Genomic DNA, 288358 nt, shown 5'->3' with positions numbered 1-288358 from the left:
ATTGTGTGCATGTGTCTTTATAACAGATCCATTTATAATCCTTTAGGTATATACCCAGTAATGGGATTGCATTTGTCTTTATAACAGATTCATTTATAATCCTTTAGGTATATACCCAGTAATGGGATTGCATTTGTCTTTACAACAGATTCATTTATAATCCTTTAGGTATATACCCAGTAATGGGATTTATGGGTCAAATGGTATTTCTATGATTTTTTTATTTTGATAACCAAATTGACCCATATCAGGCCAGTGGGAGCCCTTTCAAGTTGGCTCCTGAAGCTTTTTGACATGATCATAGTAGTAGTTGCTGATCACTTCCTTGATTTCAAGCACAAGAGGACATTCCTGGTTCATCTAGTACAGTTCCTGCCCCAGACCTGCAGTCAGCCATTTCTCTAAGGAGTGGTGGTTTTATTTTGTGGGGAATGATATTCAGAGATTACAATTTGTGTGCCAGTGATGCTCATTGCTATTATGTAGTTATTACTTTTAGGTCTTCATAGTGGTCAGAGCTAGCAATTACCTTTTTGTTTAAAAAGAAAAAAGAAATGAGTTTATAGTACTATTTATAATTCAAATGTAAGATTACAAGATTTTTACTTAAATTCTTTGAATTTATATGAGTATCTTCTTTCTCTTATTTTGAACATCTTGGTTCTTAATAATATTTACATAATTACTGATAGTAGTTCCAAAATAAAAACAACAATATGACCATTAACAAGAAAACTGCCTAGGCGTGCTGCCTCACACGTGTAATCCCAGCACTTTGGGAGGTCGAGGCAGGTAGATCGCTTGAGCTCAGGAGTTTGATACTAGCCTGGTCAGCATGATGAAATTCTGTCTCTACAGAAACTAGAAAAAATTAGCTGGGTCTGTTGGTGCGTGCTTGAAGCCCCAGCTACTCAGGAGGCTGAGATAGGAGGATCACCTGAGCCCGGGGGAGGTCGAGGCTGCAGTAAGCCATGATTGCACCACTCCACTGTGGCCTGGGCCAGAAAGCCAGACCCTGTCTCAAAATAAATATATAAATAAAAAAATCAAATGGTTAACTCTATGAAACAAACAATAAAACTACTGAATGCAGTTTAGAATTTCTTTGTGTTTCTCTGTGTCCTGAGAATATGTCCAATTAGAAATGTACAGTCAAAATTCTGTGTTTTAAAGTGAAGTTGAAATAATTTTTTTCTCTATATGGATTTTTCATCAACTTATTGTAAAGTTAAGTTCATTTGTTTCAGTTTGCTTTCTATTTTTAGGGATTTTTTTTCTTTTTGCTTAATTTTGTTTCAAAGTCAAACAATATAACAACATATATTTAAAGAAGTCTCAAGGCCATCCCTGTCCCCTCCACCCTGTCACCTCCCGTTATGGATAACCATCTTAATTAGTCATTATGTTTCCTTCATTTCTTTTTGAAAATATAAGCAAATATGTGTACGTAGGGGTGTGTGTGTGTTTTCCTTTAGAGTAGGCTACTTAAAAAGTGGCATACTCAAGCCTGGCCAACATAGTGAAACCCTGTCTCTACTGAAAATTAAAAAAATTAGCTGGGTGTAGTGGCAGGCGCCTGCAATCCTAGCTACTCAGGAGGCTGAGGCAGGAGAATCACTTGAATCTGGGAGGTGGAGGTTGCAGTGAGCCGCAATCGCACCACTGCACTCCTGCCCTGGCAACAGTGCAAGACTCTGTCTCAAAAAAAGGCGGGGTGGGTAGGCATACTACAAGCATTGTTTTACACTTGTTTTTCCCTCTAATAATAGATCCTGGAGATACATCATGTCAGTATATAGAAATCTTCCTTACTTTATTTTTTTTATTGTATTTTAAGTTCTGGGGTACATTGTGTAGAACATGCAGGTTTGTTACATAGGTGTACACGTGTCATGGTGGTTGGCTGCATCCATCACCCTGTCATCTACATCTAGGTATTTGCCCTATTGTTATACCTCCCTTAGGCCCCCAGCCCCCACAGGCCCTGGTGTGTGATGTTCCCCTTCCTGTGTCCATGTGTTCTCATTGTTCAACTCCCACTTATGAGAGAGAACATGCAGCATTTAGTTTTCTGTTCTTGTGTCAGTTTGCTGAGAATGATGGTTTCCAGATTCATCCATGTCCCTGAAAAGGGCATGAACTCACCTTTTTATGGCTGCATAGTATTCCATGGTGTATATGTGCCACATTTTCTTTATCCAGTCTGTCACTGATGGGCATTTGGGTTGGTTCCAAGTCTTTGCTATTGTGAACAGTGCTGCAATAAACATATGTGTGCATATGTCTTTATAATAGAATGATTTATAATTCTTTGGGTATATACTCAGTAATGAGATTGCCTTTTAACAGCTGTATAGTGCCCATTGTGTGGATGTACCATAGTTTATTCAACTAGTCCTTTTTTATAGAAATCTATTATCTGTATAAGTTTAAGGGGTACACGTGTAGTTTTGTTACATCGATATATTGCATAGAGGTGAAGTCTTGGTTTTTAGTGTAACCATCACTCAAATAGTATACATTGTAATCATTAAGCAATTTCTCATCCACCACCCACTTCCCACCCTTTGGAGTCCCCAATGCCTATCATTCCACCCTCTATGTCCATGTGTACCCTTTGTTTAGCTTCCACTTATAAGTGAGAACATGCAGTATTTTACTTTCTGTTTCTGGGTTGTTTCACTTAAGATTATGGCCTCCAGTTGCAGTAAGCCGAGATCACATCACTGCACTCCAGCCTGGGGAACAGAGTGAGACTGTCTCAAAAAAAAAAAAAAAAATTTATATATATATATATATATATATATATATATATATATATATATATGTATGTATATATGGCCTCCAGTTACATCCATGTTATTGCAAAAGACATGTTTCATTCTTTTTTAATGGCTGAATAATATTACACCGTGTATATGTGCCACATTTTTTGCCCCCACTTCTATTTTTGATTTGGGGGTATATATGCAGGTTTGTTACCTGGGTATATTGCATGATGCTGAAGTTTGGGATACAAATGACCCTGTCATCCAGGTACTGAGCAGAGTACCTAGCAGTTTTTTAACCCTTGCTCATCTCACTTCTTCTACCCTATAGTAGTCCCCAGTTTCTATTGTTTCTGCTTTATGTCCATGAGTACCCAATGTTTAGCTCTAACTTGTAAGTGATAACATGTGGCATTTGGTTTTCTGTTCCTGAGTTAATTTGCTTAGGAGAATGGCGTCCAGCTGCATCCATGTTTCTGCAGAGGACATGATTTTGTTCTTTTTTTAAAATATATAACTGCGTATAATTCCATGCTGTATATGTACCACATTTTCTTTATCCAGTTCACCATTAATGGGCACCTAATTTGATACCATGTGTTTGCTACTGTGAATTGCATGATGATGAAAATACAAGTACACGTGTCTTTTTGGTGTAATGATCTATTTTCCTTTGGGTATATACCCATTAATGGGATTGCTGAGTTGAAAGGAATTTCTAAGTTTTTGGAGAAATCTCCAAACTGCCTGCCACAGTGGCTGAACTAATTTACATTCCCACCGACAGTGTATAAATGTTCCCTTTTCTCTGCATCTGTTGTTTTTGACTTTTTGATAATAGCCATTCTGACTAGTATAAGATGGTATGTCATTGATAACTACATTTTCTTTATCCAATCATCCATAGAGAGACTTAAGTTGATTTCATAAGTTGGCTATCGTGAATAGTGCTGTAATAAACATAAATTGGAGGTATCATTTGATATTATTTCTTTTCCTTTGGGTAAACACCCAGTAGTGGAATTGCTGGATCAAGTGGTAGTTCTATTTTTAGTTCTTTGAGAAATCTCCATACTATTTTCTGTAGAGGTTGTATGAATTTATATTCCCACTACAGTGCATAAACATTCCCTTTTCTCCACATCCTTGCCAACATCTGCTATTTTTTGACAACTAGTTCTTTACTTGAGGACATTTGTTTGTTTCTAGTCCCTTGCTACTGCAAATAATGCTGCCTCGAATGGCCTTGCACATATGCTATTTTGTATTTACTCAGTGTATTTTTTTGTAACGTGAGTATAATTTTTAATGTGAGCTTCAGTTGAGCAAGACTATTTTCATGTGCTAGTGGCTGGTCACTAGTAAAAGCTTTTTGCTAATCTGGTGTTGATGAGTGATATCAAAGGAGAAATCCTGAAGGTTGTTGATATTTTCACAAGTCAATTATTGCTTACTGGTCCTCAACATTCCTCAAATACTTTATATTCATCTTTGTCTCTGAACCTTTGCTCTTCTGCAACTCACTACCCTCAGAGTACATTCCCTCCTCCATGAGTTCTAATTTGAATGGTTCCTATCTTTATGTCTCTGTTTCCTCTGACCTTTGAAAGTATTTAAAAACTTTTAAGTTTGTAGTTTGAATACTCAATAAATCTTTAAAAGAATGCCTATTTTTTTTCCCCTGCAATTAGGGTATCCTGGCACTAGATGACAGCAGCATCTTGGTTTTGTTCTTATGGTCCAAACCCCAAAGCATGGGTAACAGGCAAGTTTCTCTGAGTCTATTTCCTTATCTAAATGGAAGGGAATGAATTGGGTGATTTCTGGTCTCTGTTCCTAATTTCTATGAGTCTAAATAATTTTCTAAATGTTTTTGGTTTTCTCTGACTGCTTTCATTTTTTGTTGTCAAGAGAGAAAAATGAGTTACAGCCGTTTTCTAGGCTGATGTTGTAATACTCAGTAGTTATCTGTAATAGAAAAGAAGCAATTTTCCATGTTATTCTGACCAAAGCAATTTTCCATGTTATTCTGACCAAAGCAATTTTCCATGTTATTTTGCTCATCAGGTTTTTATTTTTTTTTTTGAGATGGCTTCTCATTCTGTCACCCAGGCTGGAGTGCAGTGGCCCAAACGGGGCTCACCGCAATTTGGCCTCCCAGGTTCAAGTGATTTTTCTGCCTCAGCCTCCAAGTAGTTGGGATTACAGGTGCCTGCCACGCCTTGCTAATGTTTGTATTCCTGTAGAGAGGGAGTTTCACCACACTGGCCAGGCTGATCTCAAATTCCTGACCTCAAGTGATCCACACGCCTTGGCCTCCCAAAGTGCTGGGATTGCAGACATGAGCCACCACACTCAGCCAAGGCTTGTTTTTCTCAGTAGCTGCTGGCTAGGTATTATTTGAATTTGTATTTGTTTCATTTGATAATTTATTTACATATTCAAAAAATATTTATTGAGGGTCTTTTATGTGCCTGGTACCATTTGGTTGTTATTGGCTTTGTTCCTTTTGCTGTTGTTTTGTTTTTTAGCACTATCTTCAGCTTAAAATCTGTTTTCTTTTTCTGGAGCTTCTAATTATAAATACAAACAATTCCCAGAACAGAACTTCTAAGTGACAAATGTAAGCAATTTTCTTGATTAAACAAACTATAAACTGGATTAATCATATTCCCTAAGTAGGTGGTAAGTGATTTAGTGGTTCACATACATTTGAGTTAACAGACCAACAATATTCAAAGAAAAAAATAGACTGACTAACAGTTGCCAATTTTTTTGTTATGCTAAGTGAGGATGTTAAAAAGAGACAACTGCCACAATAAAATAAAGAATATTTCATTGCCCAGAAAAAAATGGAAAGGAAATACTCATAATAGACTTATAATAAAGGAAAGTCTTTAAAACTGAATATAAATTTAAAGTCATGAAACATTCCCTTCATTATCTTCTTTGTTTTTCTTTAAATTTTGCCATGGACTTGTGAAAACATTGTGACAGACCAGTTGAAGTCTGTGGACTGGTGTTTGGGACTTACCATTTTAGGACGGGAACTGCATTTTATTCTGGCTTGTGTTCTCACTGTAGTAGGCTCCAAGACATAATCAACAAATTCAATAGATGCCCATCCTTGGAGTTAATGTGTTTTAACAAAAGCACTATTTTTTTAACTTAGGAGGTGATGTGTTATGCTCTGAATGAAATCATGAAGTAAAAATGGCTTTGTACACAGTTTAAGTATTTGTAGCTCAAATTTTGCAGATGATGAGACATAGAAAGGTTAAATGAGTTAGTGCCCTCACTCAGTGAGTCAGTAAGTGACAAGAATAGAACAAGACTGGACTTTAAGGACCACATAATCACATAATTACAATCAGAAATTGGAACAGATGAACTGTTTATGTGATTTTCAACAGTGTTGGCTGACTAATTACCCTAATGACTCAGCATGCCTTTTCTAAGTAATATGCATGAGTTTATACCCTAGTCCTAGGCTGAAATTAGCTTTATCTTTGTTACGCTTCGCTGTGGACTAAATTCCTCTTTTGCTCTAGCTATGGAGAAGATGATAAATTCTAGCAATGGTATTTCAAAGTCCCAATGTGTGGAGATGCACAAATACATGATCTTGACAATGAGTGATTTTCTCTAGCATCCTTGAAGCTCACTACTGCAAACTAGACTAATCTTAAAAGACCCTCTCAGCTCAGAAATCCTAGAATTCTGTGGTATTCGACATTGTCTGATCTACAGGCCATACTCAAGAGTCCACTAAATCAGGGATTGTACATTTTAACAAGGTATTTCCAAAATGTCTTGCAAGGTGTAAAGGTTTTGTGCATATTGGTGTCCAAAGCCATGTTTTCATCAGGAGAATCCTGGGAAAATTTTGTTTTAATTTATATTCTTCCTTTTATTTTTGGCACAAAAATACTGAGTTTGTAGAGAAGCATGTTAGATCCCATGACATATTAGAAATAATATCATATTATTCTCTCTAATCCTAATCTAAGAATCCCATGAAGTTAAATTTTTTCCCTTTTTGAGATGAGAAAGCTGAGTCTCAGAAAGGTGAAATTTCAAGTTTCTCTTGGAGGATTGCAGGGCTGTCATAGATGGGTGTTAAGCAATGACTACCACCCCATAACCCAATCTCTCTTCATCAGAGGATGTGGTCCCTTTAAGACTAGAAAGGGCTGCCAGGGAAGACCTGAGCTAAAAATAGGGGCAAGATCCACAGACCTTGTTAGCATGGCCTTACTTTTCAGTCAGTCATTCATTCTTTTTTTTTAACCATAATTTCCCTGGCATAAATACCAGTCAGTTTGTTCTAGCAGGTGCCAGCCACAGATTGTATTTGCTTATGTCAGCTTGAGAATCCTTGGTTGGCATTTTATCCTGAACCACCTACATATTTGCTCCCATCTCTTAAAACTATGTCTTCCTGATCCCAACCCTGGGTTTTTTATAGTTTCCATTAGGTTGAGGAGCATAACTGGTTATTTAACCCATATCTGCTCACTGACATTTATTTATGCACATCTATTCATTCAACATATATTCATTGAGTAACTATTAGTCACTGTGGTTGGCACTGACGACAAGTCAGTCAAAAAGATAGTCATGGTCCCTGCACTCATGGAGTTTAAAACTTAGCAAGGGGGAGGGGACTCAAGATGGCGCTGTGAGAACAACCCAGGATTGGAGCCCGCGTTGAATTCGCAAACGGTGAGTCAGTGCTGCATTTCCAGACTGATCTTTGTTGCCCACAGAACGGGGAAACTCCCAAGTATAAAAAGACACAGGACGCCAGGCAGTAGGTCTGCCTGGCGAAGCCGGCAGCCGGGGCGGCGGCGGCCGGCCCTACCCAGCAATCCCCACAGGGCGCGCTTGTCCGGGTGCCTTGTTGAACCGGCAACCTGAGACTTGAGAGGGCTGGACTTGAGACTGAACGAGACTTGCACAGTAGCCCAGCCCAGGGGATTGCAGGGACAGATCGCTTGGGATACCCAGTGGGACGAACAAAACCGCCATTTCAAACTATCCCGGGCAGACGGTCCGAGACGCTCTGTGGGGGAGGGGCGTCCTCCACTACGGAGGCAACTGATATACACGCCCACTGCTGAGGCAGGCAGCCAGCCGTTGCCGAGGCAACCCGCCCCAACTGAGATACACGCCCACTGCTGACGCAGCCAGCCGTTGCCGAGGCAACCCGTCCCTACTGAGATACACGCCCACTGCTGACACAGCCTGCCGTTGCTGAGGCAACACGCTACAACGAAGAGACTCCGCCGCAGGGCGTGGCGGAGACCACAGCAGAGCCGGCAGGAACAGCGCGAATCACACAACAGCAGGGCGGAGCCTCCGCAGCCAAACAGTGGCTAGTCTGCCTTTGAGCTGGGCAGGACACCTGATCGGACATCCAAAAATAAAGCCCAAACCCCTCAACACAGAGCATTTGAGAAAAAAAAAAGGGTTGTTTAATGAGCTGTGTTGCAGCAGAATCAAACATAGCAGCCTAACAGCCCTGAATGAACAACAGAGTGCACAGCTCAGCAATTAAACCCCTATAAAGTACAAACTGTCTCCTCAAGCAGCTCCCTGACCCCTCTATATCCAAAAGACTGTCATTAGGCAGGCATCATCCTGGGACAAAGAGAGCAGAAAAAGAAACTGGTAGCATCCCTCGCTGTGCCACGGCTACTAGAGGTGCACCCCAGACAAGCAGGGTCTGGAGCAGACCTCAACAGTCGTACAGCGAAGGGGCTAGACTGGTAGAAGGAAAACCAAGCAACAGAAATACTTCATCATCAACATTCTGGGTGTCCACTCAGAGACCCAAACGAAAAGTCAGCAACTACGCAGACGACCAGCGGACAAATCCACAAAGATGGGAAGAAACCAGCGCAAAAAGGAGGAAAACACCCGAAACCAGAACACATCGCCTCCTAGAAAGGACCAAAACTCCTCACCAGCAAGGGAACAAAGCTGGACGGAGAATGACTGTGACGAAATGACGGAATTAGACTTCAGAAGATGGATAATGAGAAACTTTTGTGAGCTAAAAGATCATGTATTAAATCAATGCAAAGAAACTAAGAACCTTGAAAAAAGATTTGAAAAAAGATTCGAGGAAATGATAACAAGAATGGATAACTTAGAGAGGAATATGAATGAATTAAAGGAGCTGAAAAACACAATACGAGAACTTCGCGAAGCAAACGCAAGTTTCAATAGCCGAATTGACCAAGCAGAAGAAAGAATATCTGAAGTCGAAGACCAACTCAATGAAATAAAACGAGAAACCAAGATCAGAGAAAAAAGCGCAAAAAGGAACGAACAAAGTCTCCAAGAAATGTGGGACTATGTGAAAAGACCTAACCTACGTTTGATAGGTGTACCAGAAGGGGACGAAGAGAATGAATCCCAGCTGGAAAATACTCTTCAGGACATCATCCAGGAAAATTTCCCCCACCTAGCAAGACAAGCCAACACTCAATTGCAGGAAATACAGAGAACACCACAAAGATATTCCGCAAGAAGAGCAACCCCAAGGCACATAATTGTCAGATTCAACAGGGTTGAAATAAAGGAGAGAATACTAAGGGCAGCCAGAGAGAAAGGTCAGGTCACCCACAAAGGGAAGCCCATCAGACTCACAGCAGATCTCTCAGCAGAAACACTACAAGCCAGAAGAGAGTGGGGGCCAATATTCAACATTCTTAAAGAAAAGAACTTTCAACCCAGAATTTCATATCCAGCCAAACTGAGCTTCAGAAGTGAAGGAAGAATAAAATCCTTTGCGAACAAGCAAGTACTCAGAGATTTTGTCACCACCAGGCCTGCTTTACAAGAGCTCCTAAAAGAGGCACTACACATAGAAAGGATCAATCAGTACCAGCCATTCCAAAATCACACTGAATGCTAAAAAGCTTCAACATAATGAAGAATCTACAACAACTAACAGGCAAAACAGCCACTTAGAATCAAAATGGCAGTATCAAATTCACACATAACAATATTAACCCTAAATGTAAATGGACTAAATGCACCAATCAAAAGACACAGACTGGCAAATTGGATAAAAATCCAAAACCCATCAGTGTGCTGTATCCAGGAAACCCATCTCACATGCAAGGACACACAAAGGCTCAAAATAAAGGGATGGAGGAAGATTTACCAAGCTAATGGAAAGCAAAAAAAAGCAGGAGTTGCAATTCTCATCTCTGATAAAATAGACTTTAAAGCAACAAAGATCAAAAGAGACAAAGAAGGCCATTACATAATGGTAAAAGGATCGATACAACAAGAAGAGCTAACGATCCTAAACATATATGGACCCAATACAGGAGCACCCAGATACATAAGGCAAGTTCTTAATGACCTACAAAAGGACTTAGACTCCCACACAATAATAGTGGGAGACTTTAACACTCCACTGTCAATACTAGACAGATCAACCAGACAGAAAATCAACAAGGATACCCAGGGCTTGAACTCAGACCTGGAGCAAGCAAACCTGGTGGACATTTACAGAACTCTCCACCCCAAATCCACAGAATACACATTCTTCTCAGCACCACATCACACCTACTCTAAAATTGACCACATAATTGGAAGTAAAGCACTGCTCAACAAATGCAAAACAACTGAAATCATAACAAACAGCCTCTCAGACCATAGTGCAATCAAGTTAGAACTCAGAATTCAGAAACCGACCCAGAACCGCACAGCTTCATGGAAACTGAACAACTGGCTCTTGAATGTTGACTGGGTAAACAACGAAATGAAGGCAGAAATAAAGAAGTTCTTCGAAACCAATGAGAATGAAGACACAACGTGCCAGAACCTCTGGGACACATTTAAAGCAGTCTCTAGAGGAAAATATATAGCAATAAGTGCCCATATGAGGAGAATGGAGAGATCCAAAATTGACACCCTATCGTCAAAATTGAAAGAGCTAGAGGAGCAAGATCAAAAAAACTCAAAACCCAGCAGAAGACAAGAAATTACTAAGATCAGAGCTGAGCTGAAGGAGATTGAGACACGAAAAACCCTTCAAAAAATCAATAAATCCAAGAGCTGGTTTTTTGAAAAGATCAACAAAATAGACAGACCACTAGCCAGATTGATTAAAAATAAAAGAGAGAACAATCAAATAGATGCAATAAAAAATGATAAAGGGGAAATCACCACAGATTCCACAGAAATTCAAACCATCATCAGAGAATATTACAAACAACTCTATGCACATAAACTAGTAAACCTGGAAGAAATGGATAAATTCCTGGACTCCTGTGTCCTCCCAAGCCTAAACCAGGAGGAAGCTGAAACTATGAATAGACCAATAACAAGGTCTGAAGTTGAGGCAGCAATTAAGAGCCTACCTCACAAAAAAAGCCCAGGTCCAGATGGGTTCACAGCCGAATTCTACCAGACACACAAGGAGGAGCTGGTACCATTCCTTCTAAAACTATTTCAAACAATCCAAAAAGAGGGAATCCTTCCCAAATCATTTTATGAGACCAACATCATCCTGATACCAAAACCCGGCAGAGACCCAACGAGAAAAGAAAACTTCAGGCCAATATCCATGATGAACATAGATGCAAAAATCTTCAATAAAATATTGGCAAGCCGATTGCAACAGCAAATCAAAAAACTTATTCATCATGATCAAGTAGGATTCATCCCAGGGATGCAAGGCTGGTTCAACATACGCAAGTCTATCAACGTAATTCACCACATAAACAGAACCAAAAACAAAAACCACATGATTATCTCAATTGACGCAGAGAAGGCATTTGACAAAATTCAACAGCCCTTTATGCTAAAAACCCTCAATAAACTCGGTATCGATGGAACGTATCTCAAAGTAATAAAAGCTATTTATGACAAACCAACAGCCAATATCATACTGAATGGGCAAAAACTGGAAGCATTCCCTTTGAAATCTGGTACTAGACAAGGATGCCCTCTCTCACCACTCCTATTCAATATAGTACTGGAAGTTCTAGCCAGAGCAATCAGGCAAGAAAAAGAAATAAAGGGTATTCAAATAGGAAAGGTGGAAGCCAAATTGTCTCTATTTGCAGACGACATGATAGTATACCTAGAAGACCCCATCGCCTCAGCCCAAAAACTCCTGAAACTGATAAACAACTTCAGCAAAGTCTCAGGATATAAAATCAATGTGCAAAAATCACAAGCATTCGTCTACACCAATAACAGACTTAAAGAAAGCCAAATCAAGAGCGAACTGCCATTCGCAATTGCTACAAAAAGAATAAAATACCTTGGAATACAACTCACAAGGAACGTAAGGGACCTCTTCAAGGAGAACTACAAACCACTGCTCAACGAAATCAGAGAGGACACAAACAGATGGAGAAACATTCCATGTTCATGGTTAGGAAGAATTAATATCGTGAAAATGGCTATACTGCCCAAAGTAATCTACAGAATCAACGCTATCCCCATCAAGCTACCATTGACTTTCTTCACAGAACTGGAAAAAACCACCATGAACTTCATATGGAACCAAAAGAGAGCCCGCATAGCCAAGTCAATTCTAAGCAAAAAGAACACAGCGGGGGGCATCACACTACCGGATTTCAAACTATACTACAAGGCTACAGTAATCAAAACAGCATGGTACTGGTACCAAAACAGAGATATAGACCAATGGAACAAAACAGAGGCACCGGAGGCAACACATCATACATACAACTATACAATCTTTGATAAACCTGACAAAAACAAGCAATGGTGCAAGGATTCCATGTTTAACAAATGGTGTTGGGAAAACTGGCTAGCCATGTGCAGAAAGCAGAAACTGGACCCCTTCCTGACACCTTACACTAAAATTAACTCCAGATGGATTAAAGACTTAAACATAAGACCTGGCACCATAAAAACCCTAGAAGGAAATCTAGGCAAAACTATCCAGGACATAGGAGTAGGCAAGGACTTCATGAACAAAACACCAAGAGCATTGGCAACAAAAGCCAAAATAGACAAGTGGGACCTAATGAAACTCCACAGCTTCTGCACGGCAAAAGAAACAATCACTAGAGTGGATCGGCAACCAACAGAATGGGAAAAAATTTTCGCAGTCTACCCATCTGACAAAGGGCTGATATCCAGAATTTACAAACAACTCAAGCAGATTTACAGGAAAAAAACAAACAAGCCCATTCAAAAGTGGGCAAAGGATATGAACAGATACTTTACGAAAGAAGACATATATGAGGCCAACAATCATATGAAAAAATGCTCATCGTCACTGGTCATCAGAGAGATGCAAATCAAAACCACATTGAGATACCATCTCACGCCAGTTAGAATGGCGATCATTAAAAAATCTGGAGACAACAGATGCTGGAGAGGATGTGGAGAAAAAGGAACACTTTTACACTGTTGGTGGGAGTGTAAATTAGTTCAACCATTGTGGAAGACAGTGTGGCGATTCCTCAAGGCCTTAGAAATAGAAATTCCATTTGACCCAGCAATCCCATTACTGGGTATATATCCAAAAGACTATAAATCGTTCTACTATAAGGACACATGTACACGAATGTTCATTGCAGCACTGTTTACAATAGCAAAGACCTGGAATCAACCCAAATGCCCATTGATAATAGACTGGATTGGAAAAATGTGGCACATATACACCATGGAATATTATGCAGCAATCAGAAATGATGAGTTCGTGTCGTTTGTAGGGACATGGATGAATCTGGAAAACATCATCCTCAGCAAACTGACACAAGAACAGAAAATGAAACACCGCATATTCTCACTCATAGGTGGGTGATGAAAAATGAGAACACATGGACACAGAAAGGGGAGTACTAAACACTGGGGTCTATTGGGGGGAAAAGGGGAGGGCCAGTGGGAGGGGGAGGTGGGGAGGGATAGCCTGGGGAGAAATGCCAAATGTGGGTGAAGGGGAGAAGAAAAGCAAAGCACACTGCCATGTGTGTACCTACGCAACTGTCTTGCATGCTCTGCTCATGTAACCCAAAACCTATAATCCAATAAAAAATTAAAAAAAAAAAAAAAAAAAAAAAAAAAAAACTTAGCAAGGGATGCTGGGCAGGGCAGCTTGGAAAAAAGGCAGCAGCATGTCAGGAACTTATAAATAAAGCCCCACCTTCCCAGGACAGAGCACCTGGGAAAAAAAGGCAGTTATGAGTTCTGCTGCAGCAGACTTAAATGTACTTGCCCAGCAGCTCTGAACAGAACAATGGAGCTCACAGCTCAGCACTTGAGCTCCTGTAATGGACAGACTGTCTCCTCAAGCAGCTCCCTTACCCCCGTATATCCAAAGAGTCACCTCATAAAGGAGAGCTCAGGCTGACATCTGGTGGGTATCCTTCTGGGACGAAGGTAATAGAAGAAGAAACTGGCAACAACCCTTACTGTTCTGCAGCTGCCGCAGGTGATCCCCAGGCAAGCAGGGTCTGGAGTGGACCTCCAGCAGTTCTACAGCAGAGGGGCCTGATTGTTAGAAGGAAAACTAAAAAAACAGAAAGAAATAATTTCATCATCAACAAAAAGGATGTCCACTTAGAGACCTCATCTGAAAGCCACCAACTACAAAGACCACAGGTAGATAAATCCACAAAGATGGGAAGAAACCAGTGCAGAAAGGATGAAAACACCCAAAACCAGAATGCCTGTCCTCCACCAAGGGATCATAACTCATCACCATCTAGGGAACAAGGCTGGATGGAGAATGAGTCTGATGAATTGACAGAAACAGGCTTCAGAAGGTAGGTAATAACAAACTTCTCTGAGCTAAAATAACATGTGCTAACCCAATGCAAAGAAACTAAGAATTATGAAAAAACGTTTGATGAAATGCTAACAAGAATTAACAGCTTAGACAAAAATACAAATGACTTAACAGAGCTGAAAAACACAGCATGAGAACTTTGCGAAGCATACACAAGTTTCAATAGCCAAATCGACCAAGCAGTCAAAAGGATAACAGAGATTGAAGATCAACTCAGTGAAATAAAACAAGAAGGCAAGAATAGAGAAAAAAGAGTGAAAAGAAATAAACAAAGCCTCCAAGAAATATGGGATTATGTGAAGACACCTAATCTACATTTGATAGGTGTGCCTGAATGTGCAGAGAGAATGAATCCAAGATGGAAAATACTCCTCAGGATATGACCCAGGAGAACTTCCCAAACTAGCAAGGCAGGCCAATATTCAAGTCCAGGAAATACAGAGAACACCACAAAGATATTCCACAAGAAGAGCAACCCCAAGGCACATAATCCTCAGATTCACCAGTGTTGAAATGAAGGAGAAAATGCTAAGGGCAGCCGGAGAGAAAGGTCGGGTCACCCACAAAGGAAAGCCCATCAGACTCACAGCAGATCTCTCAGCAGAAACCCTACAAGCCAGAAGAGAGTGGGGGCCAATATTCAACATCCTTAAAGAAAAGAACTTTCAACCCAGAATTTCATATCCAGCCAAACAAAGCTTCATAAGTGAAGGAAAAATAAAATCCTTTGCGAACAAGCAAGTACTCAGAGATTTTGTCACCACCAGGCCTGCTTTACAAGAGCTCCTGAAAGAGGCACTACACATAGAAAGGAACAACCAGTACCAGCCATTCCAAAAACATACCAAATGCTAGCGCGTCAACAAAATGAAGAATCTGCATCAACTAACAGGCAAAACAGCCAGCTAGCATCAAAGTGGCAGTATCAAATTCACATATAACAATATTAACCCTAAATATAAATGGGCTAAATGCACCAATCAAAAGACACAGACTGGCAAATTGGATAAAAAGCCAAAACCCATCAGTGTGCTGTATCCAGGAAACCCATCTCACATGCAAGGATACACAAAGGCTCAAAATAAAGGGATGGAGGAAGATTTACCAAGCAAATGGAGATTAAAAAAAAAAGCAAGAGTTGCAATCCTAGTCTCTGATAAAATAGACTTTAAACCAACAAAGATCAAAAGAGACAAAGAAGGGCATTACATAATGGCAAAGGGATCAATGCAACAAGAAGAGCTAATGATCCTAAATATACATGTGCCCAATACAGGAGCATTTGGATTCATAAAGCAAGTTCTTAACAATCTACAAAGAGACTTAGACTCCCACATAATAAAAGTGGGAGACTTTAATGCTCCACTGTCAATATTAGATCAATGAGACAGAAAATTAACAAGGATATCCAGGACTTGAACTCAGATCAGGGCCAGGAAAACCTAATAAACATATACAGAACTCTTCACCCCAAATCCACAGAATATACATTCTCCTCAGCACCATATCACGCCTACTCTAAAATTGACCACATAATTGGAAGTATATCACTCTTCAGCAAATGCAAAAGAATGGAAATCATAACAGTCTCTCAGACCACAGTGCAATCAAATTAGAACTCAGGATTAAGAAACTAACTCAGAACTGCACAGCTTCATGGAAACTGAACAACTGGCTCTTGAATGTTGAGTGATTAAACAATGAAATGAAGACAGAAACAAAGGTGTTCTTCAAAACCAACATGAATGAAGACACAATGTACCAGAATCTCTGGGACACATTTAAAGCAGTGTCTAGAGGAAAATTTATAGCAATAAATGCCCACATGAGAAGCAAGGAAAGATCTAAAATCGACACCATATCAACAAAATTGAAAGAGCTAGACGACCAAGATAGAAAAAACTCAAAGGCTAGCAGAAGACAAGAAATAACTAAGATCAGAGCAGAACTGAAGGAGATAGAGACACAGAAAACCCTTAAAAAAATCAATAAATCCAGGAGCTCTTTTTTTGAAAAGATTGACAAAATAGACCACTAGCCAGATTAATAAAAAAGAAAAGAGAGAAGAATCAAATAGATGCAATAAAAACGATAAAGGGGATATCACCACAGATTCCACAGAAATATAAACTACCATCAGAGATTGCTACAAACACCTCTATGCACATAAACCAATAAATCTAGAAGAAATGGATAAATTCCTGGACACTTGCACCCTTCCAAGCCTAAACCAGAAAGAAGTCAAAACCCTGAATAGACCAATAACAAGGGTTGAAGTTGAGGCAGCAATTAATAGCCTACCACCCAAAAAAAGCCCAGGTCCAGATGGGTTAACAGCCAAATTCTACCAGACATACAAAGAGGAGCTGGAACCAGTCTTTCTGAAACTATTCCAAACAATCCACAAAGAGGGAATCCTTCCCCAAATCATTTTATGAGACTAAGACCATCCTGATACCAAAACCTGGCAGAGACTCAACAAGAAAAGAAAACTTCAGGCCAATATCCATGATGAACCAAAAAGCTTATCGATCACTATCAAGCAGGCTTCATCCCGGGGATGCAAGGTTGGTTCAACATATGCAAGTCTATAAACGTAATCCACCACATAAATAGAACCAAAGACAAAAAACACATGATTATCTCAATAGATGCAGAGAAGGCCTTCAAGAAAATTCAACAGCCATTTATGCTAAAAACTCTCAATAAACTAGGTATCGATGGAACATATCTCAAAATAATGAAAGCTATTTATGACAAACCCACAGCTGATATCATAATGAATGGGCAAAAACTGGAAGCATTCCCTTTGAAATCTGACACTAGACAAGGATGCCGTCTTGTACCACTCCTATTCAACATAGTATTGGAAGTTCTAGCCAGAGCAATCAGCCAAGGAAAAGAAATAAAGGGTATTCAATTAGGAAAGGAGGAAGTTAAATCGTCTCTATTTGCAGACGACATGATTGTATATTTAGAAGACCCCATCATCTCAGCCCAAAATCTCCTGAAACTGATAAGCAACTTCAGCAAAGTCTCAGGATGCAAAATCAATGTGCAGAAATCACAAGCATTCCTATACACCAATAATAGACTTAAAGAGAGCCAAATCAAGAATGAACTGCCATTCACAATTGCTACAGAGAGAATAAAATACCTAGGAATACAACTAAGGAGGAATGTAAAGGACCTCTTCAAGGAGAACTACAAACCGCTGCTCAAGGAAATAAGAGAGAACACAAACAGATGGAAAAACATTCCATGCTCATGGTTAGGAAGAATCAATATTGTGAAAATGGCCATACTGCCCAAAGTAATTTATAGATTTAATGCTATCCCCATCAAGCTACCTATGACTCTTTTCACAGAACTGAAAAAACCACCTTAAATTTCATATAGAACCGAAAGAGAGTCCACATAGCCAAGACAATCCTAAGCAAAAAGAACAAAGCTGGAGACATCATGCTACCTGACTTCAAACTATAGTACCAGGTACAGTAATCAAAACAGCATGGTACTGGTACCAAAACAGAGATACAGACCAATGGAACAGAACAGAGGCCTCAGATGTAATGCCACACATCTACAACCATCTGATCTTTGACAAACCTGACAAAAACAAGCAATGGGGAAAGGATTCCCTGTTTAATAAATGGTGTTGGGAAAAGTGGCTAGCAGTGTGCAGAAAGTTGAAACTGGACCCCTTTCTTACACCTTACACTAAAATTAACTCCTGATGGATTAAAGATTTAAACATGAGACCTAACACCATAAAAATTCTAGAAGAAAACCTAGACAAAACCATTCAGGACATAGGCATAGGCAAGGACTTCATGACTAAAACACAAAAAGCATTGGCAACAAATGCCAGAATAGACAAATGGGACCTAATTGAACTGCAGAGCTTCTGCACAGCAAAAGAAACCATCATTAGAGTGAACCAGCAACCAACAGAATAGAAAAAAATTTTTGCAATCTACCCATCTGACAAAGGGCTAACATACAGAATCTACAAAGAACCAAAATAGATTTACAAGAAAAAATGAACAAACCCATTCAAAAGTGGGAGAAGCACATGAACAGACACTTTTCAAAAGAAGACATACACGAGGCCAACAAACATATGAAAAAATGCTCATCACCACTGATCATTAGAGAAATGCAAATCAAAACCACATTGAGATACCATCTCATGCCAGTTAGAATGGCAATCATTAAAAAATATGGAGACAACAGATGCTGGAGAGGATGTGGAGAAATAGGAACACTTTTACACTGTGGGTGGGCATGAAAATTAGTTCAACCACTGTGGAAGACAGTGTGGTGATTCCTCAAGGACCTAGAAATAGAAATTCCATTTGACCCAGCAATCCCATTACTGGGTATATAACCAAAGGATTATAAATCATTCTATTATAAAGACACATGCACACATATGTCCATTGCCACACTGTTTATGATAGCAAAGACCTGGAACCAACCCAAATGCCCAACAATGATAGACTGGACAAAGAAAATGTGGCACATGTACACCATGGAATACTAAGGAGCCATAAAAAATGATAAGTTCGTTTCCTATGTAGGGATATGGAGGAATCTGGAAACCATCATTCTCAGCAAACTGACACAAGAACAGAAAATAAAACATTGCATGTTCTTACTCATAGGCAGGTGTTGAACAATGAGAACACATGGACATAGGGAGGGGAGCATCACATACTGGGGTCTGTTGGAGGGGAATAGGAGAGGGACAGTGGGGGTAGGGAGGTTGAGGAAGGATAACAGGTGGCGAAATGCCAGATATAGGTGATCGGGGGATAGAGACAGCAAACCACATTGCCATGTATGTACCTATGCAACAATCCTGCATGTTTTGCACATGTACCCCAGAGCCTAAAGTGCAATTATATATATATATATATATATATATATATATATAAAACAAAAAATAACTTAGCAAGGGAAATAGTCATTAATCTAATAATCACACTAATGAATATATAAATATAAACTGAGACAATTTCTCTGAAGGAGAGTTTACTTTGATTGGGGTGGAGGGTTGGGGTCAGAAAAGGTATCTCTTATAAAATGATCCTTGAGCTTAGATTTGTGAAAGAAGTGACAGAGAAGACAGAAGTCATGTCAGGGCCATTAGAATGTGCCTGGAAGACCTCCTAAAATAGAGTGTAATTGACAGAAGGCTTCAGCTGCCTTGTTGTGGCACTTCCGATAGCCTGTTGCCTCCCATAACTGAATACTGTGAGGAAAGTAAGACAGACTCCTTCCTGAGAGACGTGGACTCCTTTGTTGGCCAAATTTGGCTGAAGGATTTGCAAAAGCTTCTTTAGTCTACACAATAGGATGGTTCCACCCAAGCTCCTCTTCCTCTTCCTCATTCAGGGTCAGACTTTCATCATAGCTCACTCCTGATTTTCTTTCATACGAGCATTTCCCCTGATAACATCTTTCCATGTTTAATATGGTCTTAACATATACTCCTTGGAGGAACTGGAAAAACACAAGTGAAGTGGGTATTTTAGATGTAGGGAACAGTGTTTACTTCCTAGGCCTAGATAAGACTTGCGTGACCTGGTATAATCCTGAAAAGAAGACTGAAAGCTGTGAGACTCCAAAAAAACTAGTTGTTGATAAAAATTAGTTGTTGATAGCTATATATGGAGGGCCAGATTATCAGTAATAAGATCAAGAGAGGTGAGGGGTAGATGCTGTGGGCTGACAGTAAACCCTGCCATCCCCTTCTGCCATTCAAAGGCTAGGGAAAGGTCTCTGAGCAGTGGCCTTGGGGACACTGCTATCTTTACTGGCCATCATCTTGCATTGCTTGCTCTGGTGTGCTTCCTTGGCCACAGCTGTTACTCTTTTGCAGCCGCTGAGTTGCTACAATTACCAAGTGAGGAAATACTGATAACAGAGAATTTAGAATTCCAGGCTTTACTGCTTCCCTAAAGGTTATCTCAGTGAAAGCCTGCCTTTCAGCTTCCTAAAGTCTTCTTGTTTTGGTTTGAACCTTTCCACAAGTTCTTTGCCATATATTTTTGTCTTTCTAAGCCTGAAATATTTTCTTTTCTTCACTTAATTAAAATGCCCTTCTGTTTTCAACTCTCTACTTGAAGAGGCAGTGAGTGTTCTAGACAGAGTTCAAACTCAAAGTCAGACGAGAGATGAAATTCCAGCTTCATCACTTCCTATATGTGAATGTTTGAGTAAGTTATTTAATTTTTGAATCTAAATTGTGTTATTTATAAAATAGAGCTATTGGGATTGCTGTGAGAATTACATGAGTTATAGTATATAAAAGGGCTTGGTACTGGCACTCAGTAAGTGTTGGTTTCCTTTTAGTTCACTTCCACCATTCCTCTTGGCATTCTTTACTTTTCTTCTCTCCTTGGATGCCTGACCCTCATAGCAGATTTCCCCTTACCAAGACAATGAGAGCCTTGGGAGAATGATTTCCTTTTAGATTTTTCCACATCCTGTTTAAGCACAAATAAGTCCTTTCCCTTATTTATTACCTATCATTATTCAAAATTTTAGTGCATTCAAAAGTCATATAAAAGGATTCAACTCATCATAGAGATGGTGCTTACAGGGCAGCAGAATTTAAAAGTGGAAAACTACTGATTATAAATACAACTCATTCATTCATTCACCAAATATTTCTTTTTTTCTTTTCTCTATTTTTAGCAGTCCTTATCTCAGCTCTGAAATATTTAATTCTCTATTATGTCTCCACTGCATAGGGTATAAATATCACAAGACTTACCTTTTCAGGATAGATCACAGTATAGAGTAGAAGCAATGTAAAATTTGATATCAAATATCAGGGTTCCAGAAGATTCCTGGCTGCATCCCATTATGGAGAATTGTTGCAGAACTTTCTCCTAAGTTCAGCTAAAACCGGGGTCTTGTCACGTGATCAAGAAAGATTAGGCTCACCGACACAGAAGGGTTAGGAAAGTGGAATTTATTAGGCAAAAAGGAAAAATGAAAACTACTCTCAGCAAAGTGAGAGAGAGGCCTGATAGCAGATTTCCCACCTCACAGATTGAATCCTAGGTCACCACGCAGTAACAGGAAAGGCCAGGCTCCTTCCACCTGCAAAGGTCGAGAACTTTCCGAGGCTCCACCCTACTCTCCCAGTGCACAAGTGGGCATTATTCAGAAGAATCAGTTGGGAAAGGGTGGGCTTCCTCTGGGACCAGCAGTCTGGTTTTCCAGTCTTCAGGCTGTTTTAGGCTTGAAGGCATGCAGTTTCTTCAGGGGACACCTGGCTGTCTCCTGTCTCTGTAAGAATGTCCTACTGGTAGCTTGCTCTCTTCTTAGGCCCTACTATCTCACCATGTTGTGGGAGGCTGCTGTTACTCCATAGCTTTTCCATTTCCTAGCTAGAGCAAGTTGCTTAACCTTGAAGACTTCACTTTTTTCATTTGTAAAATAGAGTGAATTAAACTATTTTCCCCACAGTGTTGTTATGAGTAAATGAACTCACTTGTGTAAAACTCTTAGCCCAGTGTTTAGTACATAATGAGCACCCAATACCGGTCAGCTTATTGCCAACATTGTTTTCAACATTATTATTCAGGTGAAGTGAGCTTAAGAGCTTGTACGCCCAGATTTCAAATGTTTGCACCATTTCCCCCTTTCATTTAGAGAAGTTACAGGGGGTGACAAGTATGACTGCCCATTCTGTTACTTAGTATCTGTGAGATCTTCAGTAAGTCATGTAATATCACTGAACTACAACTTACAGATCTGCAAAATGAAGAGACTAATGGTTGCTATTTCATAAGAGTGTTGGGAAGATTGAATGAAGTAATGAGGAAAGGCACTTTGCCCCATGCCTGGAAGAACATAGTAAACATGCCTTGGAAGTTAGCTATTAGAATTACAGAGCTGATTTTTTCCCATCTTCACCCTCTCTTCTTGCATCCTCTTTCCAGCTCCTATTTCTGGGGCTCTGTTCAGGGGAAGGAAAGATAATTTTGCACAAGAACAATCTCTTTATCCGGAGAAAGTTCTCCTTTCTACTTTATTATGCAGGCATTTAGACCCCCTTGACTAAATCTCCCCATTTCAGACTGTGCCTCAGGCTTTGGCTTTATCACGAAAGGGTGTATAATGGTGTTGTGCTAGATAGAAGAACAGCGTCTCCCCTACTCCCTCCAGGAAAATTCTGCTGTCCCCTTTCCCATGTGGAATATATATATATGTATAATTTTATTTATTTTTATTTTTCAGAGTCTTGCTTTTTTACCCTGGTTGGAGTGCAGTGGCTTGATCTCAGCTCACTGCAACCTCTGCCTCCTGAGTTCAAGCGATTTTCCTGCCTCAGCCTCCTAAGCAGCTGGGATTACAGGCACATGCTGCCACACCCAGCCAATTTTTGTATTTTTAGTAGAGACGGGGTTTCAGCATGTTGGCCAGGCCGGTCTTGAGCTCCTGACCTCAAGTGATCCGCCTACTTTGGCCTCCCAAAGTGCTGGGATTTCATGTGTGAGTGACACGCCCTGCCTAGATCTTATATATTTTTAAGAGCAGTTTTCCCTTCATGCAGTACAATGGATCAGTAAAGATGAGATTTCAGGCATTAGTCTCAGACCAACAGGCCTCATTAACTACACTGTGAGTACTCCCCACCTTCCAATTTCAATGTAGAAGCACCTCTGACCCATTAATGTCAAATGCAATGTGCTCAGCCTACAACAATCTCCACCAGTCTGTGTGAGGAAGCTTTGGCCTTCAGGTGCATTCATTCCATTCTGTTGGGCAGAAACCTTCCAGCCAGGTTGTGTGGGGACAGTGGAGAAAAGTGTGTACGTGCGGATGGGGGTGGGGAAGAGCAGAAATTACTGAATTATAAAGCACATACTTGCCAGGTTATAAGAAGCATTAAACTAAATAGCCTGAACAGTCCATTTGCTGAAAAGACATTTAATTATTTCAGCAAGAACTAGTCAGAGATGAGAGCCCATAAAATAAACAAAGAGACACTAGCATTTGATTTTAATGTCTTTCTATTTTGCCACAGGCCACAATTTAATTAAAATTCTGAATAGAAATTTTAAGACAACACATTCTCCTCCCTAGAAGCCAGACAATGAAGATAAAACATCCCCAATATCTTCCTGGAATTTTGGACGTTTTAGCTAAATGCCCAAAGCTAGGCAATCTTTGCCAGCTGCCCCCACTTCCACCTCCCAATAACGAAGGCATTGATGAGAGATGTTTGCAGTTGCTAAGCTCTATGTTTTAAATCTGGGCCAAGTGCCCAAGGGTCATAGACTCATAGACACTTTGCTATTTATTTTAGAGAAAAAATGCGGAACTGATTATTGAAAAACTGATCAAAAGAGGTGGTAGAGGTGAGTGCAGGTGCTGGGGAGAGATGTGGTTTTATTTGTGTGATATTCATTGGTACAGAGAGTGCTGAATTCTGGGTTGTAACCCTGGCTTTAATAGTTAAAAATTGTATTTTAAACTTCTTGTCACTTCAGTTTTGCCATCTGTGAAATGGGATAGGATAGGCCAGTGATCCTTTATGGTCCCCCAGCTCTAATATGTCATGCTTTAAATATAGTAAGATAAATATGGCCTTAAATATAAATTACCACACACCCAAATATTTTGGAAAACATGGCAGTTCTTCTAAATATGTTAAGTTTCAGAAAGAATTACACAAACATCTTTTTTTTTCAAACTCATTGTACCAAGAAGCAAAAAGACAGTTTCTGTTGTTGTTAACACCCACTGACTAGAGCAATGCCTGGCTTATAACAGGTGCTCCATAAATATTTGTTGGCTGAATATATGAATCACCCATGAGTATTTTAGCTCTCAGTTTTAATTACGCATCTTCCTAGCCCATGTTGTGAAGACGTTAAAGATGTTTTCATGTACTTAGTAAGAAAAATAGGCCAGGTGTGGTGGCTTATGCCTGTAATTCCAGCACTTTAGGAGGCTGAAGCAGGAGGATCGATTGAGTCTGAGGCCAGCTTGGACAAGATGGTGAGACCCTGTCTCTAAAACAAACAAAAATATGATAAATTATAAATTATAGGCCTTTTTAAAGAGATAGAGTCACTTGCCATGTTGCCCAGGCTGGTCCTGAATTCCTGGGTTCAAGTGATCCTCCCAAGTAGCTGGGATTACAGCCATGCACTGCCACACCCAACTGGGTCATTACATTTTGACTTGCTTTTTCTGTCAGTAAATTGCAGCCACACAAGATTTAAAAAATTGTATCTATACACCAATTCAGTAAAATCCTAGAAAGACAAATGATTTGTATCCTACCTTTCCACAGGTTGTGTTTTTGTTTAACCTTAGGCCTTTAAACACCAAAGGCCTAAAAATGGTTTTGGTTGCCTTCACACTTTCCAATCATTTTTTTGTATTTACAGCATTTACATTTATTTAATTTTTTTTTATTCCACCTTGACAGTTCAGGAAGCTCCTCTGAACCTGAGAAAACTTCTATGTTGGAAGCTCCAGCCATATCACCCTTTATCTGTAGGAATCATAAAATCTGTGTCTTAAAAGTTATTTTGGCCAGTATTTCATCTGATACCTGGCTCCCTTTTACAACACCTCCAGTGGAATAATATTTTCTAACAATCTTATATACCATTGTATACACAGCTCCTTGTAGCTGTGGTTTTCCCTCTAGATATTCTATGTCCTTTCTTCCTGCTCTAGGTAAGCTAACTACTTGCCTCTGCTTCCTCACTCCTGTTCACTCTTTAATGTGGTGTGATCTAGTACTGATACTGTTCTTGCTAAGGTCACCAGTGACCTCCATATCAAACCACTGGACACTTTTCTTATCTTGCAATGCATTACAGCATATGAAATATTAACCACTCCCTCCTTAAAAATCTTCCCTCCTTTGGCTACTGTGATAATCTTTGGTTTTTGTTTATTTATCTTACCTCTTACCTCATTCTCTGGCTCCTCTTCCTTGGCTGACACCTTCAGTGTTGTTTCACAAAGCTCTAACCTTGACCTTGTACTCTGTCCTGTGTTTCTCTCTGAACAGTCTAAGCACTATCATTTATATACATATGACTCTGAAGCTGACCTTCAGCCTAGTTTTCTAAGCTCCAAACCTGACTGTCTATAGATTATCTTCACCTGGATGTTATATTGGCATCTCATCAGGCTCCAGCTGGATCACTGCAGTAGTCTTCAGTCTCATCCCTATTCTATTATGTTCTCCACACTGCTGGAAGAGTAACTTTTGAAAAATACAAACCTGATTGGATCATTCTTAAACTCAAAATTCTTTAGTTTTGTGGTTCTCCATTTCCTATAGTATAAATCTAAACTTCTTGGTAGGTCATATAAAATCCTTCATGATCTGGGCTTTATCTTTTTCTCTAGGGTTATCTCCTCATATGTCCATCTTTTCATGCTGTAGTGACACTGAGCTGAGTCCCCAGATATTTCCACGCCTTTGCATATACCCAAACCTGTGTCCATGCTGTTCCCTCTTCCAGTGAACTCAAGCACAGCTACCTCTGGGAAGGATTTTTGCACTCAGATTCTCCTTCCTCTTGTATTCCATTGCACCATGTATCAACCTTCATTATAGTTGATGTTGTGTAGTGATTGCTTCTATTATATGTTGGTTTGATTAAATCCTTATTCCTTAGTTGCACAGGTAAAGCAAAGAGCAGTCCTGTTAGATGGGTAGACATTTAGAACATGACACAGATTCACAGCATATGGACAGAGCACAAGCAAACTGATGATACCCTCCATTCTCCTGAGTTCCAGTGGAGAAAATAAAGGGACATCCTCTAACCCAAAGGGGAGGAGGGGCATTTTCATTCTGCTTCAAGTAAGGCATGCTGTTAATAGGTAATAGATTAGGTGGAGTTGTCCTAATACCCCATGGGCTCTCAACAAAGCTGAGTCTTTTCTTGGCCCTCTAGCAAAGTGATAACACTTTGTCAGTAAGTTCCAACAGTGTAATAAACTTTACTTGTGTCTGTTTCCTCTAGCTGTCCCTCTTTCTTTTAGTGACAGCTGGATGTTGTTATGGAGGAGGGAGAGTAGTCAGAAAAATAGAGTCTGAACAGCCTGAGCACATTGAAGATGGCAAAATATTTAGGGGCTGTGCTGCCCAAGTACATTGAAGAAGGTCCAGTATTCAGGAGCTGGAGCTCCCCAGACAAATCTAACTTCCCAGTGCTAAAAAATATATATAAAAAGACTATTACATGACACCAAAATAGTGGTTATCTCATTGTGGTGCAGATGGATTGATCTTGTGGTAAAAGGGAGGTTTCTGGTGTGCTAGAATATTTTATATTTTGATGTGGGCAGTGGTTACATGGGTGTATACATAAGTAAAATTTTATTGAGTGATTCACTTGAGATTTGTGTATTTTACAGTATGCATGTTAAATCCCAACAAAACTTAAAAAAGAAACGAGGGGAAAATATGTATGGCAGAAAAAAAGTAGTCCATCACAATTTATATTTCAAACAGCAATGGCACAACTATTCAAACTGCTGTATTATGTTTTATTTAAGGCCTTTTAGGCTTTAGCAACTTTAGGGGGAGAAACTGATGACCAAAGAAAGAGATTCTTTGCAAAATGATATTTCCTTACAGATGCTAAGGCCTTTGGAGAGACTTATAATTGTCTATTTACCCCCATTATATTGTCTTTCTAGTTCAGGGAGCACGTCTTTCTATCTGTCCCAAGTGTGCAACACAGAGTGGATGCATCAACAAGTTACCTATGTAACAATTACACTCTGTTATGCAGAAGAGTGAAGCAGATGAGACTTTTTTTTTACCTTTTACTTTTTTTGTATAATTTATCTGAGACAGGGTCTCACTTTGTCACCCAGGCTGCAGTGCAGTGGTGCGATCACAGCTCAGTGCAGCATCAAACTCCTTGTCTCAAGCAATCCTTCCACTTCAGCCTCCCAAGTAGCTGGGACCACAGGCAAGTGTCACTATACCTGGCTAATTTTAAAACATTTTTTGTAGACACTAGGTCTCCCTTTGTTGCTCAGACTAGTCTCGAACTCCTGTCCTCAAGTGGTCCTCTCAAAGTGCTGGGATTACACGTATGAGCGACTGTTCCTGTCTACCTTTTTGCCTTTTACTTTTCCATGTTTCTCTCCTGCATGATGGTGCCCCTGTGCCCTGCCTGTCACCTCCAGTTCCCTGTTGTTACAGCCATAGAAACCACTTACCTGGTGGAGGGGCACTGTGCCCGTCATATAACAGTCACTTAAGACCACGATGACTGGGAAAATGGGCTGAATGCAATGGAGTATGCATTGCACTTGATGAAAAACGTGAATCAGTCACTGCTGGAACTGCACAAACTGGCCACTGACAAAAATGGACCCCACTGTGTTGACTTTATTGAGATACATTACCAGAATGAGCAGGTGAAATCCATCAAAGAATTGGGTGACCATGTGACCAATTCCCACAAGATGGGAGCCCCTGAATCTGGCTTGGCAGAATATCTCTTAGACAAGCTCATCCTGGAAGACAGTGATAATGAGAGCTAAGCCTTATGCTAGTTTTCCCATAGGCATGGGTGACTTCCCTGGTCACCAAAGCAGTGCATACATATTGGGGTTTCCTTTACCTTTTCTATAAGTTGTACCACTTAAGTTTTTTGATTTGTACCATTCCTTCAAATGAAGAAATTTGGTACCCCACCCCCACCAAAACCCCTCCCCACCCCCACCAAAAACAACAACAACAAAAAACCCAGGCACTTAATAGATACTTATTGACTGAGGCAGAGAAGCAAGGATCTGGAGTGCTGCTGTAACTGGAAGGCTGAGTGAGTTGAGGAAGTCAGTGGAAAGGTATGTTGGACCACAGGTGGAGCTGCTGCCAGGACCAGCACACTAGAGGAGAAAGTTCAAGAAAGAGTACTAGGGCCCAGAAACCTAGGACCAAGCCTGGGGTTGTGAAATACCAATCCAGAGTATGCAATCACAGAGGCCAAAGCCAAGAAGAGCTAGGGACAACCAGAGGAGATTCATGCTAAAGTGTTAGCCTTCCTGAAAGAGACTCAGTTGGGTGGTGGCCATCTCTGCCCAGGCTGAGAGTTCTGAATTGCCTGTGACATAATGTGTGTGTGTGTGTGTGTGTGTGTGTGTGTGTGTGTGTGTGAGAGAGAGAGAGAGAGAGAGAGAGAGAGAGAGAGAGAGAGAGAGAGAGAGAATGAGACTCTCACTATGTTGTGATACTGGTCTTGAATCTTGAACTCCTGGGCTCAGGTGATTCTTCTGCTTCAGCCCCCTGAGAAGCTGGGACTACAAGCATGTACCACCATGCCTAGCTTGTGACATAATTCTTTTTGGACTACACCCTGTCAGTCTGTCCATCTTAAACTGGCTGCATACATTTCTTAGGTTGTCAACTGACTTATCTAATCTTACCAGAGGTTTAGCTGATCACAATAATACCTTATAGTTGTATAATCTTTTAAAGTCTGCAAAATGCTTTTGCAACCACTAAATTCCAATGACAATCCCATAAGGGAGTTGCAGAAGGTGTTAGCATTGCCACCTAACAGGTAAAGAAACCAAAATCCACTTGTTTTAACCAAGGTCACATAGATAATAATTGATAGAGTCAGAATTAGAACGCTTCTTCTGACTGGAAGCCCAATTTACTGTTTTAAAAATCACACTGTAGATGCCTGATAATTATTTAAGAGATTACCTTTCTCAGTGATAACTTTTAATGGGGGATTTTTGAAAATGGAAAGGACTCTAATATATAGAGAAGTGACTTTCATTATTTATTTATTTATTGAGAAAGAGTCTTGCTCTGTTGCCCAGGCTGAAGTGCAGTGGTGTGATCTTGGCTCACTGCAACCTCTGCCTCCTGGGTTCAAGCAATTCTCCTGCCTCAGCTTCCTGAGTAGCTGGGACTACAGGTGCGTGCCACCATGCCCAGCTAGTGTTTGTATTTTCAATAGAGATGGGGTTTCACCATGTTGGCCAAGCTAGTCTCGAACTCCTGACCTCAGGTGATCTACTTGCCTCGGCCTCCCAAAGTGCTGGGATTACAGGAGTGAGCCACCACGCCCGGCCAAGAAGTGACTTTCCAATGGTTGAAATTTGGGATATTTTTGCAGGAGGTGAGAGAGATTTTTGGGCCAGCAATTCTGTCCAGCTCTTTTCAAATTATAACAAGTAGTTGGCAGCCTAGTCTGTGTTCTCCTGATAATCACCCTGCTATCTGGGCTATATGTTATATGCCATCTGGACCAACGTAGGTGATACAGGATAGTTTAGTCCTTTGCATCTTGCTCTACAGATCAGAAAGCATAACATAATATTTAAAAGCAAAGACACTGGAGTCAGACAGCTTGGGTTGAAATCACAGCTTTGCCATGTATTGACTGTGAAACTCATGGTGAGTCCCTTTACTTCTCTGCGCTTCAGTTTTCTCATCTGTGAAATGGCAATGATAACATTTACCTCATGAGAATAAAGTGATTTAATATATGTAATGAGCTTTGAACAGCTCTAGGCATAAAATAAGTATTATAGAAGTGTTACCTAAGTTTAATTATTTTAAATACATATTAGATGTCCTTCCAGTGAGAGCTGTGTTGAATACATGTGTAAATATGTGTCATCTCTGACAGGCCAAATCAGGTATGTTGAGAAGTAGCATTTTTAGACAAATATGCACATTGGGCATGGAGCCCAGCCTATGACCCCATACATACCTCAGGACTCTTAAATATCAGTTCTGTCAAGAGTTAATGCACCTGAGCAATTAAGAGACACAGTTTCCCCAGGCTACAGACAACAGTAGGTCATTTCAGGGGCAGTTCCTTCCATCCTAGTGAAGGCCATACAATTATAGTCACCAACTATTTGGCTCCTCTGGACCTCAAATGGCCAAATGTTTTCACTTTTCAGGTATAAAGATTTAGATTTCATCTCCTGAAATTTGTATGAGATGGGGTGTTCATTCATTTGCTGAATAGCTGTATGGGAAACAGGCCCCCTTTTTACCAAGCTTCTGGGAGGGTAGGCATGATCACTGAGAAAGAGTAGTGGAAAATAAGCGATTCAGGCATGCAGAATTCCAGCCTCATCTCTGGCTTGCTCCAGGAAAGCTTTCGCAGTTGCTACACTGATCTCTCTGCCTCTGATCTCTGTGAGCAGTGACTGCCACTCAGTTTGGCAATTAATTATATACCACCTAAGGGGAAATCTCCCCAATTATAGCCCAGTTCAGGTATACCCCCGTTCTCTCAGGGAAAGGCTAAATTAAATGATATTTGAGAGGGAGAGTCAAAGGCATAAATTTACCATTCATTCCCCAGGATTCTCTAAGTTATATCGCTGTATTTAGTCCATTCACAAGAAAAGTTATATAGCTGAACTATGTTGCTTTATTCTCCACCCTCATTACACCCTATCCCCTTAACATTGCCATTGTGGAATTCTGTTTCAGCTGGGTGCAGTGGCACATGCCTGCAGTCCTGGCTACTCAGGAGGCTGAAGCAGGAGGATCTCTCATGCCCAGGAGTTTAAGACCAGCCTGGGCAACATAGCAAGATCTTGTCTCAAAAAAACCCCAAAGTTGTGTTTATCGTTTTCTTCTGTTGTTTTGTGTTTTTAAATAAAAGCTACCCTAAATGCTCGATAGGAGAAAGGAGCATATACATAAATACTCAAAGTGAATTATTGTTTAAAGTAGACAAAATCAACCCTATCATTGGAACCCTATACATGTTAACAACGATGAGAAACTCTGAAGGGTTTGGTTGGTGGATAAGCTGGGAGTAAGTAGAGAGAGAGAGTTGTCAGGAAATGTGGGGATTTTGGATGCCTGTGTATTCTGAAATGTCAAAAAGTATAAAGAAGTTGTAAAAAGTAGAAAAGCTTAGGGAAGAGAATGGGGCAGGGTGCTGGCTGCTTGGGAAATGAGAAGAAAACTCTCTCTTCATCTCATTCCTTCTAAATGTCCCCCAGCTCATCAATTCTAAATTGGACGACTGCTCTCTCCCTCCTCGCTTCCAGACAGCCCCTGTAGAAAATTTGGCTGCAGTTTCCCAGTGACTCCACTCACACATTGTTGATTGCACTAGCATGTAAGTGTCCTGCAGCCATCTTTGGTGGCACATTTGGTGCCACTTTTGGCACATGATTCCAGCATTTTATGACTTGGATTAGAATGTATACCTGGTATATGATCTGTGATCTGTGCTTGGAATAGGCATAAAAATATCTTTGTGGCCAGCTTGGTCATTTTTTTGGTAATCTTGGTTCTGGGTTGGCAGCTTATTTTAGATCTGTTGTAGAGTGGGATCCTGATCATCAAGGCCCTTTGAGATTCTATGGCACTATGTGTCAGTAACCAGGAACTGAGACAGTTCTAGTTGATTGTTATAATGCAGAGATGGTAAGATTTTGGTATGATCTGGTCATGATTTTGTATTTTTGGGAATCAGTAGAAAATATGTTACCATTTTCCCCTTAAAGTAAAAGCAATGGGTGGAAATCCAAATTTTGCAAATAAATTAATGGGTGGTTATTTGCTCTACAAAATGTCTCACAGAGATTCCTTTAAATAGCAAGCTCCTCTGGTGTGCTTAAAATGTGGGCCAATTTATTTTTAAAAAGCCTTTTCACGTGCAGCACATTTAGTAACAAGTCTGTTATATAAAGAAAGATACATATGCATGACGGTTTGGGGTTTGGTTTTGAACCAACAGACTTCACTTGTCCAAATGAATTTACTTCTATCTTTGTCCAGGAAAGTCTTATTTTGACTTAGGAACTGAAAGTAATTGGATTAGAATCCTTAAGAAAATCAACAGAGAAGTACCATTCATTCTGCCTCCTGTGGTGGTCTCAGACAAGCAGATTCTTGTTGCAGGAGAGTCATAATGGTCTCAATAGTCCTTTCTATGTACTTCTTCCCTTGGGGGTGTTAGTAGAAAGTATAATATTTAAAATTTTTTGCTGGAATATATAGACTCTCAAAAAGAAGTCAGAGACTCCTGGTGATGTGTGAATGACAAGGAAAGAGATCTGATTGTTTTTTAGACAAAAGGTAACCTTTTCGAACATCCCAGGAAGATGAGTAATTACAGTCAAAGATAAAGATTAGTCTTAAATTATTTTTGAAGTTAGTGTTAAGATCTTTGGTAGTGTCAGTCACCCACCCTGCAAGTCATGAGACCACCATTATCTTAATGTTTTGTTCTGCCTTTTAAGTCAAACCCATATGTACTCAGCTGTGAGGCATGCTGAGATTCAGTGGAGATGGGAAGGAGCCCAAGATTGAGCTGAATCAGCAGTTCAGACTCTCATCCAAGGATAGTTGCCTGGTATCCATGTCTCAGCATCTGAAGAGATGAGAAAAATTTCACCCAGAATTGGCAAGTATTTATGTTCAGAGGGTCTCATCTGACGGTTTGGGCCTAGTAGCACAGGTGGAGCTATGAGTGAGGCACATGGCAATATCTTGCTTTGGGGTAGATGGCTGGGTATGAATGATCATCTAATTTTAGCACTAATTCAGCTAGTAGCTAGGGAGAGAGAGAGAGAGAGAGAGAGGTCTAGTGCGAGAAGAAAAGCAGCGCTTAGGGTTCGATGGGGACTGACAGAAGACTTTGGGCATGAATCAGGAACTACAGAAGAAGCAGTCATGCAACTAATAGGAACAGCTGTTCTTTATTAACTAATCTGTGTATCACAGATAATTTTATTTAATGCCCACAACAACTCTGTGAGGTAGTTTGTTGTTTTTTGCTACTGACATCATACAGGGTGTATTTTTTTTTTAAACAGACAAAAAAATTCTCCAATTCACTGTGGTCATCAACTGGGTGTCCAACAATTCAATTAAATTCTGACACTAGCTACCTGCAGTTAGTCCAGACCTCATGGTTTAAGGGCTTCAACACACAAGACTAGTTCCAATTCAGACACCAGCCACAGATGTGGTTCTCAGATGACCTACACTTCTGTCCAGTTGATTACCATTCAGGGATTCCCACAACCCCTCTCAGGTTCAATAATTCCATAAATAAAAGAACTCGGGCTAGGCATGGTGGCTCACTCCTGTAATCCCAGCACTTTGGGAGGCCAACATAGGCGATTACTTGAGGTCAGGAGTTTGAGACCAGCCTGGCCAACATAGGAAAACCCCGTCTCTACTACAAATACAAAAATTATTCAGGTGTGGTGGCGGGCACCTGTAACCTCAGCTACTTGGGAGGCTGAGACATGAGAATCATTTGAACTTGGGAGACAGAGGTTGCAGTGAGCTGAGGTAGTGCCACCGCACTCTGAGCAACAGAGCAAGACTCCGCCTCAGAAAACCAAAACCAAAACCAAAACCAAACAACAAACAAAATCAAACCTCAAATAACTCATGAAAGCATTTCACTTATTATTACTGGTTTATTATGTAACTTAGGAACAGTCAAATGAAAGAAATGCATAAGGCAAGACATGAGGGCCTGGGGTGGGGGATACATGGAGCTTGCATGCCCTCCTGCCCAGCACATCAACATGTTAACCAACCCAGAAGCTCTCCAGGTCTCTTTTTTCAAGAGTTTTTAGAGAACATAATTTGCAGCCCTCCTCCCTTCCCTGGAGGTCTGGGAGTAGGACTGAAAGCTTCAATACTCTAGTCACATTTAGTCTTTCTGGTGACCAGCTCCCATCCAGAAGCTATCTAGGGGCCCTACCCTGCATCAGCTGAGTAGAATAAATCCAGGTCTGTTTGAAAAAGATTTGTTATGAATAACAAGACACTCCTATCACTCAGGAAATTCCAAGGGTTTTAGGAGCTTTGTGCCAGGAACCAGGGACAGAGTCAAGTACATTTTTTCTTATACCACTGATATGTATTGTTGTTATTCTTATTTTATAGATAAGGAATCTTAGACACAAAAAGGTGAAGTAACTTGATTAATGTCACACAGCTGGGAAGTAAGTGGTGGCCAAGAATTTAACCCAAGTCTGGCAGCTGTCAAAGCCCTCCACTTAGCTAGCATCTTGCCTGTACTGTGTTGTATATGTCATGGCTGAAGCTGGAGGGAAGGATTGCCAAAACTCAGGCAGCTTCCTACACTTACACTGCTTAGGGCAAGTAAGGCCATAGGTAGCAGAAAATGGAGAAAATAAAACCCCCAAGCCAACAAAGCAAAAAATAAGGTCAGCACGGCCAAAAAAATCCAGCATTGCAAAGGTCATAAGGCTGAAGAACATCTTTGTTTTTCTTTTAAATTTAAGGATAACTGAACTCCATACGACTCCCAGTCACATGTCGTGGAGAAGATTGGGAAACAGATTTCAAGTAGCAAGAGGAAGTTGAGTTCATTACACCCTTGTGGAGTGCTTGCCTGCTATTTGCCAGGTGCTGTGCTAAGGTTGTCCAGTGAAGAAAGGCAAAATGAAGTAGAAATCAGGCAGAAGTTAAACCTTTGAAAAACTCTAGTCTGGAGGTCACCAGGTTAAAAATGTGTCAACTTGTTAGGATCAAAACCAGTATCTGTCTATCTCTCTGTCTATCTCTCTCTCTCTCCCTTTGGTAGACACAGGGTCTCACTATATGCCCAGGCTGATCTTAAACTCTTGGCCTCAAGTGATCATCCCACCTTGGCCTCCCAAAGTGCTGGGATTTAAAACCAGTATTTATTTATCTTTTTTTTTTTTTTTTTTTTTTTGAGATCGAGTTTTGTTTTTGTTGCCCAGGGTGGAATGCAATGGCATGATTTTGGCTCACCACAACCTCCGCCTCCCGGGTTCAAGCAATTCTCCTGCCTCAGCCTCCCAAGTAGCTGGGATTACAGGCATGTGCCACCACACCCGGCTCATTTTTGTTTTTTTAGTAGAAACAGGGTTTTACCATGTTGGTCAGGCTGGTCTCGAACTTCTGACCTTGCGATCCGTCCACCTCAGCCTCCTATAGTCCTGGGATTACAGGTGTGAGCCACCGTGCCCAGCCTAAAACCAGTCTTTTAAGAGCTGTGTTGCTTACCTCCAGTCATCAGCTTGTGAACTAGTCTTGCCTGTCCTAAGCGATGAGTTCCCTGAGTCTCATTTTCCCAGCCCCTATAGCTGCTGCTGTGTAGGAAGGTCCTCAGAATTGGGTCATTCTAAATTGGTTGTTATCCAAGGATGCATGAGGCTCCATTGTCAATACAGGCAGGCAAAGTTGCAGTTACTCATTTGATCAGTTAGTCTGCAGGTCCACATTGAATAGTTACTGAGGGCCAGATTCCAGAGTTTATTACCAGGAGGAAAATAATATTATGTAGCTATGAAGGGTTAGGTAGATACAGAATGTGATGAGTAGGAAAGCCAGCAGCCAGTATAGTTTAGAGTTGAATAGAGCTGGAGCCCTGGAGCAGGTAAGGCAAACAGATAAGAATTTATCCTTTTGGAAAGGGCCTGGATGTATAAAAGACCCTTAATGGTGTGAATCCACATCTCAAATGGTTAGACCAGACATGTTAATTATTTTTTATAGCCTTGAGCTCAATAGATTCTATTCAAATATAAAGTTGTGCCCAGAAGCAACATGGTATAGAGGAAAGAGCACTGGATTGGGAGCCAGGAAATTTGGATGCTAATTCAACCTATGCTACTAATGTTTTGTATGATTTGGAACAAATCACTTAACCTGCATGGCTCCTAAATTTTCCATTTCTAATAAGAAGATGTTTGGGTTTGACTGATCTTTCCAAACAGCCAATCCATAATTAAGCAAGGAAACATTTTAAATGAACTCCTGGTTCTTTCCTTGCCCTTCCTCACCTTCCCTATCTTATTCCTGCTGTCCAGGGTAAAGAATTTCAATACTAACCCGGACTACAGTACAATCTAAGTTAGGAAACCCTGGACTAGTTGATATCAATATTTTGGGTACTTTCCAGCTCTAAAATTCCATGATTTTGTGTCAGTCTAACTGTGGGCTTTAGATACATTATTTTCATCATTTGCAAAGATTGGCAGTTGGCCAGAAATTATGTTCAGGCCAGATATAAGGGGTAGGGCTGGCCAAGTAAAATACCTTGCAGAAAAAATTGGAATTATTATATCTAAGTTGATGGAAGCACAGCGAGTGTGAGGATCTCATCTGTCCAGATGGAGATAAATTAAATGGAAAAAACTCATAATGGTCATTGCTCTTATCATTTTTAGTTATCTTTTAATAATCACCTACTATGTGGCAGGCACCCAACCAGGTTCTCTATATTAAAGTTACATCTTTCATTCTCATGATAAATCTATGAGATATTTATTGTTTTCTTATCCTCATTTTTCAAATGAGGAAATTGAGGCTTACAGAGGATGGAAACTTTCCCCACACAGCAAGAGAAAGGAGGCTTGTTAAAGAAGGGCTGGCAGCTCCAGGGACCTTGGTAGATTAGGCTTGGGTGACTGAAGAGAAGATGCCTTGTATTTGAACGATGATAGGACCTGGCACCCTCAAGGGAGGGCTTGCATCTCCAATGACTGGGTTAAATGGTAGTTGATTAACTTGGAGAAAAAACAGTAAGAATCCAGTGCTTGAGAATCGGACTTATGTGTGAAGATATTGAATTTGTTTGGCTTTGTTTTGGTTGGAGGTCCCATCATTTTCTTCAAAAGACTATTTTTTGTTTTCACTGTGAATTCTTTGTTAGTAATGGGATACATAAATTGGATTTCTATGGCTTACCTGTAGAGAGGAATGTACCCTTTCTGTACAGACATGTTTGCCCACATAAATCAAGTATTGAGTCTAATGATAATTCCTCTTTAGGGATGCACTGCACGAAATTTATTGTCTGACTGGATGTTCACTACAGTTTCGGTGCTATTTAAATTCATTGATCTTTAGAGTTACACTTCGTAGCTTATGTCTGGGCAGCAATCAATAATTTTATATTTAGTGTGAATTTAACTGTAACCAAAAGATGGAGGGCTTCTTTGTCATGGTTCTTTATTGTAAATAGAATTTGTGCTTGCTATGTAGTAACAGAATAAATGAAAATGAAAGTTTTCTGTATGCTCTCTGAAAAGTGACAACAACTCATTCACAGTCAGGCTAGGAGGTGATGAATTCAACTTGTGAGTATGAGATTTACAGATTCTGCTTAAGTGTGAAGAAAATTATTTAGGAATATGGTGCTCCTCATACTACTGTATTTCAAAATATCATTTAAAAATATCTCATTAATACCATTAAGAAAAAAATGCATTTGCTTTGATAAGAGCTTAATTATATCAATTTGATTCATTATTCATGAATATACTTTATAATTTCCCTTATGTGATTTTCTTTCCCTTATGTGTCTTGCTGAAAAATGTTACATAATAATTTCCCTTATGTGTTTTGCTGAAAAATGTTTATTTTCTCTGATCTGTAATGGATGGCAATAGGAGACAGTATTTACTATTTATGTATTTGTGCATATATTGATTATAATGCATTCTATATTCTACTTGTATAATTTTCAGAATTCTCAACAAGGTTATACATTCCTGCTAATCGGCTCAGCCTCCATCACTTTTGATCATCCTGAGAACCCTAGTCTGGCCCACCTCCCCTCTGTGTCACTCCCATTGACCCCCTCTTCTTGATCTGCTCTGACATTCTCACCATAAAGTAACTCAGGAAGGCCATGCTAGAATAAAAAGATATTCTCTGGAAAAGGGAGGTGGATCCTAAACATCGTTTTCTAGCCATTTCAAGATGGTTTATCAGATTAGTTGATTGTTACCTTGGAAGACACAAAGTGCTTAACCCTATAAAAATTTGCTGTATCATAAATGGTAGTTGGAAAATTGGAGGACCTAAGTACTTAACCTAGGGCAAGTCACTACCCTTTTCTGGACCCCAATCTTTTCATTAATTGTGTTAGGCTGAATAACGCCCCTTTCCAATATATCCATGCCCTAATCTTTGGAAGATATGACTGTTACCTTACAAGATCAAAGGACATTGTAGATGTGATTAAATTAAGCATCTTGATATGGTGGGATCAGCCTGGATTATCTGAGTGAGACCAGTATAATCACAATGGTCATTATAAAAAGAGGCAAGAGGATTCATAGGAGGATGAGGAGGCAGTGTGATGATGGAAGTAGAGGGTAATGTGTTTTGAAAACAGAGAAAGGAGCCCCCAGCCAACGAATACAGGTAATCACTAGAAGCTGAAAAAGTCAAGGAGAAGGGTTCCCTCCTGGAGACTCCAGAAGGACCCAGCACTGCTAACACCTTGACTTTAGCCCAATGAGTGATTTTGGAAGTCTAGCCTTATGAACTATAAGAAAATAAATTTGTGTTGTTTTAAGCCACTAAGTTTGTGTTAATTTGTGAAAGCATCAATAAAGAACTAACACATTGTAAAATGGGGAAGTTGGATTAGGCAATCGTTAAAATTGTTTCCGGCTATAACGGTCTATGGTCTAGGATAAATCTAGGATAAATGTTTGGGTGGATAGGAACAAGTACTGTTTGAATGGATGGAAAAGGAATATGATATAAAAAACAGGTATAGTCTTAGTAACCACTTAAGATTTTATCCATACATGGCAGAACTAGCTCTTAATAAAAAAGACTATAGAAGAGTAATCTTTAAAAAATAAGCAATACTGGGCAGGGTGGCTCATACGTGTAATCCCAACACTTTGACAGGCTGAGGCAGGAGTGTTGCTTGAACCCAGGAGTTTATGACCAGCCTGAGCAATATAGTAAGAGCCTGTCTCTACAAAAAATAAAAGAATAGCCAGGGGTGGTAGAATGCACTTGTGGTCCCAGCTACTTGGGAGGCTAAGGTGGAGGATGGCTCCAGCTCAGGAGGTTGAGGCTGCAGTGAGCTGTGATTGCACTACTGCACTCCAGTCTGGGCAACAAAGTGAGACCCTGTCTCAAAAAATAAAAATAAATAAAAAATTAAAAAGCATAATTAGTGTTAGCAAAGTCTATAGTACATTGGAACATGGTCTACTCTCAAAGTAATCAAAGGAGAGAATATAGATACCATCAAATCATGTTCTCTCCAAAATTTGTATCCTCAATTGTATTGTAAATTGTTGGGCCCGGGTTGGGTGGAAACAGAGCCCAGTATTTTAGGCAGTGCCTTTTAGGACTAGTGTTCACAGGAGATGATTATGAGACTGAACTAACTAAGAGGCAAATTACTGGTGAAACAGTCTGCTGGGGTGAGGGAGGTCTCAGAGTAGCAGACGGCTTTGATCATCACTGACTGAATGGTCTTACATATCTGTATCTATGTTGAACTAAGGAACTATATTCATGTCTCATATAAGTGTGAAAAACTCATTTTTCTTTACTATCTTCACTTGCTTTTGTAGCCATATTTTTAACTCTACCCATCAAGGTCCCTAAAGGAAAAATGATGAAACAAAAGAACAAAATGGTTAAGCAGTGATGGACAATGAAAGAGATCCATTTATTCTCTCATCCATCCATCTATCCATTCTCCATCTACCCATCCATCCATCCATCCACCCACCCCCCGACCCATTCACTATAGTTTGAGTACCTGCTCAGGGCATGGCTCTGTAGTATGTGCTATAAGAACATCAAGATCAACTCGATACAAATTCTGTTTTCAGTCAACTTGAGAGTGAATGGGAGAGTTACAAACTGTCTAATACATTATAGAAAAGTCTAGTATTCCACGCCCTCTTATTGTGGAAGATACCAAAGAGCAGCATAGCATCATCTAAAATCCACCTTCAGAGTGAGAGTTTATTATACAGATAAAATTAACTAGAGGGTGTGTGTGTGTGTGTGTATCCCTTCCCTCCCCTCCCCTCCCCTCCCCTCCCCTCCCCCCTCCCCCCTCCCCCCCTCCCCCCTCCCCCCTCCCCTCCCCTCCCCCCTCCCCCCCTCCCCTCCCCTCCCCCCTCCCCTCCCCTCCCCCCCTCCCCACTCCCCTCCCATCCCCCCCTCCCCCCCTCCCCACTCCCCCCTCCCCCCCTCCCCCCTCCCCCCCTCCCCCCTCCCCCCTCCCCTCCCCCCTCCCCTCCCCCCCTCCCCTCCCCCCTCCCCTCCCCTCCCCCCCTCCCCTCCCCCCCTCCCCCCTCCCCCCCTCCCCCCCTCCCCTCCCCCCTCCCCTCCCCTCCTCTCCCCTCCCCCCCTCCCCCCCTCCCCCCCTCCCCTCCCCTCCCCTCCCCTCCCCTCCCCCCTCCCCTCCCCTCCCCCCTCCCCCCCTCCCCTCCCCTCCCCTCCCCTCCCCTCCCCTCCCCTCCCCTTCCCCTCCCCCTCCCCTTCCCCTTCCCTTCCCTTCCCTTCCCTTCCCTTCCCTTCCCTTCCCTTCCCTTCCCTTCCCTTCCCTTCCCTTCCCTTCCCTTCCCTTCCCTTCCCTTCCCTTCTTTTCCTTTCTCTTTACCTCTCTCCCTCCTTCCCTTCTTTCCTTTTAAGAGATTGTCTCACTCAATTGTTCAGGCTAGAGTACAGTGAAATGTTCATAGCTCACTGAAGCCTCAAACTCTGGGGCTCAAGGGATTTTCCTGTCTCAGCTTCCTGAGTAGCTGAGACTACAGGTGGGCTCTACCCTGCCCAGCTAAGGAAAAAGATTTATTATGTGATTTTCTGAGTCAGCATCTGTTTAACTAATAGTATAAAAATCTGGAATCTAAGTGGCACTATCCTCTAAGCTGCAAAGGGCACTAGGACTAATATTTGTTCATTTAAAGCAGAAGTGGCAACTCAGATGCCTGTCAGGGCAGACAGGTGATTTAAATGAGTGAGGCAAGCCAGACTGTATTTTCAGGAATGACACATATGAATATACAGTAATATTCTTCACTTCTGTAAAAAATGCTCTTCTTCCCATTTTTTATTAAAGTATAGCGTTTATATTTATTTTGGCCTTCTTATTTTTGTTAGGCATGGATAAGAGAAATATTTCACCTTCTTTACTGGAAGAAAAATAACAGTTCAAATGCAATGATAAAGGGCTCTTGATACCCAGCTGTGGTATCTAGGAGGCAATAGGGAATGGAGAGGAATGTGGCTACCTCACCACATGCATAGAGAATACAAGTCTGGTCTAATGGGGCAACTTCTTTTCAGCCCTGGCCAATCATTGACACAGGAAAATATGGGCTCAGTATTGCCTGACAATGTGATTTTTCAAGAAAAGATGGAAATACAGATTTTTATGTGAAATCTCCCACTTTTTTATTGCAATTACATGGGAAGAACATGCAAGATTGTTGCACAGGTACACACATGGCAGTGTGATTTCCTGCCTTCCTCCCCATCACCTATATCTGGCATTTCTCCCCATGCTATCTCTCCCCAACTCCCCACCCCCTGCTATCCCTCCCCTATTTCCCCCCAACAGACCCCAGTGTGTGGTGCTCCCTTCCCTGTGTCCATGTGTTCTCATTGTTCAACACCCACCTATGAGTGAGAACATGCGGTGTTTGATTCTCTGTTCTTGTGTCAGTTTGCTGAGAATGATGGTTTCCAGGTTCATCCATGTCCCTACAAAGGACACAAACTCATCATTTTTGATGGCTGCATAATATTCCATGGTGTATATGTGCCACATTTTCCCAGTCCAGTCTATCATCGATGGACATTTGGGTTGGTTCCAGGTCTTTGCTATTGTAAACAGTGCTGCAATAAACATTCATGTGCATGTGTCCTTATAGTAGAATGATTTATAATCCTTTGGATATATATCCAGTAATGGGATTGCTGGGTCAAATGGGATTTCTATTTCTAGGTCCTTGAGGAATCGCCACACTGTCTTCCACAATGGTTGAACTAATTTACACTCCTACCAGCAGTGTAAAAGTGTTCCTTTTTCTTTACATCCTCTTCAGCATCTGTTGTCTCCAGATTTTTTAATGATCACCATTCTAACTGGCGTGAGATGGTATCTCAATGCAGTTTTCATTTGCATTTCTGTGATGACCAGTGATGATAAGCATTTTTTCATATGTTTGTTGGCCTCATGTATGTCTTCTTTTGTAAAGTGTCTGTTTGTATTTTTCGCCCACTTTTGAATGGGCTCATTTGTTTTTTCTTGTACATCTGTTTTAGTTCTTTGTAGATTTCTGGATATCAGTCCTTTGTCACATGGGTAGATTGCAAAAATCTTTTCCCATTCTGTTGGTTGCCGATTCACTCTAATGACTGTTTCTTTTGCTGTGCAGAAGCTATGGAGTTTGATTAGGTCCGATTTGTCTATTTTGGCTTTTGTTGCCAATGCTTCTGGTGTTTTGGTCATGAAGTCCTTGCCTACGCCTATGTCCTGAATGGTTTTGCCTAGGTTTTCTTCTAGGGTTTTTATGGTGTTATGTCTTATGTTTAAGTCTTTAATCCATCTGGAGTTAATTTTAGTGTAAGGTGTCAGGAAGGGGTCCAGTTTCTGCTTTCTGCACATGTCTAGCCAGTTTTCCCAACACCATTTATTAAACAGGGACTCCTTTCCCCATTGCTTGTTTTTGTCAGGTTTGCCAGAGATCAGCTGGTTATAGATGTGTGGCATTGCCTCCGAGGCCTCTATTCTGTTCCATTGGTGTATATCTCTGTTTTGGTACCAGTACCATGCTGTTTTGATTACTGTAGCCTTGTAGTATAGTTTGAAGTTCAGTAGTGTGATGCCTCCCGCTTTGTTCTTTTTGCTTAGAATTGACTTGGCCATGTGGGCTCTCTTTTGATTCCATATGAAGTTCATGGTGTTTTTTTTTCCAGTTCTGTGAAGAAGGTCATTGGTAGCTTGATGGGGATAGTGTTGAGTCTGTAAATAACTTGGAGCAGTATGGCCATTTTCACGATATTGATTCTTCCTAACCATGAACATGGAATGTTTCTCCATCTGTTTGTGTCCTCTCTTATTTCATTGAGCAGTGATTTGTAGTTCTCCTTGAGGAGGTCCTTTACATTCCTTGTTAGTTGTATTCCTAGGTATTTTATTCTCTTTGTAGCAATTGTGAATGGTAGTTCGTTCTTGATTTGGCTCTCTTTAAGACTGTTACTGTTGTATAGGAATGCTTGTGACTTTTGGACATTGATTTTGTATCCTGAGACTTTGCTGAAGTTGCTTATCAGTTTCAGTAGATTTTGGGCTGAGACGATGGGGTCTTGTAGATATACAGTCATGTCGTCTGCAAATAGAGACAATTTGACTTCTTCCTTTCCTATTTGAATACCCTTTATTTCTTTTTCTTGCTAGAACTTCCAACACTATATCAAATAGGACTGGTGAGAGAGGGTATCCTTGTCTAGTGCCAGAATTCAAAGGGAATGCTTCCAGTTTTTGCCCATTCATATGATGTTGGCTGTTGGTTTGTCATAAATTGCTTTTATTATTTTGAGACATGTTCTGTCAATACCTAGTTTGTTGAGGGTTTTTGGCATAAAGAGCTGTTGAATTTTGTCAAAGGCCTTCTCTGCATCAATTGAGATAATCATGTGGTTTTTGTCTTTGGTTCTGTTTATGTGGTGAATTACATTTATAGACTTGCATCCCTGGGATAAAGCCTACTTGATCATGGTGGAAAACCTTTAAGCTTTTCAATGTGCTGTTGCATTCGGTTTGCCAGTATTTTATTGAAGATTTTTGCATCTATGTTCATCACAGATATTGACCTGAAGTTTTCTTTTCTTGCTGAGTCTCTGCCAGGTTTTGGTATCAGGATGATGTTGGTCTCATAAAATGATTTGGGAAGAATTCCCTCTTTTTGGATTGTTTGGAATAATTTCAGAAGGATTGATACCAGCTCCTTTTTGTATGTCTGGTAGTATTTGGCTGTTAACCCATCTGGACCTGGGCTATTTTTGGGTGGTAGGCCCTTAATTGCTGCCTCAATTTCAGACCTTCTTATTGGTCTATTCAGGGTTTTGACTTCTTCCTGGTTTAGGCTTGGGAGGATGCAAGTGTCCAGGAATTTATCAGTTTCTTCCAGGTTTATGTGGGATCTGTGGTGATTTCCCCTTTATCATTTTTTTATTGCATCTATTTGATTATACTCTCTTTTCTTTTTTATTAATCTGGCTAGTGGTCTGTCTATTTTATTGATCTTTTTGAAAAACCAGCTCCTGGATTTATTGATTTTTTGAAGGGTTTTTTGTGTCTCTATCTCCTTCAATTCTGCTATGATCTTAGATATTTCTTGTCTTCTGCTAGATTTTGAGTTTTTTTTGATCTTACTCCTCTAGCTCTTTCAATTTTGATGATATGGTGTCGATTTTAGATCTTTCCTTGCTTCTCATGTGGGTATTTGTTGCTATATACTTTCCTCTAGAGACTGCTTTAAATGTGTCCCAGAGATTCTGGCATGTTGTGTCTTCGTTCTTGTTGGTTTCGCAGAACTTCTTTATTTCTGCCTTCATTTCATTGTTTATCCAGTCAACATTCAAGAGCCAGTTGTTCAGTTTCCATGAAGCTGTGCGGTTCTGGGTTGGTTTCTGAATTCTGAGTTCTAACTTGATTGCACTATGGTCTGAGAGACTGTTTGTTATGATTTCAGTTGTTTTGCATTTGCTGAGGAGTGATTTACTTCCAATTATGTGGTCCATTTTAGAGTAGGTATGATGTGGTGCTGAGAAGAATGTATATTCTGTGGATTTGGGGTGGAGAGTTCTGTAGATGTCTATCAGGTTTGCTTGTTCCAGGTCTGAGTTCAAGTCCTGGATATTCTTGTTAATTTTCTGTCTGGTTGATCTGTCTAATATTGACAGTGGAGTGTTAAAGTCTCCCACTATTATTGTGTGGGAGTCTAAGTCTCTTTGTAAGTCATTAAGAACTTGCCTTATATATCTGGGTGCTCCTGTATTGGGTCCATATATATTTAGGATCATTAGCTCTTCTTGTTGTATCGATCCTTTTACCATTATGTAATGACCTTCTTTGTCTCTTTTGATCTTTGTTGCTTTAAATCTATTTTATCAGAGACGAGAATTGCAACTCCTGCTTTTTTTTTGCTCTCCATTTGCTTGATAGATCTTCCTCCATCCCTTTATTTTGAGCCTTTGTGTATCCTTGCATGTGAGATGGGTTTCCTGGATACAGCACACTGATGGGTTTTGGCTTTTTATCCAATTTGCCAGTCTGTGTCTTTTGATTGGGGCGTTTAGCTCATTTACATTTAGGGTTAATATTGTTATGTGTGAATTTGATACTGCCATTTTGATGTTAGCTGGCTGTTTTGCCTGTTAGTTGATGCAGTTTCTTCATTGTCTTGATGCTATTTACCATTTGGTAAGTTTTGGAGTGGCTGGTACTGGTTGTTCCTTTCTGTTTAGTGCCTCTTCCATTAGGTCTTGTAAAGCAGGCCTGGTGGTTATGAAATCTCTGAGTACTTGCTTGTTTGCAAAGGATTTTATTTTTCCTTCATTTATGAAGCTTTGTTTGGCTGGATATGAAATTCTGGGTTGAAAGTTCTTTTCTTTAAGGATGTTGAATATTGGCCCCCACTCTCTTCTGGCTTGTAGGGTTTCTGCTGAGAGATCTGTTGTGAGTCTGATGGGCTTCCCTTTGTGGGTGACCTGACCTTTCTCTCTGGTTGCCCTTAGCATTTTCTCCTTCATTTCAACCCTGGTGAATCTGACAATTATGTGCCTTGGGGTTGCTCTTATTGAGGAATATCTCTGTGGCATTCTCTGTATTTCCTGGACTTGAATGTTAGCCTGTGTTGCTAGGTTGGGGAAGTTCTGGATAATATCCTGAAGAGAATTTTTCAGTGGGGTTGCTCTTATTGAGGAATATCTTTGTGGTGTTCTCTGCATTTCCTGGAGTTGAATATTGTCCTGTGTTGCTAGGTTGAGGAAGCTTCTCTGGATAATATCCTGAAGAGAATTTTTCAGCTTGGATTCATTCTCTCCATCACATTCAGGTACACCTATCAAATGTAGATTAGGTCTTTTCACATAGTCCCATATTTCTTTCAGACTTTGTTCATTCCTTTTTACCCTTTTTTCTCTAATCTTGCCTTCTCCTTTTATTTCACTGAGTTGATCTTTGACCTCTGATATCCTTTCTTCTGCTTGGTCAATTTGGGTGTTGAAACTTGTGTATGTTTCATGAAGTTCTCGTGTTGTGCTTTTCAGCTCCATCAATTCACTTATATTCCTGACTAAGTTGTGTATTCTCATTAGCATTTCGTTAAATCTTTTTTCAAGGTTCTTAGTTTCTTTGCATTGGGTTAGAACATGTTCTTTTAGCTCAGAGAAGTTTCTTGTTACCCACCTTCTGAAACCTGATTCTGTCAATTCATCACACTCATTCTACATCCAGCCTTGTTCCCTTGCTGGTAAGGAGTTGTGATCCCTTGTAGGAGGAGAGGAATTTTGCTTTTGGGTGTTGACATTCTCTTTGTGCTGGTTTATTCCCACCTTTGTGGATTTAACCACCTGTCGTCTTTGTATTTGTTGACTCTCAGATTGGGTTTCTGAGTGGATGTCCAGTTTGTTGATGATGAAGTTATTTCTTTCTGTTTCTTAGTTTTCCTTCTATCATTCAGGCCCCTCTGCTGTAGGACTGCTGAGGTCCACTCCAGTCCCTGCTTGCCTGGGGATCACCTGCAGTGGCTGCAGAACAGTAAGGGTTCCTGCCAGGTTCTTCTTCTGCTAACTTTGTCCCAGAAGGATACCCTCCAGATGTCCGTCTGAGCTCTTTTTTATGAGGTGACTCTTTGGATATACAGGGGTCCGGGAGCTGTTTGAGGAGACAGTCTGTCCTTTATAGGAGCTCAAGTGCTGAGTTGTGAGCTCCATTGTTCATTCATAGCTGCTGGGCAGGTAGGTTTAAGTCTGCTCCAGCAGAACTCATAAATCCTCCCACCCTTTTTTTCCCAGGTGCTCTGTCCTGGGGAGTTAGGGCTTTTTTATGAGTTTCTGTTTTGCTGCTGCCTTTTTTCAGGGCTGCCCTGCCCAGCGAGGGGGCAGCCTAGTCACTGTCTGCCTGCAGAGGCTTTGCTGAGCTGCTGTGGGCTCCACATAGCTGCTGTGTGAACTTCACTGCAGTCCTGTTTATACGGGTGTAGTTAGGACTGCCTTGGCAATGGCAACCCACCTCTATAATGGTGGACTGTCTCTGTAATGGCAGGCTGCCTCGGCAATGGCGGGCTGCCTCAGTAATGCCAAACTACCTCTATAGTGGTGAACTGCCTCGGTATTGGCAGATGCTCCTCCCCTATAGAGCTGGACCGTCCTGGGTTCAGCTGTGCTTACTGTGAAATTCTCAATCCAGAGCGTTTCTGATTGCTGTTTTTTTGTTGCAGTGGGACCAGCTGAGCCTGATCACCTGGCTCCCTGCCTCAGAGCCCTTTTTTATTTGCTGAACGATTGACTCTCTCCCAGGTGTTCCAGTCACCTGTTGAAAAGGTGCCAGGATCTGTGTGATTTCCTGTGCGGTGACCCACTGCACTGGCTGAAACAGCTGCACTGAGATTCGTGGCACTTTTTTACCTGGGAATCTGCTGGCCTGGCTCCTTGTTTCAATCCCCTTTTTAATCAGATGAATGGGCAACTCTGTCTCCCAGGAGCTCCAATTGCCAGCTAAAATGGCACCTGGACCTGTGTATTTTGTATGGAGAACTGCTGTGCCAGGGTGCTGGCAAAACAGCCATACTGGCCATACAGCTGTGCCAGCCAAAACAGCCGCATTGGTGACCCGTGGGACTCCTCCGCCTGGGAATCTCCTGGTGTGTGTGCAATAAAAATCCATCTGGAAATGTGGCGTCCACTCACCCTCCATGCTTTTGCTGGGAGCTGCAATCCTGAGCTGCTCCTAATAGGCCATCTTGGATCCCCTCCCAAAATCTATCACTTTTTAAATGTTAGTACCATTTACAAAAAAGATGAAATAAACCATATGCAACACATAGGCAATGCCTGTAGGCCTCCAATTTGCATCATTTTATTTAAATAATGCTTTATAATTTTTATCTTTTCTATGCCAGCTTCCATCACTGCCAAGTACAAATTTTAATGTCTTAATTTGAAATGAGAGTGGGAATAACAGGCAGCCTGTGTTAGAAGTAAGAAATGAATTTGAGGGCAGTGGTTTGCATCTGTATTCCCAGCACTTTGAAAGGCCAAGGCAGGAGGATTGCTTGAGTTCAGGTGTTCGAAACTAGCCTGGGCAAGATGGTGAGACCTCTGTCTCCTCCCCACCCCCTCAAGAAAATTTGCTAGACATGGTGGTACATGCCTATATTTCCAACTATTGGGAGACTGAGGTAAGAGGATCACTTGAGCCCAGGAGGTTGAGGCTGAAGTGAGCTGTGTTCATACTACTGTACTCAAGTCTGGGCAAGAGAGTGAGACTCTGTCTTTATAAAAAAAAAATAATAAATTTGAAGTGAAGAAAAAAAAACCCCTGAGATACTTTTATTCATCTCCTTGCCAAATAAATATTGCCAGGACAGTCTTGTTCTCTTCATGGAGATCTAATATATGTCTAAGCCTAGTACATACTTTTTTGAAACAACAAATTGGGATACATGGTTCGACAGTGGGACATAGTACTGAAATGTGGGAATGTCCAGGACAATCTGGGACACATGGAAGACATTCTTACAGAGACCCAAATAAAGGACCTTAGGGACTGACTACGTTGCCTACTTTCCAGGTGGCAGTCCCCTGTCACCAGGTCTTTTTGTATTTTTGTCTTTTTCAATACCTTGGTAACTAAGACCCCTTGGATGGACCTGCTTTCTAGTGAATTGCAAATACACAGAGGCACCGGCATTTGCATGACTGTCTGAACCTTCAGCGCTGGGTGTTGGCAGCACTGAAGTACCTTGCTGACCCCAGTGTGGCTTGCACTTGTCTCCTGCCTGTGATGAGGAGAAAGCCCACTTGAAAGTGCTTTCCCGTATTTGTTGCAGTGCCAAAGTATAGAAGCAAGTGCAGGGGGAAGCACTGTCAGGTCCAAGTTAAGAGTCTTCTCAGAGGAGGCTTGGGCTGATTTGACTTGGGAGTTGTTTCATGTTGGATAGTGGCTGGTGACAAGGCTGGCGGCTGCGGAAGTCGGGGAGACTAGAGGGTAGCAATGGTGTCATGGGAAACTCTGATCTCTGAGTCTTAGCTCAAACTCAAGAGCGTTTTGGCCCCAGGCTATTCAGTGGAAGTCCAGGAGTCGTGACTACCTGGAGGAACAGAAGAGCTTGTGCTCTTCTCAAATATATTTTAAAAATCCGCCATTTCTGGCTTGGTGCGGTGGCTCATAGCTGTAATCCAAGCACTTTGGGAGGCCGAGGCAGGCAGATCACCTGAGGTCGGGCGTTCAAGACCAGCCAGACCAACATGGAGAAACCCTGTCTCTACTAAAAATACAAAAAATTAGCTGGGCATGGTGGCTCATGCCTGTAATCCCAGCTACTCGGGAGGCTGAGGCAGGAGAATCACTTGAACCTTGGAAGCAGAGGGTGCAGTGAGCTGAGATCATGCCATTGCACTCCAGCCTGGGCAACAAAAGCAAAACTCCTTCAAAGAAAAATCCACCATTTCTTTATGCTGATCTCACAAAATGTGCTGAATACAATCTACTTGCTACCAGTTGGAGCCATGGCCTAGTTCCTCTCTGAGGGCCCTCTAGCTATGACCCTTCATTATTTGGTAGTATTTTAAAAACTCAACCTGAAAACTAAATGCTTTAAACCCCTGAAATGAGGTCAGGTGGGTGTGTGGCCAGACAGTAACTAGAAAGAAATGCTGTTGCTCTCAGAGAAAACTGAAGAGGAGCTAAGTAATAAGCAGGCATCCACTTCTTTTCCCATGTGAACTTTCTCACCTTCCTATGTGGACCTTCGTTTGGTCTTCTTAACTTTTTGTTTAGATCATGGTAGCTGTAAATCCAGATCATATCTAAATCTTTAATAGTAATTGACCACATTCTCTTCAGTGCTTTTCCACATCTGCCAACAAGCCAAATGGGGTTTGGTAGATTGGATTTGGACTTGTGACAATCTCTGATTTGACTTTTGAAGTGCTAAGGAATAATCTTGTGTTGGAATGGGGTGGGAGGAGGGTGAAGTGGCACTGTTTCTTGGACTTGGAATTCTTTCTCCTCTCTGTTGAAAATGAGAATGTGGAGCAAAGTTCATTTGTTTAACGGGGTTTTCCCTGACTGCTTATTTCCTCACACAGTGGTCGTGGTTGTTGACTGTTTCAGATATGTATATACACTGAGTGGCTTGGTTATGAATGTGGGTTTCATAGACTCATAGGATATCAGAGCTAGAAGGAACATTTGAGAGGATCTCATCCACCAAAGTCCTCATTTTACTGATGAGGAAATCTTAAGGGAAAGTGACACAGTGATTTAGTGGCAGAGCTAGTACAAGAGCTGGGGTTCCTGTTCTTCATATTTTTCATTCCAGAGCTCTTTATCTTTAATATTTCCTAATGTGGAATAGCTGCATAGATCAGCTGTAGAGATCAACCATCCCCTCATCCATGACTCTGATACTTTCTTTCCTAAGAAGTCAATAAATATTATGAACCCACTATAAATGATAGCTACTATGGAAAATGCTGCCAGTAAAAATTGTGCTTCCTAGATGTAGGCATATTATAGCCAATGAGTTCTCAGACTTATCAATCAGTAGGGGCACTTAAGATGTTTATATATTTGCCACCTCCACTGTCCCTAATTACTACCAGCACTGTTTTTAGTTGGTTAGATAACTATAATTGTGGTAACTGTTAAAAACATTTTCATGTTTAAAAAACCATGTTTGGTGAGTAGGTTGACCAAAAAGAAAAAAAAGACACCTCATGTTATACTCTTTAAATTTTAGTACTGGATATGGAGTAGGTACTCAGTAAATATGTATTGAATGAAGTAGATGCTTCACTGCAATTTTAGGCTTTGCTGTTCTGTCCGTTGGCCCAGGCTTCTTTGGGGAAGTACTTCTGTCTACATGCTACAACTATTACATATTTTCTTTTAAGTTTTATTTATTTATTTTTCATTTTATCTTATTTATTTAATTTATATTGTTAGCAATGAGGTCTCTGTCACCCATAGTGGTACCATCATAGTTCACTGCAGCATTGAACTCCTCGGCTCAAGCGATCCTCACACCTTAGCCTCCTGAACAGCTGGGACCACAGAAGTATACCACTACAGCTGGTTAATTTTTTATTTTTATTTTTGTAGAGACAGGGTCTTGCTATGTTGCCCACCCTGATCTCGAACTCCTGGGTTCAAGCAATCCTCCTGCCTTGGCTTCCCAAAGTGCTTGGATTATAGGTGTGAGCCGCTGCACTCAGTCTGATACCTCTTTATTTCTAATCTCCTCTGTTCCTCTCATAGTACAAAAGATTACCTGGACATAGTACTTCTCAAATAATTTGAGTGGTAATTAAATGGTAAGGAAAAGTATATACCCTCTGACAAGGAGTAGTTTAAAGTGGCTTCTTGCAAGTACATAATTTCTGTTAAAGCTTGTCTTTTACTGTCTAAATATATAAGAACTTTTTATTCTGCTTCATCCTTTATTTGAATGGAAAATTTTTATTTGCTCCCAAATTTTGGGATAAAACTGCTGCTCAGGAAAATATGCCATTTTAATATTCCATGGCATTTCCTGGGACACACAAGCCACATCATAGGATCCCAATTTGAGGAACATGGAACTAGAAAGAATCAGGTATAGCAGGTTGCAGTGCAACATGCTAAGGTGGGAGGATCACTTGAGGCCAGGAGTTCAATTCCAACTTGAGCAACATAGTGAGAACCTATCTCTTAAGGAAAAGATTTTTTTAAAAAAGAAAGCATCTGCTGGATCCAGCCCTTTGAAGCAAAGTTATTGTTCTTAGCCTGGGAGGTTATGACATCTAATTTCTTTGGAATTAGAACAATAGTTTTCAAATAATAATTAATAATAATAATAATAATGATAATAAAACTATCCAAGTAATGATTTCTTAAAATAAAGCTGTGTGTAAGACCAATATGTAAGATTTGGGTCTTTTCTGGTAAAGGCAGGGGATTGGAGGTTCAGAGCCTTACTCCTTTGAGTTCCTTCTCCTTATAATCTCTGAAAGCAGTTTGAAAAGTTATAAACTAGGGTGAAATCATTCTTCATTCAGATCTGGCATCTTTCATTCATTCAACATCTATTCACTTGATGTTTGTTGAGTGATTACTATGTGCCAGGCACTGTTCTCACACTGCTGATAAAGCAGTGAATAAAAAGATACAAATTTCCTGCCCTGATGGAACTAACCTTTTAGTGGAGTGGTCAGCCTACTACCATGCTAAATAAGTAAAATACATAGTTTGTTAGCTCTTCCTAGTCCTGAGGAGAATAGTAAAACAGGGAGGAGGACTGGAATTGTCATGATATTTGTTTTCCATTTTAGAGAGAGGCAAGGTAAGGCCACAATGAGAAGATGAGTTTTCATTAGAGACTTGAAGGGAGTGAGGGAACTAGCTTTGTGGAGATCTGGTAGAAGAGCCTTCCAAGTGGAGAGAAGAGCAAGTACAAAACCTTGAGGTAGAAGGGAAAAGAGAAAAGAGGAGACAAGAATGACACTAAGGTTTGTTTCTTTCCCTAGTATATTACCACATTAGACACTGAAGTTTTTGATCTGAGCAATCAGAAGAATGAGGTTGTCCTTAGCTGAGATAAGAAGACTGAGGGAAGAGAAGGGTTTGTGTCTAGGGGGTGGGGTAGGTGGGGGCAGAGGGGATATCAGGAACTCATTTAGACGTGTTAAATTTGAGATGTCTGCCCTATATCCCGGTAAAGATGTCTGGTAAGCAGTTGGATATATAAATCTTATTCAAGGCAAAGTTCAGACTTGAGATTGACATTTTCCCATACCCCTGTAATAAGAATATGGCATATCAGAAATACATCAGCAAACTGTCTTTCTACAAATGGCATGTGCCCAGAAGGTTATTAGCTTCTAGTCTCAGTCACTTGAAGCTGCTACATTCCAGTAGGCCTATGTACAGACAATCCATTGCTTTCACCCTTAACAAGCGAGTTGGATAAACATGTCTGCACTTTCTTTCAAGGATCCCTAGGGATGACTTGCGAAGCTCAGAAACGCAGTTCCACTAATCTCAGATCCAGAACATTGCTTTTCAATTGTAATGGCCTCCTTAGGGGGCTACAAAAACTTAGAAATAAAGCAAAGAAAATTTGTTTAGCCACCAAGTTTGCCCTTGCAGAACCCAGGGCACATCACAAAGCTGGCATTATCCCACATTGTGAATGACTTATCAAGAGGAAATCCTCTTCAAAGGAATGTCAAGGGCAGGCTCCAGGGGAAAAGAAGATAAAAAAGCAACAGGGAGCCCTGGGAGCAGGGGTGTGGGGTTGGAGGATGGGGGGAGGAGTGGCAGATTGGCTTTGCCAAGATCACAGAAGGAATCATTTTCCTGACTTGTGTGCAGAGGAGCTCCAGTTTTTACTTAGTATTAGAGGGCCAAGCCACTTCCCTCTATCCCAGTAGCTGCTTCCTAGAGCAACTGCTCAGCCCCAGGTCCAAAGCGTGGGAACTGGAGAAAGGCCACTAGTCACTCAGAACCGACAAATATAGTAAACTCCTGCTGTCTTTGTTAGAGTGTGGGAGGCTGAGGAAGGGGAGGAGGTTGATACAGGATGAGGAAGTAAAGTAGACGAAAAAGTACAGGAAAGGGTATTATTGGGCGTTCTAGAAGGGAGAGCTTAAAGTACGTTAGAGATTTTCAGGACTAGGTGACATTTAAATGATAAGCAGGATTTGACTAGGCAGAAATGGAGAAAAGGGAAATCCTAGCAAAGGAAATGGCATGAGCAGAGAGAGATGTCTTCAGGGAATAGTAAATTAAAGTGGGCAGAGTTAAAGTAAGTGAAAGAGGGCATGAAAAGGAAAGCCATACAGTGTTGTGGTTAAGTACATAGTCTCTGGAGTCAGACATATTGGTTTGAAGCCAGGCTCTGCAATTTACTATGTGACCTTGGGCAAGTTACTCAACCTATTTTATCCTCTGTTTCCTTAATGTAAAATGAAAATAATGAAATTAATTGCATAATAGGGTGTTTGTGAGTATTTAATGAGATAATATCTAAGTCCTTGGCACAGTTCTATTTAAGTGCTTGGCATAGTTCTATTTAAGTGCTTGGCATAGTTCTTTATAACCTATCAATCATACTCTGAAGGAAATTACACTAAAACATTTATACTAGTTATACTTGGGTTTAGGGATTAAGGAGAATTTTTCTCTATTTTATTATTTTCTTTTCTGACATATACATTCTCACAGCAATACTTAGAAAAAGCAAAACAAGTTTTTCTTTCTTTTTAAGCATGTGTGAAAGGGCTGGGCATGGTGGCTCATGCCTGTAATCCCAGCACTTTGGGAGGTTGAGATGGGCAGATTGCTTGAGGTTAGGAGTTTGAGGCTGGCCTGGCCAATATGGTAAAACCCTGTCTCTACCAAAAAATACAAAAATTAGCCAGGCATGGTGAGACACATCTGTAGTCACAGCTATTTAGAAGGCTGAAACAACAGCATTGCTTGAGCCCAGGAGGTGGAGAGTGCAGTGAACCCAGATTGTGCCACTGTACTCCAGCCTGGGCAACAGAACCAGACCCTGTCTCAAAAAAAAAAATAACACACACACACACACACACACACACACACACACACACACACAAAACTGTAATAAAAATAAAACTATGTAAAATACATAAAAATTAACATATTAGAGACAATTGAAATTATGCTACCTCTTGACCTACTTTGTGTAGACTTTATAGTAAAGCTTCTTGTACAAATAAAGTATCTTACAAGATGAACTAATAAAATTGTTAGCATTTGCAGCTACTTATCTATGAGTAAGAATTTTCTCAATACTGTGCCACCAAAATTAAAAAACAGAAATAAGTGGGGTGCAGTGGGGCACACCTGTAGTCACAGCCACTTGGGTGTCTGAGAATTGCTTAAGCCCAGGAGCTCCAGGCTGCAGTGTTCTGTGATAGTGCCTGTGAATTGCCATTGCACTTCAGCCTGGGCAATACAGTGAGACCCAGCTCTATTATAAAACAAAAACAAAAAGAGAATCAAATTGGATGTTAATATAAGAATGTACTTTCCTAGCACTTGATTTCAGATTTTTGTGTTTATCAAAACAGCCCCATTTTTCTCACTAATTTTAAAATACATAGATTTACAGGTTTTTAACTTACAAAATAAATTGACATTCATAATTTAACCACCCAATGGGCTCACCTTGCCTGCTGCTTAGACAGAGCCGATTTCTCAAGACAGGGGAATTGCAAGAGATAAAGTAATTCATGCGAGCTGGCTGTATGGGAGACTGAAGTTTTATTATTACTCAATTTAGTCTCCCTGAGCATTCGGGGATCAGAAGATAATTTCGTGCCTGAGGGAATGCCAGTGAGTCAAGAGTGCTCATTGGTTGGGTTGGAGATGAAATCATGGGAAGTTGAAGCTGTCCCTTTGTGCTGAGTCAATTGCTGGGTGGGGGACACAAGACCAGATGAGCCAGTTTATTGATCTGGGAGGTATCAGGTGATGCATCAAGTGCAGGGTCTGCAAAATATCTCAAGCACTGATTTTAGGAGCAGTTTAGGGAGGGTTAGAATCTTGTAGCCTCCAGCTGCATGACCCTTAAACCCTAACTTGTAATTCTGCGGCTAATTTGTTAGTCCAACAAAGGCAATCTAGTTCACAGGCCTGAAGGTTTGTTTTGGGAAATGGCTATTATCATCTTTGTTTTAAACTACATATAAACTAAGTTCCTCTCAAGGTTATTTCAGCCTACACCCAACAATGAACAAGGACAGCTTGGAGGCCAGAAGCAAGATGGAGTGGTTAGGTCAGATCTCTTTCACTGTCTCAGCCACAAACCTGCAATGGGGGTTTCAATAAGGTATCACTTTTGTGTGTTTTATACACTGGAGTTCTGTCACAGGTTTTTGTCTAAGATAGCATTCATTTGCTTTTGAAAAATAAAAGTATCTGAAAACCATATTCTACAGGAATTGGGGGCTTCTGGAAGTTTTGGGGTTGGGGAATATAAATCTTATATCTGTACTTCTGGAAAGTTTATTTGGCAGCAATGTGAGAGATGGATTGTTGGGGAGAAACTGGAGAATAGTGCCTAACTAGAGTATAGGGCCATGGACATGTGGGGAAGATTGATGATAGAGATGCTGAGGGGCAAATTGACATGACTTGACAGAACATGACAACTGATTACTTATGAGAAAGGGTAGTCAAAGGTGATGTGCTGAAGTTTAAAACTCAAGTCCCCAATATGAAAGCGTTGCTGTCCTCAGAGATCACAGACACAGAAAGAGAAGTAGATTTAAGGAGCAGAGGCACGAGGTGATGTTTATTGAGTCTCAGTTGTTTGTGGGCAGAAAAGAAGGAGAGATACCATTCAGCAGTTGGAAATATGAGCCTAGAACTCAGGAGATTATTCTGAACTGGAGATGGAGATGAAAATTTAGGAGTGATCCACTTAGAATAAGGCCCAAAATTGCTAATGAAAACTATGAATAGAAGTATAGTGAGATTATTGTTTTTAAAAAACATTCTTTTAGAGACAAAGTCTCACTCTGTTGCCCAGGCTGGAGTGCAGTGGCAGGATCATAGCTCTCCATAACTTTGAACTCCTGGGCTCTAGCAGTCCTCCTGCCTTGGCCTGCCAAAGTATGGGATTACAGACACGATCCACCATGTTGGGCCATGGCCAATACTCTTCATGTAAAATTGCATCATAATGCCAATTTAGAAAGTTTTGTTTCATCTTAAATCAAGTAACACAGTTGCTCTCAGTCTGTGCAAGACAGTGAGTTGGAATTGCACTGGGTAGTGTTTTCCAGCTTAATTTTAGAGGCAGGATCTAGGTGGACCTTGGAAGATCATTGTCAGAGCATTGACTCAGCTTTACCTGGTAGAATTAAGTAGGCCTAAATGGATCACGGTGGAAGATAATACAGCTACATGCTCAATCTGCCACAGACTATAAGAGATTTATGTTTCACTAGTAGGAATATTTATATAGATGCCAGAATGATGTGAATTATAGACATCATGCAAAAATCCTAGTGCTGATAGAGAAAAAAATTATTTGCTAGCAAAGAGTTGTCACTTAATGTATTGTGGTATGCTTGCAATTTGGAATCTGAAAAATAGTGAAATTTTAGAACTCAAATGGCCTATGGAGCTATTTTATTTCCACTTTCTAATTTAACATTTAACTAAAAGTCATACTTGGCAGCAGAGCTCAGAACTCAGGTCAGCCCAATGTGCTTCTCGTGATATTGCACTCCATCTAATTCCATTCGTTTAATTTTGAACTATAATGCAGTAGGTCTCTAATTCAATGGGGTTTGAGGCATATAAAGGAAATTAACCTTATCTGTAAAAGGATGTAAATGTGGGCCGGGCGTGGTGGCTCAAGCCTGTAATCCCAGCACTTTGGGAGGCCGAGGTGGGTGGATCACGAGGTCAAGAGATTGAGACCATCCTGGTCAACATGGTGAAACCCTGTCTCTACTAAAAATACAAAAAATTAGCTGGGTGTGGTGGCGCGTGCCTGTAATCCCAGCTACTCAGGAGGCTAAGGCAGGAGAATTGCCTGAACCCAGGAGGCGGAGGTTGTGGTGAGCCGAGATCGTGCCATTGCACTCCAGCCTGGGTAACAAGAGCGAAACTCTGTCTGAAAAAAAAAAAAAAAAGGATGTAAATGTATCAGACAGTGCTTGACCTGAGGTAAGAGAAGGAAGCTACAACTGTTCCATGACTTTTTAGATGGTTGTGTGATGAGAGTCTTTATAACTTTGTGATTCAGTTACTTCCTTATTTCTCCTCATACATATTTGCATTTATAGAATGCAGTTGAAGAGTGTGCATTATATAAACGGTAGCTAAATTTGCAAGAAAATGATCTGTGTAACTATGTCAGGTGGGTACAGTGGCTCATGCCTATAATCCCAGCCCCAAGGAGGCCAAGGTGGGCGGATCTCTTGAGATCAGGAGTTTAAGACTAGCCTGGACAACATGGTGAGACCCCATCTGTACTAAAAATACAAAAATGAGCTGGGTGTGGTGGTGTGCATCTGTAGTCCCAGCTACTTGGAAGGCTGAGATAGGAGGATCATTTGAACCTGGGAGGTGGAGATTGCAATGAGCTGAGATTGCGCCACTGCACTCCAGCCTGGATGACAGAGCGAAACCTTGTTTAAAAAAAAAAGAATGTCAATGTGGCTAAAAGTTAAGGAGTGGTTGGTGAGAAGGTGGTAGTCACACTTGAAATGTGTGGAAACAAGCAGTGTGGCTGGTTTCCCTCTCTTTCTTTTTATTTTCCTTTTTTTTTTTTTTTTAAGAAGGAGTTTTGCTCTTGTTGCCCAGGCTGGAGTGCAATGGCACCATCTTGGCTTACTGCAACCTCCGCCTCCTGGGTTCAAGTGATTCTCCTGCCTCAGCCTCCCAAGTAACTGGGATTACAGGCATGCGCTACCATGCCTGGCTAATTTGTATTTTTAGTAGAGATGGGGTTTCTCCGTGTTGGACAGGCTGGTCTTGAACTCCTGACCTCAGGTGATCTGCCTGCCTTGGCCTCCTTAAGTATTGGGATTATAGGTAGGAGCCACTGTACCTGGCCATGGTCTCCCTCTTTCTTCACCGACCCTTACTAAGCCTCTCATTTATAACTTCCTAGAAATGGTACTTATTTCAAGGTGGTAATTGAAATGCAAGACAAACTTAATTCAAGAGAAAGTTGTGTGATGAGACTGTAATTTGCAACTTTGACTCAAAAGAGTACTAATTGGGAGAGACTGACTTTTAGTGATTCAAGTTAGAAATAATCAAGTAACATCTTGACACAGTTAAAATAGTATAATCACAGTTAGATTTTTCGTGTCTCTTAACTTTTCTTTTTCACATTCTTTTTCTTTTCTTTTTTCTTTTTCATTTTTAGAGACGGTCTCACCGTCACCTAGCCTGGAGTGCAGTGGCACCATCATAGCTCACTGCAGCCTCAAACTCCTGGGCTCAAGTCGTTCTTCCACCTCAGCCTCCCAAGTAGCTGAGAATACAGGAACATATCACCATGACCAGTTAATTTTAATTTTAATTTTTTGTAGAAACAGGGTTTTGCTATGTTCCCCTGCTGGTCTTGAACTCCTGTGTTTGATTGATCCTCCTGCCTCACCCTTTCAAAGTACTGGGATTAGAGGCATGAGCCACCACACCTGGCATTCTTCTGATTTAAAAAACATATCATCATTATAGAACACTATTAAAAACACAGGAAAATATAAAAAAAATAAAGCTCATTCATAAACGCATTTTCCTTGTTTTTGGTCCATCGAGGCATTTTATTTGTATGTATTTATTACATGCCTAGAAAAGAAAGTCCCAGGCTTTTCCTTCTGTGTGATTTCATCTTGTTTCTTCATGATCTATGATGCTAGCTGAGGGTGTCAGTGCAATGAAACCTAATTGACAGATGGGAGCAGATTATTCCATCATTTTTCTAGATCTTGTTAAGGCTTGAGCAAGAGTACCATCTGCCCTCCCCCCACTTTTTTTTGGTTGTCCAATGATTCATTATTGAAATATTTTCCTTTGTATTTCTTAACGAGCTGGGCATTCCACTGTACCACGGTTTATGTCCTCTATGACATCATGATGATGGTGGCGGCCATCAACATTTCATCCCACAGATTGGGTAGTACCCAGGATCTCTTTAATGGTACCAGAGAGTTCTCTGGCTAAAGATCAGTGTCACATCTGTCTGGCAAGGTTGATAATCTCATCAAAAGTGATATTTCCACTGTGTTTAATGCTTTTCTGTTCCTTTCTGTCTTTTGCTGGTCCCTTGAGGGCTTTGATGACCAGGGCAGAGACAGAAGGTACTGCCTCAATCTGGACCTGCCTATTCTGATGGATTGTTTCACTGTAATTCTCAGACCCTTCCAGTCACCAATTCTCTTGGTGATGTCATATCCAGCCGTTTCTGGAGATAGATCCAAGGGGCTGATTTTAGGAGCCAGGGCAGATGTGTCACCAACTTCATTACTGTGCACCTTATGTATATGACTTTGATTTCATTGGGGTTGAACTTAGGTGGCATGATGAAGTGGCTGGTGTTGGATGAAACCAGATTCAGGATGACTGAAGAAGGTTGTACCTTGGCCTTCTCTGAGCTGAAAACTGAAAGGGTACCTTTCTGAAATGATAAAATTCACATATAGGAGTGATTAAAAACAATAACCAGAAATTCACAAAGTAAAATTGCAGGCTAAATTTATAAAATAATGAAAGTCCATACTTTTATTGACCCAAGTTAGAAATAATTGTAGTTAACTGATTATCATTTGGCCTTTAGTGTACATATGCCACCCACCAAAGATCTCCTTCTGGTCCACCTCTCAGGCTGGCAGGAAGGAAGCAGAGTGATACAGCAGCTAGCTTGAGAGTTGCTAATCAGCAGGGTGATCTTTAGGGCCCAACAGCTCTTAGGACACATTGTCATCATTGAGGTCACTATGGTGGCAGAAAAGCCTGGTTCTGAAACGAATCTTTTGTCCTGACTGTATCCTCCCATTTCATCTTTAAGTCAGTCAGTTGACATCTATTTATTGAGTACAACTGAGGTAGGCATTTAGGATAGAGAAACCATAAAAATCAGATATGTTTCCTGGCTTTATGGAGATTGAAGACTAGTGGGAGTGATAAGCATTAAATAATTACACCAATAAACAGAGTAACAAAATAGGTGTACTTCTGTGATTTCTGTTCTGAACACTCTTCTTTTTATGTAGTTAAAATATGGAAAGTTATATTTTCCCTATATAACCTATTATATACAGAATATTCCTATGCACAGAATACATTTGCATACGAGGTAGTACTCAGAAACCACCTATATGCTTTTTTTTTTTTTTGAAATGGAGTCTTGCTCTTTCACCCAGACTGGAATGCAGTGGCATGATCTTGGCTCACTGCAACCTCCACCTGCTGGGTTCCAGCAATTTTCCTGCCTCAGCCTCCAAGTAGCTGGGACTACAGTAACGCACCACCATGCCCGACTAAGTTTTTTTATTTTTAGTAGAGACAGGGTTTTACCATGCTGGCCAGACTGGTCTTGAACTCCTGACCTCATGATCCGCCCACATTGGCTTCCCAAAGTGCTGAGATTACAGGCATGAGCCACAGCGCCTGGCCCCTATATGCTATTTTATGGGATATTCAAGTGGTTATTAATAGTAATCTTGACTCTGCTATATTTACCATGTATGTTGATTTTAGAAATTAACCCTTGAGTGAGCTGGAGCTTCATTGGATAAAGGTCTTAGCAGCTGAGGGAACACAGGTGCTAACAATCAAAGTAACCAAACTACTCTATTTAGTTTGGAGAAGCAGCAAAGTCTCACTGCTTCCATTCCTTGCCAACCCCTTTGTAGACTCTCAGAGACCCCGATTGGGTCTTTGCTGAGATCAGGAATAATTGTCTCAAAATGTAGCTCTGAAGCAGCAGTTCAGCTTGGTAGGAAAATAAGGTATTAATAGGAATGAGACACTGAAGAGGTATCTTAGGCAGTGGTTCTGAAGTAGTTCAGAAATGTTCAACCCCACTCTTCATACAGAGCTGCTCTTTGTTTCATGTCTGATTTCTTCTACTTGAATAATACCCATTCTTGTATTCAGATACAACAATCCGACATTCATTGTCATGATAAAAATAGAAAATGACAGGAATTGATTTTTCATAGCAATTAGTCCTATGTCTGTTTTCTGATTTCTTGAGCACGTACAGGCAAAAGAGGCAGGGCAGTAAAATGAGACAGAGTGCCTCATGCATTTAATAGGAGATAGTCATTCTGGCAGTTTTTTCCCTCATTTCAGATTTAATTTTTCCTCATATATAAGAAACATCATCTGCTAAGAACAGATTTTGTATAGTTAAAATAACATCAACAACTTTATCAGGTGTTTAAAAATCTCTTTTCATGCTTACCATTTGAGGGACCATTTTTCAATCCCATATATTTTTACTATACCAAAAGGACCTGATAAGGTAGAGTAGCATTTTTGTAAACTATCAAATGTTTTAGGATGATAAGGTACTATTATTCTTCATTCACTTCATAACTATTTATTAAGAGACTACTCTGCGCAATGCACTGTATTAGATGCTTGGAAAAATGCAAAGAACAAGGCAGGCAAAGTCCAATTTGAGACTTCACAGAGCTTATATTTCAGAGGGAGTGATGGTCTGTAACCCAGAGTATGATCAGTTCTGGACACTTTGTTCCATTTTTCTAGATAACTCACCCTTCAAGATGCCATTCAAGCATTATTTCCTTCAACAAGTATTCCTTTCCACCATGGTGTGTGTACATTTGCATCATAGCACTTATCTCACTATAGTGTGATAGGTCTTGGTTTACCTACCTATCTCCTCTGTTAATACTGTTAGCTCCTGAAAGGCAAGGGACTTGTCCCATTATCTCCTTAATATCTATAATGTTTGACTTGCACATAGAATGCACTAAATTAATGTTTACAGTAATAGATCAGCTAATGTGATGCATGGTGATTAACCTTGGCTCTGAAATTAGGGACTATCGGACAAGCACTGTAAAGTAGGAAGTGCTATCCAAAATCATATAGTCTGCCTTCTCTTCACATATGAGGAACTTGAGCTCTGCCAATATGCTATACTTCGGGCAGAGCAAATCATTCTGTGTTTTGGTGTTGTCAACTGTAAACTAAAGAGAATTTAAGAGCTGAAAGAAAGTTCACAAAGGTTTCCTTATCCAAACATTTCATTTGAGAAGTGAATAGGTTGAGGCCCAGAAAAATGAAGCAGCTTATCTAAAGTTCCACAGCGAGTTAGCAGCAGAACCAAAAGCAGGTCTTCTGGCACCCATAATAATTCTCATTTCACAATCCCGTGTTCTTTCTCTCTGTAAACCTTAGCATTGTCACAAGATTGCTGTGAAGTTATATAGAAAGAATAGGTATGGATACTGTGGTTAGAGTATAAATTACTGTTACCACTTTCAAAAACACTTTGGTATGGTCTAGTGAAGATGCACATCCTCTACAATGCAATGGCTCAACTCCAAGGAATACTCCTGAGAAGTTCTTGTATATGTAAATAAAGAGGCATGTATAATATTTAGAGCAGGTTTGGTAATAATAGTAAAAAAAGAAATAAACAGCGTGATGTTCAAGACTGATGTCCGCTGACAGAAGATAGTTAAATAAATTTATGCATAAACATAAGATGAAACATGATGTAGGAAACAAAACAAATCTCATAAACATAATGTTGAGTGAAAAAAGCAATTTCATCTCCAGTGTTAACATCCAGAATGTTTCATATAATATAATATTATCTATAGAAAGTTCAGTCTGGGAGATCTTGTCTCTCTATAAAAAAAAAGTTAGCCAGGCGTGGTGGTACACACCTATAATCCCAGCTACTCAGGAGGCTGAGACCGGGAGATCAAGGCAGCAGTGAACCATGGTTGCACCTCTGCATTCCAGCCTCATCAGCAGAGCAAGTCCCTGTATCAAAAAAATTATATTAACAAGCATATCCAGGACTTGAACTCAGATCTGGACCAAGGAAACCTATTAGAAGTGGATTTCTCCAGCCGAAATCCACAGAATGAATATACATTCTTCTCAGCACCACATCACACCTACTCTAAAATTGACCACATAATTGGAAGTAAATCACTCCTCAGCAAATGCAAAAGAATGGAAATCATAACAAACAGTCTCTTAGACCACAGTGCAATCAAATTAGAGCTAAGGGATAAGAAACTAACTCAGAACTGCACCACTTCATGGAAACTGAACAACTGGCTCTTGAATGTTGACTGGATAAACAATTAGATGAAGGCAGAAATAAAGATGTTCTTTGAACTCAATGAGAATAAAGACACAACATACCAGAATCTCTGGGACACATTTAAAGCAGTGTCTAGAGGAAAATTCATAGCAATAAATACTCACATGAGAAGCAAGGAAAGATCTAAAATCGACACCCTATCATCAAAATTGAAAGAGCTAGAGGAGCAAGACCAAAAAACCTCAAAGGCTAGCAGAATACAAGAAATAACTAAGATCATAACAGAACTGAAGGAGATAGAGACACAAAGAACCCTTCAAAAATTAATAAATCCAGGAGCTGTTTTTTTTGAAAAGATCAACAAAATAGACCACTAGCCAGGTTAATAAAAAAAGAAAAGAGAGAATATCAAATAGATGCATATAAAACAATAAAGGGGATATCACCAACGATTCCACAGAAATACAAACTACCATCCAAGATTACCACAAACAACTCTATGCACATAAACCAGTAAACCTGGAAGTAATGGATAAATTCCTGGCACATGCACTCTACCAAGCCTAAACCAGGAAGAAGTCAAAAACCTGAATAGACCAATAACAAGGGCTGAAGTTGAGGCAGCAATTAATAGCCTACCAATAAAAAAAGTTCAGGTCCAGATGGATTTACAGCTGAATTCTACCAGACATACAAAGAGGAGCTGGTACCACTCTTTCTGAAACTATTCCAAACAATCCAAAAAGAGGGAATCCTCCCCAACTCATTTTATGAGACTAACATCATCCTGATACCAAAACCTGGCAGAGACTCAACAAGAAAAGAAAACTTCAGGCCAATATCCATGATGAAAAGAGATGCAAAAATCTTCAATAAAGTACTGGAAAACCAATTGCAACAGCACATCAAAAAGCTTATCCATCACGATCAAGTAGGCTTCATCCTGGGGATGCAAGGCTGGTTCAACATATGCAAGTCTATAAATGTAATCCACTACATAAACAGAACCAAGGACAAAAACCACATGATTATCTCAATAGATGCAGAGAAGGCCTTCAAGAAAATTCAGTAGCCTTTTATGCTAAAAACTCTCAATGAACTAGGTATCGACAGAACGTATCTCAAAATAATGAAAGCAATTTATGACAAACCCACAGCCAATGTCTTATTGAATGGGCAAAAACTGGAAGCATTACCTTTGAAATATGGCACTAGACAAGGATGCCCTCTCTCACCACTCCTAGTCAATATAGTACTGGAAGTTCTAGCCAGAGCAATCAGACAAGAAAAAGAAATAAAGGGTATTCTAATAGGAAAGGAGGAAGCCAAATTGTCTCTATTTGCAGACGACATGATAGTATATCTAGAAGATCCCATTGTCTCAGCCCAAAAACTCCTGAAACTGATAAGCAACTTCAGCAAAGTCTCAGGATACAAAATCAATGTGCAGAAATTACAAGCATTCCTATACACCAATAACAGACTAACAGCCAAATAATAAGTGAACTCCCATTCACAATTGCTACAAAGAGAATAAAATACCTAGGAATACAACTAACAAAGGATGTAGAGGACCACTTCAAGGAGAACTACACACCACTGCACAAGGAAGTAAGAGAGGACACAAACAGATGGAAAAACATTCCATGCTCATGGTTAGGAAGGATCAATATGTGAAAATGGCCATACTGCCCAAAGTAATTTATAGGTTTAATGCCATCCCCATCAAGCTACCTATGACCCTTTTCACAGAACTGAAAAAACCACCTTAAACTTCATATGGAACCAAAAGAGAGCCTGCATAGCCAAGACAATCCTAAGCAAAAAGAACAAAGCTGGAGGTATCATGCTACTTGACTTCAAACTATGCTACAAGGCTCCAGTAATCAAAACAGCATGGTACTGGTACCAAAACAGAGACATAGACCAATGGAAGAGAACAAAGACCTCGGAGGCAACACCACACATCTACAGTCATCTGATCTTTGACAAACCTGACAAAAACAAGCAATGGGGAAAAGATTCCCTGTTTAATAAATGGTGTTGGGAAAACTAGCCATGTGCAGAAAGCAGAAACTGGACTCATTCCTGACACCTTACACTAAAATTAACTCCATGTGGATTAAAGACTTAAATATAAAACCTAGTACCATAAAAACCATAGAAGAAAACCTAGGCAAAACTATTCAGGACATAGTCATAGGCATAGGCAAGGACTTCATGGCTAAAACATCAAAAGCATTGGCAACAAAAGCCAAAATAGATAAATGGGATCTAATTAAACTCCAGAGCTTCTGTGCAGTAAAAGAAACAATCATTAGAGTGAACTGGCAACCAACAGAATGGAAAAAATATTTTGCAATCTATCCATCTGACAAAGGACTAATATCCAGAATCTACAAAGAACTAAAACAGATTTATAAGAAAAAAAGCAAACAAACCCATTCGAAAGTGGGTGAAGGATTAAACAGACACTTTCCAAAAGAAGACATATGTGAGGCCAACAAACATATAAAAAAATGCTCATCACGACTGGTCATTAGAGAAATGCAAATCAAAACCACATTGAGGTACCATCTTACGCTGGTTAGAATGGCGATCATTAAAAAATCTGGAGACAACAGATGCTGGAGAGGATGTGGAGAAATATGAACACTTGTACACTATTGGTGGGAGTGTAAATTACTTCAACCATTGTGGAAGACAGTGTGACACTTCCTCAAGGACCTAGAAATAGAAATTCCATTTGACCCAGCAACCCCATTATTGGGTATATACCCAAAGGATTATAAATCGTTCTATTATAAAGACACATGCACATGTATGTTCATTGTGGCACCGTTTGCAATAGCAAAGACCTGGAACCAACCCAAATGCCCATCGATGATAGACTGGACAAGGAAAATGTGGCCCATATACAACACGGTATTCTATGCAGCCATAAAAAAACGATGAGTTCATGTCCTTTGTAGGGACATGGATGAATCTGAAAACCATCATTCTCAGCACACTGACACAAGAGCAGAATATCAAACACCACGTGTTCTCACTCATAGGCAGATGTTGAACAATGCAACACATGGGCACAGGGAGGCGAGCATGACACACTGGGGTCTGTTTGGGGGGACTAGGGGAGGGACAGCGGAGGGTAGGGAGTTGGGGAGGGATAACATGGGGCAAAATGCCAGATGTAGGTGATGGGGAGATGAAGGCAGCAAATCACATTGCCATATATATACCTATGCAACAATCCTGCATGTTCTGCACATGTACCCCAGAGCCTAAAGTGCAATATGTGTGTGTGTGTGTGTGTGTGTGTGTGCATGTGTGTGTGTGTGTGTGCGTGTGTAAAGGAACGTGCTTTTGGCAAAATTATTTAAAAATATTTTATCTATTATATATATATTTAAAAATTAAAAATTGAAAGTTCAATTATGAGCACAACTAAGAAATATATGTGGTAAAATGATAAATAGCAATAAAGAAATGACAACTACAAAATACTAAAATGTCTGGTGTAATATTCAGACCAGACCAAATTCCATCATTGTAGAATGAACATCTGAGATAGAACAAATCTGAAAGTTCATTTAAAAATGTATTTTTGCTATACTTCCCTTCCATTATTAAGCAGTTTAATATCCAAATTGTTTTAGTTTTACCTTCAGTACAGGAACAATGATTTTTTTTAACACTGTTAACTGTTAGATTGCTCCTGTGAGCACTGAACCACACAATCATGAAACTAAATAGATGCTCACTGTCAATTGAGGTCAGTACAGAAACAAGCTATTTTTAGGGTGCTTCAATTTTCTTTAGTATTTTCATCTTTGTTATACTCTGTACATTCTCTATTATATAGAGGGCTGAAGATGATTTGTCATGGATGTAGTTATAAATGATTTTGAATTTTTTCCTCCTTGTGAAACTTAGAGATGACAATGCTGATTTTTAAAATTTGTCCTCACGAAATACTAAGGCCTCAAATAGGACTTTTCCTTCAAAGGGCTTATTTATGGCCTATATGGAATTAGTTACTTGAAAGTTAAATTCATTCCTTAAAGATGATGTTGTTTCATGTTGGAAGCACAAGTACATCAAACAATAAAAAGTATCTGAATTACTATCCAATCTAATCTCTACTATTTTCTCTGGAATTATTATGTAATTTTTATAAACATTTATTAGCTTGAAAAGTATATAATTTTCTTCATATAGTTATCTAGTAAACACACTCTTTTAAAAATATTTATACTAACTCTTAATCTATTTGCCTGTTGTTCATTTTTAAGAGACAGGGCCTTGCTATGTTGCTTAGGTTAAATTTGAACTCCTGGCCTCAAGTGGTTCTCCTGTCTCAGCCTCTGAATAGCTAGGATTCTGTGTTTATTTAACTACTTGATGTGCATAGTCATTGTACTTGTACATAAATTTAACAGCTTCCTTAACCATTATTTATTAGTGCAGCATTTTACTAATAATAGATGTGTATTTATGCTCCAAGTGATTGAGAATTTTGACATCTAGAGAACACCAAGGTAATTTTCAGTCCAGTTATAATATAGAACACTTATATTTGAAACTGAATATTTTGATATTTTGATACAATAATTCCAAATGCTGTTCTCTGATCATGCAGAAATTCAGGGAAACTGAAATGATGTTGATGTGGGCATTGGCTGTTCAGCTTTCCAAAGACCTAGGCCAAAATCAAAACCAAATAACAGACTTGGCCAGAATACAGAGGCCAAAAGCAGAACTCCATCATCTCCTTGATGGACATTGGGTTTACAGGTATTGTGGCTTTACTTTATAATTTGCATATACATAACAGACATTCCGTTGTAAGTATCTAATATTTAATAATTAAAAATTTTAACTATCTGGAGGTATTTTGAAAAATAAGAATATCCTATGAGGGTAATCCAAGTTGTAGCCCATGCCTTCTTTTCTGCCTTTCTTTTTCAAATGATGCAGATGTTTCTTCAAGGGGCCCGATCCACCATGACTCTCATATTCAGCACTCTAGTGCTCCCCATGTTACTCACATCTGGGACTGGCTGGCTCCCCTTGGCAGCAGGTGTCCAACTTAGCAGCATTCATGATGAGGTTGTGCTCTGGCTAAGACTTACCCCATGTTTCTTTGGGTACCACATATACCCCTGGCAGACATACAGATAGGCATATGAATGTTAATAGACCCTCCCTTACTGCAGATTATTCCTAAGAGAATTTAATGAGCTAAGCATATTAACATTTAATAGCTTAAGCACCATTCACACTTACAGTCATCTCCCTGGAGGTAAAAACATTTGTGCAGGACTTGGCTGATTGTCTTTAAGAAAAGTATTAATATCTGTTTGCTTGTGTTTATGGGCCCAAAGACATAAAGAACAAGCTGGTCAACTCTGTGAGGCAGCCAAGGACATACCACATAATAATCCTCTTCCTCCTTTTTTTATATTGCGGGCTGATGACAAGAGAAGTTTTCTTTTTGTGGAAGATGAACAGATTTAGCAACTAACAAGTGGTGAGACAATTTTTTTTGAGAGTTTTCTGTGGTCTGCGAACTTAGATGTATGCATTGCTAACAGGAAGAGTCTATTTTGAGTACTTTGAGTATATTGGTACTATTAGGAGTAGGGATTATTAGAAGTAGAAGAATAAACTATCGTTTTTGTTTTTTCTAGAGACAGGATCTTTCTCTGACACCTAGGCTTGAGTGGTGTCATTATAGCTCACTACAGCCTTGTCCTCCTAGGCTCAAGTGATCCCCCACCTCAGCCTCCCAAATAGCTGGAACTGCAGGCACACACCACCACTCCTGGTTAATTTTTAATTTTTTTTAATGTGAGATAGGGGTCTCTCTATGTTGCCCAGGCTGATCTTGAACTCAAGGGATTCTCCCACCTCAATCTCCTGAGTAGCTGGGACTATAGGAGCATACCACCATGACTGGCTAATTTTTTCTCTTATATATTTTTTTGTAGAGACAGGAGTCTCAGTATGTTGCTCAGGCAGGTCTTGAATTCCTGGCCTCAAGTGATCTTCCTGCCTTGGCTTCCCAAAATGCTGGGATTACAGGAGTGAGCCACTGGGCCTAACCCAGTACATAGTCTTTATGTGACGTGCTTCTGGATAACAAAGATCAGTTATAATTACACATAGCAATGGCAAACAAAGAGCCAAAACCATGTTTTATTTATTTATTCATTCATTTATTTACTTGTTTGTTTGTTTGGTTTGAAAGACATGGTGTCTGTCACCCTTGCTGGAGTTAGTGCAGTGGTGCCAGCATAACTCAATGTAGCCTCAATCGCCTTCGGTCAAATAATACTCCCACCTCAGCCTCCTAAGAAGCTAGGACTACAGACTCACACAGCCACAACTGGCTAATATAAATTTTTTTTTTTGCCTGTAATACCAGCACTTTGAGAGGCCAAGGTGGGCAGATCACAAGGTTAGGAGTTCCAGACCAGCCTGGCCAACCCAGTAAAACTCCATCTCTACTAAAAACACAAAAATTAGCTGGGCATAGTGGCAGCACCTGTAATCCCAGCTACTTGGGAGGTTGAGGCAGGAGAATTGCTGGAACCCAGGAGATGGAGGTTGCAGTGAGCCGAGATTGCACCACTGCACTCCAGCCTGGGTGACAGAGCAAGACTCTGTCTTGGAAAAAAAAAAAAAGAAAAGCAAATTTTTTTGCAGAGATGGGGTCTTGCTATGTTGACCAGGCTGGTCTTGAACTCCTGGCCTCAAGTGATACTCCCACCTCAGCCTCCCAAAGCTCTGGGATTACAGGTGTGAGCCACACCTAGCCTCAAAACAATGTTTTAAATCAAGAGAAAGAAGAGTTTGAATTTTGATTCAGACTTTCTTTGAAAGAGGAGTCTAAGCTGAGTTATTGGGGGAGCAATACTAGGGGAGGAACAAAAAGGAGAAGAGAGTTGACAGCCACCAGTGAATGATTAGGAAAAGGATACAGGAGAAAGAGGCTGTCAACTCTGTCAGCATAACAACTTGTAAAATATACAAATGTTTACACAGAAACTGATAAGTTTTAGAGGGATTCAATCTGGTACTGGAAGATCTAACCAGAATAGGCCAGAAAAAGAAATAAAAGGCATCCAAATTGGACAGAAGGAAGTAAAATAGTCGCTGTTCATATATGACATAGTCATATATGTTGAAGACTCCACAAAAAAAAACTGTTAGATGAATTTAGCAAAGTTGCAGAATACAAAATCAATACCCCCAAATCAGTGGCATTTCTATACACTAGTAATGATCAATGTGAAAAGAAAATAATTTAATTTATAATAGCATCAAAAAGAATAAAATACTTAGGAATAAATTTAGCCAAGGAGGTAAAAGACTCATACAGTAAAACTACAAACATTGCTGGAAGAAATTAAAGAAGATACCCATAAATGGAAAGATCCCTTGTGTTCATGGATTGGAAGACAATATTATTAAGGTGTTATTACTACCCAAGCAATGTACAGATTCAATGCAATCCCTATCAAAATTCCAATAGCATTTTTTTGAGATAGAAAAATCCATCATTAAATTCATATGGAATTTCCAGGGACCCTGAATAGCTAAAACAATCTTCAAAAAGAACAAAGTTGGACATCTCATATTTCCTGATGCCAAAACATATTCCAAAGCTGTAGTAATCAAAATAGTGTGGTTCTGACAAAAAGGCAAACACATAGAACAATGGAATAGACTAGATATCCCAGAAATAAGCCCTGGTGAATATGGTCAAATTATTTTTGACAAGGGTCCTAGATCACTTAATGGAGAAAGTACAGTCTCTACAAAAAAAATTAAAGGTTTTGGGAAAATAATATCTGCATGCAAAAGAATAAAGTTATAGAGTTGGACCCCTACCTTATATCATATACAAAAATTAACTGAAAATAGATTAAAGATCTAAATGTAACACCTAGAACTATAAAACTGCTAGAAGAAAACATAGAGGAAAACTTCATGACATTGCATTTGGTGATGGTTTATTGGATATGGCACAACAGTACAGCCAACAAAAGCAAAAGTAGACTACATTAAACTGTAAAACTTTTGTGCATTATAGGTCACAATCATCAGAGTAAAAAGGCAACCTATAGAATGGGAGAAAATATTTGAAAGTCAAATATTTAATGAGTGGTTAATATCCAGAATATATAAAGAATTACAACTCAACAATAAAAACAACATGGTTACAAAATGGGCAAATGACTTAAATAGGATTTCTCCAAAGATGATGGACATAAAGGTCCATCAACAGGCACATGAAAAGATGCTCAGCATCACTAATCATTAGAGAAATGGAAATCAAAATGATAATAAGATACATCCTCACATCTGTTAGGATGATTACTGTTAAAAAAAACCAAAATAATGAGTATTGGTGAAGATAAGGGGAAATTGGATCCTTTATACACCGTTAGTGAGAATGTAAAATGATGTGGTTGCTATGGAAAATAGTATGAAGTTTCCTCAAAAAATTGAAAATGGAATTACCATATGATCTGGCAATCCCACTTTAGACCATATATTTACAAGTATTAAAAGCAGGGCCTCAAAGGAAATATTTGCACACCTGTGTTTATAGAAGCTCTTCACAACAGCCAAGAGGTGGAAGCAAAGTAAATATCCATCAATAGATGAATGGATAAAGAAAATGTAGCGTAGGCTGGGCATGGTGGCTCACCTCTGTAATCCCAGTGCTTTGGGAGGCTGAGGCAGGAGGACTGCTTGAGTCCAGGAGTTTGAGACCAGCCTGCGCAACATAGAGAGACCTGGTCTGTGAAAAAAAAAAAAAAAAGCCAGGTGTGGTGGTGTGCTCCTGTAGTCCCAGCTACTTGCACGGCTGAAGCAGGAGGATACTTTGAGCCCAGGAGTTCAAGGTTGCAGTGACCTATGATTATGCTACAGCACTCCAGTCTGGGTGACAGAGTAAGATCCTCTCTCTTAAAAACTTATTAAAAAAAAGAAAATGTGGGTGGTCAGGCACGGTGGCTCACACCTGTAATCCCAGCACTTTGGGAGGCCGAGGTGGGCAAATCACTGAGGCCAGGAGTTTGAGACCAGCCTGGCCAACCTGGTGAAATCCCGTCTCCACTAAAAATACAAAAATTAACTGGATTTGGTGGCACATGCCTCTAATTCCAGCTACCCGGGAGTCTGAGGCAAGATAATCATTTGAACCTGGGAAGCATCGGTTGCAGTGAGCCAAGATTCCACCACTGCACCCCAGCCTGGGCCACAGAGTGAGACTACATCTCGTTAAAAAAAAAAAATTGTATGTATACATAATAAAATACTATTCAGCCTTAATAAAGAAGAAAACCCTGTTATTTGTGACAACAAGGGTGAAACTTGAGGACATTATGCTAAGTGAAATAAGCAGCCAGTCACATTTTATGTTTTTCAAAATGTTGATTATCAGCATGCAGGAAATAAGCCAGTCATAGAAAGACAAATGCTGCATGATTCCACCCATATAAGGTATCTAAAGTCAAATTCTCAGAATGCAGAATGATGATTGTCAGGAGTTGGGCAAAGGGGGACAATGGGGAGTTATTGTTTAATAAATACAAAGTTTCAGCCTTGCAAGATGAAAAATTTATGGAAATTGGTTGGACAACAACATGAATATAATTAACACTACTGAACTATACATTTAAAAATGATTAAGATGGTAAATTTTGTGTTATGTGTTTGTTTTTTTACCACAATTAACATTTAGAAACATTAAAGAAAACTTAGACATCATTTATTTTAACTCACTCATTTTATAAATGCTAAACTGAGTCTTGGAATAGGGAGGCAAATTGCTTAATGACCTATAGCTACTCTGTGAAAGATTTAGGATTTCTGAACAACAAAATAATGAAAAATGTGTATATTTGTGCCCTAGGAAAACATTTTTGGTGTTAAGTCTCAGTGTTGTTTTGTTCTTCTAAAAAAATAATTTATAACAAATCATGAAACTATAAATGTCATATAGGAAGCAAAAAATAAAAAAAAGCCAAAAACCCCAATGCATGTGCTATATACAACATTAATTTGGTCTTACATTTCCTGCAAGATGAAAACAAAAAACATCTTTCAAACATAGTTAGACTTTGTTATGGTCTCTGTACAAACCAAAAGAAATTTTTAAATGAATTTTGTAGGCTTGGACTCAGGAATAAAACTGTCTGACATCCGTAACTTTGGATTCAAATCCAAGGCTCTTAGCTTGAATGTTTGCTTTATTATAAACTGCTATGTTGTGAGCCTCATAGTCAGAAAAATACATCAGCTGCTCAATTTTTATAAATAATCCTTATTAATTTTTTTCTCCCCTCCCCCGATTTCTCTTTTCCTGTCAAAAATAGCTTAGGGGTGATTAAAAACCTGAAAAGTGAGAGACTGTTAAATACAAACATGCATGTGTGTACACATAAACACACATACACACGTGTGCGCATGCAACTTGAAGAATTTTGCTTAGTTGTTTTGTAATTTAGTGGATTGAACAGCCCTCTCTCTTCCACCCTGATTCTCTTATTAGTCTAAACTCCATCTGTCTCTGTCCTGTGTTTCTTTAAACACAATTTTGGTTTAAGAAGTTTAGCTTCCACATCCTGTTTCAAGGCCCAGACCTTTTTACAATGTCATCTACAGACATGAGTTCAACTTTAATTTCCTTTTGCTTCATTTTGAATCTTATGCACAAGTTAGGTCCACTTATTCTTCCATTCATTTAGTTTGTCCATTTGTTGAGCACTTATTATGTGCCAGACACATGCTACATGCTGGTGAGGTAGCAGTGAACAAAAAACAAGTTCCTTACTGTTACAAAACTTAACATCAGGTCAAGACAGCAGAAACGAATCCTCTAATCACACAAAGTAATAAACAATGACCACTGTGATATATGCAATATGGGAGACGTATGTGGCGATTTCAGAGCATTTTTTATATCTTTGGCCAGGAAAGCATTCCTTGGGAAGTGAGGCTTGAGCTGAAAACGGAAGAATAAGGTGCAGTTAAAAAGTGGAAGCATTGACCAGGTTCAGTGGCTCATGCCTGTAATCCCAGCATTTTGGGAGGCCGAGGCAGGTGGATTGCCTGAGGTCGGGGTTTCAAGACCAGCCTGGCCACCATGGTGAAACCCCATCTCTACTAAAAATACATAAGGTAGCTGGGTGTGATGGTGGGCACCTGTAACCCCAGCTACTCAGGAGACTGAGGCAGGAGAATCGCTTGAACCTGGGAGGCAGAAGTTGCAGTGAGCCGAGATTGGGCCATTGCACTCCCAGCCTGGGCAACAAGAGTGAAATTCCATCTCAAAAAAAAAAAAAAAAAAAGGGGGATTTTAGGCAGGCAGAACAAGGCTATGGGAGGCTATAGGGTGAGAGGAAGCAGGTGGGGTGTAAGGGAGTCAGAGAAGGCTAGCAGGCTAGTAGGAAGGTGAAAGAAAGTACAATGGAAAATTCATTTGCGGCTTCATACTGCAGAAGCTCATGCACTGCCTTGTTTTAGTCTATGTTAAGGAGTTTTGACTTTATCTTAAGTGCAATGGGAATCCATTAGAGGGTTCTGTGGGTGCTTGTGTGTAGTGGAGGTGGAGAGGACATGATCATATTTATTTTGGAAAATGCCACTTTGGCTGCAGTGTGAAGAATGAAGTGGGGTGAGTGAGAATGCAGATAATATTTTAAAAGCTATCATTTATGTAGGACTCACTAAGCACTGTTGAAAGGGATTTTATACATATTGTCACTGAATCTTTGCAACAACCCTGTAAGGTAGCTCCTGTTATTGTCCCTGCTTAACCTATGAGGAAATTGAAGCTCTGAAAAGTGAAGAGACTTGATGAAGAACACACGGAAGAAAGTCCCTTTGTGATAGAATTAAAGTGAGACTTATTATGAAATATATCATGTTTGTATTGTTTATGGTATATATTTATCAGTTTTGTTCTAGAAGGTGTAGCTGAATCCACACTCAAATATGGATGTACTTGGTTCTAGGAAAATGTGATATTCAGGAATCTGATTCTGCAGAATGGATAAGTGAGATTGTTCATTTCACAAGTGGATCATTCATTTTTACCTTTTTCCCTTTTCATCTACTGCCATAATCTGTGCAAGCTAGCACAGGCCAGTGGAGAAGGGATAGAATATGAAAAAGGAGAAAAACAAAAGAACTAATGATCTGTAAACTGGCTCCCAGTTCCCAAGGACAAGGAAAGGGAAAGGGAGTGGTGCTTGGTGCTAAAGTTCTCTAACAGCTAAAGAGTGTTGCAAATTCTAGCCTTTAGGAATATCCATGTAGTGTGGAGTTGGATAGATAGTTGCTGTTGGTAAGTTGAAACAGCCCCGGTTCATGGGGGAAGGGGAGCATCTGGGCTCCAGTCAAGTAAAAGCTGGACTTCCAGGCAGGAATTGAACCTCAAATTGAGGAACTGGAGTGAAAAATCAAGAATCCAAGCCAGGTGCAGTGGCTCATACTTGTAATCCCAGTGCTTTGGGAGGCCAAGGCAGGAAGAATGCTAGAGGTCAGGACCAGTGTAGGCAACTTAGCGAGATCCCAGTGTCTCCAAAAGAAAAAAAAAAAAAAAGCCAGGTGTGCTGGTGCATGCCTGTAGTCCCAGTTACTTGAGCAGATGAGGCAGGAGGATCACTTGAGCTCAGGAGTCTGAGGCGAGGCTGCGGTGAGCTATGGTCGTGCCACTGCATTCCAGCCTGGACCGTAAAGCCAGTCCTTGACTTTAAAAAGAAAAAAATAAAGAGTCCAGAGTCCAAAGCAGTATGCTCAGGCTTCACTTCACATCTTCCATTTTGAGAAGGGCAAGACTTACCTTACCACTAATGTCCCAGGTCTGAAGCCTAGGGTAGCTGAATCTATCATTTATTGGGTTGTTTGCCTTTGTTCAGATTCCTCAACAACTAGCAGGGCTGAGCTACAGGTGGAAAGACATTAGTGCATGAAGCCATGGGGCTTTTATATATAAAAATTATATTTATGTATTATTTTCCAGGAACACGTCTATTGCTCAAGAAATATTTGTGGCTGATTTGTTGTTCTGATAGTTTATTTTATGTGTCAGCTTGGCTAGGCCTTGGCACCTAGATATTTGGTTCAACATTATTTTAGATGTTGCTGTGTAGGTATTTTAAAAAATGAGATTAACATTTAAATCAGTAGATTTTGAATAAAGTAGATTATCTACCACAATGTGAGTAGGTCTCATTCAATCCATAGACCCAAAGTGAAGCCTGAACATACTTACTCCAAATTATTCTTCGAAGCCAGAGTGGGTTTGCTCAGTCTAAAGAAGCAGCCTCCTGCTTTAGGATCCTGATTTTCATTCCAGTTCCTCAATTTGAGGTTCAATCCTTGCCCTGAACTCCAGCTTACACGACCTGACCTGTAGATCTTACTAAAGCAAAGATTGACTACCACCCCCCCACAAGATGGAGGGACTCTGCCAGCAGACTGCCTTCCACTGGAGCTTCAATAGAAACCCTTTCTTGGGTCTCCATTTATATGTATACATATTTATACGCATGCGCACGTGCGCGCGCGCACACACACACACACACACACGCACACACACACACACTTCCCCTTTCGGTTGCATTTCTCTGGAGAACCCTAATACAGTTGTATAATATAAAGTTTACCTGAATTCCACTCCACTGAAGGGCATCACTTGTTTGTGTTGTGTTCCTTCCAAACTATTCCATTAATAGTATCTCTACCTCCCCACAATCTGCTTCTATAAGAATAATAGAAGAAAGTAGCAGAGCTGGGAGACTTCATATGGAGTACATTTAAAAAAATCTACTTTAAAAACCTGCTTGCTTTTGATATGAAAATTTGACCATATTTCTCCTTGCAATTCTATCAAAAAAGAAAAGAAAACTTGAACATATTCACAAAAATGGGTGGAAAAGTTTTCACTTGACAATGAAATGCTGAATTCTGAAGGATATTTAAAAACATTGTGGACATATTGGAACTGATTTCAGTTGTGAAAATTCTTTCACATGACCAGGAGGGGAATACATGGATACATAAATGCAAGTGGTGATCTCTCATGATTGGCCAAGCCTTACTTCTGTCATACAGCATAATGTTACGTAGTTGCTTTGCGTTATGATTTCTATCAGGACATACATTATTTAATTTGTTAGCCTAATACACATTAATATTAAAGTTCCTGTGTGGTCTTTGTTTTAAAATGTTTTTGTGTCCATTATATCACCAATGTAGTTATAAGCTTGAGAAATTGATTAGTATGAGGTAACCTAAAATATGAGCAACTCTACTGTGAATTTAAGTCAGATACTCTCTTAGTAACTAAACTGCTAAATATTGAAACTCTTTTTCCCTGTAGGCATTTAAATCTTAGTTTTGGTTGGACATCTTCCTGGTGGCTGAAAGCTAATGACTCTGGACATTCCTAAAGCTATTTTCTCAAGTTTCCTGTGTTTTTCTTTTCTTTAACTTCTCATTTACTCTTTCCAGCTGTTTGTATTTGATCAGTTGTTTTCTAAACGTTCAATTTCCTTTAACATGTTTGGTAAAAAATTTGGATTTCTTGATTAGAGAATATTGCATTTATAAAAGTTGATGTTTTATTACATGTGAAATTAAAGTTATCCATTACAACCTAATTTTGGTTTCACCATAGTATATTGATAATGTTCTTATATGGAATACATTTATAGCCAGCACCTAGAATCATGCTTGAGAAGGGACTTAATAAATACTTCTTCAGTTACTTAATAAAATCCAGTAGCAAACATGCTATGCAGAATTTGTTCTCTTTCAACAAATGCCATGTCGTCCCCATTTTGCCCCATTCACTAGTTTAAAAGCCATAAAAATATAGTTTTGCTGATTTAGCTCTCAGGTAAAAAATATAAATTCTGAAACCATACATGAAAAGTAAATAATAATAGTTATGTAGGAGGGTCATTCTAGGTGGACAGGACAGAAATTTTTAACTAGATAACTAGTTAACTGATTTTTTTTTCACTGTGAAAAGGCTTTCATGGTGGTGTCTGTATAGTATGGAATGTGGACAGGGAAAACAGCGAGTGCACACACAGTGGGACAGGCCACAGGACAGGCTGGGAGTGAATAAAGAGTTCACACCGATTCCCTGCTTTCCCCAGTGAATGCAGACCCTAGGCCACCTCCTCAAACTCTCCCTTTTCCTTGGTTGTGGCGTCCTGGTACTGCTGGTATTCAGACACCAGGCCATTCATGTTGCTCTCAGTTTTGGTGAGCTCCACCTCGGCCATGCCCTTGCCCATGTACCAATGCAGGAAGGCCTGGTGCCAGAACATGGCTATGAACCGTTCCAAGATGTGCTTGAACAGCTCCTGAATGGCCTGGCTGTTGTCCGTGAAGGTGGCAGACATTTTTAGCTCTCGGTGCGGGATGTTACAGACAGCCCTTTTCACATTGTTGGGCATCCACTCAATAAAGTAGCTGCTGTTCTTGTTTTGAACATTAAGCATTTGCTTGTCCACCTCCCTCATGGACGTGTGACCCCTGAACACAGCAGCCACCATCAGGTAGCAGCCATGGTGGGGGTCGCAGGCAACCATCATGTTCTTGGTGGCAAACATCTGCTGGGTGAGCTCAGGCACTGTCAGCTGGCTGCCCTGGCTGGTCAGTGGGGCAAAGCTGGGCATGAAGAAATGCAAGCTGGGGAACGGGACCATGTTGACAGCGAGCTTCCACAGGTCAGCATTGAGCTGGCTTGGGAAGTGCAGGCAGGTAGTGACCCCACTCATGGTGGCAGACACTAGGTGGTTGGAATCACAGTAGGTAGGCGTGGTCAGCTTTAGGGTTCTGAAGCATATGTCCTAAGAGCTTCATTATTGATACAGTAGGTCTTGTATGTGTTTTCCACAAGCTGGTAGACTGAGATGGTGAAGTCTGACACCTTGGGCGAGGGCACCACACTGAATGTGTTCATGGTCCTGCCTGGGTACTCCTCCCAGATCTTGCTGATGAGAAGGGTACCCATCCTAGACGCATTCCTCCCATGCAGGGAGTGGGTCAACTGGAAACCCTGCAAGCAGGTCACAGATCTCAGCCTCCTTCCTCACAACATCCAGCACTGACTCTACCAGCTCCGTGCCTTCTGTGTAGTGCCCCTTGGCCCAGTTGTTCCCAGCACCACTCTGACTGAAGATGAAATTATCTGGCCAGAAGATCTGCCCAAAGGTCCTGGAGTACATGGAGTCCGTGGTGCCAGGCTCCAGATCCACGAACACTGCATGGGGTATGTACTTGTCCCTAGTGGCCTTGTGGTAGTACACGCTGATGTATTCCAGCTGCAGGTTGCTGTCCCTGTGGTAGGTGCCCGTGGGATCGATGGCGTGCTCATCACTGATTGCCTCTCAGAACTGGTTGCACACTGCCTGCCTTGCAGTTGCACAATCTCCCTTGTGATGGCGGCAGCGGGGGCAGCGGGAACACAGGTGGAAGTAGAGAGACAGCAGCGCAGGAGCAGGCGCACAGAGTTCTCTAGCTAACTGATTTTTAACTAGATAGGAGAACTTTTTAACTAGATATCATCTTATAATTTTTTTTAGATTGAAACTTGTGAAACTATTAATTATTTTAAAATTGAATTAAAGAAACAGAGTCCCAGCACTTTGGGAGCCCGAGGCAGTCGTAACACCTGATTGGGAGTTTGAGACCAGCCTGACCAACACAGAGAAACCCTTTCTCTACTAAATAACAACAACAAAAAATCAGCCCGTCGTGGTGGCAGGTGCCTGTAATCTCAGCTACTCAAGAGGCTGAGGCAGGAGAATCAGTTGAACCCAGGAGGTGGAGGTTGTGGTGAGCCAAGATTGTGCCATCGCACTCCAGCCTGGGCAACAAGATTGAAACTCAGTTTCAAAAAAAAAAAAAAACCAAATTACGTAAAAGATAGATTTATAAGACCCTTCCTAGAAATAGCCACTAAACTAATACAGATGCATCCTTTTGGAATGAAGTTTATGTACAGTAATTGTATTTGGGTACCTTTACAAGATTAATATTCATAAATTAGGAATGTTTGAAAAATTATATTGCTGATGTTTTGGTATATCATTTTACAGGCTTACTTCCGTAGCTGGGCTTATTCATGTGCCTGGTAATAGTTGGCTTGCTATCAACAGGGGTGGTGGAGGTAACTGGGCTAAGTGTTACTCGTAGTCCAACAGGCTAGTTTGAGCTTCTTCATAGAGTTGGTGCGTTCCACTAGCAGTGAGGGAGAGCAAGCTCCAATGCCTAAGTGCTTTTCCAGCCTCTGCTTATGATGTGTTTACTCATGTCACATTGGGCAAAGCAAGTTACACATTCACTGTGGGAGGCCAAGCTCAGCGTCTGTGTTAAGGGACTGACTACATAAAAGCAATGGATATAGAGAGGTACCATTCAATGGGAACATTATTATAATAGTAATTGCTATAATTTCTAAAAATTTGCATTGTTTTCTTAAAACACTGATAATAAACTCAACTCATAACTGGTCAATTCTGTAAACAAATGAAAACTAGTGATAAGTATAACTATTGTACTCAGACGTAAGGTTCTAGCATCACTTAGTCATTTAAAATACTAAGACAGATCATATCATTGCCTTGTTCCAAATCTTTCTATGGTTTCTTTTTTTTCTTTTTCCTTCTTTCTTTCTTTCTTTCTTTTTTTTTTTTTTGAGATAGAGTCTTTGCTCTGTTGCCTCGGCTGGAATGTCGTTGTGCAATATCCACTTACTGCAGCCTCCACCTCCTGGGTTCAAGCGATTCTGCTGCCTCAGCCTCCCAAGTAGCTGGGATTACAGGCGAGCACCACCACGCCTGGCTATTTTTTTGTGTTTTTAGTAGAGACAGGGTTTCACTATGTTGCCCAGGCTGGTCTCTAACTACTGGCCTCAAGTGATCTGCCTGCCTCGGCCTCTCAAATTGCTGGGACTACAGGTATCAAACACCACACCCAACCTTTCTATAGTTTCTTATTGCAATTAGAATAACATCAAAATCTTCTGATATGGTCCACAGATCCTAAATGATTTTGTTTATGACATGTTGCTCTACCTCTCTGCCCGTAATTTATGATTCTTCAGCTATAATAGCTGTTTTTTATTCTTTCAATGCATTGAATTCATTCCCACCTCAGGGCTTTTCATTTGCCCTTCCTTCTCTGGAATGATTTTCTCTCGGATCTTTGCTTGGATGACTTCTTCTCAACATTCAGGGCTCAGTGTAAATTTTACTTCTTAAAAGCAGTTTTTCCTGACCACCCCTTCAGAATTAGTTTCTCCCATCCCAGATCACTCACTATGTATACTACCCACTTACTATGAACTATTTCCTTGTTTTATTTTGTATGACAGTTATCACTACCTGAAGTTTTCATGTTATAGTATTTCTTGATTATTATCTTTCCCTACTAGGATATAAGCTTTTTAAAGGCATAACTTTGTCTCTTCTGCATCATTTACAATACATAATTGGTACTCAATAAATGTTTGCAGAATTCACTGATCAAGTAACTCAAGGCCTGGCATACTGAGTCTTGATCCAGAGAGTTTTCACCTATAAGATGAAGAGCTTGGATAATTTTTGAAGTTCTTTCCAACTAAAAAATTTAATACTTTTTATTCATATAATTTTTAAAGATTGACTTTATTTTTTAAAATTAAAATCTATCTATTAAATATCTATCTATCTGTCTGTCTACCTATTTATGTATCTATCAATTTACCTGGAGATAGGGTCTCACTCATTTGCCCAGGCTAGAGTGCAAATGATCAAATGATCCTCCTATCTCAGCCTCCCAAGTAGCTGGGACTACAGGGGTACACCACCATGCCAGGCTATTTTTGTTTTTTGTTTTTAGTATAGACTAGGTCTTGCTATGTGGCCCAAGCTGGATTTGAATGTCAGGGCTCAAGCAATCCTCCCATGTCATCCTCCTGAGTAGCTGGGATTGTAGGCATGTGCCACCATGCCTGGCATAACTCGGTTTTTATTTTTATTTTTGAGACAGTGTCTTGCTTTGTTGCCCAGACTGGAATGCAGTGGCACAATCTCAGCCCACTGCAATCTCTGCCTCCTGGGTTGAAGCAATTCTCCTGCCTTAGCCTCCTGAGTGCCTGGGACTACAGGAACCCTCCAAAATAGTTGGCTAAATTTTGTATTTTTAGTAGAGATGGGGTTTCACCATGTAGGTCAAACTGGTCTCAAACTCCTGGCTTCCAGTGATCCACCCACCTAGGCCTCCCAAAATGCTGGGATTAGAGGTATGAACCACTGTTCCTGGCCTCAGTTTTTTAAATATTAAAGTTGAACATGGAAAAAAGAGGTGTCAGTAATAAGAAATGAGGGAATAAATTGATATTTTACATATAACTTTCATGTTGTAAAGAGAATCTTCCATAGTGATTTTCAAATACATAGAGTGTAGGTAGAGATTAGGAAGAGGAATGATGATGAAACTTAAACCGAAAAAAAACAACAACAGGTGTTCCTTTTGGCTGTGCTTATACCCAAGTATCTGGGATAAAAGTAGTATCATTTTTTTTTGTTTCTCCTGTTTCACTGAGAAGGCCAGAGCAAGGTGGAAGGTGAGGGGAAGCCCTCTCCTGAGTGGCACCAATGTACTAACATTTTCATAAAAATATAACATAGGCTCTGGAGCTGCCCTGACCAGGATTGAAGCCCATCTCTGTCTCTTAATACTTGTGAAAGCTTAAGGAAGTTATGTACCTTCCTGTGCTTCAGATCTCACCTCTGTGAAGTGGGAGCATTAATGGCATCGACCTCACTGGATTGTTTCAAGGACTAAATGAGATAATATTTTTAAATGGCTGAATACAGTATCTGTCATATCATAGCACTCAATAAATAATAAACTCAATTCATTATTCCCATTGTTAATAATAATCAGGGAAATATCAGTAGATGTCAAACCCAAGAACAACAAGTACTGGTTGGTGAGCAGGTTGGGGTGAGGAGTGAGATGGGAGGCCTGCAAGAGTTCAGGACCTTTCTGACACTCAAATGAAGCTGCAGTTCTCATTACCATAGTGTTGACATTGGGCAAGATGAACTTGGATACTTAAAGAGCAGCCTCTGGCTGGACATAATTTATAATGTAAGGAAACAGTTGTAAAAAAATTACTAAAAGTGCCAATAAATTACAAATGCCATTGAAGTGTAATTTCCTGTTTCCTGAATGTATGAATGTAGGATTTATACCAAAATTCTGTATTTAGGCAGCTAAAGTAGTTGTGTAAAGTCATTCATGTTGAGTAGACACATCACATTCTGAAACTTTTTAATCGCTGAAATGAAGTGTTTGTTACGAAGCTTCAAGAATAATCTAATCAGAATGCAGTACAGCTGCATTAATTTGTACTTCACTAGTTGAGAATCTGAGAATATTTACACGGAAACTGAGATTTTGCCCTATCTGTGGAAAAATAAAAGCATTGCCAAGAACATCGGCATTACAGACAAGATTGTATCAGGACAGTATAAAGAACTTAGAAGAATAAATACTGTTGTTGTCCTCTTTTAGGTATAGTTTGTATGCTAATATAGTTAGTCCATCATACAAAATAATTCTTTAGTGATTTGAGCTAATAAATTAAGTCAATAATATTTATTTGTGCAGTCTCATTGTGACAGGCTTTATTTCAGATACTGGGATTCAGTAACGGAATAAGACAGACCTGGTCTTCATGGGGCTTACATTCTAGCAAGAAGATAAATAATGGTTTACATTAACAGGATGATGTTATGATTTGAGAAGTACAAGGTGCTTTGGGAGTATTACAGAAATACCCATTCTAGTCTAAGGTATCAGGAAAGGTCTTCTAGAGAAAAGCAGAAGCTGAGAATTGAAGACTTGTAGAAGTTGTCTAGGAAAAGAGGTCTGGGGAATACTGTCCTTAGAGTAAACTATATGTGAGAAGACTTGGATACCTTACTTGGCTGATTATCTTTCTGATTAATATAGCAGGTCTATTAAGGGTTTCTATGCACTCCTTAGCCAATCTAATTTGCATTTTCCTCTATATTTGAAAGTAGTGTAATTGTTTTTTTTCCTTAAAACCATTCTGTGGTTCCAAATCTTCACAAATGTATACACAGTATTGTTTTATTTTAAAAATGTTTTCAGTTCTAAACTTGACATACTCAGTAAGCAGCTCTTGCTACCTTTTTCTCTTCTGGCTGGTCACAACCCTTTACAATTTTCACCTTTTTCAATAGAATATTTGGTATAATATGAAGCCACTGTAATTTATGAGTGATATTTAGCAAAATCTCTAATGTAAGGACAATAAAATGGCATTTTCTCAACTCGGGAGGCTGAGAAGAAGGGTCACTTGAGTCCAGAAGTTCGAGGTTATGATGATTTATTTATTTATTTTTGAGACAGATTTTCACTCTGTTGCCCAGGCTGGAGTGCAGTGGTGTGATCTTGGCTTACTGCAATCTTTGCCTCCTGGGTTCAAGCGATTCTTCTGCCTCAGCCTCCCAAGTAACTGGGATTACAGGCAGGTGCCACCATGCCCAGCTACTTTTTGTATTTTTGGTAGAGACAGGATTTTACCATTTTGGCCAGACTCGTCTCAAACTCCTGACCTCAAGTGATCTGCCCGCCTCGGCCTCCCAAAGTGCTGGGATGAGCGTGCCCAGCCTACAATGCGTTCTTATTATGCCACAGCCCTCCAGCCTTGGTGACAGAGGGAGATCCTTTCTCTAAAAATAATAAAATAGTCCCCTGAACTCCAACATCTTCCATGTCATTTTCTGTGTTCATAGGGTGTTGTATGAGGGGAGCAATAACCCCTCTTGTATTAGGTGGCATCCTAGATTTCTTGCTACTTACAACAGTGTAGTTACTTATAGTGAGAATGATATATCCTTTGTTCGATTTGATTAAAAGCTGACATTTGGGGCTCTATTCTTTCCCATTATTCTCTATTTAATGGTCCTAACTTCAGAGCCTGGGTGGAAAAACTATGTGGTAAAGTGAAAGTAGAAGATAGGAAGCTTCCCTTCCCTTAAAATTTTGGATGTCCCTGTTATGTATGCTAATTATGGTAGAATTTGAGTTTACAATGAAAGCCATGAAATACATTTTTATAGCAAGCAGAGGCCTCAGGAGGTCTTTTGGTGAGACCTTAGAAATTGTGGTTGCTTACTTGATGTCTCGAGCTTTTACCTGGTATCTCCATTACAAATGCTAGGTGATTTTGTTAGAACTCTTTTGGTTGCAAATAACAAAAGCCATCTTGGATCTAACTGAAGCCTCAATACTGACTTCAAGTGATGACCACTATATTCTCAAGTTATTATTATTATTACTGTGACAGGGTCTGTGTTGCTCAGGCTGGTTTCCAATTCCTAGCCTCAAGTGATCCTCCTGCCTCACCTTCCCTGCTAGCTGGTGTGAGCTACCATGTCCAGCTTATTTTCCCAAATTCTTAACAGCTAAGACTTTCCCCATCTTAGATTCAATCTAGGCCAGAGATTAGTTCATTGGTCCAGAAGTGAGTGCCTGATACCAACAGGGCCAATCAGAGGACCTCCGGTGGAATATAGAGTTAGGATTCAATGATTTCAGCCTCAGTCTGTCTGGTCTGTGGAATAGAGGAGATAAAACCCAGGGATGTGTGACCAATTGAGTCCTACCATGCAGCCTCTTTTATCTGTGATAAAAGAGAATAATGATGTAGATTTCCTGGTACTGTGCAGAAATGAGATAGAGATAGTCCTGCCAGCACTCTCATCCCTGATTCCAGACTATTCTTGAGCCTTGACTGTATTCCTGTCTTTGTATTCTTGTTCACAAAAAGGGAGAAAACTAGAGATACTGCATTTTGTCAAGGCACATGACTAATTTTAACAGCTTTATTGAGGTGTCACTGACATGCAGTAAACTGAGAATATTTAAAGAGAACAATTTGATAAATATTAACATGTTTTGTGAAAACATTACCATAAAAGCAATAAGGAACATACATAATCATCCCTGAAAGTTCCCTTGTACCCAATTGTCCTTTCTGCCCTCCCTCCAGTCTCATCCCCAGGCAAACACTGATCTGTATTCTATCACTACAGATTCATTTTCATTTTATAGAATTTTATATAAATGGCATGATGCCGTACATACTCTTTTGTGTGGCATCTTTCACTTGGAATAGTTATTTTGAGATTCATCCAAATTGTTATGCATATCACATTGTAGTACATTCATTACTTTTTATGGCTGGGTAATATTCCAGTGTATGGAGGTACCAGTTTATCACTTCACTTGTTGATGGACTTTTGTGTTGTTTCCTTTTTTAGTTAATAAACTAATATATCTGCTGTGAATATTAATGTACAAGTCTTTGTATAGACATATACATTCATTTCTCTTGGGTAAATACCTAGGAGTGGAATGGGTGGATCATATGGTAGGTGTATGCTTAACTTTTTAAGAGACTGCCAAATTGTTTTTCAAAGTGGGTGCACCATTTTTCTTTCACAGTAGCAGCGTATGAGAGTTGTAGTTCCTTGCAAAAACTTATTATAATGATTCTTTTTAGTGCTAGCTATTCTAACAAGTTGTAGTGTTATCTCATCGTGGCTTTGATTTGCATTTCCCTAATGACTAATGATGTTGAGAATCTTTTCATGTACTCGTATGCCATGCTGCTTTGATATATCTTCTTTGGTGATGTCTGTTCAAATAGTTTACCTGTTTTTTTTTTTAATTTTTTTGTTTATCTTCTTGTTATTGAGATTTGAAGGTTCTTTATTCTGTATGTAAGTCTTTTAACATTAAATATGATTTTTGCATATTTTCTACCAGTCTGTAGTTTCTTTTTCATTCCATCAATAGTGTCTTTTATAGAAGAGTTGTTTCTTTTCAATTTTTATAAAGTTCAACTTTTAATTTATCTTTTTTGTGGATCATGCTAAAAAATCTTGGCTTAACCCAAGGTCACAAAGGTTTTTGCCAGAGCTCTGGAAATTTTATAGTTCCAGATTTTACATTTAGGTCTATGATGCATTTTGAGTTAATTTTTGTGTATGGTACTAGATTTGGATCTTAGTTCACATGGATGACCAGTTGTTCCAGCACCATTGTTGAAAAAAGCTATCCTTTCTTTACTGAATTGCCTTTATTTTTTTTAAATTGACAAATAATAATTGTGTATATTTATGGGATACAATGTGATGTTTTGGTCTATGTATACATTATAGAAAAGATTTAATCAAGATAAGTAACATATCCATCACTTCACCAACTTACCTTTTTTTGTGGTGAGAATTTAAAAAATATATTTTAGCAATTTTGAAATATACACTGTTAACTGTGGTCACCATGCAGAGCAATAGGTCACTAAAACGTATTCTCCAGTCGAACTGAAACTTTGGACCCTTTGATCAAACATCTTCACTTTCCTCATGCTTCTTCCTCCTTCCCCTACCTCTGATACTCACATTTCTACTTTCTGTTTCTGTGAGATTCACTGTCTTAGATTCCACATATAGGTGAGTTCATACATTATTGTTTATGTCTATTTAATTTCACTTAGCAAAATGTCCTCCAGTTTCTTTATGTTGTCATGGATGGAAATGACAGAATTTATTTCTTTAAGGTTGTATAGAATTCCACTGTGTATATATACTACATTTTTAAAATTCGTTCATTCATTGATGGATTCTTAGATTGCTTCCACGTTTTGACTACTATGAATAATGCTGAAATAAACACTGGAGTGCAAATATCTCTTTAACATACTGATTTCAGTTCCTTTGAATATATACCCTGAGATGGGAAAAGGATCTGAACAGACAATTCTCAAAGGAAGAGATACAAATTGCCAACAAATATATTTTAAAATGTTAAAAACCTCTAATCATCAGGGAAATGCAAAAGGGAAATATCATCTCACAGCTGTTAGAATGGCTACTATCAAAAGGATGAATGAAAACAGGTATTGATGTGGATGTGGAGAATGTTGGTGGCAATGTAAATCGGTGTACTCGCTATGGAAAGAAGTATGAAGGTTCCTCAAAAAGCTGAATTGCCTTTGAATATTTGTGGAAAATCACATGCCCATATATGTTGTGGGTCTGTTTATGAACTCTATTCTGTTTCATTTATCAGTACTACACTGTCTTGAATATTGTTACCTTACAGTAAAAATTGAAATCAGGTAGTAGTTTCCCCTTAATGTTCTTTTTAAAAGTTGTTTTGGCTATTTTAGTTTTTTTCCATTTCCATATGAATTTTAGAATCAGTTTGTCAGTTTCTACAGAAAAAGTCAGCCAGGACTTTGATCAGGGTTTTGCTGCAACTATAGATCAATCAGAAATGAGTTGACATCTTAATGATATCAATTTTCTGCCCTGTGAATACAGTATATCTCTACATTTATTTAAGCCTAAAGTTTTCAGGACAGGTCTTGCACATGTTTAGTCAGATTTATCTCTAGCTTCTAAACCAAGACACTTTTTTGTATGCTAACCAAAGCCCTGTAAGAGTTTTTTGTTTTTTGAATAGATAGTGGTTCCATTCTATAATTGATGAGATGAGTGTTTTGAAGAAACACAAATTTACCAGAGAGACAAAATGTATCTTAATAGTTTTCAATTTGTTATTTAATTAGAGTTAATGCAGTTGAAATCTTTTAGTTTCACATTAGGCACACAGAAAGCTTGCAAATGCTTTTAGACTGATTAGGGATCAGCTACCAGCTCTGTGCTCTTTGTTGTTGTTGTTGTTGTGTGTGTGTGTGTGTGTATGTTATGTGTATGCCCACATCTGCCTGTATAGTCTCTTAGTTAATTGTTATAATCACATAATTAATTGGTGCTGTCAAATCTTTGGGGTATGGTAGGCATAATTCTAAGACGGCCCTAAGATTCTTGTCTTCTTTTATACATTCTCCACTTAGGTGTAGTTGGGACTTGTGAATATGCTGGGCTATCACTCTGTGATTAGGTTACATTATGTGGCAAAGGTGAAGAGATTTTTCAGACGTAATCAAGGCACCCAGTTAATTTTTGAGTTAATCAAAAGGGTGATAATCTTGGGTGGGCCTGACTTAATCTGGTAAAAGACCTTGAAAGAGGAACTGGACCCCTCCTGAGGAGAAAGAAGTTTTCCTGTTGGCCTTGGCTAAGCAGAACAACCATGTTGCCAACTGCTAAAAGAGAGGGGCTGCCTCTAGAGCCTGTAGGTACCATGGGTCTTAATTCTGTAACTGCAAGGAACTGAATTTGGCCAACAACCTGAATGAGTTTGGAAGAAGATTCTGAACGCCACATGAGAACATAGCCCAGGCAAAAGCTTGATTGCAGTCCTGTGAAACCCTGAGCAGTGCACCCAGCTAAACCATACCTGCACTCCTGACACATGGAAACAGATAATAAATGTGTATGTTTTTAAGCAATGAACAATTACTAAGTCAGCAGATACTCTAGCTGGCTTTTGAAATGCTTCCCATTGTATTTGTTCGCTAGACCTGCCATAACCAAGTATAACACCATAGACTGGGTAGCTTAAATAACAGAAATTATTTTCTTGTAATTCTGGAAGATCAAGGTGTCAGTAGGTTTGGTTTCTTCTGAAGCCCCTCCTTGGCTTACAGGTGGCTGCCTTCTCACTGCATCCTCATGTGGTCTTTACTCTGTATGCATATATGTCTAAGTCTTAAACTTTTCATAAAGGACAGCAGTCATATTGGATTAGGACCCATCTTAGAGACATCACTTTAACTGAATTATCTCTTTAAAGACCTTTTCTCCAAGTACAACTTCCTCTCCCATGTGTTATCTTTTTTGAAACCCAAAACAATGCTGTGGGGCATATCAGACCAGTATTATTTTGCTTCCCACTGGAAATTTGGGAAAATACTCTCAGAGCACTAACTTAATGTCACATAGCACATAAATTGTCTTCTGACTCCAAGTTTAGTGTCCTATCCAGTAGATTAAGTATTCAGACAAAGCATCTGAACCCAAACTGCAATGGATTTCTATTGGATAAATATATTTGTAATATCTTGCTGCCAGTTCTTTTTTTTTTTTTAACTGAGAATCTGTGCAAGTTACTGCCAGTTCAAATGCAGCTTCTGTAGTTGCCCCCATCTGCACACCCTTGCTATGAGGGTTTTCTCTTTGTGTGGATAAAGGCTGCTTGGCCCGCACTGGTGTATCCCATTTTTACTGTCATTTCTGTGGGATAAACTTGTTATAAAGTAACCCCACTTGAACCTTTTTATGGCAGGACAAAGCAGTGACTTCAGAGTACACCAGCTCAGTTTGTACTTACTTTTTTTTTTTAACCTATGTGCCAGGTTTTTGATACATGCTAAAACTGATTGCTTGAAATACATCTCCTAATCCTAGAAAACATAAAGATTCCACACTCACCACATCACTTCCTGAAGAAGAAGAAGAAGAAGAAGAAGAAGAAGAAGAAGACAGACAAAGAAAAAAAAACTCAACATTGATTAAACTGGTTGCTAAGAGCAAACTCACTTTATTTTCTCAAGGAGGAGTCTGGAATCATAAGTAGAAAGGGCAAAGGAAGAGGTGTAAGAAGGTGGCCCCAGGCTGTAACCGTCAAGAAGGCAAAGAATGAATGGAAGACGAGGGGAAAAACAGGCTTGACTGGGATTTTTGTTGGGGGCTAGGTCGACGAAACAGAATCAAGATTCGGACCTAGAAAAGGAGTCCCACCAGAGTTTGGAAGCAGTTTGCACAGTGGTTAAGAGCCTGGGTGCCAGAATCACACCGCTTGGGATCCTGAGTCCCGCTTCTGCCACTTACTGTTTATATAACCTCCGGCAACTTGCTTAACCTCAGTTTTGTGACTTGTAAAATGGAAATAATAGTGTGTAACTTACAGAGTAGCTGTGAGTTAGGTAAGCTGATACTTCAGTGCTTGGTTCATAGCAGACGCTCAGTAAAACGTTAAACTGTTATTATTTGTAGTTTGTATCCTTCCTCTTTCTTAATGTTGCGTACTGCAGCAGGGAGAGGGAGGGATGAAGCGTTTATCCCACTGGAAGAGTGATATTTGTGTGAGAGCCTGGGTCAGACTTATTTTGAGACCTGGGCCCCAATGAGGTGAGGTGGCACCGCTTCCAGAGCACACCCTCTGCCCGAGCCCCGCCGTGACTGTGAGGAGGCCGAGGCCACGGCTGGCAAAATGCATGGGTGGACCTCCTTGAAGTGGCTAACCCCGGGCGGATGCACTGTTTTCCCTGGATACTTGACACTTTTCACTTTTTCTGCCTCCTGGCACTAGAAGTCACGTGGGCTCACACCCGAGCCTCCCGGTTTCGGAGGCTTGAGGGCCACTTAGCGGTCATTCAGCTTCAGGGTCCAGCCTCGTCGCGCTTTGGCTACAGCCTGGGAGTTCCGTTCGGACCCCACACACTGTCCTAGCCCCAGCTCCCCACCACCCTGCCTCCCGCGCAGGCGCTGCCGGGGCCACCCCCGCCGCCATGTTTCCCCCGCCCGCGCGCTCCCTCCCCCCACTACCCCCTCCCTCCCCAACTGGGTTCCCGCCCCCCTCCCTCGGCGGCCCCCCCACACCCTGGTGAGGTCAGGCGGAGGCTCTGCCGCTGCGGCCGCAGTAGCTCAGCTCTTATTGCCGGGAAACCTGGAACGGGGACTTTTGAAAATAACTGGAGCGGCATTCGGGTTAGGGTCCGTGCTCTCCGCCCGCGCCAGGACAGGGTGAAGTGGTCGGGCTAGCAGAGGGTGCGAAGGTGCGGGTGCTGGTGCCTCGCAGCAGAAGGGAGCTTGGGCTGCATCGCGCGACTCCCTCTTTGGCCCTCGGAGCGCAGCACCCGGCGGACGAGCGGCGCGACGCCAGGACGCGGCGAGCAAGGTGAGGCAGGGTCCTGAAGTCACAGGGGCTCCATCAGCCGCTTCCCCGCCTCTGGAACCGGCGCCGCGCGGTGCGCGGCGAGGAGTTGCGATCTGTGCCAGGGGCAGAGGAGCAGAGGAGCAGGGAACCAGCTTCGTTTTGCCCGCCCACCCTCTTTTTCTCCCGCGTCCTGGTGCGCGCCCTCATCCTTACACCTTCGCATCCCTTTCTCCCGGTCCCTCTGGCTCCGTCGGACACGTAGGTTCTTCTAGGACCCCAGAACCTAGTTTTCCTTTGCTTCTTTCTCATCTCTCCAAGATCTTCTTTTCTGGGCCTCGCTGTCGCTGCCCTGACAGTCTGGGGTCCCTCTGCCCACCTCGGCCCCACTGTCTCTTGCCCTCTAACAGTTTCTGCTTTGTGCCTCCTAATCCATCTCTCCTTCAGAATCTCCTAACTTGAGTCTTCTCTGCTGGCTTCCAACTGAAGAGCACACTCCTGTTCTCCAAGCTTTTAACTTCACTCTGCGTTCAGAATATCTTGACTTTTTTTTTTTTTAAATCACAGTTGACTAATGATTTTCTTGGAGGTTTGCAGTCTAGGCTACAGTTTACTGAAAGTGATGAGATCATTCCTTCTCTAAATATCCTTAGTAAATATCAACTAGGGAACTTTAAAGTTTCTTTCTAGGTTTCATTAAGTTAACCCAAGAACAATAGCCAGTTAAATGTGTGTGTGTGTGTATGTGTGTATGTGTATGTGTGTGTGTATATATGTGTGTGTGTGTGTGTGTGTGTGTATATATATATATATATATATATATATATATATGTTTGTACGCAATCTCATACATGATCCTAAATCTGATTCTTCCCTGGCTTCTCAGCAGGCCTGAGAGACAGAGGATTGGTGGAACTTGTGATGCCTGGCTCCATTTCTCTAATTGTAAACTATAATGTTCATCGTTTTAATGTAGTCAGAGGACTTTAGTGGTTTGGGATAAAGTCACTCAAGTTAACATAGGCTGGTTACTAAGCACATTGAATGGGGACTAAGAGACGCTGGGATTTAAAACTGTCTCTGGAGAGCACCTGCTTTTTTTTTTTTTTTTTCTGAAGCCACAGTTCCTTAACAGTGGATCTTGTATTTGTATAAACCCTCCAAAAGCAGCATATTTCAAAACAACGTAGTTTAAAAAAAAGTCTGCTCACTCTTAGCAATATCACTTTCTCCCCATGTAGTTATGGTGTTAGCTCCCAGGCTGAGGTTCATTTGCTCACTTCCATGCTGCAATTAGTGTGTGAAGGAAACTGAATGGAGAAGCAGAAAGTGGAGGCGAATACCAGTGAACAAGCACATGCTGACATATGCAGCTGTGTTTTTGGAAATAGGCCATATCTAGTGTTCAAATTTAAAAACTGAGGAAAATGAAATAATTCAGCATTTGTGACATCATTTTACATCTAAAAATATTAGCTCCCTTAACTGCAAGTTCTTATTAATATCCTTATACTTAATGGTAAAAGAGTTTGTTTGCCTGATGTGTGACCAAGTGTTGCGGTTGACACAGTGTGCACTAACTGGCAGCAATCTCAGAAGAAACCAAGTTGTGAATGATGATAATGGCTAAATTTTTTTGCCTGGTAGAACTTCTTATGGCAGTGAGATGAGAGTAGTTTCTGCTGCAACATCAAATGATGCATTTAAAAAACAGATAAATAAGAGCTTCAATTCTTAAAAAGCCCAATGTTTTTAATCTGCCATTTTTATAAGCACACTTCGAAAAGTGTAATGTGATTATATAAGGCTTAGTTGATGTTCTGAAGAAAGTAGTTTTCACAATAAAAGTAAAGCCTATTGCTTATCAATTTAGTTAGATAACTTGCAGATGATTTGTCATTTCCCAACTGATTTGGTAAATTTCTGAGTTTACTTGAGGTTTATTAAAAATTGGAATGTAGTGGGGAAAGGGTACTTACTCTAATAGCCCACCTTTCCAAATCTGTACTTTTCTTGAGAAACCATTCTCATAAGACATACAAACTTACAACTGTTTCAAGGAAAATAGTTTATACAATTTTCTTTTCATGATTATTATTGATACTGAGTCTAAGCTAAGATTGCCACTAATGTGATTGCATAGTAAGACTATTTGTATTTGTCAGGAAAGGAATAAAGGTGGATGTGAGTTAACCATTAGCATTTTGCTCTGAATCTTCAATATGATTCAGTGTGTGTTTGACAGTCCATCTGGTACACCTAGAGGTTATCAGACTGGATATTTCTGATGTTACTAAAGGTAACTGTACTTACTTATTGGATTATCTTCTTTCTCATTTTATTTACATTTTATATTATGTTTCTTCATGTAATTTGACTTGCATTAGTGAAATGAGACTGACCAATTTTCAAATTGTTTGATTTTTATTGATGTTTGATAAACCACTAAAACCTCTTGAAAATTTTTTTTCTTTAATCTGCTGGTTGAAACTGATCTATTTTTATTGCTATGAAATAATACAACAGATTTCCAGGAATTATTTCAGAAAATGTGGAAAGACTCTAGTGAAATTAATAGCCCTAAAGAAAATATCTCAAAATTGGGAAAATGGCTTTCTCAAGTTACTGATACTCATATCAGGTTTTTATGCATCATTCATTCATTTACTAATTCATTATACAAAATCTATTGGGTACTTGTTTGCCAAAGGCCTGTATTAGGTACAATGATAAATCTTATAAGGCATGATCTTTGCTCTTATTGAGTATCACAGTGATTATATTCTACCAGAGAATATAGACAATACACAAGCAAACAAATGAAGAAGATCCTTATAGACTATAGTAAGAGCAATGAAAATAAGTAGGGGAATATGATACAGAGAACTCGGAAGGACCTACTTTAGTGTGGGAAGTCAGAAAAGGCCTCTCAGAGAAGATGATTGAGCAGAGACCTGAAAGAGAAGAAAGAATAGGCTTACCTCGTCAGGATCTGGGAGAACATTCCCCAGATAACATTCTTGCAGAGAGAAGAGTAAGAGCCAAGGCCTTAAGGGGGAAAAAAGAGACTTGGCATTTTTGAAGAACAGAAAGTGAGCCAGTATGGCTGGATCCTAGTGAGCTGGTAGTGATTAAAGAGGATGTTAGATAGCCTAGAAGCAGCCCAATAACAGATAAATAGGACTTGGAGGTCCTGAGAAAGAATTTGGGTTTGATTCTTAGAACAATAGGAAACCACTGAAGAGTGTTTTCAGAGGAAGGTCATTGGCTTGAAAAAATTATCCAGGGAAATTAAAACAAAAGTTTTTCAGGGCCGAGCTTGGTGGCTCAAGCCTGTAATCCCAGCACTTTGGGAGGCCGAGGCGGGTGGATCACGAGGTCAAAGAGATCGAGACCATCCTGGTCAACGTGGTGAAACCCCGTCTCTACTAAAAATACAAAAAATTAGCTGGGTATGGTGGCACGTGCCTGTAATCCCAGCTACTCAGGAGGCTGAGGCAGGAGAATTGCCTGAACCCAGGAGGCGGAGGTTGCAGTGAGCTGAGATCGCGCCATTGCACTCCAGCCTGGGTAACAAGAGCGAAACTCCGTCTCAAAAAAAAAAAAGTTTTTCAGAGGATAAATAGAATGTCTACTCACTCAGTCATTTATATTAATACCAGAGAATAAAAAAACTGTATGATTAGTATGCTAAATAAACATGTAATTCAGTTCCTCTACTCTGTTTAGGTAAGGGGACAGGGAAGGAATGGGAACACTGAAGTTAATATGTTAAAAGGCAGTTTACTTTCCACTGTCACATTGTGACGTGCTACAAGGTAAGTTGTTATCAACTTTATTAAAAATCAGATAATTGTTCAACTTCAGAATTTATTTTTCAAAGAATGATGTCTTATTTTCTCTTGGAAATATGTTACCTTCAGAAGGTTGGAAATTTTATTTGTGTATAAAGGAATAACCTAGGTTTTTTTTTTGAGAGTTCTATAAATATTTATTAAGTTTACTTGTTCCAGGTCTGAGTTCAAGTCCTGGATATCCTTGTTAATTTTCTGTCTCATTGATCTGTGTAATATTGACAATGTGATGTTAAAGTCTCCCAATATTAATAGGAGTCAAAGTCTCTTTATAAGTCATTAAGAACTTGTCTTATGTATCTGGGTGCTCTTGTATTGGGTGCATGTATATTTAGGATCGTTAGCTCTTCTTGTTGCATTGATCTTTTTACCATTATGTAATGTCTTTCTTTGCCTCTTTTGATCTTTGTTGCTTTAAAGTCTATTTTATCAGAGGTGAGAATTACAACTCCTACTTTTTATTTATTTATTTATTTTTGCTCTCCATTTGGTTGGTAAATCTTCCTCCAGCCCTTTGTTTTGAGTCTTTGTGTATCCTTGCATGTGAGATGGGTCTGGATGCAGCTTACCGATGGGGTTTGGCTTTTTATCCAATTTGCCTGTCTGTATCTTTTGATTGGGGGATTTAGTCGATTTAAATTTAGGATTAATAATAATATATGTGAGTTTAATACTGTCATTTGATGCTAGCTGGCTGTTTTGCCCATTAGTTGATGTAAATTCTTCATTATGTTGATGCTCTTTCCCTTTTGGTATATTTTTGGAAAGGCTGATACTGGTTGTTCCTTTCTATGTGTAGTGCTTCTTCCAGAAGCTCTTGTAAAGCAGGCCTGGTGGTGATGAAATCTCTGAGTACCTGCTTGTTCACAAATGATTTTATTTTTCCTTCGCTTATGAAGCTTAGTTTGGCTGGATATGAAATCCTGGGTTGAACGTTCTTTTCTTTCAGGATGTTGAATATTGGCCCACACTGTCTTCTGGCTTGTAGGGTTTCTGCCAAGAGATCTGCTGTGAGTCTGATAGGCTTCCCTTTGTAGGTAACCTGATCTTTCTCTCTGGCTGCCCTTAGCATTTTCTCCTTCATTTCAACCCTGGTGAATCTGACGATTATGTGCCTTGGGGTTGCTCTTCTTGAGGAATATCTTTGTGGTGTTCTCTGTATTTCCTGGACTTGAATATTGGCTTGCTTTGCTAGGTTAGGGAAGTTTTCCTGGATAATATCCTGAAGAGTATTTTCCAGCTTGGATTCATTCTCTTTGTCACATTCAGGTACACCTATCAAATGTAGATTAGGTCTTTTCACATAGTCACATATTTCTTGGAGACTTTGCTCATTTCTTTTTAATCCTTTTTCTCTAATCTTGTCTTCTCATTTTATTTCATTATGTTGATCTTCGACCTCTGATATCCTTTCTTCTGCTTGATCAATTTGTTAAAACTTGTGCATACTTCACGAAGTTCTCCTGTTGTGTTTTTCAACTCCATTAATTCACTTATATTCCTCTCTAAATTGTCTATTCTTGTTAGCATTTCGTCAAACCTGTTTTCAAGGTTCTTAGTTTCTTTGCATTGGGTTAGAATATGTTCTTTTAGCTCACAGAAGTTTCTTATTATCCACCTTTTGAAGCCTAATTCTAACAATTCATCACACTCATTCTCCATCAGGCCTTTTTCCCTTGCTGATGAGGAGCTACCATCCCCTGAAGGAGGAGAGGCATTCTGATTTCGGATGTTTTCAGCTTTTTTGCGCTGGTTTCCTCCCATCTTTGTGGGTTTATCCACCTTTCGTCTTTGTAATTGCCGACTTTCAGATTGGGTCTCTGAGTGGACGTCCAGCTTGTTGGTGGTGATGTTACTTCTGTTTCTTTGTTCTCCTTCGGCGGACGCCCCTCCCCCACAGAGCTGAACCTTCCTGGGTTCAGCTGTGCTTGCTGTGAAACTCTCAACCGTCAGTGTTTCTGATTGCTGTTTTTTTCTGGGGGTGGGACCAGCCGAGCCCAATCACCTGGCTCCCCACCTCGGAGCCCCCTTTTTTTTCTTTTCCTAATTGAATGGTCGATTCTCTACCAGGTGCCCCAGTCGCCCTCCAAAAAGGCACCAGGATCTATGCAATTTCCCGTGCGGCGACCACGCAGGCTGAAACAGCAGCGCCGAGATTCGTGGCGCTTTTCTGCCCAGGAATCTCCCTGTCTGGCTCCTGGCTTCAGTCCCCCTCCCAATCAGCTTAATGGGTGACTCTGCCTTCCTGGAGCTACAAACGCCAACCAAAAGGGCCCCCAGTCCCGCATACTCCACACTGAGAACTGCTGTGCCGCCGGGACGCTGGCAAACCAGCTGCGTCAGCCAAAAGAGTCATGCTGGAGACCCATGGGGCTCCTCTGCTGGGAAACTCCTGGTCTGTAGGCAACAAAAATTCGTCTGGAAGTCTGGCATCCACTCACTCTCTGTGCCTTCACTGGGAGCTGCAACCCTGAGCTGCTGCTAGACAGCCATCTTGGATCTCTCTCAAACCTAGGTTTTAGAAATGGCCTTTGGAATTTTAAGAAGGACTTACCATTTTCTTTTAGCTGTTGTCTCTCCAACATTTTCAAAGTTTTTTATTCCTTTATTCCTTGAGAAATTAGGGTTACTGTGTTTCTTGAGGGTTACTGTGTTTCTTGAGACTTAAATGAATTTATTGCCCTTAGCTCTTCCTTGAAAGCAATCCAGCTTTGAGTTCTAGTTGGTCCCAAAAAGAAATGAAGATGATTATTGACATTTCATAGGAGTAAATCCTAATATTGTGGGGGAATAATCTGCAAAATAACCTTCAGCAGTGCCTCCAGGGTCAACTTCCTCCTTAACTGAGCCACTCAAGTGAGGACCCTTCATGATTTGATCTCAGCCTACTTTCCCGTATGTCCTTGTTATTCTCTTTTACAAACCTCTGTTGGTTTAAACTGATTTTCCCCAGTTTGGAACTTTTGTGCTTTGCATTATTCCTGGCATAGAGTAGGTGCACAATAGGTGCTTGTCAAATGAATGCCATGCCTTTCTTTTTTGTCATTTCAAACCCCAACATTAGTTAAGGAACAGATCAAATCTCAGGTCCTATTACACTATTCTCCACTGAACTAGATCTCTTTCCCCTCTGAAGGTGAACAGCAGTCACACACTTGCCCTGCTGTGTCATAATTATGCTTATTTGATGCCTAGCCATTTCCCCACTTGCCTCTGGCTTCATGAAGGCGACCTAGACCTTACCTAGTTTGCTCATTGCTGTATTCTGAGCACCTAGCACATGGTATACACTCTATAAATAGTTATTGAATAATGAATAAATGCTGCCTTGTGATGTTTCTCCTATTACTTTTTTGATATAAGATCATTTAATACTGTTTTACTTTTCATATGTTTGTCTGGTGTTCTGAAGTGGTTTCTGGGAGAGTTTGTAGAGCATACTTGTTAAGAGCTCAAGCTCTGGAGCTAGGCTGCCTGGGTTTCAGTTCGAGCTAGGAGACATTGGGTGAGTTAGTAAGCCTCCCTGTACGTTAGTTATCTCATGTATAAAAAAGGAATAATAGAACTTACCACATACGGTACTTGTAAAGATTACATGAATGAACTAGGTCCACAATTTTTTTTTTTTGAGACAGAGTCTCACTCTGTCACCCAGGCTGCAGTACAGTGGCACAATCTCGGCTCACCACAATCTCCACCTCCCAGGTTCAAGCGATTCTCCTGCTTCAGCCTCTTGAGTAGCTGGGACTATAGGTGTGTGTCACCACACCTAGCTAATTTTTGTATTTTTAGTAGAGATGGCATTTCGCCAGGTTGCCAAGGCTGGTCTTAAACTCCTGACCTCAGGTGATTTACCTGCCTTGGCCTCCCAAAGTGCTAGGATTGCAGGTGTGAGCCACTGCCCCTGGCCTAGGCCCACAATTTGTTTGCAACATTTAAATCTCAAAGCTCTGAAAACTCATAAAAATTTTATTTGGTAACTTAGATGCAAAAACTCATGTGGTGGCAAAACCTGACTTTAACTGGCATAGGTTATAGTCTTTATTCTACTTATTTATTTATTTTTTTTATTGAGACAGAGTCTTGCTGTGTCGTCAGGCTGGAGTGCAGTGGAGTTAGCTCAGCTCACTGCAACCTCTGCCTCTCTGGCTCCCAGGTGCAAGTGATTCTCTAGCCTCAGCCTACTGAGTAGCTGGGATTACAGGTGTGCACCATCATCCAGCTAGTTTTTGTATTTTTAGTAGAGATGGGGTTTCACGATGTTAGTCAGGATGGTCTTGATCTATTGACCTTGTGATCCCTCGCCTTGGCCTCCTAAAATGCTGGGATTACAGGCATGAGCCACCACACCCGGCCTATTCTACTTAATGTTAATCTTTCTTTGTTTTGCTGTAGAATGACTAATATGTTTATGGGGTAATATCATAGACCCTAATGGGGTATTATATAACATATGGTATATGAAGTCTATGTCTGTCTAAAGGTCTGGACATTTCTAAATTCAGAAACACCTGTGGCACCAAGGATTTTAGATGAGATTGAACACCTTGCAGTCAAGTGCTTAAATCATGACCTTTCACATAGTATGTTGTTGTTGTGGGTGGTTGAGATTAGGGAGGTAAACAAACTACTTTCTCTTTCCCAATAGCTTGTCATAATAGTTACCATGTAAATACGTACTGATTTATTTATACAACAACTCTGTGAATAGAGGACTGGCTATATGGTCCTCATATCATAGGAAAATAGATATGGCAGGGTCATGTAATTGAAATGAGCCAAGACTCACCTGTTAGTACTCTCATCTGGTACCTTTAAGAGCAGTTACTTTTTGTTTTTCTGTTGTTATTTAAATCAAACTATGCTTCTTTAGCACAAAAGAGTGTTTTTGGGGGGACGGGTGGAGGAGGATATTCAGTTAAGAGCTTATTTAATATGATTAGACACTTATTTTTTGCAGTTATTGAACATTTATGGAACTGCTAATATGTATAGAAATCTCTATTAAAAGCAAGAGGAAGGTAGAAAACAAACGAGACATGATTCCTGACCTTCCTTAGCCCCAGCGCCCTAGATGGTTACATGGAACCGTGAATATACATTACATTTCTTTATTTTCCAAGTAAACTTGACATCATTAACATTAAAAACATACAAAAGAAAACCCAAGAGTTTACTGAAAACTCTTCTTAGTGTCTGCGATATGAATTGGGTTTTAATTATCCTAACAGACCCTCCAACAGTATTATCTTTATATAACATCTTGACAGCCTTTTCCTTTCCAACTAAACAACATGAATTTTATTGTTCTTTACCGATATACAATTGGTATGTTTTCTTAAGCTTTTGTGTTTGGTAGAGATGAGGTCTCACTATGTTTCCCAGGCTGGTCTTAAACCCCTGGCCTCAAGTGATCCTTATGCCTTGGCCTCCCAAAGTATTGGGATTACGGGCGTGAGCCACTGTACCTGGCCTGTTTTTTTTTTCTTTGCTTTTGTGAGGTTGCCAGTTGTGAGGTTGCAATTTTCTTGCAATTGAAAACTAGTCCTTGAAACCATTCTGCCAATTAATTCAACAAATACTTATTAAGTGCCTATTATATTCCAAGCATTGTGCTAGTGTAAACAAAGAGAGTCTCTATCCAGTGATCTTTCCATTACTTTGGGTCCTTCAAAGTGGAGCACATGTACTGAGTGAGCAGGGTGGTGACAAGGTAGTGCACCCAGGAGCCACAAAATAAAGCAGCTTGTATTTTCTTGAAGCATCTGCTTTACACAGAGATTTCAGAGAACATTAACTGGTAGCTATTTAAAAATCTTTAAACAAACTCAGATACATTCTGTCTTAGAATGCAATATTCCTAGAAAATTGGAGGTAAAACCCAATATTTTAGCGAAAGTCTTTGCTTACAAGGGCAGCTGTGGTAACCCTGAGATGACATTTTGTAATGCACTGAGGTGGTGCTGTACTGCCCGAATCTGTTCTTTTGGTCAAGCACCCAAACATTTTCATAACCATAAATTCCCATGATGACCTGTGGAAAAGTTAATGGGCATTAATGTTTTTTTCTCTGTTGCACAATTTCAAGGGTACATATTGGTTACGCTTGGTCTAATCGTCTAAATCTAAAAATGTGTTGAGTTCTTACAGAGTTTTTAATGTTGGTGGGTAATGGCTAAGAATGACTGTGAAGGACCTGCCTAGGAAATGATATCTTCAGAATAGAGGTCGTTAGGTCAGATGCAGTGGCTCGATCCTGTAATCCCAACACTTTGGGAGGCCTAGGCAGGAGCATTGCTTGAGCCTAGGAGTTCAAGACCATCCTGGGCAATAAAGCAAGACCCTGTCTCTATAAAAACAAACAAACAAAAATTAGCTGGGCATGAAGGCACATGCCTATTGTCTCAGCGACTCTGTAGGTTTAGGTGGGAGGCTCCCTTGAGCCCAGGAGTTCGAGGTTGCAGTGGGCTACAGTCACACTCAAAAAAAAAAAAAAAAAAAAAAAAGACTAGAGGTTATTAGAACACAAGGAACACGAACTTAAAGCAGCACATTAACTTAAAGCAGCACAGCTGATGGTGTCAAAGCTTTGCCCTGTTCCGTGCACACTTGCCTCTCATTGATTTGAAGTTCACTTTTGCTAACTTTAAAGCTGCTTTCATTTACGACATGGTATACAAATTTCTTTCTTAATTGCTGGCCACTGAAATAGTTAATACTAGAAGAAAGTTGTCAAGGATTATGTGCTTTGAGGTTGATAAAAGGCTTCTACAGTTTGAGATGGTTTTGAAAATAGGCCAGCAGAGCGTTGGAGGAATGCCTGTTACAATGTGATGGTTTAATTTGCTCCAGATGAGAAAGATGAAGAAGAAAAAGGCAAGTGAAGAAAGGGGGTGAAAGTAAATGGAGTAAGTCAAACACTAAATCTTTCAACTGATTTTCATTATTGTAGTCCCATTTTCATTGTTGTTGTTCCATGCCAGACATAGTTCACAGGGCCTGCCGTTGTTATATTGTTTTGTTACTGCTCAAAGCTTATAAGGACATGGGTATAGAGGATTGTGATTAATGTGTGGTTTTTATAGTCTGTGTGTGAAGTGCCTTTACAGTCTATTCAGTAAGAGGAGGTAAGAGTTTTGCTTGTAGTTTGTAGAGTTTTGTTTCTTGGTCCCACTTTTTAAAAGCGGCGATACGTTTCTAAAGATCACTTCATTTCAACAAAGTTTTCTGTTCCACTCTTGGATATTTCTTTTTTCTTTTAAAATAGGGTGTCACTCTGTCACTCAGGCTGGAGTGCAGTGGTGCAAAGTTAAGGCTCACTACAGCTTCAATCGCCCAGATTCAAGTGAGCCTTCCACCTCAGCCTCCCAAGTACCTGGGACTACAGGTGCACGCCACCATGCCATGGCTAATTTTATGTATTTTTTTTTTTTTGAGATAGAGTCTTGCTCTGTCACCCAGAGTGCTGGAGTGCAATGGCATAATCTTGGCTCACTGCAACCTCTGCCTTCCGGGTTCAAGCAATTCTTCGGTATGCCTCAGCGTCCTGAGTAGTTGGGATTGTAGGCACATGCCATCATGCCTGGCTATTTTTTGTATTTTTAGTAGAGATGGGGTTTCACCATGTTGGCCAGGCTGTTCTTGAACTCCTGATCTCGTGATCTGCCCACCTTGGCTTCCCAAAGTGCTGGGATTATAGGCATGAGCCATCATACTCGGCCAATTTTATCTATTTTTTTTGTAGAGACAGGGTTTCACTATGTTGCCCAGGCTGGTCTTGAACTCCTGGGCTCAAGCAATCCTCCTGCCCCAGACTCCCAAATTGCTGGGATCATAGGCGTGAGCCACTGTACCTGGCCTCACTCCTGGATATTTCTTAGTGGAAAGGCACTAGAGCTTAATGGCTATGATCTTGAACCCTGGAATCATAGGCTTGGGTTCAAATCCTGACTGCTTCTTTTTGGGCAACTTGCTTCACTTCCCTGATCCTTGTTCATCTCCCTTGTAATATCTCATCTAGTTGTTTTAAGGATTAAATTAATAATGCATATAGAGTGCTAAGCATAATTAAGCCACATATGAAATATAACTATATTTATTACTTACTCTTTTCATGGATTTGTGGCTAAATTAGTTGATAACTTGGAACATACAATAGAAGCTTTACCAGTCACATATGAAGCAGAAAGTGAGGGGAATTCTGTGTCTTCTTTGTTTATATTGTCTTTATCCTAGCTGGAATGCTGTTTTTCAAACGTGCCTCTCTTAAATGGTAAGTAGACTGTTTAGAAGTAACACTAGTTTTTTTGCAGGCAAGAAAGTTTATGGTGAATGCTTGTTTATTACTTACTCAAATATGGCATCACAATGAATCCAAGAAGAATGTCGATTTTAATACAATTAACCCAATTTATATTTAAATATGATACTGTTTGGTTTAATAGGATTTTAAATTTTAATATCCATTTTGAAGGAAAAGTGATATGCACGATAATATATTACTATGAACAATGTTGTCTTTTAAACATGAAAACATTTGGTCTTCTGATAATCACAGAGGTCACACATTTTTCTGATTTATCTCTAATTGTTCCAGATTTTAAGTCCCCAAAAAAGAATAAGAAAATACTGAAGCATTTGTAATAGTTAAGCCATCAGGAAGAGGTATAATTCTCTTTTGAATAATGTCTTTTTATGGATTTTGAGTTGTTATGGTTATCTCAAGTTTTTATCATAGTTACTCTAACAGCAAATCAAATAATACCCTCACAGAAGATAAAATTTTGATAGTAGCTTTGATAAATGAATGGATAAGTCTAAATGGATTATTGAGAACAGCTTTAGGTGTTAGAGGGATAGTCTAACCTTTTAAGTTGAAAGTACATGAATGTATCTTTCCTACTCTCTAACATGGTACCCTTTGGTTTCAGTGTCAGACAAATAATGAGATAGATAATCCTTGGTTATGAAATGCCTCAGGTGCACAGAAGGGAAAAGACCAGGTAACACATTGGTCATATACTGTATATTCACTGGTTTTTTGACTGTTATTAAGATAATGTACATCCAAGTGCTTGGAAAGCTTAGCTTACTATATTGATGACATATATTATTTATTAGCAGTGATACCTACATTTATAGTGATCATTCTCAGTATCATTTGATGATAAAGTGACACTATTCAAAAATAATTTTTAGAAAAATTATACTTACTCTACCATTAGGCCATTAGCTCAAACCTGAAATAAAGATAATACCCTTTATTTTTACAGCATCTCTCTTTTGAAGCATAATTAACTGTCCTTATTCTGTTTATTCCTGAGGAATATGCACAATGTGTTTAAGTAACTTGCAGAACGGTTACATCCTGTGAGGTGGAGCTAGGAGTAGGCCTTTAGTTTCTAATTCAACACTTTTGTACTAATAATATAAAAAGCTCTTTAGCCCAAAGGATCCTTTCATATCTGTAGCCTTTCAATGGATTGGGTTAAAGCAAAATGTCAGTAGTTGTGATACTTACTATCATTCTATACCTTCTTATTGAAAAGCAAGGAACGTATTTCTGAACATTTTAATGCCCAAAGCTGTTTGTATGTGTGTGCATGTGTGTGCACAGGTGCGTGTCTGTATATGTGTGTGGGTGTGTTTATTTTAAACTGGAAAAAAATCTTTAGAGGGTAAAACAATTTGAGAATCTTTTTACTGACAGCCAGTCAGAGCTCTGTTTTTGTGTACAATATTTGACTTCACAAATCTGTGTTGAAAAAAAATTTAACGGCTTTATTAAGATATAACTCACTCATCATACAAGTTACCCATTTAACGTAATATATTCATTAGTGTTTAATATACTCACAGAGCTGAGCAACTGTCGCCACAATTTTAGAACATTTTCATCACCTCAAAAAGAGAAATTTGTTTTGAAAAAAATGTGGTCACAAGGGGGATGGAACTAGTGTGCCTTTTGGTACTACTGCTTCTATATCAGAATGTTCATGCTTTATGCTCAGTTTAACACAGACCTCATGCTGTTTTTCTGCAGTCTAGCTCCAAATTGCTGTAGAGCTCCTCCTCCTTTTATTTTTAATTTAATTTAATTTAATTTTTTTTTTGAGATGGAGTTTTGCTGTTGTTACCCAGACTGGAGTGCAATGGCGCGCACTCCAGTGCTCACTGCAACCTCTGCCTCCTGGGTTCAAGCAATTCTCCTGCCTCAGCCTCCCGAGTAGCTGGGACTACAGGCACGCACCACCATGCCCAGCTAATTTTTGTATTTTTAGTAGAGACGGAGTTTCACCTTATTGACCAAGTGATCCACCCGCCTCGGCCTCCCAAAGTGCTGGGGTTATAGGTGTGAGCCACCACACCCGGCCCCTCCTTTTATTTTAATTGTGATCAGTGACTGTCTTTGAAGGGATTATGTAGTAATATAATTTTGAATTATCAATCCAAGTCAATTGTATATTTTTATTTGTCATAAAGATGTTGATCTTAGTTCTAAATAGCAAAACCAGACTTGTATTTAAAACAAAACTGCTTAACCCACTAGTATGAGTGGTACCTCATTGTCTGTGTATAATGGACCAGAGCCAAAGATTTTTGGGAAATTTTATGTGTATACACTGATATTTTTAAATACTTCTAAAGGTTATACCTGACATAAGTTACTAGTGGATGGATGGTTGAGGTAAAAGCAATCCCCTCATGCCTTTTTTGGCTGGGAAATAGTATTGGGGTCATGTGTTATGGAAAATGTATTTTTCTTTTTTGAGACAGGGTTTCATTCTGTTATCTAGGCTAGAATGCAGTGGCATGATCACAACTCATTGCAGCCTTGACCTCTGGGGCTCATATGATTCTCCCGCCTCAGCCTCCTGAGTAGCTGGGACCGCAGGCACACACCACCATGCCTGGCTAATTTTGTTTTTAAAGTAGAAATGAGGCCTTTCTATGTTGCCCAGGCTGTTCTTGAACTCCTGGGCTCAAGAGGTCTTCTGACCTTGGCCTCCCAAAGTGCCGGGATTACAGGTGTGAGTGACTGCATGTGGCTGAAAAATGTCTTATAAAATGTGTTCCATGATACTGTGTACAGATATTATGAAATAACTGGAATTTAAAAAATTCAGCCACTGACTTTTCAGCTATTTAGGCTTCACAAAAATATACAGTTGGTGTTTATAGTTAAGAACTGTGTTTTTGTCTAGTGGGAGTTACCAAACCAAACATCTATGTATGTGTTGGGAGAGGCAGGCTGTTCCCAGGTCTTTATTAACGTAATAAGCTACAGTCAGTGTTATCTTCAGACTAAATAATTACTATTTACTTTCTATTAATAAAAAATGACATTCAGACATAATAAATGTCTTAAAGAACATAGGTGTCTTTTAAAATGAGTTAATGTTAGGTTGGTCTCTTTTGCTACTTATGATTTTTCCTATTTTTAATTTTACCTAATTTTTCTTTCAGAATGATCTTGAAATGTCATTTTATACTTTTTCAGTATTTAAAAAATGCCTATTATATTCTTGGGTTTGTTTGTACTCAGGGGTCAAAGTAGTTTTAGTTGAAGTTAAAGTGAGTTGATAAAGTCAAAAGGTTTCCTGTGAATCTTAAGAATATTTTTTATTTACATAGATGGAATTTCTGCTTTGTCATGTATGGAAAAGGTGTAGTGATCTCACAGCTAATAGGTAGGATAGAATCAATTAAGGTGGCACTGCTGTCACTAGAAGAAAAAAACTGAGCATACCTTTATTTTAATTAGGTGGAAGTGCCTCTTTGTCACTAAGTTCAATAGTTGACATCACCTGGAGTTAGGGAGTCAGGTGCCATGGAGTTAGAAACAAAAAGGTTGCTTGATTTAGAAATTCTGGCATATATGTAATGGTGTTACCTTTTCTCATGGATAGATTTTGGTTATGAAGCCATTGTGATATTGAGCTATGTTAAAAGAGGTTAGAAACCTGTTCATTTAAGGCAAGCCAAATTCGTCTGGTATAAGAGGGGCAAGCTAAATGAGAAAGTATCACATCATTTAGGAGAGAGGATTTTGAGTAATGTGAATATAAAGTTTTCTGTGACTTGATATATAATTTATTGATTTTAACAAATGAACCCATTACATTATATTCATAAACTATTACTTCACAATAGTTTGATTTTCTGCTTAAATCAGTGCCTAAAATGGTAAAGTCTTAAATGGTTTAGAATGACTGTGCATGTGGGTTAGGTCCATCTACCTGTTTTACAGGTGGATCTGCTTTATCTGCAGATAAAGAAGATTCAGTAGCTTTAATTAGCTTTACTTTGTAGGGCAGCACTTCTTTTCTCTAATGAGAGAAAATGAGGTGTTTTACACAAATTTATTCAACAGAAATTAGCAAGTACCTTCTTTAACCCGGGTGACGGGCATGCTGTGGTGAACAAAGTTCTGTCTTCATTCTATGAGGCATTCACAGTATGATATGCACTCTCATTGTTCTTCTCTAAGAACATTCCATTCAAAGGAATACGAAAAGGGGCAGGAGAAAGCATACTTCTTTCCTTTAAGGATGTAATTTAGTATTTGCACACATGACATTCACACATATACCACTGGCCAGAACTTAATCCTATGGTGATACCTAGCTACAAGAGAAGCTGGAAAATGTGGCCCTTCACTTCATGGACAAGTGCCAAGCAAAAAAATTTATTACTATATGAACTGGGAAGAACAAATATTGGGAGATAACCATCTGTTCTATACATTGCCCCTAATGTAAACCTTGAATCTTTCATCAATTTCTTGACTTATCTGGAGATATCTCTATGACATCAGCTACATATTTGTTTCAGGGTAAACATCTAAACTTCTCAGCAGAGTATACAAGCCCATCATGACTTGACTCCTGCCTGTCCCTCTAGTTCCTCTCTTACCCCTCCAAAGTTGCAGCCTTATGGAGACTACTTGGACTTCCCCAAACTGGCCATGCTCTCTTATCACACATTTGTATTTGTTACTTGTTTTATTAGTTCATTTTCACACTACTGTAAAGAAATACCCAAGACTGGATAATTTATAAAGGAAAGAGATTAAATTGATTCACACTTTTGAGGGGAGGTCTCAGAAAACTTAAAATCATGATGGAAGGCAAAGGGAAAGCAAGCACCTTCTTCACAAGGTGGCAGGAGAGAGAAGAGAGAAGGAAGAATTTCTAAACACTTACAAAACCATCATATCACGTTAGAACTCTCTGTCACAAGAACAGCATGGGGAAAACTGCACCCATGATCCAATCACCTCCCTCCCTCAACACATGGGGATTCCAGGTCCCTCCCTTGACACAGGGATTATAAATTGAGATGAGATTTGGGTGGGGACACCCAAATCTTATGAGAGCCAAACCATATCAGTACTCATCCTAAACTGCTGACTACTTAGCACCTCTTCTGGGAAGGTTTCCTTGAGCCTCCTCTACCTCACACCCCTGTTATGTGTTTCCTTCATATATTTCCATAGTATTGTTCATGACTCTTCTTTAGCAACCTTTATTATAAGTAGTGTTTTTCCTTCTCTGTATCTCTCCCTGGATTGTGAATTCGTTGAGGGCAGGGGCCAAATAAGTTATCTGTATTGTCTGGCATGATACCTGCCCCAGAGTTGAGTTTAGTTAATGTTTGTTGGTGAGAAAATGAATGAATGAATGAATACTTAGTTTACTAATTATGACTTCTTAATTAAACTGGCAACTCTTGCTATTTACCATCTGAAAATTGCAATACTTAGAGTATTTTTTAGTACTTAGGATTGGGTAATTTTCTAAGAGGTGTTGATAAAATCAAATAATTTGAAATAAACATTAGATGATTAATATATAAATTGTAGAAGGTACAAACAATTGATGTGTAAAAGTTAGGAAGAGCCCTAGGGATCATTTAATTCAACTCCTCTAGAAGATTTTAAAAGGACACTTGACTAATATGTAGAGAGAAGTTAAATTACTTGCTCAAGAACCTGCACTTTCAAGGATCTTGCAATATTGTTAGAGAGATGATAGGTATAGACATGAAAGAGGTGATTGAGAAAAAGTTGCCAAAGAAGTAGAAATGATTGGAATAGACAGTATAGGTTTGACCAAGAATTTTGGCTTTGCAGTAAGCCTTGGTGGCTGGGTAGGATTTTGATATGAGAAGACATTCAAGATATAGGCAATGTATAAATAAAAGTGGAAAGACAAGGATGTACAGGAGAATTTTGAGATATCTTCAGTTGGGTGATATTTAGTAGTATGAGAGAAAGCAGAACAGTTGGGCCAGAAATTGAGGGACTTGGAATAACAGGCTGCTGAGGGAAACCATTGGCAGTTTTAAGTAGGTGAGTAATAGAATTTTTGTATGTTATATCTGACTGACTGATAGGTGGGCTGGGTTGAAGGCTGAATGGGTCATGGAACTGGCATATTGTCTAATATGCTAATTAAAAATTATGGACTTAATGGGTTCTCATTTTTGCTTAAAAGCAAAAACATGATATACTATCAATTCTCGTGATAATTAACATAACAATGTCAGTGTTTTTCTTAATGGAAAAAGTAAGTGTAAGTAGCAAGCTTGTATTGTTAGTATTGCACGTGTATTAGTCATGATATACTGTAGATAATTGTATAAATTCTCAGGTTATGCCAATAAACTGGAAAAATTCCAGAAGTAACTGAGAATGTGGTAGCAGCTGCAGCATCAGCCCATGCTATTTTGCCAGCCATTTGGAGACTAGGTAAATTAACTAGTGCCGTGAACTTTCCCAGTGCATTTAGGAACCATTTTGCTCAAACCTTGTTTTATAAAAAGTGAAAATGGTATACTGTATTTTGGCAAAAAATACAGAGAATAATAAGTAGAGCTCTCTGTAGTATATTAAGTATCATCTAAAAATGAAAAGCATGTGGAGAGAACCTTTACTTCATGTGCCTGTGAGGAAATTTTGACTTTGTATAGACAAAAACAACTATATTCACAGAGCAAGATTTGTTATATAAATAGTATAGCTCATTTGTGTAGTCAAGGATGAGTGTATTGCTTTCTTTTCTTTCTTTTTTTGGAGACAGGGTCTGGCTCTGTCACCCAGGCTGGAGTGCAGTGGCACCATCTTGGCTTACTGCACCCTCTGCCTCCAGGGCTTACATAATCCCCCACCTCAGCCTCCTGAGTAGCTGGGACTACAGGTATGTGCCACCATGCCCAGCTAATTGTTTTTTTTTTTTTAATTTTTAGTAGACGTGAGGTCTTGCTATGTTGCCCAGGCTGGCTGGTTGCGAACTCCTGGCCTCAAGTGATTCACCTGCCTCAGCCTCCCAAAATGCTGGGATTATAGGTGTGAGCTACTATGTCCAGCCAAGTGTATTTAAGAGCTGTATACATTTGGACTTAACTCATGGCTTTAACCCATGGCTGGATTTAACTCAGGAATTTGAAAGTCTCTAAGTTTATAGCTTCAGGCACATATTAATACTTATTTTTTAGGACCTAATGAAAACAGTTTGTATTATCATTTGTCTTTATCCTAGGAATCGAAAGGGAATTTTCAATTTAATGAAGCTTTAAGTTGTATTAATTTGAGTCTAGAAAATTTGCAAAATGCTTTTTGGGAGACCTACTTCAAAAGTATTTGTTTCAGATGGTGTACAATTAAGTACATAATACCTATTTCATAACATCTTTGTACCTGAACATAATATAAAGTTAACTTTATGTAGCCTCCTGAAAATTAAAAGCATTTAACAAATAAAAAAGTATAACTTTTCTGTGATTCCTTTTTCTACTCTGTTGGAACATCTGCTAAACTTCAGCCTATCATACTTCTTATGCTTGTATAACAACATGAAAATGTTGTAATAACATTTTATAACATGTAATAACAAGTTTTTGGCTTCATACATTATTATAATACTTTGTCATAATATTTCAGGGAACTAATGCTAACATAGCAAACATAAAGTTATGTTACAGTTTTAGTTAAGAGTGTGGACTCCAAGCCTGACCTAAAATCTGACTCTGTTACTTGCTACTTGTATTACTTCATTTTATTGAGTCATGGTTTCCTCATCTCTAATGGAGGAACAAGAGATTTTATAGAAATTAGATAAAATAGTGTATGTGAGTGTTAAACATAGTACCTAGAATATGGTAAGATTCAGTAAACATTAGTTATTATTTTATATAACTAGTATTAACTGGTTATGAAAGGAACTTTGGCTTTTAGTTTCAAATTTATCTTTCTAGCCATTTTATTTAAGATATTTATATAAGAAGAAATATATAAAGAATGAGATAAGTGACAAATTAGCAATTTAATAGTTATCAACTACTGGGGACACTTTTAGCAGGCAAATTACTTGTTATTATTGTCAATTATTTTGGCAAATAATGAAAGAAAATGACAAAAAATTACCACCAGATTATAAATGACTTTGCCTTTAACTCATGCTGATAGAATTTGTTTTAAAATTGTTTCACTATTAGGTAGTAGCCTGTTTTTTTTTTTATCACACTTTAAGTTCTGGGGTACATTTTCAGATCTTGCAGGATTGTTGCATAGGTACACACATGCCATGGTGGTTTGCTGTCTCCATCCCTCCATCACCTACATCAGGCATTTCTCCCAGTGTTATTCCTCCCCAACCTCCCCACTCCCCACCGGCCCTGCCCTAGCCCCTCACACTGTAATAGACCCCAGTGTGTGATGTTCCCCTCCCTGTGCCCATGTGTTCTCATTGTTCAACACCCGCCTATGCATGAGAACATGCAGTGTTTGGTTTTCTATTCTTGTGTCAGTTTGCTGAGAATGATGGTTTCCAGATTCATCCATGTCTCTACAAAGGACATTAACTCCTCCTTTTTTATGGCTGCATAGTATTCCGTGGTGTATATGTGCCACATTTTCCTTGTCCATTCTATCATTGATGGACATTTGGGTTGGTTCCAGGTCTTTGCTATTGTAAACAGTGCCGTAATGAACATATGTGTGCATGTATCTGTATAACAGAATGATATAACCAATAATGAAATTGCTGGGTCAAGTGGAATTTCTATTTCTAGATCCTTGAGGAATTGCCAAACTGTCTTCCACAATGGTTGAACTAATTTATGCTCCTACTAAGAGTGTAAAAGTGTTCCTATTTCTCCACATCATCTCCAGCATCTGTTGTCTCCAGATTTTTTAATGATCACCATTCTAATCGCCGTGAGATGGTATCTCAATGTGGTTTTGATTTGCATTTCTCTAATGACCAGTGATGATGAGCATTTTTTCATATGTTTTTGGCCTCATATATGTCTTCTTTTGAAAAGTGTCTGTTCATAGCTTTCACCCACTTTTGAATAGTTTTTTTTTTCTTGTAAATCTGTTTTAGTTCTTCATAGATTTTGGATATTAGCCCTTTGTTAGATGGGTAGATTGCAAAAATTTTTTTCCCATTCTGTTGGTTGCTGGTTCGTTCTGATGATTGTTTCTTTTGCTGTGCAGAAACTCTTAAGTTTAATTAGATCCCATTTGTCTATTTTGACTTTTGTTGCCAATGCTTTTGGTGTTTTAGTCATGAAGTCCTTGCCTATGCTTATGTCCTGCGTGGTTTTGCTTAGGTTTTCTTCTAGGGTTTTTATGGTGTTAGGTCTGATGTTTAAATCTTTAATTGATCTGGAGTTAATTTTAGTGTAAGGTTTCAGAAATGGGTCCAGTTTCAGCTTTCTGCACATGGCTAGCCAGGAAGTAGGCTAGTTTTGACTAAACTTTTTAAAAAGTTTGTTTGAAATAATTGCAGATTCACATGAACTTGCAAAGATAGTACAGAGAGGTCCCAGGTACCCATCACCCAGTTTCCGTCAATGACTACATCTTATGTAACTATAGTATATTTTCATAGCCCAGAAATTGATATTGGTACAACGTGTGTGTATAGTTTTGTGACATTTTATCACATTATGGATTCACGTAACCACCTCCACAATGAAGATATCGAAATATTTCACCACAACAGACATAATTTAGAGAACTCTGGAGGAGGAAGGAGCAAAAATCTGTTGTATTGATACACAATTTGCTTACCATGTTCTTTCTTTCTTGCTGATGTTCCAAGATACCCTCTTTTATCATTTTCTTTTGGTTTAGATAACAACTTTTAGCTAATAGGGTAGGTATGCTGGAGACAAAATCTTAGTTTTTCTTTATATGAGAATGCTTTGATTTCCCCTGTATTCCTGAAGATTTTTTTTTTTTTGCTTGATGTAGGATTCTGAGTTGACAGTTTTTATCTTTCAGCACTTGAAAAATCTTGTGTGTCTTAAAAACAGAAAACCAAACACCACATGTTCTCACTCATAGGTGGGTGTTGAACAGTGAGAACACATGGACACAGGGAGGGGAGCATCACACACTGGGGTCTATTGGTGGAGGGTCTAGGGGAGGGACAGTTGGGGGTGGGGAGGTTGGGGAGGGATAACATGGGGATAAATGCCAGATATAGGTGATGGGGGGATGGAGGCAGCAAACCACCTTGCCATGTATGTACCTATGCAACAATCCTGCATGATGCGCACACATACCCCAGAACCTAAAGTACAATTAAAAAAAAAAAACTGTAGTCAAGCTCTAGCTGGGGAAGACCTGGAACAGTAGTCCCCCAAGACTGTGAGCAGTTGGCAAGAATAAATTCCCCTGAAAGCATTTAGAGTGCTATGTCAAAAATAAAAATGAATGAACAATAATCATCCAATTTGCAGAGTATATTGGCAAGAGTAATGAACTGAAATGAGAAATCCTGGATTCAAATTTCAGTGCTTCTATTACTTAGCTGTGTGATCTCAGCATGCTATTTCATATTTCTATAGTTCAACTTCCTCATCTACAGAATAAAAAGCTTGGGGTAGGAAAAAAAAAAAAAAGAGAAAAATCCTGTGTGTCTTTTCCTTATGGCCTCCATGGTTTCTGATGAAAAATCTGCTGTCATGTGAATTGTTTACCCTGATAGGTAAGGTGTTTTTATCACTGCTTTTAAAATTTTTTATTTTTTAATAACGTCTCAAAAGTTTGACTATGATGTGATTTAGAGTTTATTTTCTTATTTTATTTTTTAATATCGATAGGTTTTTGGGGAACAGGTGGTGTTTGGTTATGTGAACAAGTTCTTTAGTGATGATTTCTGAGATTTTGTTGCACCCATTATCCCAGTAATGTATGCTGTACCCAATGTGAAGTATTCCATACCTTGCCACCCTGACCCTTTCTTCTGAGTCCCCAAAGTCCAATGTGTCATTCTTATGCTTTTGCGTCCTCATAGCTTAGCTCCCACATATGAGTGAGAATACACAGTGTTTTGTGGTTTTCTGAGTTACTTCACTTAGAATATTCTGGTATGTATATAATGATGCTACCTTCTTCCAGGTTGCTGTGAATGCCATTATTTCATTCTATTTTATGTCTGAGTAGTATTCCATGGTGTGTGTGTGTATCTATCTCACATTTTCTTTATCCTAGAGTGGATTTTCTTGGGTATATTCTATTTGAGATTTGCATGGCTTCTTGATTCTTTTGGTTTCTTATCTCTATGAATATTTTTTTTTCAGCCCTACCCTCTTTCTCTCTCCTTCTGGTCTCTCATAATGCAAATGTTAGATTGTTATAGTTCCTAAAGTTCCTAATTCTGTGTTCTTTTTTATTTGTTTATTTTATCTCTGTTTTTCAGGTTGGATATTTAGTGTTGTTCTGTTTTACAGTTCACTGATTTTTTCCTCTGTCTTTTCCATTTTACTCTTGAGCCTGTTGAGTATTTTATTACAATTACTATATTTTTTGGTTTTGAAAGATCCATTTGGTTCTTCTTTATATCTTCTATTTATTTATTGAGACTATTTTTTTTTTTGCTGAGACTTTGTTTCAAATGTTTTCATAATTGCTCATTGAAGTATTTTTATGATGGCTACTTTAAAATCTTTGATAATTCTGACATCTCTGTCATTCTGGTCTCAACATCTATTGATACTTTTTTTTTTTTAAGAGAGTCTCACTCTGTCCTCCAGGCTGAAGTGCAGTGGTATGATCTTGGCTCACTGCAACCTCTGCCTCCTGGGTTCAAGCAATTCTTCTGCCTCAGTCTCCTGAGTAGCTGGGATTCTAGGTGTGTGTCGCCATGCCCAGCTAATTTTTCTATATTTTTAGTAGATTCAGGGTTTCACCGTTTTGGCCAGGGTGGTCTCGAACTCCTGACCTCAAGAGCTCCGCCTGCCATGGCCTCTCAAAGTGTTGGGGTTACAGGCATGAGCCAGTATACCCACTCTTATTGATACTTTTTAAATGCAGCTGAATCTTCCTGGTACTTGGTATGGCAAATGATTTTTTGATGGCAACCTGGGCATTTTAGGCATTATGCCATAAGATTCTGGATCTCATTGAAACTTTTTTAAAATTTATTTTTTATTTTTGTTTAAAATCTTGCCTTATGAATGAAACTTTTGTTTTAGTTGGCTTCATCTGATAATGCCGTGTCAGGGTAGGTGGGGGAGGGCACTGCCTCATTACTGCCAGGTGTGTCTAGACATCCAGCTTTCCTAATTGACCTTGCCTGATACCTAAGAGGTTGGATTTTCCTTACTGGTGGGTGAGGGTGGAAGTCCTGGCTCCTTACTAGACCTGCAGTGATATCTCCCTGCCTGAGAGGGCTAAGAGTACCTTGTTACTGCTCACACGTAGCCTTCACTGACACCATTAAGGGGCATGGTGGTGAAAGTCCTGGCTCACCACTGGGCCTCTTCTGGCCCCATCCCAGGGCAGAAAGGAGTATGTTTTATTACAGCATTGTGAAGGTGGAAGTTTAGGATTCTCACTAAGCCTTCGGTGACGTGAATGAGGGTGCAGCCATACTTTTTTCTGTAGTGTATAGCTGAAATAGAGCGATTATTGTCTAAAAATTTTCTGTCCTGATATTCTGCCCTTTTTCTGGTCGTCTGGCTAGAGACAGAAGACTTTTCTTCTTCTTTTTTTTTGGTTTGTGCTCACTGTCATTTCTAGGTTGCCAGTTTCTTCAGCTTTATGACTGGGATATATTAGACAAAAAGAATTCCCAGGAAAATCTTCACTGTTCTGTTCCTTGGATGCTGAGGTCCCTAGCTCATCTGCTTATTCCTGCCACCTTTCAGAACCATTTAATGTTTCTATATACAATATCTGTGATTGTTAGCCATATTTTGTAGGATAAATAAGGAAGGATGCATCTACCTCATCTTTCCAGAGGAAATTTGACTTATTTTGGCCTTGCTGATTTTTTGTCAGTTATTATAGTTTAATTATATCTTGAAACTAGAAATTATTCCTTGTCCTAACTCAGGAGACATTTTGGAGTGGCTTTATATTCTATTTTGCTGCTTTGTCAATAGTGTTATTTAAAGTTATCATTATGTAGGCAATAGCTCCTTAGTTTTAAGACAGAATGCTAAATCTAAGAACCATGTACCACATATGAGAATTCGTTATACCTTTAAGAATTTACTTATTTAAAATTCTGTTTGAGATAAGGGCAATAAATTGAAGGGATATATGGATGACATAGATTTCATGAGAGAAAAATTTTGAAGTCAGAATGGAGACTAGTATCATACTGAATTCAGTGTATATATATAAATACACACACACACACACACACACAGAGTAGATTCAGTGAGTAGAAGTTTCAAAGAGTTAGATGTCACCTCACCATAAGGAGATTTTAGATAGATAAAGCTATTGAAATATGGAATGGGCCATCACAAATTATAGGGAGTTCCCATTACTAGAGGTGGTTAAGGGAAGGCTGGTTAACTTCTTAACAAGGATGATAGTTTAGAGGGAAATTAAGCATTGTGTACGTGGCAGGACCCATATGATCTGTAAAGTTCCCTTTGAACTTTGAGATTTTATGATTTGAATTACTTCAAATTTTATCTAAACTCTGAAGACCTGGGCATAATTTAAGTATTTTATTTTTCTCATTTTTGATAAGAGAAATCCATTATTTTCCAATTTTCAGAATATTTAAGTGTCATGTCTAGCAGTAAAAAGTAAAAGTATTCTTGTACAGTAATATCATTATTTGTTACTTAACATAACCTTAAGGTTATGTTTTATGTTATAATTTCACCACATTTGTATTTCATCATAGGTACATATAGGACTAACACATTTTAACACATGCCTCATAGACTAGAATAATTTAAGCAGAAGGGCAGATTTTGCTTGTGTGCTAGAGATTACCCACTAGAAAAGGATATAAATGTGTTATCTTTAACTTTCTAATTTTGATCATTATAGTATTATTGTTTCTTTTCAGTATACATATTTTATGTGTTATTTTTTTATATTATAAAGGCATCTAACACACATGATAAAACATTTACAGAAACTCAAGGTATTCATGAAAAATAAGTCTTCTCTCTCTGGAGGCAGCCATTGTTATTGTTTTGTTTGTTTGCTTTGCTCACAGATGTTTTCTATGCAAATATAAGCATGTATGTATAGCCACTTTTAAACACAAGTGGAAGTACATGATACGCATTGATCTATGCCTACTTAAAAAACTTTATTTTATAGATCTTTCTATATCAGGACATAAATACCTACCTTATGCTTTTATTTCTCATATAATTTAAAAAATTGAGATATAATTCACATACCATAAAATTCAACTTTTTCAAATATTCAATTCAGTGGTTTTTTAGTATGTTCACAAAGTTGTTCTGACATTACAATGATCTAATTTTGATCTAATGATCTAACATTTTCATCAGTGAATGCTTATATACTGTGGGTGGGAATGTAAATTAGTACAACTTCTAAGAAAAACAGTCTAGAGCTTTCTCAAAGAACTAAAAGTAGATCTACCATTCAATCTATCAATCCACAACGTGGATACCATTATATCAAAATGTGTTAGATGCCATTATATCAAAAAGACAGCCAGGCATGGTGGCTCACACCTATAATCCTAGCACTTTGGGAGGCAAAAGTGGGAGGATCACTTGATTTCAGGAGTTTGAGACCAGCCTGATCAACATGGTGAAAACCTGTATCTACTAAAAACACAAAATTAGCCTGGTGTGGTGGTTCACTCCTGTAGTCCCTGCTACTTGGGAGGCTGAGGCAGAATTGCATGATCCTGGGAAGCAGAGGTTGCAGTGAGCCAAAATCATGCCATTGCATTCCAGCCTGGGCAAGAAGAGCAAAACTCTGTCTCAAAAAAAAAAAATCCATCTTTATGCATATGCTTATTGCAGCACAATTCACAATTGCAAAGATAGGGAATCAAATGAAGTGACTAACAACTGATGAGTGGATAAAGAAAATTTGTGTTAAAATTTGGTATATACCATGAAATATTACTCAGCTATAAAAGAGACTGAAATAATGTCTTTTGTAGCAACTTGGATGGATCTGCTGACCATCCTAAGTGAAGTAACTCAGGAATGGAAAAACAAATATAACATGTTCTTACTTTTAAGTGGGAGCTAAGCTGTGGGTATTCATAAGCATACAGAGTGATATAATGGACACTGGAGACTCAGAAGTGGGGAGATTTGGGAGGAGAATGAGGGATGAAAAACTACCTATGGGGTAACATGTACACTATTTGGGTGACAGGTACACTAAAAGCCCAGACTTCACCACTTCATACAATTCATCCATGTAACCAAAAACCACTTGTACCCCCAAAACTATTGAAATTAGAAATATATATATATATATGTTTATTTATCCTTTACTCATCCCATTTGTTCCATAATAAAGTTTGAATCTGTACTAAACTCTCAAAAAAGAAAAAAAGAAACCCTGTACCCAATTAGCAGACACTCCTATCTCCCTTCTCTTCAGTTCCTGGTAATCATTATTCTGTTTTCTGTCTCTACAGATTTGCTTATGCTGGACATGTTATATAAATGGAATAAGATGATAAATGGCCTATTGTGTCTGGATTCTTTCCCTTAGCATAACATTTTCAATTTTCATCTTAGTTATAGCATGTATTAGTACTTTCTTCTATGGATGAATAATTCTACAAGTTATGGAAATACTACATTTTGTGTATTCGTTTATTAGTTGATGGACATTTGGGTTATTTTTACATTTTACTTATTATTAATAAAGCTGCTGTTAGCATTTGTGAACAAGCTTTTATGTGGTATGGTATGTTACCTCATTATTAGTATTTATATTTTAGACAGAGTCTTGCTGTGTTGCCCAGGCTGGAGTGCAGTGGCATGATGTCAGCTCACTGCAACCTCTGCTTCCTGGGTTCAAGTGATTCTCTGCCTCAGCCTCCCAAGTAACTGGGACTACAGGCATATGCCACCATGCTCAGCTGATTTTTGTATTTTCTGTAGAGATGGGTTTTTTCTATATTGGCCAGGCTGATCTCAAACTCCTGACCTCAAGTCATCCACCCAACTTGGCCTCCCAAAGTGCTGGGATTACAGGTGTGAGTTGCCACACCCAGCCTATAACCTGATTTTAAATAACTCCATAGTACTCTATCATTTGGATGTTTTATAATTTATCTAAATAGTCTCCTGCTTAGAGACATTATGGTTGGGTATGGACTTTGTGATTGATATTAAAAACAGCCTTGCACATTTCTGTGTACAATTGTGAGATAACAATGGAGAGTTGGAATTTGTGAAGCAAAAAGTATGTGTATTTATAAATACATCCTCATTGCCCCTCAGAGAGATTTTGTCAGTTTATTTCTCTAAGTTCCTGTTTCCTTACAACCTTTCTTATAATCTTTTAAATCTCTGTAGCATTGTAATGTTCATTTTTATTCCTAATATATTCATGCTGTCTCTTTCTCTTTTTCTGGATCAGTCTTTTAAGAAGTTTGTCACTATTATTCAGCTAGTAAAATCCTCAACCCAACATTTTGTGAGACAGGTTCTCACTCTCTCACTCAGACTGGAGTGCAAAGGTGCAATCATAGTGCTCCTGGGCCCGAGGGATCTTCCTGCTTCAGCTTCCCAACAGTAGGTAGGACTACAGGTGAATGAGACCACTCCAAGTTAAGTTATAAACATTTTTTTTTGTAGAGACAGAGTTTCACTGTGTTGCCCAGGCAGATCTCAAATTCCTGGCCTCAACCAATTTGCCTACCTTGGCCTCCCAAAGTGTTGGGATTATAGGTGTGAACCACTACAACAACCGAAATTTTGAATTTCTTGATCATTTATTGTTTTAGTTTTCTATTTATTTTTGTTTTTTTAAAATTATTTCTACATTTGTACTTTCTTTGATTTTTATAACATTGTTTTTCTTATATTTTCTTTGATATTTATAACATTGTTTCATCTTATTAAACTAGATGCATAGTACATTTATTTTTAGCCTTTTTAAAAAGTTTTATTTTGTTATTAATTGATAATGATAATTGTTCATATTTATGGGATACAATGTGATGTTTTGATACATGTATATGTTATGTAATGATCAAATCAGTCATCTGGTAGGATATCAGTCATCACAAATATATGTCATTCTTCATGGTAAGAGCATTTGAAATTCTCTCTTCTATTTTAAAATACATTATTGTTAACTGTAGTCACCCTAGTATGCAATAGAATACCAGAACTTATTCCTCCTATCTAACTGTAACTTTATATTGACTAACCTCTCCTTATTACCTGCCCCCTACTCTCCCCCAGCCTCTGGTAACTACTATTCTACTCTCTACTACTGTGAAATCAACTTTTAAAAAATTCTCCATTATGAGTGGGATCATATGGTATTTGTCCTTCTGTTCTTGCCTTATTTCACTTAACATAATGTCCTTTAAGTTCATCTATGTTGTCACAAATGACAGGTTGCATTCTTTGTTATGGCTGAATAGTATTCCATTGTGTATGTATACCACATTAAAAAAATAATTTATGCATTGATGGACACTTAGGTTGATTCTATATTTTTGTTATTATTAATAGTGCTGCAGTAAACATGGGGATGTAGGTATCTTTTTGACACAATTATATATATAAATGTATATATATATATTTGGAATTTGCTTGCTAGATCATATGGTAGTTTTATTTTTAATTTTTTCAGGAACCTCCATACTGTTATCCATATTGGCTACACAATATGATCCACAGAGTCAATGTAATCACTATCAAAATATCAATGATATTTTTTACAAAACTAGAGGAAAACATTCTTACAATTTATATGGAACAACAAACAACCTAGAATAGCCAAAGCTATCCTTAGCAAAAATAACAAAACTGGGGGAATCACATTGCCTGACTTCAAATTATGCTACAGAGCTATAGTAATCAAAACAGCATGGTACTAGCATAAAAACATACATATAGACCAATAGAACAGAATATAGAACTCAGAAACAAATACACATATTTACAGCCAACTGATTTTCAACAGAGGTGTTAAGAACATTCAGTGAGGGAAAGGACAGTCTCTTCAATAAGTGGTGCTGGGGAAATAGGATCTCCATATGCAGTAAAATGAAATAGACCTTTACTCTCATCATATACAAAAAATCAAATCGAAGTGGATTAAAGAATTAAATCTAAGACCTGAAACTACCACAAGAAAACACAGAGGAAATGCTTTAGGACATTCTTCTGGGAAGGAAATTTTTGGCTAAGCTTCAAAAGCATAGGCAACATAAGCAAAAATAGACAGATTGGATTATGTCAAACTAGATAGCTACTACACAGCTAGGAAACAATGAACAGGCAACCAACAGAATGTGAGAGAATATTTGCAAACTATGCATCTGACAAGGAGTTAATATTCAGAATATATAAGGCACTCAACTCAATATCAAAAAAGAAAATATGATTAAAAAGTAGGCAAAAGAGCTGAACAGATATTTCTCAAAATAAGATATAAAAACAGCAACAGATATATTTCAAGAATGCTCAACATCACTAATCATCAGAGAAACGCAAACCAGAACCACAGTGCAATATCATCTCATCACTGTTAGAATGGCTGTTATCAAAAAGACATAAAATAAATGCTGGGATGATGTGGAGAAAAGGGAACTTACATATTGTTGGTAGGAGTTCTGAATTAGTACGGACATTATGGAAAATGGTGTGAAGATTCCTAAAAAATCTAAATAGATTCCCCATGTGATACAACAATCTCATTGCTGACTGTATATTCAAAAGAAGAAAAATAAGCATATTGAAGAAGTATCTGCACTCCCATGTTTATTGCAACACTATTCACAATAGCTGGGATATGAAATCAGCCTAAGTGTCTGTCAAGGGATGACTAGATAAAGAAAATGTGTTTTATACACACACACACACACACACACACACACGCACACACACACAATGGAATATTATTCAGCTTTAAAAAGAATTAAATCCTGTCATTTGTAGCATGACGGATGGAACTGGGGGTTGTTATGTTAAGTGAAATAAGCCAGGCATGAAAAGGCAAATATTACAGGCATGTAAAACTTGACTTCACGGAGGTAGAGAAAAGAATGATGGTTACTAGAGGTTAGGAAAGGTAGCAGGAGGAATGAAGAGAGGTTGGTTAATGTGTACCAACACACAGTTAAATAGGAAGAATAAGTTCTAGTGTTTAATAGCACAGTAGGGTGACTGTAGTTAACAATAATTTATTGAATATTTCAAAATAGCTAGCAGATTCAAAATGTTTGCAGAATAAAGAAATGACAGATGTTTGAGGTGATAGATAACTCAATTACCCAGATTTGATCACTGCACATTGTATGCTTGTATCAAAATATTATGTGTACCCTAAAAATATGTCTAATTATTATGTATCAATTTTAAGAACCAAAAAATAAAAATCACTGTAATATAAGTGGTTATTTGTATTCTTATTTGTTATAGATATTGACAAATTGTTTCAAAAGCCACGTTCCCATGATGAGTGGGTTTAGCTGTATGCCCACCCCTTTGACATATTGGATGTCCTTTTTTTGGCACAAGTGTGCACACAATTGGATAGAGAGAAAAATAATTTATTCTTGCTAGAGAGTATTTAAACATATTTTCAACTATTATTTTAGATACAGGGTGTACATATGCAGGTTTGTTACATGGGTATATTGCAACAAGGTAGTGAGCACAAGACCCAATAGATATCTTTTCAACCCATGCCCCACTCTGTCTCTCACCCCTCTAGTAGTCTGCATTGTCTATTGTTTTCATATTTATGTCCATATGTGTTCAATGTTTAGTTCCCACTTATAAGTAATAATATGTGGCATTTAATTTTCTGTTCCTGTGTTAATTCACTTATGATTATGGGCTCTAGCTGCATCTATGCTGCTGCAAAGGACATGATTTTATTCTTTTTTATGGCTGCATAATATTCCTTGCTGTATATGTACCACATTTTCTTTATCCTGTTCACCATTGTTGGGCACTAGTTTGATTCCATGTCTTTGCTATTATGAATAGCATGATGATGAACATATAAATGTGTGTGTATTTTTGGCATAATGATCTAATTTCCTTTGAGTATGTACCCAGGAATGGGATTTGCAGATCAAATGGGAGTTCTATTTTAAGTTCTTTGAGAAATCTCCAAACTGCTTTCCACAGTTCGGCTGAACGAATTTACATTCCCACCAATAGTATATAAGGGTTCCCTTTTCTCTGTAGCCTCACTGACATCTGTTGTTCTTTTACTTTTTAATAAGAGCCATTCTGACTGGTGCAAAAGGGTTTCTCATTGTAGGTTTGATTTGAATTTCTCTGATGATTAGTGATGAGCATTTTTTTTCATATGCTTGTTGGCTGCTTGTATGTCTTTTGAGAAGTATCTGTTTATGTCCTTTGCCCATTTTTTAAAATAGGGTTGTTTCTTGCTGGCTGATTTGTTTAAGTTATTTATAGATTCTGGATAATAGATGTTTATTGGATCCATAGTTTACAAATATTTTCTCCCATTCTGTAGGTTGTCTGTTTGTTGATAGTTTCTTTTGCTGTGCTGAAGTTCTTTGGTTTACTTAGGTCTCATTTGTCAATTTTTGTTTTTGTTGCAATTGCTTCTGGGGACTTATCCAAAAATTCTTTGCCCAGGCTGATGTTGAAAAGGGTATTCATAGGTTTTCTTTTATACTTTTTATAGTTTGAATTCTTAAATTTTTAATCCATCTTGAGTTATTTTTGTATATGGTGAAAGGCAAGTGTCCAGTTTCATTCTTCTGCATATGGCTAGCCAATTATCCCAGCACCGTTTATTGAATAGGGAGTCCTTTTCCTGTTGCTTGTATTTGTTGGCCTTGTCAAAGATCTGATGGTTATAGGTGTGTGGCTCTATTTCTCAGTTTTCCATTCTGTTCCATTAATCTATGTGTCTGCTTTTGTACCAGTACTATGCTATTTTGGTTATGTAGCCTTATAGTATAATTTGAAGTCAGGTAGTGTGATACTTCTGACTCTTGTTTTCTCTCTTTGCCTTGGCTATTCACAACCTTTATTTGCTCCACATGAATTTTAGAATAGTTTTTTCTAATTCTCTGAAGAATAATGTTGGTAGTTGCACAGGAATAGCGTTTAATCTATAAATTGCTTTGGGTAGTATAGCCATTTTAACAATATTGATTCTTCCAATCTGTGAGCATGGAATGTTTTTCCATTTATTTGTATAGTCTTTCATTTCTTTCAGCAGTGTTTTATAGTTCTTCTTGTAGAGATCTTTTACCTCCTTGGTTCTGTGTGTTCCTAGGTATTTTATTTTGTTTGCAACTGTTGTAAATAGGATTGGGTTCTTGATTTGACTCTTAACCTGGGTGTTATTGGTGTATAGAAAGGCAGTTACTGATTTTTGTACATTGCTTTTGTATCCTGAAATCTTGATAAAATGGTTTATCAGTTCTAGTAGCATTTTGGTGGAGTTTTTAGGGTATTTTAATAATAGAATTATATCATCAGCGAAGAGGGATAGTTTAACTTCTTTTATATTTGGATACCTTTTATTTCATTCTGTTTCATGATTGCTCTGGCTAGACTTCCTACATATTTTTAAATCTTATTGTATGTCCTGATATTTAGCTAGAGAGGCTGAATCTTTTCTTATGCTTCTTGGACATTCATGTTTCTTTTTCTGCAAATTTGTAATTTCAAATCATTTGCCCTATTTGTGCTTTTCTTTTGAATTTTATGAATTCTTTTTCTCCTTTCAATTTTTATTCTTAGTCACTTTTGTATGTTACTAGTATTTTATCTTTCTTTGTTGATTGTCTTTTATCATTAGATGATCAATTTTACTGTGATATAATTTACCTGTAATAAAATATGAGATACTCCTAGGTACCGACTAGAATGTCTAAAATTAAAAAAAGAATACCTGACAATACCAAGGTGCTGGCAAGGATTGTGAGCAACTAAAACTCTCATACATTGCTGATGGAAGTACACAATGATACGGCTACCCTGGAAAATAATTTGGCAGTTTCTTACAAAGTTAAACATACACTTAACATATGATCCAGCAATCTCATTCCAAGGTATTTACCCTAGACAAATAAAAGCTTATGTTCTCAGAAAAATATGTATACAAATGTTTATGGCAGCTCTATTTATAATTGCTGTAAAGTGAAAATAGCCTGAGTGTTTTTCAACTGGTGATTGAATAAACAAACAGTGGTATATGTACACCAAAAAATACTACTCAGTAATAAAAAGGACAAAGTACTGATACATACAAAATTTGGATGAATCTCAAAGGTGTTAATGGTAATGAACTAAAAGGGGTCAGACTCATGAAGGCTAAATAGATCATGATTCCATTTATATGACATTCTGGAAAAGGCAAAATTATAGGGACAGAAAACAAATCAGTGCTTGCTGGGGAATGGGGGTGAGGAAAATGGGTGATTCCACATCAAGGAAATTTGGACAGTGATGGAATTTTTCCATATTGTATATTGATTGTGGTTATAGTTATGACTATTATATGTTTGTCAAAACTCAGCCATACACCTAAAAAGTGTGAATTTTCTATATGTAAATTACACCTCAATAAACCTAATTAAAATGTTTATTATTAAACCCATGTGATTTATATTATAAATTGGACCACTATTTGTGATTATGAAATACAGACTTGCCAACAGACTGCTATAGGTGACACTAAACTGTAAGGAGCCCCTTCTGCCACCTCTATTAACTCAATCATTTGAAAGAGGTTCAAAAAGGGCCAATTTGAAAATAAAAGTAACTTTTTTTTTTTTGAGATGGAGTCTTGCTCTGTCACCCAAGCTGGAGTGCAGTGGCGTAATCTCAGCTCACTGCAACCTCAGCCTCCCAGGTTCAAGCGATTCTCCCATCTCAGCCTCCGAAGTAGCTGGGACTACAGGTGCATGCCACCATGCCCAGCTAATTTTTGTATTTTTAGTAGAGATGGGGTTTCACTATGTTGGCAAGGATGGTCTTGATTTCTTGACCTCATGATCCACCCTCCTCAGCCTTCCAAAGTGCTGGGATTATAGGTATGAGCCACTTTTCCCAGCCCCAAAAGTAACTTTTAAAACAAGAGTTGTTACACAGGTATTTAATTGCAGAAAGTTAGAGTAAGACCCTTGCTCAGAAACTTGAATATGACATTCACATAATATCCACTGTTTCTAGAAAAAAAAACTTACAATAATATCTGCATCTGTACATTACTTTAGAGTTTTTAAGGTACTTTTATATATGTCATCTCATGTTGAATTATTGCAAAAGAATACCTCACTAGAAAAGAGTAAGTGTTCGCATGAAGCTGCAAGCCCTTGTGACCATGAACACAATTGTGAAGCAAGGATTGTCGGATCCCAATGTTCATTTTCTTCCTGAGTGACACTTAACCAGCAGGTAAAAATCAGTCCCAGATAGCAGAACAGGTGAAGTTATATGGCAAGGTTGTGGTGCCCCCAACCAGAAGCAACTTTGATGGAAGAAAACAGAATACATGTAAACATGTATTTGTATACATTTGTATTCCATGGCAACTGAGAGAAAACAGCGGGCTGTTTAATTCTGAGCATATCTCCTTGGTGAGTGCTCCCCACTCACCAAGTATTTTATGTGCCAAAATACTGGCACATAACATGTAACATCTTTCCTTATTCATGATGCTCCCCCTCCTTACCTGGTCCCAGGCCTTTTCTCACCATGCTCCCTCGTTTTTGAATATTCTTTTATATTCCTACACCCTTCCACAACAAGGCAATAATTTAAACCTTATCCATCCTTAAGGACCAGCCCCAAATGTCCTCATTCACCCAAGCAGAAGTCATTGCTTTTTGTAGATTTCTACTACATGCTGCTTAATTTTCTCTTATAGAATTGATCACATTTGGCATTGTCTCATATAGACGTTTGATCATTTCCAGTTGTGAACTCTTTAAGTGCCTAGCCTAGTGCATTGGAGACCCACTACACCAGCTAGAAGTATGCCTTGCTATCCTGTAAAGTCTTAGCACATTCACTGAAGTTCAGCCATAATCAAGTGTGCCACATAATTCCAGAAAGCACCAAGCCAAGAGGAAACAGAGGTGGGTGTGGAAAGCAAAATACAAAAACAAAGCAAAAGTATGTTTCTCCTTGTGTTAATCGGGGTTGTTCAGAGAGAAACAGAGCCATTAGGAGATTATCTATCAAGGGGCGGGGGGTTGAAAGAGAGCGAGAGAGTGAGAGCGAGATCGAGAGAGAGAGAGAGAGAGAGAGAGAGAGAGAGAGAGAGAGAGAGAGAGAGAGAGAGAACTGTGGAAACCTACAGGCTGGAGACCCAGGGAAGAGTTAATGTTGAAGCCCCAGCCAAAGGCAGTCTTCTTATTTGGGGATGGGGAGGGCAGGAAAGGAGCAGTCTTTTCTCTATTAAGGCCTTCAAATGATTGGATGAGACTCACCAACATTAGGAAGGATGAGGTACTTTATGTAAAGTAACCTACTTTACTCAGAAACATCTAGAATAATGGTTGACCAAAGTTTTTGTCAACCAAGTTGATACATAAATTAACCATTACACCCATTTTTCTCTATAAACTGCTCCACAAATCTCTTCTTCCCAGTCCTGCTCCCAATGCAGTTATTACAGCGGGAGCCACTTCCTTAAAAAGGAAGGAGTTTTATCTAAGGCATGCTAAACAAATTGCTGGAAAGGGCTAACTAAATGATAATGCTTCAGAAACTGTTGTGACCACATAACAAAAAAAAATTACAAGTTATTTTAAAGTTGCAGATAAATCCTAATTGTATATAATAATTTATCTTGTGATTGGTTAGTTTTGTTACATTCAGTCACATTTTTAAAAAATCTCTCAGGAGAATTAATTTCAAAATAAACCTGAATCCTGGAACACATTACCACATTCTCTTCTTATGCTACTCTTTCTAAATAAGGTACCAGTGACCTCAACTGAAACTGCAGTTTAACCTTATTAAGGCAGAAGAAATAGAAGAAACAAAACTGTTGTAAAATAAAGTATAAATATTAATAATCACTAATGCTGAAATTCCTAGTGCTGAAATAAACATAAAATTAGAAACTGGGCTGTTCTGCCTATGGAGTAGCAATTCTTTATTCCTTTACTTTCTTAATAAACCTGCTTTCACTTAGACAAAGAAGGAAACTGTCTTAACTATTTTAATGAAGCATTTAAAAACAGTTTTTATCCACAAGTATCTTATGACACAGAAATAGAATCTGGCAAACTATTACACTAGAGAAAAAATAATGAAGTTTTGGTAAAGCATACCCAGCCCTGATAATAAGAAAGATCAGATTGAGATTTATTAATTCAACAAATATGAATTGAGTGCTTATTATTAGTGTTGGGTACTTTGGATGATGAAAACATGTCTCCAGTGAGGAGTACTGCTAAAAGCATAGCTACAAAATAATGTGTATGTGAAACTGCTGTCACCAACCATGATCGCCAAGAAGCTGTAGTAGCTAAATCCAAGCCAATGAGCAAGTTCAGTTCATTTTTACCTGGTATCTCTGGAGCATAAGAGTGATGACCACTGGTTAAAGCATTTTTTCTTCAGATTCCTAAATACACTGGCTCCTTGTCTCCTGGTTTCCTCCCATGACTCTTATAGATCTCTTCCTCTTCATGCCTCCAGTTATGATGTTGGTAGTTTCTTTAACCCTGTCTCATTTTTCTTCCCTTCTCATTTTATATACCCTCCTTGGGCAATCACTTTCACACATCCCCCTGGTTTCAATTACCACCTGTTTGCCGATGACTTCTAAAATAAATTTTGTAAATGTTTATTTTAAAATTGTGGTAAAAAACCCACACATAACAAAATTTATTATTATTTATTAATTTTTTTGAGACGGAATCTTGCTCTGTCTCCAGGCTGGAGTGCAATGGCGTGATCTGGCTCACTGCAAGCTCTGCCTCCTGGTTTCAAGAGATTCTCTTGCCTCAGCCTCTGGAGTAGCTGGGACTACAGGCATATGCCACCACGCCTGGCTAATTTTTTATATTTTAGTAAAAACAGCATTTCACCATGTTGTCCAGGATGTTCTCGATCTTCTAACCTCATGATCCACCTGCCTCAACCTCCCAAAGTGCTGGGATTACCAGCATGAGCAACCACGCCTGGCACAAAATTTGTTTTTTAAGTCTTTTGTGTCTACTAGATAACTTGGATGGCACACAGTGCCTTGATTTTAACCTGCCCAGAATTTAACTCCTCATCATATCCTACATGATTTTCTTCTTCCTCTCCCGCTTCCTCTTGTATTCTATGGCACTGGGAATGGCAGGTCTTCCACCAAGTATTGTAAGCCAGAAACCTGAGCTTTATTCTTTATTCCTCCCCACTTTTCACTCTTGCATCCATTCAAGTAGTGAAATCTTTCAATAGCTTTCAGTTCATCCCTTCTCTCTCTTTTTTCTTAGTTTGGACTCTTTAGTTTGAATTACTCTATCAGTTTTCGAATTGATCCACTGACTTCAGGTCTTGCCTTCATTCAGTTTATTCAACAAACTGCATTCTGAGAAATACTGCTAATGCTATTCTGACGTCACTCTTACTTAAAAGTATTTCAGTGGCTTCCCAGTATCATCAGCATATAAAAAGATCTTTTTTGAGTTACACATAAACCTTTTAATATGGACCTGGTCACTTGCTGATTCTCATCATCTTCCACAAACAGCAAACAAACTGTTCTCTGCTCTAGTTAATGTTTTATTTTCCTTATGCGACTCCTTCAGCCTGGAATGCCCACTTCCTTCCCCACTTTGCCTAGTTAACCCATACATGTTTAACAAAGACTGAAATCAAACCTTTATCACCTCTTGGAGGCTTTATAGACACAAGAATTTTAACTGTAGTGTATTGAGCTTGGGAAAAGAGCAATAATCAGAAATGCTGAGTCAAAGAGCCTCACAGACTATCTAAACAATATTCCAATCCAAATGGGCTGAACCAGTAGTTCTCAATGTATTCTTTCCCCCAATACTATTCATATGTGTAGTGCATTCTATCAGTAACTCTCAGTATAAGTAGTGACTCTCTAGAAGGGAAGGGAACACTTGCAGAGGAATGATTAAATGTGCACATGTTGGGATGGGAAAAGAAAGAGAAGCAGCCTCACAAACCCAAGAAAATCTTATTAAATTTTTTATAGTGAAACAATTTGGGAGTGGGTGGCATTGAATAAAAAATGACTTTACTGGAGGTCCACTTTTCAAACTTATTGTCAAGTTATAAACTCTATGCAAAATCTCTATGCCCAGATGATAATTATGGGCACAGAGATTTTACACAGAGTTTATAACTTGACAATAAGTTCTAACAAAATCACCAGTGGAAAATGTTTGCTGTGGTCATAAATTCAGTGACGTGCTTGAAAGATGTGGTATTTACCCTGTCTTGCGCCAGCCAGCTCATACAGAAAGCAGTGGCATAATACAAACGAGTGGGAACATCCATGGAAAATTTCCTGGCAGTTTGCATGGTAAGTGTAGAAAATGCGATTTACTAAGATAAATGCAGGTGGAACCCCCACAGCAGGATGAGGCCAACACATTTATTACACTACGTTAAATGCACATGAATGTCTGCTGCCAGGTCAGACTCATAAATATGCATTAAAGGAGATTCTGGACCCTTAGGAGAACCAGTTTTTTCTCAGCCTACAAGGGCTGACAGATTTATGGTTGAGGATTTTACTTCATAAGCAAACCCTTAGGTAGAACCCACATTTCTGCTAAGGTCATAGTGACCCTTCACATCAAGGAGATTCCTAAGAAGAAACAAACTGTTTTGTAACAGTTTATATAGGTAGAACATTCCAGTAAGTCAGTAGATCACGAAGTCTGTGACTATAATGAGCAACTAAAATGGAAAAAAGCAGAAAAAAAATAGGACAAGGAGTCAGAAAGGAGAGACACTCTTTCTAATCTCTACTCTGCTACAAATTAACTATGTGGACCCTAGTTTCCTCATTTATAAAGTATGTTAAGGGTAAGAAGATAATAAAATCTTTTAAGGTCCCTCCCAGCTTTGAAACAGAATTATTTGATCTAGAGTGACTTCTCTGACAGATATAAGAGGGTGGAATAGAGGCAGACTCACATGACAATTACTGGCAAGGAAGAGAAATGGATAGTCATCACTGGTAGAAGTGAATAAAATCTATAAAAGTAAACTGGGCATAAAGTCTGGGTAGCCAACTTATATTGTTAGAATGTTTAACCATTCCTTTTCAAACACCCCTTCCCACAACTTTCAGAATTATTCCTTAATTCTTCTATGACTTTCTATTGTTATATTCTATATTTGTATTGCAAATAATGTTAACAGAAAACCCTAGTATAGATAGGGCTGAAATTTCAATCTACTATCATATCCACAGCCAGATGTATGTAGAGAGGATGATATTGGGGGATGATATGGTTTGCCTGTGTCCCCACCCAAATCTCATCTTGAATTCCCACGTGTTGTGGGAGGGACTTGGTGGGAGGAAATTGAATCATGGGGGCAGGTCTTTCTCATGCTGCTCTCATGATAGTGAATAAGTCTCAAGAGATCTGATTTTATATATGGGGGAGTTTCCCTGCCCAAGCTCTCTTTTTGCCTGCTGCCATCCATGTAAGATGTGACTTGCTCCTCCTTGCCCTCTGCCATGATTGTGAGGCTTCCCCAGTCATGTGGAACTGTAAGTCCATTAAACCTCTTTATTTTGTAAATTGCTCAGTCTCAGGTGTGTCTTTATCAGCAGCATGAAAACAGACTAATACAGGGGAGAAGGGAGAAATAGAGGGAGTGAGGATTTCTTTCTTCATTTGTGGGTTGTTTCTTTCTTTGAGACAGGGTCTCACCCTGTCACCCCGATGATAGTGCAGTGACACAGTCTTGGGTCACTGAAGCCTTGACCTACAGGGCTCAAGTGATTCTTTCACCTCAGCCTCCTGAATAGCTAGGACTAGAGGCACATGCCACCACAGTTGGCTAATTTTTAAATTTTTGGAGATATGGGGTCTCACTATGTTGTCCAGGCTTGTCTCAAACTCCTGGGCTTAAGTGTCTTCCTGCCTCGGCCTCCCAAAATGCTGGGATTACAGGTGTGTTCCACTATTCCCAGCCTCTTTCTCCGTTTGACTACATCATGATAAAGGCTTCAATTCATCAGGAAGAGAAAACAATTCTAAATTTTGTGGACCTATTGCATAGCTTCAGAATACATAAAGCAAAACTGAACAACAAGAAAATGACAAATCTACCAATTAGAATGGACAATTTTAAACCACCTATCTTAGTAACTGATAGAACAAGCGGACAAAAAAATCTAGTTTGATTATACATAATTTGAATGCAATTATCAGGCTTAGTTTATTGAGTATACGTAGAATATTTCAGCAAGTGGAGAAAATGTCTTTTCACAAGTATGGACAGAGCATTTATTAAAATTGACCATATACTAGTCCATCAAACAAGTGTCAACAAATAGTCATAGGAATGAAAATTAGAGTATATTCTCTGATTACTGTGAAGTTATGCTAAAATAAGAAACAAATAACTAAAAATAGCCATGTTTGGATATTGAAAAACATGTTTAAACAACACATAGGGTCAAAGGAATCCTAATAGAAATGCAAACTACTTAAAACTGAGCAATAACAAACATTGCATAGCAAAATGTGTGAGGTGCAGTGTAAACAAAACTTACAGGAAAATTGTAGCCTTAAATGCTTACACTGCATGCATCACTTAATGACAGGTATACATTCTGAGAATTGCATCCTTAGGCAATTTTGTCATTATGTGAATATCATAGGGTGTACTTACACAAATGTATGTGATATAGCCTACTATACACCTAGGCTATATGGTATAGCTTATTGCTCACAGGCTACAAACCTGTAGTGCACATGATTATACTGAATACTATAGGCAGTTGTAACATAATGATCAGTATTTGTGTATCTAATTATAGCTAACCACAGAAAAGGTATGATAAAAATATAATAGATAAAAAATGGTACACCTGCATAAGACACTTAGCATGAATGGAGCTTGGAGGACTGAAAGTTGTTATAGGTGTCAGTCAGTGAGAAGAGAATGTGAATGCCTAGAACATTATTGCACATCACTATTGACTATAAACACTGTACATTTAGGCTCTACTAAATTTATAAAAAATATATTTTCTTCAATAATAAATTAACCTTAACTTACTGTAACTTTTTAACTTTATACACTTTTAAATTAAAAAAAAAAATTTTGCCTCTTTTTCCAATGATATTTAGCTTGAAACAAAATATATTGCACAGCTATACAAAAATTCTTTGTTTATATCCATATATATTATTTATATGTATACATATAATTTCTTTATATAAGCATTTTTTCTTTCATGAACTGGAAGGATTAACATTGTTTTTTATTTGTATAAATGTAAGGGGTACAAGTGCATTTTGTTACATGGGTATATTGTATAATGGTGAAGTCTGGGGTTTTAGCATATATATGCCTTTTTCTATTTTTAAAATTGTTATTCCTTTTTTTTCATTTTAAGTTTTTTGTTAAAAACAATGATACAGACATATACATAAGCCTGGGCCTACACAGGGTTAGGATAATCAATTTCACTGCCTTCAACTTACACATCTTATCCTACTGGAAGGTCTTCAGTACAATAACGTGCATGGAGCTGTCATTTCCTATGGTAACAATGCTTTTTTCTGTAATAACTCCTGAAGGGATGTGCAGTTGCTCAGCTTAGCAAAGGCACCAACCTCCAAGGGGGCAATTTTCAGTTCAGACGGGGGGCGGGGAGAGAGAGAGAGAGAGAAAAAGAGAGAGAGAGAGACAGACAGAGAGAGAGAGAGAGAGAGAGAGAGAATGTGTGTGTGTGACTCTTCTAGGTGGCCCAGGCACACCTGTTTTCTCCAGGATGCAGGGCTCCATCAAAGCACTGTTTGCTCAGCAGCAGTGAACAGATTCAGCTCAGGTCCTAGGGACAGAGTTTAGGCATGGCTGAGAGAAGATGGAGCTGTTCTGCCAAAGCATGGGTTCCCCAGCAGGGACTGCGCAGCCTCAACTCTGCCTGAGGGGGTGGGGGAAGGAGTGGATGGAGCAGTCCCACCATTGCTTGGCCGCACAGGGAAGGGGCAATTGTTCACAGCTGGGCTTGAGGTAAAGGGCCTCTAACCAGCAGTGTTTTGAGGACAGTTTAGTCTCAGGGAAGATGTGCTGTGACTACTTGTACTCATCCTGGAGCAAGACATACTCTAGCATTAGTTCTCAGTGCAGTAGCCCTGTGGGCCACTTGGGGTGGGGCACAGTATTGGCTTCTTATCTGAGGAGGAGCATAGCTTTGTGGTCTCTAGGTAGCTCCCTCAGCTGAGCTTAGTGCTAGTGAGGACTGCAGGGGACCCCAGTATTGAGGACTGTAGGTATCCAAAGTGTGGATGGGGGCTGCTGGGATTCTCTTGCCTACCTTTTCACCAGAGAGAAGTTCCTTCTGGTTCCCAGGTGATCATCTCTCATGGGGGATGGGGTGATGGAGTCCTAGTATTTCCTTCCATACTTTATGTGACTTTCCTGAGTTTCTGTGCTCACCAAGGTTTGTGTTACTCATTTGATGTACCCTGGTGTTCTCCATTAGTTATTTTCATTAAAATATAGCTGTTTATTTGTTGTTTTCCTTGTTTTTATGGAAGGGAGGAGGCTAGGGGCTTCTAGTTGGCCATCTTGCACTCTCTTCATTGTGCTTTTCTAGTGATACTGTTCTGAAGACTGGATCCAACAGAAATTGTGTATGTGTGTGTGCACACATGCAAAGTTGTGTAAATAAGAATACTTATGTAATATTATAGTAATGTGTCACATAACCTTTCAGCCTGTGATGAACTGCCTACAAAATGGTGGTCCCATATGATTATAATGGAGCTGAAAAATTCCCATTGCCTGGTGAGGTCACATTTCTCCCAGTTTGGTAGTGCAAAGCATTCTTCATATATTTGTGGTAATACTGGTGTAAACCATCCCACTGTGCTGCTTCTAGTGGTATAAAGGTATAGCAATACAGTTATATATAGTGCTTAATACTTGATAATGATAATAAATGACTATATTACTGGTTTATATATTTACTATATTTCCTAGTGTTATTTTAGAGTGTATTTCTTCTATGTATACAAAAAGCTACTGTAAACAGCTTCAGGCAAGTACTTCAGAAGGTACTCCAGAAGAAGGCATTATCATCATAGGAGATGACAACTTCCACATTACTCCCCCTGAAGACCTTCCAGTGGGATAAGATGTGGAGGTGAAAGACAGTTGTATTGATTATCCTGGCCCTGTGTAGGCCTGAGGTAATGATGTGTGTGCTTTTGTCTTAGTTAAAAAAAAAGTTTGAAAAGTTAACAAAAATAAAAATTTTAAAAATAAAGGTGATAGAATATGGATATAAAGAAATAAAATATATTTTACAGCTGTATAATATGTGTTTTAAGCTAAATTATTACAAAAGAGGCAAAAAGTTCAAAAAAAAGTAAAAGGGTATAAAGTAAAAAAGTTACAGTAAGCTAAGGTTATTAATGAAGAAAGAGAAATGTTTTTATAAATTTAGTGTACCTAAGTGTACAGTACTGACAAAGTCTACAGTAGTGTAGAGTAATGTCCTAGGCCTTCACATACACTCACCACTCACTGACTCACTCAGTGCAACCAACTTCCAGTCCTGCAGACTCCATTCATGCTAACACCTATACAGTTGTACCATTTTTTATCTTTTATATCATATTTTTACTGCACATTTTCTATGTTTAGATATGCTTAGATACACAAATACTGACCATTATGTTATAATTGCCTACAGTATTCAGTACAGTCACATGTATTACAGGTTTGTAGCCTGTGAGCAATATGATATACTATATAACCTGGGTGTATATAATAGGCTATATCATCTAGGTTTGTGTAAGTATATTCTATGATATTTGCATAATGATGAAGTCACCTAATGACACATTTCTGAGAACTTATCCCCATTGTTACGTAATGCATGACCGTACTTATGAGAAACTATTGGAAACTCTGTCAGGGTCTAACCTGCGGACTCTGATGCTGCAAGGGATAACAAATGCCCCAAACACAGAATACAGTGAAAGAGCAGGCTATGGGTCCATGGCCACAGACGTGGCAGAGAGTTAGCAGCCACTGGCCCTACACGCTGGTCTTGCCAGCCTTTATTCAGCACACATTATATGACAAAACCTTTGAGTCAACACCACTAGAGGCCTAAAGCAAACATCGTTTGTGGGTAACAAACCTGGTTGCCCTCCCCTTAAGAGAGCCATCAGCTTGCGAATGATTAAAGGTTAGTTTTAGGACCACATGAGTAAACAACTTATTTAGATAAACTCCCTTACATTCCTTTGTATCTACTCTAGGTTATTTGCACAAAGAAAGGAGATTAGGCTGCCTTCAGCCATAACCTCTTTCCCAAGGCTTTTGCAAAAACTTTCCAGCCTTCCGAGAAGGTTTGTGACTAATATATTTTACAATCTCTCCCACCATCCTGACTGAACCCCCATAACTCTCTATGTATATACCAATGGGAAGAATAGTTAAAGAATTGTCTCATTGTGTTCATGGGCATGAACCTAATGACTAATAATTTTGAGCATCTTTCCATATGTTTATTGGTTATTACATATATCTTTGAGTATGTGTTCAGATTTTTGCCCATTAAGGTAAAAAATACTGGATTGTCTTTCATTGCAGAGTTGTAATTGTTTTTATGGATTCTGAATGTATATCTTTCATCAGATATGTGGGTTGCAATTTCTTTTTCCTGGTTTGTAGTTTGTCCTTTCATTTTCTTGGTAGTCTTTCTCAGAACAAAATATTTTAATTTTGATAAAGATGATTTTGTCAGGTTTTTCCTTCATGGATCATATTTTTCATATCTTAGCTACAAGATCTTTACTAACCTAAGATCCTGATGATTTTCTTCTACCTTTTCTTCCAGAAGTTTTATATATATATGTAAATATTTATATTTAAATAAATATATATAATATGTATATTTCTATAATATATAAATATAAATATAAATATAAATATAAATATTCTATATATATACAACTTCTGGAAGAAAAAAAATATATATATATTTTTAGAGACAGAGTTTCACTCTTGTTGCCCAGGCTGGAGTGCAATGGCGTGATCTCAGCTCACTGCAATCTCCACCTCCCAGGTTCAAGTGATTCTCCTACCTCAGCCACCCAAGTAGCTGGGATTACAGGCATGTGCCACCATGCCTGGCTAATTTTGTATTTTTAGTAGTGATGGAGTTTCTCCATGTTGGTTAGGCTGGTCTCAAACTCCTGACCTCAGGTGATCTGCCCACCATGGCCTCCTAAAGTGCTGAGATTACAGGAGTGAGCCACTGTGCCCAGCCTATTTTTGTTTTTTATATTTAGATCTGTGATTCACGTTGAGTTAACTTAAAGCAAGTAAAGATGTATTTGCTAGGAATACTTTCATTTGTTTAACTTGTAAAATAAATATGCTATGGAAATGTATTACTAGGAGCTATTGCCTCCAGTTGGTATTTTGGAAGCATGGGATTTTTAGTGACATTTAAGCTCTTTTGACCCTGGCCAAAAGTTAGAACTATAGTTGATTTTGTAATTTAGGGACTTGCAAGTGTGTATAATCTGGAGCAAATAGTTTCGTGAAAGAGTACTTACCAATATTTATTCTTACTACTTTTCCCCTGTCGTTTTGTTTCATTAAAAATAAATGCTTGTCTTGACCCACTAAACAGTTTTCATGTCTCATGACTGGGTCCAGATCATTTAAAAAGCATACTGGCTTAACTATCTTCCTGAATTGGAACTCAAAATCATCACCACCTTTACTACTAAATAAATATTACCTGTCATTCCCCTTTTCTGTCTGCTTTGTAACAGTTCTACTTGGTTTTTCTCTAAACACAATTTAATTTTTGTTGTGACTGTACAAATTTTTAGATAATATATTATCAGCTGTGTTGTCAGAAAATAACAGTAAATGGAGTAATAAAATGAACTTACTGTGATAGTGTAGAATTTTAGTATCTGTTAAAATAGCGATGTCTAGCCCTGGAGGAGCTATAACTCTTCAGTATTTGTGTTTCATTTTCTATTCCTGTCTTAGTCAAGTTTCTTTTACTTCCACGTAACCGAAATACCCTGGAGCTTGCTCTAGCCTAATGAGGCTTAGGGAGGCCAAGGGTAGGAAGCTAGAAGGGCTCAGTAACCTTGGGAGCTGTTCTTGCTTCTTGTATCATTTGTGTTCCAGGCTACATTGGCTCTGTTTCTTTTTATGTGAGTTCTTTACACCTCTCTCTTTCTGAAGACTGACTTTCTCTGATGCTCTGTGCATATGTCTGTCCTGAGACTTTGGGATTACTTCTAGCTAGACTAGAATTACTCTGCTCCAATTCCCAGGAGAGATAGTATATATATAATTAGTTTAGGACACGTTCCACTTTTGGTCTAATCAACTTGGCGCAAAGGTAGTTAGATCAAAAAGAACAACCCATGTCTACCTTGTGGGTAGATGCTATGCAGTTCTCAGAGACTGAGAAGGGTTTTGGGTCTACTGCAAGTTCACAAAGTGCTGGTTTTCATATCATAGCTACAAGATCTTTACTAACCTAAGATCCTGATGATTTTCTTCTACCTTTTCTTCCAGAAGTTTTATATATATATGTAAATATTTATATTTAAATAAATATATATAATATGTATATTTCTATAATATATAAATATAAATATACATATTTACCTTTTAAAATAAATTTTAATTAATTTGGTTTTCAGAATATAGAAGTTTATAAAAAGTTCAATGAATATTAAAAAAAATAAAAACTAGGGGTTTACAAACCTAGAAAAGTCACACTGTCATCAAAGATGACTGTTATTTTATTTATATCATGTTAAAAATAATTAAATTTATATAACACATTGAAATTTAGTCAAATATATTGAACACAGAGTACTCTTTATTTTCAAAGATGGCAGTCATCCACATACTGAACATCTTGGATCCAGCAAATGAAGGTGTTGTAGGCTAAAGAAAATTAATATTTAAAATATTATACATGAATTACAAATTTACTTCTGAAGAGTTTTCATTTAGATATATTAAAATTCCAAGTTGCAGGGAAGGGAAGATATAAAACCAACATTTACTGTGTTTCTGCCTAGTCAGTCACTTAACATATTTTATTTTATTCACACCTTATAGCCACCCTTTGAGAAGTAGGCATTATTATTCTAGAACCAGTGAAGAAATTAAAACTCACAGAAAACAGCTAGTGAATATGTAGTGAGGCTAGCGTTCAAGCTCAAATCTGTGTGATTCCAGAGTCTCTTCTCTCTACACTCTACTGTTTGGGGGCATGAAAGTATATTTATCAAACTTTACTAAAAGAGGTTATAAGTAGGACTATATAGAAGATATTAAGTTGATTTTCTTGTCTGTATACTTAAGGCAGTCTCAGTGTCAAACATGTGATAATCATTTCTCTGTATCTGGAGCAAAAAGAGAGTCATATCAGTTATCTAATGTTAGTCATTTAAGCCCATGGATTTTTTTAGAGGTCATTACAGTGATAAATCAATATTTAAAAATAGCTGTGGCTTCTTCAGTTTGGAGAGAAATGTTTTTTAACCTTATATTCTAAACCTTAATGCCTGCTAAATTGGGAATTGGAGGGAAAAAGGGGAAGCTGACCTTTCTTTTTTAGTCTGAACAAACAGAAAGAGGAAAGCAAAGACTGGCTAAATAGTATAAGGCAGTATTTTAAGTTTTCCATGTTTATCCACTTGTAACTTGTTATTTTTCAAAAACACATTTTTAATGTGAAAAATCAGAAAAAATATATGCTTTAAAAATTATTGTTAAAGACAAATTTTATAACATAAATGCTTTGTGTAATAGCTACATAAAACAAATTTAAATTGTCTGGTGTTAATGATGTAGAGGTAAAACTGTCCTTCAAATATTTGTAAATTTAACTGTGAGTTAATGATGGTTTACATTCTAATTTATCAACCTAAATGGCCCTGTCCAATACAATTAAAATGAACAATTATTTGGTTTATTGTGACTTCAGACTTATCTGAAAAAATGTATAACAGCTTCTAGGTTGTAATTGCTAAAATAGCTATAATAATTTTTGTCTCTGCATGGTGAAGAATATGCATTAAGACTTTAGCAGAAACTAAGACTGTGCTCTCTTTGTAAGTATTCTGATCAAATGCAGCTCATGACTTCAAATTAATTTAATATAAAGTAAATCTAGCCTAATGCTTTATTAAGAATTCAAAATGACCTTTTTGAAATAGAGGAATTTGTGATGAAGATGAGCTAGATATTTCAGAGTTCACATTGCTGCTACGCTTTAGGGCATAAAAGGAGAAACCAGAATCATGCTATTTTAGTTATTAAATCGTTTGACTATTCCTTTACAAGCTATCTTTTCTAGGGACAAACTAATATAGAATGACATACTTTAAGTATCAAACATAAAGAGTTTTTATCAAACTGCTCTCAGCATTTCTGTTCTGAAAGTACCTAGTTAAAAGTAACCCTCTTGTTGCCCAGGCTGGAGTGCAATGGCATTATCTCGGCTCAATTGGAAAAAAAAAAGGGGGGGGGGGGAACCTGAGTTACTGGGCCAGATATTGGCTCAGCATAGGAAAAATGAAGCCCACTTAGAGTTAATGGGTTAAACCAATTGTCCTCTGTAGTTCATTTCAGTACCTCTAATGTTTTTCTCATTGGTAATCTTGGAGACAGTATGGGAGCTTATTAGTGACACAGTTTTCTTGTTCTGAAGCTAAAAACTCTTGGTATTGTGATCTTTCGACCTTTTATTCTCTCTGATTTCTTGATGCCCTTTTTCCATTCCTCTAAATTTCAGCACATATACAGGTTAGTTGATGCACAACCAAATTTTACTGTAGTGGTGAGCATGTTATATGGATTTAATGAATTGATCTATTAGTCAAATCCAGCTTATTTGCAGTCTTTCAGGATTGAAATTCTAACTAGTCTCTCTTCATATCCATTTAATCAACCCTTAATCAACCCCAATGCTAGGCTGCTGTTGGGTTAGATCTAAAAGCATTATCAGGAGTCAGTTTTGCATATTCACAGTTCATTATTTGGTTTCTTATAAACCACTTCTCTATTTTTTTCTTTTACTTCTTCTTTGCTTCCAATTTCTTCTCTACAGTTTCTTAGTTCCATGTGCTGTTTAATCAGAGGACCAGTAGAAAAGAACATTTTTTTTTTTCCTTTTGACCAGATTTGGGGACAGTTTCTGTGTTCTGGTTCAGGTCTCTGTAAGTCACCATATGTGTCTTTCAACCCTAACAGACCTCCACCTTACCCTTTTAAACATTTTGTAACAGTTTATTTAATTAATGGGAAATAGAATTTATAGATAATTTGACCTACTTATATACATATGACAAAATCATAATACTATGATTATAATATAAAGAATAAATAAATATAATGCATAATAAAACTATATGTATTTCAGGATATGACTCTGAGGGCCCAATTGTACTAGAAGATGTAGTGAAGTAATGAATGCTTGGACCTAATTCTTCATCATCTTCTTTTTAAAAAAAATTCTTTCTTTATGCCTGTAGCCTAATCTTGGAAGTGAAGCTTGTAACTACTTCTAAAGAGTAAGTTCAGGCTTATGAGACGTGGGAAAGTAATTCTGTGTAGAAAGCTCTAGAAAATGAAAAATCAGTGGTACATGTGATCATAAAATAAAAATGTTAGAACAAGTAACCAGAGACAAGACTTGTTTGTACATAATAAGAGAAAGAAGGAAATACTTGAAGCCAAGAAAACATGTCATGACAAATTACAGGCTCTCAAAATGAAGCAAATGAGGAAGTATGATATTCTCACAAATGACCCAAATGACCTGGGCCATGTTGTTAAGGGTACTGACAAAAATAATTCCCTATGTTGTGGTAGAGAACAAGATGCTGATGAGGTATCAGAGAAACCATATTTCCTCTTTTGAAATACTACCACCTTAAGGCATAGTTTAGGGTCCTGGTACCTCAAAAGACCTTGATGACTGAATCCTTCTCTAGGTGATGAGATATAGAGAGGATGGATTAGAAAGAGAAGCCATAAAACAATAAGCTATGGAGAAGATGCGGTAGTAGATGTCTCTATACAAAAAAGATAGAAAAATAACAGGCAATCACCAAATAAATACTTTCAAAATGGGTTTTTACAGCATGTGTTTCTTAGTGTTACAAAACATTTTTTAACATGTAGAATTTTGTAATTCGAAACATTTAAGTAATTCATATTCTTTTTTTCAGTTCTTAGTTCACAAGTTTATTATGAAAATTACTGCAATGCTCTTGTGCAGTCACATCATCTTACAGGACGGGAAAAAAACAGTTGTGTTCAGAACAACTCACCAGGTTCTGACAATAACAAAGAACAACATGGGGCTGAGATTTGAGTAGGGAATAAACTGAGTGCAGACAAATCATGGAATTAAATTAAATGGTATCCCTGACAATAAAAAGAACAATTTCAAAACTGACAAGTAGAGGGGATGCCTTTGTACTTATTTTTAAAAATGTTCCTTAAGCTCCAATCATTGTACAGTCATGCTGAGTGAAGCTATAGCTAAATGAAAGTTACATTGTATTCATGAGGCGTTAATGTTTACATCTTATTATCTACAGTCTCTCAGAGAAAGCAAAAGTAACTACAAATAGGGCTATGCCAGAAACTAGTTTCTTGGCCAACAGTGTCACTTCAGCATGCAATGAACTGTTTCATTCTAAAGTGATCACGGCTGTTGATGACCAGAGGCTTTGTATTTTTATATGGCACATCTTTTGGTCTGAGTGAAAACAAGTCTTTTGAATATTAACTATTTTCTGATACTTTGGAGTTACTGTTGCTCTTTCTATTTCCACTTGGTCAATATGTGGTTCATGGCAATACTGTACAAGTTTAAAATTTCATTACAGGAAGTAGTCTGGGGTACTATGAGTAACATGTGGCTTGCCTCTATGAGGTGCTGGGTCAGACTCTAAGAAAGAGTATTTTAAAGTATTGTCAAGTTCCATAATTGGAGCTTGGTTACCACAATAATAACAATAGTTTGGAGCACTGAAAATCATTACTACATTCCAGTCATCGCACCAGTTATATCCCTCCATCAGTAGCTGGTGAACTCTAGACACCAACGTGAGGCCATTGGCATACTTAAATGTCTCAGAAATATCTTGCCCAAAGGTGTAATCAGCTCCTCAAGGAGATATACTCCAATCACCACAGTCATCCGGGTCTGACCACAGCAAATCACACATTGGAACCTCATGGGGAACTTCCTGTAAGTGACCATGTGCTCTGATATGATCCAGTGTATCTATATATGGCGAGAGATCACCATGTAGACAGAAGATCTGTCTATCCACCAAAGCAGTGAGAGGAAGATAGTCAAAAAATCTGTAAAATATTCCAAACATTTGCATTTCCATATTTTCTTAAACAATCATCATAGAAACAATAAACTTGTGTGATCTGTCTGCTCTCATGATTCCCTTGCAGAATGGTGATGCATTCATGGTAAGGAACGTTAAGAGCTACAAGCAGTGTAACTGTTTCAACTGAATAATATCCTCTGTCAACACAATCTCCCATAAACAAGGAATTTGTATCTGGTGATTTGCCACCACTTCTAAACAGCTCCATGAGATCATGAAATTGCCCATTCACATCTCCACAGACAGTGGCTGGACATCAAATCTCTTACACGTTGGATTCTTTTGTCAGGATTTCTGTAGCCTTCTTGCAGAGGCTCTTGACCTGGGACTTGGACAGCTGCTTGCACTCGTTCAGCTGCTGGACCGTGGTCCAGCTCCTTAGTGAACACCTTCTTGTCCATGATGCCACCAGCCCTAGCCGGCTGCCTCTCTGTGCTGTTCTTGCATTGCCACCGCACACGAGGCACGCGCACACGCTACTGCCAGTTCCTCATGTACTTCTGGTGGCTGCTGAGGCTGGTGCTGGCCTGTTGGCTCTCACCGCAGTACTCTGCAGTAGGCCGTTATGCCTCCTCCTCCCTTCGCTCAGGCACCAGAGCTGAGCTCTCTGTAATGGCGGCCACCAATTTGCTCTTCAAAATTCAAGTAATTTTTATTGAGATCCCTGTGGTTCATGTGTCTCTACTAACTTAATAACAGTTTGTTTGTAATCTTAAAAATGGATTCAAATATCCTCTGACATTTTTGCCAAAGTTTCATTGCTTTTTCAGTAACTGCATTGTTGTACTAAACTCTTTTCACAAATATATAATTGGAAGTGCTCTAATATATAGTGCATAGAATGGATATATAATTTAGTTTTGAGACAGCATCTTTATTTGATTCACGTTTCTGCATTTATAAAGACTTTGCCTTAAATTATTGGGCTTTTCTCTTTACTTCTTCTCAAATCTTACCTGAATTAGTATACATAGCGGTGTTCCTGATGTTTTGTGTTAAGTTTCACCTTGCAGGGTATTGCTCTCTTCTGGGGTATGAGGCCATTCTTCATTGTTTGGGACTGCTCCATGTATTCCATAACCCTTGCCTCTGACCACCAGTTGCTAGTGGTTTTGCTCAATAATTGTGAGTGGTAGAAGCACCCCAATACATTTTCAAAATGCTCCTCAGGGGGCAGTACTCAGTGATTCATTGGCTATTCCTAGCTAAATGTATATACTTACATTTCTCAAAAAACAACCTCCACAATTTTCATTTATGATTTAAAAACGTTTAAGGCGAATCCATTTTCCCTTGGAAGAAGAGTCTTTTTTTTCAGTTTTGACTGTTGTGGATTGAATTGTGTCCTCCTAAAATCCAGATGTTGAAGTCGCAACCCTCCCAGTATCTCAGAATGTGATGATGTATGGAAATAGGGTATTTCATATTAGACTATAATTCAGTGTGACTGATGTTCTTTTAAGAAGAGGTTAGGACACAGGCAGGTTCAGAGGGAAGACCATGTGAAATTACAGGAAGAAGATGGCCATCTGGAAGCCAAGGACAACAGACCCCAGAAGAAACCAACTGTGCTGACATGTTGATTCTGTTTAAGCTGCCCAGTTTGTGGTACTTTATTATGGCCACCCCAGCAAACTAATACAGTGACTGATTGATACTTCTTAATATGTGTTACCCCCATGTTAGTATACCAAGCTAGCAGTATAATTTAATGGTTGCAGTTCAGATTTTTAAGGTTAGAATTCTGACTTAGCCACTTAGCAATGGCAACCTTGAGCATACTAATAAACTCTGAGAAGCCTCCGTTTTTTAAAATCTGTAAAATGAGGATAATAATACTTTCCTCTCTGGGTTGTTGTGTGGATTAGGTAAAGTAATTAATGTAAAGTGTCTGGTATGTGGAAAAATTCATAAATAATAGTTCTTTTTTCATCTGCTTCAATTTTTAGGTGTATTTTGCACTTTCAAAAATGATATAATTGCGGCCGGGCATGGTGGCTCAAGCCTGTAATCCCAGCACTTTGGGAGGCCGAGGTGGGTGGATCACGAGGTCAAGAGATCAAGACCATCTGGTCAACATGGTGAAACCCCATCTCTACTAAAAATACAAAAAATTAGCTGGGCATGGTGGCATGTGCCTGTAATCCCAGCTACTCAGGAGGCTGAGGCAGGAGAATTGCCTGAACCCAGGAGGCGGAGGTTGCGGTCAGCCGAGATCGCGCCATTGCACTCCAGCCTGGGTAACAAGAGCGAAACTCCGTCTCAAATAAAAAAAAATGATCTAATTGCATACTTGTTAGATGAACCTTTATTGTGGGAATATCAGGCTGCCTGATTGGTGGATGATTTTTTGCAGGTCGTAGGGCTTTTTCAGTACCTTTATGCTGAATAATGTGCATATAACACATTTCAAAGTCATAGTACTTCACATTCAGGTCTATATGATGTACGAGGATTAACCCTCATTGTGCCTCAGAAGATATTGTTATGACATTTGTTTTGCTTACATAACTTCTTTTAAGGCACAGTATACCTCTCCTCTGGGAATATGATGAGATAATATTTTTTCTCTGTATTCTATAGTGCTGTAGCACACATACCTTCATAGCATTTATATGCTCTGTTTTGTCTGTTTTCTTCATGAGACTGAGCTCTTTGGATGTGATGACTGTTCCTCATTTATATTTATATTCCTAATGTCCTGCATAGTGCCTGATTCTTTGCAGATGTGCTGTAAATTACATATTACCAACATTTTATGAGTAATGCTAAGTGCTAGACGCTGTCTCTGTCTGTTTTACAGATAATAGTTAAGTACTCATGGTAACACAGTTCAGTGGTAGAGCTAGAATTGAAAACCATGATAGTTATTTGCAGGGTCCATGCTCTTAGCCATTATACTATAATGCCACTTCCCTGAGAATGGAAGGGTCATCATCTGGTATGTTGTAGGTCACCATGGCCCAGAGAGAGAGTTTGGAGTATTTCATTTGTAGAATCAAGAACCTGAAGCACACCTTACCTGGAGGGAAGTTGGGGGTGCATGTGCATGCCCTAATGCTTGGAACAGAAGTTATATTTTAATGCACACACTCTGCTATATTATTTGTACTACTGGTATTGAAGATTTAGATAAAATCCATATCTCTGAAATAAATTTTCTTCCTTAAAAATGTACTTCTATAGTGATATAAAGTGAAATTTCCTTGCTGTAAGCCCCCAAATCGCTTAAAATGGATGTCATTGACTGTACTCCCTTATACGTTGATAGCAGGGTTAAGATGGTTAATGTAGCTTCAGGGAATTTGCTGTATTTTTAGTGAAAACAGCATGAGAAGAAAAGTGAAGATGCTGCTTGTAACAGTTAAAACTTTAGATTTCTTCAATGCTTAGGTGATGAACCATTCCGGAATTTTATTATATTTTTATTTACAACTGATTTTATCTCCTTAACATCAATGTATTTTTTTATTTTCAATACTTTGGTTAAATTTTTTCCTGCCGACTCATGGCTGTCATTACAGCTCTTATAGTAAAGTATGTTAGAGAAGCTGTAGGATCTGTTGGGACTTGCAGAACTATTTGCTTCTACATTATATGATTCTGATTGTTGTGCTCTTATGTTCCTTGAAGAGCCTTTTGCACTTTCTTCTATGTCATGCCTCAGTGTGCCTTCCTTCAGCTCCTTCTCCCCTTCTTCTGATTTGTTGCATGGTCAAAACTAGTTTGCTAAACAGATTTAGAATTGTACAGGAAGGACTAAGTGGTGTGTCAGTTACTAACATGAATGTGCATTTGTGCTTGAGCTTTGTGGTATCTGTTTTGTCTCTGAGGCCTCTTATTTATTTGTTTCTTTACTGTGTTTTGAATAGATGAAGTTATTATAAAATTTGTTCATTCTAGATATTATATTATAAAATGCTGTCCATTTTCATTCTGTGTATTAAAAGGGATAGTTTGGCTTAATATTCAGAAGTTCAGGTACTTTTCCAGTAGATTGTTTTAGTGACAGTTTGTAATTGATTATTATTGGGAAAGTAAAATTCTTTCTGCTGTAATGAAAGAAATTGTGCTTTAATTTACCCTGTTTAAAAGGAAAACTCAACAAATATTTTGGGCAATAATTTTATGACCAGCATTCATTTGGGCACCTTGCATAACTGAGCTATAGCTATTGACCCAAAAGAGAGAATATCTCATCAAGATAGCAAAGGCTTATAATTGTTTTGAAAGATCAAGATGCTAGCCATGGATTTAAGAGTAGAGAACGATTGAAGCCCTTGATGTTTAGGAACTCTGAGTGGATTTGTAGAATGAAATAGATGAGGATGTAATAGGAAGGTGGAAGCTGACAGAGACAGAGCACTAAATTAGTGTGGTGTACTTTAGTTAATTAGTGTGGTAAGAGAAATAAAAATGAGGGAGGGGAGTAGGGAAAGGGATTTATGGAGATATTACTCTGTAGTTTCATGTTTAGAAGACAAATCAAAGGTGTTAATAGATTGTTGACTTTCAGCTGCAGTATTGATATCAGTATGAGAAACAGTGGGTTGACATCAGAATTTAAAGGGCTAAGGTGGTAACACTATGCAATGGAGACGCTTTACAATCAGACTGGGTTAGATTCCTGGCATCTTCACTTCTGGCTGTTTTGACATTGGACAACTTCATGTTTTCTAAAAAGCCTAGAGAATGTGTATCATTGCCTCTCCTCTTTCTCTTTATGTTCATCATTTTGGCAGGTTACTGGAAGATGACTGGGCCTAAAGGAGGCTGTCCATTTTAAAATTGTTGTTGTTATTGTCAGGTGTAAGATTTGCAAATATTTTCCCCTATCTTTAGGTTTTTTCATGTTTTTGATAATGTCCAGTGATGCACAAGTTTTACATTTTGATTAAGTCCAAATTATCTATTGTTGCTCCTGTGTTTAGTGTCATGTCTAAAAATCCTTTGCCAAATAATGTGAGGTCTTAAAAATTTGTTTTCATCTAAGAATTTTAACTCTAACAGGTTTTTGATCCATTTTAGTTAAGATTTGCATATGGTATATACAAATATATAATTATATGGTGTGTACTTCATTCTTTTGCATGTGATTATCCAGTTGTGCCAGCACCACACGTTGAAGAGACTTTTCTCTCCTCATTGAACTGTCTTGGAACATTTATGGAAAATAGTTAACCATAGACACATGGCTTTATTTCTGGACTCTCAATTCTACTCCATTGATCTAAATGTCTATACTTGTGCCAACACCACACTGTTATGATTACAACTGCTTTATAGTAAGTTTTCAAATTGGGAAGTGTGAGTCCTCCAACTTTATTCTGCTGTGATTACCTTTAAAGATAAACCTTTGCTGAAAAAGAGTCCCAAGGAACTGGGACAAAGTACAGTGTGGTTTTGACAGGGGAAGAAATACTCTGGGAGGCTGTAGCTGAGATACATAGATTTAAGTGCTTGGAAGCTGATAATAAAGAAATGAATAAAAAAGTAAAATATATTGAACACCGATTATATGTCAGCTGTTCTCATATATCCTCACAACAGACTTGAGAGAGTGGGTATTGCCTCCCATTTTTACCTAGTAACATTCTGAGAATTAATGAGATGAAGTAATTTGCTTCTGCAACTAGAAAGTGACAGCTGAACCTAAGTCATTAAGCTTCTAAGAGCCTATTACCATGCTGCCTTGATAATGAAACTACCTGAATAGTATCAACCAGGGTCTAATTAAGAGAAAAAAACCACATGAGTTATTTGAACAAAGAGAATTTAATATAAACAATTATTAGTAAGTATATTATCTACTGTAAATTAATTGAAATGGTAAAAAGGTAAATTTTCACCCAGGACAGGTAAGGCTTTTCTGTCCAGTACAATACCTACTAGCTACATGTAGCTTTTGAGTACTTAAATATGACTTTTATAATTAGCTAGTCAGTTTCTGCAAAGAAGTCAGTTGAGATTCTGATGAGGACTGTGTTAAATCTGCAGGTCACTTTGGGGAGTATTACCATCTTAACAATATCAAGGCTTCCAATCCATGAACATGGTATGTTTTCCCATTTATTTAGATCTTATTCTGTTTTTCAGCAATGTTTTATAGTTTCCAGAATATAAGTTTTGTACTTTTTCTGTTAAATTTATTTCCAAGTATTTTATATTTATATTGATGGAATTATTTTAAATTTCATTTTCAGATTGTTTATTGCACATGTATAGAAATACAATTTATTTTTGTATATTGATCTTGTATTCTGCAACGTTGCTGGATTAATTTTTTTAGTTCTAAAATCCGTTAGTCAATTCTTTAGGATTTTCTGCATACAAGCTCATGTCATCTGCTCTAAAAAAAAAGTAAAAATATTTTTACTTCCTCCTTTGCAATCTGAATGCTTTTTTTTCTTTTAAAAACTTATTTCCCTGAGTTTTCTAAGATGAATTTTATTTCCTTTTCTTGACTAATTGCCTTGGTTAGAGCTTCTAGCACAATGTTGAATAGAGGCAGTGAGAGCAGACATCCTTGTCTTATTCCTGATTTTAGGGGGGAAGCATCTAATGCTTTATCATCAAGTATAGTGTTGGTTTTAGATTTTTCAAATTATTACATTAAATCATTATTCATCTTTCTTTCTTAGAGCTGAGGGTCTTGCTATGTTGGCCAGGCTGGTCTCAAACTCCTGGGCTCAAGTAATCCTCCTGCCTCAGCCTTCTGAGTTGCTGGGATTTCAGATGTGAGCCACTATGCCCAGCACATTCATCTTTATTACTAAGTGGTTTTTTTCTTCAACCCCTTAAATTTCTGTGGTTGAAATGGGAGCCTCACTTACTTTACATCAGCTTTTGGCCCTGTGGTTGTAGAAGATTTGGGGGAAATTGTAAAAAGCCTAAAGATTCTGAATTCAGATTGTTTTGCACATGTCTTTATATTCTATATCCATTTTAAAGAAACCAAATCTGTGACAGTTCATGCATTCATCATGGTAGTGAGGTTAATTTATGAAACAAGATACCATGCCAAGATTTAACTGACAGGCATTTGTGCAAATAAAAAGCCTTAGTTCTGTATCAAATGATAAAGTAAACCATATCCTACTTTAACTTTTTTGATCTATTGTTGAACTGTGGGTTTGAATGTGTTCCATAAGATGGCTTCTACTGTGGCTGTGAAAGATTGTAGAAAAGATAGAGCTACCTAAACTTCTCTTTATGCCTTCTGTAATTTTGTTAAATTAGCTAACATTATTTGTTATGGATCCAGTAATACCGTTACCTTTATCCAGACCTGCATGCTGTACTCCCTTGAATCCCTTGCACAGTAAAAGTAGAGTGACCTAATTAGCAACATGATGATTTCTGCTGGAAAGATTTGTATCTGAAATGGTTCTTTCTAAGGAGTTCTGATTGGTGATCTGCCAGTTTTGTTTTCTTGTTTGTTCGTTTTTCACCATACTTGAAAATTACTTATTAAAAAGTTAAAACTCTAGTAAATCGACTATATGAATTTTATCTGAATAGGTTTTTTTTCTCTTTTTTAAATTGCATTTTAGGTTTTGGGGTACATGTGAAGAACATGCAAGATAGTTGCATAGGTACACATGTGGCATTGTGATTTGCTGCCTTCCTCCCCTTCACCTATATCTGGCATTTCTCCCCATGCTCTCTCTCCCCAACTCCCCATCCCCCACTGTCCCTCCCCTATTCCCCCCAATAGACCCCAGTATGTAGTGCTCCCCTCCCTGTGTCCATGTGTTCTCATTGTTCAACACCCGCCTATGAGTGAGAACATGCGGTATTTCATTCTGAATAGGTTTTAATTGTTTAATTGACTTGTGGCTTTTGACTGAATAGGTTGTTAAACAGTATTTTATCTATTTAAAAGGAAATTCTTGTCTTTTTAATGTAATGTTGAAGAATATGATAAACTCTTAAGAAAGCAGTTTATAATTTAATACAGTACTCACAATATTTCTAAGACTGATTGTGATACATAAATCAGAGTGGACCTTAAAGAGGGTTCTTAATTCATATTAGTCTATGTTGTTTCAGCAAAAGATTAATACATATTTTTGAAAAATTGTGATAATCAACTTGTCATTGGTAAAAATTGCTTTTATGCCTTCTTGTTACTGTTTAGATGTTGCTTACTGTTTAGAGCATAGAGTTTTAGATTTCAGCTATAGAGTCACTCAAAAACCAGAATCTTTCAGCTTAAAGACCTCTTGTACAAAGAAAGTAAAACGATGCTTTTTAAAAATTTTACTATACTAGAAGAATATCATGTTATAAAAATGCTGCTTGCATCTGAATTTCAAGACTTACTTGGAACTTAATCATATTTTATTATATTGTTTTAAGATGGTTTGTGAATCTCATTTTGCTTGGATAAACACCTTTCTTTTAAGGTGATTACTGTAATCTAAAAGCACTTAAGAATTTTACCCTTTGGAACATGGAGGACAAATTGAATTATAGCCTGTTAGCATGGCTATGAGGGAAAAAAGAAACAACCTGCACATGCTTGCTTAAACTCATCACAAATTGAAAGCTTTAATACATGAACCCACTTAATTTTCCCTATGAAATGCTCAACAATTTTTTTTATCTTCCTTCAATTTATCTATAGATTTCTACTTAAAATCTTTTTTAAGTGTTTTTCTTCTTTCTCCTTCATTGTCATTTTCTTGTTTGTAATTTATTGTGGGAGAAATAAAATTTTTCATGGTAAGTAGGACCTGAGAAGTGTTTTATATTCTATGGTTGCAGCTCTCTGTCTCTCTGTCTCTGTCTCTGTCTCTGTCTCTCGCTCTCTCTCTCTCTCTCTCTCTCTCACACACACACACACGCACACACACACACAATTGAGATTGGGTGTCTTTTCTTATGCATATTCTTTTTGTTGTCATTTTTCTGTGAAAGGCTTGTTCAAATATTTGCCCACAGGATTGCTTACCTTTGATTTTTTTAAAGATAATTTTATGTATGATTAATATTAAACCTTTGCCTATGTTGCAGATCTCCTTGCTTCCAACCTCACACCTCCCTGCCTCTTCTTAAGTATGTTTACGGTATTTTGTACCATATGGAATTGCAACTTTTTAAATCAGCAAACTTAAAAATTATTTTCTTTATGGTCTCTAAGTTTCGTGTCAGCCCTTAGAAAGATTTTATTTATGACTCATTAAAAATATTCTCCTTTATCTTCTACTAGCTTTACAATTTTACTTTTTCATATTTCAATATTTAATCTATCTGGAACATATATGTATGGTACAGATAGAATTTTAATCTCCTCTCCCCACCATAGCCAGTTGCCACTAAAGTGTTTTTGGAGAAGTTTATCTTTCTATTTATTTCAGCTGCCATATTCATGATATCGTTAATAACCATATGCATTTTGGTCTAATTTTAGATTTTGTTTTGTTCATTACTCTGTCTTGTCCCACACTAGTACCACACTGTAATAATTACTATATATGTTTTACTACATTTTAATATCAACTGGAAAAAGTGTCCTTGCCTCTGCCTCCCCAACCACTTTGTCTTAAGTATGTTTATGGCTTATTTTCCTTTTTTAAGCTTATTGGACAATTTTTATGTGTTCAGTTCTCCCAATGAACTATAGATTCATCATACAAAATGTCCACTTTCCACATAAATATGACTCTTGGGAATTTGATTGAAATTTTATTGAATTTCTATGTTAAATTTGAGGGAAGTTTGCATCTTTATGATTTTGAGTTTGTCTGTGCCTGGATATGGGGTGTGTATTTGCACATGAGCACGTGTGTTTCCATTTATTCAAGGTCATTTATTATTTTATGTGCTTCAGTAGAATTTAATTTTTTATGTCTTTCTTACATCTTTTAAAGCATATTTGTAAGTTATTTTACAAACCTTGCTGCTCTCAGGTAGGTGATATTTTCCAATATTTTTAGAATATGAATCATATTGATGGAATATAAGAAATCCTTGTTTTCATGGACCTGACATTCTTGTAATGAGCTTCTCATTGTGTTAGTTTTTCAGTTATTCTTTTGCACTTTCCATAAAACTTAAGTTACCTATATATCATTAATTTTTAGACAATCATGCATGATCCTACAGCAGCAACATTCCTTGGGAACTTGTTAGTAATGCAAATTCTCTAGACCCATCCCACACCAACTGAAGGAGAAACTCTTCCCAGCAACTTGCGCTTCACATATCTCCCAACTCTGATGTATGCTCAAGTTTGGAGACCACTGATGAAAATAATAATTTTATGCTGTTTTGCTCATGCTTTCATGTCTCACATATTTTTTAAATTGCAACATGCATGTGTAACAGGGCTCAATGGATTACATAGAATGAGCACTGACTGAATAGGTTGAGACAAATTGCTAACATCCATGGGTAAGATGGGAGGGGAATGATGAAACATGAATTATTCCTTAATTTCTTAATTCCTTAGTTAGTTGAACAAGGAAAAAGTGAATCTGAGAGAGAGAGCGAGAGCGAGAGCGAGAGAGAGAGAGAGAGAGAGAGAGAGAGAGAGAGAGAGAAGGAAAGAAAAAAGAAATTAAGTATACAGTTTAGGGTGAGGATTTTAGTGGTTGACAGAGGGAGGTTTGATTCAAAGTAAGATCACTCCTATAGATAAGTAAGAATTGTAACATTATGAAATTATAAGAAATAAAGACAGCTAAGCCTAAGCCTGGCATTTGACACTTAATGAATGTTTGTTAGATGAAGTTCAATCCTTGTAATAAGTGGGTTGTAACTATTAGAAAATCATATAGAATTGCATTAATACAAGGATAATACTTGCATTAATACAAGGATAATACTTTCAATATTGGGAAAAAAGCCAATTGCAATGATGAGACAAATGATACCATGAGCCAACAATATACCCCAAAGGCATTCCTAAAGCCTGTTATGAATGACAACATGAGAAGGGACTACCAAGGGATCTTTTCAGGAAAGGAGGAGGCCAGCTGTGGTGGCTCATGCCCATAATCTTTGGGAGGCTGAGACAGGAGGATTGCTTGAAGCCAAGAGTTTGAGACAAGCCTGAACAACATAGTGAGACTCTTCTGTCTAAAAAGAAAAAACAGTAAAGATGGCAGGAATGATATTAAGGAGTGGAACTGCATGGTGTATGGTGTATACCTATAGCCAACAGAAAGTACAATAATAGTGACCGCATGGTGGTAACGTCAGATTGCTTCAGTGACTGAAGCAGGGAAGCTGAAATTGTTGAGAAGAGTGTGTTAGCCACTTTGGTATTTGGCCAGGAAAAGAGAGAAACTTAAGAAAGGTGGGAGTCCAGATTTTTGGTAGGAGTTTAGACCTAAAAGTAGGTGTGAACATACTTCTCTGGACCCCCTAGTTGTAACATAAGATACTGGTCAAGGGGAAGCCAGGCAGCCTGATCATGTACTTAAAATGTGCATTCTGAAATAGGCTTTAGTTGCAACCTTTAGTATAGTGCAACTGTTATTGTTTATAGTTTCACACATTTTGGTAGGGGTGTTTATATGGGAGCATACCACAGAGACCTATCAATTTTTAGATATACTGTAGTGAAAAATCACCACCCAATGCAATAGTTAGTGCTCAGGTATTTTAGGGTAAGACCTCTTTAGTGCCACAGATGGGAGGGGAGTATAAGCTAAATGATCCTATGGTCTAACACTCGGTCAGGGGCATTTAAAAAGATCAACTTTTGTCTAATGAACTACTTCTTAAAGAACACAATTCTGTTTCTTAAACTTCAGATTTTGCATTTTCAAGATGATTTTGAATTTTTTTGTGATGCTGCTATACATAACTTTATTTAGAGGAGTGCAATTATGTGCAGTTTTTCTAGATTTCGCAGTTTTTTGATTTTGTCGTGTTTAGAATTTTTCGCTAATCCTTTCTGTCAGCTTTCTTTTCTTACCACAGTACTTATCAAAATTTTATTTGAAGACAGACTGTTAGAGAAACTCCTAAAACTTCTTTTATATGTCATCAGTTCAGTTCATAAGTGGGGCTTACCTTATGTAGTGTGAAATTGGCTAAGGATATCTCAAAATCTGATTATTTTAAAGCTATTGGCTTTTGGAGAGAATAGGAAACAGTGATACAGTGGGTTTTAATTAAATGCTAAGTCATAAACTGGAATCTTTATTTGAAATATTATCTAAGGTATGCGCTTGAGAAATGTTAGATTTATGAATTACGTAAATACTTACGAATAAAATTGCTTGAACTCCTGCAAGATATCTCAACTGTCATGAGCTGTTTTGTCAGTTTTATTTCTGGTGAGCCATATAAAATATTTTAAGGGCAAAACTACAATTAGGTCATTGTCAGGTGTGTGCTTTGAGTAATGATTAGTTTCCCTTTTATTCATCAGGGTGTCATGGCCGGGGGAAGTGTGCCTTTTTAATTACTTGTCTGGTTATATTTTTGTTCTGTTTTTTTTCTTTGAAAGCTCTTTTTTTTAAAAAAAATACGTTGGCCTTTCTATGTCATATCCTGTCTGCTCACCTACATAGTCCCGACTTTAGTGCAGAAATAATATCTTCTACTTTTTTTCTTATTTAATAGAAAATTTCAAACATGCAGAAAAGTACAATATAACAGTTGTCCATGTAACCACCATGTAGCAGTGTGAAACCTCAAAATTTTGCCATTTTTGTTTTAGATCTGCAACAGAAAAGATACAGGTGAAGCTCCTGGAATAGCCTTCCTCAATTACATTTTCCTACTCTCCTCTCCTGGGGGAACTACTGTCCAAAATGTGGTATTTATCATTCCCATTATTATGTTTGTCCTTTTTCTACATCTGTGTGTATGTATGTGTATGTGTATGTGTGTACATGTGTGTATTTGAACTTCTTCCATTTACATTTTTGTCTAATGTAATGCTATTCAGATTTACCTGCTCTAGTGTCTCCCATTATGAAACCAAAATAAAACAAAATATTAACTACTTCTACCTTATGTCTCATCCAACTGCCACCCATTTCTTTACTCTTTATTAAAGGAATGATCCGTGTGAGAGTTGTATGTACTTGTTTACTCTCTCCTTCTAATTCTTAAACTCACACTAATCAGCTCATCTCCATCACTCCACACAACCCACTCTTAACAAGGTCTCCAGTTGCCTGTATGTTACCACACTAAGTTGTCATTTCTCACTTTTTAATCTCTAAGCAGCATCTGACACACTTGATTACTCTTTTCTTCATGTAATACCTTATTTTGTCTTCTGGGTTACCACACCATCCTGGTTTCCCTTCTAGCCCATGGTCACTCCTTACTCTTTCTACTAGATCCTTTTTATATTTTTATTTTGAGATAAATTGAGCAAAAAAGTACAGGGTGAAAAGTAAACATCCCTTCCATCTCATATTCCTTCTCACAAATAAAGGCTATAAGTAAGCTTTATGTGTTGCACGTGTGCATGCACATGTGTGTGAATTCATAGCTGAAAACAGTGCCTCATTTAAAATATTATTTATTTGTTTTTAATTTCTATTAAGGTTGTTGTGAAAGTAATCGTGTTTTTTTGGTCATTTAAAGTAATTGCAGTTTTAATGGCAAAAACTGCAATAACTTTTGCACCAACCAAATATTTGTTTTATATGTTGTTCTTGCTTATATTATTTCCTTACTTTACAATTATATTTTATTGTTTTCATTTATTTTGTATAAATTAAAAGTAGCCCTTGGTTGCCTGTCAATGTGTGTTATGAATTATTTTTCCTAGTTTATCAGTTGCCTGGGGGCTTTGGCATATTTGAAGTAAAGAGTTGTAATTTTTTTTCATGATCAGATTGAACAGTCTTATGGTTGCTCATATTCAGGTGCTGCTTGCCTTCTTCACTGTATGATTATAAATAATTTTGCTTAGGTTTTCTTTTGGTGCTCTTTCAGGTTTATTTTGTTACCTCTAAATTTTGATCCTTCTGGAGGGCAAAAAGTGAAATAGTGTGTAACCTCTGCTTTTAAAAAAAAATAAATGCAACCAAATGGCTACCCCATTGTCCTGAAATCACTTATTCAGTCATTCCCCCTTCTCTCACTTGTTTGAAAGGCCATCTTGCACCAGAGTAATTCCCTGCTGTATCTGAATTCCTCACAAGATCTTGAAATTATTTATTTATTTCTGTTTTATTTTTCAAGCCACTGCAGTAAGGTTCACTCCACTGATATTGAAACTTCTCTTGATGAAGGTCACCACTCATTTTACAATTGTTAAATCAAATGGATGTATCTTACTTGGTCTTCAATCTGTTGAATGCTCTTGAACTACTCTTTCTTTTTAGCTTTTATCTCACAATTCTCATAGTTTTCCTCCTACCATTCTCTCTGCTTTCCTTACTAGTTTGTCTTCTTCCATTTCTTTGGGATTCTACCTTCTCATGGTAAATATACTCATTTTTTGCTCTTTATTTATTTATAATTTTTGTGGGTACATAGTGGATGTATATGTTTATGGGATACATGAGCTGTTTAGATACAGACATGTAATGGGAAATAAGCACATATTGGAGAATGGGATATCCATCCCCTCAAACATTTATCCTTTGAGTTACAAACAATCTAATTATACTCTAAGTTATTTTGAAATGTACAATTAAGTTGTTATTAACTATAGTTGCTCCTGCTGTGCTATCAGATGGTAGATCTTATTTATTCTCTTTAACTGTAGTTTTGTACCCATTAACCATCTCCACTCCTCCCTAATGTACTACCCTTCCTAGCCTCTGGCAGCTCTCATTCTACCATGTGTCTCTATGAGTTCAGTTGTTTTAATTTCTAGCTCCCACAAATGAGTGAGAATATGTGAAGTTTGTCTTTCTGTGCCTGGCTTATTTCACTTAACACAATGTCCTCCAGTTCCATTCATGTTGTTACAATTGACAAGACTGCAATCTTTTTGTAATTTAATGGTACTCTGTTGTGTATATGTACCACATTTTCTTTATCCATTAATCTGTTGGTGTACACTTAGGTTGCTTCCAAATCTTGGCTATTGAATAGTGCTGCAATAAACATGGGATTGTATATACCTCTTTGATACACAGATTTTCTTTCTTTGAGGCTTGTAATTATCAGTGGGATTGCTGGATCATACAGTAGCTCTATTTTTAGTTTGTTGAGGGATTGCCAAACTATTCTCCATAGTGGTTGTACTAATTTACATCCCACGAACAGTGGACAAGGGTTTCCTTTCATCCACATCTTCTCCAGTATTAGTTATTGCCTGTCTTTTGGATAAAAGCCATTTTAACTGAGATTAGATGATATCTCTGTATAGTTTTTATTTTTATTTTATTTGTTTTGAGGGCAGAGTCTCACTCTGCTGCCCAGGCTGGAGTGCAGTGGCTCAATCACAGCTCACTACAATTTCTGCCTTCCGGGTTCAAGAGATTCTTATATCAGCTTCCTGAGTAGGTGGGATTACAGGCATGCACTACCACTCCCAGCTAATTTATTGTGTATTTTTAGTAGAGATGGGTTTCCACCATGTTGGCCAGCTGGTTTCAAACACCTGGGCTGAAGTGATCCACTCACCTCAGCCTCCTGAAGTTCTGGAATTACAGTCGTGACCCACCATGCCTAGCCCTCAGTGTAGAGACAGGGCTTTGCTTGTTTGGGAGTTTGATTATTAAATGCCTTGAGGTAGTCTCCTTTGAGCTAAATCTACTTGGTGTTCTGTAACTTTCTTATACTTGAATACTGGTATCATTCTCTAGGTTTTGAAAGTTCCCTGTTATTATCCCTTTGAATAAACTTCTACCCTGATTTCTCTATCTATTTCTTCTTTAAGGCCAATAACTCCTAGATTTGCCCTTTTGAGACTATTTCCTAGATCTTGTAGGTATATTTTACTCTTCTTCTTTTTTCTTTTGTCTCCTCTGGCTGTGTATTTTCAAATAACCTGTCTTCAAGCTCACTAATTCTTTCTTACGCTTCATCAGTTCTACTGTTGATGGTTTCTGACTCATTCTTCAGTATATCAGTTGTATTTTTCAGCTCTCATCTGATAGGATTCTGAATTCTTTCTCTGTGTTGTCTTTAATTTCATAGAGCTTCCTCAAAACAGCTATTTTGAATTCTTCATCTGAAATGTGAAATATCCCTGTCTTACTAAGACTGGTCCCTGGTGCCTTATTTAGTTTATTTGATGAGGTCCTGTTTCCTGGGTGGTCTCAATGCTTGTAGATGTTCATTGATGTCTGGGCATTGAAGAATTATGTTTTTATTGTAATCTTTGCAGTGTGGATTTGTTTGCACCCATCCTTCTTGGGAAGGCTTTCCAAGTATTTAAAGGGGCATGGGTGTTGTGATCTAAGTCTTTGGTCACTGTAGCCACATTTTAATTAGTGGGCATCCCAAACCTAGTAATGCTGTGGCTCTTGCAAACTCTTAGAGATACTGCCTTGGTGGTTTATGCTAAGATCCAGATTACCAGGCAGAGACTCTTGTTCTCTTCCCTTACTTTGTCCCAAACAAATACAGTCTCTCTCTCTCTCTCTCTCTCTCTCTCTCTCTCTCTCTCTTTCTTATCTTAGCTGTTTAGAGCTGAGGGAGAGGTGACACCAGCACCTCTGTGGCAACCACCACTTGGACTGCACTGGGTCCAACCTGATGCTAGCACAGCCCTGGGTCTTGCCTAAGGCTCATGGTAACTACTTCCTGGCTAACATTTATGTTCATTCAAGGCCCAAGTGTTCTACATTTGGCATTCGGTGGATCCAGCCAGACTTGTGTCCTTCCCTTCAGCATGGAGAGTTCTCCCTGGCCCTGGGTGTGTCCAGAGATCCTGCCCAGGAGTCAAGGCCTAGAGTCGGAAACCTTAGGAATCTACCTGATGCTCTATTCTACTGTTACTGAGCTGGCACTCAAGTTGCAGGACAAAGTCCTTCCAACTTTCCTCCCTCCTTTCCTTAAGCAGAGGAGCCTCTCCTTGTGGCCACCCTTACCCCAAGGCTGCAGTGAGTACTATCTAGATACCACTGATGTTCACCCAAGGCCCAAGTGCTCCTCAGACAGCTTGTGGTGAATGCTGCCAGTCCTGAGTCTTTCTCTTCAGGACAGTGGGCTCCCCTCTGGCCAGGGCAGGTCCAGAAATGCCGTGCAGGAGCCAAAGCCTAGAATTGGGGACCATAGGAGCCTGCTTGGTGTTTTACCCCACTGTGGTCTCTTCCCATAGCTACCACATCTAGGAATGTTCTGGGTCACACATGAAGCCAGCATGGCTCTGAGTCTCATCCAAAACCCACAGTGAGCACTGCCTCTCTATCACTGCTGATTTTTCAGGCCCTTTAATCAGCAGATGATGAATCTTGCTTAGGACTGGGTCCTTCCCTTCAAGGCAGCAGGTTTCCTTTTTGCTCAGGGTGTCACTAGAAATGTCATCTGGGAACTCGGGCCTGGAATGGGGACTTCAGAACTGTGTCTGCTGCCCTATCCTACTGTAGGTAAGCTAGTATCTGAGTTACAAGACAAAGATCATCTTTTTCCCTTCTTTCCTCAAGTGGAAGGAAGGAGTCTCTCCTGTGGGCTGTGAAATTTGCTGCCTTGGGTTGTGGGAGAGCTGACACAATCACTCCCTTGGACGCAGCATCTTGTATCTCACTGGTTCACGTGCACCCCATATCCACTGGCTTCGAGCCCAGTGTAACACGAGGACTCGCCTAGGAATTGAAGTCCTAGTGGCCTGGACTACCTTCTCAGTTAATTTAGAATGCCAGAGTACCTTAGCCCATGGTAGCTGGGCTTGATGGAACTTAGGTTCTAATCATTGCATTACGAAAATTTATGTCTTCCTAGGCCTGGTCTAAATGCTCCCTCCATGGTCGTTGGCCGAGTTTTGCCCCTTGTTGCTCTCTACTCTGACAGGGTAGCACTGAGTTCCCATGGAAAGCCCCATTATTACTGCCATCTCTCTCCTCTAGTGCACACATTCTTTCTCTGCACAATGTTGCCACTGCCAGGGGATGGGGGAGGGGTGGTGTAGGCGATTAAGGGCTGTATATTCTACCATCTTCAGGCCTCTTTCCTTAATATGATGTTAAAACCAGATACTGTGATAATTCGCCTAATTTTTGGTTGCTATGAAAGTTCTTTTTCTGTGTGAGTAGTTGTTCAATTTTGTGTTCCTACAGGATAATGATCACTCAAGGCTTCTATTCAGCCATCTTGTTCTGACTGCCTCCACTTGAGTAATATTTCCCAATCTCATCACTTCACTTGTCACTTAATTGGCTAAATATTCCTACATTGACCCTTCTAGTTCCAATCTAAATCTAGTTGTAATCTTTTCAATTTTCTATTAGACACTGTTTGGTGTGTCCTATGATACATAAATATGTATACATCAAACTATTCTCCTTTTTTCAATATTTTTACTTATCTATGTGCTACCTCACTTGATATCTTCATCCCAGTTACTTAAACAGGTTTTGTGATTTTGTTTGTGATCTCCTTATCCCTGTAATATCTATTGATGATCTTTTAGTCAATCACTCCTAGTTCAATTTGGCTATCCCCACAGACCTTGTCTGGGCTGTTATCTCAGTTCTTAACTGTACAAGAACTTTCTTAACTGATCTCTAGATTTCTAGTCTAGCTCTCTTCCATCCCCACATTGGAGCCATACTAATTTTCTTTTTTTTTTTTTTTTTTTTTTTTTTTTGAGACGGAGTTTCGCTCTTGTTACCCAGGCTGGAGTGCAATGGCGCAATCTCGGCTCACCGCAACCTCCGCCTCCTGGGTTCAGGCAATTCTCCTGCCTCAGCCTCCCGAGTAGCTGGGATTACAGGCACGCACCACCGTGCCCAGCTAATTTTTTGTATTTTTAGTAGAGACGGGGTTTCACCATGTTGACCAGGATGGTCCCGATCTGCTGACCTCGTGATCCACCCGCCTCCGCCTCCCAAAGTGCTGGGATTACAGGCTTGAGCCACCGCGCCCGGCCACTAATTTTCAAATATATATTTATCTCTATATATGTCATACACACACACACGTGTGTGTATTTAATATATATATTAATTCCCAGGCTAAAATTTTTAGTTAAAGTTTATGTCATACACACACACACACACACACACGTACCTCCTTATATATGTTAAATATATATATATATATATATATATATATTAATTCTCTGGCTAAAAATTTTAGTTAAAGTTAAATCCCACATAAATTTGATCACATGTGTTTACTTCTTCTCCCTTCCTAACTCCATGAAAGTGAGAGTAAAGTAATGGAAAAACTCAATAAGTCAAAGAGAGCAGGAGTAGAAGCATTGATAGATATAAGGTTGAAACTAACTTTTACTTAGAGCAATGGAAGTTTCAACTTCTACATCTTCCTCTACATGAACTTCTGAGAGAAACCAACTAATTCTCCCTATTAATATTTTAAGACTTGGAGGCACCTGGTTTGTGGAAGGCAGGAATGTGTCATGAGATTGGATACACGAGTTATTTGTTGAAAATCTTTATAACAAGTGGCTGTAGTTTCATGTCCTATCACTTACTCCCTGCTCCTCAGGAGACCAAAGAGTTTATTTTCTGGAGAATGAGAATGTCCCAGACTCAGAAATCCAGGCACAGTAGGGGGATTGGTTGAAACAAGATGACTGTGTTATTCTGTTTTGTGATGCTATAACAAAGTACTTGAGATTAATTTTTAATGAACAGAAATTTATTTCTCACAGTTCTGGAAGCTAGGATATTCAAGATAAAGAGTCTGGCATCTGACAAGGGACTTCTTGCTGTGACATCCCATGGCAGAAGTTGGAAGGGCAAATGGGGGATGGGGAGAGAGACAGAGCGAGCGAGAGAGAACACACAAGAGGAGGCTGAACTTGAACTTGTCCTTTTATAAGGACCCACTCCCATGATAATGGCATTAATCTTTCATGAGGGTGGTACCCCCACGACCAAACAACTCCTGGTAGGCCCCACCGCCCAACATTGAGGTCAAGTTTCCAACACATGCTTTTTGGGGGCCACATTCAAACCATAGCAGAGATTAAGAGAAAATTTGCATACCTAATTTCAGGACCTGTATGTTTTATCCTAGATGCAGTTAGTGAAACAGGGTATGAGTTTTTTAGTTTTACATCGTCAGATTTCTAGTAGTAATCAGATTTTCCCCTTTTCAACATCTAAATAATTGTATAGTCTAAACATAATTAAAAAGTTTTAACATCTCAAATTCTCTCATCACTTTAACATGTTTTAGAGAAGGTAAATGAAAGGTCAGTTCATGTGAGATGCTGTAAAATATTAATTTCATTTAGCCTACTCATTTTTTTTGCTTGTAATGACAGAATTATAAGCAGAAATAGATCTGTACAAATAAACATAAATAATGTCTTGTCATTTGATTTATTTCCTTTTTAGGATTATGAAGACCCAATAAATAGAGTACCTTTTCCTTTTCTATTTCTTTTCCTTAAATTCAGAGGCTGGCTGAGGGCTGCTGACAATAAGGAATCCCTCCCCCCGAGTGCTTAATTATTTTAGATCTTCACATAACTTTTTTCCTCTTCTTTTATTTTATTATTATTATTATTATTATTATTGAGACAGGGTCTCACTCTACCACACAGGTTGGAGTGCAGTGCTGTGATCTCAGCTCACTGCAAATTCTGCCTCCTGGGCTGAAGAGATCTTTCCACCTCAGCCCCCTGAGTAGCTGAGGCTACAGGTGCGTACCACCATGCCCAGCTAATTTTTATATTTTTATAGAAATGGGATTTTGTCATGTTGCCCTGGCTGGTCTCAAACTCCTGGACTGAAGCAATCTGCCGGCCTTGCCTCCCAAAGTGCTAGGATTATAGGTATGAGCCACTGCGCCCAGCCAATATAACTTTATGAACAAACTAAATTGCATATTATGCATTTTTATCTTCCCAGTGTAATAAATTGATTTTTATTAACAAGAGACATTTAAGTAAAATATCCATTTTACTTCCTAATATATTTGAAATGAATAGAATAAATACATAAAATATATTCTACCTCTCCAGTGCTATACATTGGCATTACTAAAATGTAGATATTGTAGATATAGTTTGGTTTACCAAAACTCATCTACTCTTCTCCTACAAAAGTAACCACCACAACAAAAATTCAGTCTAGGCCAAGAAAATATTTCTATCCCCTATTTTATGTCTTTGGCATTTCAACATATTATACCTTTCTACCTTATATTTTTGCAACTAATTCTAACATTGTGTTCCCTGTTTACACACTTCTCAGATCCCAAGTCTCTCAGGTAACATGGAAATCAGTGCTGTCTCTGTATCTCTGTGGCATGTGTTTGCCTCAACTATCCCCTTTTAACATCTCTTGTGTAACACAACTTCACACAGACTCCTTAGGTCTTCTGATTCTCAGTTTAATCAAATTTCCTGTATAAATAGTCCCCCTTGTCTGCAGGTGGTATGTTCCAAGACCCCCAGTGGATGCCTGAAACCGTGGATAGTACCAAACCCTATACATACTATGTTGTTTTGATAACTGAGACAGCTACTAAGTGGCTAGCAGGCGAGTGGGATATACAGCATGGATACGATGGACAAAAGGATTATTAACATCCCAGGTGAGGTGCAGCAGGATAGTGTGAGATTTTATCCTGCTACTCAGAATGGCGTGCACTTTAAAAACATGTCGATTGTTTATTTTGAGAATGCTCCATTTAATATTTTTTGAACTGCAGGAAGCCAAATCATGGATAAGGGGGGGGACTACTCCACTTGGTTGCTTTTCCATGGATAATCATTAGTTAATGATTTCACATGAAATTTATTCAAGAGTATTTAATGATTCACTATTAAATTTTGTAGATATTTTTACTTTCATTTTTTAAAGAAAGATTCAATTTCCTAATTTTCTTAAGATGTAATATGGACATTAAATACGGGGGATACAGTTTGCCTTTAAATTAACCATGAAATGTATAAAATGTTATAAAAACAGAACAATTTAAAAATTCTAGTATTAATCTTCATAGTAAATATTGGCTTCTTTTCCTCCTGAACAGGTCATTATCCAACTTTTAGAGGTGATGGATCATCTGCATAGAGGGGAATTGGTTGCTGCAATACTTCGTAACCGGTATATTTATGGAAACAGTTTAACTTATAAGTTATATAATGTCGTTCCTATCTTTATATAACCTAACATAGCAGGCACTCAATAAATATTTGTTGAATACTTCGTATAAAATAAGTATTTACTGTATGAATGAAGTAGAGAATAACTAAGTGACAAAGAAATGGAATAAAGAGGATGTTAGTGGCAATGTATCCTGAGATAATAAAAAAATAGAAAATATATTTAGAAAATATAATTGGTACAAATAATGAACACCTGGAATACAGTCAATGGAGATATTTATTTGGATTTTTAGTTTTAAGGCTTATCTTTGAATAAATACAGGTATCCATAGCTTAAGAATAGACGTACCAACAACACATTTTTAGAAATAGGATTGTCCTGTGATTGTATATATTTATGTTATCTAAAAATCCAGTTAAAACTTTTTCAGGGAGTTACTATGAGATATTCAAAGCTTCTTCTGATAATTATGGATTTTATATTTATGATTTAAAGAAAAATAGCCTTGCTATGCAGATGTGACAGAGTCTTTCTTATTTCCCATAGCTTGACTGTACAGTTTGGGTGAAACATTTGGAATAGTAACTTAGAGTTGTTTGTATCCTGGCTCTGATGCTTACTAGTGGTATAGTCTTGGGCAAGTTTCATAGTCATTCGATACCTCAACTTCCTCACCCATGAAATGGTGTTAATAATAGTACCTACATTGCAGGGTTGTTGTGAAGATTAAATAAGTGTGAAAACAGGGGGGATGTATGAAAGTGTGTGTGTGTGTGTGTGTGTGTATGTGTGTGGACAGAGAGAAAAAAATAGAGAGCAAGCATGAGTGAGTAAGCTGGGCAGACAATAAGCAGTATATATGAGCTAGTATGACGGAACTTTAAAAAGTTCATGGAAAAAATGGAAATAAAAGATACAAATAAAAACAACTGTTTCTTAACATAACCTCCACCCAAATCAAGACCCGTTTTTAAGTGTTGATACCAACCATTTAGCCCATCTCTAAAGAACTGAGGGTCCTGGGAATTTAACCACAAAAGTATTTTTTCACATTATTAAGTGAAGAAAAATGGGTGTTCTTTAAAGGATTTTTAAGATTAGGAAGCAAAGAAGTCAGAATGCGCCAAATCAGTGCTTAATGATTTCCCATCAAAACTGCCCTTGTTTGAGAAATGAGCAGAAGCATTGTCATAGTGAAGAAGGACATTCTGGGGAAGCTGTCCTAGTCATTATTCTGGCAAAGTTTTGGCTAACTTTCTCAAAACAGTCTCATAATAAACAGCTGATATAGTCCTTTGGCCCTTCTGAAAATCCTCAAGCAAAACATCTTCGTCATTCCCAAAAAAACTGTGGCTCTGACTTTTGCTCATGACCAGTCTGCTTTTGCTTTGACTAGGTTACTTCCACCTTTTCCTAGCCATTGCTTTGATTGTGTTTGTCTTCAGAATCATGTTTCATTTCATGTCACTATTCTTTGAAGAAATACTTCAGGATCTTGATCCTACTTGTTTAAAATTTTCCATTGAAAGCTCTGTTCTTGTCTACAGCTGATCTGGGTGCAATTGTTTTGGTACCCATCAAGTAGAGAGTTTGCTCAACTTGAATTTTTCAGTTAGAATTGTTTAAGCTGAACCAACTCAGGTATCGATGATGTTGGCTATCAGGTCTGCTGTTATTTGTTGTCCTCTTTAATTAGGACATGAGCAAGATTATTTTTTTCCTTGCAAATTGATTTGGATGGTCTGCTGCTGTGGGCTTCATCTTTAACATCATGTCATCCCTTTCTAAAATGAGATATCCATTTGTAAACTACTGATTTCTTTGGGGGCCTTGTCCCATACATTTTCATAAAGCATCGATGATTTCACCATTATTCTACCCAAACTTTATCATAAATTTGATGTTTGTTCTTGCTTCATTTTTAGCAGAATTCATGTTGCTTTGATAGGGGCTCTTTTCAAACCAATGTGTTATCCTTTTTAGTGCTTCAAACTAGGTCCTGTGCAGGCATGTCATAACACATTACTTTGAGTTTATTTTTGAGCAAAAATTTGAAATTCATGCATAACTTTAAAAAAAAATACACATTTTGCATGAACTTTTTGAAGATTCCTCATATTATTCAAATATTTTTATATTTGAATTTTAATTATTTTAAAAATGTAATATTTGTGTTTTTCAATTCTGAGGTATTTTGAAATACAGGCATGTTGTAAAAGGAAAAGAAAATGTTGGAAAGTTGTGGTAGGAAGAGAATGTGTATAAAGTCACTGTTATTTGACAGATACCATAGAAGGAATTTTCCATAATAATCCCATTAGAGAAATATAATATGTGGGTGCCTGTTTGTTGGAATATATACAGTAGTACCCCTTTATCCATGGGGAATATGTTTCAAGACTCCCAGGATGCTTGCAACTGAGGATAGTACTGAATCCAACTGCCATCAATCAGAACAAGTTTCTGCTCATGTCTTCTACTCACAAATATAAACATTTTCCATCTTAACTAAGCACTTGCTATGCACTGTGGTCATAAATTTTGCACATTGAGTGTGACAGCAGAACTAGCACAAGCTTATTCTTCCTTCTCCAAAATATCACCAACAGAAGATTTCTTTCTTACTGTTGATCCTAGCAACCTCAGCATATGATTTTTTAAAATTAATTTATTTTATTTTAAATTCTGAGATACATATGCATGATATGCAGGTTTCTTACATAGGTAAACGTGTGTCCTGGTGGAGGGAGAGCATGCTTTTTTAGGTCAAGGACTTTGACCTTTTCACTTAAAGGAAACACTGTATGGCTTCTCTTTGACATATCCAAGTCACAAGTATCACTATTCTCGCATGATGGGCCATTATTAAGTTAAGTAAGGATTCTGTGAACACAAGTGCTGAAATACCTCAGCAGTTAATCTGATAACTGAGCTGGCTACCAAGTGACTCATGGGTGGGTAGCATTTACAGCATGGATACGCTGGACAAAGAGATAATTCACGTTGTGGGTGGGGTGAAGTAGGATAGTGTAAGATTTCATCATTTTACTCAGAATGATACACAATTGAAAACTTATAAATTGTTTATTCCTAGAATTTTCTATTTGACATTTTCTTTAGAATGTGGTTGACCACGGGTAACTGAAACCAGGGGAGAGTGAAACCATGTATAAGCAGGGACTTCTGTATGATCATCTGGACTAGGGCGGAATATTCACCTTATGGGCTGTGAAGTAGACTTGCTCACAGACGCAGAAAATAGGGAAGTCATAGCAGGGGTGATATGTGGCCATTTTGGGTGAAAAGAGGAGTAGATGAGGGGATGTTGAATTTATAGCTGCATGTAGCTCCTTCTTTATTGTTGCCATGTAATATTTCATTGTTTAAATATACGATAATTTATTTTATCTATTTTCCTGTTGACGGTCATTTAAGTTGCATTCAGTATTTGGCTATAGTGCATAAAACTGTTATTGGCATTCTTGTGTAAAATTTATTTTGGCCACATGCACTCATTTTGTTTGGATTTAGAGTATACTAGAAGTGGAATTGCCGGGACATAAAATAAGCTACTATTGTTTAACAGTTGTAGAAACTACCAAATGTTTTTTGAAACTAGTTATACTATTTTATACTCCCACCAATAATAAGTGAGAATCTTTACTAACATTTGATATTGTTAGCCTCTTTAATTTTAGCCATTTTCTGGGTGTGTAGTACTTTCTCATAATGGTTTTCACTCTTCATTTTCCTCATGTGTAATGATATGAATAGGTGTTAATATGTTTATTAGTTATTTGGATATATTTTAGAAGCATATGTTCAAGTGTTTTGGCCATTTAAAAAATGGGTTGTTATTTTATTTTGATTATGGAGTTTTAAATTCACTTGATATATAGGTATTTGTACTGTGACTATTTCCTTCCAGTCCATGGCTTACCCTCCCATTCTGGTATTTGTGTCTTTTGATGAACAGCAGTTCTTTTTTAAATGAAGTTCAGTTTATCATTTTTCTTCTGTTATGCTTAGTGCTTTTTGTATCTTGCCCAAGAAATCTTTGCCCTCTCAAATTTGAGGCTTTCTTCCAAAAGTTTTACAGTTTAAACCCTCACATTATGAATGCATTCTTGTTTGCAAACCAGAGAAGTGAATATGTAGACTAGATTCCACATAGAATCTAAGTTATTAATAAGACCACTTTACAAAAGAAAAGTTTCTTTTTACTTTTAATTCTAAGTTAATACCGTTGTAAATGGCAAAGTAGTTGAATGATAATTTTAATTAAATCTGGCATTGCAGAGAGACCTAGTCTTATGGTCCCAAGTTTATAACACAATGACTTTTGATTTTCTTCTCTTGTAACCTTTCTTATAAATAAAGCCCCTTTGAAAGAAACGTAATTCTGATTTTAAGTGATCCATACATAGAAAATAATGGGAAGCTGCATAATTCAAGTGTCAAAACCTGAGAAAAATGTTGCTTGTATGCATATGCAAATTATGGGTCAGTTTCAAATTCTCAATAAAATAAAACTAAAGACATTTAGAAATATATGAAAGGGTTCACATCTGCAATTACAGCATTTTGGGAGGCTGAGGAGTGCAGGTTATCCAAGGTTCAATAAATCTGGCATTGCAGAGAGACCTAGTCTTATGGTCCCTAGTTTATAACATAATTCAAGTTCAAGACCAGCCTGACCAACATGGTGAAACCCTGTCTTTACTAAAAATACAAAGAAAATTAGCCAGGCGTGGTGGTGCACATCTGTAATCCCAGCTACTTGGGAGGTTAAGGCATGAGAATCACCTGAACCCAGGCGGTGGAGGTTACAGTGGGCAGAGATTGTGCCACTGCTCTCTCCAGCCTGGGCGACAGAGCAAAACTCAGACTAAAATAAAAAAAAAAAAGTCCTGGGAGACCAAGATGACTGAAAGGGAGCTTCTCCAGAGTGCAGCTCCCACTGAGTGAGACAGAGAACAAGAGCGATATCTGCATCTCTGAGCGAGATACTGGGTTCATTCTAAAGGGACTGGTTGAACAGTGGGATTAACCCAACAAAAGGCAGCAAAACAGCCCAAAGGGGACAAGCCGAGGCAAAGCGGGGCACTGCCCCACCTTGAAAGTGTATCTGGCATGGAGGATTGGTGGGGAGCATCATCTCCTTGTTACTCTGAATCACGTACAGTGCTATACTCTGAGACTTGGGCAGCATACAGCCTAGGAAAATGCCACCTGGCTGAGACCCACCCTGAGTTGAAGACCCAGGTGACAGCCCAGGCCAGCAGCCCCAGCCAGACCGGTGCCTTGTCTGTGTAGATCAGGGCAGAGACTTGGTCTAACACTGAGAAAGCTACAGAAGGGAGAGTTGAAAGCGGGGAGGGGGATACGGCCAGACAGGCTCCACCCCCAAGATCAAGCAACCAGAATCCCTCTCCTGGGAGAGTATCACAGTTAACACATCAGATGGAGCTCTATATGGCAGCAGCAGGCGCAGCAGAGGGAGAGAAGCCTGCCATTGGGAAGGCGGGGCTAATCCCACTAGCATAAGTGGAAACAGGGGAAGAATAAACAGCAGCCCGGCTGAAACTGAGGCAGCCCAGCAGCACCACCATAGGCAGACAATGGACAGACTATCTCAAGGGGCATGCTGACATCTGCATTAAAAAAAAAAGCCTGATACAGGAGAAATAACCCCAACTTTAACAGAAAGGATGTCCACTCACAGATCCCATTCGAAATCACCAACTTCCAAGATCAAAGACAGATAAAGCCACGAAAATGGGAAGAAATCAGTGCAAAAAGGACAAAAACATCAAAGTCCAGAACACTCTCCTCCCTGGAGAGATCACAGCAACTCACCAACAAGGCAACAAAACAGGTCAGAAAATGATTTTGACGAGCTGATGGAAGCAGGCTTCAGAAGATGGGTAATAACAAACTTCTCTGTGCTACAAGAACACGTTCTAACCCAATGCAAAGAAACTCAGAACCTTGAAAAAAGCTTAGACGAAATGCTAACTAGAATAACCAGCCTAGAGAAGAACATAAATGACTTAATGGAGTTGAAAAACACAGCACGAGAACTTTGTGAAGCATGCACAAGTTTCAATAGCTGAATGGATCAAGCAGAAGAAAGGATATCAGACGTTGAAGATCAACTCAATGAAATAAAAAGAGAAGGCAAGAAAAGAGAAAAAAGAGTGAAAAGAAATGAACAAAGACTCCAAGAAATATGGGATTATGTGAAAAGACCTAATCTATGCTTGATCGGTGTATGTGAAGAGGAGGGGAAAATGATTCCAAGCTGAAAAACACTCTTCAGGATATTTTCCATGAGAACTTCCCCAACCTAACAAAGCAGGCTGACTTTCAAATATGGGAAATACAAAGAACCCCACAGAGAGACTCCTCAAGAAGAGCAACCCCAAGGCACATAATCGTCAGATTCACCAGGGTTGAAATGAGGGAAAAAAATGCTAAGGGAAGCCAGAAAGAAGGTCAGGTCACCCACAAAGGAAAGCTCATCAGACTCCCAGCAGGTCTCTCAGCAGAAACCCTGCAAGCCAGAAGAGAGTGGGGGCCAATATTCAACATCCTTAAAGAAAAGAAATTTCAACCCAGAATCTCATATCCAGCCAAACTAAGCTTCGTAAGTGAAGGAGAAATAAAATCCTTTGTGGACAAGCAATTACTGAGAGATTTCATTGCCACCAGACCTGCCTTACAAGAGCTCCTGAAAGAAGCACTAAATACAGAAAAAAACATCCAGTACCAGCCACTGGAAAAACAAACTAAATGGTAAAGACCAACGACACAATGAGGAAACTGTGTCAGCCAATGGGCAAAAGAAACAACCAGTAACTAAATGGCAGGACCAGATTCACACATAACAATATTAACGTTAGATGTAAATGGCCTAAATGCCCCAATCAAAAGACACAGACTGGCAAACTGGGTAAAAAGTCAAGACCCATTGGTGTGCTGTATTCAGTAGACCCATCTCACATGAAAAGACATGCATAGACTCAAAATAAAGGGCTGGAAGATCTACCACGCAAATAGAGAGCAAAAAAGAGCAGGGGTTGCAATTCTAATCTCTGATAAAATGGACTTCAAACCAACAAAGATCAAAAGAGACAAAGAAGGGCATTACATAATGGCGAAAAGATCAATACAGCAAGAAGAGCTAACTTTACTAAATATATATGCACCCATTACAGGAGCACCCATATACATAAAGCAGATTCTTAATGACCTACAAAGAGACTTAGACTCCCACACAATACTAGTGGGAGACTTTAACACTCCACTGTCAAAATTAGATCAATGAGACAGAAAATCAACAAGGATATCGAGGACTTGAATGCAGAACTGGAACAAGTGGACCTAATAGACATCTACAGAACTCTCCACCCCAAATCCACGGAATATACATTCTTCTCAGCACCACATCACACCTACTCTAAAATTGACCACATAATTGGAAGTAAATCACTCCTCAGCAAATGCAAAATAACAGAAATCATAAGAAACAGTCTCTTAGACCACAGTGCAATCATATTAGATTTCAGGATTAAGAAACTAACTAAAAACTGTACAACTTCATGGAAACTGAAAAACTGGCTCCTGAATGTCAACTGGATAAACAATGAAATGAAGGCAGAAATAAAGATGTTCTTTGAAACCAATGAGAACGAGGACACAATGTACCAGAATCTCTGGGACACATTCAAAGCAGTGTCTAGAGGGAAATTTATAGCAATAAATGCCCTCATGAGAAGTGAGTAAAAATCTAAAATCAACACCCTATCATTGAGATTGAAAGAGCTAGAGGAGCAAGATCAAAAAAACTCAAAAGCCAGCAGAAGACAAGAAATAACTAAGATCAGAGCAGAACTGAAAGAGATAAAGACACAGAAAACCCTTCAAAACATCAATAAATCCAGGAGCTGGTTTTTTGAACAGATCAGCAAAATGGACAGACTGCTAGCAAGATTAATAAAAAGGAAAGAGAGAAGACGCAAATAGATTAAATAAAAAATGATAACGGGAATATCACCACCAATCCCACAGAAATACAAACTACCACCAGAGATTACTACAAACAACTCTATGTACATAAACCAGTAAACCTGGAAGAAATGGATAATTCCTGGACACTTGCACCCTCCCAACACTGAACCAGGAAGAAGTTGAAACCATGAATAGACCAATAACAAGAGCTGATGTTGAGGCAGGAATTAATAGCCTACTACCCCAGAAAAGTCCAGGTCCAGATGGGTTCACAGCTGAATGCAACCAGACGTACAAAGAGGAGCTGGTACCACTCCTTCTGAAACTATTCCAAACAATCCATAAAGAGGGAATCCTCCCCAACTCATTTATGAGACCAACATTATCCTGATACCAAAACCCGGCAGAGACTCAACAAAAAAATAAAACTTCAGGCCAATATCCACGATGAACATAGATGCAAAACTCTTCAATAAAATACGGGTAAACCAATTGCAACAGCACATCAAAAAGCTTATCCATCATGATCAAACAGGCTTCTTTCGGGTGATACAAGGCTGGTTCAACATACTCAAGTCCATAAACGGAATCTACCACATAAGTAGAACCAAAGACAGAAACCACATGATTATCTCAATAGATGCATAGAAGGCCTTCGACAAAATTCAACAGCTATTTATGCTAAAAACTCTCAATAAACTAGGTATCAATGGAACATATCACAAAATAAGAGAAGCTATTTACAACAGGCCCACGGCCAATATCATACTGAATGGGCAAAAACCGGAAGAATTCCCTTTGAAATCTGGCACTAGACAAGGATGCCCTCTCTCACCACACTTATTCAATATAATATTGGAAGTTTTAGCAAGAGCAATTAGGCAAGAAAAAGAAAGAAAGGGTATTCAATTAAAGGAGAAAGTCAAATTGTCTCTATTTGCAGATGACATGATTGTATATTTAGAAGACCCCATCGTCTCAGCCCAAACCCTCTGTAAGCTAATAAGCAACTTCAGCAAAGTCTCAGGATACGTGCAGAAATCATAAGTATTCCTACACACTGATAAAAAACAGAGAGCCAAATCAAGAGTGAACTCCTATTCACAGTTGTGACAAGGAGAATAAAATACCTAGGAATACAACTAACAAATGAGGTAAAGGACTTCTTCAAGGAGAACTTCAAACCACTGCTCAAGCAAATAAGGGAAGACAAAAACAGATGGGAAAACATTCCATGCTCATGGTTAGGAAGAATCAATATCATGAAAATGGCCATACGGCCCAAAGTAATTTATAGATTTAACTTTATCCCCATCTAACTACCACTGACATTCTTCACAGAAATGGAGAAAACCACTTTAAACTTCATATGGAACCAAAAGAGAGCCTGCATAGCCAACACAATCCTAAGCAAAAAGAAGAAAGCTGGTGGCATCACGCTGCTGGACTTCAAGCTATGCTACAAGGCAACAGTAATCAAAACAGCATGGTACTGGTATCAAAACAGAGACATATACCAATGGAACAGAACAGAGGCATCCAGAGCAACACCACACATCTACAACCATCTAATCTTTGACAAACCTGATAAAAACAAGCAATGGGGGAAAGGATCCCCTGTTTAATAAATGATGTTGGGAAAATTGGCTAGCAATGTGCAGAAAGCAGAAACTGGACCTCTTCCTGACACCTTACACTAAAATTAACTCCAGATGGATTAAGAACTTAAATGTAAGACGTAACACCATAAAAACCCTAGAAGAAAACCTAGGCAAAACCATTCAGGACACAGGCATAGGCAAGGACTTCATGACTAAAACACCAAAGCATTGGCAACAAAGGACAAAATAGACAAATGGGACCTAATGAAACTCCACAGCTTCTGTACAGTATAGGAAACAATCATTAGAGTGAACTGGCAACCAACAGAATGGGAAAAATTTTGCAGTCTACCCATCTGACAAAGGGCTAATATCCAGAATCTAAAAAGAACTAAAACAGATTCACAAGATAAAGACAGACAAACCCATCCCAAAGTAGGCAAAGGATATGAACAGACACTTTACAAAAGAAGACATACATGAGGCCAACAAACATATGAAAAAATCCTAATCATCACTGGTCATTAGAGAAATGCAAATCAAAACCACAATGAGATACCATCTCACACCAGTTAGAATGGCAATCATTAAAAAATCTGGAGACAACATGCTGGAGAGGATGTAGAGAAATAGGAACGCTTTTACGTGGTGGGAGTGTAAATTAGTTCAACCATTGTGGAAGACAGTGTGGCGATTTTTCAAGGACCTAGAAATAGAAATTCCATTTGACCCAGCAATCCCATTACTGGGTATATAGCCAAAGAACTATAAATTGTTCTACTATAAGGACACATGCACACAAATGTTCATTGCAGTACTGTTTACAATAGCAAAGACCTGGAATCAGCCCAAATGCCCATCGATGATAGACTGGACAGGGAAAATGTGGCACATATACACCATGGAATATTATGCAGCCATCAAAAACGATGAGTTCTTGTCCTTTGTAGGGACATGGATGAACCTGGAGAACATCATTCTCAGCAAACTGACACAAGAACAGAAAATGAAATACCGCATGTTCTCACTCATAGGCGGGTGTTGAACAATGAGAACACATGGACACAGGTTGGGGAACACTACACACTGGGGTCTGTTGCGGGGAATAGGGGAGGGACAGCAGGGGGTGGGGAGTTGGGGAGAGATAGCATGGGGAGAAATGCCAGATATATGTGAAGGGGAGGAAGGCAGCAAATCACACTGCCACGTGTGTACCTATGCAGCTATCTTGCATGTTCTTCACAAAACCTAAAATGCAATAAAAAATAATAATACCTCAAAACCTAATAATAGTACCCCAAAACCTAAAATGCAATAAAAAATAATAATAATAAAAAAAGAAAACATAAGGGAAACACTCCTTGATATTGGCCTTGGCAATGATTTTTTTTGGATATCACACCAAAGGCTTAGACAACAGATACAAAAATAAACAAGTTGAGACTACATAGAAACATTCTGCATGGCAAAGAAAACAATCAACAAAATGAAAAAGCAGCCTACAGATTGGTAGAAAATATTTGCAAGCCATATGTCTGATGAGAGTTAATACCTTAAATATATAAGGGACTCACATAACTCTGTGGAAAAGAAACCCATCAAATAACACAACTTAAAAATGAGCAAAGAACCTGAATAGACATTTTTGTACCAATAATACATATAAATGACCAACAGACATATAAAAAGGTGCTCAACATCACATCATCAGGGAAATGCAAATAAAAACCACATTGAGATATCACCTTACACCTATTAGAAAAGTCATTATCAATCAGAAAGACAAATGATAGCAAGTGTTGGATAGGATGTAGAGAAGAGAACTCTTGCATACCATTTGTGGGAATATAAAATTGTGCAGCCATTAGGGTATAGAAGTTCCTCAAAACAGTAAATACAAAACTGCCATATGACCCAGCAATCCTACTTCTGGGTATATATGCAAGAGAAATTGAATTAGGACTTCCTTGAGATATCTGTGCTTTCAATGTTCATTGCAACATTTTACTCAATAGCCAAGATATGGAAACAACATTCAGTGGATGACTGGATAAAGAAATTGTGATACACACACACACACACACACACACACACACACACACACAATTGGATATTATTCAGCCTTTTAAAAAGAAGATAATGAAATTTACAACAACATGGATGGATGTGGAGGACATTATGCTAAGTGAAATAAGGCAGACATCAGATGAAAAATACTGTATTTGTAAATGTCAAATAGATAGAAACACAGGGGCAGGAGTAGGAAGAAATGGGAAGAAGAAGGTCTAAGCATGCAAATTTGCCTTTAGGTAGGATGAATAAGTCTAGAGATGTAATCTATGGCATGAGGACAATAGTTAATAATAATATATTATATTCCGAAAATTCACTAAGGAAGTAGATTTTAGGTGTTCTTATCACAGAAAAAGGCAGCTGTGGAAGGTGATGATGGATATATTAATTTGTTTAACTATAGTAATCATTTCACTGTATCTATGTATACCAAAACATCATATTGTACACATTAAATATATAAATAAAAATAGAAATAAAAAGGATAGGTTTTTATGTCTATAAAAGCTAAGTCTTAAAAACAACCCCTTAGATGGAAGAATTAATGAGTTATAAAAAATAGTTGGATATAAATAAAAATTTAAAAAAACAGTGCCTTTTATCTGTATGAGAAATAGCCATTTAGAAGATATAATGGAAACAGTTTATAGTAGCCACAAAACATAAATATTTGGTAATAACCCCAACAAAAATGTCTAGGATTTATATTACAAATATTTAAAAATTCTACCCAGAGACAGGAAAGAAGACATTTAAAAAATGGAGAGTTATACATACCATGTTTTTTTTTTTTTTTTTTTTGAGATGGGGTTTCACCATGTTGGTCAGGGGGCTGGTCTTGAACTCATGATCTCATGATCCACACACCTTGGCCTCCCAAAGTGCTGGGATTACAGGTGTGAGCCACTGTGCCTGGCGCATACTATGGTTCTTGATAAAAGAGTAAATGTGAAGAAGAGATACATTCTTTCCAAATTGTCCTATATTTCAACATAAACTTAGTAGGATATTTAAAAATTTGACAAAGGAAATCTTCAATAAGATAATGAGTATCTGAAGGAAATGTATCTCCATTATTAGTACAATGTCTGGTATGTGGTAATTACTTATTAATTAACTAAATAAATGAAGGACTATTAAAACATCTATATTTGTTCTGTTTATGACTCACCGAATGTTTATTGTATAATTGGTTAGAGCTAAATATTTTCACATGCAAAAGTATGATGAAAAGTGAGTCCTTCTGCTTATTGACCTTATATCTTCTGGGGTTGTGGTGTGGTCAGATAATAACTATTCTATAGCTATATCTTTACTTTAGGATAACATTCAATGTTAATCTCACATTGCACAACTATGCATGAAGGCATGAAAAAGCATGATGCATTCACAGAGCTATAATAAAAATCAGATGATTATTATTCATAGTGATATGGGGCACAGTAAGAAAAGGCTGGAGATGAGTTAAGAGAGGCAGGTAGGGACCAAGTAAAGAAGCATTTTATGTGTCATGCTAAAGAGTTTACATACTTCACAGACTGTAGAGATCTGAAGCATACCAACAGAAGAGTGACGTGATCCGCTTTACACTGCTACAAAGATCACTTTGGTAGCTGTATGGATTATTTGGGGAAGGAGGAGGGGAAAATTCAGAGACAAGTGATCAGTCTATTGTAGTAGTCAAAGAAAGAAACGAAAAGAGTCTGAAGAAAGGTGATAGCAGTGGGAATGAATGAAAAGGAATGCATTCGTGAAATACTTAGGGGTAAATTTGACAATATTTGGCAACCAACTGGATTCTTCACACTCTAGTCAGAATGATCTTTTAAAATTGTTAATCCGATAATGTCACCTAGATTGTCCTTTCCTGTTTACGACTATTAAAATCCTACTTGTTCCTCAAGACCCATATTGAATTCCATACCCTACATAAAGGATTATATGATCAATCCAATCACATGATCAGGAGAGCTTCTTGCCTCTGAACTGTTTTACAACTGCAATGAATTTTATCATGCTTGGTTCTGCATTGAAGTAATTTGAGCTTTTATTTGCTTATGCCTAAGAGAGCCCTTTCAGAGAGTGACTGGCTGTATCTAATGTATTTTTATGTCCTGTATTGTACATAATGCAAGATTTTGCACATAGTAAGCTTTCCGTAACTACCTGTAGAAGTTGTAGCATTTATTAACAATTACTGGCTGGTGATTTTATTCGGTGAAACGGTTTAGTTTCTTTTTGTTTCCCACAGTCAACTGTTACTTATAGTTAAGTAATTTTTTTTTGAGGTGTAGTTTCTCTCTTGTTGCCCAGGCTGGAGTGTAATGGTGCAATCTAGGCTTGGTGCTATCTCAGCTCACCACAACCTTTGCCTTCCGGGTTCAAGCTATTCTCCTGCCTCAGCCTCCTGAGTAACTGGTATTGCAGGCATGCACCATGACACCTGGCTAATTTTGTATTTTTAGTAGAGACTGGATTTCACCATGTTGGTCAGGCTGGTCTCGAACTCCCGACCTCAGGTGATCAGCCCACTTTGGCTTCAGAAGTGCTGGGATTATAGGCGTGAGCCACCAGGCCCAGCCAAGTAATTTAATATTAAGTGACAATCTTTAAAACTATCAAATAGGCTAATTGAATTTAGCATAGATTCTAGAAATAAATTCATACTTTTGTACTGACATAATGTGTCATGTCCTCATAGTATAGAATGTCAAGGGAATACAGGGCTGGGAATCAGGTCATTCCATATTTAAAATATTTAGCCTTTACTATTTTTCTAGCAGTGTCCTCATCTGTAAAATATAAGAACTGGAAGATAGAAATCTTCCTTTTCAATTTAAAATTCTAAAAATATTTTTAAGCCTAAGCACATAGTATATGCTAAAGAAACACATATGTGATTATCTTCATATAAAACAAATTTAACAAGGTGATCAGTCATTGGAGATAAATGCTTTTATTACTTTATCATAATATGGTTTTCTGACTTTCAATGAAGGTATTTTTTCTGTGCTTTTTGAAGATTAAAAACTTGTGAGGGTCTAGTTTTATCATCGGTGATGTAAGTGTGGCAATAATTGTAAGTCAAATCTTTGGCTAGATCTAGCCAATAAAAATAGGAGGGTAACACATGAAATTCTGAGACCAGTTAATTTTTTTTTTTTTTTTTTTTGGAGATGGAGTCTCACTCTGTTTTCAGGCTGGAGTGCAGTGGTGCAATCTCTGCTCACTGCAACCTCCGCCTCTGGGCTCAAGTGATTCTCCTGCCTCAGCCGCCCAAGTAGCTGGGACTACAGGCATGTGCCACCACACCTGGCTATTTTTTTCTGTATTTTTAGTAGAGAGGGTGTTTCATCATGTTTGCCAGGCTGGTCTCCATCTCTTCACTTCATGATCTGCCCGCCTTGGCCTCCCAAAATATTGGGATTACAGGCATGAGCCACCATGCCTGGCCTAGACCTGTTACGTTTTATACATTGGAATTATTTTGGTTTAGAAATTCTGTAGGTTGGCCTGGCACAGTGGCTCACTCCTGTAATCCCAGCACTTTGGGAGTCTGAGGCAGGCGGATCATGAGGTCAGGAGATCGAGATCATCCTGGCTAACATGGTGAAACCCTGTCTCTACTAAAAATACAAAAAAATTAGCCAGACGTGGTAGCTGTAGTCCCAGGTATTCGAGAGGCTGAGGCAGGAGAATTGCTTGAATGCGGGAGGCAGAGGTTGCAGTGAGCTAAGATCATGCTTCTGCATTCCAGCCTGGTGACAGAGTGAGACTTTGTCTCAAAAAGAAAAAAAACAAAAAAAAAAACCTGTGGTTTTTGGTTACTCATTATTATTGTCATAAGATGTAGATGCACATGAAATTTATCGCCATACTTGTTCTTATAAATGAAGAGTTGTGTGTTTTCATACAAAGGGAATGAGCTTGTTAGTAATGTTGCATGTTTTATACATTTAGAGGGATTTTCCAGGTCATAAGAAAGTGTTTCTGTTCTTGGGGAGAATAATTGCTACTCCAATTTCTCTCATCCTACCTATCTGAGTGTTGCTGTTTATATTTACATTCCTTTTGTGCAATCACATCTACTGCAATTATTTCAGTCCTTGCCTACATACTGAAGACCTTTCATTTATAGCTCAAATCTAAATTTTTTTTCTGAGTCTCAGACTAAAAGTTGTTTATTTTCTCCCTCCACCACTTTTGTTTGTTTGTTTGGACTCTACAAGGAATGCATATTTATTATAGAGCACTTAGAAAAATAGAAAATTATATGTGTGCAGAGTAAATAATCACATAAGAAAACCTCTATTAACAACTCTATTATTTTCACTCTAGTCTTCTGGTGCATTTTTAAATGTAACTAAGGTTGTACTCATTGACCATGATCTGCTTATAGTAGTGTGGTTAAGAGTGAGGCTCTGAAGTCTGCCAAATTTAGGTTTCGTTCAAACTCTGCTACTTACTAGCTTTGTGAAATTTGGAAAGTTTCTTAACTCCTATGAATCTGTTTCCTCATCTGTAAAATAAAGTAATATGACTGTGTGGGATTATTCTGTGGATTAAATAAAATATTTGTAAGATAGTTAAGTTCCTGGCACATGGTAAATAATGAATAAATGGAAGCACTTACTGTTTTATTATACTATATATCATGTCGGTACCTCCTTGTTTTTCTTACTAGGTTTTGAATATTTTGACATCAATAAAAAGTTGTGGTAGTTATATGGCTGCATGGTATAAGCCATTCGGTGGTACAAACAATGTCTTAATATTAGATATTTAGGCTGATTCCATCTTGGGGGTACTAGTTGTAGTAGTGCCTTCCATATCTGTTATAATTTCTTTTTTTTCTTTACCTTCTATTTGTTGATTTTTGCTCTATACTATATCAGATCCTCTCTTTACTCCCTCTAATGTACATTTTGTTTGTCACACTGGTTTAGTTTCCTTGCCATCGACCAACGTAATTTATATCTTTCCCCATCTTATCTTACTTGGCTTTCTCTTCTGGGCTCATTGAAGTCATGTTTCCTTATTCAATAAGAAATAGTGTTTTTTAACACCTTTCCATTGCTACTTTCCATGCTAGTTGTTTTTGTTTTTGTCTGTTCATTCTCAAAGGAAGAAAGACTCCCTGAAAGGCCTTTGTACTATTGTTTGAAATGTTTTTGTTCATGGTCTTTATGTGGCTGACTCTTGTTGTCTAGATCTTCACTTAAATATCCTCTTCTCTGAGAGGTTTCCTTTGCCCAACCAATCTAAAGTGGCTGCTTGTATACTGTCTAACGTCATATCATCCCAGTTTAATTCTCTGCATAAGACTCATCACTCCTACTATTAGACATTTTCCTTCTTCATTTATTTTCTATCCCCTTTCACTGGAATAGAAGCCTCAAGAAGCCAGGCATCTTGTTCGACTTGTTCACTGCTTTAATCTAAGCACCAGCAATCATTTCTTACACACATGAGTTGCTCAATAACTATTTGCTGAATGAATGAAGGAATTAACTATTTCCCATCTGTGTATACTCTTGTGCACGAATCCCACCCCTTTCTCTGACTTTTATCTATGAGTCAATACTAATAGAAATAAGTGATTGAATAAATAAATAGGGGAGAAGAGGCAAGTCTTCCTTACAGAAGAATTTCATATTTTATTTGTGAATATGTTTGTTTGTATCTATATCTTCTTTAGATACTGAACTTTATTCACCTACCCTTGGGTGTTAATTTAATGATTCACTTACACAGAAAAGTATGTGAAATGGAATAAAATAGTAACTTCATAGTGAAGAAATCAGACAAATACTATCAGCAGTAGACAGAATAGGCCCCCCCCAGGATGTTCACATTTTAATCCCCAAAACCTGTGATCATGACATTGTTCATGGCAAAATGGACTTGCAGATGTGATTAAGTTAAGGTCTTTGAGCTAAGGAGATTATCCTGGATCATTCAGGCAGGCCCATTGCAATCAGAAGAATCCTTATAAAAGGGACACAGGTGCAAGTCAGAGAAAGGAGATGTGATGATGGATCCAGAGGTTGGAGTGATGTGATGCTCTTTGAAGATATAGGAAGGTGCCATAAGCCAAGAATGCAGGTAGCCTCTAGAATCTGGAAAAAGAAAACCCCAAAATCAAGGAAACCATCTTTCTCCTGGAGCTTTGCCAATGCTTAATTTTTGACTTCGAACCTCTGGAGCTGTAAGATAATCAACTGAGGTTGTTTAAAACTACTGTTTGTGATCATTTGTCACAGTGGCAATAAATTAATATGCCCTGTTTCCAGAGTCCGACACAAAGGCTTCCTAATCTAATATGTACCAGGTGCTGTAATTTCTGACTTGATGTAAGCACAAAGAGGAATTGATGGCAGTGGTGATCAGAAAGGGGCACACAGTATAAGGTACTAGAACTCTGGCTGCTTTAAAAAGCAACACCATTGCCAGGTCTCAGTTTCAGTGCTGGTACTGGTTTTCCTGACTCTGTCTACAAGATACTTAACAGTAAGTTGGGCAAGGCAGGATCAGAAGTAACTAGCTATTTGTTATTTAAAATTGAATATTCATGTATTTATATTCTTCTTATGCAATTGTATAATTTATGCTCATTGAGAAGCATTTGGAAAAATTATAGGAAAGTATAATCCCACTGCTCTGAAAGCACTGTTAATATTTTGGAGCTCATAAATACAAATGTTTATTCAACACAAAGATTCCCTAGTATTGCAAACATGATATATCCAATGTCCAATCCCATGTGATCTTTGCCCTGAGTACCTCCCTTCTCATCTATAGTCTTGGTCTTGTTTGATGATACCACCATTCACTCAGGTGCCTGACTCAGAAACCTGGGCATCATCCTGGACTCTTGCTCATCCTTCACATTCAGTCAGTCACCAAGTCCACTTCTCCTTCCCAATTATTTCTCCAATTCACTCCCCCTGCTGCTTTATCCTTATTATCACTTCCTTAGTTTTGGCCCACATAATTTGTCAGCTAGATAAGTAAAATATCCTCTTAATTTTTTTTTTGGCTTCTAGTCATAGCCCTCTCCTTCTCCCCTGACAGTGTATCCCTCTCTTTGCAGCTGTAATGATCTTTCTGAAATGTAAATATGGTTATATTTTTTCCTTGTTTAGATTTCTTCAGTGGCTCCCAGTGTGGCAAGATCTCTTATATGGCTCCTCTCTACCTCAGCAGGCGTTTTACCTGTGCAGAGCGTACATTGCAGCCTTCCCCAACATTGGAAAGTGACACTTTCTCTTATATTACCATTTCTCTTTCTGGAATGCTTTCTCTCATATGTTGGGCCTAACCAACTCCTGTTTATTCTTCAAGATCTGTCTGTGAAACTTTCACTATATATATATATATATAATTTTAAAAAGTTAAAAAAAACTAAGTCACAGACACACACATTAGCCTAGGCCTAGGTTGGGTCAGGATCGTCAATATCACTGTCTTCCACCTCCACATCTTATCCCACTGGAAGGTTTTCAGAGGCAATAATATGTAGGAAGCTGTTATCTTCCATGGTAATAATGTCTTCTTCTGGAATACGTTTTTAATGATTAACTGCAACTGTTTTAAAGTTAACTTTTTAAAAATAAGGAGTATACTCTAAAAATAACAATTAAAAGTATAGTATAGTAAAGTTGTAAAAAAAAAAGGTTATGTAAAATTTTCAAAGGCTCCTGAACAAAAGTTGTGTAATGTTCTATTTGGGTTACATGTGACTAGGAATATGGACCCATGAAATAATTCAGAGCCTTAATGTGAATGCTTTTAAAAATATATAGCCAGAGGACAAAGTTTTCCTTTGTTTTTCTGGTTATCAGTGCTGTGTTACATATTGACCCCTTCCCTTATTCAACACTTGGTTTTCTTTCTACCATTACTTTGTTTCAGATTAAAATGAAAAGAAAAAGATTAATACCTTTTTTGCCTGGAACATGCCCTTTCATTGGATTACAGTTTCTGTGCCTGTCTTTGGGACTTATTGATAGCGATGGCAATTTAAAGGCTTTGTGATCTACAGATAGCCCTACTATGATTCTCTTCTAAGAGTCCGTAATCCACCATTGAGAGAAGAGCAATATATCCTCCTCCCTTCTTGAGGTCCTCTGTATCCATGGTGTGTTATGAAATGCATGATCCTGAAGGTAAAGATGTTTTCCTATATGGCATAGCTGACATAGATATGAGCTATAGATAGCTAGAATAAAATCCTCTAGTGATCTTTGCAATCTGTTTTAGGGGAAACAAATACCAGAAGCAGCAGAGGAAATCCAAATTAAATTTAATGTTATTTTTGACAGGAAGAGCTGTGCCTAGATGTAGACAGTGTCATTTTTTCCCCGGCACATTATTGAAAATACTAATATGCAACTCTGTCCAAGTTTGGCTCAGATCAGCCATCTTCCAGGGCTGGCAGGGTTTCTCCTTCTTCTCCTCCTCCTCCTCCTCTTTTTTTTTTTTTTTTGACAGGGTCTCCTTCTATTGCTCAGACCGGAGTGCAGTGCCTCAAGTGATTCTCCCACCTCAACATCCTGAGTAGCTGGAACTATGGGTGCACACCACCATGCCTGGAAAACTTTTTTTTTATTTTGTAGAGATGGGGTCTCACTATGTTCATCAGGCTGGTTTCAAACTCCTGGCCTGCAAGTGATCCTCCCACCTGGGCTTCCCAAAGTGCTGGGATTATAGGTATAAGCCACCTCACCTGGCTGACTCCTACTTTTGACTTCTCAAACTTGGGAGGTTATTCAAATCATTGGGAGGTCACCTAGAACACACTTTTCTCTCTAGATACCCCGAAGCAGTCAGTGCTAAGACTAATAAGGCCTCTAGGGACTGATAATTATTTGATCTTCAGCCCCCAGTGCCTGCCCCTCAATATTACATTTATCCTTTGACCATGTGATATGAAGGGAAAAGAATATTAATATTAGCTTTGGATCCTATACTCCTTCCCATTTCCCTTTAAGGGTAGTTTATTCACCTGAATAACCTTTCTGTTGTAAAGGCAGAATGTGATACTGAGTGTGAAGTTTGAAAACCAGTTTTCTGGTCTTGGCTCTGCCAACCTAACAGTTGTACCAGTTTCTTTCTTCTTCTTTTTTTTTTTCAGAACAGAAATACTTTCTCCCATCTTGAAAATTAATGTGATGATATGTTTGAATCACTATGTTCTCCCTGAAAGGTGAACCCTGAATAAATTCAGGTTGATTTTTTTGAAAGGAGCTGAAAGCAGAGTTAAGGCTATTTGCTTTTCTAAAAATAGCTGTGGCTCCACAAATAACATACGACATTTTTTAGAGATAGAAAAAGATTGTAGATATAGTGTTAACCCTCTTAAATGTAGAATGACAGGGAATCTGATATGCAAAGGTGAGATAATTTGTCCAAGTTCACATAGCAAGGGAAAGGGCCAAGACATGAGTACCCAGAGGTTTTTTTTTAAATCTTTTTGGCACAGTTAAGAGTTATTTTTGCCTAAGAAACCTACATTTCACATATTTAATGCAAAATAAAACCCTTCTTTGGTAAAATGTATTCTGTTAGACTTTTACTATTGTACAGTTCTTGTGATGAACTTAGTATTTATAGTTAAATTAGTATAGCCTTTACCACTATTTTCATATGTAAAAAACTTTTCCTCTTATTTAAATAGTTCCAGTAGTCTCTTTTCTGTGGGTTGGATGGAAAGTAAGTATTGACCTAATAATCGTTGTGTAGTGGGGAGGTGGATAAAAATAGAATGGAAAGTCAACCCAGTCTGTTTTAAACTTTGCTATGTGTGCAATGCTGATGTATTATATGGCCTTAAACATGTATTTAATGACACTGCCTACATCCAGGCACAGCCTTTGCTGTTAACAACATTGTTAATTCAGTTAAACTTCGCTCCTCTGCCTCTGTTGTTTTGTTTACCTAAAAAGACTGCTAAAATCATTACAGAGTTTATTTCCAGCTATTTATAGCCCCATGTATTAGTTTTCTATTGCTGCTGTAACAAATTACCACAAATCCAATGTTTTAGAGCAACACTCATTTGTTACCTTTCAGTTTTGCAGGTCATTGGCCTAAAATTAAAGGACTGTGTTGCTTTCTGGAGGGTGTAGGGGAAAATCCGTTTCTTTGCCTTTCCCAGCATCCAGAGGCCACCTATGTGCCTTTGCTCATGTCCCTCTTCCTTTATCTTCAAATCCAACAGTGCTGGGTCAAATCTTTCTCATATCTCCTCACTTGAACCTCTGCTGCTTTCTTCTTCCAACGTTAAGGAGCACAACTGAATAATCCAGGATAATCTCCCCATCTCACAGTCTTTAACTTAATCACACCTGCATCATCTCTTGCTATGTTAGGCAACAAATGCACAGGTCCCAGGATTTAAGATGTGGACATCTTTGGGGGCTCGTAATTCTGCCTACCACGCCCTATATCTATGTCAACTATACCATACTGTGAGTTTTGTTTTTGGAAGGTATTAAGATAGTGGCTCTTTTCAACTTAAAATATTATTTAAAAAAATATTTAACACAAATTTTTGTCCCAATGCTCTCCGTGCAAGAAAATTTCCAGCCATTATGAATAATTGTTCAATATTTTATATATACAGTCATCCATTGTTATCTGTGGGGCATTGGTGCCAGGACCTTCTGCTGCTACAAAAATCTACAGATGCTCAAGTCCCCGATAACATTAACACATTCTAATCAAAGCCCATTCAAATTTTTTCCAGTTATCCTGAAAGTGTTATTGATAGGAGAAAGCTCAACTTCAGAATTATGCATTGCATTTAATTGTACTGTCTCTTTAGTGTTTTTCCATCTGGAACACTTTCTCAATGTTCTCTTGACTTTCATGACCTTGACACCTTTGAACACTACAGGCTGGTTAATTTGTAGAATGTCCCTCAGTTTGCATTAGTCTTAATTTTTCCTCATGATGCTATTTAGGTTTTGTTTCTTCAGCAGGAATTACATAGACATGATCTTCTCATTGCATTCTATCAGGTGGCATCTGATATTGACTTGTCCCATACAACTAGGAATCTTAATTAAGGTGGTATCTGTCAGGCCTCTCCACTTCAAGGTTACTTTTTCTTTTATTTCTAATTAATTGTATTTCTCATGAGGTTGAAAATACTTTGAGACTATACAAATACCTTATTCCTTATCAGACTTTCAATATTTCATTTATTGCATCAACATGGAATCATAGTTTCCTATTTTATTCAGTTATAATCTTTTATTTATTTTGATGCCAAGTAGTTCTGTATTCGTACGATCTCCTTCAAGTTGGTATGTATATCTTTTTATCAAGTCTCCATCATCATTCCTTATATTCAGAGTTTATATTATACTTTCTGAGTGCTTCATTACATTCCGTTTCATCTTGTACTTTCTCTGCCTTAGCTCTGTAATCAGGCATCGTGATTCCTTTTAGCAGAGAATCATATGTTGAACCAAAATCTCTTTGTTAGGAGTGCTCATTGCTGTTCCAGTATTGCTGTTTTGAGGCCCTTTTGATGGAAAGAGCTAGGAAATATTTGTATGCCTGTATATACACACATAAATGCATATACACATTTATACATATATGTCTGTATCTTTATACATTGAAACCATGAGTTCTCACCAATACCTTCAATTTTGATCTAATACCATGAGGTTGATTCTAGTTTTCTCCGTTTTCATGATTTCACTTCTCAGTTGCTAACATTAAGAAACATATCTCTTATTATTTGACCAGTTCCTTCACATGTAGCCAATACCCTGTTGACACACCCTTGCTTCCGTGAGTCTGTTTGGCTTCCAGAAATCCTGGCTGTAGCTGCCGCCTCCCTGGATGAATATCCTCATTTTGTTTGCATTTCACCTTACCACCTCAGGCCACCATTGTTGTAGTCTTCCTGCAGTGACACCTTCCTCATCTTCTCAAGCCCCACAAAGAGTCTCTCTGGTGCTTCTTTACAGGGCATGCCTGTTTTGCTTGGCCCCACTAATGGATTGAACTCTTCAGGAAGGGGAAGGGAAGGAACATTTTCGGTACTTTGATGAGTTGTTGCCACCTTTTTCCTTACAGCCATGATATGTAAGGATTACTACCCTTGTACTGGATACTTACTTTCTATTTTTGTAGTTCCTATAAATTCTGCTTTCCTGTGGTCAACATCCACATTTAAAAATTATAATTTAAGAGATTTTTGCTTGTCAATTTGAGTTATTTTCTTCAGATTAATGTTAATTTGTTTGTTGGTTTATTATTATTATTATTGTTATTATTGGTTTGATTTTTACCTAATAAAGTATTAAAAATGAGGCAACTGGAAGTAAGATGATTTTCACGTAATTATGGTTTAATTATTTAGAATCACTACTGCTTTCTCATGATACTCCTTTTTGTTATTTTTATTTTATTTTATTTTTATTTTCACTAACCAAACAGCAGTGATAAATATAAACTATCGGTAAAGCTGGCTTAGAAAAAAAGAGTTAAAAAAAAAAAATGAGACGGGATCTCTATGTTGCCCAGGCTGGTTTTGAACTCCTGGCTTCAAGTGATCCTCCCACTTTGGCCCCACAAAGTGTTGGGATTACAGGCTTGAGCCACCATGTCTGGACAGAGTGAAGCCTTTTATTTTTGAATAGAGGTATTTAAAAAATCTATTGCACAGTAACCTATTCCTGATTATTTAGGGTTAGGGACATGAATTCGAAAAGTTTGATTTCCTTAGCATGACGTAGAAAGCTCTTCACATTGGGCTTTCAAATTTCCTTTCTAGCCTCAGTTTCTGCTGCTTCTCATTTTGGTCCTCTGTGCTATTATTATACCGCATTATTTACCCTTCCCCAATTGTGCCACATTCTTTTGCATTTCTGTGATAGTGTGTGATTATCCAGAAGGTAGATCAAGCACATGCTTGGAACACCAACCAGATATAGGTACCAAACAATGAGGAAGAAAAGGAGTATATGATATTTCATGTCATCATCAAGGAAATTATATCTTTGTTGGACTTCCTTACACTTAATCCACAGTTTATAATTATTTATATTTTGAAATACATGTGAGGGAGCACCATAGCCTTTTCTGTAATTAAGGCCTCTGAATGTTTATTTAGGCCCTTCTCTGTGCCTTTGCTCTTGCTGGATCTTAGCACTGTGAACCCTGCCTCCAAGAGAATTGTGTGATATTCCATCCCATAGGATTTTATTGCACATCTATCATAACACTAAGCACTTTGTATAATAATTTTTTAATCATCTCTCCCGATCAAACCATGAAGTCGATGAGGAAAATGACATCTTCCCATCTAGCCATCTATTTCCTACATGCAACCCAGTGATTTAAGCAAAGTAGAGACTCATTAAGTGTTGTTAAATTGAATAATTTATTGTCTTGTTTCTATATGCAGGTGGTGGCTCTTATAGCAGAGATTAAATTATGTCTCCTAAACTGTTATGGCACTTTATTCATTAGTATCTGCTTGGATAGAATTTGACATGTCCAGGTAGTCCAGTTTGTTAATATATCAAACTGTTCAGAGAATAGGCAGTGTTCAGAAATAAGAAATCTGAAAAATCTGTAAGATTCTTATGCAACACGATGGTTTACTGGAGGCTTTTTTTTTTTTTTTTTTTTTAGTCGGGCCTCACTCTCATCCCGGTTGGAGTGTAGTGGCACGATCTTGGTTTGCACGATCACTGCAACCTCTGCCTCCCAGGCTCGAGTGATCCTCCCACCTCAGCCTCCTGAGTAGCTGAGACCACAGGCATGTGCCACCACTGCCAGCTAATTTTTTTGTATTTTTGGTAGAGACCAGATTTCACCATGTTGCTGAGGCTGGACTCAAACTCCAGAGCTCAAGTGATCCACCTGCCTCAGCCTCTCACACTGCTAGGATTACAGGCATGAGCCACCATATACAACCCTACTGGTGGCTTTTTCTTCCAACTTGCCCAGTGTTCTGACAATAAGGATTTAGTTTTGTATACTCATGTTCATTCAATTGCATTAGTTCTTTAAAAATCAAAGACTCTTTTCAGTTAGATTTGGATCAGAGTTGTAGGCACTTTCTGATTTTCTCACTTAAAGCAGTTCAAGGAGAAAACAATGAAAAATTATGTTGTTGGATGGATATCACATTACCACTGGCTCTTTTGCTATTTAAATATCATCTATTCATGGCCTGCAGGAGCCGTATAATGACTTAACTTGTTCCTGTCCTATTGTGATAGTTCTGTCACAGACTACAAAAAGGTTCCAAAAGTCATCTTTTGAGTTTTAAGCCATCTGAGTAGAAAGTTTTCTAATGGCAGTGGTTCCCAGATGCCAGTTAGCTCATGGAAAATGATTTGTTATGGATATTGTCACAGGTCTGCAGTGACAGAAAGCTAACTTTATTAATTACAAGGGACCATCCTTTATTCTGAGATTGTTCTTTAGGATTTTTGCTTGTTCAAATGCTCTTTTGTCCTTAATTTAATGAAATTAAATTTATGATGGTAATTGTAACATTTATTCAGGCCCTTCTCTGTGCCTTTGCTCTTGCTGGATCTGTACCCTTATATGAAACCCTTGAGATGAGATATGTTTCAGAACTTACATTCTTTTTGGATTTTAGAAAGGTAACACAATCTATATATACTATATTCCATAACAGCCCTAGCAGGGTTTAAAGTGATACCCCATAATCAGTTACAGTACTGTTTCTGCAGTGAAATGTAAGAATATTTATACCAACAGACAGAAAAAGCCTGTGAATAGCCTCATGTCAGTTCAGGTCAAGCTTTACTGCCAGATGAGTTCATATCAGATCAGATTTTGCTGCCAATTCAGTTACAGGCAAGAAAAAATTGATTTCCAAATGTTTGGATTTTGAAATTGTGGATAAGGGGTTGCCTTTTTAAATGTCCTAACTTGCAAAATAAAGTTGAGTATCCTATGTAGGACCCCAAAATGTTTTTGAAATTTCACTGGTTCACAAAATCCAAAAGCATGGGAAACACCCCTTGAAAGCTATTGAAGTGAGTATAACTTTACTGTTATACTCATCCCTACCCAATAATAATTTTTCTATTTTGTTTGCAAGGAACTACATTGATGTTGTAAAAATCCCTAAAAATACTTTTAATCAAAGTAGATTGAAATTAAGTTTATCTTGTAGCAATTTTAGGAGGTTGGGGCAGGAGAGAAGGTTGCAGCCTGAATCCATCCACAATTCTCAGTGATGGATTAGGATTCTCTGATAGGGTTGGGTTTTAGCTTGACTAGCTTGACAAGTCCTCCTGGCTGCATTTGTTTGGCCAAATAGATTAGTGGGGATGTTGGTCTGTTTTGGGTAAGGGGAATGTGAAATACCTATGTGAACATAGATTAAATTATTAATCTTTGGCATTTGTAGCTTATGTTTCTATCCATCAGATGGGGTTAACAGTTTCCATCTCACAAGTATAAAATGAATTAGGAGCTATGAAAATACTTTGACAATGAAGAGCACATTAGCTTATAAAATCAAAATCTTGTAGAAGAAGTTATATAGTATGAACTAATAGAATCGAAACAACACAGCTATACATTTCTTGTCCTAGTAAATTTGTCTAGAAAGTAGACTTGGTAAAACAATTATTTGACCTAACTGGGTCATAATTTGGCTCTTGCTTAAGAACAGTATTCTCTGTTAACCTATGTACCAGTTATTTATTGACTGGCCCTTAGCTTCAGAGTCAGTCTTTTTTGCCTGGTCTGTGAAAATGGACCTGAATCTTTAGTTTTTGCCTTTGTTTTGTTTTGAATCTTTTAAATAGTTGCTTCCCTTACTACCTGGCACTGAAGTTTTGTTAGCAGAGGGTGCTGGAAAGGTATGTTAGGAAGGAAGTACTGACAATGGTGACCACTTTAACATATTAAATCATAATTTTGAGGAATAATTATATGGTACAAATTTATATAGTATTTATATGTTTATATAGTTGTTACATATGATATATGTAACTTATATAGCATTTATGTGGTTTTGCTTCATGGTTCCCTGTGTGCTCATTCAGCAGGCTGTTTTTGGGACATCTTCACCAGCGCTCAACTTCTTTTCCCAGTGGTCGGTAGCTTCTCCTGGTGCCCCCAGAGACAGTTTTATGGTAGAGTACTTCTGGTAGGAATCTTCCCAGAAGGTGTATTTTGAGCATCTTCCAAAGGGTGGATTTCTGGCAAATTCCAGCTAATGAATACCACAGCAGCTTCTCTGCCTTTCATTGAGCTATGGCTGTGCCCTCTCCGATAAAGTCTGGATCTGAGCCTTGCATGGAACTCACTTTCTTTGGTACTCTTTCTCAGCTCTAGGGGTAGTTGCTCCTGATATCTGTGATTCTTGTGTTTTTTAGAATCCCTTTACTTATTAACTAGCCAATTTCTCATCATTCCAATTTCCTGTTATTCCAACCCTCTGTCATAGTTAATAATTCCTTGTGTGCAACTCTCCCTGTTCAAATTACTGTGTGGTTTCTCTCTTGATTAGACCCAGACAGTTGCAACCAGTTAAAGATCTCTCTGAGCCACCATGTATCACTTTCAAAGTAATTCTTAAGAGATGATACCATTGTATCTGTAGTTGAAAAATTCAAATATGTTCTAGAGAAATGTCTCAAAATCCAATGAAGTTTAGCTATTCTTCCCATGGGGTCTCTGTGTACCTATGTATTTGTTTCTCTTTCTCTAACTTCATGTCCCATCATCTTCACTGTGAGTTCTCAGTCTTCTCTCCTCCATCTATTTGCTTTCATACATTTAGTTTCCAACCCCAGCTTTGCCTTTGGCTTCCCTGGGCTTCAATTTCTGTCTTGGTGAGGCAGAGATATAAAAGATCATAAATCAGTGAAATCAAGGACATGAAAGTACTTTGTAATTAGTAGAGTATCCTACAAAATTGGTGATATTACTTGTGTTTATTAAATAGTTTTCTCTTCCATGTTTTCAATTTTTCAATTATGTTTTATTTTAAAAGCTTTGTGGGTGCCTTCAGGGGTACTTACAACCTAATAAAACAGATACATCAATACATAGAATTATTAGGAGAGGCATAATGTGCTGGGTGCTAAAATAGGGGAAAAAATGAGGATACAGGAGCCCTGACAATAAGAATTTAATTGTGGCCTGAGGAATCATGGATTATTTCCAAGGAGAACCATCTGACCTTGAAGGACCTTAGCTGCAATTTGTTAAATGATTGTGGCATAGATGAGCCTTGTGATACAAACTTTACATGTATTCTCATATTGAATCTTTACAATCATCCTTATATTCTTACATTATTTTATTATGTCTTTGATTTCAAAATATTTTGCTTGAAGACAGATTTTTGTTCATTCTTTTTAATTGAAACCTACCTCCAGTTATGTTTGAAACTCAATGGCAGTAAAATGTACAGATAGAAAATTATATTTTTATGTTGCTTTTCAGGTATTTTCTATTTTTATATTTATTAATGGATACCTACATTTGAAAAGATGGTTAAATACTTCTCACCTGAGAACTAGAATAGATTATATAATAATCTCTATATTGAAAAAGGGAAATGTTTTGGTTAAAAATGGATGACTCAATGTCTTTTTTTTCCATAAGAGAGTGTGGCAGTGGGCTTAAAACATTCTAGGAGATGGCATACTCTACAAAAAAATGTAGCATACTATTTAAATTAGAGGTGGTTAGTCTTTGAATGCAAAGTATCCTGTCAAATCACAGGACGAGTGCATCTCCCAGTGGAAGATGATGCAAAGTGCAAGCAACTATGAGTCTTCCCGAAAGCACTTGTCTTTACAGCTTGGATTCTACGAGATGCCCACCAAAGACGCTTAATCCTTTACCTTAGAAAGTCAAGAGGGATGAGTCTTCAGGTTTATTAGGAACCCTTCTTTAGTTTTAAATGCTTTGTGATGAATCCATACTTTATCTTTTTGCAGATGAGATGGAAACATCCTGTTTCTTTGGCAAATAAAATATGTGAACATAGCACATATAGCTTTTTTTAATAGCTATGATTTGATCAGTGTTTTCTGAAGTATTATGTGCATGCTACTGGTGGTATATGTACCCCTGTAAATAGACAGACTAACACAACTTGAATAGATTTGTTACTTATTTTAACTCTGATTAGGAAAAAAAATCTGGTATATTGTATTTGTCATTTCATAGACATTATTGCTGAAGCTAAGGCTATTCAGGTAACAGCACTTCACTCAGACCAAATGAATTACTGGTGCAGTGTTCAGGCATGTCCAAGAACATATTGCTGCATTCTTTTCATAGATACAGCAATATTCTACTCCCAAAAAAGTAGTAGTATTTACATATACAGAGTATTTATAGCATATATTATGGCGAATTAGAATCAGTCCTGTGTTCTTTTTTTGTTTTGTTGTTGAGGTCAGCATGGATCATTGGAGAAAAATTGAATTTTTAAAATGTAAAGGTGCAGACTGTGAGGGAAATCTTTTTTTTTCTTTTTTATGAAGCTAGTATCTTTAGACAGACTTGAAGACCAAATTTAGTAAATTGTCTGAATTGTCTGCTACTGTTACAGAAGGACCCACTGCACAGAAAAGAACTATCACACTAATTTGATGGAAGTATTTGAAATTTGTATTTTCGTAAGTATGATGAGAACGAACCTCTTTCCTTGTATGTTAAATGTGTAGAGACACAAATGTATGTGAAACCTTTCAATCCTGTGCTTCTTTGAAACACAAAGTGTGCTGTACAAAATCTACCTGAGGAGTTCCTTAAAAAATTAAGCACAGTTTTCATATTACCCATAAATTCAGAAACTCCTAGGTATTATCCCCCCAAATTGAAAATTAATACTCAAACAAATGTACACCCATTCACAGGGAGGAACTATTTACAAAAGCCAAAACGTGGAAAGAGCTCAAATATTCATTAACTGATGGATGGATAAATAAATTGTGGTATCTACATATAGTGGAATACTCAGCCATATAGTATAGTATGTTAGAAGTACTGATATACTATATAGTGGATGAGCCTCCAAAATATTATGTTAGTGAAAGGAGCTAAGCACAAAGGGTTAGATACTAGATGATTCAATTTATGTGAAATACTAAATAGATGAACCAGAGTGACAGAATGTAGATCCAGAGGCTGGGGGCAGAAAAAAGAGAATGGGGAGCAACTGCTTAATGGATATGGGTTTTATTTTGGGGCTGATGAAAATATTTTGCAACAATATAGAAGGAGGTAGTTGTGCAACATTCTGAATGCACTAAATGCCACTGAATTGTTTACTTGATAGGTGTAGCAAACCACCATGGCACAAGTATACCTATATAACAAACCTGCACGTTCTGCACATGTATCCCGAAACTTAAAGTAAAATAAAACATTTAAGAAATCACTAGTTTTATCTTATGTGGATTTCACCTCAGTATGTAAAACAAACCTAACCCAGTAGTATGGTATGTGTGACATTGTATGGGGAATAGGATAATGTTAGGTTGTGTATAAGCATTTCCTATTACAGGAGGAGGTAAGTATTTTCACAGTTGCCTTCTTTTATGAGAAATTATAATAATTTCCTATTCGCAGTAATAAGTTTTCCTTTAAAGATAAATGCAAGTTTTAAAGAAAAAGTAAATAAGAAAGATGGCACTGATAGGACAAATGAAGGCAATTCAAAAATGAATGAGAAATGGCAACTTCAAAGAGACATTTTATTCTACATTCGAGCCAATTAATTTTAATTTTAATTTTATTATTATAATTATTATTGTTTAAGAGACAGAGTCTTGCTCTGTTGCCCAGGCTGGAGTACAGTGGCACCATCATAGCTCATTGCAGGCTTGAACTCTAAGACTCAGGTGATCCTCTCACCTCAGACTCCCTCACAGGTGTGTACCACTCTCTTTGCCTATTGTTTAAAAAAATTTTGTACAAAGTCTCACTATGTTGTCCAGGCTAGTCTTGACCTCTTCCCACTTAAGCTTCATAAAGTGTTGGGATTACAGGCATGAGCCACAGGCATGAGCCTGGCCAATTTTTAGTGAGTACATATTGGACACCAGTTGCTGTTTATCAAAGTTGAATGAGATGTGACTTTTGCCTTAGGAAAAACTTTCAGCCTAAAGGTTATAAGCCAAATCTATAAATAACTCAAGGAGAAGCTGAATGTACCCAGTGAGAAAGCAGACGACAAGCAGACCGAGGCTAAGACCAGGTACCTGTTTGGTTTGATTACCAAACAAGAAAATGTTAGAATAGGCTGCTGGGTATAGTGCCTCATGCTTGTAATGCTAGCACTTTGGGAAACCAAGGATGGGGGATTGCTTGAGACCTGGAGTTCAAGACCAGCCTGGGAAACATAGTGAGACCCCATCTCTAAAAAAAATAAAATAAATAGTGGATATTGTGGCAAGCACCTGTAACCTCAGCTACTCAGGAGACTGAGTTGAGAGGATCACTTGAGCCCAGGAGTTTGAGGCTGCAGTGAGCCATAATCACATAACTGCACTCCAGCCTTGGTGACAGAACAAACCCTGTCACTAAAAAGGGGAAGGAAAGAAGGGAAGAAAGATGGAAGAGAGGGAGGGAGGAAGGAAGATGCTAGGATACACAGGGGGAAGTTAAACTAGACTCTATATGCAAGTGCAAAGAAAACCTCAACTTAATATTGGCATTGGGAATATTAATGGGAATTGGTGGGAAACCATTTTAGAGCAAAATTTGCTTTTGAAATTAGGAACAGGGCGCAAAATTACTTAATAAATGCAACAGATAATGTATTCAAGTTTCATGTACTGTGGTCCTTTTTGCCTCTACCTTTTTCTCTCTCAGTAACTTGGCAGTCCTCTGGGCTTCCTCTCTCCCTAACAGTCTCCCATTTAAAGGTAGAGTAGTAGAGGGCTTGAGAATGTATGCTCTGGAGCTAGGCTGCCTGGGTTCAAGTTCCGGTTCCAATATTTACACATTGTATAACCTTTCAAGTGATATTAGTCATGTCATTTGATTTTCCTATGTATTCAATTTGTCTTCTGTAAAATGGGGATATTAACAGTAACTGCATTATAAGGCTTAAAGTAAGGATTAAATTAGTTAAATGATTGAATGGGTTTACCATTTATAACACTTCTTAGCACATGTTAAGTGATCAAATAAATGTTAGCCATTATCATCATCTCCAGTCAGTAAATGCTGTCAATTTTATCTCCTAAAAGTCTTTTTGAATGTCACCCACTACCACTGCCTTTGTTTAAGATTTTATGTTGTCACAATTGCAATTGTGTCTTAACTAGTCTTGCACCCTCACCCTCTCTCCTGACCATCCCCTCTGTCTCACTTGACTGCCTGACATACTCTTGCTTATTCTGAAATACTCAGCTCAGATGTCACCTCTGTGAAACTTTCCCTGATCCTCTGTGCTAGTCCACTTGGGGCTTTCCATGTGCACATATATTCTTTGGAATATATCTCATTTATAGCACAGCTCATATAGTACTGTGACTGTACCTGATGTTCCCTGGGTTGTGACCACCTTGAAGGTGGGAAACTGGGTTTACTAAGCTTTGAACTTCCACCTTAAACACAGCCCCAGGTACAAAGTAGATGCTTATTAAATGTTTGGGTGGATAACTGAATGGCCTCTGCCTGTAGAAAGCTAGTTTATGGTCTTCATTTGGGAAGCTAAGTTGAACACGCCTAAGGATAAATAACTATGAGCATTATATAGTAAATGCTGCAAGAGTGTAGGAAGAAAATTGCATTTGTGAATGCTGGGGGTAATAAAATTAGACTTCAAAAAGGTAGAGCTTGATTTAGAACTGAAGAATAGGCAGAACTTGTGTGAACAGAGGGGTGGCCACAATTTACTAAGAAAAAGGGATGTTTTATGAATTGAATGGATGGTGACAGAAAACAAACAAACACAACCTTAACAAAACAGAGAAGAGACCAGTCTAATTAGGGTGTATGTGTGTGTTGATGGGGAGAAGGTATATGTTGAAAAGTACAAGTAGATTATGACCTATATGCAGGGTGTGTTCTAAAGATTTATTTAGAAATCATTTGTTTGGACATGACACGTAATATACATGGTTTCTAGCCAGCTCAAAAGGTTGTATTTAACCTACTTAATAGTGAACTATCCCAGGGACAGTGCTCGAGAACCAGGAAAGGTGTGGTGGATTCTGGGCTGGAAGACAGTGTAATAGAGAAAATTGAGCTTTGTTGTTCTCCCATGATCCTTTCTGCACCCTTTTTTACATCTCAGTTTCTCTATCTCTAAGAGAAAGTTTCTCTATCCCTCAAGGCACCCCATGCTGCTAACTTCCTTGAAACAGAACCTCACCCAAAGTTGCTAGGGCTCTAAAAGGCTCTCTCTTACCTCCAGCCTGCTTCATTCCCTCAGGGCAACAGCTCTTTGCTATATGAAGAAACTTGACTAAACTGATTCACACCAATGTGTGAATAGCTGATAGCCACCTCATCCTGGCAGCTGTACTTATTATAATTTTAACAGCCTTCTTGTAAGCTCAAATGAACCTGTAATTGCTGGAATTTCTGGCACTGGTACAGAGCAAACAATGTGGGAGGAGGGTGAGGGTTGCAGAGAGAGAGAAAGAGAGAGAGAGGCAGAGAGAGAGTTTCACTGTAGAAGGTATTTTGAGACAGGGAAAGCTTTGGCCAAGAGCTTTGCCTAATTTTTCTTTCTTCACCTCCCTCCCCCAAATTGTTCTTGTGTATTCCTCTTCACAGATTTACTATAGGCTGCAAGTTGTTTAATTTTTTAAATAATGACTTCTGTAGCAGTTCTGGGTATGGTGGTACTGTGTTTTTTAGTTGTGTGCAAATCTGAGATTACCTGTAATGGGAAATAGTGTTGAATAGATAAGGTGGGGCTTGGGGTTGAGGGGACCTTGAAAGTAGAGTCTATAAATACATCCGTAGAAGTAAGTAGTCATGGAAGGTTTTTGAATAAAAGCTTCAGATGACAAAAGCAATAAAGGAGGCCTAATGAATTCTAAATTTTGAATTAGAAGTGATGGAGTATTATATTTACTCTTGGCTTGTGATTGGTTTATGCAGAATCGTATTTCTGGTTACCATTTTTCATGGTTCTGGACATTCACCTTTAATTGTTATTGTCTCTCTCCCTGGCTGTCTGTTCTCTGTGGCTCCTCAGTCAATCTTCCTTCAGGATTAATGCTCCTAGAGGCTTTTATGACTTGTATTCCCAACTAGCATGTAAGGGCTTATACATTATGTTTCTGTGTCCCCAAATTCAAGTCTAATGTTAGCAAAACACAACTCACATTTATAAGACTTGTTTCCTTTTTAATGAAAATTTCCAGCCTTTCCAAACATACCCCAAAACACACTGGAGATATTGGTTAATAATCTGCATCAGTTAGCTGTCAGAGCTGCAGGAACTTTCACACCCACTCCTTAGCCTATGCATGTTAAACCATGTTGTACATAAGCTCTTCCCTTTGGGGAATCCCATTATCTTTTATTCTTTATATTGTTCATTATGCAAATATCCACCAGTCTGAATATTTCTGTTCCACCAGTCTGAATACAGGAGAAGCCAGAAAATGGGGTGAGAAAGGGATTTGAGACATTTCCTTAAGCCTTAATTATAATTCTCTCATTGGAACAAGATTCATAGATCTTTAATCAAATATGTTTATTTTTCTGTATTTTGAATGTTAGAAGGGCTTGTTAGCATTAGGCCCTCTTGTGTGTCATTTGTGTATTTTCCTCTTGACTGCTCAGCATACAATTTACATTACCAGGTATTGGTGATGTGCAGTGACTTGCTTGGTTGAATTTGCTATTTCATTTTTTGCTCCATCTAGTGGAGCAGTGATTGTCAAAATTGGATTTTGTGGTTTACTCTTTCATCATCACTGGTTGCAACAGTAATTTAATAGGATCTAACAATCCAAAGAATATACTTTTTGTCCTTTTCATTTACCAGTTCACAAAAATGACTGCTTTTAGGAGATATTGTTTCATTTTTCAATATTCCCTGGCCTAGGTGATGACAAACTAATAAGATGCATTCCTTTGCTTTACCAGTCCTATCTTGACTTAGAAAACTGATTACTGACATTTCCCTTCCTTATGGTAGCTAATTGTTTTTCTTACTCAGTTCAGTTCAGCAGTCACCTATTGATCCATTTCCCTCAGCATCCCCATTCATCTATCAAAAAGTTGTTATATACCTACTATGCTGGGCACCCTGCCAGGCACACATAGGGTCTGCCATGCAAACATCAAGAGGAGCCACTTAGGTATACTATTTGCAGTTGTAACATTTTATGTTTTCTTATGATTCAAATCTTAGTTTTGGAAGGAAAAGGCCCTTTAATAATTTCTTATTTAATTCTCATCAGAAAAGTGTGGTTAGGCATGGAGGAGGGAAGAACCTACCTCTGCTGGCTTGATTTCACCAAAATTGCCTCCCAAAATTGGGTTACTATGTGACAGGCACTGAGTTAGGTATAATACAAGCATAAGGAAGGTCCAACCTGAGTTCTCAGGAACTTATAGTCTAGGGAGACATAGAAGCAGTTTTAACCCAAAGAGACAGGAGCTATAATATTCAAAGTACCACAGGAGGATAGCAAACCCATTACCTGCGTCTTCTAAGGGATATGAGGGAAAGTTTCACTGAGGGAGGTTTGCTTGAACACTTAAGCATGACTAGAAGTTTGCTTGATAGACTAGAAGGGCAGAGAATTCCAAGTGGAATCAGATGTGAAGCCACTGAAGCATGAAGAAGTATGAGATGTTTGAAATGTATGCCAAGAAATTGCTAATTGTTAGATGAAAGGGAGTTCTGTGGAAGTAGCATTGGGAAGGTATTTCTGGCATAGTTATGGATTGATCATTTATGTAACTTTTGTCATATAGGTATCCTGTAACTTCCATTAACTATTTCTTCTCCCCTCCTCCAGCCATTTACTTTAGTATGTGAAGGCCTTTTTTTTTTTTTTTTGGAGGGAGTGTGTTTAGGAGTCATATTTGTAGTTTTCCCCATAAAATAAATATTGATATAAATATTAATAAAATACAGAGGTGACTAATAAACACCAAATTAGGTATCAGGAGACCTGGCTTATTGTTTTCTACTTCTCTTAGTGGCAATGTCACTTGAGTCGAGTGATTTAACAACTCTGTTTCTTCATGAGTAAAATGGGAATATTAATACCTGCATTGCCTACCTCAGGATCAGGTTGAAAATGAAAATGAAACTCTTAAAAATAAAGAGGTGGAATAAACTTTTACTTGGAATTCTGCTGGCTGAGGTTAAACTGACATTTAAAGCAAGTAAAATACTTTGTGGAGTATCTGGATAGGAAAATTAGGACAGAAAATAATTCTTCCTTCCTCATTAATCCACTATGTCTGCCCTTTAGTCTTTGAAATGTCATTTAGCTTATTTCTATGTTTCCAAACTAACATGATAAAATTTTAAACTTCCTAGTTTTCTGGCATATATATCTTGGCTCTTTCAAATTCTCAGTTTATTAAATAGCAATTGATTTAAGATTTAGGTGTGTAAAATATAAGTTGGCATATTTCATAGTCAATATTGAATAATTCATACCTATTAAGTAGTTTGAATCACTAATGAGTTACTGCCTATCATTTCTGGTTCAATATGGTGGTAGGACCTGAGTTTTGTTCCATTTTAGAAATATATAAGATGGTTCTGATTCATTCAGTTAGGATTGGGAGGTTATGAGACTTTGGTCTTCTGCCTTCTTTGCCATCTTTACTAATTCAGTGACAATGCAGGCAGCAGTTATTAGTAGCAGCAAATGACATTTCCATTCATTTTACTTCCTTTGACCCCCATCTCCCCCATCAGATTTAGTGGTAATCTACTGAAATTTGATAAATCACTTGAAATATGAGCAGGAGTATGAGCAATTGCTTCCAATATAAATTCCCCTGGCTAAAACTTCTTTAGACCAATGATTCTCAAAATCTATCACTATGGATATTTCAGCAGGACAGAAAACTCTATAAACCACTTAACTCATCCTGCCCTGAGCCATCTTACATACATCAGAAGAAAGGGAAAGAGTACTGCTGTGGATGTGATAACACAATGGTATTTTAAGTGTAATGTAACTGAATTATTTATACTGGACTAATATTGACCCTGTCATCATAATCACTAATATTATGACACTTGTGGACTTCCAAGAGGTAGTTACCCCTGCCCTTTTCTGCTTTTGCAACTTAGAGATGAACTAGTTATGTGAATTTGGATAAAATACCTATTATAGTCAAAATATAATATAAAATGGTTGTTGAGATTTTTCTACCAGGCCTAAAGGAAATAATCTGTCAATTGGTCTGTTTTCTACAAAACGAAATGAGGAAATGGTCTGGCATATTTTCTATTTGTTTTAAAATCTATAGTTCCATTGATACCCAGTTTAAAAACATTCTTCTGAAGATGCTGTTGATAAAAATCATTTTAATATCCCCCAAGTACTGCCCTTTTATGAAGATTACTTGGAAAATGTGGCATATTCACCAACTCACATTCTCCTTGTATTTTGTATTTGCTTTTTATTCCTTATAAGTTAGTGGAAAGGCAACTGGTCAGTTTTTTCACTTAATAAAAAAGAAGGAAGGTGTAGACAGCTTTTATCTGGGAATTCTTTAAGTCATTGAGAGAATATTTTTAAGTGTTAACTACTTTTTGAAATTATTGGCAGAATCTTTTAATCCATTTTAACATAAAATGGTTGACTAAGATGGAAAGACTTTTATTGTCTACATAAAAGAAAGCACCATGGTTTTTGCATCATTGCATAAATCTAAGAGATTGTGCACACATAAAAAGGATAACACAAAGCTGAATGCTAAGTGCCAAAATCAACGAAAGCTTGAGTACTTACTGAGTATTTGACACTGAGCATAATGGGATGTGGTTCCACAGAGAGAGAATACTAAATATTTACACCCAAGGACATGATTCTCTGAGAGTTTCTTATCCTAATCTCCCAGCTGACATTATAATCCTTTTTAAAACACCCCTTTCTCACACTTAGATTTCCTCCTCTTAAAGCTCGCCCTTGGAGATTCTGAACCTTCTATATTCAAGCACCTATACTCGCCCACTCACCTCTTTTTGAGATATTCATGAATTCCTTTTATTATATGGATCTTTGGGTGAATTATCTTGGTTTACTATGAATAATAAAGCACAATCATAATTTCTCTCCACTTACAGCTCTATTTTTCCAAAGGTCACAGCTCCATCATTCAACTTTTCTATTGGTATCCCTTTCTCATCAATTCCCTGGAATTTTTAAACCAGGATTGTGAGGTATACAGCCAGCAATGTTGTATAGTTATTTAGAGTTGCTGCCCAACACAGATTCATCTCTCTTTACATTTCATGTTTGTTCCTTTTCAGGCTCGGAGTGGTGAAGGAAGTTACTAAGATTAGTGTGCACTATGAAGTCTGGGAAGGTGGGCTTTCAGGGACCTGCTTACTTATCCTGAGGCTCTGACCTTTGCCTTAGTATGATTTTCTCACCATCTTCTTTTATTTTGTGGGCAAAAGATCAAAAAGATTTTTTGAACATTGAGTGCTAAACATTAGCAAGAATGCCTGGTTTCTGGTTCCTGTAATGAAAGAATATTTTTAAAACCATAGACTCAAATTACCATGGAAGATATCACAGAAACAAAAAGGAACTTGAGCTGGATCTGGAATAATGGGTTGAGTTCAGGAAAGCTGAGTGGGGAAGAGATTTCATGCAAGAAGGACCTCTGGAGCAAAGGTGAGAAAGAACAAAGAAAGCTTGTGAGATACAGAACTGGAAGTTGGTATTATGATTTACTACAGTAAACTGGAAGAGTAGGTTGGCCAGTATGTTCTGAGTTCTTAGTGCTAGCCTTTGTTACTTCATTATTTGATTGATCTACTCATTCAACAGATTGTTTCTCATAGTCCACAGGATAAAATCCAAACCTGTTTTCTGGCATGCATGGTCTTCTGTGATGTGGTTTCTGCATACCTTAAAATCTACTCCACTCAACAGTATGTACCCACTTTTCAGTAATATTGAACTCTTTCCAGTCATATCGAAGAATTTGCTGATCCCTCCAACATGTTATACTCCTTCACATGTTTCTATCTTTGCACAGGCTATTCCTTGTAGAGTTCACTTGATGTATGCTTCATTTTTCAGCTTCAGTTGCAATGGAATTTTTGTTTTTCCTCTGTTACTGTAGAATGCTAGGCTTATATCACTAAAGTTTCTACACCGTATTTTGTATTGTCGGAATACATGCCTGTTTCCTTCACTCAGTTTATGAACTTCCTGAGGGCTAGGGATTGTGTCTGGTTCACCTTTACAACCACATCACCCGCAGGTAGCAAATTCAATAAATACATTCTTACTGAAAAAAACATTCATTGATCGTTTACATCACATGTAGTTTTATTTTAAAAGAGCGATCTAGATGCAATGGGATTGACAGGTTGAACATGGGCAATGCAAGGAGATGAGTTATATGTATTTTTTGAAGTAGCTCATTTGTTTAAAAAAACAGTATGGGGTAGATTCCTGGGAGATAGATAAAGAAAAAAAGATAGGACTGGCTACTACGTGCAAGAGAGGGGGAATAATTAAAGATAATAAAAAATTAAGATAATATAACAAATAGCAAGATAGTGACCCTTAAAAAAATAAGGCTACTTTAAGGTAAACATCTTTTTGTTTTCCTAAGTCAGACTTCCTTGTGTTAAAATTTGTCTCACTCCACCTTTGCTCCAAAGATGAACACTTGGTTCCTGTTTAGTTTACCAGAAGTAAGCTCAAGATGTATGTGCTTCTCATTTTCATATCTGGTCAGTTGTTTAGATATGAAATATAAATAGTTCAACTACACTGACTACAATTTCCTATCAAGGGAAGGTGTGCAGTGCATATAGTTTTTTTTTTTTTTTTTTTTTTAAATATATAAAGCCTGTTTCTGCTATTGGGAGCTACAATTGAAGTGTTATACCAGGCCGATGCACTGGGGTGCGCTACTATGTAGCAGAGCCTAGCTGTGCATCACAGCTCTTAACTTTAAAACTCCAGAGAATTTGATGAGAGAGGGATCCACAAGAACATGACAAATGATGAGAGTTCAAACCTTAAGAGAAAAATGGGCTTATTGGTAAGAGACCTTTATTTTCCTTTATTTACTGCTGTTATTTATTCATGAAAATAGCAAGCCTGTTATTTCCATAAGTGGTTGTGAAGCGGTATACAAAAATCAATTTTAGATGTATTGTAGAATTCAGGAGACATATTGGTAACCATGCAAAAAGCATAGGAAGCATGTACAAAGCTTGATTTTGAATAAGATTTCTAAGGAAATTTTATTTTACTTCATACTGTATTATAGATTTATTTATATAGCTTAAATGTAATGCAGGTATGAAATATCTATATATGCATATATTTTAAAAGTTAAAATAAAGAATAGTGACTTATGTAGAAATACATAATTTCACTCAGTTGCCAGAAGGTGGCATACCAGATTCTTTTTAAATGCACAAAGAAAGGAAATAATATTAATAGGAATATAAAATAAGCTGTATTTAAAGACATTTTGATGCATTTTTAAGCAAAGAAATAATATAATTTTTTTTGGTAAGGCTTAATTGTAAAACATGATAAATATGAATTTGACCTATTGTAGCTTTTTATCATTCAACAATAATGTTTATGTGTACAGCATTTTAGAAGTATACTTTCAAATAGTACTGTCATTAAGGAGATGCTGTTTTGAATTTATCATTCCAAAAAAGAAATAAAATATTTTTTACCTACCTTTTTTCATAGGAAGTTATTAGATTTAGTATCGCATTTTGGATAAGGTCTTTGTCAAGGTCTTTCTAAAGATACCTTTAAACTATGACTTTGATATAGTTATGAAATTAATAATGCAATAATGCTTATGAGATGACCCAGAAAAAATCCAAGACAACCTGAGCTCATGTTTTCTTCAAAATAAACTAATGTTTACTTTCTATATGCTGATAACAACATAAATGAAATAAATGGAAATAAATGAAATTTGTATTAGAGCTCATCATACATCTGCCAGCCTACTTTAATTTTTTAAGAGAGTTGAGTGTCAACAGCATATACTGCAGTGCTTCTGTAGTAGCCTCTATTTTTAAAACTGCATCCCTAAGACAGTACGAGAAGTATCCCTATCCAACATTGCTTTCTGTATTAGCCCAAATGAGCTAGATAAATGACAGAACTTAACAAAAACCAAATCTTCTGGTTAGGAGACAGTATATCTATTTATATGTTTTTATTAATTACAAGCAGTATGAAAATAAAAAGAATGGTAGTAAATGAACCTAGAGGAACATTAGCCATCTGTTCTCTGAAAGCTTATAATATGTGTCATTTGCTTTTAGGTTTTTATGGCAAAGAAGTATATCAGCAAAGAATTGACCTTTAGGCTTAAAAAGCTACAAAATGACAAATTATTCCAAGGGGCAAGTATATATTTACTGGAAAAGTGTCTCCTTGTGTCCAAATTTGGCTAGTTTAGTCTTTTAGATCAACTGCCAATAATTGTTATACTTAATGCCAATCTTTATCCCAGACTTTCTAAGACATTAAGAGAGCTTCTAAAAACAAATAGGATCTTATGGCTTTCTCATTAAGGATTTTAAAAAGTTAATTTACATAGTTTAAAATTGTTCTGTGTGGTTTTAACTGTTCAGGATTTATAACTATGGTTTATTAATTTTGGATTATGCTTTAAAAAACTTGAACTAAATACAGTAAAACCACAATTAACCAGATTTCTTTTTGCACTCCACTTTCAGGAGACGGAGGCAATTGTCATTAAAACAAGCCGATTTCAAGGATATATTCAAAAAATCAACCTCGGGGTATGTCCAGGGGTCTGCATTTTTCCTCACCTTTTTTCTCAATGTGAATTTGTTTTCATGAAAGACTCTGAGAATACTAGAAGACATTCAGTTATCAAGTATAGTTACAGTAATGTCTAGGGCATTGTGTTTATTAGGAAAAATACGTAAATCATGCTGTTAAAAATACCACACATCATTGTATTGTACCTTACATTTTCCAACATGCTTTCACAAACATAAATTCATTTGGTGTTCGTGACAACACTGTGAGATGGGCAAGGAAAACAGCATTTTCCCTATTTTACAGTTGGGGGAAGATAACACTGGAGGTCAGAAAGCTAATCAGGGACACAGCTACAGTTGGACCACAGATGCCTAGCTCTGTCCTCTTCTGCATTCTTCCTCATGGAAAAAGTTTGAAACAAGTTTTAAAATTTTTAATCTCTTTACACAATCAAGATAATTTGTTTTCTAATTGTTGTACCTCACAGTTTCCCACTTTGCATCTGTCTGTCTGCTTCTGCGCCTATCTGTCTGCCAGCTGGAGACCTTACTTTCAGATGCTCCTAGACCTACAAGGATCTGGAGTGTGGGAGGGCAAGAAAATGGCTGTGCAGTTTGCTATGACAACTGGCCCTGAGCAGCTAATGCTTATATGCTAAGGAAGGCCAAGGGACTGGGAAAGAAAACAATCCTACTATAGGCTAAGGGATCTTCAGCAGCAGTTAGCAACCTTGACTTTAAAGCAGTGTTTCTCTAATAGTTTAGTAGACCTGGGGTGATAATCAGCTGTAGTACTTCTTCAGAATGCAGAGTACTGGCCCCACCTCCAGATACCTGTATTTTAAATAATCATCTCATGTGATTCTTATGCACACTGATGTTTGAGTCCATCTGCCTGAAAGGTAAATAACTTTTCTCTTGGTGTATGTATTGCAGCATAAAGAAAAGAGCCACTTTTCTCTCAGCAACTTCTGTGTTCTATGTCAAAACATATTAACCAGGGCAGTGGGGAGCAAGGGGCAAGCAAGAGTGATGAATGACAGATATTATTTGAGAACATTGCTGTATGTACAGTTGAAACATATACTGTGCATTATGGTGACTCTGAGGTATTTAATAAATGTTTGTGTCTATTTTAGACATGGGGGCAGAATGATTTCTCCCAAAAGGTGAAAAATATGTGAGTTTTGATATTTTAATAGTTAACATCTCCCAGTTGTTTTTACTTTAAAGTAATTTTAAAAACTGTATAGAAAACTAGGCTATTCAGGGTTGTTCTGATAGTTAAAGGTTTACTGTAGCAATGTATTTAGACTCAGTTGTGTTTCCTGTGCGTATACCCAGTCTGCCTGATTAGATTATAATGGTCTTGTGGCCAGGGAACATGTGTTCTTTTGTATATTTGTAACATCTAGCAAAGTCAGAAGTTCTTGATACTTATCAATGACTGAAATAACGCCCTCAGCATGTATCTCCTTTCTATGGGTTTTGGGCTAGGCAAAGTAAGTTGATTGATTTCATTTGTGAAGTTCAAGGAGATGATCTACCCTGTCAGTAATGGCTAATATGCTAAGGAGATCTCAGTTGAAATCAATGCACTTTAGTTGACAGATGTGAAAGTGTGGTCCTAATTAATAAATGTGCTTTTCCCTGTTTAGAGTATCAGTTCAAGCTTGATCTTGCCTGTTTTTAGAATACACGTTATGTTCTGTGCTTTACAAATCTCAATCTGAAAAATTGGTATTTCTAGAAATCCCTAAATGTAAATATTTTTGTTTAATTTCTGAACAGTGTCACAGAAATTTAAACAAATGGCTAGACCCTGTAGTGGAAGACTCATAAAAATGCTCAACAGTGTCAGTCCAGTTGAATAAGGATTGAATTAATAAATACATACTAGCTAAATGGAAAGTGTATTTTACTCAGTGTTGTGTCGCTTCAGAAATCCATGAGACATAACTGATTATTTAAAAGATGTATTTGATTTTGAAAACGTGAAGTGGTTCTGAACTTATTTTTTGAAGTAGACAGACATAGAAAGGTGGTCAGGAAACCCAGATTTAGATTACCTCTAGCTTAAATCCAGATTCAACCTAGAAGATGAATTCTGTTTTTATTCAAAATGGCATTTACTTTAGTTAGCAATAGACCATGAGATAAAGGAAAAGAAATGATTTCTCTTTCATTGGATAGCCATTGCATCCAAATAATAAAAGTTAAACATAATGTCAAAACAATGCTGTGATTATTTTATGACACATGAACACTTGATGTGGCATGTGCTAATGATGTTGTAAATCATAGGATTTTAATTGAGTTGCTGTTTGCAGGGATAGCAATTTTAAATTACATACTTTTCAGCTAGAGTCTATAATTTAGACCTATGACTATACACTTGGCATCTTTCAGTATAACTGCCTCTGCACTCTGTAGCTGTTTGGTAGAATTTAAAATCACGAAAGAGAAGAGTTCTAAATTAGAAAACTAAAAGGATCTGGAAATAGTCATGAAAATAGAAGTATTGACCAGGTTGCTAAGTCTCCTGGGTAGTGCCATAGTGGACAAATAACATGACTATAAGGACATCTTTAAGAAAACTGTTGGATTTCATGTTATGGCAGTGGGTCACAAGGTTCAAGTTTGAAATTGAGCCTCTTTTGAGGTTTAAGATTTTCTCATTCATTATATGCTCAAAACCTTTTATTTTTAGACAACAATAGTTTCTGTGGCCATATGCATATGAAATTCAGTTTTAATGATTAAGCCTGGAAAATGGCAAAAAAATTAAAGCAATTTAATATAAATGGCTCTTTTTCATGGAAATTTTAAATAGTGTTAAATAGTCTTAATTAGTCATTAGGATTAGCTTTCTGTGAAAGTGCTGCTGGTTACAAAATATTATTTTGATTATAAGTATTTTTTTTTTGAGACAAACTCTTGCTCTGTCTACCAGGCTGGATTGCCTGGTAGCTCTCAGCTCACCAAAACCTCCACCTGCCAGATTCAAGGAATTCTTCTGCCTCAGCCTCCTAAGTAGTTGGGATTACAGGCACGTACCATTGCACCTGGCTAATTTTTTGTACTTTTAGTAGAGATGGGGTTTCACCATGTTGGCCAACCTGGTCTTGGTCTCCTGACCTCAGGTAATCCACCTGCCTTGGCCTCCTGAAGTGATAGGATTACAGGCATGAGCCACTGCAACTGGCCTCTATGTGTATTTTTAACCAAGATTTATAAATAGGAAGAGAAAGAGATTGGATAACCAGGTAATCTTCCAACCTCATATTTGGTTATAACATTTATGATGCACATGTGAATGTTATAATAAGTTTTTGGATGTAAATATACATTTTTCAAGGTAGTAGCACTATTTCATTAATGTAAAATTGGGATGTTGAAGAAAATACACTCTTCTAAAAGTATTTCAGAAATTCAGATTTTTATAAACATATAGGCAGTTCTGAAATAATATAGAGTATAGCAAATATTGAATTTGTTTAACTGGCATGTCTTTTGAGATTTGGTAGGTGATGTGTTTATTACTGAAAAATTTTTCAACCATCATAAATAAACATTATTAGAAATTGTTTATTCTTACCAAAATAGTGCAGGATTTACAAATGTAAAGGTTTCAGTATTCCTTACATTGTCTTCATGTAACTTTGGCAGTCTTGTTTCTATATTTGATGCTACTAAAAATAAAACAAGTGAGTGAAATTATTTGGAAAGGTTCATATGAATGTATTTTCATTCACTAAAGCCATATTCTAAACTGTTCAGTTGCACTGTATATTTTACGTGGCTTTTGATTTTGATAAGTTTACAGATTCAATCAGAAAAACTAACAATGGCTTGACTATTTTATTTACCCAAAGTAGTCTGAGGAGATACTTAGGAAGTTGCTGAGAGATGACTAAACAGGTGAGTGATCACTATTTCAGATGAAAGCAGAGATTTTTTTTTATCGGAATGATTAGTTTTATTTAAGAAAGTATGTATATTCTGGGTGATTTCCTTCAATATATGCTTACTTTTAATAAGATATTATGTTTTTTTATATTTTTTCATTTTAAGAAGATTATAGCCAAAAATATTCAAACTAACAGATAAATATTCCTCTTACTTAGCCTCTGCTTTTGGTAATAGCATGTTTAACAACAGTATTTTAAAGATATTTCATGATATATTCTGGCTTCAATATATAATTCTGATTTAATCACTCCTCTGCTTATAAATTTCCCTTTAAATTTACTCAACAAATACCAGCTGCTTTCCAATGGGCCAGGAATGGTGCATGATTAGTAAGATACAAAGATTCAGGGATTCCTTCTTGAAGGACACATCAGAATTTGGGAAAGACATCTTCGGCAGCTGAAGTAACATAGCTATAGCATAGGGTATAGTAGTAGCATGGCTTCTTTTTGGAGCATTGATTTGCTGGGCATGGTGGTTCATGCCTGTAATCCCAGCACTTTGGGAGGTTGAGACAGGCAGATCACTTAAGGCCAGGAGTTTGAGACCAGCCTGGCCAACATGGTGAAAACCCATCTCTATTAAAAATACAAAAAATTAGCTGGGCATGGTGGCACATGCCTGTAATCCTAGCTACTCGGGAGGCTGAGGCAGGAGAATTGCTTGAACCTGGGAGGCAGAAGTTGCAGTGGGCCAAGATGGTACCACTGTACTTCAGCCTGGGAAACAGAATGAGACTCTGTCTCAAAAATAAATGAATAAAATAAAATAAAAACCATCGATTTCCACTATCACAATCCCAAACATACACAAACATTCTGGTTTGGAATTTAAAACATTTTTTTTTAAACAGATGGGAACACTTTGAAGCATACAAGAGCAGAAAAAAAAAAAAAGAAAAATGAAAAGCGTAAAGAGTAAAGATAGTGCCAGAAAACAAAATAAAGAAGGAAGGGCAAGAACTTCTGAATTTCCCATTCAGTGTTACTCCTTTTTTCAGCTTTAGTGAAAGAGTAAAGGTAGTCAGAATCTGTGGATCATTGGGCCTGCAACAACTGGAACTTTGTTCCCTTTTCAGTCTCTCTGTATTTTTGCTCACCCACCCCAGCTCCTATCTTAGCCCCATAACCTCTTTCATCTGACCCCCAACTATAAAATGTGTTACGTAAACATCAGCAATTACTACTACTCTGACTTTCCTTTCCCATTCCAGCCAGTCATTACTTTCCTCACCGCTATTATCTTTTCCTTTGGACCCATTAACTAGTGTTTCTGCCTTTTCAGCACGCCAGCTCCTCTTATTGCTCTTTTCTCTCTGTCCAATATGGCACTCAACTTATCCTATGGAAATGTTACAGATAGGAAGAATACTGCCCTTTACATTGCTTACACCATCATGGTGTGAGAACTTCTCTATGCATATACATAAATGAGCGCCTGCATAACATTGTATTGTTTGATGATTTTGACTCATTTATATTGCTTGATATCTTTTAATATAAATCCAAGACATAGTTATGCTACAAAAGGGGATGTCTTTGCATATTCTTTGTTGGCCTATTAGGTTTCACACAGTTCTGTTAAGAAAATTTCCAACATAATACTTTCCAGTGTAATTGTCTTCAAGAAATATCTGGGATTTTCCATTTTTTATTGTGGCAAGGCTACATATCTGAGTATCGAGTAAGAAAGTTTTCATGTCTCTGATAATTTCCTGAAACAAATAAAGGAGACACACACATGCACAAATATATATAGTTATACCTGTGTATAAAAGATACACACAAACACACATGCACATAAGTATATAAGTGTGCATAGCCATGAATGTGAACAATGTTATTTCCTTTAAGAAGGAACCCTTAATATATTAAGAATTTTTCTCTGCTGTCCAGAATTTTGCATGTGTTTTAAAGGGTTTAACGGTCATATTTGGTTGCTATCCAAGTACTTTTACTGATTGGTAGAACATAAACAAAGTACAAAGTTTGGCATGATCTGCAGTCTTGTCTGAGCATTGTGAATAACATTGATATTTTAGATTAGTCTGAAGAGACATTTCAGAACTGAAAAGATTACACAGTGCCTGTTCATACAAACTCTGGCTAAGGCTATTACTCTTTAGCTGTACCTACCACAAGATTAACCAAAACTTGTATGAAAATGTAGGTAATTTCTTAGGGCACATCAGGAAAAAAATGGAGCAAGAGATTAGAAACATGATACATTAGTTCATTTGGCGAGGTGGTACTGGTGACAAACTGTAGCAGTCGGTCATCAAGTTAAATTTTACTACAAAGTTATTTAGGAACATTTACATCGAGAAAAAATATTAGACTATTGGCAATATATTTCCCTTTTCTCTCATACCATGACTGCTTAAGTTATATTTTCTTCCTGAACATTCTTAAACATCTTCTGGAATTTACATTTGGAAGTGGTTCTTCATGCACAGCTTTTCTTTTTTGATTTTTCTCCCACTTCTGTTTTTTAGTGAACATATAATTGGAGGAGTTGATATCTCTTTGTAGTCTTGTTTCTTTAGAATACATTGAGACATTTATAGAATGTGGTTCACTTCAAATAGAAACATGCATCTTGTGGAATGGTTTCATTGGGAAGAATAGTAGGGATTCTACAAGAGTTCTAGGAGATCGAAATCTGGTTTCTAGTTCCTCTTTTGCTTCTAGCTTGTGATATAACATTGGGCAAGTTAACTTCTCTGGGTTTCAGTGTTTTCATTTATACAATGAAGGTACTGAGAAAAATGAATTCTTAGAGTCCTAAAATTTCTAGAAATCTTCTCCTTTTACATTGGGAGCCAGAGAATTCTGTGTTATAAGATTTGGCTCTTTTTTTGTTTTTTTTTTTTTTTGAGATGGAGTTTCGCTCTTGTTACCCAGGCTGGAGTGCAATGGCATAATCTCGGCTCACCGCAATCTCCGCCTCCTGGGTTCAGGCAATTCTCCTGCCTCAGCCTCCTGAGTAGCTGGGATTACAGGCACGTGCCACCATGCCCAGCTAATTTTTTGTATTTTTAGTAGAGACGGGGTTTCACCATGTTGACCAGGATGGTCTCGATCTCTTGACCTCGTGATCCACCTGCCTCGGCCTCCCAAAGTGCTGGGATTAAGATTTGGCTCTTTTTGTACCCTTGGCCAAGACCCATCATTGTCCTTTATTACATCTGTGAAATATGCTTTTCACAGGTATTTTTTTAACTGATTAGTTAATATTCATAAAATGCGTTGAAGAGCTTTTATGTATGTTGTCTTTCTATTCTGTTTTATGCAATTGTATATAATAAAAATCAAGTGTTATGTAATCAAAATAAGTGTTTCCTATGATATGACCAAGGGCTTTTTGACATTTACTATTCTAAATATTAAAGTAGTAGGACACTGAGCCTGCATAAAATTATACTTAAAATATATGCTTAATCATTTTTGTTTATTCCATAGGTGAACACATTTTTAGTTATAGAATGTAATGGGAATTATAATTACACTCCATAGTTATGACTGGATTCTCCACCAGGGTAGTAATAATTGATTTGTTTGGATGCTGCTAATTTATAATTGGGATTATTTTACCTGGCTGAAGTTTATTTCTAAATGATATGTGAGGAATAGTGTTGTTAAGTGAATTAATAATGTAAAGTATTGTTCATGAACTGTATTTCTGATTAAAGGAATTATTTTTAAGCACTTTGGCGTAGTAGTTGTCAGCTCATGAGAAGTCATTATGAGTGAAAAGTTGTTAATTTATTAAGGGAAAAGTAAGAACTGAATTTATATATATATATATATCCACTATCAAATATAATGCTTTTAGGGTTTTTAGGTGTTTTGAGTGCTGAGAATGGGGTGCAGGGAGGCAGTCTTACTTTCTTTTCACTCTGAACAAATATTAAATTTATTGGAGTATCACAAAAACAAATATTGAATTTTAAGTCTGCAAGGAATCTAGACTGCAAATTGACATACAAGACTCATGGTATTAGATGGCTTCTTTGGAGCCTAATGAAATTAGACATAAATAGGTTGGTTTTTTGAATTAGTTGAGTGTTTATAGAAGAATAATAACTTGAATGTTTACAATAAAGTGATCTTCACTTGTTTGTGGTGGTTCCGTTTTTTTGAGAATTTGGAAAACTCTACCTTAACTTGCCTTTTTTCCACTCACCAATATTTGAGAAGTCTTTATGAACAGATTAAACTGCTGGAAACACTTCACTACCATGTTTTTACACGGGTTTTTGGATCTTTATTATCAGAAGGTGAAGTAACATTTGCAATTATTGCTTCGTAAAATTTTCATAAGCTGGAAAATGATTGAATCTCCTTTCTAAAACATCACCTCCTTACTACATGATATATACCTGTTTTATGCTTTATATTTTTAAATGTTTTCAAATGCTTCAGGTTTTGAAAATTTATTTAAAACTTACTGTGGAATGAGACATTTCAAACTTGATGTGTTCATACCTGTGTGTGGCTCTGTGTGTGTGTGTGTGTGTGTGTGTTTATTTCTCCTTCTTTGGGTTTCAAATAAGTTGCCCCTGCTGATTATACCTGAGGCGTTTTTGCTTTATAAGCACTAATAATTATTACAGAAAGCCTTCTAATGTAAAATATTGACTAGTTTATGCATATTAGTGGAAGGTTTAAACAATCTTTAAAATATATTTTGGCCACTAATGCATTGATAAATATTCCTTTCTCTGATTCCTTTGACGATTTCTGTGAGTTCGTTTTGTGTGTGAGTACTAAAAGGAGTACATAAATTAACACTTTAAATTGCTTGACTTGGTTTTTGGGGGCTGTTTCTTTTGTATGCTAGGTTGAATAAAAATTGTATGTGAGGTAACGATGCTTGACATATTTTAATATTTAGAGAGTCCACATTTACTTGTCAATCTTTCAAAATAAGCTTTCTCTTTCCATACATGTATGTATGTATGGAAATACTGCATGTACATATGTTCTGTGCTTCACATGTAAATACTGCATTTTCATATGTAAATACTGCATTTTCATATGTAAATACTGCATGTACATATGTTCTGTGCTTCACAGGAAAATAGTAGTTTGTCTTCTTGCCTTGTATCTTAAAAGGAAGGTATTTGTGATTACCTTAGCTGATTTCATGCTGTATTTCATATATTAAATTTGGTATTCTGGAATTTTTGAAAATAGTTTCTTACTGTGGAAACATTCATCTGTGCTTCTAAAATATAGATGAAAAAGCCTCTTAGGAGACTAAATATCAATCTTTAAAAACTAGGAATAATTTGGAAAGATTATCTGAAAGCCAACTATTTAAATTGAAAGCATGAGTTTATTGTTTGGATACAGACTTGAAAGTAAATATGAGTTCTTTGTCACTGCAGTGATTTTTAAAAATAGGTAGTGGCTTTCATGTCAATCGTGGTCTGCCTTTACTAAGCTTGCATTGATGGAAATGGATAATTCTATTCTTAGGTAGAAGCTGAAGGGTACTATGATTGTGAATTGCCTATATCAGGGGTAAAATTCTTCAGCCTGTAAATAAAGAGTTCGGCATAATACTCATTTAACCTATTTTCACTTTTTAGAATTGTGTAGAAAATTCGTGAATTTGTTTTGGGGCTTTAAACAGAAGCTTAAAAGTCACTTTCAGGACATTTACAATGCTATTTCCTGGCAGTATTTTAAAACAATATAGATGAACCCTTTATTTGCTTTCATGAAATACCTCAAGCTGCCTTTGACAGCAGCTTCAATTTTTGAACCTCCTTTACAATCGCTAATCCCTAGAGGTTACCGGACCCCCTGCTAAGCTTTGGAGTGGTCCCTGCTGGACACCTGCTTGGCTAGCAGCCTAGGTCTTTCCTCCAGGCAATTTGTGAGCTGTTTTCGGGGGAGGGAGGGGAGGAGTAAGTGGGGGTGAACAAGAGGGGAAAGGGGAGAGAAGGGGAGGGCAGCATTGAATTAGATTGTTGATAGCGTCCCTCTGAGGACTGCTATTAAGAGCATGCTACTCTGTACTTCTCTGCTGCAGAAGACAGAGTGATATTTGTGTAACCACAGCATGTTGTAAATGTATGAGATTTTGCTCATCCCAGCTTGGAAATAAGAATAGGGAAAGGAGAGCAACTTGAATCAGAAGCTACTAGAAGAGCGTGCAGAGTTCTGCAGCAGTTTATATTTGTTCTTACATTTTGCCTTCTCCTAGCTGGAAAACAGAGGGACTGGAATTTTTGAAACGGGCTTTTCCCATAATGGCATTCTTGTATTGTGTGGCCAGAGCTTGCACAGGAGGAAAGCAGGCTGCTGAATTTAGTCACTGATCTCTATTAGCGGTGGCCTAAGGCTATGCTGAGGTTTATATCCCATTTGTATTGTTGCAGCTCAAAAGAAGATTGTTCAGAGGATGACAAGTGTATTCTGAGTAGGTATGTTGTTTCATTTTCATATGAAACCTATCTATGTTTTTTCTTGCTACTATTGGTCAGAAATCAGGTTAATAGGTGCAGAATATAGTACGGTGCTGCAGTATCCCTGTTAAGGTAGAACAATGGTATTGCAAGCTTAAAAAAAATCCTAGCTGCTTTTATTAAATAAAGCCGCATTGTATGGTATGCACAGTGCAGTCTTAAAAAATTATACTGCAGTCAATGCTTTTCTGGCACTATTGTTGAGTTGGAATGATAGAATTATCATATTGCTTTAGGGTACAGAAGGATTTAAGGAGGTACCTTGCAGCCCTATTTTACAGATTGGAAGCATTGGTTTAAGGGCACTGGCTGAATCCTTTGCTTGTTCTCCGCGGCAGCCACTGCTGTGTCAGTACAGTGTGGAATGGAAGTCCTAGTTGGTAGTCTGTTATGGAAACGCTCTTTACTGTTATTGTAGTACCGTGGTGACAACATGCCATTGAAATGGAAAACGAGCTCTCCTGCTATCTGGAAATTCCCAGTTCCTGTGCTTAAAACATCCAGGTCAACTCCACTTTCTCCAGCATACATGTAAGTGAGAGAAAATAGGATATTAAAGTGGGATTTCATTCATGAGTCTACCTTGTGGCAAAATGGGGGCGGGGGAACCCCCAAACAGCAACATGCAGAAACCCACAGGATTAAAAACCTCAAGCTTGATTACATTTAAAGAGGTTGGCATGCCCACATTTCATCATTGTTTTGTTTTCCTAAAGTTTATGTTTATCTAAAGTGTTTTTTCATAATCTAATTACCAATGTGAAAGTACAAAGGTATAACCAAGGAATTGCAAAAGAATTAACTTTAATCTTAAACATATGTTGGATTTGTTTGAATTTTTGAATATCTAAAACACTTAGGGTGACTTCTTTTGTGTAATGCCATTAAAAAACCTGATGATTGATGGTGGTATGTTAAATATGGAAATAGCTCTATAGTATTTTTTCATGAATTAGAAACAGTTAACATTGATCAGAAAATGAGTCTTTTAATTGAGACTTTAATACTTTAGTTGTGTATGAATATTAATATGCTTGATATTACATCTTTCACTTTTATCATTCAAGTTTTCAAGTATAAGTTTGAATTTTGGCAAATTCTATCTCTATGAGCAGTTACTTACATTATAGGGATTGAAAAACTATTCTACAAATGTCTGTTTTAAAAATGTATTTTAAGTAAATATGTACTGGAGTGCATTGGGAAGTCTTTCTAGAAGTTTTCAAAATTTTTGAAAATCTTTTTAAATTTACAGTGTGGCTTTAAAGGCAAAATCCAGGAGATATAATAAAATGTTCTTTTAAAGTGTTGTTCATGATCCTTTTTGGTGGAGGAAAACCTAATATTTTTTAAAAAAATATTACGAGGAAAGCTTTTGAAAAGAATGTCTTTATTTTGAGTGTTCCTTTAAAATTTTTTATCAGTAGGAAATATGTATATTAATATTTATCAGTATAAAAGATGTGGAAAATTTCTCCTGCCTTAGGTTAATTGTGTATTTAGAACTGGGGTGAGTTGCCATTTTTTAACTTAGTTTTTGTTTTATGTGAGATCGAGATGCACAATGATATCTATCTCGTTTTTTGAAAGGCTTTCAGATGCTGAGGAACTGTGGTTATGCTCTCAATCTAAAAGAAGTGCTGAAAAATGAGGCTATTTCAGAGTTAAATCCTGTCATCATTTTATTTTCAGATTTTTTTAAATGTTTCTTTTCATTTATGCTCCAGGTTGTTCTTATCTCTTTGGGTGTTAAACTTTTTTTTTCTATGAAGTAAAACAAAAATAGGCCAGTTTGTAAAAAGAAATCAGCTACATTTGTTTTTCAAAAGCCGTGTTTGTCAAAAGCACAAATTAATGGAAGTGACAAGTTAATGGAGGTGACAACTTAATGGAGCTCTTTCAAATAATTTGAGAAGATAGGATGCTTCCTGACTTTATGCATCTTAGCTGGTAAGGAAAGACTACAGATTTACCAAAAGCAACTTTGTTATTAAAACAAACCAAAACAAAAATCAGTAGGTTACAATTAATAATGGTTATTAATGTTTCTCGTATGCCTACTATAATTTATTGTCCAAAAAATCCAAATTGCAGCCCCTGTTGCAGCTGATTTGTCAATTTTTACAGATGGTGAAATAAATGCACATATTTTATTAATTTATACTAGCCACAAACTCAGATACAACTCAACACAACATTTTAAATTAATCACTTTCTTCCTTTTAAGTACTTGCCTCTTTGACCTGATGATATGATGAATCGATTTATAAGACAGAACCTACAAAATATCATAGATCTTGCATATTGACTCTTGGTTGTTGGTAGTACACATAGGTAGAATGGAAAAATATATTTGAAGAGCTTGTAATAGGCTGGAGTATTTTGACATTGTAACAGACTATTTTAAGATTATAACACTCTAAGTTATTGAATTGGTCTTAACTTATTTTTATTTATATGTATATTAATAATTAATAGTAAATAAGTATGCACAGATAGAAATATATGTGAAATGTAGCAAGACTAGCTTGGGGAGTTTAAATCAGGTTTTAAAATATATTGTTTAGGTTTTGATCATATTAGATCACAGTTCATTACCTCATTTGGCCAAAAATAAAAACATAATGTTTAACATGTTTTTCTCATCAGTACTTCTCTATATTCTTCAACACATTTACACACAAAATGTTACTTAAGTATAGCATAATTTTACTTCAAAAACAATACAGACTAAATTAGATTACTGGGTCAAGTAACATTATATTTGGTCTCAACAATTGGCTGGCACACATAGGTTTAAATGGTTATTTGTGTCTTTTGGGTCTAAACTCTGCATTGAAATGGAATAGGTAAATTCTGACTCCTCAATAAATTGCTATATATAGGAAACTTACCTGTAAAATCATGTATAAATATTTAAAATGTTATTTTGAATACAGAATTCTTCACAGGTGATATAAGATCTTTTCGTATCTATGCTTGTGTGGCATCAGTATTGGTGTGCTTTGTCAAATATACATTACGTGGTTTTCATTGAAGACTTGGGTACTTTGTCAAAGATGGAAATTTCGGTATAAAGTATTTTAGGTTGTAGTAAAAATGTGTTATAGTGATTGAGCATGTGTGGGAAAAACCTAAATAAAGGCTCTTTACCATCTCTTTCTAAACCCAGTGTACGTGCTGCTTCACTGTTTGATGCTACAGATAAGACAGCACTGCTACACTAATGAAAGCTACAATAGAGAATATTTTACTTACTGCAAACATTGAACAGAAAGACTATTTTACTTTTTTCCTTGTGGGTTTAAAGTCCATGTTTGTTTTCTTTCTGTTTGTTTAGAACTCGAATGACAGTTGAAATGTCCCAACATTTTCAAGATTTCTTTATGATAAAGACTATAGTATTTGTGGCAATATTAAGAGAAATAGCATTTTATATAGCATTTAAAAAATTTTGCTATAATGTCATACTAGAGAAGTGGGGTATCTTAAATACAAAAGATTCAGGAAAATAATGTTTTAGTCTCTGGATTGATTGATGACCAAATAGTCTTTATTGGGTAGATATATTTTCTCAGCTGTAGATTTGAGCACTTGTAGGGTTGTGTGCCATCCATGTGGATTTCTGAATGGATTGTCTTGATAGAAATTGAGTACTTGGTGACATGTGTTTGCTTTGCACTCTCTTCAACAGTAGGTTGAAGTTCAACCTTAGCCTGAGGGAGGATCTCCTGGCCAGTGTAAACTGCATTAGTAAACACTCTGCCCCTGACCAGTGCAAACAATATAAATTACTCTGTCATTTTGCCTAAATTAATAAAGCTGAAAGGGCAATCACATCTAAGTGGTTTTATGGTGTTTAGGTATTCACCGTTTTAAAACAGCAAATGATTCCTTCAGGCTCATATTATAGGGTTAATGCCTTGTTAGATGCTAAGGACACACAGAAATAGAACAAAATTAGCACTAGTGATCCTTTTATCTTTTCTTTTCCAGCAGTGAGTTTTGACAATAATAGTGTGGCAAGGAGGAAGGCAATTAGATAAGAATTAACCAGTGAAGTATAACAGTGAATTCTAGCAAGACAGATACTGTGAGATGTTTTCCTTAGAATGTTACCTTTCTCAATTGTCTTTTACAACATAAAAGACAATGAATGTTAGTGAACTAGACATGTTCTCCTTTAGTCCTTGCATTTACGTTCAGTCAGCTTCCTATTTATGATTATTTTGTTTAATATGTAAAAAATAGTTTTATAGTAAATGCCAATAACACAGCATTTTATAGCAATTGCTACTATAATTTCTTCAATAAAATTCAGTACCTGGCATTTCCTGAGAAAAGAGCACACATATTGTAAAAATGCTCCTTGTTTGTAGGTGATTCACAGTACAGACATAATAAAAATAGGCATTTTCTAAATTTGACATGTTTCTATCCCCTAAGATTGTCTTTTTTCCTGTAATTTAGCAAATAAAACAAAATGTTGTGGTTAGAGAAATCTTTCGTATCTAGCAAAATACTTAAGTTGATAATCTCAAAATAGAAAAGAATTTTAGTTAGTTGCTTTTACAACATAAACTTTTACTTGTTTGTGTCTACTTAATTTATTTTTACTACATATGAACAATCTAACAAAATTATGTGAAAAAAGAACACAACTAACACCTAAGACAAATTAGTCTGCAGTTTTTGTGGCATGTTCTTTGCCACAAGAGTTTGCATTGTCTGAGCTTGCAGAAGGACCAGATTATCATTTATTAATGGAAAATCCTAGAGATAGGTGTGACCTTAGGGGTCATTTAGAAAGTCCCAACCCCCTTTAATGCAGGAACTCATTCCATGACACCTCTGGAAGATGGCATTCCAGGTCCTTCTTGACCACTCTCAGTGACAGAAAGCTCACTACTTCAGCAAGGCTGCACCCTTCATTTATGGACAGCTTTTTCTTGCATTGAGCAAAATCAGCTCTTTGTATACTTTATCTCCTGTTCCCAGTGCAGCCTTATAGAGCTATATAGAAAAAAAATGTATTCTGTCTATTACATACACATTTAGGTGTCTTCTCATGTGGCATGGTTTTCAGACTCTTCACACTCCTGGGTTGTCCTCACATGGATGGTTTTTTCATGTTAATCTTTATGTAAGATACTACATCTGAATGTGATGCTCCACATGCGGTCCAGCTAGAAGACAGTTCTCTTCCTTTAAGCAGAAGCTCTGCTTGTCTTAAAGGGCCTGAGATTATATTATTTTTTAATTATATGATTCACACTGGCCTCTAGTGAATTTACAGTTTGCAAATTGCCTGTTTGAAGGCCTTATGATTGGATTGCTTGCTCCTCACTGTCTGTGTTTATTCTTTTAGCTTCTTCAGATCTTTTAGTCTGAGGAAGCCTGGCATATGCAAGTGAAGGTAAATTTTTGTTTTAACGCCTATTGGGTATGTTTTTTAAAAGACCTCTTGAAATCATTTAATGTAACAGAAAAATATTGCACAGAAGACACTTGCAAGACAGACAGCTAGTGTTTCTGTCACTTACAGATATTTCAAAGACATTCACCGGTCAATAATTATCTAGATTCATCATTTTTATACTTAGTATTTCTTTCAAGTAATCCCTCCCCCCACTGCAAAGAAACCACTTTCTACAGAGGGAAGAGAGGCAGAATTTCCAATGTCCATACCATCAAGAGAAGTATGGAGTAACTGATAATTTCACATATTCTACTTGAAATTTAGAATATTTAGTTGAGATTTAATTACAGCCAAACTTGGGGAGAGGGAGGGATGAGAAAATAGTAGGGATAGGCAAGTATTTGTGCTAATGTCTTGCAGTTAAAGAGTTAAGAATTATAAACAACATACATGATAACATTTTAGATTGACTTATAAACAACATACATGATAACATTTTATATTGACATGGCTGCCATCGTGTATTGCTTTATTTCCTTAAGACTATGAGAAAGATGTGGTGTAAACCTGAGATTCTTGGGGAATCATTACATAAAGAAGTTACTGAGTAATTTATTTTAGAAAGTGCTCAGTTCTTTTTCAATCACCTTGTGTATTAAGTTTATAACATTCAGCAGTTACTCAACTGTCCATTATGTGCCAGGCATAACTCTGCTGAGGATTAGCGGTATAGTCCTTGCAATCATTCAAAGTGATTATTTTTTTACCTTCCATGCTATCTTCATTCATAAACAGTTAAGTTGCTTAATTTATTCTACTGCTGTGAAAATTCAGAACCAAGACAAGCAGTTTCAATAAATTCTTGCTTACTGTAATTTCAATATTGATAATGGATTTAAGGGCAATGAAAACACTACAGAAGAAAAATTTGTCTGGACTAAATGAGGAGACAAATTGGAGGTAGATAACACATTTTAAAGTGCTTATTGCACAGAGTGGAAAATGAAGTAATTTATGTTTAAACTTGATATTATCTTTTTAAATAACAAGAATGGAATGCCATTCTTCACATTGGACAGGAAACAATTTACTGTTTAGGTGTTTTATAGCACACTAAGGTACATATATTACCTTCCAAGTAGTAATAATTTGATCTCAAACTGTAAGATGGAATCTCAGTTTAAAATAAAATTATACTGTGTTTCCAATTATACTAAAATATTTTTCCCAGCATAACTTACTATGACGAGGGTATCTGTTGTTTTTAACCCATTTTCCCCCCAAATTTATGGTATGCCAAGGCAAGAACATGCCCAATTTATTGGAGAGCAGTTCTTACAATATACTTCAATGGAGTAATGAAATAACTTATCTTCAATACCAAAAAAATATAAACAAGTTTCAGAACTCTAGGAGATTAAATTTTAATCTAGCATGTATAACAAACAGATACTCTAAATTTCGTTAGACATATTTAATCCAAATTTTTAAATGTCCTGGTTTAGCATAGTTAAATATAATACAATTTATTTTCTTCTGCTAGAGAAGTGCTAAGCACTTAATTTGGTTCCTCCTGAAAAGCCCTATAAGGGTACATCTTCTCCCTATTTTTATGAATAAGGACACAAGATTAGAGAGGTTAATTGACTTGCTTAATGTTACATATCAAATTAGAAGTTGAGCCAGAATTCAAATTTAGAGCCACATGATTTCAAAGCTCATGATTTCTCCAGTGCCTTTTCATTTTTATAGACTTTTGCTATTTTCATGCCATGTATTAATTGTATAATACTTTACTGGGATTAGAAGAACAGAGTAGTATGGTAGATGGGAAAAGCTTTTGGGTGGTGGTATAGGAAGAGGTTAGAAAGCTTTACTTGCATACTATAAAGTGGTGAAATTGAAGGAAAATATTGAGGCAATTATCTTTACTTGCTCATATGATATCGGGATTAACTTCATTGTCTCCTGATGTTTCCATAGTTCCTTGAAGCACTATTCCACCCTCACTGATTACAAACCTTTCCCACCCATAGTAATTAGCTACCATGGACAGTGCTGTAGCTGGCCTACTCTTTTTAGTATGTTCCAAGTGTTCTACCCCAGTCAGTATGTTTAGTACTTTCCTGCTGGCATCCTCCCACTGCTTAATTGCTTGCAAGTACTCAATGAAAAAAAAAAACCCAAACCTCTATGTATTACTTTTCTATTACTGCCATATCAAATTACTGCAAACGAATGGCCTAAAATGTCACACAATTTATTCTTGTACAGGGTTTTTGTTTTGTTTTGTTTTGCTTTTTGAGATGGGGATCTCACTGTGTCACCCAGGCTGGAGAACAGTGGCATGACCAAGGCTCCCTGCAGCCTCGACCACCCAGGCTCAAGCGATTCTCCTGCCTCAGCTTCCTTAGTAACTGGGACTACAGGCACGCACCACCACGCCTGGCTTATCATTATTATTTTTTATTTGTAGAGATGAGGTCTTGCTGTGTTACCCAGGCTGGTCTCAAACTCCTGGGCTCAAGTTGTCCTCCCATTTTAGCCTCCCAGAGTACTGGGATTACAGGCATGAGCCACTATGCTTGGCATATTATGTTATAGTTTTTTCAGATCAGAAATTTGGTACTGGTCTCAGTGGGCTAAAATCGAGTGTCAGCAGAACTGAGGCTCTAGGGGAGAATCTGTTTCCTGTTCATTCCTGTCATTGACAAAATTCAGTTCTTGTGGCTGTAGGACCAAAGTTCCTAGCATCTTGCTAAGGGACAATTTCAGCTTCTAGAGGTTGCTTGCATTCCGGCCCCATTCCTCCCTCTTTAAGGCCAACAACAGTAGGTTGAATCCTTTTCACACTGCTTTCTTGCTCACTCTTCTGCATTCCTCTTCCATTTTTCAGGACTCATATAATTAGATTAGGCTACACGGATAAAACAAGACACTCTCCCTATTTCAGAGTTCATAACCTTTATCACATTTTCAAAGTTTCCTTTGCCATGTAACAACATATCTACAGATTCCTGGGGTTAACATGTGGACATCTTTAGGAGGTCATTTATTCTATCTACAGTACTCTAGTTGAAATTGAACACAGTCATGTTAGGCTTACACATGCATTGTAGAAATTGTTTTGATTACATCGATTTTGCAAGCATATACTGGGATTATAATTGAATCATATAAAATACAGATATGAGTCAAATCATAGATGCTAGTTATTTAAAAACTCTATTTTTTCTTCTTATAAATGCTGACTATTTTGAGATGGTTCTCATAGCCCAAGTCTTTTATTAAAAGTTAATTAAGTAATAGTCCTACCCTTTGAATAAAATAATGAAATTAGTTTTCTTAATAAAGTTTGATGCAACAAGCAGAATCATTCAGAATCACCCCACTGTTATCAGAGTTTGTTGATGTTGATTGCATTTTATTGGATTGAAGAAAAATTTCAAAGGACTCTACATTTCTTTCTACATTCTCAAAACATTTTTAGTTTATTCAAAGGACTGTTCAAAATCAGATTAAACATAAAGGCTACCAGAAAATAATAGTTAATAATTAGAAGGTCATTGCATGTCTATGGAAATTCAAATAATACAGGTTGTTGAGAACCTTAAAAAAATTTTCAAAATATAGTACAGAATTAGCTAGTAATGGCATATGATTATGTAGTTGCTGCTAATGCACTTTAGCGTTTGGTCTTTGGCAGGTCCAGGGGGCAAATGTTGAAATTTTGAGTGTCAGTTAACATCTATTGAGTGAAATAGGAACAGTTAATAGGCATTGACCATTAAACTTGATTCTTCAGCAAGTTATGGCCTCAAAAGGGGCATTTCCAAACTTGGAGGTGCATCCAGGAAAGTTCTGATCTAAGATCTGTTTACCAAACTTTCTAGACGTTGTTTGCCTCCTACTATGGCAGGTGCAGGGGCTGGATGGTATTTTAATTTATTCTTATTTTTTGTAGAGACAGGATCTTACTATGTTGCCAAGGCTGCCGTTAACTCCTGGCCTCAAGCTATTCCCTCTGTCCCTCACCTCAGCCTCATAAAGTGCTCCAATTACAGACATGAGCCACCGCACCTGGCCTTCTGATGGTAGTTTAAATTTAAAAGGTTTAGATGGAAAAGAATGTGCTTTAGAGAACTAAAATGTAGAGAACCGAATATTATGAGGATGATGAAGTGGAGCGGCAAGCTCAGTTGAGTGTATGTGGGCAACTGGACTTAACTTGTGCTTATGTGATCCCTCTGTACCTAACTGCACTCCCTTCTTGCTTCCCACATTTAAGTCTTTCACTGCAAGACTTTCTAAAAGTTCTGACTGATCTTTGCTAATCATTTATGAGTTGCCCTTTAACATTTTTTATTTTCACTTTTTTTTCTGGTTTCAAAAATATAGAACTTTTCACCGTTCAATGAGATAATACCTTGACATCTTAGAATGAGCATAATTATCTAACTCAGGGTTCTTTCAATCCACAAAGTGATAGGAACCTTAGAAATCACTCTTTTGGTCATACCATTTACCTTGAAAGAGATGTGATATTAATGCCTGATCACGTTTCCTCTTTCTGTGTACATTTGTATTTGATGATTTAACCCAGTCTTAACATGTATGTTCATATTTCCTTTTTAAAATACCATTTCTTCAACTGCATTACAAATTAGTGTTAAAGACCAGCTTACTACAAAATCTTAACTAGATTTCTCTTTGTTAGATGTGATTATATCAGAGCTTTTCTCTTGTCTGAAAGTGAAAAATGTTGTTAATTAATAGTTTGATCTAGCTTTAGTTTGGGTGGACCTACAAAATATTTGAAATAGAATTTTGAAAAGTATATAGATGACACTAGATTGTGAATACACTGTCCAATAGATAATCCCTTATTGTCACCAAATTGAAGTGATTTTTTCATTCATTATGATCACTTTCCTATAGAGGGTGTGTGCATGTAGTCATTTCTGAATGATTCATAGCTAAGCAAAAGTTCATGGAACTGGAACCAAAAGTTTGGTTTTAAGTAGACTGGAGACTTGGCTCATTAATCTATTTTTTCATGGAAATATTGCTGAAGCATGTAGATAGATGCAATCAGTGAGTCTTTTTTCAAATGAGGTGATGTACCATCACATCATCAAGAGTTTTGAATTTCTTTTATATAATTAAAATTGCAGATTATATGTTTGAATAATGAATATTGTATGATTGCTGATCCAGCCTTGCAGATAGCCTGATCTGGAACAAGTAATCCTTTAAAATAATAGGAAAGTTGATGTTAATTATTTATTTTTATTTGGTGCTTATACACTATGAACTGATACCCTATGGATTAGAGAAAAAAGTTGGCAGTTGTTTTGTTACTGTGGTTTATGTGAATTACAGAACATTATATCTGTTAGTAGATAATGGTAAGCATTTATTATAATTTTATAACATTTAATTATTTGGAAAGTAATTGATTTTTATTATCATCTCTTAGCAAGTATCCTGACTACTCTTTGTTTTCCTATCATCTAGTGCAGTGCCTGGCACATAGCAGATGCTCAATAAATGTTGATTGTATAAATGAATTTAAAGAATGGTTTTTCAGTCTGTACCTCTGTGCACATCACTTCATGTGAGAGTGTTAAGTTTTTTCATTTGATGTATGCAGTAATTGAATATATTCATTGTCCCTTGGTTTCTAACTCCTTAGAATGAGTTACCCATGGTTCACCATGGCCTGAAAATAGGTGAGTACTATAGATAATTTGAGAAAGAGAGAAAGAGAGCACATTCACATAACTTTTATTATATTATTATAATTGTTCTACTTATTAGTTATTATTGTTGATATCTTACTGTACCCAACTTATAACTCAGGTAATTACATATGTATAGGGATAAAATGTAGTATATATGGGATTTGGTACTATCCATAGTTTCAAGCATCCACTGGGGGTCTTGGAATGTATCCACCATGAATAATGGGGGATACTGTGTATCATGCTCTTGTCAGAGTAAGTTATGGCTGTATTTTCTATGAAAAGAAATAATGAAAAATTCAGAGTGTGTTTATTGTTGCTGATAAATACCATGATGCAGGCACAGACTGAAAGTAATTTTACTAGAAGCAATTTACCAGTGACCAAAATACTTTAGTCATCGTTCATCAAATTGTAATTGGATAAGGAAAATAAGGTTTTTTTTAGATCAGTTCTAAGATAGAAACTACTCTCAAAGTTAAGAATTCTTTGACTTAGTTTTTAAGCCGTTTATCATAATGGAGAAAACTATTTGATACATTTGTGTTTTGAAGCTAACATGGTTGTTCTTAAATGATAATGTGTTTTGTGTCTATAGTTTGATAAAAGAAATCACTGACTAGGAGAAAAAGAAAACCTGAATAGGGTTTAGGAGAAATAAATTAAAAATTATCACACAAAAAATATTTACACTTACTTATGTTCTGAATTTTTTATACTCAAAGGGCTTCAACCTAACCATAAAGATTTAGCCAATATTAGACTTAAATTAAATGAATTTTCTTCCATTAAAAATGATTAAATACAGTGGTTTTTACACATTATTTGTTTAGCAATAGACAAAAGTGCATAGCTGTGAATATGTAAAAGCAATATATTCCAAAGCAAAACAATTGGTAGTTTGTAAGTAAATTGGGATTTTTGTTTGTTCTATAGTCATTAAACAAATATTTATTGTGAATAATTTGCTGGAATGTACAATTAGTTAAGGAGGGCTAGGCCAGGAAGCCTTGATTTCAAGCGTATAGGATTTGGCTTTTGTTTGGCAAGCAGTGACTCACTGAATACTTTTGAGCAAGGGAGTGCTTTTCTGGGCTATAAATACAGTCACAGTATGTAAAAAGACCATAACGTATGTGAAAATTATAATTAAATCCAGGTAAGAGATAATAGAGACAAGAACTATGGTAGAGGCAGTGAGAGTGGAGAGGCATTGAAGGATAGAAGCATTCTAGAGAGAGATTTGGTAGAACTTAACAGTTGATTGGACATGGGAGATGGGGAAGAAGCAGGGGTCAAAGGTGGTCAAAATATTTTATCTATGGCTCTCTTGAATGTATAACATCAGGATACATCGAGATTCCTGAAATTTCTTCTAACTGACCAACCTTTTAGGAATGGTCATTAAGAAATAGGTATGTAGTCAAATTCATTACCATTAAGTGTATCTTTGACCTATGAAAAGACTGGATTTGGAAGATGTAGAAATGAGTAGCTCTTGGAGATGGAGTGAGTGAGGGTAGTAGCATTTTTCCAACTAGCTAGGCAAACTTTAACATCTTGACTCCCTGCTACTCTCATCTACTTGGTGACTCTTCTCCCCTTATGTCTGCTTCTCACCTGCAGTGAGAGTCAGAAATTATATTTTGGGGTGTGCAACACTGGTTTAAAGGACTGTATAAAAGAAAGGAAAGGAATACTTTTTTTTCATTTATCTCACATAGATTAAGGTAAGTACATTATTACTACTTCATAATTCATAGACTGCTTCTGCAAAACACATGTACATACAATCTGAAAATGCTCTAGTTAGCTTAATTTTAAAATTCCCATTTAAATGACCAGAAGATTTGAATGTTTGATGCCTACTATGCCATTTTTATCACAATTATATGTTCTACCAGGAACACATATTTCTCTTTTACAAGAAGTCATGGCGTTTCTTTTCTTTTCTTTTTTTTTTTTTTGACGGAGTCTCTGTCACCTAGGGTGGAGTGCACTGGTGTAATCTCAGCTCGCTGCAGCCTCCGCCTCCCAGGTTCAAGTGATTCTCCTGCCTCAGCCTCCCAAGTAGCTGGGACTACAGGCGTGCACCACCACACCTGGCTAATTTTTGTATTTTTTTTTTTTTTAGTAGAAACGGGGTTTCACCATATTGGTCAGGCTGGTCTCAAACTCCTGACCTCGTGATCTGCCTGCCTTGGCCTCCCAAAGTGCTGAGATTACAGGCCTGAGCCACTGCGCCCGGCCACCATGGTATTTCTAAAAATAAACATCTTGCCCAGAAAGAGACAAATTCCTTGATGATTTATAATTTGGAACTGCCCCACCCTAAATCACCAGTCTGCCTTCCAGGAAAACATTATAAATTTTGTAAAGAATTTTTAATATTTTAGGTAATGACATATAGTCATGACACATAGATACTTTGCACAGATGACTCATTCCTTAGAGTTACTGCACCACTTATGGTGGTTTTGATAGAGCAACTTTCTCTGTGGCTAAATCCTGAAATTGCTCTGTGATATGGACTGGAATATTATAGTGATCTTAATTAAAATAGCCTTCTAGGGTGTAGTAAAATGGTGGATCCTGATGACATTTTAGGAGAAAAATAAGGAAGCAGTTCTAGAGTTAAAGACTACATATATACCCTTGGAGTATGATAACTGAATATGTAGATAGGTGAGTGGGGTATAAATAACAGTAAAGACTTTTTGTATCTCTTAACAACTTAGGAACTTGTGGCCAGCAGTGGATATGTTTCTTTATGGGAAGCATAGTACAAAAGGGATAAGTTGAAATCTTATAACAAAGTTTTGTGGAAAAAACCCTTAATGATGAGGCAGATATGCAGAAAAGGGACAATAACTTTAATGTTGAAAAATGATACTTAAATTAGAGTCTTTGCTTCCATTGAGCTCCATATCTGTGATGAGCTTGAAAGAACTATCCTAAGAGTGATTCCCAGACTCATTAGGTTGAGAGCCTGTCTTCTTCTTTTTTTAAAATTGTACTTTAAGTTCTGGGGCACATGTGCAGAACATGCAGGTTTGTTACATTTGTGCACATCTGCCATGGTGGTTTGCTGCATCAACCCTTCATCTACATTAGGTATTTCTCCTAATGCTATCCCTCCCCTAGCCTCCATCCTCCAATAGGCCCTGCTGTGTGATGTTCCCCTTCCTGTGGCCATATGTTCTCATTGTTCAACTCCCACTTATGCGTGAGAACATGCAGTGTTTGGTTTTCTGTTCTTGTGTTAGTTTGCTGAAAATGATGGTCTTTAGCTGCATCCATGTCCCTGCAAAGGACATGAACTCATCCTTTTTATGGCTGCATAGTATTCCATGGTGTATATGTGCCACATTTTCTTTATCCAGTCTATCACTGATGGGCATTTGGGTTGATTCCAATTCTTTGCTATTGTGAACAGTGCTGCAATAAACATAGGTGTGCATGTGACTTTATAATGATTTATAATCCTTTGGGTATATACCCAGTAATGGGATTACTGGGTCAAATGGTATTTCTGGTTCTAGATCCTTGAGGAATCATGACGCTTTCTTCCACTATGGTTGAACTAATTTACACTACCACCATGTAAAAGCGTTTCTATTTCTCCACATCCTCTCCAGCATCTGTTGTTTCCTGACCTTTTAGTGATCGTCATTCTAACTGGTGTGAGGTGGTTTCTCATTGTGGTTTTGATTTGCATTTCTCTAACGACCAGTGATGATGAGCTGTTTTTCATGTGTTTGTTGGCCACATAAATGTCTTCTTTTGAGAAGTGTCTGTTCATATCCTTCACCCACTTTTTGATGGGGTTGTTTGTTTTCTTCTTGTAAATTTGTTTAAGTTCCTTATAGATTCTGGATATTTATTAGCCCTTTGTCAGATGAATAGATTGCAAAAATTTTCTCCCATTCTGTAGGTTGCCTGTTCACTGATGATAGTTTGTTTGTTTATTTATTTATTTTGCTCTGCAGAAGGTCTTTAGTTTAATTAGATCTCATTTGTCTATTTTGGCTTTTGTTGCCATTGCCTTTGTTGTTTTAGTCATGAAGTCTTTGCCCATGTCCTGAATGGTATTGCCTAGGTTTTCTTCTAGGATTTTTATAGTTTTAGGTCTTCAGTTTAAGTCTTTAATCCATCTTGAATTAATATGCAGAAAACGGAAATTGTCTTTTTTTGTATTATTCTCCCTGTCTTAAAAGTACTGGTTGTCATATTGAAAACATGATTAATGTGATACTAATTTTTTCCCTACATTCATTGGAATAATTAGAGTTGGCTCCAGGCCATTACAAAAATCAAGAATGAGATTTGGTCAATTTATTATGGGCTTTGAATATGTAGAGTCAATGGGACTCTTAGGGCTGCCAACTATATTTCTTAAACATGGAATGCAATGGTTATCACTTTGTGAGTCTTACTCAGGTTTTTTTTTATGTTTCCCCTTAAAAGGTAATATACATTCTCTTAACACCTGGTTATGAATTTTTGACTTTGTGAAGTTGAACAGAACTAGGAAAATCAGAAAAGGATAGGATTTTCACACCTTTTAGCAGTTGACTAATGATTCTCCTGTTCCTGAATAGATTTGTCTCAGTTATTTCTAATTGGTTTTGAGTTTGTGGAAACTGCTTCTGCAATAAACTCTAAAATTAGATAACTCAGATGTTTGAATATTTAGTAAAAATCTTAGGAAGGTGAAACACAGTTTTTTCTTAACATGGTTCTTCATTTTAATGCTCCATAGCAAAATAGTCAAATTTTAAAGTTGATGAGCTACATACAGATAATAGGAGTAAAATGACATCTTGGTTAACACATCCTCTGGAAGCAAAATTGGCCTGGGAATCGAAGGGATTGAAACACCCATTCCCAGTTTCTTCATTTTTGGATTAAAGAAAGAGAAGGTGAGCTCACTGCTGCAGATACAGACTTCTCAAATGGTAGGCTGGGTGTTAGCTCTGCATTGAAGCATCCCTCCAGAGGGCTTATGCCTCACCAGAGGATTGTAACTATTTTCTCTGTGCACTGGGAAGGTGACAATTGACAGTGGTGAGAGCATATGCTGTTTTTCCCAGCCCACTTCTACATATTGCCATTTCCCTCCCACCATTACCACATGTGCATTCTTTTACCTATGTGGTTTTATAAAAGCAAGGAAGCTTTGAATTCGCATGTTTGTATAGTAGGTATGGAAGCAACATTTAGAAATTCATTCCTCTTTGAATTATTTTTAAAGTATTTAATTAGAAAAAAATAATTATCTCATTCAGAAAATAGAATGGATTCTTACATACTTTACCTACCATTCATCCATCCATGTATCCATTTATCCATCCATCCATCTATCTGTCTACCTACCAAACTACCCATGTACTTATCATGCGTTCACACAAATATAAGAAACATGGAGAATGAGAAATGATATATATAAACTAAGCTTTCTCAATAGAAAACATTTTTCGTCAAGATGCATGAGACATGATGCAGTTTAACTGGTATATAAATTTTAAAAGATGAAGAGACACAAGTCTTGAAATACGGTAGGTAGAGGGAGCAAATATTACTTTTGAAGTTCTTTAAGGACAAGATTGAGATATTCAGTGCAAATGCCTTTTAATTTGGGTAATTAACTTTCATCCGGTTATAGTTATCTAATGGAATATCATTTGACTCAATTCCCTTATCTGCATTATAGTGTTTTATCTGTTATTGTGATGGTTGGCATTAGAGTTCAAAATCTGTTCTTTTAAATGTTGATTTCAATATGTAATTTTGTCCCCAAATTTGATCTAGGTTATTTTCTAGGATTTACTACTTCCCTATCCGATATGTGTTGGGAGACTAGCATAAAAGGCTTTTAGTGTTGGTATTGTTTTTATGGAAATAGAATGGTAAAATAAGTGATCTTCAGATTGAATTAATTAAACCAGAAAATTACTTGTCTGTAACATAATGTATCTCTCTGATATCCTCCTTGTGCTTATAAATTAAGCATTCAAATGCTAAGTGACTTATAGCTTCTACTGTCTGCTATTTTTAATTTTTTAGGCTTGGTATAAATGGGAACAATGTGGGCTCTGGATTCAGATGTGGGTTCAAATCATAGTTACCAGACTGATGGCGAGGCCCTAAACTCTCCAAGCTTTAGTTCCCTGTCTTTAAATGAGATTATTACAAGGATTAAGTAGGATACTAGAACGTGCCTGGCACAATGCCTAGTACACAGCAGGTGCTGGGTAAATGATCTTATTCCCATGTTAAAACAGACATAAGCTATTTATTAATATGATTCTATTTTAAATGTGACAGACGTGTGCATATAAGAAGCCTGTGCAATAGCTTCTTATATCCTTGGAAAGATAGCAGCTATTTTATAAAATCTCTTCTGTAACTAAAGAGTTCCATTAGTGAAATTATTTCAAGTAGATAATAATATATTTATGTCATTAAAAAAACTACAAATAACTAACAAAAGCTTTATGTTTCTTGGTTCCTTTCACCTCATTATGAAGACATATTCTTTAAACAACAATTAATTTATGCCTTATCAATAGATGTTAGTTTCAGAGTTTCAGGCTTATTCTTGTTGGCATTCGAAAAAGAAAAGAGAAATTGCTATGATATTTATGATTTCTTTGTGTAATGATACTATAAATGACATTTTAGTTGGGGCGCAAGTCTTTCAATATTTGAAATTTTCAGTTTTTAAATTTTTCAACAAAATGCCAGGCATTTAAAATAAAAATTATTTTTTATACATTTATTTGCTTCATGAGTTGGAAATTTTGTTTCCATTTTTTTCAAAACATGTTCCTTTTTTTCATAATGAAAGTTGAGTATGTGTAGACTCAAATATATGTGATATCATTCAGCTTTTGTTTGGGAAGTGTGGAGAAAGAAAGGAGTAGAAAAGCTATTAATATCTTTAGGAAGTGTGGAGAAAGAGAGAGTAGAAAAGCTATTAATATCTTTAGAACTCAATGCAGAATGAATACTTTGACTCTATCTGAAAAACCAATGGAAAATGGCTTCTACCATCTTAAGTTTTTAATTTATTTCTCAAGGGTGGAAGGAAATACCTTGACAGATTTAGCCCTGAAATTCAAATGAGTATGAGAACAGGTGGTGAAATTTCTTCTCCACCTGCCATGCAACTTTATCACAAGAAATGTTTCATTTAGCAAATGCTGCTGCTAGCAGACACTTCTCTGTTTCAGAGCAGAAAAACAAATGGATGGGAAGTATTTCTTTGAAGAAAGCCTTTTTCTTGATTTTCTTTTTAAATTGTGAGTGTGAGCAATATGTATTTTATTTTCCTGGGGGTTGGGTAGTGGATAGTCAGTGCCTTGATTAACCAACCTGTTTTGTTGTGTTGTTAAACCATTCATAGCTTGCTTGTTTTTGTTTTCATTTTGTTTTCTTATTGTTGTTGTTCCTATATACCAACCCACTGGCACTAACTTTAGTTAAGGTAATATCATTAATCCGGGAACTTGAAATATCTATATATTATACTTTTGACACTAATGCAAGAGACTTTCTTTCTTTCTTTTTTTTTTTTGAAATGGAGTTTCACTCTGTTGCCCAGGCTGGAGTTCAGTGATGCGATCTAGGCTCACTGCAACTTCCACCCCTTGGGTTCAAGTGGTTCTCCTGCCTCAGCCTCCTGAGTACCTGGGATTACAGGTGTTCACCACTATGCCCAGCTAATTTTTGTGTTTTTAGTGAAGAAAGCATTTCACCATATTGGCCAGGCTGGTCTTGAATTCCTGACCTCAGGTGATCTGCCTGCCTCGGCCTTCCAAAATGCTGGGATTACAGGCATGAGCCATAGCACCCTGCCTGAGACTTTCATTCTTTTGTTGCAGTGAAATTGAGTTTTTAGAACATGTTGTTAGATATAACCTTTTTTTCGTAATGAAATGATGGCAAGTAAAGCACTATGAAACAAATGGGAAACTAAATTGAAAAAAGTGTTCATATACTTTTACCTTTCTAGCTTTTATCTAATTCATTTCTTCCTTTTTTCCCTCAGAAATTTTAAACAGTACAGGAAAGTGTAGAGAGCAATCTTTTATTCATAGCAGTATGAAGATGTTGCTTTTTATTTGATGTGAGCTAGATATTCATGTGCCAATGCATGAGTTGGCACACAAAAGCTCTCTATGGAGAAAAGTTAAGTGTTTTTATTGTGTTTTCATGATAATAATTTTAAGAAGCACTAAAATGTTCCTTTTTCCTTGACAATGAAATTTGACTTCACCTGGGTTTCTGTATAACATGAATTGCTATTTGCAATGATAGAAACCAAGAAATTGAGGTACACATTTTGTAATTTATCAAGATGATATCTTATTTTTTAAACACAATGGCACTGGTTTCAGTGGATTACCATGGGATTTATTTAGGTATGGAGCTTAAGGAGCATTGAAAGGTTATTTGTGGATTTTGAGCCAAATGATGCAATTAAGAGATGCTTTTTCCTTCCCCATATAGCATTCCAAGAAACATATTTGCTATAATGAATTCTAAGAGTACATGGTTCTCTACAAAACTTCTACCAAATTAAGCCTCTACAGAAGTATTCATTGAAGAAGAGATATTTAAATCAGATTAGCAGAGTACTCTTGCTGTGTCCTACCTACCAGGACACAGATACCAGGACACAATTCTTCATTGTCATATTGCTTGCTGTTAAAAAAACACATTTGTCGATTTAGTGAGTTTTAAATTTCCTTTGAAAAAATCCATTTGGATGAACAATTCTATGCAGACAGTAGTAGGAATTTATTACATGTTTGCACTAGCAATTTTGAGAGTTTATCTTGTACTCTGATAATTTTTGCAGCTTTAAAGATACAATCTTTGTGTTAATTGTGCTAATTTGCATATTCTGGAATACTGATTAGGTTGAACATTTTTCTATCTGCTAACCATTTGTACCATGATCTTTGTGAATTGTGTGCTCATATCACTTACACGTTTCTCTTAGGTAATTTTAAATATGTGGACATTTCAGGGCATGATTACAATGTTGGCAGCCCTTTGTTAACATATGACAATGTCTTAGACATTTTTTTCCTTTGTCTTTAAGTGCAGTGCGGAGAAATGCCACAGTCTGTGTATGTTTGGTTTGAACACGTTTACAATGCTTTCAGTAAAATGATCAGACAGTACCTCTATCTCTAAGCTAATACTCATCAAAAAAGTAATTGTTTTCTTTTAGGAAGCACAGTTGAATGATTCATGCACACTTTGTGAAAGACTGCTCTTGTACTTTATGGTTGATCATTGTTTCAAGAATAAGATGTGTGCTGTGGTGATGGAGTAGGCGGGGGTGGCATGCAGACTATAATATGGTAGGGAAAAGAGAGGTTTAATTTTTAGAAAGAAAATTTGTTAATATAGTCTCTCCCATGAGTAATTTTATATGGTTGGTGAAAAGGGACTATTTAGACAGAATTTGTCAGATTCTAACTTAACATGTAAAATTGGATCCAAATAACAACTATTTTATGCAGATTTAGGAAATTATTATTCTTACATGAGCTTATGTAAAACCAAAGCTTTGCTGCATAATTTTCTTAAAAACTTCAAAGCCATTATCTACTTATTTACTATTAGACTTGAGTTTTCAAATTGGTGGGCCCAAGGAGAGCAGAGGAATTGTTAGGTAGCCTTGGAAGAATTAGTGGTAATTAATAATACTGCTGTGTTTCATATTGCTAGCATTACCTCATGGATTCAACCCCATGACTGGGAAATTATTTGAAACATGAAATTGCTTGTGAAAAATTTTCATGAGACAGTCAATTCCTTTATATTAGGATTTCTCAACTTTGGCACTTCACTTTTTTTGCCTGAGAACATCTTTAACCTAGAGAACTGTCCTGTATTTTGTAGGATGTTTAGCAGGATCCGCAGTTGTGACAGTGAAAAATGTCTGCAGACATTACCAATGTGGGGGCGGGAGGAGGGGCAAAATACCTCCTGCTCCCCCCCCCACATTGAAAATGACTTGTATATATGTTGTATTTAACTGTATGAGTTGAAAGAAAATCAGATTAAAAAACCGTTATTTTTTCTTGGAATTACTCAGATAATAATTCCTTTAAGCATAAATTGATGTAATTGTGGCTTGGGGTTTGCAGAGAAGTGTTACCTCCTTGCAATGTTGAAGAACAGTACTCTTCACATCCAATCAATAAACTTATTAAAGGGGAGATAGATGGGAGTATTGAATCTGCTAAGAAGGTTAACATGGCATGTACTGTTACCAATGCAAAAATTAGTAGGGAGTGTTTTGAATGTTAAAAAGTCAGAAGATACTGATAAAACATAATGAAAAAGATAATTTTAGTGCAGGTTTCTTCAGCTTTTGAAGTAATTAGTTTAAAAGGCAGGCATATTATATTGGCAAGAAAGGGCTGCATTTTCACTTTTTGTTTTTAAGAGCAAGAGACAAATGAAAAAGTAAACAAGTTGTTATCTGTGTTTTACTCAAAAAGCAATTTCCAGGATATGTCATAGTGGCAATGTGAATTCAGCTTTACTCCCATCCCTTTTACATCTGCAGTTTTATAATAATGATAATTGATGGTCATTTGAGTACTGCATAATAAATAAATGTCTTTGGAATGATCTACAGAAAGAAGATTCTGTATTCATTCAGAGGACGTATATTAAGTCTCTCGTGCCAGGCTCTGTGCAGGGAATACAGAAACTAATAAAATGGCCTGCTTGAATATGCTATTAATGTAATTCTGGATGAATAGAAATTTTCTGGTTAGGGATACCAGTCACCATCAATCAATTTCTGACTTTTCCAATTGATTCTGTAATTGTAAGCGTCTGTCCAAAAACGTTGTTTAAAAGTGTGTGTATGTGCTATATATCACAAATATAATTTAATTCTCTTTAAAGCTATCTCTGAAACTCTGGTGGAAGGCTATATCCATTTTCTTTTCTGCTTTTTAATATCTTAAAGTATTCTCTTCCTTATTAAATATCCATCAGAATTGAATTAAACATAGTTATATAGTATTAATTCATTTTTAGTTATACTATGGCTCTAATATCATTAAGAAGAATTAATGTCACCCTTAAGGCCAGACTTTTTGCTAATTGTTACAAAATTTAAAACCACTTGGTGTCATAATTCAGAAAGCAGAATCTTTAGTATAGTCTTTTTCTCATTAAAACTGATGAACTTAGTTTATAGGTGTAATAGAAAAAAAGGTGAAACATTCTGATGTTGGATAGCTCAGAGAGTTAAAAAAGCAAATAATTCTAAATTGAGGAAATTACAAAGCAATTGAAGAGTTCTAACAACATTTGAAAATCTACTTTCCTTCTTTTTTCCTAATGTCTATTTTAGCAGTCTTTTTAGCAGTCTATATAATGAATACAAAACCAAATTCTTGAGCCATGGGCTCCCCACCCTTAGGCAGGTGATCCAGAAATTATTTTAGCAATGTATGCTTATGGAGAAACACAAGATCTCTTCTAAGGAATGATGAAAGGTTGTTAATCATGGCCCATTTTTAGTATAATCTGAGATTTTTAAACTATCAAATGTATTGTCATATTCTGTTTGCAACTAAGTGATCTGCTGATTAAAGTTTCCCACTCTTGGTTATGCCCCTTGAAAATATTATTGTTGCAATATATGCAAATACAGGATTGCCTATATTTATATTTTTAGTATTCATTTCTTTGAAAAGATGGAAATGTGACTAGATTGTAGTTATTAAACAATCTCAAACTGGTAAGAGTTACTGCTAGAAAAAGAAACTATTTCATATGAAAAATTTTGTTCAGTTGGGATTGATTAAAACTATTACTAATAACAGAAGAGGAAGTAATGCATTAATATGTCACAATTAATCTTTCACTTTTTTAATGGGGGTTTGGAGTGGGAATCAGACTAGATCTAGATTCAAAGCCTGGGCCAGCTACTTTAATAATATTGTGACCCTAGGTAAGTGGTTTTCGACCCTTCTTTATTTAGTCTGTGTATAAACTTATTGGCAAGTGCCTGATACATACTGAGTATTCAATAAATGGTAGCTATTATTTTTATCATTCCCAAATTAGGTGTTTCAAATTAATTTTATCTATAGGCAACACAATTTGATGACATTGCTATCTAAATAGTAAAATATTAACAGTAATTACTGTGGCCTTTAAAAACTCTGTGACTATAATTTTGAACCACCTTTTAAGTTGATTTCTCAGTTATCATCTGCATTTTCTATCCTTGGAAAGCATTTTACAATTATACATTTCTTCTGAGATAAAGAGTGGTACAAGCCTATGAAACAATATTTACCATTTGCATAGTCATACGATTGGCAATAGTGACTGATTATTTTTCTAAATACTCTCATTGTGAATTGTACAAGTTTTAATTTGCCCTTCTTTCTTATTTAAAACAACTTTCAGATCTCTCGTGGAAGAGGAAGACCAACACATGAAATTGTCCCTTGGAGGCAGCGAAATGGGCCTGTCATCCCATTTGCAGTCTTCCAAGGCAGGACCTACACGCATCTTTACCAGCAATACCCACAGTTCTGTGGTGTTACAGGTAATTTAAGCTGTCCCTTTGGTAATATTTACATAGCTTTAAAAACCCACCATGGGTTTTGTGGTGCAGGATGTCAATAGTTGGGGAAGTTGTGGGTACGTGTGGATAGGAAATACATGGTAACTATTTTTTGCTCAGTTTTGCTGTGAACTCAAAACTGCTCCAAAAAATGAAGTTCATTAAATAAAAAATACAAAGAAAAAAAACTAACCAGGAGAGAAATCTTTATGGAGGAATGCATGCTTTCTTGAGGTTAAAAAATTCCTCAGAGTCAATTTTTTGTTTCATTTGTGTACAGGATGTTTTGCTAGTATGCCATTTTCTTACAGAATACCATGTCTGATTTCATTCCAGAGTAGGCAAAGTAAGTATTACAGAGTCCCTACAATGAATTTTCTAGTTCCTCACTCACAGACTGTTTTACTAACATCTTTGTAATGATTCTAAAGGTTGTATTTAGTTGGTGTCTCAACTCGTATTGGCAGTACTAGCTGTGGGAGTAGAGGTTAGGACTGCTGGATGCAAACCCACTGATACATGTAATAAGTAATAACTAAAATCAAAGCAGGGGACAGAAACACAGTAGAACAAAAGCCAAAAGAACATGAAACACAGCAATCTGGAGCTATTTAGCACAAGGATCAGAAGCCTAAGTACTTCTGACTTTTTTGGACCTTTTCTGACTTCTGTGGGCATTGCTGAATTAGAGAGCAATATGATACTGGATGTCCTTTAATATCTTCTAAAGATAGTTAAATTACATCAGTCCTCTTTTTTTTTTTTATTTTTTTTTGAGAGGGAGTTTTGCTCTTGTTATTTAGGCTGGAGTGCAATGGTGCAATCTTGGCTCACCGCAACCTCCGCCTCCTGGGTTCAGGCAATTCTCCTGCCTCAGCCTCCCAAGTAGCTGGGACTAAAGGCATGCACCACCATGCCCAGCCAATTTTTGTATTTTTAGTAGAGACAGGGTTTCACCATGTTGACCAGGATGGTCTCGATCTCTTGACCTCGAGATCCACCCGCCTCGGTCTCCCAAAGTGCTGGGATTACAGGCGTGAGCCACCGTGCCCGGCCTACATCGGTCCTCTTACTATCCTTAGTAAGATAAGGAAAATGTTTTTCCAAATGCATGTTTAAAAGACATATTCCCAGATGGATTTTATGCCTATCACTGATCAAGAACCATTATAGTAAAGCTGTATATAGAATATAATATAATATGATGAGGGATGCGGTTTATACTTGCTGTGCATCCTCTTTGTTTAAATATAATTTCAGGCAGGGCGCGGTGGCTCACTCCTGTAATCCCAGCACTTTGGGAGGCCGAGGCGGGAGGATCACGAGGTCAAGAGATCAAGACCATCCTGGTCAACATGGTGAAACCCCGTCTTTACTAAAAATACAAAAAATTAGCTGGGCAAGGTGGCGCGTGCCTGTAATCCCAGCTACTCGGGAGGCTGAGGCAGGAGAATTGCCTGAACCTAGGAGGCGGAGGTTGCGGTAAGACGAGATCACGCCATTGCACTCCAGCCTGGGTAACAAGAGCGAAACTTCGTCTCAAATAATAATAATAATAATAATAATAAAATAAAATAAATGTAATTTCACTGAATTCCATTTTCCTTATCTCCAACATATGACTCTTGACTAGCATACCTCTAAGTTTCCTTCCTGTTTCTATCTTTGAATTCAGTAAAATTGCATTTTCCTAGTATTTCAGTTTCTAATTGGAGCTGGGGTCTATCTAGTAAGGTTCATTGTCCTGTGATTATAATCAATCAATATGCGAGAGTCAGGAAGGAAAATCTCTCCCTCTCCTGGCATCTTAAAGCTGTGTAAATGGTTTACTTGTTGATTTTTCAAGGTTATGAGAGGAGAGAATAAGGGATCAAACAGATAGGAAAAGTGGGTGAAGAAGAAATGTTTTGGTATATTAAAGTGTTCTTGCTAAAGAAAAATAAGAAATACCTCACTACTGTACTCCTGCCTTATGTAATGTTCATAGCAGTCATGAGTTAAAGCCAATTATTTTGGTCCTGCTAATTTTTGAAATTTACTTTAAACCAAACAATGATAGCCACTGTAGTACAGTGAGAGAGATTTAGAGCAATGGTTCTGAAATTTTAGTGCACTTCAGAAGCATTAGGAGGGCTTCTTAAAACACTGAACACTAGGCCCCAACCCAGAATTTCTGAATCAAAATATCTGGGAATAAGACTCAGGAATATGCATTTCTAACAAGTTCCTAGATGATGCTGCAGATCAAGGAACATACTTTTCAGACCATTGTTCTAGAGAAGGCACCTTCTCCTGCCAAGAGTCATGGTCTTTTCTTTTCTCCCTATAAATTTTATGTAGGTTATAAATTATTGTTACAATGGGTAAACATTGAAGATAATTTAAATTTCTATCAGTAGGTGAATGGTCACATGAATTATGTTGCATCAAAACTATGTAATACTGTGCAGTCACTAAAAAGAGTAATATATGTACATATTGAATGGAAATAATATAAGATACCAAATAAAAAAGTAACAGGGAAAATATGATATATCCATATAAGGTAATATGATCCAGTTATATTAAAATATAAAATACTAGTACATGCTATATCATATGGGTGAACTTTGAAAGCATTATGCAAATTGAAAGAGGCTAGTCACCAAAGTCAATATTTTATGTGATTCTAATTTTATGAAATGTCCACAATAAAGAAATCTATAGAGACATAAAGTAGACTAGTGGTTGCTTACAGCTTGGGAAATTGGGAGGATATGACAGTGAAAGAAAAGATACAGAGTTTCTTTTTAAAGTGATAAAAATATTCTAAAGTAGACTCTAGAAATGGTTGCAGATATCTGTAAATATACTAAAACCATTGATTTGTATACTTTAAATGGGTGAATTGTATGGTATTCAAATTATATCTCAATAAAGCTGTTAAAAATGTAACAGGGCAATATGTATTATATAATCCCTTTTATCAGTAGAAAAATTATACAATATGTGTACATATGAATGTGAATATGTAGCAAAAGGTATGGAAACTGATAAATAAATTTACTATGGAAGCTGTTTTATATATATATAAATATATTTTATATATATATATTAAAAATATATAATATTTTAAAGCTGTTTTAAAAAATATATATAATATTTATATATATAAAATATATAAATATATATATTATATATATATATATATATATATATAAAACAGCTTACCAAACAAGGGTAGCCAGGTCTCAGAGCCTTTAGCTCCAGCACATTGGTCCAGTCTGAGAAAGAACAGTGATGTGAAAGTAACCTCAAATTTTGTGTTACTTGAAGATAATTTTTCTTCAAATGATATTTTTATGTTGTTATAATATTTCCTGTGGTAGCATAGAGATACCACTCTATATTGCTATTAAAACCCTTGTATGCTCTGTTTAAAAGTCTATTAAAAATTATGTTCTCATAAACTGAGATTTTTAAGGCCAAATACTAACAAGGAACCTTTTTGTATCTAATCTTAGGTATGTGGTTGTCAAGGGAACAAGGTAGAGAAGTGTTTAATGTGTAGATGTTATCATTGTTTTAAAATTAGCAATAAAACAAATTCCAGCTTCAAAAGACATTGAAAGTAGCTGTCAAGGGAACTGATCCATGGGGAGAAACTGTCGTAATAAGTCTCACTCTGCAAGACTACCCACTGCCTACTTGTAGTGAGAAGGACATGGATTTCAGGCAAAACTAGAATTCTAGTCATGCCCCTTATTAGCTAGATGTGTGACTTTGGAAAAGTCACTTACACTCTCTGGCGCAACTTTTTTATTTATAATCTGGGTAAGAGATTTGAGGATTAAATGTCACAATTTGTGGAAATAAGGTGCATAATAAATATTCATTTATTTTCCTTCCACTTGAGCTATTCCTGGAGAAGGTCTCACAGGAAATAGAGCTGATCAGAAGTTATGGGTATACCAAATAAGGTATTCATCTGGTTGGCTTGAGCAGATCTAGCAGGTTTCTCATTGCCATTAAAATGGCTTCAACAAACTAGACTGTCAAAGAAAATTCCTGGAAAGTCATTTGATACCTAACTGGCTTGAATTCCTAGAATCTTGAACAAATTCTAGGTTAATCAATCCATGACTGAGTTAGCAGGGCCAATGACTTTTACTCAAGTAAGAAAGATTAGGGTTAGCTTAAGTAGTGATTGGTAAAATCAAGGATTATTTTATTTCCCTCACTTCTTGGCTACTACTACATCTGTGGTTATTTCTCATGGAAACTTTCTATTCTTTGACTTCTATTATTCCAGGTGGTCAGCATCTTTCTCTTATTGTCCTATCCTATGGTAATTCATTGAATCATACACTTCCTGGCAACCTCAGTTTTTTAAATAACAGCTTTATTGCTATATGATTGACACGCCATATAATTCACCCATTTAAAGTGTGCACATCAATGACTTTTAGTATATTCACAGGATTGTGCAACTATCACCACAATTAATTGGAGAACTTTATAATTACCTCAAAAAAAGTTCATATTTGTTAGCAGTCACTCCCCATTTGCCCCCCTCAACTCTTTCCTCAATATGGCAACTGATATTGTTTGGCACTGTGTCCCCACCTAAATCTCATGTCAAACTGTAATCCCCAGTGTTGGAGGAGGGGCTTGGTTGTAGGTAATTGTTCATGGGGGTGGTTTTCTCTTTTGCTGTTCTCATGATGGTGAGTTCTCAGGAGATCTAGTTGTTTGAAAGTGTGTGGCACCTCCACCTTCACTCTCTTCCTCCTGTTCTCACCATGTAAGATGTGCCTGTTTCCCCTTCTGACATGGTTGTAAATTTTCTGAGGCCTCCGCAGCCATGTTTCCTATACAGTTTGTGGAACAATGAGCCAATTAAACTTCTTTTCTTTATAAATCACCAGTTCCAGGTGTTTCTTTAAAGCAGTGTGAGAATGGATTAATACAGCAATCATTTATCTTTTCTCTGTTTCCATAGATCTGTCTATTCTGAGCATTTCATATAAATGGAATCATATAATATGTGGTCTTTTGTGACTGGTTTCTGTTACTCACCATAATGTTTTCAAAGTTTGTCTATATTGTGGCATATAACATGCTTCCTTCCTTTCTGTGTTCAAATAATATTACATTGCATGAATATTTTGTTTATCTATTCATTCATTAATAAGCATTTATTTTATATACATTTTGGCTTTTATGAATAATGTAGCTATGAATATTCATATGTAAGTGTCTGTGAGGCCATGTTTTCATTTCTTTTTGGTATATACCTTGGAGTGAAATTACTGGATCCTATGGTAATTTCATGTTTAATTTTTTGAAGAACTACCAGTTTTTTTCAAAGTATCTGCCCCATTTTATATTCACACTGGAAGTGCATGAGGGTTTTAATTTCTTCACATTCTTACCACCATTTATTAACTGTCTTTTAAAAGTATTATTATAGCCATCTCAGTAGGTGTGTAGTTTTTATGTGCATTTCCCTGATTGCTAATGATGTTGAATATCTTTTTATTTGTGCTTATGGCCATTTTTATGTGATCCTGGAAGAAAAAAAATCTTATTCTTGTTCTGTGCCGAGTCACTAGGAAAGAAGAAAACAAGCCAAAACAAACAGAAAAAGAAATCCTTTACAGATTTTTTAGTTGGGTTATTTATCTTTGTATTACTCATTGTTCAGAATTCATACACACACATATATTATATTACATATATATGTGTGCGTGTATTTTTTCATTCATTGATAAGCATTTCTTTTATCATACATTTTGACTTGTGAAGCTATGAATATTCATGTGTATATATGCATATGCATATATATTCCTGATAAAAATTTCTTATCTGATCCATGATTTACAAGCACTTTCTCCAAGAACCTTCAATTTTATGGTCCCTTCTTGTTCTGCTAACTGCTTTGCCAATCTCCAATCCTTTATCCATTCAGCCATATAATCTTTGCTTCTGTATTATCTTGGCAGACAGTAGGAAAGAGGGTCAAGAAAAATGCCTGGAAGGCTTTGGATTTTTCACTGTTCCCTAAAAATATATTGTTTGTTCACATGTTAGTGTTTTTGTGCCCATTACCTCTCCCTGGCCCTTACTTTTCCTATCTGGTAAACCTCAATTGATTTATAATGACCTATCTTTTTATCTTTTAAAAATTATTTATTATTTCTTAATTTTTATTTTAGATTCAGGGGGTACATGTGCAAGTTTGTTACATGGGTATACTGTGTGATGCTGAGGTTTGGGCTTCTAATGATTCCATTGCCCAAGTAGTGAATATAGTACCCAACAGGTAGTTTTTCAACCCTTCCCCCATTTCTCCCTTCCCACTTTTAGAATCCCCAGTGTTTATTATTTTCATTTTTGTGTCCATGTAGACCCAATGTTTAGCTCCCACTTATAAGTGAGAACATGTCATGTTTTAGTTTTTGTTTCTGCCTTAATTTGCTTGGGATAATGGCTCCCAGCAGTATCTATGTTGCTGCAGAGGACATCATTTCATTCTTTTTATGGCTGTGTAGTATTTCATGGTGTATATGATCCATCTTAAATGGTACCTCTTCTGTTATGCTTTTCTTGACCCAAGCAGAGTTAGCAGCTTCGTCTATTCATATATTTTATCCCTTATAAATATCACCTATCAGTGAGCTCCTCAAGGTCTAGAATATAAGTTGTTGCTTCTGTATGCCTATGATCAGTACATGATACTGCTTAATAAATGTCCACCTTTTGTATTATTAGCATACTAACTGTCATTAAAAGAGATACTACTTTGCTATAAAGAAGCTTTTTAGTTTGATATACTCCCATTTGTCTATTTGCTTTTGTTGCTTATATTTTTGAGGTCTTATTTAAAAATCCTTGCCCAGTCCAATTTCATGAAGCATTTATCCTGTATTTTCTTCTAGTAGTTTCATAGTTTGGGATTTTACTTCTAAGTATTTATCCTATTTAGAGTTGGTTTTTGTGTGTGGTGAGAGACTACTTTCATTATTCCATATGTGGTTATTCAGTTTTCCCTGCACCATTTATTGATTAGACTATGCTTTCCTCATGTGTGTTTTTGGCACCTTTATAAAAGAAATCACTTGGCTATAAATACATGGATTTATTTCTGGGTTCTCTATTCTGTCCCATTGACCTGTGTGTCTATTTTTATGCCACAATCAGACTGTTCTGATTACTATAGCCTTGTAGAATATTTTGAAACCAGGTAGTGTAATGACATCAATTTTGTTATTTTTGCTCATGATTGCTTTGGCTCTTCAGGCCCATTTGCATTTCAAAATGAAGAGACAACCTACAGAATGGGAGAAAGTGCTTGCAATCTGTGAATCCAAAATGTATAAGGAACTCAATAGCAAAAAATAACCCCATAAATAGCTCAATTAAAAATGAGCAAAATACCTGAATAGACATTTCTCAAAATAAAACACACAAATGGCCAACAGATATGTGGAAAATTACATAACAACACTAATTATCAGAGAAATGCAAATCAAAACCACAATGCAAAATCATCTCCTCTCAGTTAGAATGGTTAGAAAAGACTAAAAATAAATTCTGGTGATGATGTGGAGAAAAGGGAACTCTTATATACTGTTGGTGGAAATGTAAATTAGTACAGAAATTACAAAAAACGGTATGTATGGAAGTTCCTTAAAAAACTAATAATGGAACTACCATATGATCCAGCAATCCCATTACTGGGTATATATCCAAAGGAAATCAGCATGTTGAAGAGATATTAGCACATTCGTGTTTATTGCAGTGATATTCACAATAGCTAAGACATGGAGTTAATCTAAATGATCATCTACAAATGAATGGATAAAGAAAAAAATTTATATCTACATCTGTATATAAATGTGGTATAGATAGATAGCCAGATATAATGGAATGCTATTAAGGAATAAAACGGAATGAAATCCTGTAATTTGTGGCAATATGGATGAACCTGGAGGACATTATGTTAAGTGAAATAAATCAGGCAATGAAAGACAAATACTGCATGTTCTCACTCATATTTTGGAATCTAAAAAAGTTAATCTCATAGAAGTAGGGTAGAATAGTGGTTACCAGAGGCTGGTGAGGTTCAGGGAGAGGAGAGGATTGGGAAAGATTAGTCAATGAGTACAAAGTTACAGTTAAGAAGAACAAACTTTGGTATTCTATTGCACAGTAGGTGACTAGTAAGATAACACTGCAATGTATATTTCAAGAAAGCTAAAAGAGATTTTGAATGTTGTTGCCACAAAGCCACAAAGAAATGATAAATGTTTCAGTTGATGGATATAGTAATATAATGATCAAATCACTATTCTATATATACATGCATTGAAACATCACATTGTGCTCCACAAATACATACAATTATGTGTCAATTATAATTAAAAATTAAATTATAACAAGAAATAATGCATATAAAGAGCTCAACCCTGGGATAGAGAAAGGACTCAGTGTGCTTTTAATGCTGCTGTTGATATTGTTTGTGGGATAAGTTAATTTGGATGGAAGTTTATAAATCACTGTCATATATACTTTCTTCATTGATAGTTGAAAAAATGCTATGAGATAGAAAGGCAAGAATTGTTATCTCCATTATATAGATAAGGACACTGAAGCTCAGGGAGATTAGGATGCTTGCCCTAGTTCACATAGTCAGTAAGTATTAAATATTGAGGCTTGAACTCAGATTTCAGATGGTATAGATTGTATTTATATTTCTACTAGTCTTGCTCTAAACTGTCTTACCTTTTAAAATACAATGTCTAAAAATATTGTATTCATTAACTATAAGTGTAAAAACATGTATTAGCAAGGGCAAAAGATAGTTTGGAATGAATGATATAATAAATATTTTATTCCTGATAGAAATAGCAGAATTATGCAGAATGTCTTGCTGGCCTGCCCTTCTTCCCTTCCCCTACTGAAAACAAACAGAAAAATGTTAACTGCCAGTTGAAAACATCCCTTTCATCCTCAAGACCTGGAGGCCATAACTAGGATATCAATGCTTCAGCTGGTGGCAGTGCATATTCATTATAGAATACTTAGGTATATAGAAACAAATCATTTTCTGAACACTGGCGATACTTACTCAAACCTATTAAGGTTTAAGATGCCTCATTACCCTGGCTATGTAGGCTTCTAGTTGACATTTTCTCATTTTAAGATTGGTGCCTATTGAACTGCTCTGCTTGTGTTTTCTTCCCTTATAGCTATTTACTTTCCTTGTTCATTTTTAGTTCTAAAGTCAATGTAAGATATCATTTTATAATCTTGTTATCATCTACCTAATAGACCATTAAATAAATGGGTTATTTTAAGAGCATATACAGATTAATGTATGTTGCCTTTCCCTGAGTTAACTTTTCTGGATGTTTGTCCTGAGGTAAATATTTGGGTTGCTGATAATGTCATGTTGATGAACTGTATCCTATTTCTAAATGTTATGATCATAAAATAAACAACTTTTAAAATATATTGTTAATACATTGTTAACATAAGAAATAGAAGCATAATGATTAAGATAATTTACATTTTATAAAATAAGAATTCAAGTAGTCTAGATTCCTGTAGATTTTATAAAAATGATACTTTTAATTTATTTTCATTTCTGGAATCACAGGTAGAATATAGGGAAATTAGTCTAGTTTTTCTTTGGCATAGCTCTTGGGGCACTGAGGTTGGGGTACAATTAATTATTATTATTTTTCTAACTGAGTGTGCATCTTTAGGATAAAAGTTGGAAGACTGTCTGCCACTTTCCCTTTTCAGGCCACTTTAGTGTGTTCTTGTCCTGCTCTCTCAGTTGAGTATTTTTGGTTATTTGCAAGTGTTGAAGTGAAAGAGAGGGCTAGCACATACCAACCTGAAAGTCAAATATGCTGTAATACACAATTAGAATTTCTGATTGTTGCTAGTATATAGTAATACAGTTTGTTATTCATTATTGATCTGCCATTGTGCAACCTCAGTAAACTGACTTATCAGTTCTAGGAGTTTTTTTTTTTTTTTTTTGGTAGATTTTATAGGTTTTCCTACATAGACAATCATTTTGCCTATAAATAAAGATTCCTTCCTTCCTTCCCTCATTCCTCCTTTTCTTTCTTTGCCCTCCTTTCCTTTCTTTTCTTTCTCCTTCCTTCCTTTCTTTTTTTCCTTATTTTCTTTTCTTCTTTCTTTTCAGTCCAATGCCTTTTTTTCCTTACCTTATTGCACTGGCTAAAACCTCCAGAAAAATGGTGAATAGAAGTGATTAGACTATACAGTCTTGCTTTGTTCTTGATGTTAGGGTGAAAAGCTTTCAGTATTTAATTATTAAATATGATGCTATCTGTAGGTTTGAGGAAGTTCTGTCTTATTCTTAGCTTGCTGAAAATTTATTTTAATTTTTTAATTTTTTTGAGACAAGGTCTCATTCTGCTACCCAGGCTGGAGTGCAGTTGTGTGATTTTGGCTCACTGCATCCGCCATCTCCCAGGCTCAGGCAATCCTCCTACCTCAGCCTACTGAGTAACTGGGGCTATATGTATGTGCCACCACACTCGACTCATTTAATTTTTTTTTTTTTGTAGAGACAGAGTCTCACTATATTGCCCAGGCTGGTCTCAAACAGCTGGGCTCAAGTGATCCTCCTGCCTTGACCTCCCAAAGTGCTGGGATTACAGGCATGAGCCATCACATCTGGTGAGTTTATTTTTTAAAAACATTAGGAATAGATGTTGCATTTTGACAAATGCCTTTTTTTCTGTAGCTATTGAGAAGTGATCTTAACATTTTCTTTTTCAGTCTGTTAATATGGTGATTTATATTGATTAATTTCTGATTATGAAAACAAGCTTGCATTGGAGGTATAAACTCTTCACTTGGTCATGATGTATTATTCTTACATATCACTAAATTTGGCTTGTTAAAATTTTCTTAAGAATTTTTACATCTTTGTTCCTAATAGATTTTGATCTTAGGTTTCTTTGATTGGCTTTGTCTGGCTTTGGTATTAGAATAACGCTGGCCATGTAGAATAATTTGGGATATATTCCTTCCTCCTAATATTCTGGATTTGTTTGTGGGTTACTGGTGTTCTTTCTTCCTTAAATGTTTGATAGATTTAACCAGTGAAATCATTTCAACTTAGAGTTTTCCCTGGGGAAAGATTTTTAAATTAAAATTTAATTTTATAGTAGACATGTGGCTATTTAGCTTATCTGTTTCTTCCAAAACTTTGGGAGTTTGTGTCACAGAATTTGTCCATTTAAACTAAGTTGTCAAATTTATTGGCATTAAGTTGTTCATATTTCCTTATTATCCTTTTAATACCTGTAGAATCTCTAATTATGCCACTTCTATTAATCCTGGCATTGGTAATTTGTATTTTCTCTCTTTTTCCCCCAATCACTCTTGATAGGGTCTTATCAGGTTTATGAATCCTCTCGGAGGAACAGCTTTTGGTCTTATTGCTTTTCCTCTGTTTTACTGTTTTCTATTTCATTGATTTCCACTATGATCTTTATTATTACAATTCTCCTGTGTAATAAGGCATAAATTTGCTCTTCTATTTCTAATTTTTTAAGGAGAAAACAGATCTTTCATAGGAGATTGTTTCTTCTTGTTTAATATAGTCATTAACGGATATAAATTTCCCCTAAGTACAGCTTCAGCTGCTCCACAATTTTTGATGTTATATTTTCATTTAGTTCAAATGCTTACTAGTTTCTCTTTTGATTTCTTCATGGGTTATTTGGAAGTATGTTTTAGTTTGAAAACATTTAGGGGTTTTTCAGAGATTTTTCTATTTTTGATTTCTAATATAATTAAGCTGGGGTCAGAGAATCTATTAAGAGTTTGTATGATTTGGATCCTTTAAAAATTTTTAAGACTAGTTTTATGGCCCAGAATGATCTATCTTGTAAATGTTTCACATATGCCTGAAAATAATTTGCATTCTACTGCTTTTTGGTGAAGTATTCTGTAAATGCCAATTAGGTCAAGTTGGTTGACAATGTTGTTTCAGTATCCTTGCTAATTTCTGTATATTTACAGGTATCTGTCACCTTTAAAATCAGTTATTAAGAAATCTCCAATTATAATTGTAAATTTGTTTATTTGTCTTTGTAATTTTCTCAGAGTTCACTTCATGTATTTTAAAACTCTGCTATTAAACATACAAACATTTAAGGAATTTATGTTCTCTTGTTAAATTGACCTTTATTATGAAATTACTTGCTTCATCTTTGGTACTATTCTTTGCTCTGAGATCTATTTTGTTTGATATTGTAGTCATGCTAGCTTGATTTTAATTAGTATTAGCTTTGTATATATTTTACCATCTTTTTACTTTTATTTTTGTAAATTAACATATGTTAAAAGTTAATTTTTTATTCGTACATACTTTTATGAGTTTCAACATATATAGCATTTCATTTAATCTACAAAATTATGACACAGAAACATTCCAGGACTTCAGCATACTCCCTCATATTACCCCTTGGTAGTTATACCCACCACCATCCCTAACCCTGGAAACTACTGATTTATTTTTATTTATTTATTTTCTGTCAGTTTATTTTTGTCTTTTGGGCAATGTACATAAATGATATTATATGGTCTGTAAGCTTTTGAGACTGGCTTCTTTTACTTAGTATAATATTTTCAAGATTCATTCACTTTTTTGTATGTCAATAGTTTGTTCCTTTTTGTTATTAAGCAGTATTCCATGGTATGGAACTTTGTGAGGTCTCTTCTCCATTCTCCTCCACCTGGACCATCTCCCGGATTCTTTCCAGTTTCCACGGCTCTATTTTGGCTCTTTGGCCTGAAAGCTGGGGGTCTTATTTACCCTGCTTTTTCACACAGTTATCATAGCTGCTCCCATATCTTGGCCCAAAGACAAAGAGAGAGGAAAAACATTGGCTATTCACCACAGAAGGGCAATCACAGCATCTCTGATCAAGGAGAGAGGTTTCTCTTTTTCAGGGTTTTAGGCATCTGCCACCCCCACTATCTCCACTGTCACTCTTCTTGCCACCAGTGCCTTGAAATTGCTGTAGGATTGGGGCTCAAGAGAACACACACACACACACTCACACACACACACACACACACACAGAGAGAGAGAGAGAGAGAGAGAGAGAGAGAAGAGAGAGAAAAGAAAAACTGGATTATCTCCATGCTCTCTGAGCTTTAAGAATCTTTTTCTTCTTTTTAAGACAGAAGTAGAAGGCTTCTCCTGGAGCTTTTTCTGTCTGTTGTCAGGTGACTATTTCCAGGTTACATGATGCCTTAAGTCCAGGTCGGGTATACTAGAAAATATAAGGTAGGGGCTGGGGTCGGGTAAGGACTCCCATCAGGTTGGTGGATGTTTACATTCTGATTTTCTTTCCCAATTCATCTGCTGTCATTAGCATGTGGTTTTCATTTACTTTTAAGTTTTGTGAAATTGCACCAGGCCAGGATTTATTCTAGAGCAAACTTTCCCCCAGTACTGAGGCAAAATCCTTTTGAGTACTCTACCTAAGGCCCCAGCCTTGTAAGGTTTCCACTCTTATGATCTGAATAGAAACTACTTCCAGCCCTTTGTGAGCCTTGGAGAGTATTCCTTGTGCACCTTTTTGGTGTTTTTTTTTTTCTGCAGACAAATATGCTTATCATTACTTGCCAGAATACTTGAAGGTGACTGTTTTTCGATCTCTGGAATCCTCTCTCTGTGCTGATCTCACTTCTTATATTCTGTTCTATCTGCTTCGATCTCCCCAGACTCTCAGCTCTAGGAGAATACTAGGTTTTGCCTTGGTTCCCACTCACTGTACCTCTATCCGGAATCCGTAGGCAGTAAGTTTAGACAGTCACAGGGCTCACTTAATTTGTTTCTCATCTTTCACAGATCCTTTTCCTTCAGGGTTTTAAAGCTTTTTTTCCATATATTTTGTCTGATTTTAAAGAGTTTCAGGAGGTGATGTAATTCTAATCTCTCTTACTGGAAACATAAATGTATAGGATATAATTGAATAAGAAATGATGAAATCCAGACTAAAAATGCCTAATAATTTTAGAGATGGTTGTATGAGAGAGAGCTTTACAAAGGAGGTCAAATTTGGACAGGTGTGGTGGCTCACACCTGTAATCCCAGCCACTTGGGAGGCCGAGACAGGTGGCAGTTAGGGGACATCCTTGAGACCAGCCTGGGTAACATGATGAAATCCCCCTTTCTACAAAACAGCAACAATAAGGAGGTCAAATTTAAACTAGTCTTTGAAGGAGGGAGGGTATTCCAAGTGAAAAATAATGGCATCAATAAAAGTACGGGAAAAGGAGTAGGCCTGGGTATTTTATCAATGAGATAGTTCGGAGAATGACCTGATAAGATGGGTCAGAGTATATAGGGAACTAATAAAAAATAAGGTTGGGATCAGATCAAAGAAGTCTCTGAAAGCCAGAAGTTGTGCTATAATGCAGTGATAGAAAGCCTTTAAGATGTTTTTAAAGTCTAAGCAGTGTTACATAATGAGCACAGAGTTTACAATTAATATAAACATTTATGTCCAACCTATATATTTCTTTTAACTTAAATGCATCTGTTCCTTTTTCTGTCATTTGAATGAAATGAAGAGCGGCCTCATAAAAACATGCCTGGTATTGTTTATATCTAATACATTACATTTACATAACATTGGAGTAAAGCTATTTCTTAACTTTCTTTAGTTCCTTAATCTTTGTTCATATAACATATTTTCCATTGTAATTTTCATTACTCTTTGCAAGCTGCATCTTTTTTCTCTACTTCCTTTTCAAAATGACAATGATCAAAACTAGATATAAAATGCTAGTAAGTTTGTTCTAATGTAGAATTTAGTTGAATGATTTGTTTATCAGATTCCTCTTAAATACCTGACAGTATCAATGTAGATTTTTTCACAATAGCATTATACTTCACTTGAAAGCAATTGACATCCAATTTTTATACAAATTATTCATAGCTTGTCTGATTTCCATATTACAATCCTGTAATGTCAAGTCATATTCTCTTCTGTTTTAATATGATCATTTTAAAATTTATCAAACTCATTATGTTTCAGTCTTTCTTTGTTTCCTGGTATTAGTTATGTACCTCTTTCTATTTAATAAAGGTTGAAGTTTTGATACATTAGGTAAGTCTAATACAGAGAAGAGAAAAAACATATTTTTAATGCTATTTTCCCAGTATTAAATAGCATTAAATGATGCTATCATTTTCCAGGATATGAAGAAGAAAATAAAGGAAGATATGGGGAGATTTATAGTCTTCTATAAATATTAAAGGGAAATATTAAAGAAATTGAGGACAGACAAGCCCCTCTTAAATCAAACACAGAGACAGAAAAATAGAGAACTAAGATAAGTGTTGAGATACAAAGACCAGAAAGATGACGAGTTTAAATCAATAGAAGCAGTTTTAAGGACACTCGGAAAAACTAATTGGAAACTGAACAATTTGCATAAAGCAGAGCTGCATAGGTATATGGAAACAGACAAAAATGTTTATATAAATCTGTTGAGTGAGTGCAAATTTGGTGAAGGAAAATGATTTTGTAGTAAAAGGACTTATTTTTAGTGTACAGGTATCTTTGAAAGTCTTCTTAAATAGGGGAAAATATTTATGAATGAAAGCAAAAAGTAGATATATAGAAGGCAGATGATAATTGTGGAGGATAACGAACCTCTCCCTTTTTCTTTTAATGTATGCATACTCCACTAGAAGATTAGATAATAAAAGTTCTTTAGAGAAACGACGGCCTTCTTGTATACAACAATGTGGATAGTCAGAAGGAGCTACATTTTAGACAGAACTGGGATATCTAGAAAATGATATACAAACAAGATGTTTAGAATTTATTTAAAAACAATCTGAATTGATAGATCTCATTTGGATAAAGATAGACATAATGTAGAATGAAATTCACTAATATGAAATTGGATAGTGGGGTTGTTCATTTATGCATCTAAAAATAAAAGTTATGAAATGTTTTAAAAAGGACACTATATGTTGTGAAAATAAGTGTAAAACTTTACAAAAGCAGAAAATTTGCCAAAGGTATAAATTAAGCTTGGAATAGAGGATACTCCAGATTTGTTAAAAATACTCTACGTGCCTCAACTTCTCTTTTGGGACACCAGATTATACTGAGAAAGGTTTAATAATTTATAAAAATGATAGCATAAAGGGATGTAAAATGATAAAATCTGTGAAAAGGATAAAAGCTCCTGGTGTCTTAGCTGAGTAGAGCTGTGCAGATCCTGAGCATTGAGTACATACCTCTGCAAGCAGTTTCAATGGAATATGGACAAAACAAGAAACTACACAGCTAACGATACAAGATGCATTAGCTACTCTTTTTTTTCAGAGGGAAAAAGAAGTAATACATAGTAGGAATGGAACCTACTGACATTATTCAATTCCAATTGTAAAATATTTGCAAGAATACTTTAAAGTCAGGAGGGTAGCAAATAAGCCAAGAAGGCTTGTTTGTTTGTTTGTTTTTGTTTTTTAGTGGAAGAAAATAACGGATCAGATACAATAAATCATTGCTTTTGACTAAATAAGCCATAATTGTTTTTGAAATATATTATCTATGTATGCTTTAGAGAAAATGAATAAAATCTATCTGATGAATAAAAATAAAGGGGAGTTACAGTACCTGGGCTCATTTCATTAGTATCTTGACATCGCTCTCTCTTTTTTAAAAATTATACTTTAAGTTCTGGGGTACATGTACAGAACATGCAGGTTTGTCACACAGGTATACATGTGCCATGATGGTTTGCTGCACCCATCAACCTGTCATCTACATTGGCTGTTTGGCTGTTTCTCCTAATACTCTCCCTCCCCTAGCCCCCATTCCCAACAGGCCCTGGTGTGTGATGTTCCCCTTCCTGTGTCCATGGGTTCTCATTGTTCAACTCCCACTTATGAGTGAGAACATGTGGTGTTTGGTTTTCTGTTTCTGTGTTAGTTTGCTCTTTTTACAAGATGAGCTATTATTATTTTATTTCTGCTTTTCTAAATAACAGAGACAGCAGATGAATTAGCAATGGAAAATAAAAATAGTGTCATAGGGGATGTTTTGGGTTTACAAAGAAAAAGGGGCATTTGTGAAAGATTTGATATTTGTTAACATAAACATGTCAATCATTGTTGGAAAAAGAAAAATATGAAATATAATCTTGTTTTAAAGTGTATGTATAATGTATAAATATTTTGGAATAAAAATATTCATCTCTTTCCCTAGAGGGAAAATGGCTAGATCAGATCATCTCTTTGAAGTTCCAGTTCTGTAAATCAAGCATTATCTTTAAAAAGCAATTTTAAAATTAAAATGAAAAGCTTAACTGGGGTTAATATTACACATATGTGTAAGATCAATATTTTTAAAACTGCATTATTAGTATGTTATGCCTTTTGCTCTTTAAATCTGTGAAACATAATCTTTTATTTGAAATCATTAAAATATGAAGGGGACAGAGTAACCCATGCTATTGGTTCTTATTGTATTACATTATTGGAAAGCATTTGTGTACCTGTCTTCCTGATTTTTTGTAATGAAACATTTATATTTGAAACTACAGATTCAATCTTGCCAAAATTTTCATTTTTTGCATCATTATTAAATTGTATATTGTCCCCTTTTGGTGCCTGTTATATCTTTTTTATTCATTATTCTTAATTGACAAATAAAGATTATATATAATTTACCACATAAAACATGATATTTTAATCACATCATGGTAAATAGAGTATCCGTCCCTAAAGCATACATCTACTGTGTACCCACAAAAATTAAAAATAAAAGATAAAAAATGAAAAACATGATGTTTTGAAATATGCATATGTTGTAGATTCAACCTGTTATAATCTTAAAAGTGACTGTCATTCTTCCGACTTATATCAATAGAACAACTGTCAATTTGTCATTCGTTGAGACCATCAGGGTGTATTGGAAAAGCTAATCAACAGGGATTCTTCTCACCAGAGCTCTATCTCTCCTCTGAATTGTGGCTGCTAGCCTGTTAATTCTCCACTAAACCTTTAGGTATTTGGAGACAATTAAGCCTCACAAAAAAGACAATTAAGTCTCACACACACACACAAAAATATCTTTGTTTGGGGGATGGGGGAAGAAAACCCTGGTTTCCTGGGTTTTCCTCCCCCATCCCCCAAACAAAGATAATTAAATCTCAAACGTGACACTTGAAAGATAATTGGTCAGGCAGCAGCAATGTACAGAGTATAGGCTTCTCAAAAAGATGAAACAATACAATTAGTAGAAAGAATTCTATTGTGTACTTAATACAGTTGCTCTCTACTTTTCTTTCTTAACCTCCCCTAAAACAAAACAAAACCAAGAAGCTTCAGTCAAGCACTATAATGGGACTATTAAATTATCGTGAAAAGGAATGAACAGTCTAATACTCATTCTGCAGATGGGAAAATAGAAGTGCACATTGTAATTATTTTTCAAAATAAGGTAAAAACTGATGATTGTGTAAATAAGCAAATGTATATACACCTAATCCTTTTTATCCTAAATTAGTTTTAATTTCATCTTATTCCTACAGTGAAAGAAAATATACATTGTCATATATCAGGAAAGTTGTGCAGTTAATTTTTCTTCTTCTGAGTAATTATTCTGTTGGCTTTATGTTCCAAATATGTTGCCCTACATTAATATTCAAACGGATTTTTAGCACACAAAGATTTGTAACCTCATTTTGCCTTAATTAGTGACTCAACTCATGTTCTTGTTGTAGGGCTTTGACCAGCTTCGACTTGAAGGATTGCTTTGTGATGTGACCCTGATGCCAGGTGACACTGATGATGCTTTTCCTGTGCATAGAGTTATGATGGCATCTGCTAGTGATTACTTCAAGGCTATGTTCACAGGTAGTTTGCCTTTTAAAACTCTGAAACCAGATTAAAACAATATAAAAAATCTATGCTTAAATCTATTTCTAACATGAAATTTAGTTATTTTGGAAACAGCTTCAAAAGGAGTATACAACAGTATGCATGGTTTTCAGTGGTGCTGTTTTAACATGGAAAATTGATGTACTTTTTTCATACTGTCCATCTTTATCTCAAGCTTTTCTTTCTCAAGCTCATATCTGAGTGGGCCATCAGAGACTCTGTGTCTTGCTAATACAATCTTTACTCCAAATCAAGATAGGAAGTGAGAACATTTTGGAAGCACTTGCATCATATATGACCTCCATTAGTATAGAGATTATCCTTTTTAAGTACTTTTTTTTAAAACCATAAAATGTACAGCAGACTGACTCTAATATGATTGCTTATATAAAATAAGACTGCCTTTAATTTTATTGCATCTAATTAGCAGCAGAAGTGAGTTTGGCCATAATTATCCACCTTCATTTAATTGAATGTCCTTTTATTTAAGGTGGAATGAAAGAACAAGATTTAATGTGCATTAAACTTCATGGCGTGAGCAAAGTTGGTCTAAGGAAAATTATTGATTTCATTTATACTGCAAAGCTTTCTCTTAATATGGACAACCTTCAAGACACGCTGGAAGCTGCCAGTTTTCTACAGATTCTGCCAGTTTTGGACTTCTGTAAAGTATTTCTCATATCTGGGGTAAGATATTTTCAAATCTGACTTATCCTGTGGTAGACTCTGATGTAACGTGTTTAGATTAGGACTCATAAAATCGGCTGTGCAAGCATGTGAAACTTGCCACTAGAGAGATGTCTCTTATAGTATATGGTCTGTAAGCAAGATGAGATTGAAACAGGTGCATTTTTATGAAATAGAATTATTTAATAAAAAAGCATCTATGTAATCATATGACATTAGATACTAATAACATTTGATAAAGATATATACTTTAACTGTTTGATAATGGTATATACCATAATCTGGTTTTATTCACCTTAATGACTTTATACAAGCAGACTTCTTAAATGTAATTCAATGGGAAAGTACTCTGAGCTTCTAGAACTCTTTAAAATGTCTTCTTTAAATGTGGGATCTATATCTCAAGAAGAACTAATACCTATGGGCAAATCTGTAAGAATATGAGTCTTGATTCCATAGAAATATATCACCTATTGAATAGCGTTTAGCTTTTTTAAAATAGATAAGATAGGGTGCATACAACTACCAATCAATGAATTACTTAGTGGAAATCACCCAGTTCCTGAAGAGAGTGTTTTATTTTAGTTGAGACCCTTGAATTTTACTTCTGGGAAGATAAATGGCTACATTGGACAGAAATATTGCCAAGACCTCGAGAGGTTTTGGAGCTTGTTTTTCTGATTAAGAATTCTGGCAATAATAATTTTTTGGTATATTTTCTAACTCATTATGTTGATGGATAGTTTTCTATAATTGTTTTTAACTCATATCAGTCTTAATATAGGTAAATATTGCTGTCAGATCTTTACAACTTACATTTTTTGAACATGGAGCCTTCTTTAAAACGTTAACTTTCAAGAGAATATGCCTTAATTATTTTATTATTAAGGTACTTACTATCTTGCAAAGTCAGCCAATAACTAATTTAACTGGCCTATTGAAAGTGTGTTTTTTATATGTTTGTTTTCATTTTAGAAAACTCAGACTATATCTCACAGTTACTTATGAAATTTAAACTAAGTGCTACTTATAAGGGTTTTATGGCAGCATGGTGCTATATTGTTGACTTGTATTGTCTTCTCTATTGCATAAGTAGCCCAAGTGAAGTTGGTTAATTCCTGTACTATTGCTTGCCTCCATTGCTGAATTTAGGTGCTAAATTTTATTTTAATTTGATTATACAAGGCCCATCCCCTCAAGAGCTATTAGGATCTCACCTCTGGTTCTATCACTGGCATCATATAACAATTCCATTTCAAGGAAAAATGAATTGTGTTGAATATGTTTTTCAGAATGCCTCAAGTCCAGAATTTAATTTAGTAGTAACACATAAAGCTTGCATTTATAGACTCTTAACATTTCTTTACACTGATCTTAGCAACACATAGTCATCCTGAGCCAAACTAGGGAAAGCACCATGATTGCTTTGGAACTAATCATTAACAAGAGACATTGTTTTCCTATCCTCTAATACAGAAGTTTAGTACTCAGAACTTCAGATATTGATTGTGATTTACCTGAAATAAAAGGACCAAACTGGATAATACACAATACAAAAAATTATAGTAATATTATTATCAAAATAATAGAAAATAATCTTGTTCTAGATAACTGTATTTAAAGCGATTTTAATTAAAGATGAGGCCATAGTAACTTTGTAATTCTGACAAATTTCCAGTAATTAGACTGTTGGTTCCTTCACCTATTTTGAAACATTTATTATAATTGTTTAAGAATTTAGAAATGTCTTCATTTTTATAAACACTTAATATTGCCTTAAATATCATGTCCTTTATTTTGTCATCCTTTGCAGACATCCTAAAACCTGTTTCTAATGGAGAAGAGGCTTCTGTCTAGCAAAGATTACTTGTGGTAGAGTTTACTACTACTTCTGAGTTTTAGAATTTTCTTGCCTATGAACTTTTAGGAATTACCTCTTTTTTTTGCATTATTCTACCTTACTTGTCCTTCATCCTTTTTGCAGAGGATATGCCTGTGTGGTTTTAGAGCTGGAATCTCTTCCTTCTTAGAATCCATGGTACTTTCTGAGAAAATCTGGCAGATTATTAGTTCCAGGAACATGCAAAATCCAAGTTTTCCTTTACCCTTCTTTCATGCATTTTGTTTTTTAGTGAAACCTATGTTCGGCCTTGCTCTATTTATTTCCCCTTTTCTTCTCAGCAATCAAGTGAAAAAGGAAAAATAGTAGCCCAGTGCATTTTCTACTTATAAAACCTGAGAGTCTTAAGATAGTATATTTTTTAAAGGAGTACTTTTTGAAGTTCTTCTATGAGCTAAGTTATTATAGATAAATTTTAACATAATATTCTCATGTTTAAGAACTGTGTGCTGAAATCAGATGTTTTAGAGGAAATAGGCTTTATGTTTTTAATGATATAGTGAGATTATAGTTCACATAACCAAAACACTATTTGAGTTTGAACTTTTAGACAGAAAACTTCCCTTCTAATACAATTTTGTTCTATCCTATTCTCAATCATTTGTGTGGATGAAGAGAAACAGTGGTACATACAATGTAAATCAGTAAATTACCCAGAAAATATTTATATATTAGTTTTGAATGATAACTTTGGACTCAGTAGTAAAGCCACACTTACCTTTGGTGGGATAGAGATACCAGTTTTCTATAACAAAACATCAGTCTGAATAGAACAAGAACCAACCTCCCTTCTAATTTTGCCATCCTTTGCAGTATTATGTAGGCTGGTAATTAGTATTATAGTTTATAGGATGTGGCACTTTCGTTTTTGCTATGCTATTTTCTTGGGAGTTATGGAAAAAAGGATAATGGAATACATCCAGAAGGATGGCAATGAAGGATATATATAAAGCATAGTAAGTAAAAGTTTCTGTAAAACTAAAACCCCTTTTATATACTATGGAGATAATGGAAAATTGCCTTTGTTTAGTTTTACCTATAAAAATTGCATTGGTTTTTTTCCTTAGGACATTGTATAACTACAACATGTTAAATACTGTGCACCCATTCCCTAGTTTATCAGAAAGTTGTGTAAGTTTTTTGTTTATCCTTTGTTTGCAATTTGAAATTTTTAGCATCTACCATTTGCCCCATGGGAACTATTGTTATGGAGGATTTTAGGCTAGTTCACAGAACAGTCTAATTTAATGTTAGGTTGCTGAAATAGGGCATCTGCAATTGAACTTAAAAGATTGCAATTTAAATATACAAATATATAGAATGAACAAAACAATAAAAATAAGAAAGAAACCACTTTATGTTTATATAACAGTATTTTTTAATGAGAGAATGAAGATGTAATTGGACTTTAGACTTGGGGATAATCTTTCTCAAAATAATTTTTTAAAATTGTGTTTTCTCCCTTGATGCAGTTATATTAATGATTCCACCTGCACATTCGTTATCAGTAATGAGGTGGGGAGCTCACAATGAATTAGAGAGAAATTTATTGAGGTGACTGGAGGTGGTGAAGAGTTGGAGACAGAAAATAAAGGAGGTACATAAGTGGGAAGGAGACAAAAGACAGAGGAATAGGGAGAATGTGTTTCTCTCAAAAGAAAAACAAAAAGAATTAAGTCATTGGAGAAGATACTTTCTTTTGCTTTGCTTCCATTACTAAATTACTCAGGATTTCCTGTATAGTACATATATTTCACATTCTTCATTTTATCCAAATTGTATTTATCCATAAAGATTAACAGACATGATTTTTAAGATACTTTTTTCACCTTTGAGGGCAATTTAATGGAAGTTAGAGACAAATTGTATAGATAATTAAAATTAAAAGTGAATCAAAACTCTTTCCCTCCTCCTCAAACCACTCCTTACTTCCTAATGGCTACACCTGTTGCTTATGATTGGACGTCCATTCTGCTTGGTTGATACCCATGTTGTGTGGTTGTTAAATATTCTAAATATCCCGCCTATAACCTTGAACACCCATTCTTGCCCATCTACCACCTGGGACTCTGTCTGGGAAGAAGAGGCCTAGCCTGGGCTCAAACCACTTCAACCTCACAAAAGCCATTGTAATGACTAAAATTCCATTCAATAAAGAAAGTGCATTCAAAATGCAAAGAAATAAGAGACTTTGATTTTTCAGGCTGGAGACACCAGTGGCATTCACCTCAAATAGCATATAGAAACTGAAGAAAGACAAAAACTGAAAGAGAGAGAGGTGTTTGTTATTCAATTATCCCTTTGTTCTTACCAAACTGTCTCTTCTTTGTGTCCTGTGAACATCTCATCTGTGGAAGGAGGCTTGAGAGAAGATACTTGTACCTCCTCTGCCCCATAAAGTAGCTTGTTTGATTTCTTCCCAGTCTTATTCTGTGGACCTTATTTCATTTTCTGCATTGATTATACTAGATATCAGACTGCCATTTTAATAAACTTGATAGCACCAAGTAGAATTTGGTACACTGAATGGCTAAGGAGTTCCCCAAAGTTTTGCCAGATTTCTTAGTCTTTGCATTTCCCTCGAGAGTACAACAGCAGATACTGGCTGGTCTGAGTGCAGTGGTGTTTACACCTAACTGATCACAACCAGTTAAAGATTCCTTTGTTCCTTCTTCACTCCTACTGCTTCAGTTGGCTAGCCTTAAAAAAAAAAAAAGAAAAAAGCAGGCACTCATTTTTTTCTAAATAAGAATTTCTTTGTGTAAAACACTGATCTTCAAAAAATCCTACATTTCAGATGAAATCTTCCATTAAAATATCAAATTATGTTGATGACAGTGTTTTGGCACATCAGATATAATCTGAATAGTACAGCAGGAGTGAGGACCAGTATGTTAATGAGAATACCACTCGCAATGTTAAGATGTTGGAAGAGGCTTTAGGAAGACTATGAAGGTTGTTTGGTTATAATAGAATAATTTATATCAAGGAAATGTAAGACTCATTTATGTGAGTCTTTGCATGTGAGATGGGTCTCCTGAATACAGCACACTGATGGGTCTTGACTTTTTATCCAGTTTGCCAGTCTGTGTCTTTTGATTGGGGCATTTAGGCCATTTACATTCAATGTTAGTATTGTTATATTTGAATTTGATCCCGCCATTTTGTTACTGGCTGGTTGTTTTGCCCATTAATTGATGTGGCTCCTCCATTGAGTCATTATTCTTTACCATTTGGTACATTTTTTCAGTGGCTGGTACTGGTTGTTCCTTTCCCTGTTTAGTACTTCCTTCAGTAGCTCCTGTAAAGCAGGTCTTGTAGTGACAAAATCTCTCAGCAATTGCTTGTCCATAAAGGATTTTATTTCTCCTTCACTTATGAAGCTTAGTTTGGCTGGATGTGAAATTCTGGGTTGAAAGTTCTTTTCGTTAAGAATGTTGAATATTGGCCCCCACTCCCTTCTGGCTTACAGGATTTCTGCTGAGAGATCCGCTCTGAGTCTGATGGTCTTTCCTTTGTGGATGACTGGACCTTTTTCTCTGGCTGCCCTTAGGATTGTTTTCCCTCATTTCAACCCTGGGGAATCTGACAACTATGTGCCTTGGGGTTGGTCTTCTTCAGGAATACCTTTGTGGTGTTCTCTGTATTTCCTGGATTTGAATGTTGGCCTGCCTTGTTAGGTTGGGAAAGTTCTCTTGGATAATATCTTGAAGAGTGTTTTCCAGCTTGGATTCATTCTCCCCATCACATTCAGGTACATCGATCAAGCGTAGATTAGGTCTTTTCACAGAATCCCATAGTTCTTGGAGGCTTTGTTCATTATTTTTCACTCTTTTTTCTCTAATCTTGCCTTCTGATTTTATTTCATTGATTTGATCTTCTATCTCTGAGATCCTTTCGTCTGCTTGATCAATTTGCCTGTTGCAACTTGTGTATGCTGCACAAAGTTCTCGTGCTGTGTTTTTCAGCTCCATCAAGTCGTTTATGTTCTTCTCTAAGCTGGTTATTTTAGTTAGCATTTCATCTAACATTTCTTCAAGGTTTTTAGTTTCTTTGCATTGGGTTAGAACATGGTCTTTTAACTCAGAGAAGTTTGTTATTACCTACCTTCTGAAGCCTGCTTCTGTCAATTCGTCAGATTCATTCTCTTTTTTTGTTCCCTTGATGGTGAGGAGTTGTGATCCCTGTCAGGAGAAGAAGTGTTCTGTTCTTTGATGGTTTCATCCTTTCTGCGCTGTTTTTTTCCCATCTTCATGAATTTATCTCCCTTTAATCTTTGAAGTTGGTGATTTCAGGAGGAGTGTCTGAGTGGATGTTTTTTTCTGTTGAGGTTGGAGTTGTATATTTTTTGGCCTGCAGAGGGCGTGGCTGGGCTCTCTTGGGTTCAGTCAGGTTGTTGAGTGGGTGGTCCTTCCCTGGGGTTTGTTTGAAGATGAGATTAGCCCCGCCTTCCCAATGGCATCTCTCCTTTCCCAGCTGGATCTTCCTGGTTGGGATCAAGCTGGTGTATTTGCTGCCAAGCTCTCTAGCAAGGGCTTCAGTTTGAGTTCTGTGGAGGTGGGGCCTGCCAGGCTTTTTGGTCTGTTTCCCTGCTTTCAACTCTGCTTCCCTCTTTTGGATGGTCGGCCCCTCTGGCGTTAGTCCAAACTCCTGCCCAGATCCCTGCGACAACTTGCCTCACCTGGTGGTAGCCGCTGCTCAGATTTGCGTTGACTACCCATGGTACCCCACTGGCTGGCAGGGCTCTCACCGACCTAGGTTGCAGGAGGGATGAGGTAAGCACAGGATCCGAAACGGAGCACCGAGGGGGTTAAGTCCCCCAACCCTCCCAGCTGGCTGCACGTTTCAGGTGTGGACATGCCCCCCGTCTTGATTTGCCCCCCGGGTGGCTCTCGCCCTGTAGCTCCTTCCTTGGGCCTAATTTCAGTGCCCTATCAGTCCCACAGAAATGAATCTACACCTCGTTTGGAATCGTGAAGTCCTCCAGCCCTCTGGTCTCATTCGCTGGGGAGCTGCATTCTGGTGCTGGCTTCTCTTGGCCATCTTGACACACCTCCCTTCCCGCCCTCGTCATTTTCTTGTAGTCAGCCTTCCACTGGATTAGGTAAAGGTGGTTTGCAAATTATATGTATGTAGATCATTGACACATTTAGATAAGAATCCTTATTTGTAACTATATGGACATTAAAAACACAATTTATTCTTATTCTAGAGCAGGTGTTTGTGCTATCAAGATGTGAGTGTCATGAAAGTAGTCATGTTTTAATTTTTTTTAAATTGGCTTAATAGGTCACTTTAGACAATTGTGTTGAAGTTGGACGGATTGCCAACACCTACAATCTGACTGAAGTGGATAAATACATTAACAGTTTCGTCTTGAAGAATTTTCCTGCATTGCTGAGCACAGGGGAGTTCTTGAAACTCCCTTTTGAGCGTCTTGCCTTTGTGCTTTCCAGTAATAGCCTTAAGCACTGTACTGAACTTGAGCTCTTTAAGGCTACCTGTCGTTGGCTTCGCCTGGAAGAGCCTCGGATGGACTTTGCTGCAAAATTAATGAAGAACATACGATTTCCACTGATGACACCTCAGGAGCTCATTAATTACGTGCAAACGGTGGATTTCATGAGAACTGACAATACTTGTGTGAATTTGCTTTTGGAAGCCAGCAATTACCAAATGATGCCATACATGCAGCCAGTTATGCAGTCAGACAGGACTGCCATTAGGTCTGACACCACTCACTTGGTTACACTAGGAGGAGTGCTGAGGCAGCAGCTGGTTGTCAGTAAAGAATTGCGCATGTATGATGAAAAGGCCCATGAGTGGAAATCGTTAGCCCCTATGGATGCCCCAAGGTACCAGCATGGCATCGCTGTCATTGGAAATTTTCTCTATGTTGTTGGTGGACAGAGTAATTATGACACAAAAGGAAAAACAGCAGTTGATACAGTCTTCAGATTTGATCCTCGATACAATAAATGGATGCAAGTTGCATCTTTAAATGAAAAGCGCACCTTCTTCCACCTAAGTGCCCTCAAAGGATATCTGTATGCAGTTGGTGGGCGAAATGCAGCAGGTGAACTGCGTAAGTGTGCATTTATATTAAACATAGAGACAATTTTTTTCACCCAGAAATTCTTATTAAATCATAAAATAAGCAGTCCTGTAAAAATTAGATAAAAATGTAGCTAGGGTTTCATTTTAAAACTATCTTTTCTGAGAAAATATTGGAGACCACCTCTATGCCTTATCTGGGCATATATATTGTTGATGAAGGAACAAATTGTATCTTATAAATATATGAATATATTGTAGAGTATTTTACTTGTGCAGTGTATGTGGTCTTCATCTTGAGGGTTCATCTAAAAAGTATAATCAGCTAATTTATCCAAAGTCTTGGATAGAAGTTTGGCATGTTTTCTCATTTTCTATTTTTAAAAGCCCACATGATATTTTACTGAACAGGTTACAGTCCTTCATTACAGACAACTTTCATTGTTTCTTCTTTTACAAAATTTGTTATCTATTAGAGGCCACATAGATAATTTTCTTTGTAGATTAAATGTACAAAGTTCAACATTATCCAAAGTTTATTCACCGTGAATATTATGATTTATGACTGTTAGTTTTAAAAATCATTCTCTTGATATAATATCAGATAGTTTTCTTCACCATAAACCCATCTGGTATGCTTTATTTGATGGTCACTTTTTTGTCTTCCCAGTGTATGATTGGTCATAAACATACTTTGATATAGAAGTATTTTGGCCATATAAATTAACCCTAAAAGGTAAAATTTCATTATTTCAGATAAAATTGGGTAGTATAACTTTTCCAAAAATAAAGGCAGGAAGTCCACCTTTTATGTTACGACGTATATATCTGTCATTACCATTATTGTTTGGCCTTGTTTTCACTTCTTTTGTTCTCTATTATAAATAGAGTCCTTGTAGTTGACCAGTATTCCAGGCTCCATAGAGCTGAGAAAGTTCAAAATACTGGCATTGGCTTTGGATAAGCTCAGAGTAATTATCAGAATCTTTATTTTTTTTAATATTCTAAGAAAAAAAGATAGTTTAATGTGTTTGAGACTAAGCTATTTATCAGGGAAAAGAATAACTGTTCTCAGCTCTTGCATTTTCCTGTTTATAAAACCCTTTCTTGTTAGTGACATGGTCTTTTTCCTGATCTTTTAAACGCAAAGTGTTTTACTTTGTTGTTACAATGATATTTTTTTCTAAGATCAGACTTTCTAGATTGTTGGACCATGTTGCATGATCACGAACTGCGTAGGTTTTCCAATATATTTTAATAATTGGACTTTTAAAAGCACTTGAGGTATAAGTGGCCTTAGTGTAGGATTGTCCTTTAGGCCTCCTCAGTCAACCCACACACATTATTTTCACATTATTATATTTTAAATTTGTGGTATCTGGTAGTATCTAGAAGGTGCAAGTAGTGACTTGGTTGTTTTTTTAGAAAATCCCTATATAAGATAATCTTCAAGAGTTCACAAATAATAGGTCGTCAACCTGGGCAGTCTTTTTTTCTCAAAGGAAATAGCTCCAATTTTCAAAGTCGGTCCCTGCTTGTTGATATTATCAACCCTGTTAATATACCCTTCAGTTACTAAGTATTCAACATGTAGTTCCTAATAATAATTAGAAGCCTTATTCTTCTGGGAGTTTCTAATCTTCAGGCCAAGGAGAGTCATTACATAAAACCAAGACACTAGATGCTTCTTCTTTTTTTTTTTTTTTTGAACTTTTCCCAACCCTCTTTGAGTTCCTCCTATGGTATACCCATCTAGGAACTATAAATAGACCACTCTGTTGGGCAAGTGGCTCATATACAGGTTTCTTTGCTCCTGACCTTCTGAAACCACCCCTCCATCTCTGATTAAAAATAGTTTTCTGTATTTCATTTTGAAAGGGAAAATAAACTAGGGAATCATGCTTTTCTTGGGATATTCATAAATTTATATTTAGGCTTTAGAAATAAAATCCCTAAAGCTTAACCTAAGGATAATGACTCAAAAATTTCCCCTCTAATGGTAAATATAGGTTCATTTTAATCTTTTTTCATAAACTGCATTTTAAAAAATGCACATGTGATTATAATACAGGCACAACCATCTATACCAAGAACCTGAATTCTAGTTATCATCCAATTATTTGATAGTTTATTCCATTTGAAATGATCTATAGATTACAAATCTATCATGACCTTATAGATTTGTTTTTGTTTAAAAAATGGAATTTCTCCCAAAGAATAACCTTTATGAGATTTCCTGAATTCTATCTATTGATCGTTTCTTTTTATATAAATAAAAAGTGAATTTGTGTTAGTTGGCATTTCATTTTCTTGGACCCATTGTTTTTGCAGAATAGCAGATTTTGATTCTAAAGAAACTCTTGCATATATTTCTGAATGTTCCTGCCAGAAACTGAGTTTTTAACATTTTCCCTGCCCTACAAGTGCTTTCTAAAATAGAATTCCCCATTCAATGCACATGCTAACATGTTATAATAAATTAACATTCCCATTATAACTGATTAAGTTGGCATGTTCATATGCTATGTAAACAGAACGTGATGCCAATGGGTGGCAGGAAAAGGCAATTGTTGGGAAAGTCATTTAACAATTTAACAGGTCGATTGGTACCAGTATATCATTTCATACAGTAACCATTGCCTGTATATAATTATAAAAAGAAAAATTTAGTGGGTACAAAAAATAGAATAAATTAATAAGGCCTAGTATTTGGTAGCACAACAGGGTGACTGTGTTCAATAATAATCTAATTGTACATTTTACAGTAACTGAGAGTATATATAATTGGATTATTTGTAATACAGAAGATAAACGCTTGAGAGGATAGATACTCCATCTTCTGTGATGTGATTATTATACATTCCATGCCTGCATCAAAACATCTCATGTACCCCATAAAAACATACACCTACAGTGTACCCACAAAAATTAAAAATTTAAAAAAGAAAACAGTAGCAACATTTGCAAGACTCTTTAGATAACTTTAATGTATTTGGCCTTTTAAAATCTTTTCATGGGGTACTTGGACCAAAGGAAACCTAGGCCCATTGTACATCAAAAAAAGACTGTGTGTGTGCATGTGCATGTGCACGCACTAGCCTAGCACACCTGTGCTCATCTGATTTAGTGTTGAAATATAATTCCTTCGAAATGACGCTTTCCTTTGACACTGGTTACAATGGGAAACTAGGGGAAGCTTAGAGTAGCTGTCACTTAAGTGCAAAAGGAGTCAGTTATGTCTGGCATCTTTCAAAATTGTGTCATATAAGAAATCAATCTTACACTGAGGTTTTGTATATTGAAGAAAAATATGACAGCTCTAATATCTTTCACTTTCAGTTAAATATTAATAAGTCAAGCTTTCAAATAATGAAATAACTTATAGAAAACATGTTAGATGTTTTTCAAGTAAATGTACAATAAAACTACTACAATTATTAAATGCCTCTATGCCCCCCAAAGGATTTGGGGGTTTCTTGATCACTCACTAGCACTCTATGTTTCTAGAGTCCATCTCCTGTCTATGGGAGCCATCACTGTTCAAATGATTTTCTTCAGGCCTAATCTCTTTCCTAATCTTAAGGAAAAAGTAAATTCCATATCATCTTCTGGGACCAATTCTGGATTCCCATGGAATTATCTTGGAAAATAAGAACTCCTGATATATGTGAGATAACCAGCCTAAGTAAAATTATTAAATTGGAGAGATTCTTCAATGTAAACACTAGACCACTAGACTACTAAAGTTAATTCTCTAGATTAGGGGTCAGCAAACTTCTGTAAAGGGCCAGAAGGAGTCTCTTTCCAGCTTTGTGGGCCATTCAATCTCTGTCATAAGAAATCAACTCTCCTGTTGCAGTGTAAAACATCCCTAAATAATTCATAAACAAATGAGTGAGGCTATACTCCAGTAAAGCTTTATTTATGAGCACTGAAATTTGAACTTTATAGAATTTTTTTCAAGTTACAAAATAGTCTTTTGATTCATTTTCAATGTATAAAAAATATAAAATCATTCATATTTTTATCTTGTGGGCCATACAAAACAGGAAGTAGACTAGATTTGGCCTATGGACTGAGGTTTGCTGCTATCTGCTGTAGATTTTTCCAGTTGCCTCCTTACCATTTCCAACTCTCATAGACTGTGATTGAAGCACTGCTTTGTGCCTTGCATCATCCCTTGCTCCCTCTTCCCATCAGAATTGTTGGTACTCACCTATATCTGAGTGTCTTGTAAATATGGAAGATAGAAATAAGAGCATGTGTATCTACTTTTTAATTAGATGTATTCCATTAAAAAAGAAAATACTATTGATTTTACTGACAACAATAGCAATTCTGCATGGAGAATTGCATGACAATAAAAGTTGACAATAAAAATTAAATGGCTGAAACAGCTAAAGGAGATAGGTTTTTAGCTGGAAAAAAGTTTAGGGATAACAAACTATTATATAGTAATTTTGTTGTAGGTGGTTAATAGCTATCTTACGCTGAGGGTCTCCTGTATGAGAAAGTATAGATGAATTCTTATAACCACTATTAGGGAAAAATGCAATTAAGTCACTGACAGAGGAATTATCTTTCTATATAGGAAAATACGATTAGCAATAAAAGTACGTAAGTATTCAAATTCTAACTCCAGTATAAAAAGAAGAAGAAGAAACTCATGCAAATCACATCAGAACAGTTTGAATTAAACATAAGAACCGATAGTTAAAATCCAAAATTTCAAAGTTTAAGACAGAGTCCTGCATTAAGAAAAGGGTAAAACTATAGTGAGTCCTGTCTTTGGCTTCAAGAAGATGGAGAAGATGATCTCTCGAAGTCTTTTTAGACCCTGTTTCAGATAGGATGTATGGTTTAATTACTTCTGAAACCATCCCATTAATGACTGCACTAGTGTCAAGTGACAATCAATGCCCTAGGTTTTCTGTTAGGTGGAGAGAGAGAGAGAAAGAGAGCACATGAGCAAAAGAGAGAGAGATAATAAATATACATGGAGAGATAATAATAATGTAGGATTTTGCTTGTCAGTTAGGTAAAAGTCATACTAAAGTCAAATGGAAATGAACGTTTGAAAAGGCATCCAGTGACTAGAAATAGTTAAAAACAGTATTGGGCCATGTGGCTGTTTAACTTGTTATTAATTTTAGAAATAGGGTTTAAAAGAAATAGAATTGGCAAGGATCCAGGCATAAAACAATGAACAAAGCCAACAAAGCAGTAGGTAAAAATGAGAATAGTAAAAGCTTTTCAAATAAGACTGAAAATTCAAAGCTAAAGTGGAAAAGGGAGTCGGCAGAGAGATACAAGAAGTAATATGATATAGGCATGGTTGGAGGAGAAAAGCATACATTGCATTGTGAATTTGATGATGAAATGAAATTTTTGAATAGAGTGGAAAAGTAGTCTCTCTCTTTCTCTGGAAAACTGTGTGTGTGTGTTTTGTCTGTGACCATGTTATGTTTTTTTTTAAGTGGAGAATCTCATTGAAAGGTTGATTCATCAGGATTGCATTTGCTTGCAAGTAGTTCAACCTAATTCTAGTGGCTTCATCAAATAGTCCCACTCAATAAACTTCTACCTACCCATCACTGCCCAGAACTATATCATATGGTTGACCAAAGCTTCAAGGGAACTTGTGAATTAAATTTCATTTTTAGCTTGGTGCAGTGCTTCCCTAAGCAGTTGTTATGGTTCTCTTAGTTTAAAAAGTAGGGTTGGGGGATGCAAGAAATTGGATTAGCAGTTGTCAGTGTCTGTGATAAATAATATGAACTTTTCAAGTCATTCTAGATCTTGTGCTTCTGACGAGTTCTCATAATAGCTTTTCTGCCTTTTAAGAAGTGATTACGTTTTCCATCTTTCTTTGTGACATTGTTCTGTTGTTGAGGTTATAACAGACTGACTGAAAGATACTTAAATGAGTTGAGGTCACGTCTTCAAAATACATTATGTTAAAGATGATAAATATATTACTGAGAGGAAGTATTCTTAATAAAGATACTAACTCTATATTATGCTGCCAACCATCTTCAGGTTAAGAGTAGTACCCCAGAATTTAAAGTGCAATAAAAAAAGGAGTAGTACTGGCTGCAATGATGGTGGGTATATACAAACTATTAGCTTTAAAGTATTGTTTAAATGTAGAGAAATTAATAAATGTAAGAGAAAATGTAGAGAAAGTATTATTAGTGTCCACTTTGTAGTCTGTATATGAACTAAAGCAGTGGGCTTTGGAACATAAGCCAAGTAGTGTGAACACTTTCATTCTCCATGTAAAATTTGCTTCTTATGTATTAACGTTTGTTTCCATCAATATGGGACCCAGATTTGAGGAGCTTTTCATTCCTTTTGATTTTTTTATCCTTTCTTCCTGTTTTTAGAGCAAAGAAAATAGAGAAATGTAAAATTATAAAGATGTAAGCAGATTATGGATTAAATCTTAGTGATTTCTGCAGTGACAGATATGTGTTAGATTCTTACACTGTTCTAATGTAACATATACTAATGGTTTATCTTATTACTATAGTCTCAAAAATTACTATAAGAGCTCCCCCAAAAGTCTTTCACATATCTCTCATAGCTATAATAGATACGTTTCAGGTGTTTGGATATTATTACTGTTTCACATAAGATAAAAATAATTAATTGTTAAATCTGAAGTTAAACATCATTTCCTTTTTTTTAACAGCTACAGTAGAATGTTACAATCCAAGAACAAATGAATGGACCTATGTTGCCAAAATGAGTGAGCCCCACTATGGCCATGCTGGAACTGTGTATGGAGGAGTGATGTATATTTCAGGTAAACAAGTATCATATGAACAAAATATAACATATAAGCTTTTAACATAGAAGCTTTTAAGCATTATCTTTCTATATAATGGTAGTAATAATAATAATTCAGGCATCAGGAGTTTGAGAGCAGCCTGACCAACAGGGTGAAACTCTGTCTCTACTAAAAATACAAAAATTAGGCTGGGCGCGGTGGCTCACACTTGTAATCCCAGCACTTTTTGAGGCCAAGGCGAGTGGAACACAGGGCAACAAATCAAGACCATCCTGGCCAACATGATGAAAACCCATCTCTACTAAAAATACAAAGAAACTAGTTGGGCATGGTGGTGTGTGCCTATAGTCCCAGCTACTTGGAATACTGAGGCAGGAGAATCACTTGAATCCTGGAGGCAGAGGTTGCAGTGAGCCAAGATTGCACTACTGCACTCTAGCCTGGGCAAAAGAGCAAGACTCTGTCTCAAAAAAAAAAAAAAAAAGATTAGCTGGGCGTGGCAGTGCATGTCTGTAATCCTAGCTACCTGGGAGGCTAAGGCAGGAGAATCTCTTAAATCCAGAAGGCGGAGGTTGTAGTGAGCCGAGCTCGCCCACTGTACTCCAGTCTGGGTGACAGAGCAAAACTCTGTCTCAGAAAAAAAAAAAAAATCCAGAAAAATTGATAACCAAAATGTAATTTATGTTGATTTTAGAAAGTATTTGTGTGTATATTTGCATATGAATGCCTTGAGCATTCTGTAAATTTATAAGAATAGTAGTAAACCAATCCTGTTATAAGGTATAACCTAGAAGAAATTGGAAAGCTTTCAAATTTTGCTTTCCAGTCCCCATGCTCTGTATTCAAATAAACACTGTTCATAGTTTCTGTAGCAACAATTAATTTATTTTATTTAAGGTTTGGCTAAACTGTGTGAGGGAGTATATCATTATAAAACATATAAGCTCTCCTATGCATAAAACATGCTTCCAATACACATAATAGTGCATAATGTTCATTCTCTCTTTCAGGATAGCCCATAATATGGGTTTCATTTTTCCTTAGCATTATAAGGGGATTCTAATATGGTGTCATTGCATAAATATTTCTATGCTGATTATCTGTATTTAATGCACATGCAGATATATTTTTCCTGTCAAAAAAATCTGAAACGCCTGTAGTTTATTTACAGTGTCCAGGTAGCAACTTTTATTCTCAAATTGTTGGAGTTTAAATCAACCTACTGTAGAATTTCTTTCTTTTATTTAATCCATTTTCTGCTTTGTTCTCCTGTAGAATTTAGGAAGAAGTCTCACTTTAATGTAATGACCACCTCTGCTATTGATATTTGACTTTGTTAGTCAGGTTATTATCATTTGGTCCAGACACTCTACCTAGGACAATTCTTCCCTATTTGAACGCCTGCCAATGCCAGGCCAGCAGTTACATTATTAAAGACCAAAGGTGTTAAGGCGATATTTGTGGCCCGATTGACCACTGCCTTATGAAATCTGTAATCAGTAAGGGTCAATGAAAGGCCTGTAGTATATGATTGGCAGGTTTCTGGTGTTAAATTCATGAGCAACAACGGGATGTCTTATATTAGAAGAGCCATCCAGGTAATAAATATGCTCCCACTAATCAGTGATTTTCACCATTTATCTATTTTATGTGGGCAGCTGACTGTACCATTATAATGAGAGGTCCAACTCCTCTGAGAAAAATGACACCTGGATTGTGTGATGCTTTGGCATAACTGGTATATATTGCGGAATGACCTTCCCAATCGAGAGTAGTTAGAAACTGTAGCTGATTTTCAAAACAATGAATGCTGTTTTGCTTTCTGGGAATTCTATAAAGCACAGAGAAAATATTTCTTAAAAGCAGAAGAAAACAGTGATTGCCATCTGGCCACTTGACAGTAAAGCTTTGAATAATTTGACTAAAGATCAGCTTACTTCTCTCCCTTGTCTACAGAAGGTATAGTTTGATACTTTCATTATACAGACTGATTTATATGTGATCTAAGAGTACACTTCGTAGATAGTACAGACTCAATTAGGCCAACAACAAATTGCTGCATGTATAAAATTCTACATATATTCAGCATTCTAATTCTTTTTTTTTTTTTCTGTCGCCAGGCTGGAGTGCAGTGGCTCAATCTCGGCTCACTGCAACCTCTGCCTCCTGGGTTCAAGCAATTCTTCCGCCTCAGTCTCCCGAGTAGCTGGGACCACAGGCGTGTGCCACCACCCAGCTAATTTTTGTATTTTTATTAGAGACATGGGTTGAACCATGTTGGCCAGGATGGTCTCTATCTCTTGACCTCGTGATCCGCCCACTCCAGCCTCCCAAAGTGTTGGGATTACAGGCATGAGCCACCGAGTCTGGCCAGCATTTTAATTCTTTAGATTTTTAAATATGCATTCTGATAACAGATAACACTATCCACCCTCACTCCGCCCACCAAACCTCTATAAACATAAGCAATTCTGAATATTCTTATAAGCTTTTGCACTTATACAAGACTTTCAACTTTTTCAAAGCATTTTGATAAATATCTCACTTCATAGTCACAGTCCTGATGCAATAACTAGAGTAGATATTGTTTTTTGACAAGTGAGGAAATGGGCACCTGGAATTTAATGTGCTCTAGCCCAATGCTCAGCACCCCAGATGGTATCCACTAAAAGGCAGTAAGTAGTGAGATATGCTTTGTAGTTGGAGTTACTACAGACCCAATTCTATCAGTGACCAAAATATATTTTCCTTCAGCAGAGCCTTTTAAATACTATGGGTATTTGAGAAAGTCATTGCAATAATGTAAGTGATGGTTTTGTTCTTTAAAAAGATTAAAATGTTATTTTCTTTATTTTTAATCCAGAGAATGTATTTATAGAGGGAAGGCAGTCCTAAGAACAGTATTGATAAGCAATATGTCATAATATGTGGCTGGAAATTATCTATGACAGAGTTTCTTTACTTACTTTTGCATTTCTATAATAATCTATTTACTTCACACCTATTGTTTTCATTCTTTAGGAGGAATTACTCATGATACTTTCCAAAAGGAGCTCATGTGCTTTGACCCTGATACTGACAAATGGATCCAGAAGGCACCAATGACCACTGTCAGAGGTCTGCATTGCATGTGTACAGTGGGAGAAAGGCTCTATGTCATTGGTGGCAATCACTTCAGAGGAACAAGTGATTATGATGATGTCCTAAGCTGTGAATACTATTCACCTATCCTTGACCAGTGGACCCCAATTGCTGCCATGTTAAGAGGGCAGAGTGATGTTGGGGTCGCTGTCTTTGAAAATAAAATCTATGTGGTTGGGGGGTATTCTTGGAATAATCGTTGCATGGTAGAGATAGTGCAGAAATACGATCCAGATAAAGATGAATGGCATAAGGTTTTTGATCTCCCAGAATCCCTTGGTGGCATTCGTGCTTGCACACTCACAGTTTTTCCACCGGAAGAAACCACACCATCACCTTCTAGAGAGTCCCCTCTTTCTGCACCTTAAGATCATCTTTACAACTAAGATGCTGTAGTTCTATCTTTGCAATGTGTCATAAATTCTCTTCTTTTCCCCCCTTAAGTAGTATATATGTTAGGATTAGCCTCCAGTAATTGATCACATATTGGAAAAAAGACAACATTGATGTTATTTGTGCTGTTTGTTTGGCCTAGAATGTTTATAAAGTGATAATGCAACCATTCTGGAAATGTATCCCATAGAAGCTGATGTTTAACATATGAAAAAAGTATCATCTATAAAATGTTTCTTCAGTACTCTTTAAATGTTGTGTATTGGGTATAAGGTATTTGTCATCTTACATTAGTAAACCCAATAAGCCAAGTTGAAGGTGGATTATAGTAAATGTACAACTGTGTTCACTAGGCTTCAAAGTAAAAAGTTTTCCTTTCATCTTTGACTGTAAGATATCAAAGGGAGGCAGCCTGCTTGAACAGGAAACAATACACAAAAGGTTGCCAACTCGCATGAGCTACCTCCCTCTTTTCATAAAGTATTTTTGACATATCTGTCAACCCACCTGACTGTGTGGGTGCATTGAGAACACAAAGTTTCTTAGACACACAGGAGAAATAGCTTAAATTCACCAATATTAATTTAAAAAGCAGCATGAACCTTCTACTTATAAACAAGGGTTTGGAGTTTTTCAAGTGTGTATACATACATACACACATATGTCAAATATAATTTTTTTAAAAAATTGAGTGGCACACCAAATAAGTGTGAAATTGAAAAGAATTCTTCCAAAAAGCAGCTTCCATTAAAATGGGAATTCAGTATGCACATATTGAATATATATATGTAGAACCATACAGAATTTAGGTGGATAAGGGCTAGAAATTTTGAGCAACAAAATTTGTCACTTGACCAGATTTTATCTTCAAACACTGTATTCTACTCCTTCTCCTTTGCTGTTGTGATAACTTGCATATTATATGTATTCTGTATACTCAGTTCATAAGGTTATTTAGCACAAAGTATAGCAGCTTCACCTGGAGAGCTGCTTTTGCTCAGTAAATTCAACTTCCATGTTTTATCGTTTTTTGTTCAATAAAAAACATTTAATGTCATTTTGGTTTGAGACATCCCATTATTGTCTGATTTGACTTCCTTTGGTTAAAGATCTATATATTTGTATGGCAAGGTTAACGTGATCAGCAGCTCTGAGCAGCGTGGATGAGTGAATATGCAGTTTTTTCAAAGAAAAAAAGAATTTGACCAAATCTAACCATATTCATCAAAATTTATTGTTGGTTGTGTTTGGGGAATTAGATTGTGGAAGATGGTAACTGGCTCTTTACCACAGAAGGAGAACTTCCAGCCATGTCTAAACCAAAAGAGCAGTTACAATTCTGAGTTTAGTCTCCGTGATCTTCAAGAAGATTCATCCTGGTTGAAAGAAGGGATTGTGGAAAATTACCTCAGAGATTTGTCTTGACCTAGGATCCCAAAGGAAAAATGTTCTTGTAAAAGATTATTTGAAATTATGTTAGCATCATATTGTGATCTTTTCTACTTTATCTGCAGATGATCAGATTAAATCTGAGCCAAAAATTTAGGGCTATTAAAATACAACTAGAGAGTCTTCAAATTTCTTTACCAGTGGGTGATTAGCAGTGCAGGTATCACTGCCTCTATCTTGAGATAAATAATTAAGAAAACATTTTTCTTAGTAGCAGTACATTTGAATATTAGGAAAAGCTTGGTATGAATTTGAAAAACCCTCTTGAGCATGATTATTCTTAAGTCGGAACAACTGGCCCAATGGTATCAGTTCTCTGCTTATAGGCAGAGTGGATTCAGCCATTTGCACATAGTTAACACCTGCCTAAAGATGGAGGAATTATTTGGTTTGGCTGTGTCCTCACCCAATTCTCATCTTGAATTATAGCTCACATAGGGACTCATTAGGAGGTGATTGAATCACGGGGGTGGGTTTTTCCCGTGCTGTTCTCGTGATAGTGAATAAGTCACATGAGAGCTGATGGTTTTATAAAGGGCAGTTCCTCTGCAAACACTCTCTTGCCTGCCACCACGTGAGACGTGCCTTTGTTTCTCCTTCACCTTCTGAATCACCATCATGATTGGAAGGTCTCCGCAGCCATGTGGAACTGTGAGTCCATTAAATCTCTTTTTTCTTTATAAATTGCCCAGTCTTGGATATCTCTTCATAGCTGTATGAAAATGGACTAATACAAGGAGTATGCATATAAGACATTGATAATTCTGAAATAATCCAATGTGGGCATGCCTGATAAGGTGACTCTTCTGCAAGCAGCAAAGATTCTTTCCATCTTGTGGACTCCCCATTTTAGGTTCTCAGAGTACTCAGCATTCAGTCAGAAGAAGAAAACTGGAGGATTGTAAGTGGAAGGGCTATAGTGGTCAGGCTTGAAAGAGGCATACATTATGTCTACCCACATCACCTGTATCCACATTCCAGTAGCCAGAAGTCAGTTCTGTGGCTATATATAAACACAAAGGGAACTGGAAAACATCAGATAGCTGTGTTCCCAGAAAGAAGAAGAAATGGGGCTGGTGATCTTCTAGCAGTCTGCCACAGGGAATAAGACAAAACATACATAACCACTTCTGTTTGACAACATAGCTTTTCTGCATCTATGTATGTTATTTAGAATAGCAATTAATTTCACACTTTAGGTGCTATTATTAAGCAATTGTAACAGCTGGAAAATTATTACACATTTTTCTTTACAGTGAATTAACTATTTTTCTTTATGAAAAAAAAATACCTGCCAGATATTAGTTGGCTTTATAAGCATTTCTCACATTTGTTCTTCTTAAGTTTTTGGCCTACTTGAAAGAGGAATTATAGAATTATTTAAATCTCAAAAGGTTTGTGATTCCCTTTCTTGGTCAACGTTACTGGACTATGAAAGAAGAAGAAAGCATTTGCCTATTTCTATAATTTTTAGAAAATTCATCTGATAATCAGTATTTTCCCTGAAGTGTGAAATTATGACCTGGAACTCTTTCTTTTCTAAAATTATTTTAGGGACTAAAATATACATACAAATATGTGTAATATTTCTTTGGGAGTTGCTAATATAATTCCATATTAGCCCATGACAGGGTGTACCACAGAGCAATTAAGTAGTCTCTTATTTAATTAGTTTCAACATGTGACCTTTTATTTTCTCATTTCAAGGGCCTTTGCGTGTTTTCCTCCTACAAGAAGGAAACATTCTTGAGTGGAGAGTTGGCTGTGCCTCTAATTTTATTCTTAGCTCTCATGTCTTTCGTTGTGTTTTTCATTTTCAAGCCACAAAACCAGAGGTTTTGTCCTTTGCACATCAAATAGCTTTGTGAGTAGGCAGGAAGAAAAGTAAATGCAAAGCAAGTTCTTACAGATTAAGGAAATTTTATTTTAAATTGGTCAAATAATTCAGTGTTTAAAACTTCTGGTAATTATAAAAATGCAAAATATAGAAAAATTGAAAAGTATAAGAAGAAAAAAGTCATCATCTCCCCCCATATCAAGATAACTATTGCTAATTATGAGTATATTGTTTATACACAATTATTTAAAAATCAGCATGATTTTTGTATATACTGCATAAGTATGTTCCAATACATCAATACATCATTTCCTGATATAAAATATATTCTAATATACCAATGCATTAACTTTTGATACAAAATGCATCAATGCAATATTCAGGATTAGATTTTGTAATGTGTAATAAGTGAAGTTTAACAATTAGGTAATGTATTGGGCATTTGTCAGTTTAAAAAATACTGAATATTGACATGATCAAATCAGATGTTTGCATAATTAAGCAATAGTGATGCTAGACAATATAAGTATTTATTTCATTAGTGAACCTAATTTGTGTTATTCATATCTCATAGTGGATATTTTATTTCTATTTACAATTAGTCGTGTATTAAGTATTATCAATGCATTGTCAAATGCATCTTTACCTTGTATGTGTTATTTGGCAATGTGACTAAGATAAAGATTTAATTTAAAAAGTGAGACTAAAGGCCATGACTTTATCAAAAGAAAGAAAGAAAGATATCACAACAGGGCTTGGCAAACTTTATGGAAATGAATGAGTGTGGATATGTTCCAATAAAACTTTATAGACACTGAAATTTGAATTTAATATAATTTTCATGTATTACAAAATATTATTCTTTTGACTTTCAGCCATTTAAAAATACAATTCTTAGCTCATGAGCCATACCAGATTTGGTCCACAGGCTGTAGTTTGCTGACCCTGGCATTACAAAAGCATATTTCATTACCATTCATTTGTTTTTTCAACAAAAATTAGTTGTAAACCTATTTTGTATCAATCAATGGAAAGTCCTAAGGCTACACAGATGAATAAAACAATTTGCCCTCATGAATTCAGTCTAACTGGGGAGACAGGTACTTACACTGTATTGTTCTTGAGGCTATGATGGGTGTAAAGAAGCAACATCTGAGCAGAGTTGTAGGCATAGGTCTTTGTAAAGTGAGTGAGTGGAAGGCTATAAAGAAATGAGGGCCTGCCTTAATAAGATACAGATTTTGTAGCCACAAAGGTGGAAATGAGAGAGTAGTCATAGGTAAAGTGTAGCCTCTTTTTGACATCCTAGCACCTATTGTCTGAGATACAACTTCCTGTAACAAATCTCTCATTAATTACCACAACTACCAACTTGCTGGTTCTGTGCTAGGTAGAGTAATACACAACTTGTCCTTCAAAATACTCTGTAACTCAGCAAAAATCAGGATGGAATATTTCATAGGGTTTCTCTAAAACCTCAGTGTATTGGAAGCCTTTTACTACAAGAAGCAGAAATCCCCAACTTTTAACAATAAGGAAATATGTTTTCTCACAAGTCTTCAATGCCTTCTTGGACATAGTATAATTAGATAAATGTCATCAAACACCTAGGGGTTTTTTTTTCCTTCACACTCCGTTTGCAATAGCTTTGCAAACACTGTGTCGCCAGTATCATCTCTAGTTAACACCCAGAGAGAGAAAACCTCTCCCCAGCCATGGAATTTAAATCCTTCTTTTCAGTCTGATGGAGTCAACTTAGGAGATATGACTGCCCCTGGTCCAGTTGCTAGGGAAATTTCATGCATGGATTGGCTTATACTAATTATCTTATATGAAATCATTGTGGGATTAACCATAATAGCCTTCACACTCAGGAAGAACAAAAGGAAAATGCATAGGGAAACGAAATTTAGCTAATTGGATTTACTTCATTCAGTTT

At 37.3% G+C, this 288358-nt stretch overlaps 1 protein-coding gene and 2 pseudogenes across 20 annotated transcripts; 1 reads left to right on the top strand and 2 right to left on the bottom strand.

The window, feature by feature from the left end:
* Window positions 1-79592: 79592 nt before the first annotated feature.
* Window positions 79593-92940, bottom strand: LOC100410926 (tubulin beta-4B chain pseudogene; annotated as a pseudogene).
* A 95-nt stretch (window positions 92941-93035) lies between these two features.
* On the top strand, window positions 93036-284190 carry KLHL13 (kelch like family member 13). 20 transcript variants are annotated; one of them, XM_078362535.1, is made up of 11 exons: window positions 93036-93327; window positions 167659-167821; window positions 168263-168336; window positions 207733-207859; window positions 210925-210990; window positions 245051-245192; window positions 264009-264141; window positions 264656-264852; window positions 272042-272837; window positions 279501-279614; window positions 282621-284190. In XM_078362535.1, the coding sequence occupies exons 4-11, from the start codon at window positions 207834-207836 to the stop codon at window positions 283106-283108; spliced, it is 1962 nt and encodes a 653-aa protein (XP_078218661.1). In that variant the 5' UTR covers window positions 93036-93327; window positions 167659-167821; window positions 168263-168336; window positions 207733-207833; the 3' UTR covers window positions 283109-284190. The 20 variants fall into 20 exon arrangements, with proteins under 20 accessions (XP_078218661.1, XP_078218666.1, XP_035145678.1 ...); XM_078362540.1 differs by lacking the exon at window positions 207733-207859 and adding an exon at window positions 198616-198682; XM_035289787.3 differs by lacking the exon at window positions 207733-207859 and adding an exon at window positions 152210-152267.
* On the bottom strand, window positions 145688-146613 carry LOC118150675 (serine/threonine-protein phosphatase 2A catalytic subunit alpha isoform pseudogene; annotated as a pseudogene).
* Window positions 284191-288358: the final 4168 nt, after the last annotated feature.

Source organism: Callithrix jacchus, chromosome X, assembly GCF_049354715.1.
Source record: "Callithrix jacchus isolate 240 chromosome X, calJac240_pri, whole genome shotgun sequence".
Taxonomy (NCBI): domain Eukaryota; kingdom Metazoa; phylum Chordata; class Mammalia; order Primates; family Cebidae; genus Callithrix; species Callithrix jacchus.
This window is presented reverse-complemented; position numbering and strand designations above follow the sequence as displayed.

Excerpts from the sequence above, each read along its gene's own strand:
- KLHL13 (XM_054251523.2), top strand. Across the intron at positions 210,991-245,050 it reads TTCAAAAAATCAACCTCGGG|ATCTCTCGTGGAAGAGGAAG; the intron begins GTATGTCCAGGG and ends AACAACTTTCAG. Across the intron at positions 264,853-272,041 it reads AAGTATTTCTCATATCTGGG|GTCACTTTAGACAATTGTGT; the intron begins GTAAGATATTTT and ends TTGGCTTAATAG.